The 207,753-nt window shown below is 38.9% G+C and overlaps 4 protein-coding genes and 1 long non-coding RNA gene across 20 annotated transcripts; 1 reads left to right on the top strand and 4 right to left on the bottom strand.

The window, feature by feature from the left end:
- Positions 1–4,614: 4,614 nt before the first annotated feature.
- Positions 4,615–25,514, top strand: CCDC66 (coiled-coil domain containing 66). 5 transcript variants are annotated; one of them, XM_085072711.1, is made up of 19 exons: positions 4,615–4,697; positions 5,647–5,711; positions 7,326–7,348; positions 8,186–8,603; positions 9,255–9,390; positions 9,603–9,706; positions 10,685–10,803; positions 11,570–11,746; positions 12,551–12,682; positions 13,674–13,918; positions 14,312–14,396; positions 15,099–15,260; positions 16,493–16,640; positions 17,094–17,216; positions 17,704–18,173; positions 19,603–19,640; positions 19,928–20,208; positions 20,670–20,797; positions 25,121–25,514. In XM_085072711.1, the coding sequence occupies exons 1-19, from the start codon at positions 4,687–4,689 to the stop codon at positions 25,199–25,201; spliced, it is 2,946 nt and encodes a 981-aa protein (XP_084928837.1). In that variant the 5' UTR covers positions 4,615–4,686; the 3' UTR covers positions 25,202–25,514. The 5 variants fall into 5 exon arrangements, with proteins under 5 accessions (XP_084928837.1, XP_084928840.1, XP_084928838.1 ...); XM_085072714.1 differs by lacking the exon at positions 11,570–11,746; XM_085072712.1 differs by lacking the exon at positions 4,615–4,697 and having other exon boundaries at positions 5,648–5,671.
- Positions 15,121–17,549, bottom strand: LOC146431731 (uncharacterized). Its single transcript, XR_014854745.1, has 2 exons — positions 17,410–17,549; positions 15,121–16,170 (listed from the first exon to the last, which is right to left on the bottom strand). It is a non-coding gene; the product is annotated as an uncharacterized LOC146431731 (long non-coding RNA).
- Positions 25,515–26,322: 808 nt separating the features above from the next.
- Positions 26,323–49,964, bottom strand: TASOR (transcription activation suppressor). Of its 6 annotated transcripts, none has more exons than XR_014854743.1 (24): positions 49,460–49,964; positions 43,130–43,275; positions 41,912–42,004; positions 41,033–41,105; positions 40,681–40,772; positions 40,174–40,332; positions 38,993–39,120; positions 38,300–38,331; positions 37,540–37,645; positions 36,995–37,098; positions 36,782–36,885; positions 36,485–36,557; positions 36,266–36,340; positions 35,164–35,880; positions 33,666–34,108; positions 32,641–32,779; positions 30,885–31,810; positions 30,077–30,199; positions 29,354–29,513; positions 28,664–28,772; positions 28,335–28,513; positions 28,090–28,248; positions 27,528–27,730; positions 27,159–27,279 (listed from the first exon to the last, which is right to left on the bottom strand). XR_014854743.1 is itself a non-coding variant. In XM_085072705.1 (23 exons), exons 1-23 carry the CDS (start codon positions 49,848–49,850, stop codon positions 26,894–26,896), a joined length of 5,091 nt encoding a protein of 1,696 aa, XP_084928831.1. In that variant the 5' UTR covers positions 49,851–49,963; the 3' UTR covers positions 26,323–26,893. The 6 variants fall into 6 exon arrangements, 4 of the variants coding, with proteins under 4 accessions (XP_084928831.1, XP_084928833.1, XP_084928832.1 ...); XR_014854744.1 differs by lacking the exon at positions 27,159–27,279 and adding an exon at positions 27,364–27,453; XM_085072705.1 differs by lacking the exon at positions 27,528–27,730 and having other exon boundaries at positions 26,323–27,453; positions 49,460–49,963.
- A 4,772-nt stretch (positions 49,965–54,736) lies between these two features.
- ARHGEF3 (Rho guanine nucleotide exchange factor 3) lies at positions 54,737–154,258 on the bottom strand. 6 transcript variants are annotated; one of them, XM_085072698.1, is made up of 13 exons: positions 154,060–154,258; positions 142,176–142,271; positions 119,573–119,639; positions 102,337–102,399; positions 67,433–67,540; positions 62,418–62,588; positions 60,615–60,677; positions 60,232–60,328; positions 60,054–60,130; positions 59,372–59,629; positions 59,036–59,206; positions 57,863–58,049; positions 54,737–56,950 (listed from the first exon to the last, which is right to left on the bottom strand). In XM_085072698.1, the coding sequence occupies exons 1-13, from the start codon at positions 154,092–154,094 to the stop codon at positions 56,610–56,612; spliced, it is 1,734 nt and encodes a 577-aa protein (XP_084928824.1). In that variant the 5' UTR covers positions 154,095–154,258; the 3' UTR covers positions 54,737–56,609. The 6 variants fall into 6 exon arrangements, with proteins under 6 accessions (XP_084928824.1, XP_084928825.1, XP_084928827.1 ...); XM_085072699.1 differs by lacking the exon at positions 154,060–154,258 and adding an exon at positions 153,210–153,350; XM_085072701.1 differs by lacking the exons at positions 119,573–119,639; positions 142,176–142,271; positions 154,060–154,258 and adding an exon at positions 111,248–111,401.
- Positions 154,259–159,013: 4,755 nt separating this feature from the next.
- Positions 159,014–204,392, bottom strand: IL17RD (interleukin 17 receptor D). Of its 2 annotated transcripts, none has more exons than XM_085072697.1 (13): positions 204,373–204,392; positions 179,017–179,074; positions 175,623–175,748; positions 173,617–173,735; positions 172,564–172,684; positions 171,756–171,800; positions 171,510–171,661; positions 171,067–171,132; positions 170,583–170,637; positions 169,562–169,672; positions 167,713–167,897; positions 164,593–165,529; positions 159,014–162,296 (listed from the first exon to the last, which is right to left on the bottom strand). In XM_085072697.1, the coding sequence occupies exons 3-13, from the start codon at positions 175,648–175,650 to the stop codon at positions 162,181–162,183; spliced, it is 1,935 nt and encodes a 644-aa protein (XP_084928823.1). In that variant the 5' UTR covers positions 175,651–175,748; positions 179,017–179,074; positions 204,373–204,392; the 3' UTR covers positions 159,014–162,180. The 2 variants fall into 2 exon arrangements, with proteins under 2 accessions (XP_084928823.1, XP_084928822.1); XM_085072696.1 differs by lacking the exon at positions 204,373–204,392 and adding an exon at positions 201,304–201,651.
- Between the last annotated feature and the right edge of the window lie 3,361 nt (positions 204,393–207,753).

The following is a 207,753-nucleotide window of genomic DNA, read 5'->3' as shown; positions in this document are numbered from 1 at the left end:
GTTTCAGAAACTGAACTCCTCTGCTACAAAGGAATATATTTTTGAAACATTCTGGTATTTAAAAACTTCTCAGTATGTAGTAATCTATGATATCAGATATAGAGTCCAATTTATGGACATCATGTAAGCCCCTGTTTGAAACTATCGTTTAGAATCAGAACATGCAGCCCTGTATCAAGTGGAGTATCAAAAAGCAAATTATTTTCTTTCGATTTCTTTTTTATTTTAACACGCAGTTTATTTGGCACACAGATCACACGTTCATTCCATTAATCATCAAGTGTGTGCTGGCTTAAGATTAACACCACCTCATGCTGGCATTTGATTGCATTCAGTTGATAGTTACTCTTCATCGTGTTGCCTTTGCAGGAAGCAATCAAGGAAACAAGTCTGAAAACTTCCATTTGCATCACCTAAAGTGTATTGGAAGCAATGCCAAAACTGTTTAGGTTTCCCATTTAACTCCAGAAGCCCTAAAAGCTACATATGAATTTGAAACCTTAAAGACATTTCTGATTTACTTTACTACAATGGCTGGGTGTGCCAGAGAAGCTACATCCAAGTACTGAGAGGAAGGATAATGAATTCTGCCCATCCCTGAAGGGTATAGGATACACTTTTTATGAAAGTCACATTATTCTGAAAAGGTTTGGTAATCCCTTCCTCCAAAAGCAAGTTAAAAACCAGAAAATAATGGACTCAAACAACACTAGCAGTATATTCAACTATTTAAAAAACACTACCCATGCAGCAAAAATACCAAATACTAACCTGGCTCCATTCCATGTGCAAGCCCCAAAGACATGTATTCTTGGGGGACCCTCTCAGCTGCATTTGTATTGTAAATACATTTGCAAACTGAATTCCAGCTCATTCCAAGCTTCCACAAGGCATCATTAACAGTGTTGAATTTAATCATTGTGCCAATCCATTTATCCACCTAGAAAATAAGTATAACAGTTCTGAGTGGGGTTCTCATGAGTGTGTAAATGATTGAAAAATCAATGTGACTTGTTCTCTTATGTCAATTAGGACTGGATAATAATGGTATTTATGTGTCTGGAGATCAAGACAGACACCTGATGGGACTTTCATAACACCTACCTCCCACTGAAATCTCATCTTCTTACCTTGCTTATATGGGCTATTAAAAAGTTTAATGAATGACTGATTGAAGTGCTTGGATGGTGTTTCATGATCCTTAGGAGAGATGCATGTAGCCTGAAAGCATTTTTATTCTGCCCTCTAGAATGACAAATCAAGGACCTAGGAATGCTGCTGATTATCAGGAAATGAAGTAGAGCTTTTCCTGCAAGCATTCCAACAGTCCTTGCATTACAGAAATAAGTATTATCTCCTCTATTCTCCTTTCCAAATGCATAAGCACTTTTAATTAATACTTTTGGACAAGCAGTAAAGGAAACATAATCTTTAGATGTTTTCAGATATTTCAACTCCTATACTGCCTGTTGTGTTGGATTCTAATAGCCACATGAAATTCTGCAAAGAATCAGTAAATAAAACTATGAAAGGTAATTATAACATGGAGCATGACAAGTTAGAATATAGTCCATGCAATCAGACTTACTGTCATGAGTAGATATATTATCCACAGAGTTTGGAATGCATGGTTAAAGCATCCAGCCCAAAATACCAAAATGCCTGATGATTAATATGTAGATTCTGGAGCCACATATTACAAAAATATATGTCAGTTGGAGGAAATTAATTTCATGTCTTGTGAAAAGACACAGGGACAATAAAACCACAGCTTAAAGCTAGAGTTTTACTACCTAGGCAACCTATGTTAAAACTCTTCAAATAAAATAGTTGTCTTAACGTTGAAAGGTTCCAATGATTTAAATTGTAACAAGTACTGAAGTGTGAAAAAAACCAGAAGTATTTTTTAAATGTGTATCAGAACAGAATTTATCTTCCTTTATTGATTTTCAAAAACTATATTAAATTACAGCATGTAGATAAAATTTCCATGCTCATTTAAGAAAACACGTCAATTCACAGAACAAATTTGAAGGCAGCCTATCTGCATTAGTGCACAATGTCTCCTCAGTGCAAAACAGGTAACTGACCTGCTGAGGGACAGAGTAATGCTCCTTTCCATCTCATATAAATAAATACTTTCAGACAGTCCTTCTCCAATATGTAAACATTCCATAGGGACTCCTTGGGGAACTCCAGCTCTGTTAAGGGACTTTGGATATTTTCAGACTTCTGCCTCTTAATGTGGGAATGACACATGGCATTTCCAAGAGAGTTTGAAAGCAAAAAAGAAGTTATCTGACCTTCATGGTAATACAAAGCCAAGTGTGCATTAGTGGAATCAATAATTTTTTACCATGTAAGAAGTCCTTTTACACAAGTTACAATCTGCTTATTTGCCCAAATAATTTTACTTTGTGTAGTGCTTTAGCAAAGCCTGAAAGCCTTGCCAGCTTTGAAAGATCCAGTTCCATATATGCAGGACAAGTTTGGTACATAGTCTTAACTTGTCTATAAATAACATAAAAATACTGGTTTTCCCCCATGTTCTGAAACCACCAATCAACTACTATCAGCTTTTTGAAAGAATCTATCACTTATCTAGTAAAACACTGATAATTTACAAAATAGTAAAATAAAAGAAATCTAAATGGACTGTGAAACTTGTTTTATAGGCCTTGTAAGATAATTTTCTCTATGACAAAGTTTTGAAGAGATGCTTGAAATTATATTGCCACCTGCTGTTTCTGACAAAAAGCAGGAGCCAGGTCTGGTTGACTGTATTATTTAAGATTCTGCAAGTAAAATGAAAATCTATTAATTTAGGTAATCTATTGTGAAGCAGGGGATGAAATCTCACTGCTCTGATCACCCATCTTATATGTTCTGTGCTTCACAGGACTTCATATGCAGTGCACTATTGAGAAAAACTCCAGGCTTTCTTTTCTTTTCTTCCCTTGTTCTAGTCCCTAAATGAAAGTTTCAAAGAATTCTTAGCTGATGCATAGATAAATACCAAACAATAAGCTTCAAAGCAATATTTGGGGGGAAAAAGTCATAATTTTGTCTGATGACTGGTAATTTTCTAGAAATACACAACAGTTCAGAGATTTTGTGCACACAGTAAACTCCACCTCACTGTCTATGTCTCTATTATTGCTTAGTTTCCTGTGCAACCTCACAAGGGCAGCACTTCTCTTACTGTGAGCTGGAGAGCACACTAGAAGATCTGCCCCTTTATCTGTGATGCCTTTGGCCAAAATTAACCACATCGAGAAACAACACTGTTCCAGACAGATCTTGAGGTCTTAACCTCCTTTGAAATAATGGACTTCACTAAGCATTTGGCCTTAAGCATAAGCCTAAATGCCATCTTGAATAGTGAAATAACTCAACGGGCTCTGAAGCATTTTATTGAATTTGACTATACTCTTTAACACAACCAAATCCTCCTTAAATAAATCCAAGATGTTTTTCCTGAAAATGATGCAAAATGTAGCCTCATTTAATTTGCAAGTTTCCGGGTCGCACTATTCCAGAAGCCATACCCACACAACAGCAGCGCTCAATCTTAGAGCTCCTTCTCGAGCATCACAAACGGCCCAGGAACAGGCACCAGAGCCTGGAGCAGGTGCCACCAAGCCGGTGGCGATGGCAAGGGCGGCTTGCCCAGCTCAGCAGCAGCGGGATGCAGAAACCACCCCGGCAGGGCAGCACGGTGGGTCCTGCACAGCCCGGGCCGGGACACGGCAGCCGGGAGGGACAGGACGGGACGGGCCGGCGCTGCAGGGACACGGCTCCCGCTGGCTCTCCGGGCACTCCCCGCCCGCCGCTCCCGCCCAGCCCCGGCAGCGTCCCGGCTTTGCCCTGCTCAGCCCATCGCAGCTCTCTCCGCACGGGACCCCGGACCGTCCCGTCCCCCACCTTCAGGCTCTCTCCCCTCTCCTACCTTGTCCGCTTTGCCCAAAGCACATCAGAAAACAAATACACAAATAGATAAATAGATCAGTGGAAACGCGAGCGAGCAGCCGCCGCTCTCCCGCACAGCGCGGCTGCTCCTGAGGCAGCGGCCGGCTCAGGCCCTCCCCACACCCATCTTCCCTCTCCCCCGTTCGCCCCTCGCTCCACTCCCTCCTCCGCAGCTGCTCGAGGCCGGGGATAATCGCCCGGCAATTGCATCGCACCCTCGGCGGGGCTGCGAAATGCCATTTCCCGGGACGAGGGCATGTGGGAGATCATCCCCCGGAGGGTCCGCGCAGCGGGCTGTGAGGGACTGCCCCGGGATGAAGGTGCGGGATTCCAACCCCAAAGCTCCCGGCCACGGGAGGTGTGCGGGACTCCCTTGGGACTCCATCCCCAGCGCTCCCGGCCATTGAGAATGTGTGGACTCCATCCCCCGGCGCTCCCGGCCAGCGGGGCCGTGAGGCACGCCATCGGGACCCCGGCGCTCCCGGCCAGCGGGGCCGTGAGGCACGCCATCAGGACCCCGGCGCTCCCGGCCATGGACAATGTGCGGACTCCATCCCCCGGCGCTCCCGGCCGCGCTGCCCCGCAGTGCTGCGGGCGCCCACTGGCTGACAGCCGCCCGCGGGCAGCCAATCGGCGCGCGGCTCCTTGAGCGGGGCTCGGGCTGAGGGCGGGCGGTGCGCGGGGCTCCTTGCGGCTCCGCGGCCGCCGGGCAGCGCCATGAACCTGGGGTAAGGAGCGAGCGGGGCCGGGCCGTGCCGCGCCGTGCCGTGCTGCGCCGCGCTGTGCCGGGCCTGGCGGGCGGCGGGACGCGGCTCTCCGGGGAGGCACAGCCCCGGCCCCGCGGCAGGGCGCGCAGTGCCGCGCGGTGGAGGCAGCGGGGCGATCAGCGGGCCAGAGGCGGGGCTGGCGAGCGTTGCTGTGGAAAGGGCTCGGCTCGGCTCGGCTCGGCTCGGGAGCGGTGCAGGGTGCGATGCTCGGACAGCGCGTTGCGGCGGACCGGGCCGGGCGGCTCCGCTCACTGCGGTGCTCCTCTCGAAGGAGCCCCTTGAAAAGTTGCGTGCGACATCGAGCTGCGCCGGCGTTTTTAATTTTTAACATTTTTTAAATGAAAGCTTGAAGAGAAAGTGTTCTCTTAAACACTTCTCTTAATACTGGAGTGTCCCAGCGCAGGGAGGAAAGAAAGGCGTTTGGGCACTTCACACAGCCACGTTTTTCTCTTCCCATAAGCACTGATCCCAGCTCTTGTTCCCCTTCCCAAGGTGGGCTGTTGTGCCGGGCAGCCCAGCTAAAGGCTGTTTCCAGAGCACAGCCCCTCTTTGTCAGCAGCGCTGGCCTTCCGGGAGACTTGCTGAGCCATTTTTGCAGCACAGAGTTTCTATTGTTGGGCTATTGAATTCCTGAGGCATATTGCTCTGGGTAGCGATAGTGAGTGGCACCTTTAGTGTCAGAGATCTAGTTTGCTACATACAAATCCAGTTTTTTTCAGTATCCTTCCAGACATGTTGATTTCTTTGTTTAAGTAACTTCTCAAAACATAGCGCGGGATGTGAAAGACCATCTGGAGCAACAGTAAATACTGGGTTACAATTAATAACAGTTGTTCTTGTTATTAATGTAAAAATCTTACCATTATCAGGTTACTTAGTATTTCAGATTCCTCTCTCTCTCATTTTGCAGCGATGGACTGAAGCTCGAAACTGAAGTACTGGATGGAAAGCCTAGGCTAATTTTAGCTGCTTCTGGTATTTTTTTTAAGTATTTATCTCAAGTAATCTCTAAAGCTTCTTGAAATTAAACCTAATATCCAAGTAACATGAAGTCCAGCTTTCCTGAAATATTTTCCAGATTAGGAAGAATGTTTCTGCATTGTTATTTACAACTCCTCTCTCTCACCAGCTCAATTCTGAACAGTAGGTTGATAATGAAGCTCTGAATAGTCTGTCCACGGGGAAACAGCTGGGAAATAGTCTCCACTCCTTAGTTTGTCATTAAAATAAAAGTTAAGTGCTATTGTGTATCAACTGGCATCATTTGATAATTTCTAATTGTCAGTAAGCAGTGTGTTTAGGCCAAATCTGACTAATACCATCTGAGATATACTAGGAAAATCTATGTTGGTAATTAAGTGTTAATAAATTCTGTTTCTGTGATTTATTAGACATATGTCTTACAATAAATTCCATTTTTGTGATTTGTCAGAGGTACATTTCTGTACAAGTCTACTTTTCCCAACTGTTCTACATAGAATACAGAAATTCACCATTAAATGTCCTTTAAATTGTATTTAATTTTCAGCACTTATCAGGCAGCTGCCTAATGAGGCATTATGTGGTGTTTTGAGCCAGGAAGGAATTCCAGTGTTCTTTACAAACACTGTTAGCATCTTTGGCTGGGTAGGGCCAGTCAGAGTGCTCCAAGATAAAGTATTGCCTTGACTGTGAACTAGCCTTGAACAAGCAGTTTTTTCCAGAATTAACTTGTTTATACACTGGTATGAACAGCACTCCCTTGAATTGAATGGTGTCAGAAATTGCAGCAAATTGTATTTTTTCTGAATTTTGATTTCTGCACTGAAAAACACTGCTTACATTCTTAGGGGCTAAAGTAGGATTATTCTGCAGTATCTTAAGCTGCTACTGGAGATGTTCTGTCTCACACAGAAAAAGAAATCAAAGAGAAAACCCATAAGCAGCACTGAATTCTACATTCTGCATCTCCCCACTGTTATGGAGAAGACCCTATTTATATTTATCCTTTCCACAGAGAAGTTGGGTTTTCACAGCCCAGAGAATTCCACTGTATTTAATGTCTGAACAGCCAGAAAAAAGTCAGAGTAACTTTTGCCTGTTTGGATAAGGGTTGAATGCTTGAGAATCCAGTGATGAACAACTGCCACAGAACACCTTTACTACTCAAACATTTCTGAGATGGTTCAGGATTTAATGCCTGGTTCTGCAAGAGAACAATTCATCATATTCCCAAATTTTAAAACCTTCATTTAGGATGGAAGCCATTAATAGTGTGGTTTTCCAGAACAGAACAGTTCTCCAGAGTTTTCTCTGAGAAATAATGAATAGCAGGGGAAGGTCAGACTGGCACAGTAACTTGATTAGATGGGTGTAAAACTGGAAATAGTTACTGAAATATATCTAAATTTTTTCCAACATCATACTTTTGAAGTGTGTATACTGAAACAAGTTAAAAAAGTAAAATAATCAGAGCAGATGGTATGGGGAAAGTACTTTCCCCTGACTTAAAATCAAATGAATGTAACAGTTTACTAATTTCTCGAGATTGTTTTTCAGGAGCAAGTTGTTAAGTACTTCTTTCATATGTTTGTGTTTGTTTCCCAAAAGATAAATCAAAGCCTGCCATGAAGGTAAGCAGAAAAATTTTTAGAACACACCAGTTTACTATTTGTTAACAGAAAATTTGAGAACTCGTTGAACTGTTTAAATACTTGTAATCAATTATAGTTATTAAAAAGAAGTATGTGCATATGGGTCCCTTCTACGTTGAAATAGTCTGTTATTTCTCAGGTTTGTAATAGCTGTTCAAAAGGATGAATTCAAAGTTCTCTGACTATTTTTAGCTTTTCAAAATGTTTTAGTTTCCTTGGTCAAGAAGCAGCAGAGGGAATCTTAAATCAGAACTTTCAGAGACCTTTAAGGAATTCTGGTAAAACAGAGATCTGAACTGTATTTAATTTCAAGTTTGGTCATATAGGTTGTCTCCAAGTAAACTGGGAGGCAGTAGGCTTGGGAAGGGGAAAAAGCAGAAAAAGGTTACAATACACGTCAAATAATTACAAGTGTACACCAAGGACCTTGGAAAGGATAAATCCTTAGTACAGAATGGAAAAGCCAAGATTGAAATACTGCTAGCTGCTTGGTGAAAACATGTATCTGTTTGAAGCCAAGCTTCAGAAACACCAAAGTAAAACAGAAGTAATGTTTATTAATTCTTTTAAATGCCATTCTACATGAAGTTATTATTCCTACTGTGATTTTGAAGTACTTAAATTTAGATGCCCTGTTCTCTTCCAGTGTATTCCTAGTACTCATTAAGATATTTCATAAGCTTATACAGAGTTAGTTTCTGCTGATTGAACAGAAGAATGACACTTTTCCCTGTTGCTTCAATCTTGTTTTCATTTCTTACAAATACAATTCTATTTCCCTATTTAATAGATGGTGAAATCTTTTTGCCTTAACAGATGGGTAATAAAGCCAGAGCTCCTAAACAGGCATTAAGGATAAAGCACACTGGGCTTGTCTTGAGGCCAACACAAAATGCTTGTATCAAGCTGGAAAATTTAACAAAACCAAGGAGTGAATCAAGCTTATCAATGACAAAAGGTGAAAAACTGCAAGTTAATAAACACTCCTCACATGAAGCCACAACTAAAGGTCATTCTTTGATTTTCCAAAGAGATAAGACAAACAGATATCCTGATTCAGAGGATCCTAATATTGTGAAAAAAACTAAACAGAAACCTCAAACCCCACATGTGTCAGCTGAAGATTTAAGAAGTTTGGTGTATTTAACACAAGAACAGCTTCAACAGATTTTGATGATTGTTAAAGAAGGAAGAAGCATCTCTGAGACTCATAATGAAAAGCAAGAGGAAACGGGTAAGATACCAGCCATTGGATACGTTTATTTAATGGAAACAGAGGAAAATGTGAAAGCTTAGCTTTGAGTCAATAATTCAAGTTTATTTGCACGTTGTAGAGATGTTAGTCTTATGTTGGATGGTCTCAGACAAAATACTGTTTGCCTTTATGGATATGAAATTGTCTGTTACTGTGAGGAACCAATCATTTTGTAATTATAACCGTAAAAAGGATTGTTTGATAGATTTCCAATATTTTGAAGCGCAAACCAGCAAGAAACTTGGTCACTGTTTCATGCAAAATAAGAACCATTTTACACTGGGGGAGAAAAGAGAACCGTTGCATATCTTCCTTCTTTGCATCCTTCCTCCCATCAGTGGATCTGTGGAAGGGGTCAGCTCTTTGCACCAAGAATAAGACATCCTGCAATTAAGTGGAGTCCCAAATTCTGAGCTCTTAGCCAAGAGTAGGTGATTATTAAGTCTAGTATTTTAAAAATACCCTGTGAAGGTCTAACTTATGTGCCTTAACTAGATAAGCAGGGCTGAAAACACTTTTCCTAAATTGTGGGGAATCCACAAGTTTCTGCTGCTCTGAAAGTATTTACTCAATGCTGAAGAAAGTTCAGTGGTTATATGTACATTTATATATATTTATGTTCCCCCACAGCAACTAATGAGGCATCAGAGGAAAATGTTATAGCATCACTCCAAAAAGATTGTGAAGTGTCCCCAGTTCCAGATGAAGTGAACTCTGATTCAAGCAGGAAACAAGAAGCACATCCACAACCAGGACAGAAAATTATGTATGTACATTTGTTTATTGTCTGCAAAAGTTGTGTCTCCAATAAAGGTTCATATCATATGTTCTTGATATATACGTTATAGAACATATATATAAACTTATATAAGTTTATATTATAAACTTACAATATAGTTTATAAATACTAATTTAAAATTTTTAATTAACAGATCAGCTTTCTAGATAAAAATCTTCCCCCTCCTTCCTTTTCTCTAGAAAGGATTCATGGAAGCCTGCTGACATGTTTAGTACCTTGGGTGAAAGAGAAGGGGAGAAAGCCTTATTGGAATTTAAAAAGACCCAGTGGAAGAAGGAATTAGGTATTTATGATATATAAAATATATATTTTGATCAATTTTTATTATACTCAGGATGCCAAGAAACTTGATATTCCTTATGCTCTTTTAAATTCACGTATATCAGTGCAGTTGCTACAAATTGGAAAGTAAATAATTTGATAAGTCTCCAAGACAGACTAAGATTTTTAATTTCAAAAGTTTATGCAAAGATTATAAATTCTTGCAAGAAACACTTCTTTGCCAATTAAATATCTCAAATAAATGTATTGTTATGCTTTGTATTTTAGGTACTATTTGCCAGCAATTTTGTCACATTCTGATAGTAGTTGACAGCCGTTATCACTTACACATTCACTTGGTTTTTAATGGGAACAGCATCACCCCAAACTATAACCATGACTGAGTGTATGAAATTGCAATTTGAACTTGAGAGAGTTTACAGTCCTGCCCCATCACCAGCCAAGGGGAATCTCTGGAGAAAACTATAACTGTTTAACTCAGTAGTAGATTCTCCCTGACAAATTAAGCTTTTTATGTTTGACATGGAGGAGTGTTGTGTTTTGCTTTGAACTTGGATTTAGACCATTTGGTTTCAATGGTTTCAATTTCATTCTACACTGTCAGTAGCTTCCATTATAGTTCCATTGGTTTTAATAATATTACAGTAGTTCACGACTGGTATAACAAAATGGAGAGAGTTTATATACTTGGTTATTTGTTAGTTTTCCCTCTTTGCCTGGGAAATTGTTACGCATTCAGTGGTTTTTAGTCTTCTCAGAGAGACTCCTCATTTACCTCTGCATCCCTGGGCAGACACTCAGCTGCCATCCTCTGAAGGGCAAAGTCATGACTGATACATCATCAGACAATGCTGTATTCCATTTTACAGTCCAAATGACAGGGGACACATGTATTGCTGTCTTTCTAAAATTTTTAAACTGCTAAATGTTTGTATTAGAAACTCTTACTAGAGTTTGGTTTTGTTTGTTTTTTTCTAAGATGAACAGATAGCACTGAAGAAGAAACTGAAAGAAACTTTGGAGGGAGAGGTAGATTATTTCTGGGCAAAACTTGGCAGTAATAAAACCCAGAAAGTGGAAACACCTGACCCAGACCAGGTAAGGCTGTCAAGAAATACAAGAGCACAGAGTTTCCGCAGCACTGCTGCAGAACAGTTTAACTTCTAATTCATAGATTTTCTTTTCTGAACAAACCCCTTAGAATCCAATATCAGTGGTACTTTCAGCTCTCTCAAGGCATGAATTGCTGCAGCTCCCTGGTCCACACGTACTTGTTGCTCCAGTTTGTTGCTTCTCAGCTTAAGATCTTTGTAGCAGGAGCAATCCATTCCTGTCCTTCCATTTTGATTCCTGACTAAAAAGTATAAATCTTTTCTCATTTTGTGTTGGGGAATAGTCTCAAACGTAATTCCTGGTTATATAATTATATTCATTGTTCATGAGCTCTCTCGCATGTATTTGATTGCTTACATAAAGAGCATAGCAATATGACTCCTAGCCTTCTAAAAAGTCAGCTGTCATTCTGAAAACACTGTGTTAAATAAATATATTATACTCACAAGAATCTTCTCCAGTGATATTTATTGCTGCTAAACAGAAGTTAGGGTTGTATTTGCTCTCAGCTCTTACAGCAAAAGCAAATTGCACTTTTTTTTTGTGGCATATTCAGCATTCCTAGCAAAGTTTTGACTCTGCCCCATGAGAATTTGTTTCAGTCAACATAATTGATAAATACTGGATAAAAGGTGTTTAATTACAAGTTCAGGCTGAAGTTTTAATGAATAGCAGCATCTAGAGGTATAATTTTGTTAACAAACAAAACAGGTGAACTAAATAAGTCTTAAAATGGTCACTTTATTTGTAGAGAGTGTTTCCAGCTGACTCAGTTAATGGCACTGAGGAAAGCTGTGCCTGTACAGCTGCTTTAGCCACAGAGGCTGATGGAGTTACACTGAATGTTCCAAGAGCTCCAGCTGGGCAGTCTTCTGATTTCAATGCTTCTGACTTTCCAGCTGGCAGTTGCACAGCATTGGTTTTCAGGGTAAGATATTGAATTGCATACAGGGTTTTTTTACTTATTTATTAACAACAAATGTTTGTCTCCACTAGTTGTTTTAAACCAGAAGAATTCATTAGACCTTTTTGCTCTGTCTAAATAATTGTGTCTCAATGAATGTTTACCAAAAATCCATGCTTTGAACACAGCACTTCCAAGGCTGATGTGAAGAACAGTACTAGAGGTGTGACATGCAATATTAATTAGTTTTTAAGTATGTGTTGAAGAAATAGAGAACTGGGAAGCCATATAAAATAAAAGATATTTATGGCAGAAGGTTCAAGAAGTAGGTTTTGAGTTATGGCTGGTAGGCAGTGATTGAAGAGAGCTTTTTGTCAGATGTTACTGAAGGTTCTCAGTGCCACTGGAGTTTGTTCAGTAATACAGACATCCACTGAGAAGCAGAAACAGAAGAACAAAGATGATAACTGCTTAACTTGAGACAGATTACTGCTAATTAGATTGTGGTGCTGAATCTACCTGGAACACAGACTGAGCAGTGAACCATAGGAAGAAAAAGGGATTTCTGTTCATGGTACATGTAAGTAAGGTTTTCTGGAGTTAGAGGCTGATGGTTCAAGTTAGAATAATACTCTAAGAATTCATCTTTCTGTCAGCAGTCAGGCACTTGGTACAGTTACAAATCTACTTTGTGTTTTGTGCTAGAGAAAGGCCCAATTATGCTCACCAGCTGAAGGCAGAGCTTTCTGCCAAGTCTTTATTATGTGGCTAGACAAGATACTTAATATTTTGTACAAGAACTTTAGACAAGAACTTGTCTGATTTCAGGAAGCTGTGCCACAGGAACGACCTTCCAGTGCATTGAAACATGAGCAACAGAAGAAGTGGCTTGAAGAGCTGGACAAGCAGAAGGAAGAAGCTAAACTACGAAAAATCGAAGAAAAACTTAATTTGTCAAAGGTATCTGTGGTTTAGAGGGACTTCTTGAAATAAGAGAAGTCTTCCTTTACAGTTTTGTTTTAAGAAATAAGAGCTGTAATTAATGAAGTGGCAACAAAGATGGAATTTCCTGCAGCATGTCCAGGTTTTCACCATAATGATGTACTTAATGAACATTCAGCCAGTGGCTGTTCAGCATTTCAGTGTCTGCTGTGATGTGTTAGAGGGTTTGCTGCAGGAATGGAGACAGTGGTAGTGCTATACTTACTTTCTCTTTTCCACCATGTGTAAAAACACTTGGGTTTGCAAGGTGGTGTAGAGACCATGGCTAGACACTTTGGAAAAAGAAAATTTGTGTAGACCGCAGGGGATAAGAAAAGAGAAGACAAGTACAATGTGTCACAGTGATGCTTAAATCCTGTTTCTGGAAATACTATTTTAATACACATACATGCTCATGAAACTTTTTTAAAGTTAAAAAGCAAGCACTTCTCCAGAAAGTATTGAAGAAAATAGCCTTACATTTTTTTTAACCCCCAAAGAAAGCCTTGCTGCAAGGAGTGGTTACAGATCTACACACAGCACAAGTCTTGTCTTTTCCTCAGTTGTTGGAGGGATCAGGCTTCCTTTGTAAACTGAGTTTTGTAACTGTGAAGGGAACACAGCTGGGAAAGGTTCCTTCATTAGGTGCCTTGTTAATTGGGTAGGTGTGCTGTGGGAGAAGGGCTGCAGGTACCAGGGAGTGACATTTAACTTTTTTCACTTGAAAATGTAGTAGCAGTATCTTTGTGCTGACCAAGTGTGGATCAGCATTATAATTTGTGATCTGACTTGCATTTTAAACAACAGAGCCACTTGTCTTCTCATTTAAGGAATTACCTGCTGTCTGTGTTGTAGCTTTTCAAATGTTCCTGTTGTACAAACTGTGCATTGTCTGTTTTGTTAACCACACTTTATAGAAACAGTGTAATTGAATGCTTTTCCTTTGTTTTTGTTGCTTGATACTGTTTAGGCAGAAGAGCATGACACATGGGCAATGCACTTTGATTCTTTTAAGAACCACCTTAATGCTAATGCACAACACCCCTTAAATGGAATGCACAGAAAGCAGCCTGAAAGTGTTTGCCTGTCACCTGACCCCAAGGACCTGACTACTTTCCCTCACCCTTTGTCACCTGCAACTTTAGGCAACCTCATGCCCTTAACTGCAGAAAAAGCTGCTAAAAATGGTGCTTTGGAACAGAGTCAGAGAGTCAGGTGAGTGAACTTTGTAAGGGTAGTTATTTTTCCAGCTAGTACATTTCAGATACCTCCTCAGAAACTAAAATTTAAAAAAAGAAATTTAATGAGTCTTTTAATCTGATCTTTGTATCTTATTCATTTGGTTTTTGCGTTTTTTTTCAAACACCTGTTGTTTGACTGCTGAAAGACACAAGTGGTTCTATTGTTCATTAATAAAATTTACTGCAAATAACCTTACTTTGTTCCTTAATAAAAGGAATTCCATAATTTATGGATCATGTATTGATTTATAATTAATACAATAAGATAACCTCAATATGAAAATGAAACCTAATTGATTCTAATTAAGAAAGGCTTTAGGATTATTGTCTAATGATCAAGAACATTTCCATGTCCCTTTGTTCACAGTTTCCTCCGTTCTATGACAGCTCTGCTGGACCCTGCACAGATTGAGGAGAGGGACAGGAGGCGGCAGAAGCAGTTGGAACATCAGGTAGACTTTGGTTTTAAAGCCTCACACTTTTTTAATAAGAAAGGATGAAAGGTAGTGTCTCATGAACAAAGCATGAGATTTAATATCAGAATCCAGGGAGGCACTTGACTTCTATGCTTTAGATGACATGACATTGTTTGGCAGTATTTCCTTGAGTCAGACTCTACAATTCTCTTTCAATATTTGCACAAGATTATTGCATTTCTGTAACTGAATTCCTGCCTCAGAAAATATACAGTTCAGTCTTTAGAGCTATAACAGGTTTGTGTGCAGTTTCCTTCAGTCTCCACTGTTATAAGGAGGACTGATATTTACAGATTGCCACTCCATGAATCTTTAGTTTTTTATCTACTTTACTGACATTTACATAACCTCTGTGGCACTCTAACAATGCATATCTGCATGCTGGTGTCTCTAGCATGTGTAAAGAAGGCTCAGTATAAATGTAAAGAGACTGTTCTAGTCAAACTGTTACTCTGCTGGATCAAACTCCAAGACTACAGTATGTGCATAAGGTGAAAATCAGACCTTCATCTCTTCACAAGAAAAAGAAAGCATTTTCTAAAACATAAAAAGCTCCTTTTTTTTAATCTGAATATTTCAGAGTGCTCGATTGGGATAGTGGTTTTCCAGAAAATAAAGCCCAGAAATGTTTGAAATAAATTACCTTGAATTATAAATAAATTTCCTGTACCCTGCCAGAAAGCAATAATGGCTCAGGTGGAAGAAAAACGGAAGAAGAAACAACTGGAGGAAGAGCAGAGAAAATGGGAAGAGCAACAGGAAGAACTGCGCCTGGCACGAGAAAAAGCACAACTGCAGAAACAGTTTGAAGAAGAAATGCTGAAACAAAAACAAAAGGAGGTGGGGTTTGCATTATCTTTAGTGCAGATGGTCAGTAATAATACTGAATTTTGAGACAAATGGGTCTTGTTCCTCACCTGCAACATTGTGTCATCTCATCACTTTGAAAATGAAAAATATCCAAAATACAGACATTGGAAATCAAAATCGGCTTTCTCCATTAATAAACTTATAACACCATACAAGTATAAGGCCAGGTGCTTTTTTTGAATAAGGGCCTTTTCAGGGAGAGAAACTATAAGAACTGGCAAAAGTAGAAATGTAGTTTTAAATAGTGTGGAAACATCCATTTTAAGATGCAAATTAAAAATTAAAAAATATCTAGAAGTACATGATCCAATTATTGTTATTGGTAACTTGATGCTTTTAAGGTGCTTCAGTACCATGAAGCTCATCTGAGTGAATGTGATTTCAGTCTGAATTAAAGACTTCTTATGATACAGTCTGGAAAAGTCATTTTAGAAGTCATTCAAGTTCTACAGCTTTCCCCTGTGGAGCCATTGCTGAGCTTTACATAGTGCTTTCTTATAAAAGTTAAACCAAAAGTACATTTTGACCTTTGGTAAGTACAGATTTTGCATTTCTATCTGTTCTCACCTGTGTGGAAGGTCAAACACTTGGTGTGATGTTTCATTCTGCCTTTTGGCACAGCAGCAGCTATTACTGTTTGCTTCCTCTTTGGAACAGTAGCAGATTCCATGGTGTCATAAGACAAGGTGATTGCAAAAACAGCTTTCTCCAAAACCTGCAGCAATGTGGATCCTGATTGCTCTGCATTTATTGGGTGGAAACGTGTAGCATCTGCCTGTAGATGCCTGAACAGACTGGTACAACAGACAGGGGGAAAGTCATCCTTCTCTAATTGCTCAGCTCTTTCAAAACATCTTACAGCACCAGTTGCTCTTTCCAACTGCAAATGGAAAAAGATTAATTTATTAGAAAGGAAATAAATATCCAGATAACTTGGAGGATCTAAATACTCACTTTTTAATGCTAGGATTGAAGATCTTTCATTAGTACCACAGGGGTTCTGAATTTATCTTTATAATCACAGAAATTATAGGTTATATATTGCACTTGCTCAACTAGTTTTAGTTTTGAAAAAAAAATTTTTTCCCTAAATAAGAATACATGTAAACCTTGAGGATTATATGGTGATTAAATAATCCAATTGATTTGATACTCAAAATAAATGAAATAAATGATCACATATTTACTTTTTTTTTTTAAAGGAACTTGCAGCTCTTAAAGCCAAAGAGCTTTATCAGACAATGGAGAAAGCTCAGGAATTAGCCCAGAGATCAAAACAAGAAGAGCACGTTCCAGACTTGGCTCAGAAGGCACATGACATTTCCAAAATTCAGAACAATCTTGGTGGTGGCAAGTACAAGTCTTCTCATACTCAGTTTGCCTGTTCCTTTGGTGTTTGAAAGCAAGTTATTTCTGGGATTGGGAGGTGGTGGTTTTTTTTGTTTCCCTATCTGCATTTGGGTGAGAAATTGCTCCTTGGCTTCACAAACCAAATTTCATTACAATTTTTTTACCTTTCAAACAAATCTAAGCATTAACTACCATGGAGAATATTGGGTTATAGTAAGTTTCAACTATTCTATTACATACAGGAAGAAATGCAAATATATTGGCAGGAATGCACAGGAATATTGAGACCTGTGTGCTGTCATTTAGATTTCCATTGGAAAAGGGTGGCTACTGGGATCTGAACCAGAGTTCTCAGTATTGCTTTGAGCTCTAAACCACAACGGTCTGATAACTCTGTAGCATGGTTGAAATTGAACGTAGGTTACTAAATGGAACAATTTTACCACTTTTCAGGTGATACACAATTTGAAAATTGTAATTTTGACGTTTCACCACAAAGTACCAATTTCCCTGCTGGTGCTAAGAGTCCCCCTGAGCAGCAGAGCTCCCCTCGGAAGGACACAGCAGTGCAGACAGGTACAGAGCCCTTGCCCTGAGTGACTGAGGGACCTTGTGATGCTGGGCTGTCACTGTGACTCACAGTGGAATAAAGCTTGAAAGAAATACTTGCACAGACACAGATGTGTTGGTATATTGCAATGTACCACTCTATTCCTGTATCTATAGCACTATTCTTCCAAATAAATGATATTTCTGTATAGTTACTTACCAGTAACAAATCCTACAGTCCAGCATATAGTGTTGACTTAGGTCCAAATTTATTAAATAACTTGATTTCATTCTCCAATCTTCTTTTATCCCTTCCTTACTGAGTTTGCTTCTACAGGTCCTATTTGTCTTCCACACAAAAAACAAACAAACAAAAAAAAAACCCCAAAAAATTATAAAACTGTAACAGCTATTTTTAAAATAAAATCGGTAATGGTAGATTGATACACATACAAAAGGCAGCTAAGTAATTTGAATAGCTCAGATTTGGAGTTAAAATATAATTTTTTTTTAGATTTCTTTGCGTACACCGAGTCAGTTGAGGAAAGAACTGTGTGTTGTGAATCGCCTGATATTTCTATAGAATATAAAGAAACCTCTAACAGCAGAAAATACCAGAAGGAAATGCAGCATATGGACAAAACTAAACTTTCAGGAAAAGAGACTGCTGCCATTTACACTGATCTATACGAACAATATGCAAGAAAAGAAAGACAAATTAAATCTTCAGAAAAATGCAGCAAAAGACCTGACTGGAACATAAACAAGCCTGGGAAGAGATACATTCCAGCCTCAGAAAGGTACCCTAAACCACTACAAAAGCAAAGGGAAGAGAACAAAGTGCGCCGACAAATGGAGCTGCTGCAGCTGGTGGAAAGGAACAGCCCTGGGCAGCTCAGTGCCAGAAGGGGAGGACACTCAGCCAGGTCTCTCTCACCACGTGAAGAAACAGCTGTGAAGAATAAAGGCCACAGAGGCAGAAAGGTGGGTCACTGGTCTTTGAGAACAATTCACTGTTTTTAAGACTCTTGTTCTTCACACTTTTACCTGGGTGGGAATTCAGTTGGTTAGCGTATAAACACATAAACACTGGATGATTATATGCAGGTGCTTTTACTTGAAGAGCTGTGGGAATCAGGGGTACAGACAAACCCAAATCTGACTCCAACATGGATTCAAAGTGGACACATTTTATACCCTTTCTTTACATAACTGTTGTATAACCATATGTTAATCATTAATGTGATATTGTTCTCTTGGATGTATATTGTTTTCACCCAAGCATGACTTTAAGCCCTCTCCTCCCACAGTATTTCCGATCTACTGTACAGGTGGATACACAGGTGTAAGCTCACGTGATTTAGCAAAGACAATGCCCAATATTTACTAAGCAATCATCACATTTAATTTCATCATCTACTGTACAGGTGGGTATGCAGGTGTAGGTTCACGTGATTTAGTAAAGACAATGCCCACTCCCGTTCCAAGGCCTACTTTAGCTACCACGATTTCAGAAACATTTTAACCCTATGCTGTCAAGTTCTGTAACTGAAGCACTGAAATTCTCCTATTGCTCATCCTTACTTCAGCACTGTTTTGTTCATCAGGAGCAGAAGAACACATCCAGATTTTGTAACTGAGTTTTTACTGTTATCCCAGTCTTCCAAAGCATTGATTCCTTTTCATTTCTTCACTACCATGGATTCATTATGTAAACAGGGAGCTTGATTGCAAGCAGTGTGCAGGACAAAGGCACAGCACTGACTTGGGTTTTTTTTTGCCCAGTCATTGTGTTGTGCTGACAGGTGAGGTACAGCAGTACCTGCTCAAAAAAATGATGTTTATTTCTGCAGAAAATACGGATTACTGAGGATGTACTTCCTTGTGACAGAAATGCATCCTTCTTAGTGGAGTCATTCTCCACTTGCAGTAAGCATGTATCAGTAGAGCTTGTGGCTGGGAAAAAATTGTTCAAAGTAAATACTATTAAATATATTCTTGTCTTCTCCCTCTCCCCTCCTCCCTCTCTATGCATAAACACCTGACTTCCTCACACCTTTAAATAGCAAAACTCTGGACCTTTCCTTTAATATCTTGGATTGAACTTTTCAAGTTTATAAATTCCTATGTTCCAAGGACATAGGAAAATATACATAGTATTTTTGATAGTGCTTAGAGCTGCCAAAGACAGAAAATTGGAGCAAATCCTGCTGTAATTTATGTAATTTACTTAATAGACAATATATATAAGTGTCTTAAATGCAAATCTTTGATAAATACGTATCTCCTGAACCCAGGTCAAACAGTCCTTTTGGAATTTCAGAACAAACTTGCTTTGACAAAATCAAAGCTTTTTATATAAAAAACATGAAGATTTTTGGGTTTACTTTTTACTTTCTTGGTTTTCTCCTAGGAAGAACAATTTCATAAGAATCACTTGGATGAAGAAAGGTACGTCAATACTCTGCATTAATGAAATGTAGAAATACATTATTAGTGAAATACATATGCTTTTCTTTCCTGATTTTTTAGAAGAATTTAGATGTATCTAATTGTCTACTATTTAAAATACGTAAGACCAGGCAGTTTGCAGGTATAAAAGCAGAATAAATGTACAAAAATTCTGTCCTCCAAGGATTCTTTGTCTCCGCTATTTGACAAAATTAATCACATTACTTAAGCATTGTTTGGGCTTTTTTATAACTGTTAATTTTATAATTGTAATTGTTCCATTACAGACCTGAATCACCACCTGTCCCAGCTGTTAGGAACAGATTACTCCAAATACAACAAAAACAGATCCAGGCTCCTAATTTCCTGGAGCATAACCAGCACAGTAGAAGAGAGAAAGCCAGCCAGGCGGAGCAGAGGAGCTCCCCTCCTCCCGGGGCAGAGGCTGTGCGACCTCCCTCGGCACAGTTCGTCCCCTACGTTCGAACCCACGAGGTTTATTACCTTGATCCAGAGGCACCCCTGAGCAGACCTTCAACACATGACCCCCAGCAGCGACACTTCAATGGTACTGAAATGTTTCATGTACAGAGGGAGAAATGTTACAGTTATTGACAGTGGAATGCTGCACTGTTAGCCAGTTTGGTATTTGCTTTTTACTAAATACTGCAGTAATCTCTGTGTGTCACAGCAGTGCACAGAAAGGCTGTGCAACCAAATTATACTCTGTATTTAAAAAAAAAAAACACAAAGAAAAAGCTTTAAAAAATCAGAAAAGCAACAAAAAAATTCTTTTATAATATTTTTGTCTAATTGTTTACCTTTCATGAAGTATGATTGCACTTCTTGCATTACTGTCTAGAGACTGGGGCTTAGGAATCTCAGTGTTGTTCGACTTTAAAATAGAGGTTATAATCTTGATAGCAATCAACCACTGATTTTCACAAGCTTTCAAAATCTACTGCTTCAAAATTAAAAGAAAATTAATAAATAGCATTATTAACTGATTTGACATACATTTACTTTTAGATTCTTACCAAATGCCACGACAGATTTTTAGCTCAGATCACATTAGAGATCCTCTTCTAAATCCTGATGTAGTTACAATCAGAGAGAGACAACAAGAAATTCTCAAAGGATTGTCAAAACTACGACAGGTAAGCAAAAATTTATTGGATAAATGTGTGTGTGTATATATATACTGAAGTAAAAATTACCATGATCTTTAATTTCCATCATATGATTTATGTTTTGGGCCCTGTCTTCTACTTCTGTCCCATTTTAAAAACTTTCCTGTGTTGCTACCACCTTTGGACAGTCCTTAGAGAGAGAATATGGACTCCTTAGTCTTTAAATTAGGCTTGGGCAAACTTGGAACCAAGAGCAATGGCTTTGTTTGGTGTCCACGTTCCATACTTAGGGTTGTTTGTAGAGAGTGTATCCATTTCAAAAGCACAGTTTTACCACAGCACTAGAACCTTGTTGATGAGGTTTCCCCTTTGCAGTTCCCAGGTCATGGCAGAGCAGTGAGGATGGTGAGGTGGTCTCGTATCAGGCCTGGAAAAATTCTGTAATTTTGCAAACTGGAAGTGGGAACACTTAAAAAATCCTCCCACGATAGCTGCTACTTCTTAGCATGTAAAAAGAAGATTCAGGATTTGTCTATCAGAAATGAAAATGAAAATCAGTTTAATGCCCTAGACACACGAGCTCCTGAGATAAAAGCCTGTGTGTGTTTGTGTACATTGTTCTCTTTGTAGTTACTGGTAATGGCATCTCGTTATTAAAGCCTGAGTGAATTTGATACTCCACCTGTTGGCAGCAAGGTGTGGCCCAGAGCAACTGAAGCCACAAGTCTGGACATGCACACCAGCTCTCTTTTATGCTTCTAAATAGCCTGACAGAACTGCAAGACAAAAACAAAAAAATTACTTTAGGCTTGCATTTTCTTTGTGAAGAACACTGAAAATAAGCCTGTATCAGTGTCTTCCATTGCTTTTGAATCAGTCCAATCTAAAACTACTTTATTGCTAGCAGCAGGGTTTTTCTCTGCCTTGAGAGAGGAAAATTTCATAAATAATCAAACTAAAGGGAAGAAAATCTGACAGACTGAAGTACAACAAAATTAACAATAGTTAATGCTACTGATTACCTGTTGTGCTTTAGAAAGACAGAAGCACTGCCATGTCCACACAGTGCTTCAGCAGTAGGTAAATTCCTTGTGCAAACAAAGGCTCATATGACTCTCCCCAGCTCAGTAAGAAAAGCTGTGACCCAAGAACACTTAAAGCGCCAGTTTCTAACAGCTTCCTCATGGGTTTAACTGGACCTGGTCTTCCCCCTGCTCATTAACATTTCTGTGAAATATCTACAGCTGTTAGGTATTTTGTATTCAGGTTTCTGATCCAAAGGAATCTCCTCCACAGCAAGAACTGTAAAGACACCTTTCCTGCTGCCAGGGGCAGGCAGGGGTCAGCACCCCCATCTGCATGTCCCACTGCTGTTCATTTCACATCAGCTTTTACACTTTGACAAATCTGACAGCCACCCCTGCCAGTTACTTATCTCGGAGTCCCAGATCTGGGGGTTGGGGTTTTACATAACTTGAGGTTTTCTTATCTTCAGCTTACAAACACCACACACCAATCTAACTAACACAAATAACTACATCTTCCTTTATGACACAGAGAAGTTCACGTGGCCCACCTACACCTGTTTCACTGATTACACTCTAGTTCCATATCTATTCTAGCAGAACCTCTGACTTTGCATCTTCCCTGTTTTCTGCTGGCACTTGAGTAGTTATCATTTTCAGCTGGGCAGGGTAGTTACAGTTATCACTCAGCCTCTGGCTAGCTCCCTGCTTGGGAAGCAGTTCCAGTTTGCAATAGCAGCTGGGTCCCTGTACTTTCACAACCTCCAATGGTTCACGTTGTTCACACAAATCCATGTTTTATACAAGTCCATGTTCTGCATTTCACTTCATTTGCCAGTGGCATTTTGGTCAAGAGTGAAGCCAGATTCAAAGTAGAGTTTGATCTTTGTGTTTGCTGAGGATACAAAAGCCATGGATATTTAAACAGGTTTAAAGCTGGCAAGCTTAGCAAAGGCAGGAAGCTATGGTCATTCTTTCAGTGGCTAAAAAGTAAGAACAGTAAGGTTAGTCTTTCAATGGATCTTGATTCTTGGAGAGAGTTAACTTAAAACATGGAGCTTTTTTAAATACCCTGCCAGCTGCAGAAGGCATTTAGGACATAAACTGTTCAACTTCAGTATATCTTGTATACCTAAATATTGTGTATTCCTCCTGATGTACAGATAACACCTGTTTTGCATCTGTCATTTCACCGAGAAAGTATGAATAGTGCAGTATTTTATCTGAAATATTGACAAAAAGCAGAATTTTCTGTTTCAGAAGATAATTTAGTCATGTTTTTTTACATTTAGATATACATATATATAGTGGGTTGATCATTTCAGATTACATACATAGCTGTATTTACAACATATTTAGCCATTTTGTTTTGTCAGGGGGAATTCACATAATGTTTGACCAGGCTTTAGCCTTTGAACTCCACACTCAGCCAGTGATAGATAAATACAGCTGGGCTGGTGCAGTAAGAGCCCAGTGGGACTGGCTGACCCAGGGAAAACAGAGGGCAAAGGGAGGGCAAGTCTGACATTGCATTTGCTACCAGGCAGCAAATCTTTTCCTATGTCTCAGGTCACAGCAGGAATAGAAACTAGCAACAGACTCACTTTCCTCACTGAAATCAAAAGTCAGTGGATAAGCGGAAGGGCCAAGTTCAGTAAGGAGGAGAACACTCCCCTGAGCCCAGGTCAGTAGCACCAGAGCACCCCATTGTTCCTGAGGCAGCAGCAGCACTGCCAGCAGGCTAGTGACAATGGCTGAGTGGGGACAAACCCTCAGGGGTCCCTGTGAAGCTATTCCACATTATCTTTCCATTATATTAGCAAACCAGGTGATAAACATTGAACTGCCAGGGTTACTTCTTTCTCTGCTCTTGTTTTATTTAGGGCAGTTTATTTTAAGAAGACTTGGGTTTGTAACATGCTCCTAAACGCAAGAAGTACTCTATAACAGAAGCAATTGACACAGGGGCTGAAAACTACACTGCCCTGTTAATAGAAATAAGCAGATACTGTTGATGAATTAGAAAGCAATTAATTCATCAAGTGACTGAAAGTAGGCAGCTGCTGCCTTTGAAATAGCCAAAGTGGAGTCTTACAGGCTGCTTTGCTAACTCTCCTTTGGTGCTACCACAAATCTGTGCCTAAATTCCAGCAGTAGGAGCTGCTGCCTTGCATTAGGTCTGCACTAAGCTGTGCCAGCAGCCTGTAACTCTTATCTTTGAGAAAGGCCTTGTAACTCCGAGAAAAATAATTTTCTTTAATAACAAACTTCCATGGTACCACATTATTTCTGACAAGTCTAAAATAGATGGAAACCAAGGGGCCAGATGTATCAATATAAATTATCATGGTAATTACAGTAAGAAGACTTTTAATTGATGCACGTACTTGACATAGTTCCATCATGTACTACTTGATAGACAACAATACACTCCCAGGAGGATTTTTTATGGCAGTTTTTCTGTATGATCAGAACTTACAAGAACCATTAACAAAGCAGGGACCTTGAACCTTTTGACAGTAAATTAGTGTACCCTGAAATGTCTGACACTGGTCTAGTTCAAATGGCACTGCTACCCTTGCTCTTAGAGCATCAGTTGTATTAAGACTGAAAGCCAGTGCCTGTGGAGATACAGCTAGAAAGCACAAGTGAGAGCACTGCTAAGCTCATGTCAGAAGTGGACACAGAACACTGCTAGGCAAACCATGGCAGGCAGTGTGGCCTACCACAGAATAGACAGCAGAAGAGAAAGGCATGTCTGGTATGTATCTCTGCTGGTCAGTGCTAGCTTTTAGTTTTGCAATATTATTGAGAAACATAGATATGGTTGTTACAGTGATTACTGCTTATATAAGGATCTGTTTTTAGTTGCTGCTGAAAAGGTGTAAATACTCAGCTTTGTATGAATAAAACTGGCTTATTGCAGTCAGGCAATCTGCCCTGTCTCTTCCATCGCTGACTGTCACTCGACAAATGCCCACCAAGGTTTTGGATTCAGCTTCATACAAGAATATCCTACAATACTGCAAATGCAGAGACAGGGCACAAAGGAATGAGAAAGTTCCATTTTGTACAGTGGAAAAGTCCTTTTTCACTCTGCATGGTCATCCCTGGAAACAGGCCTGGATTCCACTCCAGTCACACTTGAAGGCTTCTGCAGACATTCCCTCTGCACTGAGTGTATGAGGTTGTACTGTTTTTGCTGAAGTTGTGTACTCAAAAACCATTGAGGCTTAACAAGTAAATTGTTTTAAACTATGAAACAATGACACTTGATTAGTTTAGGCTGCACAAGACAGAACATTCACATTTGTATCTATTTCAGGGCCTCCTGCAGAAGCAGAAGGAGTTGGAGAACACTCTGATTCCCATTGTAGCTCAAGAGAGCTTCATTCTACCATTTTGAGAGGTACATAGGAATGTTCTGAATTCTTACAATGGAAATGCACAGCACTTTTACTGTAATTAATTATGAGCCTCTTGCTTTTTTATGAAAATTAAATTATGAGAATTTTGATAGACTACAGGGTCATGTTACTTTTTATATTGAAGATATATTAAACTAATGATGGTTTGTCTGTTTAGAATGGTTTTCATGCTACCTGAAGATACATGTCAATTAATCATATAAACCACCAAAAACATGGAACAAAACTGGTATATGGGTTTTTGTAGAACTCAGTGTGTAAATTTTGATAAATAAAAGGATGTATTCTGAATGGCTTGGTTTTAACTATAGAAAACTGCTTGTATTTCAATATTTAGCCCCCTTTTAGGCTTATACAGCAAAAATCTGTGGGTTTTGATTGAATGGTTTTTAAAAGCTACCCTTTTTAACCAGTAATTTTGTCCCAATTAATTTTGTGAATTTAGAGTTACATAGTTTCAAACACTCACCTGGCACCAAACAGCAGATCCCAGAGAAAAGCACTAAAATCAGATTGCAGACAGGAAAACCCCCAAACACAGGACTTTGGACACAACCTGAAGATGAGCAGTAAAAGTCAAGAGTCTCAGCAAAACCAGCAATGCAGGAACAAGGGTCATCTGGACACCCCACAGCTGCTCAGTGGCTGCTGCTTTCCAGAGGCCTGAGGCAGAGAATGGTGAACAAAATGAGCCAAGACAGAATCCTGAGGGGGAAAAGGTTGGTAACTCAGTAGATGTGAAATTAAAAAGACAAGATCAAGAAAAAGATTAAACTGTACTTACCCTAATGCTAGTTCACAAAACATAAAACCAAAAAAAGCCTGAAAGCCCCAGGAATCATTAAGCTGAAGTGGGAGAGGATTGAGATTTTTCTAATGCAAATTGAACTCCCACAGTCATTAAACCCAGGTTTGTCCTTCTCTCATTACAGTAATTACCATGGCCAGATAAAAGCTGTGAGGACACTGATAGAGTTCTTACACTGATGCCACAGCACAGAGCACCAAGTGAGACACACAGATAATTGCTGTGCATGAAACCAAGCTTGGGTGTTCCTCAAGTACTTGGCAAACGATATAAAAACCACAGACAAAGCAATGTGTTAGCAAGTCCCTTGTGCATTAAGAGTTTATTTGATTTATTGTAATGGAACTGCGCCATTGGTTACTCTAATTGAGGTATTTAGCCAAAATCCAGTATATAGTCATGAAAATAAGTACACTGCCTTAGAGCTATGTAAAAACATTGTACAAAATTTGTGTCAATGTCAAATAAATACATTAATATTTATGTAAAGAAACGTGACTTGGATACTCTTACAGTTAAAAAAAACAACTGTCTCTCACATATTTTAGGCAAACATTCAGCTTTACATTAAACAGACCTCAAACTGAAGCCTAGGTAACAGGTCAAATACAAATGTAGAAACTTAAAAGTGCCAACAAACAAGGTAATTCAAGTACAGTAAACGTTAAAAAATATATGTATTTATTTAAATTTTCAGATGGTTCCAACAGGGACAGGCATTTGGGAATTTAAATAGAACATGAAAACATCTGAGATAACAAGAACAAGAAACATTTTGTTCCAGAATAAAATAGAAATTGTTAATCCAACATTTTAGAAACTGAGAAGTCCACAGCAACTTAGAAAAAGAGCCTTAAAGAGTTCATTTCTGTTCTGAATATGGCCTGGAAGAATCACAGGTGCTATCCCAGCCACCAGGTGATGACTTTTCTGTATCCATGCTCTGACTGTAGGCAGATAGAAAATAATTGCTCCCTTCTTGGTTTTGATTTGCAGAAGAAATTGGGTATGTTGTTCCCAGGAAAGTCTGATGAGTGAGTACATTAAAATGGCTGAATTGATGGGACATGTTTAATTGTCTGCTATAAACCTGGAAGTTACTGAAAGGAGTCAGTTCAACTGAATTGTGTTTTTCTCCTTCAGCAGAGCATGCTGTAGAAACTGGAGTAATTGGCTGTTTCTCTTCCAAGTCAGTTTGATAAGTCTTTTCCACAAGGCCCGTTTGTGCTTCAGGAGATAACTCTGTAACTGATAAGCAGCTTTCTTTAGCATCTACTCCATGTGGGCCCTTGGCCTCTGTCTGCAAAGCTTCCACATGAGTATCATACTTAGAGGCATCATTGCAGATTTCTATTTCTGATAATTCATCCCCTGAATCCAGAGACATGTCCTCCTCATCCTTTTCATCCTTTTCTACAAGAACTACATTAAAAGAGAGAGAAAGTCCTATTCTATTGAAATACAAACTTTGGTTAAAAAGGCCATACACTACTCACAGTGTTACACTTCAGGTCTGCCAGTCCAATAGCATTTAAGTCTTGGTCTTCTGCCACTCGTGTTCACTTACTCAACACACACACTTAACCCTCTGTGGGAGTGTCCAGTTACTCGGTGCTAAAAGCTTCTGCACATTGTGTTCATATTTAGTGCTGGGAAATCCCAACTCCCAGCTCCAAAGGGGACAATGTCAAAGCAGCATCTAAAGTTACACAGCAGGTGAGTATTTGATCAGACAATTAAAGGAGTACAATTACTGACATCTCAGTACAGTCTGTCTACTCTAAGTACACAAAGCAGATAGATAGAAACAAGTTTATCCTGTTCCTAGTCTAGTGCCTCGAATACCATGTTAGCCTGTACTTCTGTATTTAAGATCTCCCCTAGTGCTCCAATCCCAGCTGCTTTTCCCCCATCATTTAAAATAGAAAAAGAATAGCTTGAGAGTTGGGTTTTCCTTGCCAGCTGCAGTGTTCCTTGACCAGAGTCAAGGCACGCTGTCCCAGGCCCTCCCCCCACACAGGCAGTTTGGAAAGGACAGTTAAGTGTGTTTGACCTTACCTGATTGTCTTTGGTCAGCACTGCAGGGAGGAAGGTGGTTCTGCTCAGTAACAGAGTCCTGATATCCAACGAGGCTTTCAAAGTTACGCATGAAGTCATCAACAGCAGCAACCACTATGCCATTATCAACGTAACTCGAGAGCGTTTTGAGATTCTTTTCTAAATACATAGAAGAAGGTTTTGTGTTAATATTTAGTACCTATTATTAAAAAAGGGAGAGAGGTATTCATGAATGTGGGGTTTACCTGTTAAGAAGACAACATGTCTCTGTTGTATGTTTTGAGCCTGAAGTCTGATAAGACAGTCTAGTTCTGGAGCATTTCGAGTTTGAGAATCACAGTTATGGTAAGACAGAATGTCAACCAAGTGCTTCTTTTGATAGGTGTTCAGAAGGGTGAGCAGGTTCAGGGCATTGGCATTCATCCTGCAGTGGGGGGAAAGCTCACTATTAGAAATGACTGATGTAAGGTCAGTCCAAATATCAAAAGACAAACGTAAGTTCTATTTAAGTGTGTTTTGGAGGGCACAAAGAAAGCTGAAGCATTTTAACAGCTGGTATTAGAACCTTACTTACCTCCCCAGCTCCTTCAGTTTTTTTTGTATTTTGCAGTGGACTTTCCACTGCCATTTCCTATCTGGGGTATTGAGATCCTCCAGAAACTTTAGGAACTGTTCTAGTTTATCTGTTACGGAGATACGGAATAAAAGTTACATTCTGTGGCATGCAGACTGAAAATACTGCTTCAGTATATACCAAAAGCTGGTTTCTGTTTCCATCACAGTACAGTCACACAAACAGCAGCCACTCACTTCAGGTTTTCTTCCAAGCAGACTGGCCAACAACAGTATCATAAAACTGGGCTGCTTTTCTACACATCAGGTGCCCAGCAGTAGTACTTAAAAGCTGACCTCAGTCATACATGCTCTGCCTTGCTCAAATATTTCAAAAAATTGTAACTTCATTAACTCTTCTATTTCAAATAAAGAAGTAGCATACATAGCATATTTGTGGATGGAGGAGTAAGGAATAAAAGGTTCCACAGACATAACTACACAATGTAATACAAAGGGAACACAAAATCTCCCTGTTCACATGTTCTTCAAGAAGGCCAGTGGGGTGAGAAATAAACTGAATTAGTTGAAATTCTCAAAGAACATCACAGAAACTGGAAGACCTGAGCTTTTACTGTGGTGAGTATGGGACCTCTCAGGAACTGAAATGTCAGGATTTTAGTTCTAAAGCTTCCAGAAGCATCACACCTACCTGTAGTGATAGACTCTGGATTAAGGACAGATTCATCTGACACAACAAAACCCCCAGATACAAACAGGTCATTGTAAGTGCGGTTTTTCACATCATCCAAACTATCGACCCCTGCAAAGCTGACACAGGAGAGCCTCTTCAGAGTCACCAGGCCAGGGATCTGTTTGAAACATTTGAAACCAGAGATGTAGCCAGAGGTCACACAGAAAAAGGAACTACGGAACTCTCCTACCTACTAATGCCAAGCACCAATCTTCAAAACACATTTTCAGAAAATTACTGTTTCTTCTCTTGCCTGGAGAGGTGCTCTCTCAGCAACCTTACAATAAGATAAATGGACATTGAGCACTTGGAATAATATTACTTTCTGTCCAGCACAGGGTCTCAAGCCCCAGGTGTTAGGAATAGCTCAGATAATGTGAGCACTGCCTTCCCTGCCTGTCAGAGCATCACAGAACCAGAAGGAGAACTACTCAGGCCTCTGAGCAGCTTTACAACTACTAAGAATAAATATGCATTAGCATGTGCATGGAGGTGGAAGAAGTTATGGGTAAATATCAGAACAAGACCATTTTTACCACAACCATTTTGTCTCTAAACAGCAGCTAAACACAGTACACACAGCACAGCCTGTGCTGCGAGGAAGCAGCCTTGCTCCAAGTAAGCTCATCTCACTATGGACAACAGCTCTCTGTAGCACACATTTACTTACATGGGACATACCTTATGGATGAGGCTGGCAATGTCTTCATTTTGGATAATGATCATCAGTTTATCTGAATCAGCTCTTATTTTAAGGAACTGCTCTGGATGGCACTCTGTATTACCTAACTTTATAAGGTATTCCTACCACCACAGAAAGAGGAGACAAGGAAAAAGTCAATAGGTACTTTGGTAAAAACAATCCCCAGATGACACCCACAGCAACAAGGTTTTCCATTGAAGTGAATCCCAGAGGCTTCCTTTTGTTTCCCATACATTAATCAGAAGGATGCAGCGACACAGAGATTAGCTATTTCAGCAAGTCAGTCACTGCTGTCGAATCACACACACATGGCCAACTGACAGTGTCTAACAGCCTGAGTTTTCAACAAAAGCCAGGAGTTTTCAACTTTCATCTTACACATTTAACTACAGCAGAACAGAGATTTCTCAAAGTTCCCTCTGCTATTAAAAGTGAAGGGAAAAAAACCCAAAGGCACACACAGTGACTTTTCATACATTCTTTCTAAAATGTTAAGCTATCACATTTCTTCGCTTCCCTTATCTTTTCTTCTGTAAGGCCACCCCCTGGCAGGATCTTCAGAAAGGACCAACCTACAGCCTGTTCTGTTTTCCAGCTCTAAGAAAAAGACTTACCTAAAAGCTAAATATAAGCAAGACTACCTCAAAAGCTCAAGGAAGAAATGGGACAGGACAGCCTACTTTCACAATTCACTTTCACAGTGAAAGTGAGTCCAGTTTCATACAAGTGGATTTAAAAGACATTCTGTTCTGACACTAGAAAGAGGTTGAACTGAAACAGATTTACCTTGATTTCTCTGCAGAGAACACTTTCTTCCTCTTCATGAATATAAAATTTGACAGTGTTTTTCCCTACATATTTAATAATTTCGAACAAATTGTTACAGACTTCAGGTTTTAAACGGCTTACAAAAGCAGAAAAAGCTGGGTGAGTTGAAATGTTCATATTCTCTGAGGATTTCTGAGTCTTTTCTGGTAATTCCATCAGATCACCAGCAGAAGTCTGATCCTCTGGTTTAGCACTCCCATGATCCATTTTCTCCTTCCCCAGGGGTAAGCTTGCTGAAGGCTGCTCATGAGAATGCAGCTCCTCCCCCAGGTGATTGCACAGTGGCGCTGGCAGCAGCGCTGTGTCACTGTCCCTGCACACGGCCAGCGTGTCAGGCACAGGCCTGGGGGCAGTGCTGCTCACCACCTCTGATGCTTCAGGACTGGAATAAACTGGGGGAGTCTGCTTCATGCATGAAGAAGCCAAAATAACACTATTCAACTTTTCACTCAGGGTCTCTATATATTCTTGGACAGACACTTCTGATGACTGCAAACAAATGTATTCAGAAAGTCTCATCATCCTCTCTCGGGCAGACAGGACTGGTGTGGATATGCCACTGACATAAGAAATGTTCTTTTGCTGCAAAATTTCTTGAATCTTTCTTGCAAAGAGCTTATATTCTTCTAATAGTGTTGTCTCTATTACTGCACTAATGGAATGCTTAGCTGTAAAAGGGTGATCTGTTAGCTCATACTGATCTTCAGGTTTCTCCACTTGAGCTGTATAATGTCCATCTTCTGCTGTCCCCTTTTGTGTGTCTGAAAATGGAGAGCATGGAAACTGATAATCAGAACTTCTCTGTCGATTTACTACCCGGGGGTCATTAGGAAGTGCATCCGTTGGTGGTAAGTACTCCAGTGGCTCTTCTGGTGATTTCAGACCTACAGAATTCATCATCATCATCTCATGTTTGAAAGTCACACACAACTGATAAACCAAAACCTCCAAACCACAGCCTGAAAACAGCATTACTGTTATGCCTCCCCCACCAACCAACTTCAATCCAAAGACTCGTACAGCCTGCTGAGGTACAGAAGCACAGTACATTTAACAGCTCCTAACACAGTAGAAGAACACAGTCCAAGTCTGCTGAAGAAGCAGAAAACAAGTAGCTTTCCCAGAGATAACATATGATTAAGCCTAACAGGGTAGGCCTCCATTACAAATTAAAATTTAAATTAAAAATTGAACAGGGCAACATATTATTCAAATATTTTCATTTGCTACTAGCTGAAAATCCACACTTTCAAAAAGTTTATTTTAGACACAAATGACCTTTTGGAGTTGGACTACAAAACAAGCTGCATCCAATCTTGCAATTGTGAACACAAGATTTTTTTGCTTAAAAGGGGAAGTTATCAGTCAGATTGATTACTGACAGAGCTTCAGTGGTGCTGCAAGGAGTGCTGAAAGTCTCTCATAACACCAATTCAGTTTCTTTCACCATCCAAATTCAAAACTATAGTTTTGTTTTTAAAGCATTCACATTTCTAATTTGTGTCAATAGGAAGCCAAACCAATAGTGTGCCCCAATATCTCTTTTCATCCAGTAGATTTCTGTATTAATCAAATACAAGAAACAACTGCATAGGCTATAGATGGGCTTTTGTACCAACACGTGATCCAAGAATGGATCGATGAAAGATACAAACTTTTAGAACATGTTTTCATTCACTATTTGCAGGAATAGAGGTGTTAAACCCCATCTTACCTGTAATTGGAATAAGTTTCCAGTCAATTCCAGCTTCTCCCACATTATTTGAGGAGGCATGTTGCCTGCGATAGCCATGTTCTATTGGTGCACTACAACAGGAACTGTAGTCTTCAAAAGCACCCCCAGTGCTTGCTTCCTAAACAACAAAATGCTCATCTCAAAACAACTTCTTTTGGTTTTGCTCATAAAGCTTTTACATTCCAAGAATTTGACAGAAAGAACACACCTGAGTTCACCAGCAGACTGACAATTCAACACATCAATCAAGTCCAGTTGAACTTGGAAATGTTTCCATGAGGTACTTGCCTGGTCTATCATGAAATAACTAAGGCAGTCCTGAGCACTTTCCTTACAGTATGGAAGCTGGGGGTGGCAAAGAAGAAAGGAGGGGAGAACTGGCTGCTCCCTTGCTCCTTTCAGGCTGTTGTCTTGGTACCTGACCGAAGACGTGAGATGTAGGCACTGCCTGCAACCAGTACTGGGCCCTTAAACAAGCCAATTTCATCTCACATTTCAGATGGTTGGAAGCAAAAGAGCACAGAGATTACAGGTAGGACAAACTCATTCCTGCTCTATGACTCAGAAACTGGGCTTTGTGTGTAAGTACCAGTAATAGAGATCATGGAACAATTACTCCTGTAGGGTAATGAGCTGGAGCAAGGAGCTGGGGCACTGTGACCCCTAAGCACAAGGGTGATCTGCCAGATGTGAGCTTTCAGAACTCGTGCACAACACTGCACCAAGAAGGCACACAGAGAGCTGGGCATGCAGTGAAGTGCTCAGAATTCTTCAACTCTCTGCTCCTGATTTATTACAGAAAAAATAGATATAAAGAACCAGGAGCACATGCTTAAGGGTGAAGAAAATTTCCATGTATGTTTCTACCAAACAGAAAAGCTTCTTCACCGAAAAGTTAATACTTGTCTGTGTTTACCTATGTAAAAAAATAGACTGGTTTTTTCCTTCAGTCTCATTTATAAAAATAGTACTTTCATTGCCAGCATCTTGGCAGTTTCACTTACTTGTAAATGCAGTGTGTGTTCAAGGCCTGCTTCATCAGGTGGGAGCTGCAGACTGACATCGACTCGATAGGGCAAGCATGGCACATCAGCTTCCAGCATGGCTGGGCTCTCTGGGTCCTTGAAGGTGACACTGTCTGCCTGAGCAGTGTTTGGAAGCTCATGATCATCGTTGTCCTGAACTGGAATGTATTCATATTCGTATTTTTGCCTCATATCTTCTTCAATTTCCTCAGTTCCTAATGCTAAGGCTTGGTTCACAGACTGTGCCAGCGAGGTGTCCCAGCGGCCTGCAGAGGCTAAGGCCTCCAGAAGAGCCTTGATGAGGCTGTGTTTGTCAGCAGCAGCAGCGTCTGACACATCCGCCTGCCTGAAGTCACTCTCGCGGCCACCGTGGTCAGAATTCATTGAGAACACAGAGTGGGGGGAATCCACAGCTCTGCCCCCTTGGAATAGGGTGAGGGGGGAAAAGGAATCCATTACTAAGTCTTAAAATAAAAACACAACCAGATCCCCCACAAACACCTGCCACTACCCACAGTATCAGCATCTGAGACTTTAGCATCACTTCATATGTACACATACACTTATTTTAACAAAAATGTAGAAGTGCATTCACCACATAGTCTACATTAATAATCAATGAAAGACCTTTGAAAGTTCACAAAATTCCAAGCAGGAATCCCAACTATAAAGCCTACCCTTTGTTTCCTCCATCCCTACATGCCAGTCAGTATCTTTTGTCCCCCTCAGAAGGACAACTAAGATCAGTCACTTCATCCTTCAGTGACTCACATACACGAGAGAGACTGGTACTTGATGTAAATCCCCTCTCCTTTGTGTCACCCTGCTCCCCAGTTTTCCCCCTTCTGCAGGAGGCCTCTATCATTGCCTTGAGAAAAGGGTCAGGGAAACATAAATCAGAGGTTTTTTTTCTGGCAGATCTTAAGTCGGAAGGCGTCTGTGATACTTCTCTGAGGGCTGGATGTAGATAAGTTCATGTATAGAATCATTTAATCTTATTGGATTGTTCCCTTTGTCCCACTACACACATTATTGGCTATTTCAAAACATAACTATGCTTCTTCCCCTCAATCTAAACTTCTTAGGAATTATATAGGGTATTGGAGCCATAAGGAATTACAGCAAAACCTAAAGCAAACTCTGCAAAAGACAGCATCAAGTCTGCCACAGTGTTCTGTAGTAGAGTCTTTGGACAGCTCCACAGCTAAGTGAGCTCTTTGAAAGTCTGCCTTCTTTCCAAAGAGGTACAACAAAAGCAACTTCCATGACAATTCCCATTAACTTGTCTCCTAGAAAATGGAAACCTGCAAAAAATAAACTTAATCTCTATTGATAGATCTCAGGCCAATGTTTAAATGAATCACCATGCATAAAATGTCCACAGCATGCAAAAAATACTTCATCTATAATGATTACATGTTAAATATGCTTTGAATAACAATGTTTAAAAATGAACTCTTACCAAATATTTTCTCACCTTCATAGTGACAAATATTCTCTGAGGGGTCACTCATTTTTAGATATTTCTGCAATTTTTCAGACTGTTTTTCCAGCTTTCTTTTCAGACCACTTCGAATTCTGGGGTCTTCAGAATCAGAATCTCCACCTACATTTTTCTTCCTACACTGGATCAAGTTAATAAGTTCTTTGAGTCTTTCAGTATCATAATCTCCAGAAGGAGGCAGTTTTTGTTTGGCAGCAGTGGCTTCATATTTGGAACGGTTTCTTTTCCCACATTTTGCCTTGGCAAAGTCAGAGTAGTCTTCTGTGGCTTCATAATCTGAGATGGGACTGAACCGCTGAGGCTTTCGATTCCTATCCAGCAGTTCCTTAGCTCTGGACACAGGGAGCTGATATGCCTCACAACCAAATACATAGTTCTGCAAGCAGCTGTCAAGGTGAGCTTTATATCTTGGGGCAGAGTACAGAAATGTTTTCTCATCCAGCCGTGATTCATACTCATGTATTATAAATTCTCTGCCTCTTCCAGTGCCACTGTAGAGTTTTTTAAAATACTCATATATGTACCTTTCCACAACAACATTGAAATCTGCACTATTGTCTTTACGAGACTGAATTACAGCATAATGTAGAGACTGAATCAACTTTGGGAGATCTGGAATGATTTCCTTTTTTTCATGCAAAACCGTGGTAGCTGAATTCTTCTGTGTTCCAAATGGAACATTTTTTTGTGCTGCCATAGGAGAAAAGGGAATCCACAATTAAAATCAAACCATGAAGCTATAAATAAATATTCTGTGTTAGCAATATTCTGTGTTAACATGTATTGGGTGAAACACAGTTTGGAATGACCAGGAACAAATAATTCAAAAGCCAGGGAAGCCATATGCAATTAAGAAATTTCAACTAAGTTTTATTTTCTCAAATATAAACAAATGAACCTACAATGTGTGATATTTGCTTTTGTGAAGAAACAAGTATTTCTAAATACCAAGAACATGACCACAACCAATGCAAACTCTTACTCTTAGTTCACACTGACTGCAAACACTACAAAGTCTTAAACAGGATATCATCTGTGTTCACATAAACCTGTACACAACAGTGAACAGACCTACCTGAGTTAATTACACCTCTAGGCTCTGGAAACAGAAACAATGCATGAAGCACACGGGACCGTCCAGTCTGGTGGTCTAAAACACAAAAAAATAAAAACAGTATAAAAGGAGAGGACCACTGTGCTCCAAAAGATAGTCTAGTACCCAAAAATCCACCCCCTAAAGAAAACCCGAAACAACAAAACCAACTCAAATCCAAAAAACCCAAAGTATGCTTACCATAAGGGGACATCATTTGCCAAGGAGAAAGAAGAAAAAGAAATCCTCTGTCCAGAAGTGGTTTCACAAGGACCTGTTTTCAAGCAAAAAGAGCCAACTGCTTCAAAGACATTTGCTCACTATGAATACTCTTCCTGACTGTAAGATAATTCTGTCTTGGGCAGAGAAGTGCCCTAATACTTAAGAATATGCCAGCTAACGAATTCCAGTGAGATCGTGTATCTTGAATTATGCCTCAAATTACTAACTAGTAAAATTATTTTCAAAAACAGGAATAGTCAAATCTGTTGCACTCACAAGTTTCTCTTTCTCTAGTTTTTGGAGTAAACCCTCTAAGTGACTCCCAGAACGGGACTTCTCCACAACTTCATACAGGCTACAGAACATGCCATTCTTCAACACTGATATGATACAAGGGGAGAAAGAGAAGGCAAGAAAAAAAGAAACAAAATTGTCATTCAGAAAATTTGAAAATTCTGAATTTAAAGAAATTAAGCAGTAACTATTTACCTTCTTTTCCTCCATGGTAAGTTTCCTTTAAGAACACTGCTGGTGAAATTTTTTTCTTCAGCTGATCAATGCTGATAACTTTTTCAACCTCAAGCTTCTCAGGACTGGAGAAGAGGGTGGGGGAGAGATTAAAAAAAAATAAAGACCTCTTTTTTTACTTTCTATATTCCCACCCTCATTAACAATATAAGTACTAGTAAATTCATGCTCTTAAGAAAAATTTCTCTGGACTATCATGTGAGCCAGTGGTGTTTTTCTCCTGCACAGGATTGTATGTCACTTCAATAGAAAAAAAAAAAATGAAAAACCAAAAAAACCACAAACCCCCAAGCAAGGAAACACCATAGAGCAGAGAGATGTTGACAGCTGTGTGCCTGAACTAAAGAAAGTTCTGGACATGCATGGCTCGAGTTTTGTTTGACCTATTTAAGGCACTTAGTCATTATTTTAGATTTTAATCTGAATATATCCAAAATTCACCTGTCTCTAGTCCAGAGAGTTTTAACAGCACAATACTTTAAACTTGTGTAAATGGCAATACTCACAGCTTGCATGGAAGGAAAAGTCGTGCTGCTGATTTTAGGGAAACGTGGCACACAAGTTTGCCTTTATTCCAAAGCTGTCCCCTCCACAGTGTTACGTTAGATTTCTCTACATTAAGATGCAGAAAGGAAGACTAAGTGAAACCACTTGCCAGGTGGGACTGAAAGAAGGGGATGCTGAATCTCCAAAACCACTTTAGGGAAAATTTCATACTAATACCAGACCAGACAATAATGTTAAAAGGTAACAGAAATGTTATGCTTTGACCTGCTCTGAGCAGAGTAAAGCAGGTTGGTGTGTTACCTACACCTGTCTGTAAAAGCACACCAGATATTGATGCCAATATCTGTGGAACAATCCTCTTTCCTCACCTTAACTGTCAACCACTTGCACACATATTAATTTGGTTTGAATGAGGTTCCAAAAAAAGCATGACAGAGGATCATATTATTTGAAGTGCCATTGAACAGGAGATTCAGGAACTGAGTATCAGTTCATACTACTCTGTAAGTAGGAAAGGAGGGAAAAAAGACTTTTGATTTAGTTCACTTCTGGTTCATTCTGATAAAAGAAGATACACATTAAGGTGTCTGTTTGATCATCCAGTATCAGGAAGAGATTCCTGCAACCAGCATGGCTCAGGATAAAATTGAGTTATATACTCAGCCAAACTACACTGGTCAAACATAAAACTACATAGGCAAAACCATCAAAACCTTCTCTGACTGTATCATAAAACCAAAAAATGGAAGTCATTCTTACCTGTACTTCTATCTGTGTTGAAGGTGTTTGATCTAAACAAAAGAAGACAGACAGAATGACTAGGCTGGAACAAAGAGTTTTGGCCACTGATTTTAACACCAAGGATACTTTATCAGTCTATCAAAACAGCAAGACTGGTAATTCCCTCTCTAACCTCAAGCTATGACTGCTGTACCATCTTGTACAATTTTAGATACCTCGATAACTGCTTTTAGCACCTCATAGTGCAGTCCCCACATCTGGACTCCTTCCTATCAGCACAGGTATCACACTGACCTGTGACCAACCAGCCATCTACATATTCTCTCCACAAGCAGTGACACCAATGAAGGGTTTAGAGACAAAATATACAGAATATTATTTTAGAATACCAAGCAAGATAATGCTGTGAATGTTTTTATGTCCATGAATTTCCTCAGTTAAGTAAAAGCCCTCACTATTTGTGGATTCCACCTAGGTAGAAGGCAAGTAGGTGGAGAGAGCAGCAGAACTGTTTCCCACAGGGGCCACCCTGCTGCATGAAACCAACTGTGCCACCTCTTGCTGTGCATTACAAGTATTTATTATGCTAAGTCCCTGTGACACATCCATTCATTTCAGCACTGCTCATTTAAATCAATTCTAAGCTACTGCCAAGAGCTATGAATTCTTCATGCTACATGCAGACTTCCCAAAACTCATCTCCTAGCTTACCTTGAGGGGGGCACAAATTTTGGTCCTTGTACCATGTCATCTTTGTAAGTAAATGAAACAACAGCATAAGGACAAACATGTCTTGGTCTTCGCCTGATCTCATCAAAGCCATATTCATAAAAATAGTACTGGGAAAAAGAAGTGACACAATGTTAAATCAGGAGTCTGGAGCAACAGTCAATTTCTTCAGAAGCTGGTATCAAAAATAATGCTCCTCTCATATCTACTATAGAATACAATCAATTAAGGTAGTTTTTTTACCTTTTCCCTCCTTTATCAACCACTTAGATATGGACACTACTCCAGGAGTGAATCAAGAATGAAAAAATAATTTTACAACATTTACTTGAAAGTATATTCTTGGTGAGAGAATGGAAAAGTAACAAAAGCAAAAAAAATTCATAGAAAAGTAAATATTGCAATGAGCTTTGGAGTCGATCCTTAGTTCAGTCACAAAATTCTTATGTAAAATGTTAATTAAGGCACATTTGTAATGAGAAATGAAAAAATACATTCATTTTTTAGCCATCTGATTCAGTGCCCAGCCCAGTGATTTACAGAAGACAAAAGAAGTTGTTAATATTGAAAAGAATGCTTTCAAGTAAGGATCCTGAAATCTACAGACTTGGTGGAATAATCTGACTGCAACAGATTACTGCAGTAACAGAGAGAGAACGCCTGGAGGAACATAAATGCTTGGAACTGAATTGATTCTCTGCTCACTCATCATGTCCAAACCTGAGAATCCGGAAAAGGAAATAAAAGAAAAAAAAGGGAAAAAAAAAAAGAAAGAAAAATACTGTTCTTTCCTAGCCTACAGCCACTTGTACTTTTACACTTCAAACTCCCCATATTATTTATCTCCTATCTTCCCCAGTCTCCATTCCAGCTCCCATGTACATTCCCTGGCTATTTCCTATTCCACCTGCACCCTAATCTGAAGGAGCTACTCGCCACAAGGCTCCAGGAAGGTACAATGGGAACAGGAGAGGCTGACATGCTGTTCTGTGATTTCTAATGCAGGCTGCTGTGGGCTACTAAACACCCAGCTGCAGCTTTCCAGGGAAGCTCAGGGTTTGCTGTATCTTCAGTGATTTTATCTCCATCGTTTCAGAAGTTGTGTTTCAGAAGTTGTGTTTCTGAAGTTTTTATGTAAGAAGGTAACACAGGCTCAGCCTTACCTGGGTCAGTTCGTAGGCTCGATAAGCCAACAAGGAGGTTACTTTATTTGCATTCTTTGAAACATGACACTCGTGCTTTGGGGTGGGATCTAACACACTCTTGGCTGTTGATTCCATTGCTTTCATACCAATGTGGTCATATATGCTTTTCATTTTTCCCTGTAATAAAGCAGAAGAATTGTAAGCATGAGCTTTTTCTTGAAAAGTGGCAAACTGCTTCAAGTACCAAAGAAAGTAAGAGCAAGGAAAATAAAACAGGCCATTAGGAAAGCCACTTATAAAAGTATATAATTTCCATACTTTTAAACAAAAAATTACATTTTTGCCTCTTATAGCAATTTATTATGCTTAATTTAAGCTTAATATCAACATTGGATTTTAAACCTAGTAGAGTTTTAGTTTCTATATAAGCAGATCATTGTACAAGTTAAATGTAAGTTAGGTTAAAACCACCTGTGTGTTACCAGTTAGCAATGTAATCCTTCAAGAACAGCAAGATAAAATTACCTTTATTATTTTAAAAACAATCACATCTCCAGTTGCTCCAGATTCTAGAGGATTAGGCTGCAATAAATCAGCATACTTGGATATATATACACCTGAGAAGAGTATAAAAACAAACCAAAATGCATTATGCTGAATGTTAAAACACTATTCTCTTGGGAAAGAGAATTTAACAGAACTAGTCAAAAACAGAGCTATGAAATAATGTCCTGTCTATTTCTTCTGCTAAAAACATCTTGCTGTGATATCGCTCTAGTAAGTGATAGAAAAAGGACTGGAAGTTTACACAACTGCATCACATTATCTGCCAACTAATAGTCAATAACACCAGCGTTTATATTCAAAAGATAATTACCCATGGAAGGGCTGCCGAGAATTGTGATTCTGGAGTGGCCAACCTGCAGCCCCTTTTCACATATGCTCTGGATCTAAAGAGAACAGACAGTTTTTTAAGCAAGTCTATTAGGAAAGCCAGGATATGAATAAAACAAATGGTGAGAAATGACAATTACAGACAAACAAACCCCCAACCCTACCCTTACAAACAGAGGCGAGACTACTCTGAATTCTCAATAAAACTGTTGAACTGTGCAAGTCAAATACTGATAGGGAGCAGCTCCACAAACTCACCTGTATCTTAGAAACTGTTTGTGAACATTATTTACTTTTACTACAGAAAAATTTAATATTTAAAACAGAAGTATACCTGCCAAATGATTCCATGCTTAAGAAATCCTGGCTCTGTAATAGCACAGAAATTCCCTACCACTTTAATTTAAAGAATTTGACCAAAGAAGAGACAGAGAAGACAATGTCCATTTCCTAATATTACAGGTTACCTTGTTGATGGGAAAAAAAAAAAAAAAACCCCACCAAAACCCAACTGCAATGAAAACACAAAATATTCCTTCTCAATTAAAAAAACTCAAACACAAACCCCATAAAAACTCACATGCCATCCAGAAACTCTATCCTTTTATTTATAAAACAGAGCCTAAACCAGAAAAGATACTCTACAGAGAGAGGTAAATGGAGTATCTTAAACAGCAGGGAATAGAGGACTTAAATGGTGACATATAAGATCCCTTTCCCATCCTTCTACACCTTCCAGGGCCGAATTTTGCAAAAGTAACTTTAAGATTGCATCAATAAAAAAAGTGTGAAAAAAACCAAAGGCCCAAAACCTCTGAAGTGATAAAGCAGGCACTTCTCCTGCAGTGGTGCATTTTCCCACCTGGCACCGATCCACCATGAGGAATGCGTAGCTTTCCGAAAGCTCCTTCTCCAGGCGCCCATCGAACCTCAGCTCTCTGCGTTTTTCTGTGAACTGTTCACACACAAAGCTCTTAGCACAGGGAGACAGAACACTGCTGGCACAGTCAAGTGGCAATGTTTTAAGGCCCCATCTATGTTAGATGCAAGTGTACAAAAGTAATCAGAAGATAATCCAAATGAAACTATTATATGCTATAATTCAATTTTAAAAACATTATACCTGTGGGAAATCTAATTGGGTTAATCTGCCCAAGTATTTGGTTTTCTAACAAAGTGACACTCTTCAAACAAACCTGTGCAGTAACACTTTATTTGATCTTTGTAGCAGAACTAGCTGGAACCATACAGCCTAATGCCTTCCATATCAATATCTTTGAAACCCCAGAAATAATATGCCTTTCTCTTTCTAAGAGACAGATCTCTCACACTGTGCATGTACTTTTGCACATGCACCTCACTGCTACTGAGATGGTTTTTACCAATATTTCTTAGCTGTAACCATGAATAATAATAATGTTGTAGAAACAGAAAAAGCTTCCGTTTACTTTATAACTTGAAGATAATAATCACACCAAACAAATTATGTATTCAATTACTTCATATGTGAAGCTTTTTGACACTGGGAATGAAAACTTCATTTCAGAGTGATGAGAGCAAGCCAAGATGGGATTTAAGAGACAGCACATAAGGCACAAGAGAAGGGCTTCAGCCAAGGTGCTCCACTTACTAGTTCAGTAATCAGCTTGTTCAAAGTACTTCTCGGAAAACAACAGAACTACAGACTATGAAAACTTAGTATCAGGCATATATTTTAATCTTAATTTTCACAGGAAACATCAGTCTTGCAAAGATGACACGAAAACACCATTCCAGGTTATTAAAGTACATAAAAACTTTAAAAATTTTTGAAAACTAAAACCACACAGAAATAAGTGGTGCCAAATACAATTTTTTCTCTTTTAGTCTCTTTGGAGTATCTGGCAGGTAAGAGTTTACAACTACACAGTAATAAACCTGCCTGAAAAATAGCTGCTTACATTTCTGGGGATGTGAGTTTGCAATTAAGTACCAGCCACATAACTGAAAATAATCCCCAGGTCTCTGCCTCTAGATAGAGAAGAAGTACTGTCATTTGACTGGTACTTTATTGAGAAGCAAAAGCCACAAATATACTCACTTCCTTTTCCAACAGTTCACTATGAACTAAGCTGGCTCTCTTGTATTTAAAATTGGACACTGAACTTGGATCCAAGTAGGAAGAATGCAGAATCTTCAAAATATCATCAAATTCTCGAGAACCTGGATGTACTGGCTGAAAGAGTGCTATAAAAGAGAAGAAATAAAATAATTAGCACCAATATACATGTGAAAACATCCAAAATTTCCCAGTTCACTGCCAGTCTATGCATGAAGACAAATGGTTTGTGATTCAATTCCAAATACAAAACACCTAAAATACCTGGAAAATATGGACTTTAGAAAGTTGATCTTAAAATTGCCTAGAACAATAGCATCTTTAAAAAATCACATTTATGTTTTTTTAATATTACTCTTAAGCAGCTACTAGTTCTGAGAAGTTTGTCAGGGAAGCACCTCAAGTCTGAATTTACCCCTTGAAAAACATCTAACATGTACTGCAAAACACTGTAATTAAACTTTCAGAACTGTAATTAACTAATTAACTCTTTTAATTACGAAGCAGGAACAAATTGCTCTAATAAAAACCTCAACAACAGTTTCATAGCTTGGCCTCACTTCAGAACTATTATGGGGTTTTGCATTTGCTTATGGCAATTAAGCTAAATCAGAAGAAATCCAATACTATTTATTATAAAAGCTCCTGTTATTAAAAACCCCACTGCCTGTGCTCATGCTTGATGATGTTATCCCTAACTATAACTGCTTTAAAAGGAAAGCCCTTCATCTTCTGTTGTACAAATTCCCTCCTGGGCAAAACTTTGCCTGAGTTCCCAGAGGGAAACATTCATGTCCCCAAGCTTCTTTATCTGTGTTTGGGTACCAAGGTGACAAACTGATTAGAGAAGCAACCCCAGAGTGAGCCAGCAGAGAATGGGAGGGCAGATACTGACAGCAGTGGCTAGAAAATTAACACCTCTGGGGAAACTGAACTAATACGACACAAAAAGTGGGTTTTCTCCTCAGGGTATCTTCCAAAACACACAAGAAAAGTGCAGGATGTCTACTGTAGTTACAACAGTTAAGAAGAACTACAACAGAACTAGTCTCACCAAAAAAAAAAAAAATCTACCATTACTCTAACAACAAATTAAATTTGTCTTCAGAGTTTATTCTCCAATTTCATTAAATAATATGGCAGTAGATTTAGACAGCAATCCTTCCCTCATTTGCAGAACAGATTTACTGCATAAGCCTAAATATAAAACAAATGTTCCTAATGAAAACCAAACTATTCTGGGTTATCTAGTGAAAGCTGCACACTTTAGAATGCAATACCACATCTGCAAACTCAACTCAATGATTCCAACACCAGCATCAATAAGCATGTGATTTTTCAAGAGCGGAAGTTATGAAAGTGACTTAGAAACCATACTTATGTAATGTCCTTTTTCGAAACCACGCCTTCATCCTTGAAAAGCTGACAGCAATATGAGAGGGAGAGAGAACTGAGAGTGAATGGCATTCTCAGCTTAGTATTACTGGGACTGAATGCTCTCGTACTGAAGAGAGAAATGCTTATTAATAGAATAGAAAACAAGCCCAGGAAAAACACCCTCTGTTCTATCCCAGCCCCAAACACCTCTTGGGCACTACAGCACTAAGGTTTAGTAACTCCCTGTCAGAAAGATCTGGGGTTCACATGCTGCCAGCTCCTCAAAAAGGGCCAGTGAAGGCAGAAGTTTATCTGTGCCAGCTGTTCGACCAAATTTCCTGTTTTCTAAACACTGTGTCCCGTGCCTTATCCCTTTTCCTCCCTTCCCCCAGGACAAATGCTCAGTAAAAATCAGCCTCTCACTTCCACCTGGAGCCCAAGTAAGTGGAAAGCACTGCAGGGTGAGCTAGAAAGAACCACCACAAACCATACACAATGTCTCACCTACTTTCCCAGATGCAAATCTAGGAAGAGGCATATTATTACATCAGTTAAGATCCTGTCACACATACAAATACTGTCAACTATGTTCCTATTTGTGTTTAAACATCTCCTGCTTTGTGGAAAGCCCTGAGGAGCAAGCTGAGACAGACTTGCCCAAAGCCACGTTCTCCTGCTAGGGAGAATCTACATGAACTACTGTACACTTAGTTCTCAGTACATGTATGGAAAAGCCCTACCTATTCCTTAAATTACATAATGCAAAAAATTATAAATTTATTTTAAGATTGTTGCAGTTTTTTCCTCTGGAAGTTGAGGCACTGCAGACTTCATGTTCTTAATCAAAACCTGGAACACTACCTCGTGAGGTGAGCAGCCAGGCCATGCTTTTCAGTTTGTCACTTAAGCTTTGATGTTCAAGGGCAGCAATGGTCCAAAATGTGAATGTCACCACAGCATGGCCTGAACCTCATTTTAAGGAAGGAGTTTAGAAACAAAACAAAAAACAAAACTAAAATATAACCAAAGAGAAGTACTAAACTAGACCTTGTACAGCAATTATCACAGCCTGTGCTCCCAGGCAAAACTTGACATTACTGAGCTCATTTCCAGTCCCACATCACTTCAAAGACCAGCAGTGTGCACATACTTATCTTCCAGGCTCACTGTACAAAGCTGATGGGGGTAAGCTGCACCTTTACTGACTTGTGTTAATTAAACAGTAATTAAAGCAAGGACTAACCTGCAGCATCCTTGTAACACAAACCAATTGTTGTGGGGTTTGCTGGCTTGCTCTGCATAGGTAAAATTAATGAAATAAAAAATGGGTTTGTTCATTCAGCTTCTACCCAGGGCATTGGAACATATGTAATTATTATTAGGTGGAAGCTGAGTTTAGCTAATGAGTACTAATCAAGGGACAGGGATGGACTGGACGTTTGGATGGATGTTATGCCTGAGAGGCTTTACTTTTCTTTCACAGCTGTCTGATGCTTCAACTTCAGAACACTGACAATGGAGTTAGTGGGTTTGGCTGCTTTCTTTTGAGTCAGAATGTGATGAAAGAGCCATCCTCCTTGTGAAATCCTGAACAAGCTTCCAAGTGAAGTAAATGACTGATTTTCTTATCAGCTAAATTGGCAGAACGTTAGCACTCTTCACACACGAGTGCTCCTGCTACAAAAACTCCACTGAGAAGCACCCTTTTAAGTCTTCATTTTTTCCAGTCTTCATTTTTTAATACTAAGACCAAAAATCTGTGTTGTTAATGAACTGTAACATTTTTACCTTTATGACTTTTTCACCTAAAAATGTCTTTTGCTCTCAAAAGGTCTGAACAGTTACCAAGTTCAAGGACTGACAGAGTTCCCCACCTGGAAATATCATATAGCAAACAGTAGATGCACATCTCTACCAAAGACAATTAGAAGACAAAAGACAAGGGAAAATGATGAAGCAGAAAAGGGACAACCTGGACCTTCATGCAAGTATTGCTGAGAGTTTCATGGGTAAAAGCAAGACCTTTTTGCCCCACTCAGCCTCAGAAGCAGCAGTTATTTGCTGCCTTGATAGGCTTTGGAAATAAACATCCAGCTTAGCTTTAATCAACAAGCAACCCCTTAAAGGCACTGCCTGCAATGTCAGCACCATTTGTGGAGTTATCGTTTGGTAAGGGGATCACTCATATAGTTCAGCAACTCGAGTGCTTTTATATAGTGCTTTATCCTTAAATTTGTCTTCCTAATCCTGTGCAGGATCTCTGAAGTTTCAAGCAAACTTGGAAACCTCTGAAGATCTGACAACTGAATTAGAAGAAGCCAGGACAAGCCTGAAGATAAACAACAGATAAACTGCTCAAGAGAGCCTAACACCATTGCTAAACTCTATGTACCTAGTAAACAAACCTTCAAGAGAGCTCTGAGGAAAGCAAATGCAGGCACACCTTAAAAAAGTGTCGCAGCCAAGCTTTCTTTCACTTGTTTCTTGAATTCCTATACTAGGTGAAAGAATGAGGAAATCAGAAGTATTCTCTGTGCCAACTGATCACAGTTGTTTCTAAGAGATATCTTTCTTTCAGATTCATTTCTCCAGATTGACCAAGATTTCCGTTGACTTTCAGTTCCTACTTAAGTCTCCAGAAGAGGAGATAAATTCCAAAGGAGTTAAACAAGCAGCTAAAGCCTAAATTTTCTAGGATATTTCTCTTACATTTTTGCACATAAAGCCTATATTTTCTTGGCTGTTTCTCTTGTATTTTTGCTTTCCAGATTCAATTTTTAATTGCTTCACTACCAAAAATTGTTCCTGAAACATATTTTGGTGTTTAAAAAAATTAAAAATCCGCCAAATAAACCCCACCTCCAAACAAACCCAAACACCTCTGACAAAGTCATTCTGTGCATACTTTGTACACAGCAGCTAAGCCTTCATGACCAAGGCAGAAGGTATCTCTCAGAATGGTATGTCCAGGAAAGAAAGGGTGGTTTAAAAAGCAAAACAAGGACAATTCCAAGGCAAGGAAGGATGGAGGAAGCTTCCATGTGTATTGCCTCATGCTAGGCTTCAGAATCGAGCCAAGAGAGCTCTTCTGACAAAGACTGGTGGTATACAGATTATTGTGCAATTTAACAAAATGTATTTGAGCACTGGCAGTAAGGATACTGTAAGCATGTGCCACTACAGCATCAGATGATCCATGCAGTGCTGATCTTCCCGTCCAGTTCCAGAACTGACTGAACTGCATCATTTTTCAAATGACAATAGAAATCCCAATAGAAATTTGGTTGTCCTCAAACTGCACGTTTTGCAGCCCATGGTGTGAGACCAACACTCATCAATTGTAAGCCCACAAGCCCTATGGGCTGGAAGGAGCAGGGTCTGCTTTGAAAGCTTTGGAAGCTCTATATCATCAGATTGATTAAAGTGCCCAACAACCTTTCTGCAGGCTGGAAGGGAAAAAAGGACAGCTGCACTAAAAGGTAAGAATGGGCCAAATGACCTTGACGTTAGCAAGTCATTTTTTGAAGTAAGATTAAGAATGGCTTCCTCTTCTAACCTAGCGGCCACAGAAGCCTGAGGTTTGAACTACACAGCCTAAAACTTTTTGCACACTGCAGATGGTTCTGTATAGACAAATGATGAATCTGATGACCTCGAAAGGTATTTTGCAGGTTTTCATTCACACTGGAACCAAACGCTAAAGAGGAACTTCAAATATCACTGGTTAAATACTGAACAATTCTGAAATACATTTTAAGGTATTCACATGTAACCACACGTGGGTGTGACACACAAGTCACTTCAGTTGTTCATGAGGCACCACGTTATATCCAGATATTTTTCTGTCAGATGGATTATAAGCCACTTTTTTTCCCTAATCAACCCAATTCTTTTTGCAATGAATCTCTGCCAGACTTGTATCACCCCAAGGCGGGGTGGCAATGGGAAAGAATGGGAAGAAAAAGGGGTCATTACTGCCAAAAGGACTTATTCCCTTACTGGAAGGAGAAAAAAGACTGGATAATGAAATAGACCTACCTTCATCTCTTCCTTACAGAAGAAAGCATTTCAAGAAGTTAAGATGTTACACTCTTCTCTGAAGAACAAGAAGCCTACTCAAACAAGTATTTTTGTGATATGGACTAAGTTACTGACTCCATATTGCAAAAGGACAAGAACTGAGTTAAGTTTCAGGGAAGCATCAGACGTGTCTTCAACTCCACTTAACAAAGTTAAGCAGAAACCAGTGGAGTCTTGTGAAAAGCAAGAAATACCACAGGCTTTTAGAAGAGATAGTCAGAACCATTAAAAAAAAAAAAAAACAAACCCTGGACACTTGGAAGCAGAACGCTTCCAATGCGAGGCACGAGAACGTGGGATGCTCCCTTCCTCCCTGCAAAGAACTTGCACCAGACAAGAACAGCCTTCTGCGTACCATCAATGAAGGACAACTCTGCTCAGTGTTTGCTCAGTCTATCCTAACCAGGATTACACCCCTCTCCTGCAGGGAGCAGGTCAGGGGGAAGAGAAAAGCGAAGCATCTTCTCTGATGTCGGCGTCAGAAGAATCACCTTCTCCACATGCGAATGCACCTCCAGAAGCAGAGCCAAGATCAACTCAAGCCCACCCTGATCGCATCCCGCTTCGCCTCCGTTTAAAGCAAAGGTCTGAAATCCAAGCCGAGGTTTTTTGTTGGGTTGTTTTTTGGGTTTTTTTTTATCCTTGTGACAAAATAAAGTGAGAAAGAAAAGAGGAGGGGTAGGGAAAGAATGTAAAAGGCTGACACTAAAATGGGCTCCCCAGCAGCCTCGCGAGTGCAAGCCAGCAGAGCCTCCTCCACACCCGCAGCGCCTGCATGCACCGTGTGAGGTGTCTGAGAGCTGCCTGATGAATCGATGGAGAGGGGAGAGAAGGGAGGGGAAGGGAAGGAACAACCTTTCTTTTCTCTGCTCTTCCTGGGGATCTGAAAGTTCCTCCTAACAGGCTGCTGGTCTTCTGGGGGCTTAGGGAGAGGGGGCGGCCCCCCGAGCACACCGCTGGGCGGCTGCTGCTGCCGCTGCTCATTTGCCGTCGAGATGCTGCTCCTGCGCTGGCTGCTGCTACTGATGCTGAGGTTTGTGGGGACCTTGTCCTCTGCAGCAGCAGCAGCCACCAGCAGCGCCTCCCCAGCGCTACCGCTCTCAGAGCGTCCGCCATTTTGTGTGCTGTCCTCAGCGGCTGCTGCTCTGTTACTCTCCGCTCCGAGGACGCCCGCGCTGGTCTTCTCCGTCCGCTGATGCTGCTCCGGCTCCATCTCGCCGCCCCTGGGGATCACGGCATCCGCCATTCCCTCCGGAGAAGCGAGTCCGACAGCCCGTGCCTTCCACTCTCCCCAGCACAGCGCCCCTGCCCAGCGCCAGCAGCGCCCGCGCCGCCCCGGCTCCCCCTCCGCCCGCCCGCCTCACGGCAGCCCCCGGGCCGCCCCCGCCCCGCCACACAACATGGCGGCGCCACGGGGGCGGGGCCGCGCCCGGCCCGGCCCGGCCAATCCGCTCGCGGCACACGTTACAAATAGGGGCGCGGCCGGGGAGCGGGCAGCGCCCACGCGGTGGGGCGGGACGAGTTCGATTCCCATCGCCGCTCCCGCCCACGGGCACCGCTCGGGACTAGCCGCTCCCGCCGCTCCCGCCCACGGGCACCGCTCGGGACTAGCCGCTCCCGCCGCTCCCGCCGCTCCCGCCCACGGGCACCGCTCGGGACTAGCCGCTCCCGCCGCTCCCGTCCACGGGCACCGCTCGGGACCAGCCGCTCCCGCCCACGGGCACCGCTGGGGACCAGCCGCTCCCGCCCACGGGCAGCGCTCGGGACCAGCCGCTCCCCACAGCCGGCCCCGCTCGGGACCCGTTGCCCTCCCGCCCGCGGCGGCACCTCCTCCGTGCCCGGAGCGGGGCAGCGCGGGGGCAGCGGGGCCGCAGCGCTGCCGGGAAGGGCGCAGGCGGCACTAGACTCCTGCCCGCAGCCGAGGCACGACTGAGGGAACGGGAAGGGGAAAGGGAAGGGGAAGCTGCCCTCGGCATTGCGGCTCCGGGGCGCTCGGGTGCCAGGGCTGCACAGCCTCTGTGCGCCACCTCCAACGCCAGCTACAGGCTCACTGCACTGAGTGACAGCTAGTACTTCTTACTCTCGGATTCAAGGGGTTTTTCCAAGACATTGGACAAAATGACAACATTTCACCTTTGAAGAATAAAAATACATTATTAACCATGAAGGGCAGGCAAAAAAAATACTCCAGCAGGATGCTTTCATGGTCTCATAACGAGTTGGAACAGCACTAAATAACTCCTGTGTTGGAGGCTAGTATCAGCTCAGAAGGTTAACATCTATTCCTCCGCAAGGCTCGCAGCTCCTGGTACTAGAGTGATGTGAAAACGTGAAAGCCAAAGCAAAGACCTTTGGCAGCTCCAAGGAATGCACTCAGTGAACCATGCCTGCTGAAAATGACCATTCTTGCAGTGCCCAGGAAATGCACATACCAGACAATTAGTTTTACAAGTAACAACAGGAGGTCTTTATGCTTGCAAGATATGCAAGGAACAGATATTTTAACCTGCTCCTTTTATTTTATTCATCTCTTTTTTTTATTAGCTGTAAATCAGAAAATACAAATAACCTCTCAGCTCAAAAATGACCTGATGCTAGTGTTAGCCTCCAGGGTGTTAAAAGAAGATAAGTCAACCATTATTAGTTCTTAGAAATGTTTGGGGACCCAGCAAGTTTAAACAGGGTAATTAATATATATAATTTACATAAAATACAGAAACATAACACCAAATATTCATCTAACTGCAGAAACATGGTGTTCCATTGTCCAGAAGCAATAAACCCCACAAATGCAGTGTTCATTCTATGGCTAAATTAAGGCAGGCTCCCTGAGAACATGATGTCCTGCCTCTATGAAGATTCAGTGCAGGTAAGGAGAATATTACAGAAGAGTTGATATATTATTGAAATAATTTTGCCATGCTTTACCTTGTCTAAATACAATTTCCATATACAAGAAAAAAAAATGGAAATACCAATCTGGATCTATTTAAGGCTGTGTTGATCTATTATACATTTCCAAACATGTCAAATTGCTTTACTAGTTTTGAACTGGCAAAGCTGCTCAAAACCACTTTCAGGCTGTGCATGTGTTCAGTACACAACCAGTTCAGTTGATTGGCATTTGGACCAAACAAAGTCTGAAGTCTTGCTTATTTACTAAGCAACACACAAAGAAGTTTTCCTCATTTACCACTTGCTTTAACAAGACATGCCTTTGCAGTTGTAGAGAATTATTCTTATGTATTAATTAACCTAAGTCTGGGAGACATCATCACAAAAATTACTAGGTCCTCATTGATAAATGCTCTAATAATTCCAGATCACTGCACCACACTGTGCATCTCAGATCCCAACAGACATCAAACAGGTACCAAGAATCCCAGTTCACAAAACAAAGGCTCAGCGAAAAACCACCATAGGAAGAGGTTATTTGAATACTCTGAAGTGAAATAGGTGATAAAAGTATGTCATCTTATTCTCTCTCTAGTTTCTGGTTTCTGTGGTTTTTGGTACTTGCCAAGCATTCGACCATGACTCCCAGGCTCCCACCAAGTGGTTTCCCACCCCACTACAATGCAGCTGCAGATCCCTTTGATTCTGAAATCAGATTATTTTAACATATTAGTAATACACATTTAGATCAGATTAACTGCCACAAAATGAGACACAAGGGAGGGTTGTATGCTCAAGGAGTAAACTTGGGTGCTTGCTCCAGACATCACTTTGGTATTCTTTTATGAAAGCAAATATAGAAATTTAAAAATTAAATTAGAAATTTAAAATTAATCAATCTGAGCATAAAGTTATGGTTTAATTTAAATAACTAGAAATTACTATTTTAGTTTCCATCGTTACTGTAATGATGCAAAACACATCTAATTTCTTCAAAAGTTTAGGAGTTAATTTTGTGCTGACTAAATTCAGGTTCCAGCAGATCAAAGATAGGAGAACTGCATAATTAATCTTTCTTCCTAGACCATGCAAAGAGAAGAAAAAACCTTTGGAAAACTCAGAAACAAAACCGAATTTACACACTTGGAAAGAGCTTTAGTATCATTTACCAGCCATGGAGAAAATACGCCTACGATACTAAAAGGTGAGACAAAATGGAGCAGTAGTCTTGGCCTAGCTCTGTAAAACCAGGAACTAGTAGCAGAAATACACCTAGTACTTTTCCCTAACAAATATATGATCCACAGGTAAAAGATTGAAAATATCTACTTGTATTTTTAAATGTTTTCATTTAATAATTATTAATACGTTTAATATCTTAGGCTATTTTAAATTTAATGCAATCAAATCAGCTATGAAACTACAGCATTATTTCCAACAGATGGCAGCATCAACTTGGAGACCATATTACAGTATTTTAAAACCAGTATTCCTGATTTAGCAGCATTAACTATGGAAGAGCTGCCCATTCTGGATCTGAAACCCCCTTTTAAAAGGAAATAAATCTTCTTCCATATATGTGGAGCTTGGTTTCAGACTGTGTTAGATCCTGGGAATCAAGATTTGGCTGTTAAGTGCCAGGCAGTGTCAACATAAAACATCAATTTTTTTTAAAAAGTGCAATCCATTAAACTGCTATCTACAAGTCCTAATGTAGCTTTCAAATTCTAGAAATTCTGTGAAATTTCAATAAACCTGGTTGCCACTTTCACAGAAGCATTCCTAAGGCAGAAGCCCGTGTTCAGGTGGGTCACGCTAAATAGGAAATACATTTTCTACCCTGCAGTTTGGGGCAGGGTATCCTTACCCAGATTCTGGCAACTGACTGACTGATACTGAACTTGATAGACCTCACACTTACTGTTCTGCTGCTCATAATAGACTTCATGTTCCAGGCTGTCATCCTGGCATTGTTCTTTTCAGGGCTGCAGAGTAGATCTAGGGAAACAAAGGCCACAGACAGTTCAATTTTGTGTTGTAGTCTCAGAGGACCCACACAGAGAGTTCAGAGAGTTCCAAGGCCATTCTCTTTGCTTACCTTTCATTCTCAGTCAAGACACTCTCTGCTTTTACCTTTGTTGCTTCTGGTCCATCAGGTCTTTTATAAGCTCAGCTACACAGGCTGACCTCATCAGGAGCAGAAGAGCAAACAGGTTGCTGAAATTTGTCATCAAGGGACGAATCTGCCACCTCAGACTACTGACATCCTGCTCTTGAGAGCAGGACACCTCATCACTCACCCTTCTGCCAGAGTGTGGCACCCAGAGAGCTCTTAGCTCAGATTTGGACAAGTGTCTGCATCCCTCTCTTCATTCTGCCACCCCCTCATGGTGATGATGGAAGCACCTCAGGCTTTTCACTGCCTCTTGCCTCTTCACTGCTGCAACATCTCAGACTCCCCTCTGCACACCAGGATTACTAACTGTGACACTCACTTGTACATATTTATGTATATTACTCTTCCTCTTTACTTCACACTCACAATTTTACATTTTACCCATTCTTTTTGGCACATTTTACTATCCAAGCCCACCCTGCCCCTCCACCACCACCACCCTCCTGCCACAATCAAAACTCATCCTTTCAAAAGCAGTGGAAATAAAACAAATTTACCCAATCCAGCATATAAATATTCTTAAACTGGAAAGCTTAATCCTTAGGATGATTTGAAGAGAAAAACCCAACATGATTAGGATTTATTAGATTGAGCAATAGCAAAGTGGATATCTACTACAAAGCAAAACCAAAACACTTGCACTCCAGAATGTTGAACAGTAAGTGGGTGGCTATATTATAGTAAACAAATGTAAATTAAATTAATCTTCTGAGACTTCCTGGCTGGTTGGTGGCTTCTGCATACCCCAGAATTAATCATCTCAATTGTCACCCACAAGGAATCATGAGAGAGAAACTGATGACAGGGTGTTAAATTTTTGTTCCACCTACTTACTAAATGAATTGTGTCATACAAAACTTCGGGCAATGTGGTGAATTGAGTGCAGTGACTTGTTTCTGTTACTCCTGTGCATTTAGCAAATTAGATCCAAATATGTACCACTTCTATGAGAAACAAAGAACAAGTTTTGGCCACTTAGGTTAAAACCTCACTTTATGCACCACTGAAATCTTTTTGTAGTCTTCTCACACAAGCAACCAAACTAAATAAAAAACAAAACAGTTTAATGTAATTTATTTGAAATGCTTCCAGAAAGGTTTAAGGCCATTATTTAAAAAAAAAAAAAAAAAAGGCAATACACATTCATTCTTTCTTCTCTGAACATTTTTACATGCTTTTTGCTCTTTTTCAACATTTTTGCTGAACAACTTCCCTATGCCTTTTTTTTTGCAGATTTTTCTTTTCTCTCATCTTCACTGGTATACTCATTCAGCTCTAAAAATGAAGCAGTTGAAATAAATTACAAAGCCTGAAACAGAAAAGAAAATTGATTTTTTTTGAAAAACTATAAATACAGAAATATGTTCTATAGGGTAAAAATGCAATTTTTTTAAAAAATAAAAATACCTTGTTTTATATTGTTTATCATCTTGTCACACTGATTTCTGTAATGCATATCAGCATATATATTTGTAAGATACTTAGTAAATTTTCTGTAAACTTGTAGAACACAAGAAAAATATTTTTGGCAATAACTTAGCAGTTTTTCTACTTCTGTTGTTATAAGTACTTTGCACACGTTATCTTGTGTAATACCAAGAATCATTTAAAATTTATAATATATCATTTTCATGGCTTGCCATACAGCACTGGCATTATTTCTTACAGTAAGAAATAACTTATCACCCAGGGATTCCTGAAAAATAACAGGATGTTCATCTAAGAGTTTTAGACTGCATTTAAGTGACTCATCTGCTTCTCATCATAATGAGTAAGGTAAATCAGCCACCAGAAAATACAGTAACATTTCCAATTACAGTATGAAATTAAATGTAAAAAACCGTTTAAAATAAAACTTGAGGAAAATAAAAAGGATGTAATACATCCTAAAGGAAAACAATTCCCTTTTTGTTTAAACTTGCTCTACATAATCCCATAGGGTATTTGTAGAGCACCATTTATATAAAATCGCTTCGTTTTAAAAACCAACTACATGTAATTGTAAACAGACATTTACAGAAAATTAAATGTTTTAACATTAGTGGTGCTTAAAACCAACAGTGGAGGTCAGTGGAGTGCAAAATGCTGAAGAGGGCCTATTCACAAGCTAAAGCTCCTTTCCATTCTTATTCTGTTTGGGATAATACATATATATGGCACTGAAAGCAAACTACCAGCTTATTTACAAACATCCAGTATTCTCAGCATTTTATTTAATTCAGTGCTGGCTGTAGAGTTTTGGTTGTGGTTTTTTCAGTTGATTATTTTTAGCATTACATGCTTTGACAAATAAATCATCTCTGACCACTTGAAATGTCCAGATTTCAGTAAGTTTGGTTGCTGGGTCTTAGGACAGTGCTTCATTTTGAAAAAAAAACCCTAAAGAGTCGCTGGTTCCATGGCCCGCTGTTTATAGTTCTTGTTGATTTAATACCACAGGGGTTTGGATAGGTTCTTGCAAGACAGTTTTCTTTTTTTTTTTTCCAAGAAATTACTTTTTCTTTCCATGCCTTTAAGAAAACTTATTATCTTGATACCCACCCTGAAATTTCATATTAAGCCCACATCTTCAGCTGACTCTTTAAAGGGCAAATAAAGTACTTAAAAATTAGGAAAAGGTTATTTATGTAATGCATATATAAACAGTAGTTTAGAGATTCTGTTTACAGCAGGACATTGAGAATAACTGGTCAAGTACCTCTTTCATCCACCTTAGGTGTTTATGGAACATAATCACAGGACATGAGTTGCAAGAGATTCCAGCTTATACAGATGGGCAGTTACAGTACAACACTCACAGGTACGAATACAAGAACTGCATTGACATTGTCACAAAAAATATTCTAAAAGTGCTTCTCCAAATGGTTCCATGTACGGAATGCAAATACTGTACAGGTAAGAGACCAATTTTCTTCCACGAACTGTAAGTTTTTGTCAAACATTGGTTTCTATTTGCTTTTCGCTCTCACAAGAGTTCGTCTGCTCCATGCGCTCGCAGTCAGCGCTGAGCTCGCTGGTGTCCATGCTACAGTCTGACTCACAGTCCGATTGCTCCATCTGCTCCAGGCTGGCCTCTCCCTGGGGCTCTCTGCGTCCATTTGGTGACAAAAGCAAATGTGTTTCCAGCCCACCTGCCTTGCCTGCACACGCTGCCTTCTCCTTGGCCTGGCGGATGCAGTTCAGCCACTGCTGCTTGTTGAAGGAGTCATTGGCTTGGAGAGAGTGGGTCTGGCTTTGCGATCCGTTTTTGTAGCTGACTCTAAAGAAGTTTTTGACTGAAAGAAACAATGCATATCAAAACCCTGAATGCTTTGGCTGAATGGATTTTATAATCAAAGAGTACATTTAAGTAACAGAATCTGCACGGTCTTTGCCTTAAGGTGAGACAAGACCATGTCAGACCAAAGAGAAAAGTCTGGGTATCTCCTTGTTTGTGGGACAAAACCAGAGAACACCACAAGCACTTCTAATAACTTCATATTGCTGGATTAAATTATTTTGGTTCTGACATGCTATCCATAAAGTTTTAAGTAAATCAACAGGATTAAGGCTTCTCCCACACTCTGATGCCTCTCCTCTTACTTCTCTGCAAAGCAGATTTCCAGAACCTTCACTGAATACAGTGTCCTTGTGCCAGCCAAGGACTTGCCTCATCTCTTCCACTCACTTCACTAATATAGTGGATACATACAAAAACCCCTTGAAGTTTTGACCAGAAGAGATTTAAAGGAGCCTTGTAATAGAAGAAGCATCTTCATAATATAGTTAATTGGAAGGACATTAACATGAATAGCTGCAGTCTTGACCCTGAGTACTACAATATCTGCCAGCCGAAAGAGTTATGAAATAGCAATCAATGTCTTCAGTTCAAGGAAAGGCAAACCAGCTAAAGCTTAAGATTTCAAAATACACTTGCTTAAAATTTTGCAGTTTTGCGACTATAGTCTGCATGTTCTCCCTTTCTCAATTCAGGAGCAGGTGTGTGGAGAAATCCTGTTATCAATATAGTGAGCTTTGAGAAAGGATCTAAAAGACACAACCTGAAACATAATAAACAACCAGTTTGAAACAAAAATCAAGATGTTGGATAATGTTAATTTTGGAGAAAACATTCTGATGTTGCACTGGCAGATAACTTAAGGTTATGATGACCGTACATGAGCAAATAGAAAAAGCTGTAGTCATACTTCTCTCATTGTTGCTGAATGCACCACGAAGGGATCCACCCAGGCGCACCTCTCCATCCTGCAGGTCCTCCAGCACCAGCTCCCTGACAGGGATGGGCTGTCGGTACAGCTGGTAGCAGAGCTGCTCATTGTGGGTGACAGCACGAGTGATCACCAACACTTCTTCAAAAAGGAAGACGTGCAGTTTCTGTAAAAAGATTAGGGAATAATACAGCATTATTCCTTTCTTGAAACATCATTAAACCAAATGGAACAACTGAAGTTCACCAGAAAGATGAAAATTGCTGGTTTCTTCCTGTTAATTTGGTATTGAACTGACTGCCTGATCTTCATCAGGTGAACCAGCAAACAGCATCTGTTTCATCCTTCCCTCTCAGCTGTGTGGTGAAACATGACCCTTTCACTGTGTGCATAAACATGCTACACAGAAGCAGTTCCAGAGCTGAAAAAATGCACTTGGAATCCTGTTTACTTTGTTGCTTTTTAAAAGAAATTTTCTCTAAGTTTTATTTACTTCCATAAGTGTCATAAGTATCATACTTCCAATAATGTCAGTAATGACAAAAAGATCTTTTTTCACTGTTTGTCCATTCGAAATTTCTATTTAACTTTGGGGGGCAGAGGGAATCTAGGAAAAGCCGTGTTCTCTTCTACTAATATATCTTTTCTTTCTTTCCTTTTTAACTGCAAGCTCAGAATGTGAAACTTATCAATAGTGCAGTGTCCTGGATATTGGAATTCAAAGTAAGAAATTTTGCTGGTTAATAAATTAACCTTGACCTCAACAAAGAATCAAGTAAATAATTTTTAAAAACCACAGCCTTTGACAAATTTAAAATTTGTTGGTACATTTTGTGTATTCTTTATAGACATTAATATCACATCTCTGAGACCAGAAATGTGGGGTTTTTTTCCCCTGCAAGGACTGAAACTGATCAGATTCACAATTTATCCAGGATATTGTTAGGCCCCCTAAGAGACAGAGATACATTACCTCCCTATACAGATATTTAACTAGTCACAAAAAAGATGGGTGTTACATATAAAAATTAATATTTATCAAGTTCCTATATATTACAGTGATGTTTCTCTATGTGTGCTCACAGCTTTTAGCTGTCATGCAAAATAAGGGTATCTGTAAAAGTTATTTATGACTAAGTATTTATTCCTTACCACTCCCCTGTTGTTCTTCAGTTCCCCATGACAACACACAGCACGTGAATTATCAATCAATGAATCCCTTTGGCCTTCTTCAAGATAAATAAGTCTCTCTTTGTAATACTGGCATTCAGATTCACCAGTCTTTATGTTGATTTCAGCCACAATGCCCTGAATTATATTTATCTGCAGAAACACCATGAAAACACATGAATTTTAATTAGACAGTCCAATATTTAGCTGTTCATGTAAGTATTTGCATTTTCGTATTTTATGTACTGTCACATATTTCACAAATAAGCTAAAACTGCTATAATCTCTTAAAAAACCCCAAACCCAACAGTAACTCACAGCTTCTTCCAGGTGCTGCTGATCTGGATGATCATTTGGTGTGTGTCTTAAAATTTCTCTGAGCAGTAGTGGGTATTTAACCAAGCGGCTTCTTGGGATGTCAAGGAAGTTCCAAAGGTCCAGTTTGCGGCTAAAAGGAGACTCTAAGCAGCGCTGCAGGAAATCTTGCACTCTGTGATCTTGTTTCTTGTGATCCAGTAAAGCTTTGGCTGCTACTTGATTGCTGCAGTAGCTGTCATAGGAGTTCAGGCATGGAAGCTGAGGAAAGAATAAATTGTTCTGCAGCTGAAGCAAAGCACAATTTCCTGCACTGAAAGGTTTGGGTGGTTCAGGATATCAGAACTCATGCTGAGATTCTTTTGACTGGACATTTACCCATGGTTTATTGATGTAATGTTCCCAACAAATATAACCTTTTTGTTCAAGGGTCCTCTGACCACCTTGCTCAACATTTAAGTAATTCAGAGGCTCTTGTTCATCACTCAGATCCTACAGATCTCCAATACTATTGCAAAGCCTTCAAAATATAAATTACTTAACACTGAGCACTACTTAGTGCAGACAAGAGTTGAACACAGAAACCTGACTTCAATTAGGAATGGAAATAAAAGCTCAGGAATGAGTACTCCCAAAGCTGGCCTTTTTCAGATCAGCAAATTTCTAAAATCAAACTCTGCCTTACCCAACCCACAAGGATGTGGCCAACATGTTCTGTTGATCCATCAGGTTTCCTGACTTCTTGAAGTCGCCTAAGAAGATCTGATCATGATTAGAAAAAAGAAGAGAAACATCACTTAATAAACTTGATGACTTTAAATCTATGTGGAATAATTATGCAGACAAGACTATTTGAGTTTTACCTTCATGTAGAGGAATTAGAGAGTCCAGTGTTCCAAAAATTTGGTTCAACTCTTGCTCTGTCATTATGGAAAGCTTAAGCATTGGGTCATGATAAGCCTGAAAAGAAGAACAAACGTAGTTTGTTGGCTGTAAAATTAGTGATAGAATTTAAAGCTTTCTGTAAGTAAGTTTCATAACCATATATTAAACTATGAATTTCATAATTAAAAAAACAGCACACATAAGTGTTGCAGAAAGAATGGGAAGATAGAAATATGCTTTGGATTTTTTTCTTTTTTACTGTCTTAGCAGTTATAAAAAACAAAGGTTGTTTTAAATGTGTTATGAACCAATTAGTACTGTTTGTTGTGGTTTGGGTTTTGGTTTTGTTTTTTAAACATACCTTTTTTGCCAACTTCAGATCTTCTATCAAGTCTTCTTCTCCCTGGGAAAGTTCAAAGATAGCCTGTAAAAACAGACACAAATATTATACAAAAATCTTTATTTAATCCATGCTTCACTTGCTGGGTTGATGTTACATTTTGAACAGCTCTCTTAGCACCATGTAACCGCATTTCTCTGCTATATCTACAGAAATAAGGTAAGGCTTTATTCCATAATTACAGAATCAAGTGCAGTGTGTTTTAAAACAGAGTTATTTTAGAATGTTATTAAATGCTTATCTCAAATAGCCAAAGAATTTTTTTTCCAAAGGGATGTATTCCCAGGTGGGGGAAGCTATCTTCAGTGTGGTGTTTTGACTTGACTGTATCTTAACCACTTATGACACCTGTCTGCATAGGAGCTTGTGGTGTTCCATTTTAACACATGCAGTGGCAAAAATTACAGGTGGTTCTACCATGCAGAAGACAGATTTGCTTACAGCATTTCTTTGGTACTGAGCACTTTTATTTTGGTACAAGCTCATTTTTTTGTTACAAAGGCTGAGCTCTAGTTAACTGTTGGCTGATGTTAGTTACTTCTCTTGAAGCACATTTGAGGCTTTAAAGCTGGCAGATTAAAAATAACACCGTGCTAATTCACTGGTTTATCAAAGCCCCATTGTTATTAGCTTATTGCATTATTTCCTCCTTAAACTGGGGTACAGTGAGAGTTAAGGACATTTTGGGCCAGAATTCCTAGCTTTGCAGTCAAGGCTTTCAAGCAGCATAAAGCACAGAAGCCCATTCCCAGGAGGAGCAGATTCCTGGGGCTCAGGAACACATTCCTGCCAGGTTTGCCATTGTGCAGCTCACCAGCAGAGCCACTGGAAGCAGGACAGCTGTCCCAGCAAAGCATCCAGGATGGGAACAAATACACAGCAAAACTTCCTGGGATATAGCTCACTTGTTTGGTTTGTACCAAGGATCCTGGCTTCTGCCCCAGACAGCAGTGACTGCTATACGCTGTGCAAACAGTTTCTACAGTTTATTTTTCAATAAGCTGCCTTTGAAGTTCTCAATTACAAATTTATTTCCTATGAATTCTTGTACAATGTTCAAATTTGCACAAGAAATGCTTGACACTCCTGTTGTTTGATTTATGACTCAGTCCCTGAAGAATTCTCAGGGAGATTGTTATAAACTTTGTTGATACTGCTAGAAATTTCTTTAGGAAATAAAAATATCTTGATTGTGAAGGAGCTCTGTGTTGACTGTAATATTAACTATTTAGACTTTGTCTAGTCTGACACATTAAAACCACTGGCATACTTCTTTTTTTGCTCAGGAAGACACATCTTTTGATCAGTGTGTCATCTTTATAGCACTGGAAACTTCCTCTTTTCCAACAAGGGAAATGATGGTGCATTTTTGTGTGTATGTATCACCTGATGAACACCTGCTCCTGACACACCGTCTTCATCTCACATTACGAGAACAAAATGAAACACCAAAAAATCAACCATGACTACACAAAGTGTCATACAGAACATGTAAACACATGCAGCCAAGCACAGGACAATATACCTCAGTAACTTCAGGTTTATTAAGGAAATACGATGAGCTTTTTACAAAGGATATATTCATCTAGTAAAGCTTGAGTCACAAAAACTAGGGATGGAATTCTGCTCCTAGTGGAAGTTGGGACATGCTTTAATTGCAGGACATCTTCAACTGCTATCCCAATGCCTACAAGCATTCCCAACTCCACGCTTTAGAGGTGACTTTTGAACGTGAAATTTATGGTTAAAAAAAGATATCTATACCTCTTGCCGCTTGATCTCCTTGGATGTAAGCATGTGATTGACACAGACATCAAAGGTCTCGCTCCAGAGTTTGCTGTCTCTCCTCTTTGTGTTAGCAGGAGGCACATTTCGAGACCACGGCCGTGGGCTGAACAGGTCGGGGCGACTCTCGCTGCGGAAACTGATGGAGCGCTGAAGGAGAGAATTGGGGTTATGGCACAACAGTTTCATGTTACACTCTCACTTTTCTCATTTTCTAAGGGATTAATATACACAGTTCAGTACAACAAACAAATGTTCTCTGATTAGCTTTTGTTTTGAACTTCAGAGCAACATTTAGTACCAGGAATGTAAGAGAAATTACTTCAATACATCTGCCTGGAAGGGCAGGAGCTTCATTCCTACAGAAACTCTGTCCCTGTCCTGTTCTCAACATGTACAAACCTTATACAGTGCATTCCCATACAGCAAGAGTGAGCTGCAGGGATAATTGCAGAATGGTGCAGCACACTGAACTAACAGAACTGACCAAATACAGAGTTTTAGTTCAGTAAACAGACAGGAGTTACTGATACATTCCACATCTGCCTCAGAAAAAATTTAGAATTAATGCAAATATTAGAAACTCCACCAATGTGTACCAGCATCCCTGTATTACGTGGTCTGGTCTTAAACTTCAATAAAACAAATTTCAATTTTAGGAGAGACTTGAGAGTTCTATTTGCCTGCAAACTCTTAGAAAGATTTCAGACTAAGAATGGATACTTTATGCTCTTACTATTCCACTTTGAAAATATTTCTTTTTTTCTTCATTAAAATTCTTTTCGAGGTCGTACCTCTGAAATGCTTTAACTATTTCACATAGTTGAAATACTCTACATTATTATTGTTATTTAAAACCTGCCTTACATAATGCAATCATGTTTCAATTGCCTTGGGTAAGAATATTTAAAACAAAATAAATTCTCTCAATTTCCAGGTTGAAAGCAGCATATACAAAGGACAATACTTGAAATTCTTCTCTGAACATAACAGCTCATGAAATGCCAACAGTGCCTGTAAATACTATGTTTTTACCCTATCAGAAGATATAATATAAGTAAAAACTTGTCTTTTACAGAAGCCATTCTGAGTCCTACTTGGAATTGACAAAGACCTTAACAATAAACACACACACCCCTTCCAAAACTTTGCAAGTCAGGAGCTCATCTTCCTTCAAGAGTTAAGAAAATATAGAAACACACATGAAATTACATGCTTAATTTACACTTGTTATAATGAGGAATCATGGAGCAAACTGAAATTACACCAAGTTTTGGGAAAAGCAACCTTTCACATGCACTGACAAAATGTTCCTCTCTGCTGCACAAGAACAATCCAGACAATTCTCTACAGCCTTGAACTGTCCTCATCAGGCAGAAGGGACACAAAAAGGCTAAAAGGGTCAAAATGAAACCAAACTCCCCAAAATCCTGCTTGCTTGTTTGCTTAGCATCTTTGCTACCTAGACACAATAAGTATGTATTTAATTGATTTCTGTCATACATCAGCCTTTTCATCAACCATGCAAAGAGTACCTTTCCTTATATGGGGAACTGAGGTTATTTATTACTGGAATAGAACCCTAAACAAAAAATTTTTAAATGAGTTTGAAGATACTCTGATGCAGGAATGTCAAAACAGCACTTCGGTATCTCCAATCTTTTAAAAGTATTTTCTCAGTTTCTGGCTTCCTTAAGAAACATGACCCACACACTAATTAAAAATGATGGCCATGAGGGATGACTCAACTTTTCATATGATTCCAACAACTAAAGGAGCTGGGGAAAAATCTATCCACAACCCCTCCTTTTGTTCACTATATTTCACTGATGACAACAGCTTTCCCGGGCTGTTAGAAGACTGTTATTTGAAGGACATATGTGTTACTCATGTTAATTAAGTCAATTAACAAACCTTAATTAGAGCTGCAGTAAAGCAAAACACCTTAATGTACTGGGAAAAGGGCACTACTGATCAAAGCCCTGGCATTCATAAATGATGTTAAAAGAAATTTTCTTCCTGAGGATTTTTAGAAATTTCTGGTGTCCTAAGACAGATAAAAGTAATTTGGACTCCCTACTTAAATTTAAGACATGCTGATGAAAACTGAAATTGCAGAAGAAGCCAGCCAGACTTCAATTTCTTTCTTCAGCATCAGCTGGAGTTCTTTTTCTGATCCTATTTTCTGCTTTTAAGCCAAACAGCACAGCTGTGAATAAGACCAGGCAGATCATCATAATCATTAGTCTAGCTTGATGGAGACTGAAAATACAGCTCTGAAATAAACTGGCTTCCCAGGTGGATTAACAAATAAAAATACCTGCTTAGCATTAGGAGTCCTGCAGCTACACAGACAGACTCTGACAAAAATGAAGCTAACAGCATTTTATTAGTCAGCTGGTCTACACTGCCCTGCGTGACAGAAACAGAATGACCACAAAAAGTCAAAAAAAAAAACCCCAAAAAACCCAGAAAGAAAACCAGGACGACTTTAAATTGTTTTACTTGGAATCCTTATGAAAAAAAAAGTATTGAAAAAAGTGGAAAATTGAAATAATGTTAAATATACATTAAAAAAAATAAAATACTTCTATGATAAATAAAATATGCAAAATACGAAAAGTTTCTAAGGATCTATCCTAAAAGACACTGTACAAATCCCAGACAGAAATGTTTCTCCTCATGCTGAATGTCCATTAATGTAAAGTGGAAGTTACATGAACAGAGGTAAGGAAAATTATACACAACAAGCTTTTTTTTTCCTCTTACATGTATCTTCCATTTAGAAGAATATCTAAGAAAGTTTGTTTGAAATGCCATAAAGGAATCTCAGAATTTTCTAATTCCTTTTACTGATGCTGGTGGAGTGGTCTTTTTAGATGGATGTTCTGGTGACTTTGTTTTGTTTTCTTCCAGGGGAAGAAGTTGTTTGTTCTGCATGTTGTGGTGATGACAGTAGTTCTCTTCATTTTACAGATACAGAACATCTAGCAGCAATGCAAGAAGAAACACGGGTTTTGACTGAAATAACAATGAAGATATATAAAAGTTCACCCAGTAAGAAAAACCAACATTTTTTTCTTTTTTACAGGAAATCACACGATGGAAAGAAATCTATACTATTCTCAAGCCACAGTGACAGCTATGTCAATACTTAATAAAGTGAAATAGCTACACATACTTCCCAGAATGCTTCTAAATAATTCCAAGTAGGACACCTAAGGTTAGTCTTTTTTGTCCCTGCTCTATAGCTATTGACAAAAATCAGATAAGAAGTCAATTTACAGCCAGATATGAAGGCAGTTTTGAGGAAAATCACCAGCATTTGTCACTTGGAAATGAATTCACACCTAAGATTTGGGGAACATAGCTGATTTCTCATCACAGCTCCTTCAAGCACGTAGTTAGAGGGGATGGCATAAGTAACATCACTGTTTAATCTGCTAATTGAAATATATTCTTATGGTCAGTATGAACAGAGCAAAACAGAAATGCCTGCAACAGTAGGACTTGCAACAAACCCATTATTTTCCCTCCTATTTTGGACAAAATTTACCCTGAAACACATTAATTCAGCTCTCATGTCAGGAAGCTGCCACTGCATACATGGAAGGATCGTTGTTTTGGTTAGTCTAAAACAACTTTATTAAATACAATATTGTACTGCACACTGCACTGTGCAGTCCCAGAGGCCTTCATGCAGAACAATAACACAGGTACCTAAATGAGGCCAGCAGCTGCCCAAGGCTGTGGAAAGGGAAGCACTGTGCTCAGCAGCAGTTTAGCCAAAAATTAAATCCCTTTCCACACTCCTCACAACTGGAATTAATGTGGTCCTTTCAGAGTTGGGCCAATTTCTCCTGGAGGCAGAGTCTGCAGGAGATTCCTGCACCCCAGAGAATACAGGGAACTCTGCTCACATCACACCTGCACCATGCCAGGCTGAGGGGATGCAGACATTTGGCTGATCCTCCAAGCCCATGCAGAAATCTCCACTTTCAACATCACAGAAACCAAAGACAGGAAAACCGATGCTAGAAAACACTGTAATATCCATTTTCTAGGTAATTACCACTACAGAAAAATGGGATTCTTTCCCATGACTTTTTATTTCTCATAAGACTCTTTTATTTCTTTCCTCCTTAAAAAGGCAACTTCAGAAAAGTTCTAATTTAGGTAATTTTGATTAAGGAAAATTTGTAACACATTCAAGTTACTTTTAGAGTGCCTCTCAAAGAAATTAAGCTTGTTAAATAATTTTCTTTAGATCTTTTACATGCCTTCTTACATAAACTGCTTTAAAGAGGAAACAGTGGCTTTCCAGGCCAGAGCCAGAGCAGTGCTGCAGCTCCCAGCTGTCACTGCACAGCCATTAGGAGTTGAGCACTACAATATCTTGCAATCTCTAGGCCTCAAGGCACAAATGCTTTATAAAGTGAAGTCCCATTAGTCTCTAAGTATATTAAGTATTACACACCTAATCTGTAATATAGAAACTGCATTTAAAATTTGTTTGCCTTTATTAAATCTCATCATCAGCTTTGGAAAATTACTTAGAAATTTCCAATTGTACACTAACTCTTTTGTTTAGGTAAGGCCAAAGTTCACTCTACGGGAGGAAATTTAACAGTCCTACCTGACCAACTATACCAAAAATAACATTTTCAAAGAAACCAACCAACCCTAACAGAAAGTATCACGGAACATTCTCTTCATCAAATTTTAAAAGCAACTGTAATCCTTTAGTAAACAATTCTTATATGCTGCAGGTGCAATAGTTTTCACACTGCTAAATGAAAAACATTAATTATCTGCACAGAGAAGTTTATTTCAAGGGGAGAGCTGTGAGTTTTAAGCTGCATGACCTTGTGGTGACAAGGTGCCCAAGTGTGTTTGGCACATCAGAGAGCAGGGGGTGTGTGACATCTCCTGCTCCCAGGAGCCTGGAAGGAGCTGCAGCTGCTGTGGCTGCAGCAGGACGTGGCTGCCATTACCTGCAGGGTCTGGCTGAAGCGCTTCAGCGGAGTGGCTCGCACAGGAGGAATGAGGCTGGCCAGGGATGTGACTCTGGAAAGAGGCTTGACCCGTTTGTTGCTGGGCTCCTGCAGCACAGGGAGGAGGAGGGAAAGGATAAAAAAAGGGAGTGTAATCAGATAAAGATTGCTAACAGTTCTGCTGATTTTCCTAAGAAAGCATTTGTAGCAAGCGTGTTTGCAAACCTGGTCTGTAATTAGGGCAGTAAATAAACAAAAGCAGTTTCAAATGCTGACAGGGACAGATTGCTCTTGGCTGGTACAGACAGGTCCTGGAAACGGCTGAAAAATGTCATGATGGAGAAGTTGGCATGGCCAGCAGTGCAGGGGAAGGGAGGTAAAGAAAGACTAAATCATTTGATTGTTTTAACTCATTCTTAGAAGAGAAATTTTCAGGAATGCTCTATAGCTAATGCATGTTATGGCAATCATCTCACTGAAAGGAATATCTTCAATTATACAAAATTCTGTTTGTGCCTTTGCATCTGGTACTGTCAGCATGTGACTCTATTCAATTAAACATATTTTCTTCCAGGAAATATAATTTAGACAGAATCTCTAACTCTCACTGTCTTTGAATGCATGTTCTTATGGAAATACTCACATAAACAGGCAAACACAATAATATGCTTACATATACTTATTTTTTGCATAGGAAAATTAAACAAAAATCTACCACAAAGCACTCAATTAAATGCTGTTCTTTTCACATATATTTTAACAGCATAACAGCACTCAAAGTAATACATAACCACTTCAAAAAAATACGCCAATTGTCCTGCAGATATATATATATATATATTTAAAATTAACAGAAATCATAACACAGAAAATAAGTGATTATAAATACATAAAAATAGAACAGTTACCCTTGGCTTCCTAACCTCCATCTGACATTTAATGGATCTTGAACAGCACATGCAAAAGGCAACAGAAAAAGAGCCAAACCTTCCAAGTGAAGTTAAAAACCCCATCCAACACCATATTTCAAGGACATCCTAAAGCAGTTCATCTTTCTTTTTCAGCCATGCTCATAAAGTTTGTGTAGGTTTGCTATGCCTCCAATTGTCCAGACATAGCTTTAAGAGAATAAAGCATGCCTATTACTGTTTTCTTCAGAAATAGAAATCCTTCTGGAAATAATGCAGATTTGTCATCCTTCTTGATAACAAAAAATAATAAACCTCAGCAGCGATGATCACCATCTGTATTACTGGCAAGAAAAATTCTCTTCCATTAGTGCAGCAACAGAGGAAAGGTGAGAAACAGCTACATATTTAATTTACTTCTCAGCAGGCAGACCTGGAAATCCATAAAAGCCAGCTGAGATGAGCAACAAAGTATTTAACCCTCTAGCAAAAATAATGTATTCCATCACACATGAAACCTGGCATTAAAGAACTGTAGCAGTCTAAAGCAAGTTAAATCCTTATCTTCATCATTGCACTGTTATTCATAACCCTTCCTTTTCAGCAATCATGTCTTGGAGGCAGGTTTCAGAAGGAGCATTTTTACGTCATTGCAGCACCACTCGCATACTTATCTCCAGCAGCAGCATCCTCACCCCCTCCCCCACTCCCCAAAAAGAGAGGAAAAATCTTTGAGATTGCAGTGCAATTCTTCTCTAACTGGTGGCACAGCCATGGGCTGTGTCTGGTTTCTGCTGATTGGGAGTGCTGGTGCACAGATGCCAGCCTGGGCAGCAATCTGCTGCACTGCAGTGCAAGGACATGGAGCCCAGCCGGGTGGCAGTGCCATGCCAGCATCTCTGTGCCAGCAGCTCTGCCCCAGCACCGTGGGTTACTGTGGCACCAACACCCCTGCCCAAAAGCAAAAACTGGGACTGAACATCGTAGGGACTTTGCAGGACACAGGGAAAGAAGGAGCAATGTTAATAGAAATTATTACTCCTTCTTTGTGCCATATCCTTTCTGGTTTCCATTGCCCCCATCCATTCCAAGGAGAAAAATGCTAAGGCAGTATAGTTTTTACCAATGTTCATGATGCAAAACCTCACTGAAAACAGAAACTGATTTTAAAAATAAACTCCCAGCAGAGTTTCAGCCACCCTCAAAAGCCATTAGGATCTTCTAGAACCTCTTGCTGTGAGCCACTAGAGGCCAGCTCTCCTCCCAGCAGGCAGAGGCAGGTCCGTTACCTGCAGTTCTGCTCTTCTGTGTCAGCACCCCACCTTGAATTCCTCAAGCAATGTCTCATGTTCTGATTTCACATGGAAAATTCTGATCAGAATTCAGAACAGTTAAATATGCAGTTCAAAATCAGAATTCAATTTTAATGAAAAAAAATCAGCATTATTACAGGATTCTCTCAAATAGCATTATTTAAGATTAACTTCGGAAGCTTGAGACTTTACACCTTTACCAATGAGTTCTGAAAGAAAATCTTGTTAATCGTAAGTTCTTAAGTATGGGAAAAGCTTTACTGAACACTCCTAACGTGATTTTCACCTTGCATTAGAAACTGTATGGTAGGTTAAGATACCAAGCTGGAAGTGAAAGCTCATCAAATCTTAGTGTTCCAGGTGTCATTTTATTCAGAGAAGTCTAACAAAAGCCATCAGCACAGTGTCACCCTTTCTACCTTAGATAAATGGAGTTTGTACAAATAAGGCTTTGACTGTGCAATGAAAATATAGCTCTGCCAGAGCAATTCTAAAACTGTCAGACAGTAATACTGAACCTGCTACACATTTGATCACAGCATTTGTGATGAACTGTCTACATCCATTCTGCCTCTACCTCCCCTTTCATCAACACCCTCACTCTCAAGCTGTGTCACCTCTCCAAACCAGCACTACAGAGAAGCTGAACAAATTTCCAAGACGATCTGAACAGGGAGAATTCCACAGTCAAGGGCAAGTTTTGAACAGGTGGTTGTTTTTCTCACCAAGGACTCTGCTCATCACAACCAATAAAACAAATGGAAAGAGGAGACTGTGAGCTGCTCTGCTTTACCCAGAGAGACTGACCAGAATCTGCACTTGCACATTAGTCCAATATGTTCACTATTTCACTAATTTGTCTCTGAAAGCTCTCCAGTTTTCCAGTTAACCAGAAGTTCCACAATCTTAATAAAATCCTTTGAGACATAAATCTGGAACTGTGTCTGCCCAGCATGAGGAGGCTCCAGTGAGGATATCTGCACTGGTAGAATGAACATCAGACTCCAGATCTGTGGCTCTGAATGTGCTCAAAAGACTCAGAGCTACCAAAGCCATCACTGCCACTCTCCTCCTGCCTTCCTCCTCCCAGTTCAGGGAACTTGGAAATAGAGGGGATTTAGAGATAGGATTTAGAGACTGCATCCACTTGCCATAACCATGACCTGTGCAGACTGGGAACCAGGCCAAGTTATGACACAAAAAAATTCAGGAGTTACAATGTTTTGCCTTTTAAAGTCATTATTATTGGTATTTTTTAAAACCCTTGTTTCAGAGTTTTGAAATTATTGCATGTTAGACTGTATTTTCAGAGTTATGAAGGCTTGCCAAACAAATACAGGAAGTAACTTTCAAAAAAAAAAAAAAAAGATCCAGACTACAGTTTGGCAGAGTTTCCAAAATGTGGAGCTGGTATATGTGAACAAGTAACATTAATCTGACAGGGCTTTAAATTTGATATAATGCTAAATAAAGCTGAGGGAAACATGAGTGGAGGAACTTCAAAGGCTGAACAGTCAAGTGAAGTCAAATTAATACCTGACTAGGCTAGAACAAAGAGCAGATGGCTTTTGGAGAGAGCTGTATATTTGAACTCAAGATGACTTTGGCAACATCTGAATTCAGAGAGAAAAAAATTTAAGCTGGAAATACCACGTACACATGCAACTTCAGAAAGAAATTGAAAATGTGAACAAACTGATACAAGGAAGCAAATCCCTGTCCAAAATACAGATGGTTCTGAAAACCAGACAGTGGTCATTTCAAACAGTACTATTAAGAAAAATTAGAGTAATCACAATGCCATAATCAGTGATTATCACCAATTTAAGATGGAAAGCTATCAGACAAGAAGTTTCAAAGATGCCATGTCTCTAATTAGGCACAAAGGACACAGTGCTTCAGATTGCTTCTTCATTCTAATTTACTCTTTACATATATATACAATTGTCATACATATATGATAAATTAGTGAACTAATGAACAATCTCTAGTATCTTCAATACATTGAACTCTAACCTAATGGTTTAGACTACTGAGTAAGCAAGGAAAGCTCTATCTTTTAATGTTTAACACTCAAAACATGACCCTTCTGCTATGGGACAGCAGCAAAATGCAGCAATCAGCTCCAACTACAGCATTACTGGGAAGCCACTTTCAGACGACTAACAGCTGCCAGCTCCCTTTTCAGTGACATTTAAGTCTTTTTGCCTTGCAAAACTGAGTGACATCTTGCTTTCTAAACTGTAACATGCTCATTTCAAAATGACAATATCTTGGCCAAAAGATAACTTTTGTAGCCATATTTTGGGTCTAATGCACACAGATTACCATTTAAAAGCCTAAATCTTAGCACACAATACCTGGTGCCAGAGCAAGCAGAGCATTCAAACAGCCATGCAAGCGTGATAAAGCAGAAGATCCTGTGAAGAATTGGACACTTACATTCGCTGCAATGCACTGACAGCTAAGCTCATGCTGGTTTTGCCTCTTCATTAGTGAAATTAGCACCTAATAATTAGTTATATTGTATCCAAGAACACACTATACAGATATGAACGCTTCTAGAAGACTATTTAGGGGAAGAAGGTAATACTTTGGTGCTCTTCATCAGCAAAACAAAAAAACCCTCTTTTACTACTATATGTAAAGAACGGAATTTTCCCAAAGTTCAAAGCAGAGTGAGTTAAACCCATTTAACTGTATCAATTAGGTTTTGGGACATTATCATTGAACACCACCCACAGCTTAATTATTACACTGTGATAGATAAATTTATCACTCTAGCAAAAGACTAATTTTCATGTCCTAACAAACAGAAAGAAAAGAAACAAAAAAAAATGAGGCCAGATTCCCTTCATATTGCCCTAAGAACATCAGAACCAATGACCTGGATAACACATGCTGAATAGTAGTCTAGGTGCCACATAAAAGGTCTTCATTTCCTCCAGTACCTCCCTTCAGAATTCTTCCACTCTATGCCCCTGAAGGGCTTAGCCACTGATTTCCTGCCAGTGAAGAGCAAATGTATGTTCACTGCTGCTATGATTGTTTTTCCACCTGACTCTCCCATCTCTTATCAGCAACTTCAACCACAGTCTCCATGTCAGAGAAGTGGTGCTGAATCCGACAAACAAGGGAAAATGTTTCCCTGAGGGGTCATTGTTCTTGTGTCTGCTGCACTACTGTGACCAGGATATTGTGTTGATTTTTCTGACTGTATTTAAAATTGAACTCAACAAAAGGAACTCACAGAGGTTTTTAAGGCAGCCCAGAAAATAAGCACTATGTGAAAACTGGTACAGAAACGTAGCATTTTAGAATATTAGAATTTATCCTCTTTACCTCTCACCTTGGAAGGCCAACTAACCTCCTCCCAACCCACATACAAAGTGGCTGAAATTGTCAATGCCTGTTAGAATCCCAACTTCCTGGAGTTTAGCAAGTTCTGAGACATTTACATCAGTACTGAATTTGGTGTTTCTAACTTGCATAACATTTTATAAAAAAAGTGTTGGTTACCTTTTTTCTTTTTTGATCTGAATCAAGACAAACAGATATCCAAAGCATTCATTCTGAGCTGTGGGAGCATTCATTAGGGAAAAATGTTTTAACTTAAATTAGTCTCCAGAGTGTTAACAGTGTAATAAATAGAAGACACTATAAATGGCAACAGTATAGTAACCTTTGTTTCAAACCTAATTCACAAGCAATGCCAGTAAGCTCAAACAGAACCACTCTGTTTCAGACTTCATGTAACTGGCTATATTTCCACATGCCTGTAAGATTTCCATACTTTGAAAGCTATTCGGTTTTAGTCATCTTTATAAGGGTAAGTCAACATTTGTCATGGCAGGAAGCCCAACAATATTATTTTTGTTAGTCTGCTACTAGTTAAATTGGCCTCAGATTAAACAGCTCTAATAAATGCCCCCAAAACTTGGAGTTTAATAAAAAAAAAAAAAAACATTCAAGCTCTGTTCCACAGGATGTTATCAGTATTTAACCTTCAGGGAAATAAAAAACCAAACAAAACAAAGAAGGTTAATAGAAAAAATAACCTATGTTACAACAGTCTTTAACACAGCAAACACTTAAACCTAAAAATAAATTAAGCCAGGTATCTCAAGCTTCTTGTACTTTCAGAGCAAAGCAAGTCTAAAACTAGAACATTCTCAATTGATTTTGGCACTAAAAATACTGGGGTTTTATATTGGAAACAGCAGAGAGTTTGCCTTTGCTCCATAGTATCTTGGTATTATTCTGATTGGAAAATTATGGAACATTGTCTCTTTTAGAACTGAGGCATGTGGTCAAGAAAAACAAAGAAGGTGACTCTAAAGCAGTTCTAAGTATAGTTCAGTGTTGTACAAAGGTAATTAAATTATCCATGACTCCACACTAAAACCTGGGAGAGGCATCCCAAGACTAAAACTGCCAGCACCTCAAGAATTTATTAAGCAATTTTAGTAAACTGACACAGAAATACAACTTGATCATCCAATGAATTGTGTGTATTGGTGATACAATTTTCCTTCAAATCCATAAGGCCCCATGCACCACCTGTACTCCCTGATGGTAGCAGGAGGAGGTTTGTTATTCCTACTTTCTCAGTCTCCTCAAAACCACCAAGCAAACCACGGAAAATCCAGAGACGTTTTCTTTTCATCACAGCATTACAAAGAAGAGAACCTGAAATACTAGTTGAGGTGCATTGAAGAGCCATTTAGAGAAGTGGTGAAATATTCCCGGTCAAAGACAACAGTGAAACAGTGAAGTTTGCATCGTGTTACCCCACTATGTGTATATCAAAGATTGGCTCCTGGCTGCACACAGGCTGCCCTTGTTGGTCACTACCCTTAGGACCTCGGATTTCACCTGCCATAGGCAAGACAAACCACAAGTGTCAGTAGCATAAGGACAAATTACATCCAGCAACCTTCACTAATCATTCATTTGTCTGCAATATCCAGAAATCAATATATCTACCAGGAGCTAGGAAATGAAGGCAAATTAACAGAAAAACCTCACACTGAGGTGAATTAACAGAAGCAACAGAAACCCTGAAAAACACAGACAACTAATGTAGAGTTTATTGAATTCTGCATTTCCTCTCATTAGAAGCTGCTTGTACAGGCAACCTAAGAAAGACTTTTTCCATTCTGGAACAAACTGGATATTAACCTGGACTGCCAATTAACCAGCAGACATCATACAGCGATTTACTGAATGGAAAAATAAAGACAAGCTGTTTGTTTCACACTGCCATTAAGCAGAACAGATCAGCAATTCCAAGTGTGGGGGTTTGACATGTTTCCAGCTACACTGCACATGAACTTACCTGAAATATGTCAAAACTGAAACTTGCTAATATTTCATTAAAATGAAATACATACATTTAGGAAGATCAAAGAAAATTCATGACTTGGAGTTTATCTCATCATCTTCTGGCCCCTGTCCCTCTGGCTCCACGCCTGGTTCTCCTGTTAATGATGTGCCATGGCCTAGATGCTGGTGGATTCCCCTTCACATTCCCCTTCCTGAGCTCCCCATGCCAAACAAACACCGTCCTGAGCACCAGGCAGCCCAGAGCTCCCACACACCAGTGCTGGGAGGAGACAACAAAAGGCTGGCTGCAAACAGCTCTGACTGAGGGCTAAGATTCTGGGCTGTAAGAGCTGTAAGCAGACATACAACATAATGGAGATGTAAAGGAATTCTATGCTCCCATCGTAGTTTTTGGAGCCTAAATCCAGGTACTGTGGTAGATCCTGTGCGGCAGAACAGGACATCCTTACTCTGAGGAATTCAGGAGCTCCTACCCATGACTTCACATTCACACCTTTAAACCTCAATCTGAATGCTCTTTCTCACCTGCTGCCCTTCCAGTCCGGGCGTTTGCTCTAGAAGGGGTAATAAGGGAGTTGCTTTAACCAGCGAAACACAGAAAATGGTTGAAAAGGCGTGGGGCTTTTTATAAATTTGGGTAAGCCAATTTCAAGTTTTACTAATTGTTTCTATTTTTGAAGTACGTAAAAGCTGGAAAGAGCCCAACACTTCGGTACTGTTCACTCCTAAAACTGTACTACAGGATTTTGTCAGGGGCATGTAACAATGCATGTAAAGACCTTAGAGTGCTTGCCATATTAGTACTGCAGTATTTTGTTGCCCTTAAACTACACTTAAAAAGAACTATGATAACTGTACTTGGACTAGGGCAATAGCTTTTTATCAGAATCCAGATTTTAATGTTTACCTATTTATTGCAAATTTCATTTGTCATTGTTTTGTGACTGTGCAACTTTCTAAAGAGTTTTTTCCAAGGAAGCTGGCATAGCTTAAAGAAAGAACTGAAAGTAGAAAACCTCAGTTCTCTTTTCTGCCTTGTTCCTCAAAACATCAGTATAGAAGAAAATCTGTTCTACTCCGAACATATCAGCATTAACACACAATTTGAGTTATTAAATAAAGCAACCAACTTCACATGCTTAGTAACTAGGATGAAACTCGCGTTTCCAAAGGCAGAAACGCCCAGCCCAGACCCAGGAATGCTCTGCTGCAGTAACAGGCAGCTGTGCTAGAAGGCGCCCAACAGCTTTAATTCGCTTCATAAATACTAAAAGCTGGAAGAACAGCTTGATGTTACAGCTTAAGGATTTTTCGCCCGTACATTGACAGACTTCAAAGAAGCGGGCTGCATACACCAGTCCTTATAATGCATTTCCCTAAGAGTAGCTTTTATTTCTGCTTTCTTAATCAAAATTTTGGAGTGGTGGGTGGTCTTACCCTCCCCTAAGACAAACATGATGTTTAAAAGTTTCTTTTTCAGAATGCTGGAATCCCATCCTACTCTCAGAAAACAGTTCGAAAGCATAAGGGTGCATTTTTTATTCCTATAAAACACAAGCTGTTTGCAAGTTGTAATTTTGATTGATCACATCTGCTACTCAATACTTCCTCGTGCTCTCAGATTTCATTGAGTCTTTTTCTTTGAAACTTGATTATAATCAAACTGCCCTTCCTAACTGTAGCAGAGCAACACTCCACCTCTTCAGATTTGACAACTTTATGGAATCACAAAAAATCCCTTCATAGAGTAAAGGCTAAAACCATGTTTCTTTAATATTATCATTAGTATAATGAGTACCCTTAAGGGAGACATTTAGTACCTAACAATATCTAGCCTCAATAATTAAATCTATGTAAAAGTACACTGAAAAACAAGAGTGCAGCATCATCTTAGTTCTTAGCTCAAGCATCATGATTAAATAAGGTCACTGGGCTTATGTTACTTTTACTTTAGTTCTATTCAAGTGGCGAGGTAATTAATCTTTGATGGAGATGTATTAAATGAACCCAACTTAAGTTCTCTTCAAGTTACTCAGCAAGCAAGACTAATAAAGAAACTAAATATTTAAGTAATAAAACCTTTCAGAGAGAAATGTTCATCTTTCCTCCAGAACAGTCAGAATCCTTAAGGTCGCCATTATTTTCCCCCAAACACAAACCGACATTAAATTAAAGAATCAAATATTTAAGCTTTTCATGAACATTGTTGAATTTGGGTTAATGAATAAGACTTTTAATGTCACTTGAAAGGCTTTCATGTTTTTTCAGAAACAGAGCAGTCAATCTGCTCATAGGGCAGGACTTTCAGTTAACCGTACATGGGATTATTTTTTTGTTTATTGTGATGAGGAAAAGACAGTTAATGCTTTAAGGCACCATTTTACTGATTCCCTTCCAATTCCTACGTAAGTGTAACAATTTGTAAGTAATGCTCAGTCCTGGAACAAAATAAAACTAAATCACTTTAAGCTACTTATCTAAAACAGGCACTTCTCAATTTGCTATGTGAGAGATTAATTTTCTTAAAGTAACAGATGACAAAAATCTAGACTGCTTCTTGCTTTGTTCCAAAAGCAAGGTGAATACCTAGAGAGGCAGTAAAGGATGCCTAAACAAAACGGGTATCGATACACTGCAGTCTGTTCTCACAGCACGTTACCTTTCCCCAAAGCAATACAGTTCACATCGTAAAGAAAAGCAAAGCTGCAACCGTGCCAGCCGTACCTCGGTCTCCTTAGCCGGGCTGCTCACCGTCTGCACCTCCAAGGCGAGATTTGCCCTCTTGGCGGACAGGTAGAAGGGATAATCCTTGGCCACCATGGTGGCTGCAGGCGCGGCGCTTTCGGGGCTCAGCGCTGGCTCCGTGCGAGCAGCGGGCGGGAGGCGCCGGCCGTGCCCGGGCCCCGGCAGCGCTGTGGCTGAGCTGTGCCCCGGCCCGCGGCACGGAGCGCATCACCCGCAGCCCCGAGCGAATGCGGCAGCGCAGCTCCAGCGCCGGGCGGGACGGGCCGGGGCGGGGGACGGGCCGGGGCGGGGGACGGGCCGGGGCGGGGGACGGGCCGGGGCGGGGGACGGGCCGGGGCGGGGGACGGGCCGGGGGCGGGCCGGGGCGGGGTCCGAGCGCCTCACACCGCGGGTCCTCAGCGCCGGTCCGGCCCGTGCCGCTGCCTCTGCCCTCGCTGTGCGCTGCCCTTCCCGCTGCTCGGGCACGCACGGACCGTGTGCTTCCCGCAGGGTGACCGGCAGCGCCCGGCCTTTGGGACAGCCAGTGTCCGACAGGAGGGCGAGCTCACAGCGGTCCCAAGGGCACAGTCCCAAAGCCAGCCTGGGTTCCAGCCCTGCACACGGCAGTGGCACCTCCATTCAGTGCGCTGTGCTCCCGCTGAGCAGAGCGGCAATCTGCACCCTGTCGTGGTGCCACAACATAGAGCATCACTATTACTCCCTTCCCACGCTTTTTTTCCTTTTCTTTTTCCTACTCATATTGCTGCTTTTTCCTGTCTGGCAAGCTGGAGTTTGTTCCTTGTGTTTTTAAAGTTCCACTTTTGTTGCTATTGTTCAGCCAAATTGCTCCCCTGCCTGCACCTCTCATTGTAATGAGCTGTGAAAGTGGAAAAACACCTCTGCTTAAGGCGCCTCATAGGGCATTTCAGTGTCTGTGCAGCCAGGCAAATTCTGTTTGATGGCTACCTTAGAACAAAGGTAGTGAAAATTTCCTGAAAAGAGAGAGGAAGCGTTAGGGGCCCTGTCTGCAACACAGGATCAGTCTGACAGAGACTATAACACAGGAGACAAGGAAAAGGAAATTGGGTAGGAAGCTGGATGGGGGAGGAGGGAAGAATATTTTCAGCCACAGGGAAGCAGCCCAACCAAGAATAACTTCACAGACCTTGAAAAAATTAACTGATTTTAAAGGCAGATCATGTGATGGATGTCGCTTTACAAGCATCTATTTTTCTAAAGCCTGTTAATCAAATAATGATGAGTTTAGAATAAGACTAGTCAAATGACAAAGCTAGTCCTCATCTGGACACTTTCCTTTGACTTCACCAATATCCCAAACCTGTAATAGCTCTCATCCTTCTAGGCCTTTTCAGAAGCAGCTGCAGTACAACCAGAGATACTATTCTGTGCCTGTTATGCTCACCTCTCTATTTTATGGTATTCTGCCCATAAAACAAAACCCCACTAGTTCCCAACCCTGAAATTCCTGCAAAATCACTAGAACAAAGTTATCAATACTTGAAGATATGCAATGACTCTAGAATAACATGTGACATTTGAACATTTGGGTGTTCTGTGCCTCCTCATCTGCATCACAGTAGGGCAGGACAAGGTTCACTCAAAGCGAAAGTGTTGACAAGAGGCACAGAACAGCCTTCATGCAGATAATGGTTAAGCAGAGAGGACATACAGAAAAGAGAGAGATTAGAGCAGGTGTGATAGACCTACAAACTACAATTGGCAGAGGAAGCAAATAGGAAATTTTTTCACTGTATTCAACTACAAGGAAAAACTGGTGCCTCAGATTAAACCAGATGGTGGCAGATTCAGAGCAAAGAAAAAGGAACTTCATACGATATACAAGTTTTGTATTATGTACAGTGGAAGCATCTGTCATAAGATGCTGCTCCTAAGAAACACTCTCAGACACAAGTTCCTGGGGCAGTATTTTGGGAAACACCATGACGGGCTATTTCTGTTTTGGACTCTACTCTAAGCATCTACTGCTAACCACCACTGGAGATTAGGTGTTAGGTTAGATCAATTCTTGCAGCCACCTCCTTTCTTTCCATATTAAAAAAAAAAAAAAGAAAGAAAAAAAAGAAAAAGAAAATAAAAAGAAAAAATGTAGCATTTTATTTGAAGACCAAATAGGAGTCTTAGCTCAGAATTTCTGAAGCTATGAAGAGTTACTTCAGGTACATGAACATACACTCACTTCTGCAAGTCTTCTTCCACACAAGGTTCAGAGGACTCAGCTCTGAGCACAACCTGACAATGTTGGGCAGTTTCTCCTCACATTTCAAGCACGTTGTAACACCACTACACACAGACTGTAAAAAAATGGTCAAGAACCTCCATGAGAACACTGCAGCTGCTGTGTAACCATTTAAACCCAAGAAGCCTTGATTTCAGATACCATCTGTGTATGTTTGTTTATGAAGGTGTATGCTAACACCATTTCAAAAATCACCTTCACTTAAATCATTTAGACAAAATACCTTCAAGGCATGTTCTCAAAGCAATCTAATCCTGTAACATGCTTCGCAGCATGAGCAGCGCTTCACAAAGGACAAGAGTGTACTGGTTTGGAGATTGAAATAATGAACTTAGGTTTATACACATAAAAAATATGCCAAGAAAGGGATTCTGTCATTTCTCCATTAGTCAGGCCAGTGCACTTCAGCTTGACTAAGCATTCTTGAGAAACACCAAAAAAATTAGTTCTAAGAGGAATATAATTCTTGATAGGCAGGACTTTCATGTCACTAGGTTACAGAGTATCTTGCACCTACAAGATAGACTTCAATGACATCAACACTAGGATTCATTAGACTCCATGGATGTTTGTTTACTCCACCAGAAGAGCATAAATACACTTTTAGAATTGAAATTTGGACCCAAAGATGAGTGGCAATGACCTTTACAAGTATATTATCTGATGGAATAACAAATGGTACAATTGCAAACAATTCTCTCTTTCAGAGAGCTGAATGTCTGTAGAATCCTATGTGCATTTATAAACAATAATTATTATTACAGTTTAGTTATGGTATTGAATCCCTTCTGAACTGTGTATCAAACACTTGGAGTCCCTTCTGAAAGATCTTACAAACTTAGTGTGATTTACATTTCATTTCTCCATGAATTTAGATTGCACAGTGAGTGCCCGTCAATAGTCACTGCATTGTGCATGTGCACACAGGCCCAGGCAGAGCCAAACATCACTTCATAAACTTGTGGCTGAAAGACTCCCTAGAGAACTCCAGTTAGACAGCTGGAGAAACAAAGGTTTCAGTGATTCCACTAAGCAATTTTGTAAGTGTGGAGTCAGTGAGTCCACTCTGTCCAAAAATCACACTTAGACTACAAGTCTACACTAACACTATAAAATCTCTAAATCTGAGTTGTAAAGTACTTTCAGAAAATAAACTAGTATTTCAGATACAATGATGGTAGTGACTAGATTGCAGAGCAGGCCAGTGTATCAGTTTTGCCATTTCTAGAACAGGTTTTTTGTGGGTTTAGTTTGGTGGGGGCATGTAGGAGGGTTTTTAAAATTTCTTTATGCCAAGACAGAATTTCATCAGGCAGTTACTTAACTGTCAGGGAGAAGTGAGGAAGGTATTTGGTAACTCTGGAAAGCCCAGCTCAAAGGTGCCTACCACTGCTGACCTGGTTCAGGACTGAAGTTCACTGTCAGAGCTGTTCTGTGGTCATGGTGTTCACACCAACGCCTTTAGTTTGTTTCCTCCCAGATTCAAAACCTAACCCTGAAATAACTCTTGCAAAAGCATCTATCAGCACGGCAAAACCATATCAGATGTTCAGGTTCAAACCTTACAAAAACCTTAAATTAAGTAGAAATATTGCATACACATTTCAAGGAAAAAAATCTCAGCAGTTTGTACTTTATGGAATACCTCTCATATAATCTATGTACCTTTCCTTTCATTTAAACTGAAAGAAGGTAGATTTAGACTGGAAATTGGGGGGAAAAAAATTTCCCTGTGAGGGTGGTGAGGCCCTGGCACAGACTGCCCAGAGAAGCTGCGGATGCTCCATCCCTAGAATTGTCCAAGGCCAGGCTGGATGAGGCTCTCACCAACTTGGTCTGGTAGAAGGTGTCCCTGCCATGGCAGGGGCTGGGACAAGATGAGCTTTAAGATCCCTTCCAAATCAAACCATGCTGTGATTCCAGGTCTGTGGTTTCACAGACAACAAACAAAAAACCAATAAACCAGAAGTCGCTGCTTAGGAGAGGTACAATTTTGCTAAGAATACTCAAAGCAAAGATATTATTCCTGCTATTCTGAAATGACCAGTGAAAGTCAGCCAGGCTAATGCTGCACATACCCACACAATTCTGCACCTGTTGAGGATCTCTGAAGCCTCTCTCCAACATGCTCCAATATCTCCTCAGGATAATCATTAGGACGCTTTCCTTTCAGAAAAACAAAGACAAACTAACAACCACCAACACCAAAACCACTTTTAAATGACAAAAAGAGAACTTTTGAAGCAGTTTTTTCAATCAAACATTAAGAATTTGAATCTGCCCAGAAACTGGAATGCAGAACCACTGACAGTGTCAAGTACACTCATGTTGAAGTGATGGAGAGCCATGATTCTCATACCAACTGTCATGAATGTTTTATTGTACACATCCAGTGGTAAGGCAGGCTACAGGCTTTCCAAGTCAGACATGCTCTCAGTGTTTCTTCATACAAATCTAGCCTGTGAAACAATTCTGCACTGGGAAAGAAACAGATCAAACAACCTGCCAAGTTGCTTTCATCTGTTTTTACTTTGCTAAATTCATGTAACTTTTGATTACCACACGAAGCACTGCGCAGGTAAAGGATGCCCTGTAACAATCACATTCACACTGAGGCAGAAGGACTCCTTTCACAAGCTTCCCTGGGGATGACAATAATAACAGCCCATTTTTAATGCTGCCTCAGATTCATATACAGAAATTGTTATGGTGGCTGGTCTGCAGCTCAGGCCTAAGGATGGCTGGCCTAGAGACACTGGGAAGGGTTCACACTTCTCCACCCCACTGCCACACCCAGTAGTGCACACCACCCGGTGGTCCCTGGTGAGGGAATCGCAGGGTGTGGGGAGGTTGGCTAGAATGACCCTCCCCAGTCACACTTATAAACAAAGAAGTTGGTAGAGTTTGTCTGAGTACACTTCCCTGGGGAGAGCAGAAAGGAGGAGGTGGGGAGAATTGTATTGATTTATCCATGTGGATTTTAAACAGCTGCTCAAATTCTGCAGAGGGTGGAAAGATCACCCAAAGTGGAGCGTCCTTTCCTGAGTTTTTCACTGAAAGGCATTCTAGAGAGAGGAAATTACTGGAAACTCTTGTATGATGTTTAAATGAGATTAAATGTAATTAAAATACTTTTGTTTAAGTTACAAGCAGTGGGGGAGCAGGAATTTCTCTCCAGAGCACTTGTGCTGACTGGAAAATTAAGTAACAAATTTCTTTATGAGAAATCATTATCCCTAATACAAAATGTTTAGCAAGACATCACAGTAGTGGTCTATTTTTTGTTTTGATTAAATTGTATTACAATAACATCTATTATACGTAACTCTATAATATTTGTCCTCACAGTAGATGGTAATTCGTAATTTTTCACTGTATATTATGTTTTGCTAATCTGTATATGTATGCTCAGATCTCTCATCTGCTGTTTTTGTGAGCTGAACAAGTTACTGTGGCATGAGAAAAGCAGCAGAACTCACTGAAGATAAATGGTGAAAAAGCTTTCAGGTACAAAAAAGGACAGGACAGAGAAAAGGCTGGTTTTTCTCCTCCTAGTAGCTCTGAACTATTAGCTCAGCTTTTTTCATGAAGTCATACCCAAAGACTGTCATCATTTCATTTCTTGGATGAGGGATTTGGATCAGAAGCTTTATTTATTTATTTTTAAAAACAAACCCACCTATTAATTTCCATAACAACTGTGCACTGTTACTCATCTAGTCAGTGACTTTTGCCAATTTGAGTATCTTGAAATTAGGAGAACCTTTGTGCGTCTTGAATAAAAGTTTAGAACACAAATATTGAGGCTAATTTCATGTTCTCCTGAGCAACAGAATTAAGGTTGGAAAAGACCTTTAAGTTCATCACATCCAACTGTTAACCCAGCACTGCCCACCACAATACATTAACTGCAAAAGGTATTAAAAAACCCCTAAAATTTGCAAATTAAGATAACTGTGCAACACTAGTACTTTAGAAATAACATAACTTATGAAAGTCTAACAATTCTAGGACATTAAATCAGAAGCATGAAAAGTAGAATTCACATACCCTTTCTAGACTGTAGCCAAGGCTGTGCCAGCAGTGTTTCTAAACCCAAAGTTAAGCAAAAAAAAATTGTTTGACACAGATTACAAGACATCCATGGGACAGGGTGATGAAAGTCAAGCAAAACTGTGAGACTAAGCGCTTTACAAACAGAAACAAGAGTCTGATATCTCCACTACAGTAAAGCAATCTTGAACCTGAGAGGCCTTTTGTCACCCTGCAATACTGACTGACAACCCAGAGCAAAAACCTCCACATTTGGTCCAAACAGAGTTCCTTGCATCACGAAATGCCTTACAACCCAGATTGTTACAGGGATTATGTAAATTACAATATTCCACTTTAATGGTCCATTAATATCTTTAGAAATGTTCCTCAATCCTTGTATGCTATGACCTACTGTGTAAAAACATCGGACAGAAATGAACACAAGAAACTAAATCATCTTACTGTTACCCACATCCTCCCCCTAAGAGCAGGGAGGAAAACCATGGTATAACTTCAAAAAGAAGTGTCCTTGCAAAAACTGGTAATGCATCAACAACTGATAGAATTAATCTACTCCCAGTACAACTGCACTGCACACATATGTCCTTAAAGAAGATGTGGCAGTAAGCAACAACGTGACTAATCTTTAAAAGACAGCTGAAATGGGACATAACAGCTTCAAACAGACAACAACTTATACTAGGACAGGACTCCTTTGTTCATATCCCTTTATCAAGGATTAGGGAATCGAGAAAGCATTGCAGGGAATAAAAAAAGTTTCATTTAAAGTTACAAAGTAACTGTCTTCCCAAGTGTAAATACAATGATGTAATCCCATCTCATGGTACAGAAATTACTATAACAAGCTTTAATTGACACAGAAATATAAATGAGAAACAGTTTTGCAAAATACTTTCCTGATTTAGGAAAGCCAGTTGTAATTTCTGAAGGCTATCTCCTCTCAGGTCAAGTTGTTAACCACAAACCGCTATCTGGCACTGATCAAGTTCATCCTGCTTTTATGTGATCTTCATTATCAAATCTGCAACCACAACCCAACCCAAGTGTTCCATTGCCATTCAATGTTCAACTATGAATTTTGGACAGGTGACTAATGATCACAGTTAATTTAGTTCCCAAGACAGCAGAGAGAGTCACAAGTTGGAAAACAATTTCTCTGAAAGTAATTCCAACCATCACAGCAAAAATATTGTTTACCACTTTAAAAGCTAAGAAACAACTCAAAATTGCATCAGAACATACTTGTTGTATCTAATAATCTTGAAAACATAGCAATTGGCTGAACAGAAAAGCAATGTTTGTTTCAGCAAACATTCTGATTTTATTATATAACTGGGGTTGGTGTTAAATTACACGGATATCAAATATTGTATCTTCAAAACCCTGCAAAAACACTAACTCTTATTAAAACTCTTACCCTAGTAAACAGTGAAGTGTTAATATAAGTGACTGTAGAACAACATGAGGAGACTTAAATATCAACCCACAGGAATATAATCATTTTGTTCCAAGGATGCATGTTAAACAGAAAGTATATTGGGGGAAAAGAGAAGCCATTACACTTTCAATGTGAGGCACTGCTTTTAGAGCTCAAGAACACTAACAGCTGACAAAAGTTTGTTCTGACCAACATGAAATTTTTGAGAAGGGTTCTTCTGAAAACATGGGGATGTAAAGCAGGAGAAAACCACACAGACTAAAAAAAAAAAAATTTTAAAAATCAAGTTGAGAATGAAGGCTGTTATTCTAGACCAGTCAGAAACAGGAGTGAACAACCTGAATGGAAGAATGATTGGGATTGGGGGATTGGGATAAATAATTTATCTATCCTTTCAAAAGCCTTTGTAGTTTCTGTTTGATGCATGTTATAAGTCATTGGAGCAATGCAAAGAGGAGCACAGAAGTGATTACTTAGGAAAATGGCAAATAATGTACAAAATTAGACACAGGGTACATAAAAGGCCCTACTTCTCGAGTGAGTTTGCTGCAAGAACACAGCAAAAGAATTTTAGAAGAAAAGGCATTGTCAAAATAAATGAAGTCTTGTACATTAATTTTATGTGTGGCAATATGTGTTCCATAACTGATTGGTAGAACAATCAGTGTTGAAGGCTCTGTACCATGAATACCCCATTGGCAACCTGCACACAACTCTGCCCACCACGAAATTCTCAGACACAGTCCTTTTACTTAGCATGACCCTCAGTCTTGCACACAAGCAGGAGTTTAAGTAGATATGCAAGTGATCTTGAACTTTTTTTTAAAAAATCCTCCCAAAGAACCTTATTTCACTCATCAATTCTCAAACCCTAAGTTTGTGTACAAGTTCTAGGCTACTACAGAAGAGAACAAGGTTACATAACACTTCTTGGTAACTAAATTAGCTGTAGGAAATGGGCTTGCAGGCATTTTAACAATCGATCATTTTCTGAAATTAAAAAAAAATACAGAAAACAAATTTGCAACCCTCCATAACTGCTAACTTTGGTTGAAGCAAAAATATTTGGTCACCTATAAAAGTTGAAAGAGGAAAAGGAAAGTAAAATGTGCAACAGGAATAAGAACCATGTTTTTCCAGGCTGCAGGATACAAGGTCTTGATTTTGATTTCCAGTAATAATTATTCATTAGAAACATGGTAACATTTCACTGCCTGTATACTTACCTTATTCTGGATATAATAGTTGAGTAATGAATATAAAAGTATAAACCAAATATCAAACAAGTGGGACAAAGAAGTGAGCAGAGCACTGGCATATGAACATGTTGCAGGGAAGCAGAAGGAAAAACGTTAATCTTTGTGTTGTACTTCAAGCACATTGTCTGATACAGGTGTTCCCAGTGTGCTCTGCCAGCTCCCCTTGAACTCACTACTCCATTCCTCCCTAAAACAAAACAGGACGCGGGAAGAGAGCACAGACTGGCTATTCAAGACTACCTGAGGGAGTTACAATGATAATCCACAAGGAAAAATGATAAGTCCTATGAAATGTCCAGCCATTGCACTGATGAATCAAAATTGAAAGGCTGAAAGGACGGCTTCATAAAAGCATAGCTCTACAATAAAGATTGGAATGCACCTCATATCTGCAATAGACACACAGGTATGTTATTACATACTGTTCTCTGGAATTTGGTGGGTTTGTTTTTGTACAAACATTTAGAGACTACCTGCTCCTGTTCCTAATTGCTTCCTCTTGATCTGGTATTTTTATTAAAATGAAGGATATTTATCCAAATGATTGCAGTTTTGCCACAATAAGAATCCATCTATTTTGTTAGTTCAGGAAGTGCCATTTGTTTTAGTACGTGCTATGTAACAGCAGATGTGCATTAAACGTGTCGTTGCAGGATATATTAACCACATCACATGAATAAGCCAAACAGCTGAAATAAGAAGCTACAAAGACCTTTTTGAACATGAGCAGCCTCCCTGATCTCTATGAAACTAAATCACCCGCCTGATATTACTTGCACATATGGGAAAGATACAATAACCAGGCAACAGATCTTATGTAAGGCACAATCTAATGCCTTGCACTTGTTTCACTATTGCTACCTACCCGACCACCACCTTTTCTTTTTCTTCTGAGTTATACATTTACATATCTACAGTAGAGTTGTGATTCAGATATTATTTCCCCAATCAATATACAACACCTCAAGGAGGGAAGGTTGCTTTGTTTGTGGTGTACACGTTTGGATTGCCTGCCCTCACATTCTTTCCCAGTATCTGCAGCATTTGAGCAGCAAAAATCTCTAAATCAGTCAGCTTCTGACCCAACATTTCTGTTGGAATTGTAATATCCCCCCATCCTCTCCAAGGTGCAATGCAATAAAAAAATTGCATTAGCCAATTTTAACATTTGTATCCAGATTATAAGCAGTTTTGAGCGAGATACTGTTATTTTGGGAAATTGGCAGTAACAGAGATAAACTCATTTAACAAATTACTACAAAGAGGCATATTCCTTTCAAAAGGAGAAAATTGAAAAAGAGAAACCTTTAACCCCAATTCCATCTCTGGTGTTAGGAGATGAGCAGCTTTCACTATAACTTCCTATCCAACTCAGTAGGAAAATGTCACCAAACACCACGCAGAAAAATGACATCAGAAACAATGTGCAGTGTTCCTCATCCTCTCTCTAACCTTACAGAAGCATATAGCACAAATCCTCTGTGCCTCTGACCACAAAATACCCATATACAGTTATCTCTGTAAGCACATTTTGCAGGTAAGTGGGCTCAGGAGTTGGATATTCTTTGCAAAGAAAAGCTGCGCAGATTTTACTCTGGTAATCCCCAAACTTCAGGGATCATGGACAACAATATGAAGCAAGTGGTGTGCTTACCAACAACTTCAAGCTAGTATTTAGGAATTTTTTCTAACTTTTTCTTTCATGTGGCCACAAGAATCATTAAGGTGATCTCTGGGACAGTGTTGTCTACCATCCATAATCTCAGGACCAGTGTTTCAGACCTTTTTACTAACTAGTAACAGCTGGATTTGTGAGGGAAGCAATGCTTACAAAGTGTCTGAACAGTTCACATAACAGTAAATAAAAAGAACACAATAAAATAACGAAATTGAATGACAATCAATATCCCCCCTAGTATTCACCAGTGAAAAAAAGGGCAAGAATAGTAGAGACACTTCAAATAAATAACACTTTGATCATTGTTTTCAAGATTCTTACACAATCATTTTGTTAAATATTTTTCCTTATGCTAATCAACTTCAATACCTAAAAGACCACAGTTTCTTTCCTACTGTATTCAGTTTTTACAGGGTGAGGATTTGTCTTGTTTGTGAAACTGGGTGGAAGTTTCTAATGGTTCTTTTCAGGAAGCATGCATCTGTTTTTCAAACCTGTTCCTTCCTAAACTTGCTAAAGCTGGCCCCAAAAATGTATCAGGAAATAACTGGAGGATGAGGGGGATGGGGAAGAAACTTTAAAGACACCTTGTTTTAATTAAATCTCAAAGTGTTACTCCTTCCTGTTGAACTGAGTCACGCAGGGCTTTAGCTGTCGCACCTGACAGGGGGAGGGGAGGTGTCAGCACAGAGAAAAGGTTTGTATTTGAGCTGCCTCCTGTAATTGGCAGCCTGGAATTAATTAATGAAGTGCAACCAGCACACACTTGAATGCAGCACACAATTATGCGCGGCAAGCAGTATCAAAAAACACTGCTGCTTGCTTTAATACTCTTTTATTGCTACAAAACATGGAGAGGTAAAACAGTAAAGGCAAATAGCAATTAACAAAGACACGAGGGTGCCTCTGGCAGTCACTGGTACCATCTGGGTCTCAGTCTGCTGCTAAGCTGTTACCTGAACAAACAGGTACAGTGAGAAGTTATCCTACCTAATAAACAAAGGCTATTGCCTTTGTCATTTTTAGGGTTTTTTTTGTCTTAGAATTATTTTAAATACTCTGTCTAAAGCCATATGATTCATGTGGCTGTTACAAGCAGTCTCAGCTGGAACCTCTCAGTACACTGTATCAGCATTTCAACTACTAATTCAGCTGGAAAGCCAGGGTCAGGAATGTGTCAACTCCATGGATTCATTGACTCATGACAGGAATGTCATTTCTGTAACCTTTCTTCTTGATCACCTCTTAGTGCTCAGCACAAGCCACCTTCCCATAGATGAGGCCAGATATTTAACTTCCTTATTTTAAAGAACAATCTTTGGAGGGGTATAGACTAAAAAAAAATCCCCAGTTATTTCTGGGGCATTTCCTTCCATTTATTTTTGCTGTTAAGTAACAGCAGATCTTACATGAATATTTTTAGTACTGGGTTCTGCTTTGACTGGCCTGACAGAGTATTTGCAGAGCAGCAGCTGATTCCTTCACAAATGATGTATGTAAACAAATCAGCACAAATTACTTCTGTAAATTTACAGCTACATGACATAAATACCTTCCAGAACCTAAGAGTGCCAGTGACTGCTGCCCACAGGGGAACTTGCACCCATTTGCAGCTTCACAGAGTTCATGTTGATTCAGTTTTGCTATACATAAGCATCAAGTAGTTATTAATAATAGTTCTATAAAGGATAAAGAAGCCATTGAAGCAGTATTCAGGTGATGCCATTCCAAACTCACAAGTGCAAGCTTGGCTGGCTCAAACTGTTTCCATATCAGGAAATGACAGTAATCTGAGAACAATAAAGGGTTCCTTCATTAGCTGTTGTAATCCCCAAGGATAAGACCTACTTTTTCCATATAGAATCTTCCACATGGAAGAGATACAACATTTTTGCTTTTCTGATGATCCTTTAACAGACGAAAGATGTTAATGTTGCCACTAACAATTTGTTCCTTCTTCCATTTCCTTTTTCTTTACCCAATGGGAAATTTTAGCTTATTATTGCAGAGTTACTTCTGAGAAGTGGAAAATGATGCAAGGCAAAATTAAATCTGTCATAGCTTCATTACCAGTGTAGCTATACCTACATATACTACAGCAACTGTTTTATAAAGTCTTTATCAACTCTCCCTTTCCCACTTGCATATAGGTTTACCTCCTGCAATTACCTCACACACCAGGATACAAGAAAAAAACCTGAATGCTGCTGAGTGCACCAATTCTTTGCTTCTTAAACTAAGGTCACTAGAAGATGAGAGCTTTACCGGTAAATCCATCCAGTACTTGTATATTTACAACTCTGTGGTCTGTTTAATGTTAAGAATTACTTTATAAGATATCCTAATCCATATCTCTCATTTTAGAGGGTTTTTTAGCCTACTTAAATGAACACCACAAAGAGGAAGTTATTTTTAAAGAGCACTAAGAACTGACAAATGTGAGAAAATATATCCAGCAAGAGATAAATCATTGCTTAACTTATGTATGAAAAATTATTAGTATGTTGACATTATTTACGTTTTCTGCTAATGTAAACAATGGATACTAAAAGGTGAATCAGAGAATAGCTATACTATTGCTGCTAAAGAAATTACTTTGGAAACAAGGCATCTCATTTAATGGAAGGGAACATTCATTCATATCATATCATGTCATATCCCCAGACACAGGAATGAAAAAGTCTCCCTGCCAGGATGCCACAGGGAAAATTATTTTTCCTGAGGCAAACTATCTTAACTTCCTTAGGAGTTAGGGAAAAGCTTCCAGCAGTTAGGCATCTAATCCTACCCATGACTCAAGATTCCATTCAGAAAAATCACTGAATTTAAAAAAACAAGGTAGAGGAATGATCAATGAGAATGGGAACAAATATTAGCTGTCTCTTTGACCAGGCAGTGTAGTTTGGAACTTCTGTAAATGACATTTTAAAACCTTGTGTGCAGAATAGTCAAGTGAGAATTTGATGCAGGTGCTGGCTAGAAAGTATTCTGGCAGAGAGAAATCAGATCAATCGTAGAGAAATTTAGCTATGCTCTAAGGGCTCTAATCATTTTGGGGTTTGGGTTTTTTTTCTCTTCTTACTATATGGCAAAACACCATTGCATTGACTTCATGCAGTAAACTGATTTTAACAAATTTGTACTGAAGTACTTCCTGACACTGCTTTTACTTTGGTTATTCTACAGCTATGCATTCTGCATCAAAAGACTTCAGCCACAGCAGGTCATGAAATTCTATGACCAGACTAAGCTCAATTTCAGTTACATCATAAATGAATACAAGAATAGTAGTTTCCATTTCAATAACATTTCCGTATTCCTTTAGATTTGATGAATACATTTTCTTAGTACCACTAAGGAAAAATAAGCTCATCAGCATCTTATAATCAACAAAATCAAACCAGAGAATGGGTAAGTGATACATGAAGTTCATGAGAAATATGTTCTGTAACCACAAACAGACTTTCAACTTCAGGCAGTGTCAAACCCAGCCTCCACATCACTTCCTCAGCCAATTCCACATAGATATGGGCATCAAGTTTATTATCATTATCATAATTGTTAAAAACTTCATGTAAGCAAAAAAAGGACATAAAAAGCTGCTAATTCAGGTCAGAGGTTCTAGTCTAAAACCGAAAGTGTCTTCAAACATCAAACTGCTTGAATTCAGAGCACATTTCACACAGTGTGCAGGAAGTCATTGTGCAGGAAGTCTGAGAAGTGATGGTACAAAAGAAAAAAGCCACAAAGAAGCACAGCTAACATTCTGTAAGCAAGAAACACCAGAATATGAAACAAGAAACCTCCCAGAAATAACACAATCCATACAATAAATAACAGTGTAAACAACATATTCCAGTACAACAATGCTCTCACAACTCTGTAACAGTAAATATCTCAGACAGACATTAGAGGTGTTCTGTCCTCATCTAGGTGGGATGACTTTACAAAACCTTTTTGGTTCTGACTCCTGTATGTTAGTGGGTGTAGCTTAACCCCCAGGAGTATTACTCTGCGAGTTTTAATTCTCTTTTTTCTGCAGTTTTGTTCATCAGAAGTAGAGCTGACACTAATATTCTATTGACAAACACATTCATACACTTGTGAAAAACAACATATTATGGTTTTCTGTAAAATACTCTAAGAGCATTTAGAAACATTTGTTGAGCTTCTATTTGCTGGGGGCTTTCCCCTGCTGGCTGCTTTGCACACCATGGAAAGGGACCAGGCTGCAGGTGCTTAACAGAGCCAGCAGCTGTAAGCAGATACCCTTCAGCTGTCCCCATTACAGATTTACAGTGATAGCAGAATGCTAGAAACAGTAATAAAAATATTTCCCTAAGAGATAAGAGGACCTAAAGGCTACCAAATGAATTGAGAAATCACTGCCATGCCGAGATGATTTTCTAGGATTATCATAGCATTACCACAGCATTCTAAGATTATCCCAGAGAAAAGTTCTGAAACTTGTAACATGACACACCATGTTACACTTGTCTAAGATTCACCTGCTTATGTCTCCCTACACTGTTCTGCACTGGAGTGGCCTTGGCTGACAGCTTGCATTGGGATGTACCTGCCAACTGCAGCCACAGCAATGGCAGCACAGAACACCACTCCAGGAATTTCTGCATTTTGGTCCCAAAGCAGGTTAGGAAAACAAACATACATAATTAGTTACATTTTTCAGATAAGGATCTGATCAAGAGAAAAGTTCAATGATTCAGTGAACCATACACAGAAAACTTAAGGCTCATGATGGAATACATACAAGCCAAATAGACCATGTAACCACAAACATCTGAGTGAAACTTCTTATCACTTTTTTTTAAAACTACTTTCCCCTGCTAAAATTAGAAAGTACCTATTAGAAAATTTTCAGCAGTAAACTTGTCTTTGTTCTTCTTGTTGCTAAGCTCTTGTTTAAGAACTTACTGAATAATGATTTTCCTGCTAAGAAGCAGCTCGTTTTAAAAAATACAAAGCCTAGTATAAGAGGTTTCTTCAAAAGATAGGGGCAGATATTATCCATTATTTAATGAAAATCAGGTCAATATATTGAAAAAAATTACTTCAACTTAACTTTTGGTGAAACAAAAATACCTCCTCTGACCTGCCTAAGGAAAAGGCATCATCTGATAGAGCTGGTTATCTATAGGTCACGGCTACAATAAAAAGTATAGTATAGGATCCCCTGCCCATACCTGCACAGGGGAATTTTATAGTTTTACACTGATCTGAATGCTCACATGTGGTATCAGACAATGCCATAAACTGGTTTGTGGCTAGGAAACCTTGTTAACAATAGAGAAGCTCGAGACTGGATTGCCTGCAAAAGTAGTATATGCTTCTAAAAAAACTATGCAAAACTATCTGTAATTCATAATTTTATTATCATTTAATTCAACCACCAAGAGATGGATGGGACAATGCCCTCATAAGGCCTGTCCTAATGCTATGATATACAGAGGCATCCTGCTGTATTTATGTACAAACTTAATTTCCTCTTATGGTTGGTCACTTCTAGAGGCATAGCCAAAGTGTAGCTGGCATTGCAAAAATTTATGGACTTTAAATACACAGCCATACTAATTCAATCAAATCCTGACTTGGCTTCTACTCGAGACTTCAGTAAGCACTGGACTGTGTCAAACACTCCCAGTGGATATTATTTGAGGATGAATGGGCCATCCCTTCCTCCTGCAATAGAATAAATATAGGTAGACTGCTTCAATCAAAAATTGAACATACCTTGAAAAACCTCAACTCTGTGGCTACAGGCCACGCACAGCACATTGTTTACATGGTGCCTTCATTTTTCTTCCAAATTAAATCTGCAAAGTCCATATTATAAATTCAATATAAAATACAGTTACCAATAATGATGTATAAAACTTAATTTTAGAGAATTAATTGTATTATACAAAATTTATCACTATAGAACTAATATTGGGTTTTATTTTGACCTCTAAATAAACGAAATTAGAATAACTCATTACTTAATTCAATTTCATTATGAAAACCTCCTCTGTAAATCTTCATCAAACCAACCACCACATGCATTGCTTAATGGACATGCAACTTCATAGCTGCCAATAACATCTGGCTAATTTCAGTTCACAAATGCTCCCAATTTTACATGTGGAAAATAAGCAAATGTCAAGGCTGTTTCTGTAACCCAAAAGTAATTTAAACTGCATCCAAACTTCAATTGCCATTTTTTGTTATGGTAGAATATCATCTATTACACTGCTATTACTATCCAAACCAATTCTTTGAAACAGAACACAGACTTATGTACACTACTTTTGACTGAGAGAGACAAACAATGTTATGTGCAAATATCATGAGAATAACTAAATCTTCATATTTCTGAAGATAAAAGTCTCTTTTGCCTCATATATTTCTCACTGAAGTAATTTGCAACTGTTGGGAGCAAAGTACACAGACTGAGTGGATATTTTCAGTGAAACATTTCTGACTTGGAGTCAAAATCTTAGCTCATTTTCTTCCCTTTTGTCAGTACAGCCATGGGAAAAAAATTGGCATCTCACCAAAACCCACCTAGTCTAAGAACTGGTATAATCTGTTTCCAGATTTGTATTAGAAGCCTTCCACAGTTCCCAAGACTATCACAATCTAAGACTTCATCAACAAATAAACCCCATGGTGAAAGTATAAGGGATAGCTTTGCAGCATCTGAAAATCATCAGATTTGGGGTTTATCACATCTTTCTTGCTCCACAGTTATGCGTATTTCAGTTTCAGAACAGTAATACTGAGCATGCTTCATCAGGAAAAAGAAATTAGAAGAAAAACCATTTTCTAGGAACCAACAAGTTCCCCAACAAAAGTTCCCCAACAAGTCCCCCAACAAAACCATGCTTTGCTTCCCCCTCAAAGACGGCAGAATGCCAAGAATTGTATAAATAAAGAATCTCAAAGCAGAGGAAAAGGCATATTCGACAAATTGATGATGCTGTATCAAATTATGCCTTGCACATGAACTTAAATATGAGCAGACATATAGATGCCAGCAAGTCAGATACAGTTATAGTTGGAGCTAAACCATAAAAAAGATCGTTTTAACAATCATACTTCATTTATGGTATATACAGACCACCTTCCATTTCTAGAAACTGGGTGAATATGTACAAGAGAACATTTTCTTAGTCAGTTCCCATTTGCACAAGTACATTTTAAGACAATTTGGTCTGTGTTTCCAAAGGTTTGGCATATTTGTACAGGCAGATTTCCACTGAAGATGTCGAAGTTCGTCACACATTTGCTGTCTTCACCAAAATAATCCATGAGATTTACTGGAACAATTAGCCAAATTCTGAGAAGTTGTTCACGTAAATAAAGAGTAATTGTATTGTAAAACTGCACAGGAACTCTGAGATCATACTAGAATGCAGGGGGGAAAAAATGGAGCCTGACCAGCAATTTACACATATTTCCAACAGAGCATTTATAGGCCTTGTGTAATGAGAAATAGCAAGAGAAAAACCAAACAGAGCCTTAAGACACAGGACTTTACTCCAAATAATGCAGACAGTGTGTAGTCTATGACAATCATATGAGGGATTAATAATGGATTAAGAACAGTCACTGTATAATGAAGTCTGAATCCAGATGAGCACTGACCACCCTACTACACAGCAATATTCAAAGGTCATGAATAATTCAAACATATTGTATACACCTTACTGGGCAAGCTGAAGACCTTTTATACTGTGAACATGCAACAGACCACAGTTTATAGAAATAAAAAGACCCAGACACAATATATATTTTAATTATCTTGGCTCTGATAAGCTGATGTAGAAGTAATCCTCTGTAAGCTTAAAAAGCTAGCTCACCATACCTTTGCAATCAAATATAATTGAGTTTATAATTAAGTTTAATTAGGTCAAATAATGTTTCAGCTATATTGACTATTAAATACATAATAAATGATCACTTTGCACTAAAAGCAATCAAAATTAATGAACCCTGATGTAGTGTATGTAAATGTAGCTTAAGTCTGGCTACCTTTTTGTGTGTATTTTATACTGGGACATATTTTATTCACTTGCAAGTAGACAGATAAGCAGTAAGACATTTCCAGTTCACTCAGTGGTAAGTGACTATTTGGAAGAGTTTAATTTTCAGTAATAACTGTTCTATATAGCAAAAAATCTGAAATTTTCCCTTCTTTATGAAACTGCTTTACATCACATATTTGTTATATGTTCCTTCTCCTCAACATAACAATAACAGCAACTTCTGCATGCAACAAATCTGCACACAACCAATTGCAGAGAAGAACTGCAGCCATTGCCCTGATTCTTTTTCTGGATGGAACTTTGCTCAAGTATAACTTCATTCTGAAAAGTCCAAGTTTTGTATTAGGTTTTACCAGCTTTTTTTTCTGGATACCTCCTGAGTTACGTATGGTTTTACAGAGTTCAGACATTTGAGGCACACGGTATCATCACCATTACAAGATTTCAACTACTTTGCAGTTATCCCTTTTATGATAGCCATTAAAAATTTATTGCTTTGAAGTACCTTGCTGAGTGCTCTGTGCAATAATCTCCAGATAGCAGTGTTTACCACCACTTTGCTCAGTGTGATGTGTTAACTATATTTAATAGTTATGGAATACAGCTAAAGAACCAGCTGCCTGTCCCCGAGTAAGGAGCACACCCTCCACTGCATCAGACTCATGAGAAGATTGCACTGAATGAAGAACCAGTTTCAAAGCCAGGGTATGAGGAAAGAACAAAAGTCACAGCAGCAGTTAGGAGCAAAAGCACAGACAGAAATAATCCAGAAGCCGCTCAGAATTTAACAAAGGAGAGACTGTCTGCAACAGGGGGAATACAGAGCAGAGCTCATGGAGGTGTTTTAAACACAAAAAAAAGTACTTTGCCCTCTATGATCTTTCAAACTGTCTCAGTTTCTCTGTCCCAGTTCCCCAGCCTTTAAAGGGACACCAATAAAAGATGAAGTTTATGTAAACCATGTTAATTACATAACGTCTGTGAATCAATATGAGTACGCAAATTGAGAAGCTATCACCATTTTAAGAGTACAAGCATAAAACACCACTGGCTGAGTTAACTGGATAGACTGAAGTCCATTGACTGAGTTCAGCCTTCCAGTGGAGGCCAACATGAACAAAACCATGTCAGATAATTTGCACATTTCCCTTTAAATACAAACTTCCGACTGCAGTGGCCTCATACATTCATGCACTCAGCCCTCACAGTCTGCTGGCCACATCTGTCACAAGTTATCACAAACTATTTGACATTGAGGGGATTTGCAAATCCACTTCTTTAAGCTGGCAGTAAAATGAGCCAAGTCCAACCAGTCAGTTTAATAAGCCAGTTTATCAACTCCTGAAGCATCAACACCAGTCCAGATCACTAAACAAATACAAAGATCATATAACGTGCTTAGGTTACCAGTCCTTGCCCTGAGTCAGCAAAGCCCCAAGCAGTGTTTCCTGTGAAAGGAAATTTTGTCAATATGACTGATTCCCTTGGAAAAGAGAGGTGTGTCTGGTAATGGTCAGTCATAGAAAAAAATCTTAAATCTATTTTTGTAAAAGAATTGTAGACACATGATGATGCAATTGGCATGAAATCCACATGGATGTTGCTATCCAAGGTGCATGAAGCAATCCAATCACTAAACAGTTAATACCCTCTTTCTTTGCCATCCCCCATCCTTTCCTGGACAAAGGTGGCCAACAGAGACATTTGCACAAATTGGAAACGTTGGACAGTAAAGATGGCCAGATCTTCCATTGCCAAGTACAAAAAGAGGTACATCCCCGAGGTGATGCCTGCAAAGTCAGCACAGAGTGAATGCACCATGTGCTTTTTCCATCAGCAGCTAAGGGAGCTGGGGAACCAATCAGACCAGGAGTCATTCACCTAATCATGCAAACCAGACAGGGTGCTGCACAGGAGAGCCTAGTATGTTTATTTTTTAAATATACACAATATTTATTGAAAAATAACCAATATTATTATATTATATACAGTCTGAGAGATTTATTATCTGCAAAAATGTAATGATTTATCATTATCCCAGTTAAAATCTAAATTCCTAATAGGGAACACATGCATTCAAATTTTTATATTCTTAGCCTTGGAAAATAAATTAATTCATTGAAGATATACATATAAGCAATCTGGCACATCTTTTCAAGGGCGTAAGAGGGTTGCTAGACAAAGGAACCTGAACATTTAATTATTTACATTGTGCTATAATCCAAATACTCCAATTAAGCGTAGAGCCCTTATTAAGTAATTTCAAACCTGTCATTGTTTGGAGGAAAAGAAGGTATTGCATTGGGCTAATCAAAATCTCCTCAGAATGGCCAAGACAGGCCAAGGATGGATCTCAGGCCAGCATCATTTTCCTAGCAATGGTAAAAAAAAGCTGACCATGGAAGTGTGTGAAAGCAGAGTAAACACTTAGTGACAGACACGTAGTTTGCTCTCTCAGACTTAGAAATATGCAAGTTCAAGGGCTTCCTCAGACAGATGGCTTCACTCTGTCTAATAGCTCTTGAAGGATTCTTGTTCCATGAATTTACTTAATTTGTTTTTTGAACTCCTGCAAAACTTCTGGTATCCACAAGACCCTGTGCCAGAATTGTGCCACTGTGTGGTAGGTGAAATGGCATCCCTTTTGTTTTGGTGGGAAGCTACAAACAGCTGTATTTTGTGCCCTTAATCACATGAGAAGGAATAACCTTACATGGACCATTTCTCATAGAACTAATTACACACCATTTTGTTCACAGTATATTTGATGTCAGTTTATCTAAGTTACAGTATATTTGACTGTTTCTTAAACAGAAACTGTTCCAAACTTCTGACTGCTCTACATACTTCTCCTCACCCCTCTCTTCAGCCCACTCTCCATTTTTGGGAATAAGTTACTTTGTACGTAAAGAGTGGAGAACAGCACAGAAAGGTAAAGTGACCTTGCATAACATCACCACAGCTGGTTTCTGTGAGGTATGTACTATTATTTTTGACATTTTCCTTCTTTTTGAAATTTGCCGTCACAAAAATGAGAACAAAAGGCAGCCAACTCTCTGGTTTGTAACAAAAATCTTGTATTACCTATAATGTCAGCTTTGGCTCTCTAAAATCAAAACCCAAGACACAAAAAGACACATCTCTCCTCAATATAAATAGCATTTAAGCACACACGGGGAACAAAATGCCTCTAGAGATAAGTATTTAGCCATGGACTCCTGGATTCCAACCATCCCTTTTGTGCTACAACATTCCACAGTGCAACTAGAAGACGCTCCAATATTTTCTAATGACATGAGACACTTGGTATTCAGTCTAGATGCATACTCAGCACTGTCTCTATCATTATCCATCAGCAACATATGTTGTGAAAGGAAAAAACAAAAATTTATTTGCCATGTCCAGGAGGCTCACAAAGGTGATAATTCTCCTTTACCAGGGAGATGATAATCTAATTGGCAGGAACACAAGTCATGAGAAAGTCTGAACTCTTCCTGCCCAACTTGTTTTAATGTCAACAGCACCAGTTTTGATGGGCACACTTGAACCATCACCTGAAGCTAAAAAACCTGAGGGTGTTGCTCTGAAGTCACATACCAGGCTCATTTTCTTAACCAAAGGCACCTTCCCTCCCCAAGTCAGTCAGCAGGACAGTTTAAGTCTCCTGTCACAGCCAGATATAAAATGGCCTTAACAGCACCTCCTGCCAGTGGTGAGGGCACAGAATGTATCACCTGGTGAACAAGAACCTGTAGTATTGGCATGTATAAGAGTTCAGGGCAAAGTAACTTTCAAAGACACAAGAGACAATATAGTCCGTACAGCACAAATTAATCAGCACTTCCTGGTAATAGGAAAAAAAAAGGAGTGACAGGCTTGAAGTTACCCCAAGCAAAAAAAGATAAATCAACTGGTATTTATATCAATTGTACATTTAAATAAACTGATCCTTCTTCAAGATACAATGCATACCTTTTATATCCTCATGGGATATTCCCCACCCTGTTGACCTGAGTGATTCTGAAGCACTGTAAGGAAAGGTTCAAACTTCTTCACCCATTTATTTCTCACCCCTATTTTCTAATACAGACTCCAGCACGAATTTAAATTTAAACAGTAAAGTTCTGCATTGATGACAGTGGGAACAGTTTTATTAACAGTTCTTCACACATTTTATTGACAAGATCCCTGTAAAGTAGGGATTTACAAGTCTTTTAATGAAAATCCAAATTCAATAGTTTTATTAGTCATTGTCTTATAGATCAGCTCAGAAATATTTAGTTAATTGCTTTATTGTCTCTCCAATTCATTTTTGTCTTGCCAATAATAATGGTTACACAGAAAAGGAGTATCAAGGAAATAACATTGTATAAACTTGAAGTAGTATTTAATAACTGCAAATTAAGGACATTGCTGTTTTTATTGCTGTATCTATTGCTCATCAGTAAACCACAAACCTCACTTTGCTCAGTGCTCTGTCTGTATTTCCATGGGGCAAATTCAGAGGTAAGATCACATTAGATCACCCTCCTCCAGGAGTTCTTCTGTTAGCAGAAACTGTCCCTTTCAAGCAGTATTTAAATCTTTAGTTATTAGCCAATACAGAAGTTACATTCATCCAAGTATTTCTACAGCAGTATAACAGATTCTGCACAAGAGAATTTTACCTAATTGTCTTAATGATAGAAGAATAATACATACTCTTTGCAGAAAGATAAAAATAGTTAAACCCAGCATTTTCCATCCCAGATCAGAATTAAGCATCTAAAAATCTATCAATTTGTCCAAAATAATAATAAATAGTCAACAATTTTCAAATTTCCCTGAAGAACAACAACTCCTTTCAAACTCCTTTAAAGGAAAAACAATTCCTTTGAAGTTGGGCCCAATGTAAGGTCTGATGGGATTAACTAACTGAAGTATTACCTCACAGACAAGGTCAGGCTACTGTGGGTTTATGATTTCCAGAATAGTGCTGGATTCTACCCAGCTTGAAGAGCCCACAAGAGCTTGCATTTTTCTGCAGCCATCCAGGCAGGTAAGCCCTTAAATGTAATTAATTCTTCAAAGAACAGGTATACTTCAAACCCAAATTAACATCTGATTATTAAAGAAACCACAGCACTAGGTTTGACACCCATTAATAAATAAAATGGTTAAAACAAGCAGTGCTTATTCTCTATTTTTTCCATTACTTGTTCTCTCTGTAGTACATGAGAGGTCTACAGAAAAGGAAAACTGTCTCAACAACTGACTGTAAATAAAACACTGCAAATATTGACAAAAACACTGAACAGAAGGAATGATAAATTTTCCTACATCTATTTTAGTTCCACGGATTTGAAATAATAACTGCAAGTGTACCTTTATGTCACAAGTGTACTGGAAAAACAACACACATTGCTGTTTACTGCATAATTACCCTTGTTAATACTTCAATTCAACATCCACTATAATCAACAGAAAGAGTTTGGTTCTTATATATCTAATGGTAGGTTACATTAACTACCACTGACAACTGAAATGGAATTTCTCATACACCCATGCAACAGTACAAAAGGTCTGCATTTAAATCCTGCATTCACAAAGCCCTTTTATCACAATAATTATTTACTAATAAGAGATTCACTGCTTTACAATAAACTACTATTATGACTTCATTTTTCTTTTAAAAGTTTCATTACATAAAATGAGAGCAGTAATATAACAAACTTATTTTTTCATAATGAGCTATTCATGTTATGTATGAAAACAATACAGCTGAGAAGATGGAACAGGTTTATTTCAGAATGCCATTAACAGCCAAATTTTAGTTTAAGTGGATGGGATGGCCAAAAAAAAAGAGAAATTACTCACACTTGAGTCCAGGCTGCAGATACTGATTGTATCTTCATCTTGAGTACTCTGTTTCCGTTTTTTCTATAAAGCAAAATGAAAAGAAAAGCTCAGTTTTGATCAACAGTACCAAATAACATTAGCTTGATCCTGAAACAAGTATACATAATGATGTCATACATAAATATGTGTGCATACATGGTTTTCTCTCACCATCATTATAATCACCAAGTGTGTGAATATAAACTCTCTTTTCACAAGTTGAAAAGCTAACAATTAGCACATTAGTGAATTAAACGCTGTTCTTTTTTCTGCTCAGATAGGTTCACTTCAATTAAGAAACTTAGCTCTAACTAAAAGCATAACTAATTAGTCCATGTTGGAAATTGTACTTTGGCACTTGATATGAACTTTTGTAATTAATGAGACTGTCAGGAAGAGAAACTTGTATTTTGTGTTGAAAGCCTATACTTCAGATTTTTCAAAGCCCATCTTCAGCAAGCAAGTACTATCCCCAGACAGTCGATACGGTGAGGATAAAAGGTGAAATGTTGTGCAGGAATTACATTTATGTATATTAGGGTTTCACTCTCCATGTCAGTGATTGCATTCTGCTCTATATTCAGGTTTTGGGTTTGCAAATGGCAAGCCCTCCCTCGTGTCATTTCACAGGTTCACCACAAGATTAATCTTCATGCACTTCAAATAAGTATGAAATGTCATTTAACGGAGCTCTGCATTTTCTACCAGGCCAGGAAGATTCAGGAAACAAGAGAAGTCAGAGAATACATGATTCTTATTTATCCAGCTGTGTTGTCTTCCACTGCCAACCAAAGATAAGAAGTCACACATAATTATAGCTGGGATTTAGTTTCCAGTCTGCAGAAGTCAAAGATGAGCAATTTAGAGAGCAAAAAACCCAGACAGATGCCATACAGAGTTGATAGCTTATGAGATGCCCAAAGCTCAGCTAAAAGGCAGAAGCTGGATGCAATGCAGATATTTATTAAGTATTAAAACAAAACACAGAAAAACTGTATCCCCCGCTCCCCAGTACCCATACTCCCAGCTCTAGTGAAGCCTGGAAGTTTTGTTTCATCAAGCTAGTGAAACACCTTTGAATCTACTAGGTCAAGCATATGGTTTCTGAGAACTGTTTCTTTGATGAAAAAGGATAAGGAATATTTATCACAATATCCAGATGTTTTGATTTCATACTGTTTTAAAACTAAACTCTAGGTGCTGAAACCTTTTATATTTACTCACTAGTTTTCAGCAGACCTTTGACTCATTTAATTACAATTTTGCTTTTTTCAAAAAATAACTTCCGATATTTTAACAATAATTTCAAAGTCAGCAACAGCTGTGTTTTATCATTATTATCCAGAAACTAGACCATGAGTTCTGTCACATTACATAGTGAGAAGTGTTTTATGAAAAGGAATTTTTTACCCGCAGACTAAGCACAATCAAATTCCCTTTACTGTTACAGTAGGGATTGTTAGCAACTGGTTGAAGGACTGACTGGAACACAGAAATTTCTGGACCAGACCACACTGAGCAATGAACAGAAATACCTGAAATAATACTGACTATGTTTGCTTATCCTGTATCAGTCTTTTTTAAGGTTGGGATTTTTTTCCCACAAGACAAACTAATCTGAATTACTGTTCTAAGGTTAGCCAATGTGAATTCATTGTGAAAAACACAAAACAGGAATGTGATCTGTCAGGTCAGTACTTTGCCCAGATGGTAATATCTCCTACGATTCTAGTGAATGTGTTGCAGACTATTCTTCAAACCTAATTAGACTTCTGCAGACACAAATGCATGCATCCTTTAGTTGTACTCAAAACCTCAAGAATTTATTCTACTTAAGCCTACACAGAGTCATTACTTCACAAAAAGAAATTATAAAGCTGAAAAGTACCAGTTCTCATATGCAGTTAAATAAAATTGGAAGGTGTTTAGATTTGGAATACAGCTTTCTACAAGAGAAGGATAAATTGAAATTGTGCATGGATCTGGTGTACCTGAGCCTATACTAGGTGATGTTTCTAGTGCATGGATGGACAGGATGCAACTGCATCCACAGCTTGGGTTGGTGTTGTTTTAAGTCTGACATCTTAGACTCGATTTCACTGCTAATGGAGTGTGACAAATGACCACACACAACAAATAAGTAGCTCCTTTGTTAAACAATCAATTAAAAGGTTCTTACTGCAGTCACACGGCAACAGATTAACACAGGAGGTGGCATTTCCAACACGGGCCAACTCCAGTGAAAGTGGATTGAGGCTATAAATTACATAATATGAAGTACCAGTGTACTAGGCAAGGCTACAGGATTTAAGTGAATTTGAATGAGGCAGGACATTATTTTACATCAGAGGGAAAGTTACACAATGACGATGTGTGGGTTTCTAACTGCTACATTCAAAGCAGCTAGCTGGGTCCAAAACACAGAGGTATTGTGGCCAAAGCAGTGGCCATGAGGACAAGCATTCACAGCAAGGCTATCCAGGTAAAGAACAGCACAAGAGGGAGTTAGTAGGAATTAAAATGCTCATATCTTATTTAGAGGCAACCGCTTTGGTTATATAAACACCAGTACATTCCTGAGCAACAAATCAGTATCAACTGTGATGTACAGACCAAAAGCAATGAAAAGACAGGTAAAGTGTAGGAAAAGCAATTATATATTGAGTAAGTCTGGGACAGCTTCCTCAAATAGATCTCTTGCTCTACCTCATACTTCATTGCACTAATCAAAGGCTAATTCCTCACTTTATTTTAGATCTTCTATTTACTGAAAAGTAAGACACTCAAAAAAAAAATTAATGAATAACATGTTATCTAGAAGCTTGCAAATATTATACTCCTTATGTTCTCTGTTAGTATCCAGAGTCATTTCATATAGAAATTGTTAAATATTAACCACTGCAGGCAAGATTAATGTTTTAATTTTTCTGAGAGTTTCAAGGGTTATTATCATTACATAAAGCAGAGGAAGAATTCCATGGCAAAAAAAAAATCCAATAATTGAGCTACTAGATCACAGATATATTTCTTTGCCCAGAATAAGTGGATTAGAAGTAAAGATTGCAGTGGATATTGTGCAGGGAGCATAAGGTGCTCATTAAATTAATCTCTGCTCTTTGTGAAGATCTTTTCCCCAAAGGAGTTACAACTTCTGTCTCAGCTGCCATAGCACAACACAGCTGACCCCTGAATCCGCCTTATCCCAGAAAATCACTCCTTAATTGTCGCTCTCCATTTTATGTTTTAAAGCACATGGCGCAAGAAGCAATATAAACCTCTCAACAAAGGAGCCCAGAAGCTCAGTCTGGTGCAGCAGCCTCAACACTGCAGTGTCCCACACCAGGGCAGGCTCTGTCCTCCCTCACCATCCCCAGCACACAGTGACATGAGTGTCCCACTGCAGCACTGTGTGACACACTGAACACACAACACTGTGCTAACTCCACACTGGGCTAAGAGCAATGGGCAGATGCCACCTCACCACTGAGTATCTTTTTATTAGAATTTGTATGTACATGAATCGAAGTAAATTGAAAAATGTTATGATGCTGTTTGCCTTTCTGGTAAAACAGGAAAGCTTGGAACACTTCTATAACTTCTCTCTTTTTCGCACAGTATTTGGAGACCTTAAAAATGGGTACAAACCTGCATGAAAATAAGTAGCAAGTACATGTTCTGAGCAGAAATGTATCCGTGTTTTCTGACTGACCACACAGGTGCATTACATGCATCTGAACATGTACCTCTAGCCTGAAAGAACTTCTTTTATCACAGGTTTGAATCCTAATGTTTGTGATACTGTTGCCTTAAAGGCTGTGGCTACATCCATAGTGACAGAGACAGGACACTTCCTGACCTTAACATAGCAGGAAAGAGTTGCTTTCCATAATTATCTCACAGGAGATGAGAAGGTAAGATATCCAATTATATATTAAAGTAATGATTTAATTAAAGGATTAGAGCAATAAGACATTGTTATAAGGAAGGCTGGTTTAACATAGTCTTCATCACAGGGTTTTAATTATCAATACCACAGATTTATACTTTACCACCTGGGAGATGAAATGCAAAGATACGCAAAAATAGCTTGACAAAACCCATCCTGTGATGGGGAAGGAAAAGCTTCTCAGAAGGATTGCTGACTTTTGGTAAATCATCTGTCCATTCAAAATGCTTAGAAATGTGTCTGACAGACTGGTATCAAAATAACAGTTCAAGACAATGTATTTGCATAGACACATCATACCCTTAGACCTTCTTAGTCACAGACAGGCTCATTTAAAATCGAACACAAACTAACTTACTTTTTAACCCTCTTTTTCAGGAAGAGATCCATTTAACAAATGAGGATCTATTCATTCTAATGAAATAGACTTTTCCCATGCCCCCAAAACAAAAAGTCCAAAACAAGGAAAATTTAGAAACCATTTAGTCTGTATTTCAGATTGTTTTCATATGAAAATATTTTTTAAAACAGTCTTTACAGAACATACAGCTGAACACATTTCAACGCTGCTAATTAAAAGAAAATAACTCTGTAAATAATGGATTTATATGATTTAAATAAATGTGAGTAGGTAGAAGTGCATATATACACACATACACACATATATAAAAATAGATACATATGCATATGACAAGGGTATATATATATATATATACACACACACACACACATTTGTAATATGCAATAATACAGAAAAGGGAAACCATTTAGCTAACAAAAAAAATTATTTGTATCATTTTTGCTGTTGAGAAAAAGGCAGGAAGGGATTCACTGTTCTGGGCTTCATACTCCTGTCCAGTTTATGGTATACTTTTATCAGGTACAGTATCTGTATCAGACTGAGCTAAAAAACAAAACTAACCAAAGAAAAACAATTTGAAGAGATCAAGTAGAGCAAAAATAAAATCAAAAGCGAATAATGTGGAAGGAGGAGAGAAAACGGATCAAATATTTAATAAAAAGTCAAACATCACAGGCCAGGTTTAAGCCACACTCCAAAGGGTGGATTATGTCTGCATGAAAAGCAGCATTATTACCTTTTTTTTTTTTTAAAGCAATCAGTACCTCCTGAGCCAGTTGACAACACCTCTACATCTACAAGGAACCTTCCCACCAAAAGTCTGAGGATGGCCTTATGCCTTAGGAATCACAGCTGCTGTTGATGCAGCTCAGAATAAGGCAGGAACATAACATCATTTTTTTATAGACAGACATCAAATCACAACAATAATCCAGATTTCCTCATGAATTTCTAGTCATGCTGTTTCTATACAACTTTTTTTTAAAAAATCCAATTAGCTTATAAATTCTCCTGATGTGTAAATACTTTTTATCAGCAACATCCACACATATATATTCAAATGTAGATATTCACTTCTAAGCACCCTCCTAATTCTTAAATCCCTAAAATGCACAGAAGCTGGTAAATTCAAAAGAATATTCAGACACTACAATTCTCATTCTTTTTTCTTTGTAGTTTGTCAGTGCATCCACACCCACCCAACCAATGTACTGGCATTCAAGTGTCTAAAATGAAATAAATGCAGAGATGACCAAAAAAAAATAGCCAAACAAAATCACAGAACTCAAGCCTGGCTGATACAATGCATAGGTCTAGAAAGTATGTATAACAGGAGAACGTCATATTAATCACACCAACAGGTCTGTCTGCAATCCCCAGCAAAAAAATATCTGCATTTCCTGTAGAATATGGGGATTGGTTCTGAGATAACCAATTACAATTTCACCAAAAAGTGACAATTCATTCCCTAGAGTTTAACCCCTTTCAGAAAGCAATGGATCTTTCAGCACCTTTAAAGGTCAGCCCTCTCTTCACTTCACCCCAGCCTGTCACTCACCTTCATGCCAATACCAGTGAGTCTCCCTGTTCATCTCCCACTTGTGTGGCTGTGACTTGTCAGTCTCCCACTGACAAGAGTTTGAAGGATGGGGAGAGATAAACATCTTAAAGCAAGTTTCCCCAGAGCACAAGGCTTTTTTTAGCTGAATGATGCATCATATATGCTTTTGGAGACCATAATCTCAGAATAGAGAATTCTAACACAAAATTTTTTTGAAAGAACAGAACCTGCTACCCTGCATTTCAGTATCACAGTTCTTTATGTTATATTGGCAAAAAGAACTTGCATCAAAAATTCTTTGGTGTTATAATAAAGCTGACTTCCGTGTACATTTCCACTGCCCTCTACTGTTTGGAATACCAGAGATATTCCAGATTTCATTTTCTCAAGAGTGACACAAAACCCTAAACATGGCTTTTCAGGGAGAAATGGCCAGAGATGACCCCACTGCACATTGTGCACTGAGCCTGGGACAGTCCAGCTTCCCACCCTGCCCACGTTCAGGAGCCCTGGATACTGGAGTTAGGACCAGAACTTGCTTGTTCCTGATATTCCAAAGAAAACAAATATATGAAAAAACAGACTCTGCTCTGTAACAGCACCGCAAAAACCGCAACTGAGGTGAGGTCATCTCTGCCACTGAAGACTTTCACATTGAAACTTTTTAAGCACTTCCAGGAGGCATCACATCTCTGCTGGCCAAGATGGCAGCTCCTTGCCAGCCTCCCCTCACCACAGCCAGCAGGCTCTGCTTCTGCACTGCTGCTGGTGATGAATTGGAGATTTTCCGGCCAATGTACTGTAAAAGGAACACTGAAGTGAACAATGAAATGAAAGTTATACTCAATGTGTTTAACATTAACAACAGGAAATGGGTGTGCATGTACGGGATGCTGTAAGGACAAGGATTAGCACAGCTTTGTTTGAGGACTGGTATTTACTCTGTCTTTATTTAACCTTCTTCCTTCCCCTTTTTGGAAGACAGAGGAGAGGACCAGTAACTGGAATCTAGAAGAGTTAAATATACGGAAACTTTTTCAAACTTTATAGTAAAGTCCAAACCAAATTCAGCTAAATAAGTTACTTATTTCTTTTCCATAGGAGTTTTTTGTTGCATGAGAATCTTTTTTCAGCCAGAATTTCAACCATCCTACATAAATTATGCTTTTAATTAATACAGTCAATATCTAACAGTTCTAAATTCATCTAGTATATAAATAAAAAATAAGATGCAATTTAAAAGAGTCCATACACTATTTAGATTCACCTTCTGTTTTTCTCTCAAACACTTTTCAGGTGGGATCTGTCCCCAAGTAATATAATAATTCAGCATGCAAACAATGCCTGGATTCCTTAGTCTTTGGCAAGCTGAGGTGATGAAGTTGCAGCTCCTGGCCTTGTATATTTGTGCAGAGGGAGTTTAGCATAGGTCTAGTTGTAAAAGCAAGAAGAACCAAACTTGGGGTGTTTTAATGCTCTATCCTTAAAGGTTTTGTACACTTGCAGGACACACAGGCCCTTGAACAGAGTCACAGAATCACTCAGGCTGGAAAGTCCCTCCAAGTCCAGCCATTAACCCAGCACTGCTAAGCCACCACTAACCCATATCCCTCTGTGCCACAACTACACAGCTTTTACATACCTACAGGGATGGTGATTCCACCACTGACCTGGGCAGCCCGTTCCAGTGCTTGATAGTGATTTTAGTGAAGAAATTTCCTTAATATCCAGTCTAAATCTTCCTAGGTGCAACTGGAGGCTGTTTCCTCTTGTCCTGTTATTCGTTACCTGAGAGAAGAGACTGAACCCCACCTGGCTACACCCTCCTGTCAGGTGTTGTAGAGCCATAAGGTTTCCATATCCCTGATTTGGAAACTACAGGCCCCTATCTTGATCACATATTTCTAAGAACTTTAAAGTACAGTTTTAGCCAGCATATACACAAATATTTTGAAATAACTTGGCTTCCTAAATGAGAGGATGCTCTCTAGTTTTCCAGGAAAGGATAATGTAAATTGGGGCTAGAGCTGCAAAATTTGAGATCACATCTGTTCACTGGTGTCCCTGATGTGCTACTCTTATTCACATATTAACAGCCTGAAATCAAACCTCAACACAAATCATTAAGAAAAACCAAGTACTAAATACTACCCACTGCAACACGTAAGACAGGTTGGAAAGTTTTTATGCTGCAAAGTTGGAAGTGACAGATTTTAATTCTATACTTTGTTCTACTCTTAATGAAACATGACAATCAGGAAGCACTTTATCCCCAAAATATCTAACCTGAATCTCCCTTGCTATTCCTGTGCTGCACTTGGCAAATACAGAGAGCAAGTGCCCACTTTGCAATTGTTCACACACTCAGAGACAAACCTATATTCACATTTTATATCGTCTTGTTTTTCTATAGACAAGATGCACTAAATCTTTAAAACTTCCCTCAAGTGCTGTATTTTCGACAGTTATAATCAATCTTGCTACTTTTCTGTCCACATCATTCCAAAAAGCTGCGTCCATAACAGCACCTGGTTTTCCAGGTGATACCAAATCCACATGCTGCAGAGCAGAATCATTCTTCAGTGTAAATACACTGTAAGTAGCATGTGTTACAACTTTCACTTTGACGATGGAGAGACTAATGCATACTGCTACAAGTATTCCTCTTTAAACCCTAGCATCAGCCAAAATTCACATTTTCATGCTAGGAGACAGAGGCAGAGATGTTTCCATGGGTATGATAAAAAAGCAAAAGCAAAGATCTAAACACATAATTATGCAGCAACAAATGACCAATACAGAGAGAAAAATAAACCATCCTCCATCCCATTGGGAATAGCAGAGTATATTACCTTAACCTTTAGCACATTTCTTTCCTTACAGTAGAAAACATTCCTGCCAAGCAACATTTTGGTTTAATCAATACCCAATCTTAAGCCCTGACACACTGGGAAGGAGTATCTGTGCAATTCCAACTTACACACAAATGATAAAAAGTTACACAATCCCAATTCACGCTTACCTGATGATGCACAAACAAGCAGCACCACACCATGAGTTTTGTATTGTACTCAGATTTTAGGAGGTTTCTTAATTTTCAGCGTGACAGTGAAAAATCTTTGCTACAAAAGAGTCCCTAAGTCTGTCCTCCAGTTTTCGGCAGGAACTCCTCCCCATGCAGCCACAGTTTGCTCTCGCTTCCTGTCATGCAGTGCACTTCAAGTGTCAGAAGCTGAGGGATCTGTATTGTCGTGTCTGTCTCTATTATGGTTTTTCTCTGACACACTGCTTCAAATAATATTTTAAGCAGACAAAATGTTTTACAAAGAGCCAATAAGTGAACAGCACCAGTATGGTGAAGGTAAAGATATCATTAACAGGTTTCTGAAATAACAGGTAGGTGTTTGGGAATGTTGAGCCTCAGTAACTGAAACACAGTCCATCTCCCACCTGCACAATTCTTAAACAGCAGCAATAGGCTTTAAACTCAAGGGTAGACAACTATCTCCAAATGTAGATGTCTCAGCAAACAAAACAGCTGGTAGATACTGAGCAGAACCTTTAAATATTTATTTTACTGATTTTTTTTTTTTTTTTTTTATTTGAAAAGTAAGGGGATGTGCTTAGGAAGAGTTCTTACATTAACAGTGGCATAATGGCAAAAACAAAGTCCAGTGTGTTTTAGAAACAGCCCAGAATAAAGGAACAAAGATGAGCATGGCAGAGCACCTCAGTTTTGGATGTAAGGACAAGTGCAGACTTTCATTTTATCCCTACTAGTTTGGTATAACTGAAGAAAGAATTCCACCTCACTCTTGATCTGTCCCTATCCCGGTCAATCTCTTGTGACTTGCTCAGATCTACAAACACAGAGCTGTTTTTGCCAGCTGCAGAATTCTGCATTCTTTCAGTGGGCAGGAATGTTAAGATAAATTTAAATTTGGGTAGCAAGGTAACAGCAATTCAAATTTCATCTTTAAAGAAAACAAGTCCTCAGTAAGCTAGCACAATTTTCTTCAGACTAAAAAGTTTCTGCTGAGCTTGGAGGAAAGAAGATAAAAGGTGAAACTGATACCAGTGAGCAACCAGTTCGTTTGAGAAGAGGAGCTGTGACATCTCTGCAGACAGAAAATACTGACTGAAAGACCTTTCAGAAAGCAGACATTTTAGGCCAAGACTTTAAAAAAAAAATCACTCAAGTACATCCCTCTTGGTGAATGCTGACTTCCCTGCCCAAAGGTGAGCTAAAACCCAACCTAGCCACTTTCTTTTCAGACCCTTCCAGCAGAACCTTAGTTTATGTCCTGCTGGAAGGGTCTGAAAAGCTATTTATATGTATTTCCAAGGAAATACATATAAATGCTATATACAAGCCTGCAATATTTTTCAATATGCTTTACTCTTCCTTTATTAACTTAGATCTAAGTTATTTCTTAAAGAATCCTATCTAAGGGAGATATTAGAATAAAACCTCCAGTACGGAGGATTTCCCAACTGTCTTTGGAAATGCTTTTGAAACCTTTTTCAAATGAGTAGTCCATCTATTTACTTTTTATTTCAAATTTATTCCACAGTTTTAAATAATAGTACCTAAGCACTGCCAAATTAGAAACTTTTACCATCAACTTAGAATGATCAGTGAGGTTTTACAGTATCAGTGCTAGGAAATTAGACAACAGACCATCACAATTTGGTAAAAGTGGAAAGAGTCACATTAATAATGTATCTTTGTAACAGGTTGTGATAACAGCAGGTTCTCCTGCAAGCACCTCAACTTGCAGGTTGATGATCTCCTGCAATTAAAACCAAACACAACACCACTTCAAGTCCATGTGTGCAGCCATTCATGTTTACTAGACATTTGAAAATAAAATTGCTAATATGAAACAGTGTAACATCAATAAAATACCAAAGTACAGTTCAAAGTTCCTTCTAAAATGTTGGTTTCTCAGACTGAGTGGAGTCAAATTCAGCTAGAGAACAGCATCACCCTGTTAACCATTACAGGTTTCTGAACAAAGTCATAGGAAATAGTAATTTCACATCATGTGTTCTCAAAGAGCAGGCACTGGTGGAGAGGGGGGAAACAAAGACAAAGAAATGGGCAGAGTTGGGTTTGAGTTAAATTGAACAGGGGTCAAGTTCATCTGCTGCTGAACAAAGAAAAGAACAGTAAATGACAGCAGGAGTACAAGGTAACACCCAGTCTATGATTAAAGACAGGAAATCTGCTCTATAACAGAACATCCAACCTAGCCTAGGAGAATCACAGTTAGACCTATCTGCTTTATCACACGCTGCTTCTAGCTCAGTATTGTTTGAATGTGCAAAATAGCTGGCATTGAGGGTTTATAGCATGTACAGAATACTTCTACTATAAATAACAAACCACACCCGGAACAAAAATAAACTTTTTACAAAGCACTTTACAAAGATCCATAAAGTAAAGCTCCACAATACTAAGGGGATGACCATATGAATTATTAAAAAAAAAAAAAAATCCATCCTGTGAAAAGGCAACATTAAATTATACAAAACTTTCCTAATGGGAGATATCACACTGCTTTCATTATCAGGAAAATTCAAAGCATTAATTGAATAACTGAGCTTTAGTAAGAAGAATTCCTACCCTTTACAGTGAAAGGTAAAGGTTTCCCCTTTTTCATGAGGAAACTATCTTGCAGATGTGAAAGTCTATGAAGGTCTTTTCAAGAACGTCTCAGCCAAGTGCTCTATAAGGCTCTAAAAGGGCTTCAGTGTTCTTGCCCCAAGAAACCTAGAATCTAAATTTTCTATAATTACCATGTAATTAACTTGAAAGCACCTCTGTAAACTAGGTGGACAGGCTTAATGGCTATGTACTTAATTCATAGATAACTTCAGATGTAAAAGTTTGAAAGTTTAATAAAACAGCTACTGAATTGAGTTAATGAAGTCAATGCAAACTCTTAAGCAGTACAGCACTCTCCAGGTAGCATGAGCAGTAACAGCTCATAAAACATTCACATGTTTGTCAACCTGAGTCCCAAACTATTGGAATCTTGGAATGTTGAAGACTAAAAGCCAGCCAGGATCATTCTCCTTTCTAACTAATTTACAAATAGCTTACAGATGTCTCTCCAGCACATTCACGATTTTTGCCACACTCTTGTATGCAAAGGACCTTGTAATTTACAGTGCCCATTGATCCTAAAAAGGGATATGGCCATGTATCACAGGCCTAAGAACCAATGTATCAGCAAACCATGTTTTGCCATGTTGCAAATAAAACATTTTAGTGTGACATGACTAACCTCACATCATACACTGTGGGGTAGAAGTTATGGTAATTAAGCCATGCTGACTCAGCACACGACTGTGGAATAATGCATTTTTTAATTCTTTAAAATTGTCCAACTGGTTTCCCTGCATTGGTTTTTGAATTCAGTGTATACATTAAGAATATAACAATTCTGATGTGTTTTGGAACTGCAGATGGAATTGACTACTATCCAGTTACGCAAATGCCACACAATGAATTTCTGATAACATCTCTATTTGTTTGCCAATATAAACCTTTCTGTTCCAAGAGAAATTAGTCTTGTGACTAATCAACAACAGTTCCAATGGTTTGTTCAAAAACAAAACCAATAACAAGCTAAACCATTTAAAACTCCGCCCATGGATTAAGCAGGGAGATATCCAACCCAACTCTTTTACAAGCAAAAATCAGTGTCCAGGCTTTTTGCTACTGTTTATAAGTTCCTGTCTTCTGAACTGGAAATTGTGTATCGTGGAAGGATATTTGTAATGCTCCTTACATTGCTGCTATCAATGGTGTGAAGTAAAGTTTCCCTGCTGCTGCAGTGATCCCAAGAAAGAACTGCAAGAACAGACTTACAGAGTTTGCAATGTCAGGGGCATTGTGGCCCAAGAAAGGTCAGTGCTGGACAGCAACACAAACAGCTCCTCCACAGAGACAGACTACAAGCAAGTCTGAGCAGAGCCAGGCAGTCAAAGAGAAGGGCTGAGACAACTGAACTCTGAAACGGAAGAGCTTGAACCCACTGTAAGAAGACAGAGGAAGAGATCTAAAGGAGTGAGCGGCACACAGGAGTTCATCACCTGCTGGAAAGTAGAAAAGAAATATGGAATTCTGTTCAAAGAGATAGGGCAATGAGACAGGTCAGGGATCAAGCATCCACCTGGCATCTCTTTAACCTGCTGCAGCTTAGAAGACACAGGACTCTGCAGAGGCAAGGGGAGGAGCAGCAGCACCAGAACAGCCATGGGGAGCAGGGATCCCAGCTGGACTCTCCTGCTCATGGAGCCTGTCTGTGGCACAGGAAGCAACTCACTCCTGACTACTAAGTCTCAACAGGTACAATTACTCCACTCCCAGCTACGCTGTGACTACACGAAGTAATCACTTACAAAAAGTCTGTCAGTGACACAAAGTAATCATGCTCCTCTGAGGAAACTGCTTAAATTGTCCATATGAGTACATTGAAATAACAGAAAACCACGTGTGTTCTTTAATGCATATGATAATTGTGTTTTAAAATCACACTGGTCATATTAAGATATAATGGTATTTAAGCACATTTGATCCAATAGTGAATAATTTTGTTTCAACAAGTATGAAAAAAGGCCTGTGTGACACCATTTCTAACCAGTTTCTGTTACAGGTAACATCACAGCTTAGGCAGACAATATCAGTGGATACAGAAATTAAGTAAAACCAGGCAGAATCCAGGAGAGGTACAGAGGTGCTTTCCATGGTAATAGACAATTATACAATTTCTGCAAGTAATCATTAAGTTAAAGCCAGGAAATCATTTCTTTTCTCTCTTAGCAGTTTTTATCTTTTTGAGATTTGTGCACCCTGAAAGGAATAACTGAAGTGTGCTAGTCTGCAAAAAAATATATTGTTTTCCAAATACTGTCTGAACAGTGTGGAATTCTTCCTATTTGGCATGAAAGACACCTTTTCTCCAAAAACATGTGAAGTAAAACTAGCAAAGAAACCACTTACACATCTATAATTGACTTTCAGCATATTTAATTTTTTTTTATGTCAAGTTTCTCATAAATTAGATCAGCTTTCCTCCCAGGTGATCACATCTGCAGCTCAGTTAGATAGATGCTTTTGCAAAACTAGAAAAAAACAAGAAAGGAGGAAACAGGAAGAAGCCTCATTGCAATAAATTATCTTCAATCTTCAGGCAACTGCACACTAAACACACGCCTCAAATTATTTGAAGTACAAAATGCTGGTTTAGATTTCACTATTTATTTTTAGCACTTAAGTTCTTCAGCCAAATTTGTTGTGTGTGGTGGAGGGAAATAAAGACACCATCATAATGGTTCGGATGTTTGCTTAAAGCATGCAGGAAATTATGTTCTCTCGGTGGAACAGCAGAGAGATATCAGAGACAAGTGCAGACAAAACCAGCATCTCTTCAGTTCTGCCTACAGCCCAATATCCTTCACTATTCAGGTAACTGCTTTTCTTTTGATTGTCTGGCAGTTTCTTCATAGTCACCTCAAATGTCGTCATAGCAACACTGGGACCACTGTGTAACACTATTTCTGCAAATGTACCTTTTTTTTTTTTTAAGAAAAACAATAATTTCAAGACTTCCATTCGCATATCTAAGTCTAGAAGTTATCCTGCTGGCAAAAACCAGGCGGGTGCTTTTAAGGGAGAAGGGAGGCAGACAGATAAAGCAGCTGAAATCTCAAACTCTCAAGAGAGATTCTTATTCTTCTTCAATGCAGAACTTCCTTATTTATAAAACTGACTACTCTTAGTAGGGAAAAAAATAACATACAAGCATATAACTCAAGACTGTATCATAACTAGGAAAAAAACACAGAAGCTTTAATCCCAACATCTAATTGTGTGTGGATGACTGTGCAAATGTAATCCTCATTTGATGAAATGCTTTATGAAATGAAGCTGTTTCCCACCCTACATGGCAACATAACACGTTATTTCCATAGACACCCAGAGCAGCATATTGACCTGCTCTCTCTTACTTATAAGCACCAAACAAAGATTTATGCAGTGTTTTCTTTATATTCATTATTGACCTGCCTCTGAATAGCCCCAATCCATTAGATATTTATGTTTTTTCTCCTTAAAAAGTCCCAGCCACAAATTGCTCCCCACCCACATCATCTTATCATCTCAGGGTCAGCACTTGCAAAGGCTGAATTGATAAACTTGCAGTGTTCTCTAGATTTCTGCCTCAACTTTGTACTTCCCTTTCTCTTCTTTCACACTCACTATCTTTCCTCCATGCGTATATTTTATGCATTTCCACTCTCTTTCTCTCACAATTCTTTCACACCTCTTTGCTTTCCCCACCCTGCCTATCCCTCTTTCCAAGTTGCTGGTTTCTCCACTTTCCTTCTCTAGTCCTATACCCTGGATCCTTCTTTTCTTTATTACTTTCCTTTTTTAAGTCCCACACCTAATACCTAATCTCCCTTGTCCTGGTCTTCTCTCCAGTGTGGGATATTCTTATCTCTGCAGGTTCTGTGTTTCTTCCTCTGAAATTACAGTTCTCACTATAAATACTGTCCCTCTATAATAGTCTATTTGCTGGACACCCGACTATAAAAATCTCTTCAAACCAAATTAACCTGATACCTCCTCTATATGCAGGAAGAGCTTATAGCAAAAAGATTTCACTGTTCAGTAACTTTATGTCTACATTTTATCCCAACTAGGTTTGATTAATTCAGTTAAAATAAAAAAATTAATTAATAAACTCCTTTCTCCCCACTGATACATAAACACTGCCCAAACTTCTGGAAGTCACTGCTATCACTATCTAAAAATGAGAGAAACATGATACCATCTTGACATGAAAATCCCCATTGAAAGAGCTAAATGTGATCTCTAACCATGGGGCTCAAAAGAGCTGCTCAAGATGGAAAACAGCCTCTTCTGATAAGTTTAAGTAAGGAAAAGAGAAATGCAGAGGAGTTTCTTTGGTAAATGTGTAGCATCCGGGCCTTCCTTATCTCACTCTGAGGTTTACGCTGGTGTATGTTCAAGGCTGCTTTAACATGTCCCTTTATCAGCATGATACAGAGAATTTAAACTGAGTGAACTCACTGCAAAGTGAGGATAGGGAGATGAACACAGTGTTGTAATTCTGTGCTTAATCACTTTATTCTTTATTATTTTTTATGACTGTTGAAATGATCCTGTATTGTAGTCTGTAATAATAGAAAAACAATTAAAAAAAAAAAAACATAGCCATGAATAAGTCAGCTCCAGAGCTGTGTTTGTTACACTCAAGTGTGGCTCAGCTCCACTGTCAACATTAACCTAGTTCTTATAGCCAGTAAGGTTTTAGTCCTGTTTGAGAAAATACATCAAAGCCAACCCATTATCTTTCACCATCTCTATGAAAACCTGTGTGACTTCAAGTCTGTTCATTGGGCTTTTCATAACAGTTTTTCCATCCATCAAAATAAAGTTAATGTTCATACAATGCAAACATCAACAGAGAGTGCTCACTTTCACACATCAAGTGAACAGCTTGCACAGTTTCTTCCCTTGATGCAGCCATTTATTTCAAACAATTAACTGCAACTGCCTACTATGAACTGTATGAAATTTTACAGCTGTAGAACTTGACATCTGTGTTAGTATCTCATAAGTTTTGTTAAAAATAAGGTGGCAGCCACCTGCCACAGATCTTCATTTCTACACATGAAGGAAGCAGTTTGAAGATCCATTAACTTGCTGCCTGTTTTCTCTAATGTTACTATTCCTATCTCCTTTCAGGTTCTTGATTCTGAAGTATTTTACTCCCCAGTTTTCTGTTCTTTGTGTACAGTTCACTCCACCTGCACCATGCAAGATCACAGACCTCATGCTGCCACTGTTACCAGCCCTAAGCCTTTACTTCAGTGAGCTGCTGCTCTGAACTTGGGTTCATTGCTTGTTTTTTCAGCTATAGCTCATACCTAAAATACTCTTCCAATTGTTTTCATACCCACCTTCTTCCTCCATTACTGTACTTCTGCAAAACTTTCAATAACTCTACAAGTATCTATATTAAAGAGTACCAGCTCAGCTTTCACTATTTATTTTCAAAATAGGTTAATGCACAGTGTGATTATGTCCTGCATTCCTCATTATAATACAGCCAATCACATTTAAAAAAAAAAAAAAAAAAGGCATTTTTAGAAAGCCTTCTAGGAGGGTACAAAACTAAAAGGTCCAGTTTAACTATTTTGCATTGATTTTAGCCCTCACAGATCATGGTTTAACTACAGCGTTACACTGCAACAGAATGAAGCAGGAGGCAATGTTATAGTGTGAACAAAACAATACAAAACTTACCCCTCTGAAATTCCATCCTTTGGTGGAAGGAAACAAGGAAAAATTATTCTGTTGCTGCTGTTTCGGCCTGCAAGATGAGACAAAGAAGTGTTTACATTTTTCGCTAACATATATTCTATCTCAATAACAGAATGACAATAGAGGGAGAAAAGAAAACCACATGTTTCAAGTACTAAGACACCTTAGACTTCCTTGGCTGTACCTCTGACAGGTTTCTGTCTTCAGTGTAGTTACATGTTTTAATTCAGACCGAGCATGAAGAGACATGGCAGCCTTTCAAGACTTCAGAGATGCTCTGACTTTATGTCTGACTGCAACTTATCCCTTCCACTGATTTTTGGCAGAGACAACCCTGACCCAAACAGTCTGTGAAGCTGCAATTACGCCACGTGATGCAAAGATGGTGCAGCTGGACTGGAGGGGGACACTTCAGAGCCTTTAATCCTGACAGTGAAGCTACAGAAAGCTTTAGAAAGCAAGTTAGCCAGCCTCTTGTGTGACGCTAAAAACTAGAAGCTGAGTTCTGTTTTTAGAAGTCCTTCCAAAAAACTTTAGAACTCCTTCCAAAAAATCTCTCTCCTACCCTATAATTAACACTACACAATTATTTCTGAAAAGTAACCATAACATGGGCCACTTCATTCCTAATGAGTGCTTTTCACCAGTAAGATCTTCAATTAGTTCACCAAGGTAGGCAAACATTGCTGAGATTTTACACATGAAGTCACATCAAAGCTCGAGTGACCTGCTGAAGCTGACCAGACCAACACACGGTTTGGCAGCAGCACCCAAGTGCTGAGCACACTGCCGCTCCAACCATGCAATTAGAGACATTACAGGAGTGACCACGAATAATAACAGGAACACAAAAACCTGGTTAAAAAACAGCAACTTAAATGGCTGCCTGTCAAACCTCACCATCCAACAACATGACAGATATTGAAGTTAAAGCACTGAATTAACACACAAGTTCTTCCTGCTGCTCATAATCCCTGAAGGACTCCAGCACATTGTACCCCAATTTCTTTTCTTAGACTGAGGATAGCAACAGTTTCCACTGTCTTTTTTTTCTGTCTTCTCTTTTTTGGTGTAAAATATTTGGTGTACAGACGTTTTCATTTTCATATTCATTACAACAGATCATAGAGCTGTGATCACAGTAAACATTTTTAGATGCCAGCATAATGCAAAAAATTATAATCATTACAATTAAGTTATTTTTGTAACATTGTTACATGTTGAGATGTAAATCTTCTTAGTTTTTCACTGTACCAGCCTGCCAACCAGAAAGAATATTAATATTGAAGTGCACTTTAAAGTCATTAAAGAGCACAAGGCAGCACACATGACACACTTTGGTGTTAAAGACTGTACCACTAATAAATCCTCCTACTATAGATTTCCAAGTTAAAATATTATTAAACTGAATTTCTAACCTAAAAGCCTCACTGGAATGGTAAGTGCATTATAAAAAGAGAAAAATGTGATTAACAAGAGCAAAGTACACAGAGTATCAATTGTCCTAAATGGTGTTTTGCACTTTTTTATTCACAGATGATCTCACAGAACCAGTCAGATTTTTGAAAAATTACTGTGAGCTTTCTATTACATTGTGCTCCTCAGTCATTTTTCAAAAAATATATGTTTGAACTTACATTTCATCATTTTTATCCTATATTTTAATGCTGTTCATGCATTTATTTTCCCATTTTGTTAAGAATTGCACCAGGTCTATACTAATTAAAATGAAGATATGGGTCACAAAAGACATTTCAACTTCAATAAAGCAAGTTTTATGACAATTTAGACAATATTTCAAGGGAAATGAAGACCTAATTAAAAATTCTCTCCCCACAATCATTCTGTAGTGAGAACTGAGAACTCTGAGCAATAAATTTGTCATATCATCCATCTGAACTCAAGTCCTTCCAGCAGAAGAATGACTAAGCAGTTGTTACCATCTATCTGTAACTTTCCCATTCACTGACAGCAACACAGATTACACAAAACCAGCCAGTCTTTATAAAGAGCAAACATATCAAATCTACATTTTGCCAATTTTCACAATAGGTATCCTCTTCCCTATTATCAGTCAAGACCCTTACTTCATTTTGGTGAGATTGAATCTCCCCATCATTCACAGTGGTCTGCTAACTCTTTAATACTACTGTGGTGTTATTAAAGGGCCTTAAATGCAGCAGCCTAATGGCACAACACAGTTTTACCAAAAGGAGCTAATCAAAAGGAAGGGAAACATATGGAAGTCACTGTATATTTCTCCATAACTTGCTGACCTGATTTGATACAGTCAGGGTACAACAAAATTCTTCACAATTTTTTTTTCCACACAATGTTTGCAGCACTCTTTTAAAACCAGACTGAAGCATTAGACTCATTTAGCACCCTATGTGCTACCTTAAATAATTTCTTCAAAAGCTGCCACTTTCATACATCAGGCCTGATTATTACTTCCCTATTTTCTACTCTGTCAGGGTTATTTGAAGTCTGGAACACAGTGAATGTGTCAAGCCTACTTTACCAACAGATATTACACTTTGGTAGAAGGGATCCTGGTCCAATAGCATATTAGATGCACTTGGTTTTGAAAGAAAATTATTTACAAGACCAACAATAAAAGTTGTCACTGACATAAGTAGGTAGCAGATAGAACAAAATAAAACATTAGCTTGAAGAAAAAAAGAGGGGCTATTAATAAGTATTAAAAGTGATGAGCAGGCCTGACTTTTGGAGGCACATAAATCTAAAATAAATTACTCAGGTACTACAGTAAGGCTCTTTCAAATGTCAAGGATGAGGCAGGGATGGTTCCCATAACTGAATGCACTGTGATGAACACTCTTGAAATGCACCAGATAGGTTATCACAGACTGTGTCACAGCGAGAGAAGGAAGCACAGGAGTAAAGAGAGGAGGAGTTCCTCCCTTAAATTACTTGCAGCAGGAGTCTCAAAGCTGTAATTTATAGCACTTGACCTTTCTTACACTTGACCTTTCTTACACATTGATCTCTTTTCATTTAGCTAAAAGGCACCAAAGCATTTTCTCCTCAGCACAGCAGTGTTAAGGAAAGACTAAAGGGTAATGAGAAAGGAGGGGTCAAATAGAAAACCCAAATCTATTTGAGCTTTTGCCTCCTTCCACCAGCACGACGGCTGTTCAGGGCTGAAGGCTGAACTCTTAATTCAAATTCAAATTGTAGGTAACAGCTCTGGCCTGATGGCTTAAGATGTACAAGCATGCATTTGAAACCAGCACAGAAACCGCTGAATCATCCCATGAAGGACCTTCACCTTGGAGGGGTCTTTGGGGGTCTCCAAAGACCACCAGGACATACAGAGAATGCGTGGTGCACATGCTAATGATATTAATGAGTTCCAAGAAATGATTTGTGTAACCACTCCTATCCCGGGGAATGTAATTAATATTCATGATTTTACCTATAACACTGTGTCTTTGCAGGTACTGAGGTGTGTGTGTTTGGTGGAAACAATTCCCACACACCCGGTGCATCGAATAAAGCAAATACCCACTTCTCTGACTTGGTCTCTGAAGTGTCTCTGGGCTCGATTGGGGCGTATCAGTAAGGATTTAATGGAACTCTTCAGTCTGTGGGAGGGAGACGTCACCGAACCCTCCATCTGAGCTTGGCTTGAGGATCACTATGGAAAGTTTATCTTGGGAATAAAAGCCTGAAACCAAGTCCCTCCACTGTGAGAAAAGTGCCGTGGAGAGGCAGCCCCGGAGAAACTCAGCGTTGAGCCCCATCCCTCTGAGTGTCAAACTCCTCCTTCTCAGTAGCAGAAGTTTTAACTGTGTATCCTCCGTATCATCTTTGAGCGCCAGCCCTGGCAACATAAGGCAGGAAATGGCATCTTCATGTCTTAGTAACTCAAATATATCTTAGATCCTTCTAAACATTTACCAGGAAATGACTGACTTGCTTACCTGCTAGTTCCTAGTGATCCTGTGGCTCAATAAGACTAAATCAGAATTTTTACTGAATAAAACTTTTAGTACTGCAGGAGCTTCTGACACTGGCAATACCTACCGTCCATGCTCTGGCACTTTCTTTGATCAAGGTGCTTCCACCACTATTTTGTAGCCTAAGGAATAAAATGCTTTTGTTTTAAGACGTGCAGGGTTTTCTGTTTAGGTTCCTTCACACACATACTATGGATGTATTATAAAAATATTTTTACACACCAAATTAACATGCCTCCCAGAACAAATCAGTGGAGCTTTTTTGTGCAACATTTACTGTGCTGTAGGTTAGTTATATAACGACAATTAGTAGGTAAAACTGTATAAAGGAATCTAAAAACTAAGACACAGACTGAATGTTTCAAAGTTTCTTTACACTTACTAACGAAAGAGTGTTATCTGCCTTGAAGCATGATGATGGGTTAAGTGAACAATTTATGGCAGTTTATATTAAGCTCACGCAACTTTTACATCTTCATCTGATCCTCCAGTCTATCTGCATACAGAATCACTGACTACAAGGGTATTTTTTAGATATGAATATCCAAACTGTGCATGTTTTGTTTAAAATATTCAACTGCTACATCCGTTCAAAGATAAAAGCTCATTTTGCAAATCTACATGAATACTCAGATAATAAAAGGAAAGCTTAAACCACTGGGAGACAAACTGTGCTAAGTAAAAATTCTTTCAATCTGCAAAAATAAAGGTTGTTACTGCAGCTGTGAATATTTTACAAAGATACTGTTAAATAATAAATAGTACTTACTGCTCAGATCTGTTCTTTGTGATGTCATCTACGAAACCTATCAAAAATGTACACTAAGATACAGGCCACAAAAGCACATTTATTTTAACACAATGGAATAGTTGTGATACTAATTTCCACACACAAAAAAATCTCAAAGTGGTTTACCTGGCGAAGCCTGAGATGTGCAGGAGCATTTTAGCTTGGAACAACAGTTTTGAATACTGATTTTCTTAGATATTTTAGCAAAATATTAATAATAGTAATAATAATAATAATGTACCTTTGGTACTGATTTTAAAAGCAGGACAAAAGCTCATGCTTTGACCTGCTTGATAAAAAAGCATTGACTCATCCACTTGTAATCTCAAGCACCATTTCTCTTTTACAGTAGGCCTGTGCATTTTGGTACTAAAGAGAGATTGTGGAAAATTCCATCTAGTTTCCTGAAGTGTAAAGTAAATCTAACACAACAGAATTTGGCTCAGAAAATAATTAAGTTCATACGGAGAGTTTACTTGACGGCTTTTGCTTGCTAAAGGCAAAGTAACTCAAAGACTGGGTGCACGTTTGATTTGCCAGAGCCTCATCCTGCAGACAGGAGCTCATCACAAATGGGTAGCTGGGGGTGGGGAGGCCACTAGCTGAGCAAGACTGAACACTTCGTATCTTGAGAGAAACAAAAATACCAAGAAAAAAACAGACGACTGACTTTCAGCTGCTGTGCTGACTTCCTGAATGTGAACATGATCTTTCATTGTCCTACTGTCATGAACTGGCATAAATACATCAAGAAAGAAAAACAGCCCCTGTGAATGTGGCTGTAGAGAGGCAAAGCAGGTACATGTAGCACTGAGCTGTCACACACCTACTCTTTTCCCATGCTTTCTTCAGATCATGTTTGTTTATACTATGAATCGTTGCACCCTACCATAAAATATCCCATCACTAACAAAGCCCAAAGAAGGTACAAAATGCATTTTTTTCATTTCTGTATTTGATTACTTTCCTGCAAAGATTAAAAACATCTTTATGAAAGATGAAAAAAAAAATCTGGACAACTTCAACTTGACATTTCAATCTAAAAATCAGATACTCCAAATGATGTAACATTTCACCTTCTGAAGAATAACAATCTTGATTTAAAGCTTTAATCATAAATTATTTCTTCATTTCTAAATATTGCAAGTTAATGCAATAAATGCCATCAATATACATCGCTATAAAAGCATCCCCCTTGACACACATGAACTCTGATCACATCTGAAAGAGAAATCCCTGACTGCTGGCCAACAGGAGGACCCAGACTTGTCTGCTGTTTGACAAAGACACAGCTGCATTAATGCTGGGGAGGATGTGAACAGAGTCCTGTATTATGTTTCTATAACAAAATATCACCGTTGCATGAATATTGTAAAAGGCTGAGACAAGAGAGATAATTCACAGCCTTACTTTAACTATGCAGCCAAAAATATTTCTGTAGAATTTCAATTCTATTCAGAAGAAAAAACTGCAATAACACTTGTTAATTCTTAGTCATTACCTCACCCCACTTGCGTATCTCAGAGACACTCAGGGAGAACAACTGCTCATTCAAAAGAAATGATTGCTCATTTTCACCCAATAGCCAAAGAGAAGTCTCTGGTCCATGGGAAAAATAAGATGTGATGGTAAGGCTTAAATGCCCTCATCATCACAGAGTCAGAAAAAGCCAAGCCTCGGGGCAAAAGCATCACTACACTCATGCTCAAGGAAAGACAAGTCTATTTTAATTTTGTTTTCAAACTAGAACCTAAGGCTGGAAAATCCACTTAGTTTAGCAAGACAGGATAATTGCTGGTTAGACAGGGGGGGAAAAAGGTGTTCACACGGAGAAATCAAACAAGGGATTTCTTAGCTGTTCAAAATCCACCCGAAGAGCATTTTCAGCTTGACCATAGAGAACCTACTAACACCCTCGAAATCTATTCAAGTGCCATCACATCATGTTCTTGATAAAGGAAATGGGTGTGTTCTGAAAGCCCTTTTTGTTTGGATTTATCTCATCTGGCTCTTTCTGAAGGTAAACTTGAGATCCTGTGGAGCTGTGATTCACTAACAGGCATTCGGAGAGATAAGAAGGACTGAATAAGAAAGGCAACAGTATTCAAAACAAGTAACATCTGGAGGCAAGTCAATCCTATACACGATTTTAAAGCTTTTATACTGCTGGTTCCTTATCCTTCATTTGCAACTTAATATTTTTCTGCATTACAGCTTGTATTTCAACTGAAAAGGAAAAAAAGTAGGTTTGTAACTAAAATGTCGTATAGGATCATTATGGTCAATTTAGAGACTTCCCTGTGTTGAAAAGTAAGCCACTCCTGTATACCTTTACAAGAGAGTTGTGTGATACTTTCACACCTTGATCTCAAGTATTTGGCACTAAGCCAGTCAGTCCAGGGAAGAAATCTGCTTTTATTAAATGTGATCAGTTATAGAGGACTAACTTTCAGCATAATGTTTCACTGAGCAAGACTGTTCTTGCTTGAAGGGTTTTACACTGAGTGACAAGAACCACTCCTGCGATCCCTATGCAGCCAGACCAGAACGTTTTATCTCGAGATTGTAACAGGCCTGTCACCACCACAGCTAATAAACTAAACTTTTCCAAGTGGATACAGTCATGCCCATGACTTGTCTTCAGCATGCAGTAACTACCTCTAGAGAAAGTCAAATTACACCACAATTTTCTGTCTCCACTAGTTCTACCCCCCACAATGCCGAACGGATTGGAGGCTGTCATGGCAAATTCCATTTAGCTACATTGTCACATACATTTCAACAATTTGGACATTAAAATCTTACCAAATGTTAAATCCTGCAGCATCTTGGGGCCCTGCTCAGAACACAAACAAGTATTTTATGATGGCATAACTACAACATGGGCAACAGAAATTCTCCCACACTTGGAGCACTGTCAGTTAAATAAAGAACAGAGTATTAAGAAGTGGGGGAAAGTCAGAAATTCGTAGAATAATGAATCATTAAGGCTGCAAAATACCTCCAGGATCATCAAGTCCAACCTTTGACTGATCACCACCATGTCAACTAAACCACAAGACTCAGTGCCACCCTTTCAGTGAATTCTTCCTGATGTCTAATCTGAACCTCCCTTGTTGCAGCTTGAGGCCATTTCCTCTTGTCCTGTCATTTTCTCTTGTCCTCGTCACTTTATCAATAACAAAACCTTTCATGCGAATGAGTTGCAATATTTTATCAAGCCTGAGGGATAAAGCTTCAACTTTTTCAATCTTTCACTATTTCTAGAGATATTACTTTTATATATATTTTTTTTTTTAAATTTTTTTTTTTAATCCCAAGTCGTGATACTTTATCTTTTTCCTTTGGGTGCTGTTTAAAACACAAGAACGCAATGAAACCTGGGAGAACACTTCCAAGCTACTGCATTACTAAGACTAATAAGTACAATAAACGTGACTATACTCACTGAAATATTTAAGATACTCACAGCTGAAGCATCTGCAGTGTATGTGATACCAGTATGTAATATGCAGATACAAGTCATCAAGATCAAACTACGTAGCTTTTAGATTTACAAAGACAATTTTGCTTGTAAGATTTTCACCTGCATTACTAGAAGATTGTACACCACAGGGACCCAAATAAAACAAATAGTGATTTCACCTCCATTTCATCTCATTTCCATCTGCACAGTAATTCTGTTAAGTTGCATAAATAACTCTAAGAGCAACTATCAGCCCCCGGGGCTTAGAAAACTATTTTCTCCTCATATTAAATGAAGTGCCCTTCATGATTTTCTTATTCAGCTTTAACATATTTTTTAGATCTCAAAAAAACAATTACCAGAGCCTTTTAAATATTTATTAGTTTAGTTTCTCTTTTTTTTAATAGAACTCATTAGAACTTTTCCTTGTGGCCACAAATCCCCAGAGCAACACAAGCATTTTATGTTACTCCATGACAGTGAAGCTACCAAATCAAGCCCTGAAATGCTTTCAAGTTTAGAAGTTTATTCATATCATAAACACCAGACTGGTTTCCCCTTTGTTCTGAACGAAAGTGAAATAAATATGAACAAGGCAACTGTATGCACAAAGGCCAGTTTATAAGTACAAGGAGAGTTAGATATAACAACAAACAGTTTCAGGATATTTCATTTAACACTGACAAATTCATTTCTGAAAAAAACCAAGAGTTTTTGAAGGCAATTTATAAATAGACACTGAAATCAACAAATACTGACCTCCACCATGTGACTTGTGTGATCCTGACCTTCGTTACATAGTGAGGTCAGAAGGCTACCAAGACAGTTTTTATTAACAGTATTGGTCATTATATAAATTATTTACGTAATTCTTGAAGATAAAACTAGCTTATAGTTCCTGAGCAGAAGATTTTGTACTACAAATTTGGCTTAGGAAGTTTCTTTACAACATATAGCATTTGAAGCTGGTGCCAAATTTTACACCTAATGTTTCTAACACTTTTCATGGGTCTTTGGGATGATACTGTTGGTACTTCAGCAATACATTGAAAAGGTGTTTCTGCTCTGAAACCAGACACCCCTGTCAACATATGTGGATTTTTATGCAAGAGAATGACTTCCTATTAAGTAAGCAAACCCCCAGTACTCTCACTGAAGGCACATTTAACCTGAGATGCAAAAGCAAAATGTTTTCAGTTAGTTATTATTCACAGCTGGGTTCCCGTGGGAACATTTTCTGCATCACTGTTGCCATAGTAATTACTATAGAAACCCTGAATGCAATGGAGTCAAACCTGTTGAAACTGTGGTGCTATTACAGCTCCATTCAAAATACCCACTCAAGACAGAAAATGTTCACTTATCTGTCCTTTTGCCAGCAACCAGTTAGGTTTTCTAGTCTCTTCAATATAAATACACTAGCTACATTAATTTCAGCCCAAGACCATTTTACAAGAGCATACATGAAACTTCATAAAAATAATTTTTGACAAGTACAGAATCCTATGATTAAAAATAACATTATACCAGTGATGGCTCTAAAAGTTTTTTTGACAAAAGTGTTTTGTCCCAGGTCAAAGAACATTCCTTAAAAGGTGCATTTATCAGTAGGAGATACCTGGAGGTATTTTTTTCCAAAATGCATATATATGTATACATAAAAAATAAAATTTATTTCTATGGATACATACACTCCAATGCTTTTTCTTTCCTTCTTGATTACAATCCCTGCAAAACCAGGCACTAACGCATGAAGTGAGGCAGGAAATGGGATTTTGCTGTAAAGTAGACCAGTGATGAGCCACCAATGCAGGAAATTAGCACTTGCATATCTGCACGCAGTTTTGTTCTTTATTTTCATCAGGTTGTTTTTATTCTAGACACTCTCCACTATTATGTTTTCTCTGAAACTTTTTTTAATGCCATGCCTTTAAATAAGAGCACGTTTATCTTTGTTCTTACTCTTACTGTTAGCTAATATATTTGGGTTTCAAAGTGGTACATTAGAGACACACACTGCAATATTTCATTATGAAATCTGAAAAGCTCCCTAATCACAAAGACAAGAAAACAGGCTTTTTCAGTCTCTATACAGAAAGCACCGGAACACAAGGACAATATTCCCAGTCACTACAGCAGCTGAAGTAAGAGAGTCAAACCGCAAGGGAAGAAATCAAAGAGAGGTTGATTTGATCAATGATGATGCAAAAGTATTTACCATTTCCTTTATGGTCATGGATACAAGAACTACTGTTCTACTGTTCAACTTCTGTTGGCAGCCATCACTGTGTGATCCTACTCCTTTTAAATATGTAAAGTATGTTTCTGGAGCCAAGCTGTTGGATTTTTTCCAATCACTTATACTATATCCCTTGATTAATAAAACACTATCTGTGCTTTCAGGAAAGCATTTTTTATTTCCAAATGTATCAAAACCACTGTTCTATGTTTCTATGAACTGATGTGAAAAGAGTTGACTTCATCTGATAGTCTCCCCACCCCCAGCTGAAGTGGGGTCACACATCAAGGATTCCAGGCTGCTGCGAGATTCACTGACAATGTTATCTAAGAGCCCTACAGGCACATCTCCCAGCCCTGACAACTTCAAACCGAGAAAGAATAGATACGGAGCCATTTGATGAGTCAATCACTTGGGAGAGGCGGTACAGTAATGAAGAACAAGTTTACAAGTCTGAGGTTCCAGTATAGGCTCTTTGTTCAGGGTAAAGATTAAAGATAAAAGCTCCTTTCGCACTTCCGAGAGACCAAGGTGGCACCAGAATGAGGTGAAGCAGCACTCCCATCCATGGCAGGGGGTGAGGTGTGACCTCATGGTCTGAACCAGAGCTAAAGGTCAGAGGTTTAGCACTGAGCACACACGGTGACAGCACAACATCCCCTCGCTGCTGCACACACCACCCAAACAGACTCTGCTGGGGCAGCTGAGCAAGGTCCTTGCAGTGCCTGCAGCCCCCATCTGTGTCCCACACTGGCCAGCTCCGTGTCCCCTGCCATGCCAGGGCTGTGGCAGCTCAGGGCAGCGCTTGTGCTGCTGCTCTTTACAAAGGATGTCAACGGGAACGCTCTTTGAAAGCCTCCCTCCCCATGCTGGTACTAACCAGGATATCTCACCTCACCCCACACACAACTATGTTAAAAACAGAGTTTGTTTGCTCCGATATTTTATCTTCTAAAAAACGAAACTGTGCAATGAGTTCAAAAGTTGCTGGCAAGATCAACAGCACAGTCATATGTCATTTCCTGAGGAAACCAGGAAATTCAAACCACACACATGCACCTTTCTGCAAGTCTGACTTGTTTAGGTACCTTGAAAAGAAAGAAAATAGTTTCAGAACTCTGAGCTGCCATGCTCCCTTGATGTCCTACTGAGAAATATAAAAGTTGAGGGCGTTATTTGGCTGGACCTTTAAACTCAAAATGCCTCACAACTTTTTTTCTTCAAGTAAATCTATGGAATGGGAGAAAAAAGCCTGTTCTTGAAATTGTCATAAGGAATCAACTACCCTACTTGGGGAAAAATGAAATTATTTTTTCTCTTAGCTCATAGAATCAGGGGGCTCTTCTCAAGAGAGAAATATTTAAAATTACTAGCAAGTAAGAAATATTAAATGTTCAACCTTATCTACAAACATTAACACGTGTCTGATATTGTCAACGAAACCGTGTAAACAAAGAGCTTTAAGATGATCACTAAACTCAATTGCACTGTGAAAAAATGCATGAGGCATCACAGTGTTTTTTAATTCACTTTAAATGGAAACCTGATCAAAATGGTTACATCTGCTTTAGTGTAACATAAACAGAGTTGCAGTGCAATTGGAATGGAGTTCTACTGTAAGCAAAAGCCTCAGCTAACAAAAAAAATTGCCCTATAGTGCATTTGAGATGTAACTGATAGCTAAAAGGCTATTAAGGCATTAAATTACCACAGCAGACATTTATTGTAAGCATGCTCTGATATCAGGAGTGTCAATCTTTGCACACCAATTACAACGCCTAATAGGCATTAACACATAATAAAAAGTGGGTGTTACTACATTTTCACAACAGCCTCACACAAAAAACTCTTTCTGTTCTTCATAGAAATCTCAAGCCATGTACGAAGTACTGTGTAAAGAACCTGTAATCTTAGATATTTCAAATAAATAAAGGTACTTGAATAAATAAGCTTGTTTTCCTACACAATTTAGCACTGTAAACAAAAGAAATTCATGGGCTTTGTTCAAATTTCCGCTTGATTAAGCTTGTAACAAGGCAAGACAATGGGCACCCATACTGATCCCAAATCTTGCTCTGCAGCACCTCAGTGTTGTTTACCTGAGCGATTTCTAAACTGCTGGGTTAGGCTGAGAAAACAGGTTAGCATTTCCTCAGGGGAAATACGGCTCGTTGCTTCACCAGACTACAAATTATCCTCATCTGTTCACCCAGCAGATGCAAAATCCTAAATCAACTGTGATCTGATGATGGATTAGACAGTTTTGGGGACTACCAAATATTATTCTGATCACCAATTGAAACAGTTTGATTTGAAATGGGCAAGGAAATAATACTCAGGAACTTTGATGGAGTTTAACACAAGACCATTTCCTTTAAATTTGGACACCAGAGATTCAGAATCCAAATCAAGTTTTGCCAGTTCTGGAGTCTTTGGCCAATTTTCATACCTGCTCTTTGTGACAATCATGTGTTTCTGTAGGTAGAAGTAAGTTGGTGAAAGGCCTGAGGCAGGAGCATGGTAAGAGAAAAACATAATCACATCCTACCTGTACTGTTAATGAGAAAAACAAAGAGCTGAACATTCATGGCCTGTGTTCCTCAAGGAGGAAGGGACAACTGCTTCAGTTACATCAAGTTGCACATTAGCAGAGGAATGTAAGTAATCACTACTCTGTTTTTGACTACAAAGTTACCATATGCAGTTTTTCCAAATTAAGTGTACAGTCAGGGGACAGTCCACAGTGGTCTTCCAAACAGGCTATTTAGGAGCTGCAAAAGAAACCTGCTGAAGCTGACAAGAGAAAGCTCTGTAAAGCACACCTACAGACCTGAAGGACTGCTGGTCAAAGTCCAGCCTTACTGCTATAGCACACACACACACACTGTGAGTAAAACCAGACACATATAACCCTCAGAGAGGAAATGAAGAAATGGTTTGGGTGCTGAAAAATTTACCTTTTCAATACCTCGATACAGACACTAAAAAACTACCATGAAACCAAGTATTGTAATATTAAGTCCTTCAAAACAAAATACAATCACCACTAGTGGGAGAAGTTTGGCTACAACTTAAGGGCATTTAAACCACGACATTCTTAATAGGGAAATACCCCCAAGGGTGGCAGGTCCCGGCGGCGAAGAGCGCCCTCTGCGGGCAAAGCTCGGATCTGCACCGCAAGTTATTCCCAAAGCTCGACTGCCTCACTGCTTTCCTATTCCAGCAGAATGAAAAGATCATATTCTAGCAGAGTGGAAGGCAAGCGTTGGAGGGATTTATTACCATTTTGTTATTCTAGGAATATTAAATGAGCAGATTATCAAATAAATTTCAGCGTTTGATGGTAAACTAATTTAATACTGCTTTCTTCGTTATTTGTATGGAGATTGGTGGATATTTTCCCACACTTTTCTGGTTTGTTAAGGAGTGACCCCAGGACAACATAGCACAGGGGAGAAAAATAAAAGACTTCCTTGGATCAATGGCCAGCTCAGATAAAGGAAGCTATTTGGGGGAAGAAAAAAACCTCCTGATTTATGAAATCTGATGGATGGGACAGAAAAGGTGTTATATACCAGGATACATACAAGAAAAGCATATCATGGTTTTCCCTGTCTGCACTTTGATACAAATCCCTTACTGATTTGTAGCTGACTTAGCGTGACTCACTCCCTGCACTGAGTTACAGAAACAGCAGATCTGAGAGGGAGGGAAATGTGCCTAAGCATGCCCAGGTACAACCTGCCAGATCTAGTTCTGTTGTAGTAATTAATAATGTATTGTAAAGTTTCAGATGTGAATGTACCTAATGAAAGCGCAAAGAGACCTCAGTTTTTAAAAACTGGAGTGCAACTTATTTCTTTTTTTGTCTATTTAGTCACATACCACTCGCATATAAATCCGTGGAATAGAAACACATTATATATTTTATATATTATATATTCAAAAGAGAGTCACATTTACCTCACTTTTCTCTACACTGTGGGGCTGGGGAGACCCTGAGAGAGAAAAACTCGGAGCTCCTCCTTTTTTGTGCAATTTGCAACGATAAATGAGTCTTTGAAACAAAATCTTCTCCATACTCAGAAGCATAGTACTAATTAATTCACTTTTAAAAAAACAACATTAGAATCCATTTTTTAAATGAAGACATAACTAACTGGACAGCTCAGAAAATACAGTCAGCTCCTGGCCTTCACCACTGAGTACGAAGCCCGACAGAGCAGGTGACAACAGAGCACCTCTATTCCTGCCAATACCTTAGGTAATTTTTTATTTATGCTTCTTACAACAATAAGTTCTAAGTCAGGGAAGAAAAACACGAGTTCTTCATACTATCTAATATAAGAAGATATTCTGAAATATTTGCAGGTATTTTTTAGTCACATATTTATAGTGAGTTTCTGTTCATAACAACCTTAGGTATGAGTTATTCCTATTAAGACACATTTTCTTTTTCCACAGCAAAAGAAACAAATCTGCAGCTTTAGCTGAGGCATTTCCTTATGTAGTTTTAAGGCAATGGAATGACAACCTAATGTAGAAAAGCTGTCCTTTGTGTCCCAGAGATTTACAGGTGACCAAATGTATTCAGCTTGAAAGATACACATTCAAATTGTCTCTTACAACACTTACCTATAGAAATTTTCAGGGCCCACAGGAAAATGCAGTTAATTTAACCAGTTCACACGCCTTCCCTCCCCCACAAAGGAAAGAGCAAATTACAAAACAGCCTTCTGTTTATGATCTTCTGTTTCCAAATACTACAACGTATAAATATTCCCAAAGAAATACCGTTTGTTTTCTTTAAAACTTTATCACCAGCTCCCTCTAGAGTCAGAGAATTAACTAAGCATATCTAAGAACTCTTTCTTTGGGCGGGAAGGAGGGGAAGTGTCTTCCTTCTAGTATTGGAGTATTAACCAGAAACTCAACTGTAATACAGGCTGATCAAGTGTTTATACTAGTAACAGACTGTTTATAAGAACAGATTCTGGAGTCTTAGTGAAAAGGAATCATGGCCGAGGACAAGAATCCCTAAAAGAGATGCAGGGAAAGCGTACAGGAAATCGATGGTTATCAGTGGTAGATCACTGGGATTTTTTTTTTTTTTTTACATTAAAAAAGTCACAGTTCATATAGACCCACACAGAGAATCAAGATGTTGTAAAGCAATTAGCAGAAATTCACACTCCCTGTCCCCTGCTCTGCTGGGAGGAGCTGCGTAAGAAACTGGCATGGAAACAGCCAGGGCAGCTGAACCGAGCTGGCCACAGGGATATTCCAGAAGCCAGGAGGTCATGCCCAGTATAAAAGGGAGCCAGAGGGGATTGATCACTGCACGGGGATGGGCAGCAGTCCATGGCTGGTGAGCAACCACACTGTGCATCGCTTGTTTCTCTGTCCCTTTCATTGTAAATACTACTATTGCTGGGAACATCTTTAATTGTAACAAATAGTGTTTAAGTCTTATGAATTCCTTCAAGCTTTAACTAAAGCAGGACAGTGCTTAGTCCTGTATCGATGTATGCAAGTGGTTATTGCAGCCTTAAAGACCCTGGGCCTGAGCAACGTTGATAAGAAGCTGTATTTTGGCCAGACCACATCACTGGGATGCATTCAAAGAGAAGAAACTTTTTTTTGGAGGCCTGTGACCAAAAAATGATGATTTGAGAAATGGAATGTTTCCCAAATGACCACCAGAGACCCTCAAAAGACCCCTACTCTAATGCAAATAAGCTCCAAGAAGTGATTTGAATATGTAAAAGAATTTGTGTGCATCTTTAACATTTATGTATGAGTTTGGGGAAATGTAATGAATATGCATAAGCTACATAGCTTTGAACTGATCTGTTAGCTAGTGGGCTAGGCAGAAACATCCCCCTCACACCTGGCACCTAAAATAAAAGTGATGCCTCCTACTAATACTGAAATTATGGTGGCTAGAGAGTTTCATTCCCAGCTTTTGCTGACACTATCATTGTCATTAGTTAGGAGTTAAGCCACAACAACTATGAAGGAGGGCAGTGTTTTCCTTTACTCGGTTTGTTAATGTTTCATATTTTTCAGTTAGAAATTTTTAGTGTTTCTGCAACTTGTGTGTTTTTTTCATAAGGACATAGAGAACAAAAAGAAAATACAGCAAGATGCTGCATATCTCAATGAGAAAATGAGATGAATGAATAAAACATAAGACAGATGATGAATATCATCCTTGTTCTAAACTTTGCGAACTTATTTACTTGATGTTTGCAAGACAGCACTGAAGGAGACATTTTCATCCCTATAATCGTAATTTCAACTTACAAATGACCAAAACCTGAGTTAGGGATCCTGAGGCCTCCTTCCATAGTGTATTAGTTATTAACATTGGTGATCCAAGCTTAATCACCTGTGCTATTTATTACCCTGACAGTATGCACTTCTCTAATTCACAGAAGAGGAAAATGAAAGTAAGTTTAAAAAAAATTAACGTACCAAAATATGAAAGCCTCGTTCCTCATGTAAAGCTATACAGATTCAGCTTCTCCCTTCCAGTGATTTCTGTTCCAGCCAAGAGTGTTACTCACACAGTCCAAAGTAACATTTTTACTACATTTATTTTCTAGATTTCACCAGGATAGCCCATATGGAAGAATACAAGAAGATACTTTTAAAAAACAGGTGGAGTGACAGATTTTTATGCTCTTTTCCTACAGCAAAGTAACAAAGTTATAGTTTTAAAACACCCTTCAGCTCTTCAATAAATAAATAAATGTACTTCTCTGCCTCTATACACTCCCTGTGAATGCTCAACTTATTTGTCAGAGTACAAAAGCCATGTTACCAGCCTGTGCACTAACAACACGTTCATAAACAAAACACCATTAAGGGCAGCCTAAAGATGGCATTACCTTTTACTTGGAAAAAAATTTCTCGACATTCACCTGGAATCAATCAGGTATTTCAGAAATGTTTGTTGTACCTCCCTCCCTCAGCTATAATAAAGAGACATGTAACACTGAAAAAGCAGGTAGAGTCCAATAGAGTCATAACCAAGTATGCAGCAAATGTTTTTAGAGACACACTATCAATAAAAATTATTTGCAGTATAACCTAGAGACAACATAATCATGTACAAGACGCAGATTACAGCTTTATCCAGAAATCTAGAGAATGATGATCTACAGAAAAAAAAAATAATCCCCTGCAAAAACCCCACCAAATATTACCTACTAGCAGCAGCCGTAGCGTAGTAAGGTGCTTTTTAAACAAGCAATCAGTAGCTCACCTCTGCTGCTATTTCTTTATGAGACCCATAAAAAAGGCAAGGGTGGGGTGGGAAGGGGAAGGAGAACAAGCAGACACCGGAAAGGGAACGGGCAGAGCTGCTCCCCCGAACCAAGGCTGCCACCTCGTGGGCTCAGGCCAGGGGCAGCCCCAGAGCTTTTCTTTCTCAAGGCAGCAATCAAGAGGGTTTTGATCCCATCCAGGATGAGGAAATGCAAGCCATACTTAGTTTTGTAAGACATGATGATTGAACATATGTTTAAACTTGTACTTGCCTCTGGGGCATATTTTCTTCAGCTGCGGAGCCCATTTCATGTGTGCATGAGGCACAGTCAGCAGTTGGTGAGTGCACTTACTTTAACCATTTCAGCACATTGTCATCTCTCACTGTTTGGGGGTGTGCTACAGAGCCTCGTGAGTCACCCTCTCCATGTCCTACGTCACTCTCCTGGATCTCCATCCACTTCCTTTAAGGGACTGGTCTCAGGCTGCAAGTACCAATGCAAGTGATTCCCTTGTAAAAATTTTCAATTCTACTACTCCTTTTATGGGCAGAGAAGTACTTTAAATAAACAAGGAAAGTTAGGTAAGACGTAAGTGATTTCATATATATAGTAAATATTTACCTGCTTTATTAAAAGTAGTTGGTCATAACTGTTATGTTACGTAAACTACCCTGAATATTTTTCAGCTTTCCAAGAAAAGCATTTTCTCTCTTTGAATGTAATAAAACATTACTAGAAAGCAACAAAATCAAGGCCTCTTACAGATAAGATTAATTTTATCCCGCTATCTAAAGTGTTAATCTGTAATTTATGTAGCTTCCTTTTTGCACACACTGTAACCTTATACTCCCCAAACATCCATGTGCCTTTTGTAATCAAACATCTGCAGTTAAACTGCACTTAACTAGAGCCAGTTTAATTCAGTTCTTCAGGATGACTCATTTCTACTGATTAAACAAGGATATAGGAGAAACAGAAAGTTGTGAAACTTGTTTCTCTTCTTACTGTAATTCCAGACACATAATTCTTCCTTCATCAACTAGCAGCTGGCAAAAGCTGCAACAGAGTCATGATGATTTATTGTCACGAAACCTTACTTCCCACACAAGCTAAGAGTCAGCTTGTGCACTTGTCTGTCTCTGAGCTGCAGTATGCAGCAATTTAGCTACTCTATTCTGATCCTCACTGAGGAAGGGCTGTGTGATTAAAACCACAGACTGCAAGGTAAGATCTATGTGGTATCTACTACTTCCTCATGAAGTGAAGATGCAGATTTTCAGCTGCTCAACATTGCTTGCCTATCTTGCTTTTATTCAGTCATGGGGATGTCAGTTCAAGTATAGTTTTAATCTCAGTTGACCCTGTTATTTCTATTTCTTTCCTAAATAGATTAATTTATTTTAAAAAAAAGCTTCAAATATAAGTTGCACAATACTCCAGAATGTTACTTTTTCTATACCAAAGAGTTTCCAGACATGTGCACATTAAGATATGACTGTAAGCTGTTCTCTTTCAATGGATGCAATAATGGAGCTGGGTTTACAATTAGTTTTTGCAGTATCTAAATTCAGTGTGTAAGCATCTCTTCCTTCTCACTATACACACTGGAGTTTCAATAGCTTCCCTTTCCCAGAAAATCACCAGTCTCAGATTAGAAAGCAAAGCTGGAACAAAAACCATTTGTTGCAGCATAAGACAAAAACAAAGAAGAAAATATTCAAAGAGGTTTCTGTCCTCAAACTCAGTTTAAGCCAAGTCATAAGTACAGAGTCAGAATGCACTGGAGTCCACATATAACACTGCTTGTTTGGTTAGTTTTAAGATGTATAGATTTATTTATTCATAACATGGACCATTTTCAGAGAAATTTGGTCTAAAAGTGATGAAAACTTTGTCATAGAACACTGCATACCTGGTAAGTAACATGGCAGAGTATTTGCAGACAGAAATGGAAAGTCAAGGCACCACAAACTCTGTCATGAGACATACAGAACCCCAAATTTCAATTATGAGTTTTAAAAGGATTAAATACTTACTGACTTAATCCTCAGTACCATGTCGAAGGAGTGACTAGTAAGATTTGATCCAGCCTAGAGGAAGCATGTTAAAATCCACACACAGTAACAAAACCTGGAAAATTTCCAATTCTTCTGCACATTTGTTTTGAAAAACAATGTGCCAGCCACCTACTTTCACAGAAAGTGTGGATGAATTGACACAGTTCCCACTTGCTCCCTTATCTTTAGTTCCTTTCTTGCAATTTTCAACATTAAGAAAGTGAGAATCTGCCAAATCAGGAGCTTCTACAATTTCAAGGCTCTCAAGCCTTGATTTGTTCAACACAATTCCACACCAGCTCAGACAGCTGATACTGTTGATGTTATGACCATCCACCAAGTTCCTCAGCATTCCTGCTTATCAAGAGCAGCTTAATTTGGTTCCCATACAAACTCTGCCATGACACCCTGCAGTTACCAGACATTCACAGCAGTCACACTTCTGCTACTACCACCATTCTTTTGCTGCTGTCATTTTGATTATGTATGTTGTGAAGGGGAAAAAGCAACAGAAGCAAGCGAAGCATTGCAATTTTGAGAATTCAATTGTTTTTTCATCTGGTAGAGGCACCAAACTATGCAGATATGAAACACTGATGAACCAGAATGGCAGACTTGGTAAATGGCTGTACAAGGTAACTGGGAATCAGTCAATTATTTACTCTGCCCTCTGTTTTTAGGGGGCTTTATGCAACATCAAAGCCTTTTACATGCATCATAAGTGATGTTTAAATGCTAGATAAGGTCTTGCTCAGGGCTTTTCTCTGTGGAGGCTTTTGACTTCTTTGAATATTTTACACTGTCACTGTATACTTTTAACAGTAGATATTTCTGATCTTGCTATGACTAACACCAGTCCTTACCAATACTCACATTTTCATGAAAATAAACCCAGAACCATCACAACATAAATAAGTTCCAAGAATCAGGCAATGAATAAACAGCAATAAATAAACAATGCAGTAAGGCAGTGCACCATTGCACTCTATTAGGCTGAGAAAAATATAATGTCCATTCAGCTCTAGTATTCACAGAATCCCAGAATAAAAAACAGTAGTTTAGAAAGCTAAGCAGACATGCATTACACTGCTTTTGAAAAGGTCCTTCCTGGACCTCCTTTTCTCCAGGCTAAACACCCCCAGCTCCCTCAGCTGCTCCTCACCAGACCTGTGCTCCAGCCCCTTCCCCAGCTCCATTGCCCTTCTCTGGACACACTCCAGCCCCTCAATGTGTGTCTTGTCATGAGGGGCCCAAAACTGAACCCAGGATTTGAGCTGTGGCCTCACCAGTGCCCAGTACAGGGGGACAATCACTGCCCTGGTCCCACTGGCCACACTATTGCTGACACAGCCAGGATGCCACTGGCCTTCTTGGCCACCTGGGCACACCCTGGCTCATGTTCAGCTGCTGTCAACCAGCACCCACAGATCTTTCCCTGCCAGGCAGCTTTCCAGTCACTCTGCCCCCAGTGTGGAAAACTGAAAGGGTTTGTTGTGATCCAAAGGCAGGACCCATCACTTTACCTTGTTGAACCTCATGCCATGGCCTTGGCCCATTGATCCAGCCTGCTCAGATCCCTCTGCAGAGCCCTTCTGCCCTCCAGCAGATCAAATACTGCCATGGAGTTATCTACAAATTTACCTAGGGTGCCCCTGATCCCCTCTTGCAGATGATTGATAAAGATATTAAACAGAAGTGTCATCAGATCAATACCACAAGCAGGATATAAAACCCAGCAAAAGATACAAGAAAAAAAGTGTTTGTGTCAATTTCCCACCCCTTGGTAGATCTGTGAGTCAGGAGGGAAGTCACAGGTCTTCCTCATCCTGCCCTTTCATCCAAAGATTTTGTTGAGAATGTTACAGAGAACTACTTCTAGGTACTATAATTGAATATTACGTAAAAACCAAAGCAAAAGATTTTATTTGATTTCCTGACAAGCATGCAACAGGAAACAGAACATTGACTTGGTAATATTTCTTTAATTCTTCAGCTTTTCAAGAGTATTTCTCCAGCTACAAAAACAATGTAAGGTAGCTTTTTGTCCACATGGGTGTCATGCTTCCTGTCATGAATTTATTGGTTGTTTTCCATATGGTAAATAAATAATGTAAAAAACCCCTAGCAAACAACAGCAAGTAAAAACCAGCAGGCTCTCAATAAAAGGCTCTCATTAGCCCAGCTGGAATAGTCTCAAAACCTTTTCAACACCCTCTTCCCTTCAGGAAAACACCAAACCAGGTTCTAAAAATTGCATGGTCTGCAGCAATTTTCAAATTTTCAAAAATTTGTTATCAAGTGTAAGCATTTGTCCACATCTACCATTTAACGTTGCAATTGCTTTTTTCCTCCAGTACAGAGTAACATTTTTTATATACACAAAGTAGAAACTGTTGACTTTTTAGTGCCTCCCAGGGCAGGAATCTCTGGAGTCTCACAGCACTGAAGGTATTGGTACTAGCACAGCCCAGCATAACAGCAGCATTGGGAGATTAAAACATTTGCCATATGTGAAAGATTCCCTGAGCACAACTGGTGCACTGCTGAAGGGAACAGGAGTTTTTCCACTGCCCATCCCCCATGACACCCTGTACCATGTCATCTGCTAAAAATTCAAAACCAAAATAAAAAATTATTTCTGCTTTTTCTTCCCTGTTATTAAATAATGCAGACTTAATGTACCAGTTACAACAAACAATTCTTTTACTTAATTTTTATACTACATCTCCTATATTGCTGTCTACTAACCTCTTAGAAAATTAGAAGTAAAGCTTACCAAATTTTTTCTTGTTCCATTCCTCCTCTGGCACACTGGTTTATTACAGCAGGGCTACTCATAGTAAGGGCTGAGCTTTCAGAATTCATTTTTTTTCTACAAGAGAATAACATCAAAAAACAAGAAAAATGCTATTTAAGTAAAGATTTTGGTTACTAATTATGTAGAAAACCGAAACTTTAAGACAAGAACTTTTAAAGACCAAATACAGTATGTTTTACTCATTTAAGTAAATGTCCTACATCAATGGGATTAATTGGATGAATACACTGAGAAGGATTTGGCAGTTTTATGGACTTGCTAGTTATGCCAAACCCAACACTGATTGTCTTCTGTTTACTTTTCTGAACACATGCCAAGAGAGTTGATGTCAGCAAGCCTGGATCCAGGGCTGTGCATCATGGCAGTTGTGTTAATTCAGAGCAGCAGCCACAGCCAGCACTGCTGTGGAACGATCCACACACACAGCATGGGGAAGAAAACTTCATTTTCTGACATGTAAAGATTTACAGAAGCTTTTTAGCATATTTTAATAACTTAAGATCATACTTTGCTGATTTGCAGAAAATAATTCATTCATGGTTGAAGTCCCTCTCTAAAACAGCACAGATATATTCCAGTGCTGGCAATAGCAATTCCCAAGTTACATCACTTCCAGAAGGTCTATATGGTCAAATAAGTTTCCAGTAAATGACTTGTAGGGCAAGAACAAATGAAGACTCTACAAAGAGCAAGTTAATTTCACCATGAAACAGTAATTATTTTTTGGTAACAGGATCCACAGTGTTAACCTGAAACTTTTGAGCCTTACAGCTTTCCCTCCCACCACCACTGCTTTCTTTTAAAAGGGGGCAGGTTATTTCTAGCCATCAAAGTCATCTTAGTCAACTTAATTTGACACCTGGTTTCTATTAGGATCAGCACAAGACATAATTGATTAACAGAAATCAGGCTCAGCTGTACATTAATTAACAGCGCTAGAAAATAACTAGAAAATAGGCTGTGCTTGTCAAGATAATAATCCCTTACTTTTTTCAAGAAGGTACAGAGAACCATTAAAAAGCTGGTTCAACCTGTGTGAAAACTGGAACAAAAGGTGACTTGACAGATTTCAGGGACAGCATGAAAAGCTGAGTACAGGGCACGTGTCCATCACTGGCAGGTAGATATGGCCAACCTGCACACAATAAATGCTCTGAAGAGAATGCCCATCTTCGTTTCAAAATTCTGCCCAGGCAAGAGTAGATAAACAGCCCTGGCAAGCATGTTTATCAGACACAAGTCCCACGACCAGCAACCAAACTCTGGTTCTCACTGACATTAATGTCTTGTTTTTGGTGGCCCCTTGCTGTGAACAGAGCCTGTGGAACTGACCTGTCAGAGCAACCAGAATGGATTTGCAAGAACAGGTCCTTAATCTTGCATTTTTTTAAACATCACTCATAATAAAGAGGGATAAAAGTCTATTTCTGGGCAAATTTGTTCATTGAAATCTTGTTTTAAAGATCTAAAAAACTATTTGGAATTGGAAAATAACAGAAGCCTCACCTCTCTGAGAGCAGGAACAGAGACTCAGTCATCTGACCTCTTTTTGGATCAGTGCCTGACCTCAAATTTACTTTTGATTCTGAAGTGCATCATTTTGGAAGAAACAAAAAGTAACAAAAAACAAACAAAAACAGCACAGAGAAAAAAGCAAAAGAAAAAAAAGAAAAAGAAAAAACCCAGCAAAACCAAACAAACACAAAACAAAAACTCAAACCAAATCAAATCAACAACAAAAAAAGCCCACCAAACAAATCCACACAAAAAAATCTAGTAATTCTAAAACTGGCTCAGCAGCAACATGTATTGAAAACTATATTATTACTTGCTTCTCTATAGTAGCACAGGAAGAGGAGAGTTGTTCTTAAATACATTTTAAAGCAACATTGCAGGAGTCCATACTTAACATCTGCAAAGTTTCCCGTTTTGAGGAAGCAATTTCCTAACGTGGGGAAAGCCCAGATGCTTCAATGATCACACAAGTTATGGCAACAAGAGTTTGACCTCGTCTTACAGTCACCCATACAGTCAGATCAAAGGCTCGGGGCAAGGTTAGAAGCAGTCCATTAACTCTCAGAGTCGGAAGGTGAAAGATTCAGATTACAAAACCACAAGGTTGCCATTACAGAAAAAAAAGTACAACTTCCACTGTTCACTTGTGAGTTGGCACTACAGCAGTACAACTGTTCAATGTATGATTTAAAAAAAACAAACAACAAAGCTGTTTTCAGCACTCTCCTCCCCACCCTTGGAAATCTCCAAGCCAACACTCTATGCATATCTCTGCACTGAGACTTCCACACTCAAACTAGAGCAAAAGCAGAGCACAGAAGTGATAAAAGTTACTGTGTTATTCTTTTCTATGAACAATTGATGACAAAGGTTATTGATATTGATCTAACAGAAAATAAATGAAATATGCCATTAGCCCAATTTATGTTCTCAGATGGTCTGCAAAAGAAAACCACAAAGTAATACAGAGAGGAATACATCTTGTCATACTTCTCAACTCCTTCACCTTCCCAGCCTAATATCTGAGAACAGCAGCACACTGTGCACCTCGAGTGATTGTTGTCTGTATGAGCCTGTATTGGTCATCTGCATCAGCTCCTTTCAACTCATCCTCCTTGGCTCCTGCCTGGAGGGATGGAGGCACTGTCAGGGTTTGGAGGCCAAGCCAGGCTTGCCATCCAGCAGCTCTCCCCAGCCACCCTTCAGAGGTGGGACAGCAGTGACTCTGACAAGCTTCAGCGATACTCTTGTCACACTATTCCTGTCAACAGGTCCACACAGGTCCTTGTTCACTCTCTACCAAGAGCAACAGGTAATTAAACAGCTGATCCCCACAACACTGACAAGTTTTATGACCTTGTCAAAATACCACAGGCTTTTAGTTTCTAAATGGCAAACAGAAAATTGGTATCTGTCAACACTTTACAAAGCCATGGATACCAAATATTACCACTACTTCTCTTACTTGAAAGTAATTTCAATTAAAAGTTTTCAGACTGTAGATTCTCTCCTTACTCATGTGCCACAGACTTCCCTTAGGACCCTTTCTTGAGAATAAATAATTTTTTTTAAACAAAAAAATATTATTTAAATATGTAAAACGGGGATATATTTTTTCAAGCATTAAGAATATTTTGTAGACATATTTCTAGTGAATACAAACTGCTTCATGAAGTAGGTCTAAAATAAAATTGAATTTTCTTTTGTGGAAAGAAAATTGTAAGGCTTATGATCTCCAAAAAATATTGTTTATATTCAAAGTGAGCCACACAAAATGAAAGCTAAAACTAGCAAATGAAAATTCTGTATGTGTTTTTAAAAAATACATGCACACAGTCAGAATACTACCACTGTCCTCAGAAATCAGCCTCTAGTAACAACAACATCTTAGAAAATGAAATGCAATTCAAGAAGCAAAAGAACAACATTCAGAAAAAGATATGCTGTTCACAGGTGCCTCTTTCTATATCACCCTCCAGCTCTTGTTTGGACTTGAACTTTATGGCATAGGCAAGGTTCATGATGAAACCTGAAGGAGGAAAATAAATCTATCATCTTCCCTCCTAATAACTTGGAGCCAGATGCCAAGACAAGTCAATGAATATTAATTTATGAGAGTGCTCAGATGCATTCTGTTCCTCAGCCTCTGCACACTGAACCTTGCCTGTTCCAGATGAGGGACACGCACTTGAATTAGGTGTTGTCCTAGAGATCGTGCTGTGCTCTAACAGCAGGAAGTGGGCAAAAAGCAATTGCAGAACAAAAACATAGGAAAACAATGCCGAAGAGTTTATTTATAGCAACTATATTTAACACTACTGTCTCTATCTTACTGAGCAAACAGCTTTGAAGAAAAATCTTTGCTGGTTTTGAGGAGACACCTGAAATTCAGAATACTTAGTCTTCTATGCCCAAGTATAGGTTGCTTAACACTGGAGTCCCCAGAATGAAACACGCACCCCAAAATTCTCCTATGTTATCTCTTCTATGCTTCCATTAAAAACATGAACTCTGTTTACCTGAAGCCTTATCAGTCCATCTGCCTTACAGTAGATTCTTACACCACATAATGGTAGAGAAAAGCTTAGCAGTGGTAAGCCACTAGCTCAAATACTGACAAGTGGGTTACATTTAAGGATATTTTATTAATTTGTATTTAATTTTGTGAGTTCTACAATTGCCCTTACGTGGACAAAAACAAAGCAGGGGGAAAGGCTGTAGTACAGCACAGCAAGCCCCTGAACACCTGCACAGAGCAGCACTGCAGGATCGTTTGAACAGAAAAACAAGAGAAGGCTCAAGAAAAGTAAAGTATTGAAGTCACAACACCCCACAGGCTCAAACCTGTGACTTTTATCTAGAAGAATGGGGTAAGAATTAGCCAATCTTGTAAAAATTGGTTTCCTACAAGAAGCCCATTTTCTCCTCCTCCTTCCCCCCCGCCCCACCTTGTGTTACAAAGTATAGATACACTTTGAACCTCAGGCTAAAAATACTTTTTGCTTTTCCCTCCACTCCCTGTTTGTATCTCCAGACAAGATATTCACAGTAGCAGTAGTTAAAAAATAACATATCATTCAACAGCTGTTCACAACAGTTAAAGTAAAAATAATTAATATCTTCTGAGGCAACATGTTCCCACAGTTCCTCACCCTCACTAAAATTCTTTGCATTGTTGAAATAGTATCTTCTTGTACTTATTTAAGAGAACTGTGAGGGGAAAAAAATCTTTTCTGAACTCTGAGATACCTCAATGCAGAAACTGTTATTCTTTTTGATGAAAAAGAAGGCAATAGCATCACCATGTAACGTGCAGTAATGTGCATCTACTACAACGAAAAAAATGTGTTTTTCTTTCACCAAAAGGTGTTTTTCTCCACCATCATTCTCTGAAGCAAATGTCTTCATGCTCACAAAACCTGTGAGCTGATTACCAGTTAGCAGATGTAGTGCAATATCTCTAAAGAGGCCACTTCTCATTTCCTTGCCAACTGCCTGAAATCTGCCATTTCTAGTGAATGAACATATTTACCCTTGCATTGCTTTCTGAAAAAGTTTCCACACCCAAAGTCAGCAAACACAAGTATCTCCCATTTGAAGTGCACTCAGCTCCCAGCCAGCTGCCGCCTTCGGCAAACAATGTGTTCAAGGGCACGTTTAAAACAAACTTCACTGTTTAACTGCATAACAACAAATTCTAAAAACAATCTTTTCTTCAAATTGTTTTTCTGAGGTTTTCAGATAGGGCAGTTGCAAAACATCTTTATGCCACTACAGCATACTTCAGTGACACCAGAGTGAAAACTCAAGAAGCTCTTGATGAATATTTCAAAGTAGCAGCCAGTGCTGAGAATTCCACTTTGTATGACCACTTCAGCCCAAGCCCAGCATACCATAAACTTGGTTTTACACACACCATGGTTATTTCAAGTTTTGACCTCAATGAACACATGTTGCATATCATTGCTTACCCCCCTGGAGTCTTTAAAATTGCACCTGATGCACTAAAGAATGAGGTTTTGGAGGACCTCTTCAAACACCTATTTTTGAGAGTTTTTATTCCTGTTCTGAAGGCATCTCATTAAAAGAATTCGCCTTCTGTCCTCTTCAGAAGTGCAGTTAAATTTTATATAGGTACTTAACACAAGCATATATACAAAGATATTTGCAGGCAGCAGTTCGGAGAACCACAGATGCTGCACATTTTGTTGAGTCTGTCAGAACTCTTCAAGATGACAGAGCAGAAGCTTTGAAGTAATGGAATGATCCTGCCTCAGCAAGTACTGAGTCCTGCTCCCTCTCCCATACACACACATACATAGACAGTGGGACAGTCTATCCAGCATATATAAAAGACAATACTTAGTTCTGAAATAGCGTCAATGTTGTACTTATTCTCAGCACAACATATGTTAAAAGCTAAAAGACAACTATTAAATAAATAAATAAAAGTTCATTACAGGCTGAAACCAGAGCATTGACATGAAAGAGTGCTCCACACTGAAGAAATACAGCCCATATGAGACAACACTGTAAACAGAGCCAGTCCTTTACTTAACTGAGCCTTAGCTCTTTTCCCTAAAAAATACCAAAAGAAATGGAAAGCAACCAATTGCATTACAACCCATCTAACAATACATTCAATGAAAGCCCCTGGAGAAGTCTCCCAGCATCAAAGAGAGGACATGGTTACATCTCAGACAGCTTTCAGAACCACTTAAATACATTTATATGGAAGACAGCAACAGCAGGGTCACCACAGACAAGTACATGCAGATGTTCTACTCCCACAATACAAACACAGACTTTTCTAAGCAGGTTATTGTTCAGGAAAGAACAAGAATTGAGACTGCTGGTTTAGTCTGTCCTGCACATCAGCATATTGTATAATACTGTCTCCATCACTGATAAATTGAAGAGCAAGGACTCATCCACGCTGTCCAATCTGCAAAGTTATCAGGAGCTGTCAGTGGTTTCAAGACAAACTTGAGCAGTCCAGGGCACAATAGTGAATGTTTGTGAGCTTTGTCATCACTTTTAGGGATTGCCATATCAATTAAAAAAAATTAATGATTCAATACTCTTTTATCTTAAAACATGCAACCAAACCTCTCATCTGATTAGGACAAAATCTAACATTATGAAACACTTGCAAAGACTTCAACAAAACATTTTAAAGAGAAGGTTTAAGATGCAGAAGATAGACACATAAAATTAAATACACTGTTCAAGCAGAATACAGAGAACACTAAGTACTATATTCTACTCAATACACACAGATACCATGATTTTTTTTTTTTTTTTTTTGTCACTGATGTCGAAATTACATATGTCATCCTGAGACAAATCTCTCTCTGGACTAAAAGATCGAGATGTTCCCATTTCAAGTCTCTGGCTTCAGCATCAGAGAGCAAACAAAACAACCTATCCCTTCTGTGAGCGTGCAGGGCTAGTTCTCCAGCACTGCCCATTTACCCCTCTCCAAGTTTTTATTTATTTTCAACAAAGCAAGCAAACAAAACACAACAGTATAATAACGCAGCTTCCACTGCAGACTTTAGTCAGTGTGACAAGCAAAAAGTTATCTGACTTTTATCGTAAACTATTATTTCAAATGCAAATACAACTACTTTCAGCTAAACATACTGCATTGTGTTTTGCAGTTGACACTATGCAGGAAAACAATGTTGAGAGGTTCTTTCCAAAGAATATGAGTATTTATGTTCCCAATTTAGTGACTCATACAACCAGCAATTTAAGATCCATTTAACTCTATCCTCCTCAAACTTCTGTATTTGAAAGCAAGCGCTAAGTTGCTATTCAAAATAGTAACAATGAAACACAAAGATCTTTTTCTATGATTTTTTAAATCTAGATTTTATCTAGAGGAAAACTATTTCCAGAAATATATTTTTGTTGTTTCTGCAAAGAATATTAAAAGGGCTATGCAAAGCTAAGTCAATTTAAGGAACAATTTACTAAACAAAAAAGACGCGTGTTTTGAAACTAGCAGCTAAATTCAATCTTTTTCATGGTAAAGGCAGACTCAGAAAAAAAAAGAAAAATGAGATATAGGGTGCATGCCCAGTGTAAAATTAATGCAACCACTGTCTCTTTTTTCATATTCTTCTCATCCTTTCAGCATATTCCTGCTTCCCTCATAATAAAGAGGTTTATCCTCAACAAAAACACATTAAGTACAAATGAAAACCAAAAGAAATACCACCACAGTTGAGACAAACCCTACTCATTTTTCCTTTATCAGAATCATCACTGCCAGGAAATGGCAGCAGGTTCAACATTTTATCTGCCTGGAAGGGTGTCATATTTTCTGCCTAAAATTAAAATTATGATCCTTTCAGCCTACTGTCTTAATAATGATGATTATTTCATTCAGGATTACTGCACAGTTTAATACACTTAATTGAAGTCGGTCAAGCTGGCCTTGCATTTATTTTCTTGGTTATTTAATACACTGAATGGCAGACAAAGAGTTGTATTGTCCTAAAATTCAATCTTTACAGCTTTTCACCTGCAATTGCTAAGCCCAGTCAGAATCCAAACCTACATGGGAAAGTTGGCAAGATGAACACAGCAATCAACTCACTTGAGTGAGTTTTTTATCTAGGATATTAATTACTTATCTATGGAGCATCAACAGATGCTAATTTTGACAGCACCTTCTTCTGTAGGCAAAGAATTTTAGGGCTCCTACTCACAAAAGAACCTCCACAGGGGGATACCAGGTTTGAGATACCCTCATCACTGCTCGTGTCCATACAAACGTGCTGGTGCTGCAATTCCTATGTGCTTTTAACCTGTCCCAAGTGAAGGGCATACACAAGCAGAAGGAGACAGTCACCCCCAAAATACATCCTGTCCAAAGAGCTGGTTGTTGTCTGTGGGAATAGGGGATAGTCCAGACAAAGCCTTCTGAGGGAATACTACACCCAGACACAGGGTTACATTTAAAATAAAACCAGTAGGATTCCTGATACCGTACACACAGTGTCACGGACATTCTCTTCTCCCAGTTATAATCCTGAAAAATTATTTAGAAGAAATTATGAAGTATTTAAAATAAACTAACAAAAGCTCCACTTCTATTTAACAACTGAAATGTCTGAGAGATTATACCAGCAGAGCAGCTGTTCTTGTTCTACAGAAACCACACAAGTCCAGATAATTCTTGCCAACTTTCCAAGTTTATGCAAGCTTCAGTGGTGTGAAAGCCAGAAAACTTTTCTGAATGCAAGTTGTACCACACATTGATTACACCTGCAGAGCTATGAGGGCAACTAGAGGTCTGTGAAGGTAATTAACTCTATACAGAAAGGAGAAAAAAATGGTATAGGGCACCCTTATAGTTAGATTTCCGATTGCATATATAATGATATAACACAAAAAGCAAAACCCCCTCTTCTATTGCCAAGAACATAAAGGCTTCTTCTTCTTGACCAGTTTAAACAATTATTTCTGAAGGAATTGCTGGATTTTACTCGTGGCCATACTTTCAAGTACTGCCCTCAGCAGTGGTCTGGGTAAGACATGTTGGTGCAAACGACCTCCTCCAGCCAGGGCAGCAGCCTCCCCTCGGCTACTCATCAGCACCTGATCAGGAGGTGAATGAATGTGCACATGCCCTGGTGTTTAGGTATTAACAGCCTGATCCTTTCGCCAGGAACCCTTCAGCTGATCCTGGGCTGTGCTGAGCACCTGCTGGTTAATCATTGCCCACATTTCGGTACTTGACAGCACATCCCTGCACGTTCTACTCTGGCTGGCACCGCAGAGGAGAACAGCCTGTGTTTGTTTGCACATCCTTTATAGTACATTTGGGGTTGCACACCACCACAGCCATGTGCTAATAACCATTTATTTCAGAACAGTTACTCTGTAGCTGTTATAGTCAAACACAAAGCAGGGTGTGTGTTAATCCCACATTACTGGAGCATATTTACCGAGTCCTTTATTTTCCAATATCTTTAGCTACTACACTACAAAGACTTGTGTAAGACCTGAGCCACTTGTTAATTCCAGATTTCATGTGACCCGAACAACTAGAATCCACAACATCCCCCCACAAGTTGAGAGGCACAATTTGGTAAAAAAACAAAGAAACTTACATAGAGGCTACTTAAGTTAAACAACAGAGTCTTCCACAAACATCATTTGCCAGTTTTCCGCCATATTACAGAGGAAGAAAATGGCAACATATTACTTCTCCAAATGCACTTCTCAAACACTTAATATAAGGTGTCTGCAATATAACACAATACACACACAAAGCACTCCAAAAGGATTCTAAATGCATTCATTACAGAATTTGTAGCAGCAGGCAGATACTTCCACAAAAAATACTCAGAAAAACCCTTTCATCAAAAGAGATTGTTCAAAAACCTAAACCACTGAAAACATACAAATAAAACTCCAGCATAAACAAAATGTAAGAGGTCACGTTAATTTTTTTTAACACCGAAAGCAAAAGATTTGAGATAGGAAAAAAGAAACACTCAGGAGCTTTTTAACACAGGAAAAAGCTCTTAAGTCAATATGAAGGTATTACACATAAACTCCCAAGCAGAAGCAGGTATCACCTACTTCAATTAATGAGCAGCAAAACGAAACAGTTTTGTTTAAGGCCATGTGGTCTCACTGGCCACTTGCTGGAAGCAACTCCACATAATACACCTCCAAATCATGTGCACATACAACTCCCAAAACTTGGAATCACGCCAGAGCAACTGTCTACTCAAAAGCAGTCCTGAGAAGAAGTGAGCTATTCAAAACAGAGCGGAGGTCTGAGAGAATGCACAGGGAATGATACTGAATGTTGCAGTGTCTTCACGGGTCACAAGGCCTTGTCACACTGCTCACCCATACACACCACTCCAACGGGAAAGTGAATGGGATCTCTGTTCAAAACAATATGTTATTTTGTTTACTGAAACTGGCTAGCAAACATTTACCAAGAACAGGTATCATGTCATACACATGAAAAATTTAAATAGAAAGACTAAATCACTAAACAACAAGCCAGAGACATCCCTGTGCATTCCCTTACTTCATCTGCACCTGGGCAATTCTGTTTCTCATACTCTACTAAATACATTCTGCAAGCATTATTATTCTGCAATAAATACCTAGCTCCATTTGTTTCCAAATCCCATGGCTTCTCCCATTCTGAACCCAAATCCTGTACAGATACAACATCCATCTCATAACTTGTTGGACTTGGCAGACCTCTGTACATGCTATGGAAATAAGTATGCAACCATATTAATTCTATAGCAAGTGTTTGAGGATGAGGGAATTTCCTCTGCCTTTTCACTGGGAAAATATACTGAATGATAATATTTAACTTTAAATTGCATTAATGAATGTAGGTATACATGAAAAAGGTATACAAGAACGTTTATATACTCATAAAATTTAAGAACCATATAAAAATAAATTTTAAAAAATAATTTAAATTACCAAAGTTGAATTTCTTGCATGAACGCAAATGGTTCGGCAGTAAATCACAGGTCCTGGCCGCTCCCGAGCACAGCAGAGATGAGCAGCAGCGCACCAACTGCACTGCACTCACCTGCGGAGCAGAGCCCGGGCTGCAGCCCCGCTCAGCAGCGCTGCCTCCCAGCACAGCCCGCAGGGCTGCCGAGCCTCGCTCCACAAGTGTAACTCGTTACGCTCTCTGTTTGTTTTTTTCCGCTTTCCCTTCGGCCCGAGCCTCTTCCACCTCCTCCCCAGAGGCGGGGGCCGTGCGGGCGGAGGGCAGGGCCGAGGGTGGGCTGCGGGCAAACCCCGCCGAGGCACACAGCAGCGGGGCACAGCCGCTCCTCGATACCCATTGCGGGGCCCAGAGGAGGCGGCCGGCTCCGGGCAGGGCGGCCCTTCGCTGGAAACCGACACTCGTGTGAGGTTTGCCACTAAACAAACGCTGAAAGTTTTTCAAAAGCACAAACGAATGAAGGCAGCCGTGAGGGAGCGGGTCGAGCGCCGCCGGCCCGGTGCCGCCCCCTCAGGGCCCCTCACCGCCCTGGGCAGCGGGCTGCGGCCTCCCTGCGCGGGGCACCGCCGGAGCGGGGACAGCAGCGGGACGAGGACGAGCCCCGTTTTCCCCAGCAGGAGCTGGCGGGAGTCCCTTCCCGACCCGCCGTGGCACCGCCGCCAGCGCTCCGCGCCGAGTCCCGTCAGGCGCGGCGGGTCCCCGCGGAGCGACCCCAGGGCAGCTCCGCCACTGCCGCCTCCCGCTGCCCCAGAGCAGCCGAGCCCGTCCAGCAGCGCCCGCCCAGCCCGCCAGAGCCCTCACAGGGACAGCACTCACCTGGTGCCGTCCTGCTCCTGCTCCGCTCCGGGCATGAGGCTGGCGGAGCTGCCGCCCCGGCCCGGCGGCAGAGGGAGGGCGGCAGAGGGAGCCGGCGGCGGCGGAGGGACGCGGTGGTCCCGGGGCTCGGGGCGGCTGTCAGGGCAGGCGGAGGGAAGCGATGTGTCTCGGTGTGTGTGTTCGCCTGGCCCCGCCGCCCGCCTCTCTCCGCCGGCCCCGCCCGGCTCCCCGCCCTTCCCGCTCCGGCTCCCCTTTCGCGGCTCCCATCTGCTCCTCGGTTGTGTCCTGTCCTTCCCTTCCGCTGCATGTCCCTTCTGCGCTGCTCATCCACAGCAGCTGCCTCGGCACCCCGACCTGTCTCTCTCCCTGCCGGGGCTCCGGGCTGAGCGCCCCAGCCTCGCCGCGCCTCGCCGCCCGCCCGGGGCAGGGAAAGGGAGCCGAGCCGGGGCTGGGAACAGCTAGGGAGGCACACCGACCAAAGGAAGGCAAGGGGTACCGCACCACGCTAAGTATCTCCAGCGAGATTAACAGCAAGGAGTAAATCCCATTAGGTTAAAAATTTGGAGAAAATAGTGACAAATAATGTATAGGTGGTAAGTTGGACAAAAGTAGTAGTATGGAAATACACTCAAAAATCCTATTGACCAGGAAAAATACAGGGATGTGAAGATAGCAGCATGTAGATGATGAGCACTTTAGATGAGGGACTCTTTCTGGTATCTGTTTGTACCGTGCCTGGTAAAGAAAATCTTGTTTTCTGTAATTGAAATCAGTATAATAATAATAAAAACTAACATTTACATCACTTAAATTCAAATGAAATGTAGGTGGTAGGTCTCTTGCAGTAGTAGCATTGCCAACATAAAACAGCCAATGGAAAAACAATAATAAAGCTCACCATATTGTGTAACCCATACACTAGAAACACTTCAGAGTAGAATAACTAATAATTAACTATGGCTTGGCCTTTCTAAACCAACATCTTGTAATGAGATTTCATCTCTCAGTTGTTTCTAACTGCTGAGATTAGGAATGTGGTAGTGACAGTGACATATGGACATCAGACCTTGCTTTAGGTAAAGGTCTCTAATTCCATGTCATTTCTTCACTTTGGAATACTACAGTAACCTCTAAACTCCATACTGTAAGAAAACATTCTGGAACTAAAATCAGATTTAAAGAAACTGGTTCTTAAGGTGAATTATTTTCAAACTAGGGATAATTCAACTGGATAATAGCCATCAGGATGCCATAGTAGTTTTACATAGTAGTTTACAGCTGGGGGGGGTGGTTCTGCTCTTAAAGTGACAATTCACATAAATTACACAGGTGAGTGGAGACCTGGTACATCTCTTGCCCTATAGCAAAGTCAGGGATTTGTTTTAATCAACACCAGGTTATGGACAAAACCAGGGCTTCCAGCAGCATTGACACAAGCAGAATGGAGAAATCTATGAGGTTGCTCAGGTCTGATAATTTCTGATGGATTCCTGAAACACTGAGCCTTTGTCATAGCTGCAGCCAAGAAACGTGGAAAACAGACATCCCACCCCCTGCTTTGGCAGTGCCTGTTACAAAAGCAGAGTCCTGCATGTCCATTTGTTATCCAAAAGTGCATGTCCATTTTTTATCGAGGACCTACCATGTCCGTCACAGAAAGTGACAGCGCCAGACCCCCGTTTTAAAGCTTATTTGGTATTCATTACCAGGAAATGAGAAGAGATGGTCTGTTTAGAGACCTTTAACTTTTAGAGTATTTCATGTGTCCACAAAATTTCCACTTACTAATGCACATAGGGAATGAACAATTAGTTGACGTAACATTTATAATTATATGACAAAGTGGAAGCTGCTCAACCACATCAACTAAAAGCTTTGTCCGGGGAGACAGAACACTTTTTAGTAATTACTAATTTGTATTTCCTGGGTTTAAAGATGATAAATTATATAATGCAATTTGTAGTTGTTTGTTCAGCATTTTAAAATTGTAGCAAGCATGGAATCTTCTTTAGTATGCAAAATATAAAATTAAACTGTTAAATGCACTATTACTTCAGTCCAAAACATTATCTTAAAAACACAATGATATCTGACTGTTAAACTTTGAAAAAAAATGTTTAGGAAGCCAATTCAAGGGTAAAAACAGGAAAATTCAAATAAATGTCCTAGTATTTCTCAGGTTTGAAGGCAGTCTAAGCAAAGAGGGTGAAGTTCAGCAACGCAAATCCTGCCCTGCTTTCCTGATTCACTGTCACTATTACTCCCACTCCACCCTCAGTAGCTGAGCATTGTCCAAATGTTCAACAAAGAGATGGTGACTTCCTTCCTAACACCTAAACACACCTTGGCATGTTTGCAAAAGCTACAACAGAGAGCAGTTGGTTTCCTTTCTGCTGATGACTCATGGCTTTTACAGGTACATCCCCTCTATTAGACATTGCTAAAGACAAGTCTGTCTAATTCTCACTTTTAATTATTTTGAAATAAGTATGATGTAACTGACAGCAATGAAATCACTGCAGATTTTCATCAAAATTATAAAGGAGTCATTCTTGCAACCCAAGTTCTCATCAAGCAATGCACTTCCACAGGAGTACCAAGGAGTGCTACGGGGCTGAAACAGGTTCCTGCAGAGTCTGCCCTGAGGTACCTCACACTTCAGAGGTCTCTGCAGGGTGTTGTGAAGGAAATAAAACATTGCTTAACATCTGCCCCAAATCTACCTCTTCCTCCTTCTGCTGTTCTTGCTGTCCCACTGTTTCCCACCGTGCTCCATCAGTAGATGATTGCTGCAGTGGTACCACAGAATGCCAGGACATGAACCAGTGCCCTGTGGTTCCATCACACAAGTTACTGCAAAACACCAAAGCTGCAGCAATAATCTCTAACCAAATACAAACCACAGACTGCTGAAAGAATCGCCATTATGGCTCAAGACCAAGCCATGACACCCTGCATTCTGCCTTCAGCTGACACCAGCCCACCCCTGTTCCCAAGTGGATCTACTTCCTATATTTTATCTAATTCCTACCCAGTTCTCATGCAACATGAGGAGAAGAACACTTGTTTTATATGACCAGCTGTGCACTTGTGATGAAAAAAATTCTGCCTTGTGACACACCAAACAAGTGTCCTGATCTATGTCCCACTCCCATCATTAGTGTCTGATTTCATAACCAGACCCATTGAGATTGGTTGAATCACCTGAGAAATAAAGCATTACTAAAAAGGGTGTGGCCACTGCCTTCTGGAACATTAAAAGATGTTGCCAAAAAAGACTTTTATATCGCGATTATAGTTCTACAACTTGCACTGTAAATTATTTTCAGCAGACAGGAGCTGGCTGCCCTGAAAATACTCCTGGTAATGGTTTCTTCAATGCAAGATCCTTCTGGCTTTTTTTTTTTTTCTTTAAAACACTTTAGTTTGGTAATTGTGGAAAAAATAAATGAACAAGCCCATTCTCCAAGTGTTTGTCTTCTGTTATGCAAGGTATCCAATTTGACAAGTTTAATCCTCTGTAATTGGGTTAGAAATAAATTTTAACCATGAAAAAGGCAACTTCTTTTTTTAGGGTTTTTACTGTACTGTCAAAGGTAATGAAGAATTCTTGGTTTGCATTTATTGGAAATAGTCAATTTTCCAATAAAGGACAGAGTGTAGCCTCTAAAGGTTAATTTAGTTTAAAATGGAAAAAACATGGTATCAGTTTCCCAAGCCCTTGGTATAATCTAGGGTTCTATGGCTATTAAGAAATGTAATATTAAAGAAATATTGTAAGAAATGCTGTGTTCCTAGGAAAATGTATTCAGATTATCAATAGCGAAGTATTTTAGGTTGAGTAAAACCTTACCATAAACCTGGATGGCTACTACAAAAATTCAGAGCAAGTTTTCTGAACAATTTGATGTTGATTTACAGTTAAAGGGATAATACAAAATTTGCATAGCGAGCAGATGTGTTAGAATTACATGAAACCACAGATACATACTTACCTCGTGGAGAAAAAATGCCAAATTGATGGACGACCATGAAATAAACTCACCTGCCTCATAATCAACAAGACTGCCTCTCTTCAAACAGATCCTTTTGCACACCAGTAGCAACTACATAGTTAGAATTCCAACTAAATCAGCAGCCCAACAGGACAGCATTCCACACAGGCACTCATGCTAGTTCAATCTTTCATCTATTGTCAAGGCCTGTGATCCTACCAGGAGAGTCTGGAAAAAAATTTGATTTTTGTAAATCAGCCTTGGCTGTTACAGCCTTAAATCTTTTTATTACCTGGTGAAGAAAATTCTGCAGATGTTGATTTCTTCTTGCATGGATTTTTACCATTATAACTATTAAGTCTATTATATTATATATTATTGTATCTAACATTACATAACTAGATTCCCTTCATTTACCTGAGCAACATAAGGAATCACAGTGGTTTCAAGGCTCACCCCTAAAATTACAGTTTGGAACATTCACTGACTGGAACAGTGCTTTGAAATCTACTTGGATGAAAAAACCCACATTCAAATCTTAAGTATTTTTCATGTCCTCTTTGACAGAATTAATCCAGTCCGGATTATTACAGTTTTGTGCCTGTGGATAGGTTTCACTTGGCATACAGAACAACCATGTACTGGTAGACCTTCAGGGGGGATATAAGAAAAATAATTACATAAAATCACAATAACACAATTTTATTAAAAAATGAAATAAAATCAGACCCAGTCTGTTCAATACAGAAGTTTTAGAAATTAAAGTTTCTTAGAGTTGCTTGGCCATAATAAACACCCATCAAAACAGCTGTTTCCCTCCCAGCTGTAGGGGATGAAGAGCAGTTAGCAGGTTTGGCTGCTTGTGTGCTGTGTGGAACTGCACTCAAAGTGTGAGGGATAAAACCACTGATTGCACTTTTAAGCCATTTCTTTTAATAGCATAAGAAAAGCCCAATGAATGAAATGGAACAAAAATATTTTATTTTGATATTTCACTTCTAAATTATAGTATGATAAAAAATTATTTCCACAAATGTCAGCTGCATTCTATTTTCAACAGTTGATGTGTCCATGGACAGGTACAAATTATGGCAACAACTATACTCATCATTCAAAATCCTGAACATGCTGTCACATCTTGAGCCTTCAGCTTTCCAACGTTTTCTTCCACCCTCCCAGAAAATATACTATAAAACATCCAATGTCCACACACTTGAGTGTAGCAGAAATTAAAGGGATCCTTTCACCATTAACATGATGTTTAGAATTTACTAATTTGCTTGAAAGCAGTAGTAAGCTAACCTCTAATATGTATGTTAACATACCTTTAAAAAAATAATTTTACAAGGATTTTTGCTGCTATTCTTATTAGAGAAAAAATAAAGAATTCTTACCAATTCAGTACTATGTCCTTCCAGCATCTCAATATACGCAGTATCTTTCTAATTGTTTTAAGAACTGTAGCTTTGTAAGAAACTATACTAAGTTAGATTAAGTATTACTTCTCTTACTTTTGTATATTTTAAGAGTGGGCTGTCCTAATCTATATTTTCATTTAATTACATTGTCTTTCTTCTGAGTACATACAATATGTTGTTTCCACCTTAAGCTAAGACGGAATAAAGGACTTTTTCCTCCCTCCCACCCCCAGATTTGACTGTCATCTGCATAGACTCTTCATAATTAACAAGTAGGTTTTGCAAGATTGTACAGCAAGTTTTGAACAAATAAAAACATTAATGACAAGTGGTTCTTTGTGCAACTGCCTTCATCCCTCTTCAAAACTCAGCTTTCTTAGAGCTCAAAATGAAAACTTGATTTCATTTCATAATACCAATTCTGCCACTGAATTTAACGGAATGAGGAAATCTACCCAATCTTTAGCCCAGCATTAAATAAAAATAAGTGAGCTGGGACTTCCCATGGATGAAAGCAGCATTACCTTCACCAGCTCACTGCTAAAAACTGCCTCCTCCTCCTCATGTTGTGCAGCTTTGGCATTTCTATGAACAGCAGATCAACACACAAATTATGTCACCTTTCTGCCTTGTCTTATTTAATCCAAACTCTTTCTCCAGTAAAATAACAAGAACTGCACCAAATCAAGATCCTCCATAGCTGGATTTAGTGGAGGAGCATTTACCTCTATATGATTCTGCCTAGTTTGACACCTTCAAGTAATGGGAAAACATGGAGAATTTTGTCTTCAATACAGCCCAAGGCACAGCCTTAAAAAAATTATCAAAGGTGCAGATGATTCACTCAGTGTGTAAAATTACCTAAACTTATTTAGATACTGCAAAATTTGAAGTTTTCCAGGTAGTGTTCTTTGAAATACAGAAAGCAGGGAGAATAAGGAACATCACATTAATGGACAAGGCTCCCCAGATCCAACACATGCACCCAAATGATCACAGAATTCCATATTACAATTGCAAAGCATTTCAGAGTTCTGCCATCAGCAGCCATACACAAGTAACTGTCCCAGCACTTTCTTAGTCCATCTGTGATAACAATCTCTAGAGTCTTCTGTTTGGAAATTCATGTGATTAAATATAAACTGATGCAAAGAAACACAAACCAAAACAAATACAACCCAAGAAAACAACCCATGACTTTTAAAGCTACTCAGTTGGCCCAAATCATCACTTGTTTTAATAGTTCTATCTCATGCTATTAAAATGGATAATAAAATGTAACAGTTAGCAATGTCTAATTCTCATCTATCAAAACTGAGAGAATACTTGAGGTATTTGAGTTCTCCCTTAATTCCCCCTAAAGTAACCTCCTGCTAGTGAAATGTGAATACAGGTTAAATGAGACAGAATTTGACTCCATGAGCAGAATGAGCAAAGGCACATTGGTAAGGTGTCCTTTAGTATTTGCTGTTCCCATGATTTTTGTAATAGTGCCTGGAACTGCAGTTACATAGATGTGTTTAACTGAGGAAAAGTTGCTCTTTGGAAACAGGAGGGACATTCTGGATGATGATATACCCACCTGGTCACTGCAGAAAACAGGACATGCATGCTCTGTGTCAGTAGATAAACATGGCCACTTGTAGTTTTTGCATTTTTCCTTAACATAACACTAGTGACAGTACACAATCCTAATCACTAAGTGATGGTAAGTAGTGTAAACTGCAAAATAAGTCATAGGCTTCTGTTCAGTCGTTCTGTTCAAAGTATTCCTGCCTGTTAACTGCTTGTGTCGGTTTGTTTGACCCCAGGTGGTTTTGCAGCACCAAGTCCTTGAAGGACAGTAAGAACCCCCATAAGGCATACTCATCTCATGGCTGAACAAACCCAGAATATCTTCCATATAAAATGTGACCTTCCTTCCCCCATCCCTGTATTCTTTATATTAGCCCTTCAAGAAGAAAGTAGGAAACTTTGTTTCCATGGTATCACTCAGCATATGGAGGACCTGTATTTTTGTCTACTATAAAAATGATCCTTCAGTCTCACTATGGTGCTGTTTGTGAGTCACCACAGCCAGACTGCGGAGGAGAGATGGGAGACTAATGCAGAAGAGGGAGACATGCACTGAAATTAAATACTGAGACACAGTAGCATCTGGGAAAAAGAGACTGAGGAAAAGGGCTCCAACATTTCTAAAAGGAAATTATTTCTTCGGATGGAGAATTTCTTGATCTCACCTTTGGCATTTTATCTTGCTTCTGAAAAAAATCCTGTTCTTATTCACTACAACACTCCTGCCATCAAGTACATCAGCACTTAAAACTAGAGGCTGGACTACAAAATTTGCTAAGGCTTAATGTTCCAAGCTATTTTATGTCCAGTTGCAAAATTATTCCTAGCAAAAAATAGTAGATTTTGATTATGGCATCTGTAAACAGTGCAATATCATGACATTTAAATTATAACAGGAATAATTTTGAAATATATCCTCTTCCATTTTTCCATGCTGTATTTTTCAAATCATAAAAGATTTTGTACAAAAAGACCAACAGATTCAAGTTTTCTGGCCACAAAACATGAAGTAACAGATCTTCTTCAGGGACTGTTTGTTCCTTCAAGTAGATTTAGTGCTGAGACAGTGTGGTAGTTAAAGCACAAACAGAGGCTGTTGATAAAGTGGCAATGCGTAACAACGTTGTCATGTATTATAAAGGAGCAATTGCCTGCAGTTCATCAGTGTGGATATGGCAATGAAGTTCTGCTTTACATATTCCAGGCACTAAGAACTTTGTAGCAGTCATTACAGGAGGTTCTTCTTCTCCTATAAAAGGGAAAAAAAAAAGAAAAAAAAAAGAAAAAAAAAAAGGGAAGTTCATTAATTGAAACACTGATTTTGTACTTGGTCAACATTTCAGAAATAATGCAAAAAAAAACTTATGAAAACCCTCGGCACCATCTTGTCATATACTCCTGAGGCTGAACTACGATGCTCAGTAAAACCTTTCTAAAGAAACAACACTATTTTTCTCCCCAGACAGCACTTCTTAGGGAAGACCTTATAAGTGAATGGACCTTGTAAAGATTTGCTTGTTGGTACTTCTTTAAAACTAAACTGGTTTGAACTTCAATTGAGGATGTCAAATATGATCATCTCTTTGGGAATTTTTTCTTTGCAGATCAATAGTCTGCACAGGAACTGCACTGAAAAATAGAAAGGATTATAAATTCTTTATTGATTTATGGTTTTTATTCAAAAGATTATATCAAACTGTCCTTTTAGGAAGAAAGGACAGATCTACTTTGAGATGCTAAATGACAGAGCTATTCATATCTGTTCTGACCAAGTAATGGGTAAAAAAATAAGTGAAAACCAGAGATGTAGTGTAAATTCAGAGTAATTATTTGGACATGCCCATTGTCCAATAATTTGGACAACTAGACAGGTCCATTCTCATAACGAGAGTAAAAAAAAATTCTATTTACTCCTCTCCTTATCATATAAATATCAGGGCTACAAATGTTTTGTATGTATGGGACAGCAAAGAACTGTTAATGGGGTGCACTCTAAAAGGCAGTTCTAGATACTGCTTTGTACCCTGTACCTCATTAGGGCTGTGGTTTGAGTGAGGGAGGTTTGGGGCAGAGTCACTCAGGATGGTGCTTTTGGATGAGGACAATAAATGGGAAAATGGCAGAAATTATTGTGGTTTCTTAAGGCATTGGAACATCAGCATAAAGATCCAACCCTACCAGTCAGAGCTCTAACGTTTAACCTCTACAGCTGAAGCATGTTACCAAGGAGGTATGTGACTGGAGAATTAATTACTGGAAAGACTGCCTCTTTCTTCCAGTGCCTCCTTGCAGCTGGGATACCCAGCTGACAGCTCCGTAATTGAATCAGGAGGGGAACACTGGGAAAGCATTCTTACAGGGAGGCCATACATTTTAAACTAGCATCCTACTGTCACTAGAACCTTTACAGAGATCATCTGTAATTTTTCCCACAAATGAGAGAAAAGGCTAAGTTAGAAGATGCTAGAAAATTTAAAAAAATATAGTTTTAATTTTAAATCAGAGTAATTGTGGCTTAAGTAATTAAATCAGTAAATCTGTATTTTTTTCCACCTGAAGTTTTTCTCAGGTTTTAACTATTTAGTCCTATAGCCTATCTAGCTGACAAATTTGATGCTGAATCTGTAAATCAACATTTGTATTCTCTTCCTCCAAGATAATTCTGGCATCAAACATTAGTTATTAGTTATGAATTATGGTAATAACAATAAAAAATTCATTTAGCCAAGAGAAAAGTCTCGTTAACTCACTGCCAACACTCATTCCAGAAAGCAGAATAGTATACTACCCCTCAAAATGCAATATTCACCTGTTGTAGCTGCTTAATGAAAAATCTCAGCAAAGAGCAGTACAATTGCTGGAACATTCCACACTGAGGTAGTTGTGATGCCAGTTCAATATCCTGTAACTAGATCAGATCAGCTTTTTTATGTAGCCTGAGGCAAAATTTACACCTTCTAACTGGAGGCATTTAAGCTGAGTATCTATTCTGGAGAGTGTCTTCAAAGCATTTAAATTCCTCCACCGAAACCCATTTGTTCATTCCCCAGCCCCGTATCTGGTGAAAAGCCTGATGTCATCCTGAAACTTGAGTTAACCACAGGACAGACAATATCTCTAAAGGATCCAGTATATGCTGGAGCAAAAAAAGATGTCAGGTTTAGATTTATGGTGTCTGTGAGAATGCTCCACCATATCACCCTCTTGATTACACCACACAGCTGTCAGCTGAAATTCCAGCTGCCAAGGAGTCCCTGGAAGAAAGAAGCTAACTCTCCAAGAATAGGTCAATTAATGAGCAGTGACTTATTAATAGAATTGTAGTGAAATCCTACCTAGCTAAGATTTCCTCCATACACTGTAAGTTAAGAAAAAGATTCATTTTCCCAAAGCTACTGTGCCTGTTTAACCATCTTTATCCAATGCTTACCTTTCTCTGCAGCTTTCTATATGGCTCCTCACATATTATCTTACCTATTTGGAGATGGCAGAAATGTGATCACACAGCAACTGAATATAAGTTTTGAAACACTGCTGGATCTTACCTAAACCTGATGATGAAGAAACACTTCCTGTAATGGAAGATGTTTCCATTTGGTCTGTCAATAGTCCTTCTATTAAAGGCAAAGATAATTCAGATGAAGGAACAGATGAATCATAGATTCCAGAATCTCGAGGCATGTCTTTCAGATTTGAAGCTTTAACAACATGTAACAATGGCTGAAGGACAGAGTTGCCACCACCTTGAATGTCCTGAGTTTCTATATCTTCTCCAAGATTTAAGTGCTGAATTACACAGTGAGAGTCTGAATTCCCCACTGAAATATTTACATCTGTTTTCAGGTAAAACTCACCATCCATCACCTGTTTGTTCACTAAGTCATTTAAAACCAGGCCTGAATCAAATTTTTCCATGACAGGCTCCGAGTAATGAAAAGAAGGTGGAGGGAAGGGAATAAACTGTTTCTCAAACCAATCCGGTTCCTGATCAATGAACTGGTGCATATTGCAAATAGCAACATAAAGGGACCTCCCAGATTTGCTCCTGAAATAATTCCTTTTACTAATGTTAACAGGAAACACCTCTGAATCCTGTACACTAAGATCTCTGGAGTGTAAGTGTGAATAGAGCTGGGGGAGGTTGTCCATGAGTTTGTATTTTGTGCTTAGATCCAGAATAGCAGGGATGTCTCCCTCACAGGAGTAATCAAAGTAGACTGCAATGAACTTGCAGAGCTCAGCTGAATTCTGCTTTGCCTGACGAAGCTTCTCTGCAACAGTCAACACTGCAAAGAGAAAGAGTTCTCCTTTTCCTGCATCTTTGGTTACTCCTCTGTGCTTCCAGTTCTTTTTTTCAACAAAGTACTTCATTCCTTTGGAACATACAATGATGATAAACTGGGACTCATTTATTTTTTTAATAAGCCACTCCTTCTGATCTTCTTTACAGTTTTTTAGATCTTCCCACAAATCTAAAGCCACCTGGAAAAGAAAAAAAAATTCTGGTTGGTATTAACTCTTATGAATGCAAACCCAAGTAGTTCCTCAAAAACCAAAAGCACTATGGATTAGTGCAATATTTATTGGGAAATAAAAAGAACATAGAAAATGTGGATGGATCAAGTAAATTACAATTTACTTATGTAATCAAATTTGATATAATCAATCCACAATAAACAATTGTGCCTGCCTCAAACTATTTACCATTGTATGTCTGGGTCCATAATGTGCTGAATATAATGCAAACAACAGAATCACAGAATTGTTTAGATTAAGAAAGACATTTAAGATCAAGTCCAACCATTCACCCAGCACTGCCAAGTCTACCACTAAACCATGCCCCTAAGTGCCATATTCACTTATCATCTTTTGCATGATATAAAATATGCATAAAATACTAATGAAGTGTGATGCCAAGAATTTTCATATCTAGATAGAAACCTAATTAGTACCTATAATATCAAGTCCTTCCAGTTAGAATGCAAAACAGCAGTAACTTTATCTGATAAGAAAGCTCTGAAAATTTTATCCTAAAAGTTATTTTATTTTGTACTTTGTCAAGCTTTCTGGCCATTTTACATTATCTGAAATGCTTGTGTACACCAAGATGAGGGACACAATGGTTTGTCTCACAGGAGGAATGAGCAGCAGGATAAGAGAAAAAAATAAATGCTAAAAAATTGCATAACAGACACACATCAAAACCACTTATAAAATCTTCTTTGAACCATTTTTCCACAGAACAAAGGTTTTTGCACTGCTGTATCACCCATAGCAGAGGGGGAAATTTTGCCCTGTCAGAAGAGAGAGTGGGTGGATGACCAGAACACAAAGACTCCTGAAAACTTCTACCACACAGCTGGCATCAGGGAGAAAGTTATCCTGCCTGAAGTGCTCAGTCACTTGGACTGGATAGTCATTGTCAGTTCCTCCCAAACAGACAACTCTAGTCTGTGCATGGAGAAGTCATTTTAATGCTGCTTGGGAGATACTCTGGGAAAGGTAAAATGCAGGTAGTTTTGTGTCTGGTTTTGTTTCAAAATCCTGTATGACCTGCTATCTGTGAGAAAGGATTTTTGTTATGGACAAGTTATTATTTTAAACGGCTATTAAATGCCACTGGTTTTATCCTTATGAGAAAACATTCCAATCCCATACAAAAAGCACTTGGGCAGCTCTGTTATGCATTGAGCATCCATTTTTATATTAAACACCACAGCTTTAATAACGATGCATATTATTTCTGTACATAGATGCTATGAATATTTTGTTATATTAATTTTACATGATGCCTGAGGCCATTTATTCCATGGTAAGTAGCTGGAGCAATAAGAGCTCACCTCACCATTATTCCCAAGAGGAACAGTGTAGCAGGGCTAAATACATCTCTAACAGGGGTTTCACGTAAGTTACTATAAAACACTTTATCCTGAACTGTTTTAAACAGATGAAAAGGCTGTAACCATCCCCAGCAAACACGGGAGGCCTGCGTTGCGTTTCTGTGTTTGGTCACCAGAGAGCAGAGCTGCTGCAATGAACTGCAGCTCCAGCTCATCCCACTCACATCCCGGCAGTGGGAGGGAAAATTCAGCACAAAGAGACCAACGATTGTCCTGCCTTTTTCCAGCTGAACAGTGGAACACATATTGACTCTATTTTAGAAAGCACTATGAGATTCCAAGGCTACTCATTCAAAGCAGCAATTTCAATGTCTCTCTCAGAACTTTGAAATAAAAACAACAAAAAAAGACTTGCTGATTTTACAGTATTAATGGAGCAGAAGGGAAGTCAAAAAATAAAAATCAATTAGTAATACATACTGTCAACAGGTAATCCTAATAATGCAGTTTTTGCTCTATGAGTAGAAGTCTTGATAGATTCAACTTCTTTTAAATTACAATACAAAGTACATTTTAGGAATACCAAAGTATATCAGGTAGACAACAAAGTATATCAGGTAGACATCTGCTGTCTAAAGAGATGCAAGACCTACTGAATAGAAAAAGCACTTAGTAAAGAAAATTTATACAGCCAATATTTAGAAAAATAACAAAAGTGATGTCTGTGGAAAGGAGAGACTGAAATACCTAATTTTCACGCACAGAGTTTTGGGAGTGCTGTTTCAATTAAGGAAAAGTTGTTTACATATGAAATGTTGGGTTTACCTCACAGCCACAGAAATCCTGAAGAAAATAAGCAAAGCATTGGATGACATTGATGTGTTTCTGGCAATCTTTATTGGAATAGCAGATGAACACTTTTGGCCGGGGTCGGAGTCTTTCCACATGGAGACCTGCAGCATATGCTGAAGATTCTGAGCTCTCCTCATCTAGATGGGAGTATATATTCTCTAAATTGGAAGAGAAAAGAGAGTTCACACTATAAAGCCTGGTTTTGTTTTGGCTTTTTAGAACTTTTTTAGGGTCTTTACTAATGCATACAGCAATGATTTTTTTTCCTGAAGACTCTCCTCTCCATTCCATCCTGAAAAAGAAAAGTTGTACACACACTCTTATTTATCCAGCCTACGAGCTGCTGCATGTGGAACACACTTTCCAAATGAAATGTGCAGTCATTTCTGTCCAACTCAGAAAACACAAGGAAGGTTTATTTTATAAATAGAATGAGGTTGTTTCACCTTTATCCAGCTCCAACAATCTTCAAATCTCTGTCCAAATACTATAAGCCTAAAAGATGCATCATCTTCAAGAGTTTCCTGTCTAACAAAGTCTCTTGCTTAAAAAACCCCAAACCACAACCTAAGCCAGGTAAGAATATTAAAATCCAGGTCCACAGACCCCTTCAGGATATCATACAGGATCCCTCCAGTGTATATACACACACCCATGTTTGGACATTAATTTGACATTAATTTGAATTAAGATATGATTAATTTAAATCAAAATAGCTATTAGTGTTCTTTTCCTTGCATAGATGCTTTTATGCTGGAATATAAAAGGCTGGCTTTATGCCAGACTAATTCAATCTAGTTCTACAGCTGATTAAGCTAATTTGGAATAAAGCATTAGTATTTCAAAATACAAATATCCATCTAGGGATTTAATTCAGCACAATTCATCAGGAATAACTATTCTGGAACAACTCTCTCAGTAGACAAATCCTCAGTGATTTGTCTGGGTTTTTTTTCTTGGAACTGTGCTAGCTGTGAGCAAAGGGATAACTACAGAAGACCAGAAGGTAAAAGGATTTAACTCAGCTGGCATACAGCACTTGCAGTATATCTCAGTGCCAAAATTCAGGTGGATAACACAGATATGTGAGGTTTGGAGAAGTAATCTCTTTTTCCATTATTCATGAAACCACATGATTCTCTAAATTGTATATTAAAAGCCAATGGATTTTTAACATCTCAATGTATCAAGTGCTGCTTGCCAGCTCCTGGATACAGAGGAGAAGTCAGCAAGGAGGGATAGAATCTAAGTTAGAAAAACATCTGCAAGCAGGTCTTAGAAAGAATAAATTTAGAAAGATGGCTCAGAATGAAAGGTAAAGGCAACTTCCAAGAAAGTGAGCAAATCTGGAATAGTAGCTGTAGATAGGATTCCAGACAGCACTGTGAATAGTATTGGCATCACATGGCTTTACCTTCCTTCTGATTTAAAATAAATATGAATTAGATATTTCTGAGTGAAATAAAGGAATGTTTAAAACATATCCATTTACAAATCTGTTTATAATCTACATGGTCACGTAGTAGTTTCTCAAATAAAAAGAAACATGAAATAAAAAAATACTTTCCAATATTGGTTTTGCTCTCTCCTTTCTACAGTGAAGTCTTGATCTGTGACACAATACTGTCAAGGCAACAAATTACCATCAAGCACTGATTAAGAATTTGCTACAAGTTTCAACACAAAAAAAGCTGAGGGGAGGAAGGAGAAATAGAAAAGAAAGCTGTTCAGATAAAGGTATTTCTGGAATTAACCTACCAAATAAGACAGTTTTGGTTGCAAAAGCATGTCTTTAAATGCAACTTCAAATGAAGCCCCTTACCTTGCTGTTTCTTGCGGCACATCACAGTGAAAAGTGTGGCAAAAGCAGAGATGACAACCAAGGGAACTGTAATGGCAATGGCTCTGATCGGGCCAGCCCAGGGAGAGTGCACTTGGCAAAGGAAAGCAGAATTAGCCACATGCAAATAAGCTGTATTACCATTATCTAAACAAATTTTTACACTGGGAATGCAGTACACTGTTATTGGGTAATTCTCAAAGATACAATAGGCTCAAGTATCATGTTCTGCTCCATTTTATACAGGTTTCATGGGGGTTGCCCCAAAGCCACAGCATCAGTGACTTGCACAAGTAACAAGAGCTGCAACTCACAGCACCCCCAGGAGAACACCCCTGTGTCAAGTGTAGTTTTGATGAGATATGCAAAGGTCATTTGGACCTGACATGTTTTTGTTCCAGGGTGCTGAAGTTGCCACTTAGAAAGAACTGTCCTCCTGCAGAGACTACCCTTAGCAATGTGCATTAGGATTCAGTGCATTTTGCCCATTGCCTCCATCTGTGGCTGTTTTGAGTCTGCAGTCACTCTGAAATCCCTGTTTAGCTTCTCAAAATTGGGTTTGGTACGTGGAGCAGTCACCTGACAGGTTCTCCAGACTGCCTGGCTTGGCACCAGGGCTGAAGGACACAGGTGATGTCCTCAGGCTGCTCCCACAGGTTCATTACACTATTTCCACACTATTGCACTGTCAGTTGTGTGCAATTAAAGTTATGATTCCTCATATCCACATATACAACAAAAACCACTTTCCCACAAAGATTTCCAATGGCGCATTGATCTAAACTCCACTAGATACAAATGTTCAGAGATGCACATGTCTAAGAGTGTACATTGACTCTATTTTCATTTGGTAAAAAAAAAAAAAAAATCACAGCACAATTATCTCAATAGTCTAGATAATGGCAAACAAAGGTCAAATAGAGACTTATTTCCAACATCATAAAGACTGGATCTAAATTAATAAGGCAAATATAGTATATTGTTTTAAAAACAGAACTCATACCTGGTTTTAGTGCATAGTGCATTGTTTTCCTTGTTGTATTAGTGTCATCAACCAGCTTGAAAAAGTAAAAGATTAATTTTACTTCCTGCAATATGTAAATAACTATAGCAGCTTTTATGAACAAATGTAGAGAAACTTACTGTTCAAAAAGGTACAACTAAAGAGCAGCACAAACTAGTACAATAAAAATTGACCAAGCAACAGAATTCCAATTAAAAGGAAAAAAAAAAAAAATCAAAGTCCAGGAATTATGCAGGCCCACTACTTTAATTTAAGGCACAGATGAAAGTGCTGTGCACTCAGGGAAGCAAAGCTATGGAAAGGTCAAGAACATTCTAAAAAAGTTGCTTGCCCAAGTTACTTCAGTAGGGCTGCCTGAAGTTCAAATCTACCAGAGTGTGATTTGAAGTATTTTAATTTTACTCCATTTTCCCATTAATGTACCCACTCAGGTGTTGTACAAAAGACTATTTAGAAATATTACCTCAATTATATAATCCCCAGGAGATACGTTCTGAAGAACACAACTTGTAGTCTCTGTGTTCTGCTCCTACAACAAAGAAAGAATACTTTGCAAGCTATTCACATACTTTTAAAACCTGATAAAGAATTCAGGATTTAGAAATATGCACTCTTGTATTAACACACCTTAAACCAGCAAAACTAAGTTTCCCCATTCAATTACACAATAATCCTCTGCCTGCAGAACTAACTTGTATTATCCAGTCCAGTGGAGCCCTCAAGCCTGGTTTTGACTGATGAGTGGTTCACAATACAGCTGTTATTTACATAAACAGTTTCAAACAGTTTTACCATTTTCAAACTGATACTATCTTATATTAAGTGTTTTAAGTATCTATAAGACCTTAGAATACTTCATGTTAATAGGTTTTGTGCTTTTAAGAGCTGCAAAACTCAGCCACGTACCTGTTTGCAAGTCTTTTGCTTAAACAGCCCTTCATGCTTAAGTTTGTAGTGAAGAAAGTAGTACCTAAACCCAAAGTTGTGAGGTGCATGATCAAAGGACACTTGCATGTTAAAACCTTGCTGGGTAACATTCACATTCCTTGGCTTCCAGTCTGTCAGAGGAGATATTCATGAATCACAAAATGACTCTTCAAGGGCAGTAACCTTTTGTAAGATTCATATACAGAAATATTACATTTTACTTACAAGGTTTGCAGACCAGGTTTTCTGGCTGTAGCAACAATTCACATGCTACAAATATAGAGAAAAATTATTAATTAAACAGTATCAAAGTGCTATGCTATTTAAACAGAAAAAGAACAAGGACAAAAATAGGGAGTTCGTTATTTTGATTACCACCACTTCCTTCCCAGACTCTAATATGCCTGGACTAAATACATTTTGCAAACCTAATTTCTTTGTTACAACCTCAAGTCCCTTCTCATCTTTATATGAGAAACAGAGATACAGTAATTTGAAAATCACATTTCTGAGTGAGATAAAAGGATAACACCAGGCATAGCACATCAGGAGAGGAAGTCAAAACTAGCCTTAAATGCATTTACTCAGAGTAAGAAAGTATGCTGAGCACTACTACAAATATTACTGCAGTCTGCATTAACAGACAGACTTGAAAATACTTCTACTTGAAAAACAACCTGCCCTTCTTCACAACATCCAGAGAGGAGCAAACCATCTTCATGAGTTAAATGATCCTGAGAACCACAGGAACAATCCTGCTGTGGGCAAGCCTGAGGTAATCCCAGGCCTACTTTTCTTCTGGTGGCTGCCAAACACATATGATCACACACCACAGATTGATCTATGGCATGCAAATTCTTTTTGCTTAACACCCAGATCTTCCTTCAAAGACAATGTCAGCAACTACTTAAGTCAGACTCATCTAACATCATCATCCACTATACATTTCTTTGTTGGGAAAACAAATAAATCAGGGGGATGGGAGGCCACCAGAAGAGATGATTTGCAATACTACATTACATGCAATACTTACATCTAGTTCGGAAGAAAAATGGGTGATAATTACTTTCATTTTTAATGGAAGGAAAAGGAACAATCTTTACAAAGTAATCTGTTTCAAACTTCAAATTTACAAAGGGCTGGGACTCCATTCCCTACAAAAAAGACAATATTTTAAAATCATATTTTAAAATCAACCATTATAGCTGAAAGTATTTTTCAAAACAAGCCCATAATTTTGCAATCAAGGGCTAAAACCCATGCATTAGGAATCCTTTATCTACCCCTCTATTCCAAATTGGCATGAGGAATGTCAATACACAGCTGGATATAGACTATTACAGATGTGCATCTGTACTCCAGAGTCACCAAAATGATAGTTCCCAACTTCGGGAAAACTTGTATCAAAAGGGACAAGATCTGTCTCTAAAGCAACAACTATCATTAATTTCAACAACCATACTTTTTGGAACCAACCTTTTGACAAGGGTATGGAGTGACAGGACAAGGGGAAATCAAAGTGAAAGAGGATAGGGTTAGATTAGATACTGGGAAGAAATTCTTCAGTGTGAAAGAAGTGAAGCCCTGACTCAGATTACCCAGAGAAGCTGAGGATGCCCCATCCCTCCAAGTGTTCAAGGCCAGGTTGGACAGGGCTTGGAGCAGCCTGGGATAGTGGGAGGTGTCCCTACCTGTGGCTAGCACAGGTCTTTCCCATGAGAAATCCTTTTGTGTTTTATAAATAAAGATAAGGTTTGGATGTTATTAAAAACAGTGTGCCAAGATCTGGACGGTGCAGGCCTGGCCAATCAGGCCTAGGGGGAGGTTTTTGACTGACCAATCTGGGTGACTTTTGAAAACTCTATATATATGATGAAATCAAAACAATAAAGGCCTTTTCCTTCTTGCCACTGAGAACTGACTTCCTTACTCTGCTAGCTGCTCAACAGCGACATCTGCCCATGGCAGAGGGATTGGAACTGGATGATCTTCAGTGTCCCTTCCAATCCAACCATTCTGTGATGATAAACACCTTCAAGACTACAGTCAAACAACATTGAAGCTTTTCTTGAAACAAAGAACTTACTGTTCGTTTGAAACTGGGGCTGAGCTGCTTGGGATCTTTTAAAACCATCTGCTGGCATTGTCTTCCCTCTGATTTTAACTCCTCAAGTATTACTCGAAATCCCTTCAGGTATTCAATCCCTACACACACCAGGGCATTTAAACAAAAGATTAGTATTTCAAAATGCATAATGTGGTATTTTATGTAATTTGAATATATTTCATTTGTCCTTAAAAACAAAACTTACCAGTCATACAAAATATGTATTTAATACCTGTTGTGGTATGTCAGTTCTTCCTGCATATTCTATCTTGCCTATCTAGAATTCAGTCTTTGGCAAAGGCTATAATTACTACATACTTGTGTAAGGGTTAGAACAGAGGGGCCCACATTTCATCTGGGGCTTCCAAATTATCACTGCAAAATAAGTTATCAGTACCTTCTTCAACCTCAGAAATATTTTATAGTAACTTCACATTTCCATTATTAGCAATCAAATATAGTATTTTGCTGGCACATTACAGAAATATTCCTTTGTAAGATTTTACTATCATCCCTGAGACAACAAGATTAAAGTGATAACAATTGTTACAGCTTCTTTAGTTCTAGTATAGTAAGGGATAACAGAAAACTTGACTTAAATGGAATGGAATTTATTCCAGTGCATGTACACTTCCAGTTATTCACAACTGCTGCCAGAACGACACCCATTTTGTTCAAGTTCCTCTAACACAACTTCTCTCAGCACAGTGTCTTTGCAATGTCCTCATCACAGAATTACTTCATGACATGACTAAACTGAGTCACAGTGATGTGAATATCCCAGGAAAATGCCAATGTTACCCTGTGACAGTTTTGTGGCTCAGGTATCAAAGGCACTGCACAGCTCTTCAAGACTAATTCTCACTCTTCTTTGAGATACTAAGACTAAATATCACTCCATCTCATTACATCTCTTCAACAGCATTACACATATTTATCAAAGACACAGACACAACTTTTGTAAGCTAAATGATACATAAATAAAAAAAGGACTAGTTCCAGTTTATGCTATGCTTGTCAAACCGAAAAATAAAACCCCAAATATATCATTTCCACATTTTCCACCACCTCCTCTGGTTCACTAGTTTGCATGGGTTTCTGTGTTTTGATTAATGTTTTATAATTTTGTAGATGACAAAGTGTTGCCAAATGTGTTCTTAGTATTCTATGGAACAAAAGCACTATTTGTCCTTGCACCAAGACCCTGAAGGAGAAAGTGTCCAATTCCCATGTTACCCAAGATGTCTGAATAGCAGTTCTGTCCTCACACTTTCCAAGGGATTAACCTCTGATGATTACAAGGAAGAACACCAGGCTTTGTTTCCCATGGATGTTTGATTAAGCCAGTCTGCAGCTGGAGATTACCAAATGCTTTCAACTGCACAGTTCTGCAGAATTCAGTGGAATTTTCATATATTCTTTTAAAGCCCAGAAATAAGTTTCTCAGTGGAAATGGATTTCAGCACATCCTCAATTTTAGACACTACTGCCCTAGTGGGCAACAAGGTACTTCCAGTGACATTGAAGTAATTGAGGAATACTCTTAATGACCAGACCTGGCAAGGAAACCTTTTAAAGTTTGCATAGCTGTGCTTAGATAATGTTTTCCACCTGTAAGACAATCTACCTCCTCAAGAACCCTTAAGTGTATCTGGAATTAAGTCAATCAGTGCCACTGAAATGCACCAAAGCCTTAGGGCAGAAAATGAAACCAGGGACAGTTGTACAATTCTGAAGAGTAGGAATTCAATCAAGTGGGATAGTAAAAGGCAGTGTTTGGCTGCAGAAAGCATCCTAGTTTTAAGGGTGTTTTTGAAGCAAGCCAGTAAAAATAGGAGTTTTGCAAAGATGTTAAGAATTCCTTTCTTCTCAGGCAGTTTGCATCAATGATTCCAAGCATAATTTAATTATTTGTCTTAATACCGATGAGCAGGAAGTTATTACCAAACCCATGATCAATGAGTCCATTTCCCTCTGGAACTTACCAATGGCATTTGCTGTCCAAAGGATCATCACAGCCACCTGTTCCTGGCATGCAAATTGACTGATAGTGATGTTCTGCACATCTCCAATCACATGTCTTCCCACTGAATTCAGGTAAGGGGTGCAGTCTAAAAGTATGGACAAATAAACACTTTAAGAAAAACATTCCAGCTGACATAAATTCCCTGTAATTTCTTCAACACTGAGCAAAGTAAAAGTACAAGTGCACTATTTTCTGTAAGTACTGTATAGTAAATATAGATTAAGTTTTTGTCTCGAGACACCAAAGCCCACAAAACTTTACAAATCATTGAGCACAACCACTTTCACTGGTTGCCAATCTCTAGTTCACAGGACTCCCAAGGAAATTACCAGTTTATACCACCAATGTAACCTGTGCCACAGGACACGTGCTGGGACTCCCAAAAGAGAGCAACTTTTCCTTGTAATTGTTCAAAAGAATATGAACACTGACATTAATTTTCTTCATGTACAGTGCTCAAAGCAAGAGAATGCTGGTCAATGATCAGGCACATATGAGAACAATAAACCATGTGAAGCTTGAGAACTGGTGCTCAGAAGTGCTTTTTACCCACAATACTGCTTGATCCTGACCACAAAGAACCAACTGCCTAAATCCATCTCCTCTCTGCCATCCATGCTGCAGCCACATCCCTGCAGACCATTTCAGCGCCACTGGATTCACCCAGGACTGGTTTTGTCTTGTTATCCTCAAAAAACACAGTGTATTGCCTAAAGTTACAGCTCTGCAGACATGATTATAAAAATCATTAGCTTTAATTAAGAAAACAAAATATAAGCAAAAGACTCCTGACTTTGTTGTTTGCTGTTGAACTTTACCATGTCTTTTTGCTTTTAAAACAAGAAAACAAATAATCCCAAATTTTATTACTTTTAAGGCTTTACAATATTTAGGCTCATATTTTGTGGCAGGAGGAGTAGTAGCAGGCAGGGAATTCACTAGTTCTGGAGCACAGTACACATGAAGATGGGTGCGCAAAAACATTCTATTTCCGAAGTAGTGAAACCAGCAAAATCCAGAAGAAATCAAAGAGTAGATTGTACATTACTGCCTGATGATTAATTAAAAAAACCCAAAACCAAACCTGAGATCATTTAAATGCTGTATATTCATCTATACAGAGCTTGTAGAAAAGAAACATGAAAAATCAAGTGCTACAATATACCAGTACAGGAAATTTGAATTTAATTCAGAGGTGTGATCTTAAAAGCAAGGAAAGAAAAATTATTAACTGTAAAGGAGATTTAGAAAATGGCTTTTTACTATGAATAACCATGGTAAGGGGTCTTTTATAAGAACTGTCACAGACACAAGAATAGAACAGTCTGCACAACACCTCCTTTCACAAAAGCTGGGCAGTTGGTATTGACACTGCTGTTTGTAGAATTTGGTTGCTATGAGTGAACTCAGTGACAGCATGAACTTCCTCTTAGGAGGATAGAGAATCTCCTTCAATGGAAAGTTTGAAGTAACTGGCTTTTGCTAGGTCTGGATCTAATTAATAGCAAGCCCAAGATTTTGGATCCTGGATACTAGAATTTTATGGTCAAATGACAATTTGCCAAAATGGAATAAAGCACAAACGCCTGAAGTTTGACTGCAAGTCACTGATTCACAGTTTTAAAGAACAACAGTTTTAGGAAGAAAACAGCATGGAAAAATCACACGTTTTAGGAAACCACTTCTTTTACTTGAATACAAGCGACATACTATAAAACACAAATACTTCTTTTTCACCTGAATAAATAATCTAACCAACTAATTTAGCAACATAAAATAAGAGTTTTCTAGAGTTGCTGTGTGGCAAAATAAAAGCCTTTAAATCACTGCCAGCAAGCCAAATTCTCTTTTGTGCTGGCTTATTAAAGGTAAATATGTATTTCCATACCATGTAAGCTCTTTAGTCTTCATATCAGCAAACTCTTTTCCTAGCCCTGCAGAACTCAAATAAGTCCTTTGTCCAGGAAGCACACAGTGCCAGCAGAATTGTGAATTAATACTTCTCATTAGTTAAACACAATTTCTGGTGCCAGAATTAATGGAAAAAACATGACACATACTGGGATTTAAACAGACTCGTTGTGTTAACTAAATGTGGGGATCTCTGTTCTGACTGGTATTACTTCCTGGTTTTCTTTATATAGATTAAAATAAAAAAACATACCTCTTTTGTAGTGACCACCTACATTTTGTGCAATCTGACATACTTAAACTTTGCTCATTTTAAGCATTAAGATCAAAATAGATTACAAAAAATTCTCAGTGAAGGGTAGAAAATTCAGAAATTAACATTAAACCACAGGAAGAAAAGGGTTATCAGAATGAAACAAATCATTATTGTTAGGTTTACTGATGCATGCTCTCAATGATGAAATTTTACCTACATTCAGCATCAGAGGTAATTTCATTGGGTAGGCAGAAAAAACCACCTATGACTTGCACTGGCATTGAAACAAACATTACTGCTGTACATCAGGACCTTGTCTTGACTCTGCAATGAGTTTATATCAATGATGGCCACTAACTGCCCAAACAAGGATAAATTCCTAATGCAGTCAACCATCCTACTTGGAAAACCAGACAAGAAAGATGACAAAACATCTAAAATAACCCCCAACAGTAAGATACAGCCATTTAGCAGATGTTTGAAGAGATCTGAAGTATTACCGCTGCAACCTGTTTATCACTGTTATTATGCCAGAGAGTACTTTGTTCTCAGTTTAGCTGCAAAACACACCACATCTGCTACAGCTCTAAAACCATCTGTCTGCACTGCAAATGCAGAAGCAGTTTTCCACTGGCCTGGGCCTTTAAGACTGTAGCTAATGAAAAGTTCCCACTGATTCAACTAAATGAAGAGGTGCTATTCAATATTCTTCAGTATTCCTATTCAAAATTAATCCTTGCAAAGACACATTTTTAATATATAACCTCCACATTTTCTACCTCAAGACACACTTCATGCTGTTTTCACCCAAAATTACACATCAGAGAAAAGCTGTATAAAGCTCAAAATAATCCTTTCCTATGACTTCATGTGAACGGAACCTTTCAGTGACTGCATTTTTTCACAGAATAAAATAATTCTCTGTAATGTTCCAGTCAAACACTGGGCAAATGATATAGGCCAGTCTGAAAGAGAAACTACTACAACTTGTTAGTTTTATTATCAGTGAAGCACAGAAGGAGATCATCTACCAGACTCAGCAGACACAAATCCATATTTTAAAATTATGTCAATATTGAAGAGCTTATGCCATTCTTAGAACCATTTTAAGAGACGTGTTGCTATATACTGACAACTGTGATGGAGTCCTTGATTTCTGTGAATATAGTGCAGATTTTCAACTTACTGTCATATTTAAAGGTGATGTTGAGTAGTCCATTGTTCTTTGTGACTAATGACAGCCCCTGCAGAGAAAAAACAAAGAGAAAAGAAAGTCTGAATATAGTATTTGCATGCAGACATGAAATTGTGATTGAAGTAATATCACCTGCCCCGTAGATGGGAATAATGGAAGCTTATTTTTGGAAGAAAATGATGTGATATTCTCAACTTCCACCATCAGGTTAATTGTGCCTGTACAAACCCCACACCTTTAATCAAGGTTTAATGACAAACCGGACTGGGTTCTCCAGGGGAAACAGGGTGGAAGAGAAGAGAAGAGAAGAGAAGAGAAGAGAAGAGAAGAGAAGAGAAGAGAAGAGAAGAGAAGAGAAGAGAAGAGAAGAGAAGAGAAGAGAAAGTCAGCCAAAAAGCTGTTCTCCATTCCTCAGCCATGAAAAAGAGTATCAAGTTCCAAGAGAGTGACAGTGCAGAAAGCCATTGCACTACCTCAGACACCCTTTTCTATTAGCAAATACTATTAAAGCAGATACTGCAAACTGAGGACCAACCAGAGAGCTGCTCTACCAGGGAGCAATCCAGGCTGATTCCCTTCTAAACTTATAGAAAAGAACTTTGGACCCCAGAGATGCAATACCTTACCCTGTAGAAAGCACTGAAATTGTTTTGAAACAGAAAATGTAGCATCCTCCCCCTCACAACACACAAACACTGATTCTTATGATACAATATCATTCCCTGAAAGGCAAATAATGTCATATTTACACAGAATAGTATCTGGGTTCACTGCTACAAGGCAAACAGCAAAACTCTATAGTATAAGAGGCCTGCAGCGGTAATTAGATGTTGTCAGCATCCTGCCTGAGCACTCACTGTGTCCCTCCACAGTCACACACAGACAGGTATGCACAAAGAAAAACAAGGTAGCAGCTGTTAATTAAAAAAAAAAAAGTAAAACACTACCTAAAGGTTGAAAGCAACTCAAACCTTGATAGTATTGTTACCAGTTAAATGTGTAATCTCACTTTCTTCTTAGGTGGCTTTTCATTTGTTTAAGTTTGATTTAGTTTGGCACTGAACCAGCTGTTATACAAAAAAGCTTCCTGAAACAGGAAGGAGTCTTTCTTTTTCAGTTGTAACCTTTCTATTAATACCTGTTATATTCTGACTCACTTTCTGGTTCTCTAAACTTTATTAAATGTCATTTAATTTACAGCAAAAGAAATAGATTATTTATTTGATTTTAAAAAATCACCAAAAAGTAACTACTGACTTTTCATATTTATAGAGGGAGATTAACCATCAAATTAATTGATACTTGTCTTCCTTTTGTCCTAGAGCTCAAGTTTGAGAGACATAAATTTTACCAAACTCCACAGAAAAATAAAAAAAAGGCAACATTTTTCACCACGCTTTTAATTGAATTTCTACTGGGATTATGGTGACATAACAAAATATGTAACAATAGAAGAATAAATCAATAAGCCACAATCATTGATAATTTAGACGCAAAAAGTAGATAAAACATAAGCCAAACTCTGCTGAACTTATGCAGCACATAAGACTTACTGGTTGCAAAAATTTTCTCCCAAGTGTAGGAAAGGTGCAAAAAGGCTGCAGTAATTAGTGAGAGAATTAGGGTCACCTAAAACTGTTGAACTAGATAATTGTTGTATTATTTGTAAGTTACAACATGTAAGCTACTCAGATAATTTCATCGTGTATTAATTTAGTATTAATCCTTCAAGTACTTAATGCTGTGAGTTTAAAAATATATTCTTCCAGGAAGCATTCCCTTGGTTTTGAATTAAAGTAATTGTGCTATTTAGATGGCTTAGAGCTTGGAGAACTTGTTTAGAGCATCTTACTTTAAAATTATAAATACTAATGTTCTGGCCTCAGGGCTCTACATTCTTGGCTAATTGTCCCTGCCCATGGCAGGGGGGTTGGGATTAGGTGATTTTGAAGGTTCCTTCCAACCCAAACCATTCTGTGATTCTATCATTAATTAACCACGAACATTTGTTGAATTTACATTTGTTTAATTTAATTTATTCTGAACTTTACTAGAAAGCAAGTCTCTGTGTCCTGGAGCTTTGACTACAAAATCCCTGTGGTCTATGTACTTTTATACACATGGACTGAGAAGAAACACATAGGAAAGAAAACAGCCAAAACATCTTTTCTGAAGAATTCTAGACCACTGATCTTCAAACAGATAATCAAAGTTGAAATGCACACATATTAAATTACAAATAACCTTATTTGTCAAAAAGCCAGGGAAGCAGAGGAGGCATTATCCACATTAAACCTCACATTATGTGAGCTCAAAGCACGGAACTCCACAGAAAACTTGATAAGCTAAAATCCAAATCCTGTATCTATATTGGGAAGGAAGCCAGGAAGAATTTCCATCACACATCACATACATCAAATCACACAGATCAAGGCTGGATCTGTTCCTCAGTCCATAACAACAGCCTGAGTAATGAAGGTCTAATAATTAAGATCTAAATAAGACCAATACACATAATCTCCTGAAGAATGAATAGCTCATTTGGATGTTCAAGGCATGTACAGGCATTTCGTTTTATTTGAACATCCATCTTTCAACATGAAAGAGCCCAAGTATTAATAAAAGACAGACTATTACAGGAAGTTAACCTCTAATTTTGTTAGGTTTTATTTTTCTAATATCCAACCCTCATTTATAGTAACAGCTCAGAAATGAAATGCACTTATGACAACTCTTTCACACATTACTAGGCCAGAGAGGAACAAAGTTAGGATTACATATCCAGAAATAAAGCTTAAATGAAATTTGTAACCACAGGAACTAACTGTGCCTCCAAGAAAAGTTAAATTTAACTAATGTCTGCCCTCAGAGGCATAAATTAAAGACAATGAAATTAATGGAATGACTTAAAAAATCTGCTTGATTTTTATTGAATATTTCTCTCTTCTTTTTAAACATAGAACATGTAATGCTTCATATTTGAAAGTGCAATACAAAAAATTTGCTATTTTTTATATCTGGCAATTCCTGCCAGAGATAGCACTGGTGATAGAAATGGATGGGTGATTTCAGAATGGTTCTATGACTAATCTTTATTACAAATAATATTGAAGTATACTCCAACATTTTTCTGTTGAGCAAATACTCTTTCATTCAAGAAAGCCAATTTATGTGTGTGAATAGGTACTGTCAGGCAGCCACTTGAACATCAATACTAGGAAACAGAGAGAGATGCTAGCACTAATTACAGAGATCTGGTGAAGGAGGTAGGAAATCACTACCCCTCAAGCACAGCCTTGTGCAGCAGACCAAAACAGTAATCAGGATTCATCTTTCATATGTTGTTAATCAATGCACACATGGTCCTAATTTCACACTCCCATGAGGCAAACTGAAGGGACAATTGTTTTTGAACTCTAACATCAAGATGAATAATCAATGTTTATCATACTCATTGCTCAGTAAACCAAGTGCTTTATATTTGACATCTGCTCTTTTTGTTTGAAAGCTTCATTGATGTTTTCAACAAAGTAGAAATATTTTCTATTTCTAGAGTCATCAGTAGAAGAATGAATTATCTGTATTATTTATATGCCTGCATTTTGAACTGCTTTCAAGAGAATATAACAAAATATATAATCCATGTTGATGTTTGCTATATAACTTGTGTGTACTCCATTGACTGCAAAATGAATTCTAAACCCTGGGTGGATGGGTTTGTACTGTTATTACTTATAAACTTGGTGTAACTGACAGCTGCAACCATGAATTTTGTTCAGATTTGCCTTTTTTTATATATGTATTCCTGCACTGCATGCACAAATTACAGGAATGGCATTTTAAAAAAATGTCTCAGTGACACTGAAGAAGTAAGTTTTAACACAACTGCATTAAAGGAGCAACAGACTTGTTGGCACCTATTTGATATTTGAAAGAAGAACCAAGACTCTTCTAAACAGGTTGGTTTTAACTTCTTTTACCCTCATTTCACGTGAACATTCTTAATGCTTTGACTTGCTCAGCCTTCCAGGGAGTAGCTGCCTGGTGACTGGAGGCTGGCACAACACACATCCCTTTGGTTTAAAACTGTCAGGCATGTTCACATGCAGCATATTCCTTCTCCATCTCCCAGAATACAGCTTTTTATCCCAATTTGAGCCCTATGACTTGGAAACACATTATGAAGTACCCATACTAGCCTTTTTTAGAAAATGTGCTAACTGACTTAACCAACAGTCAATACCTTCTAGGAAGTAAGAAATTCAAAACCAGGGCTGTATAGATGCTCCAGAGTGAGATATTAAATTATATAATATCACATTGCAAAGTGAGTTATAATCCAGGTATAACAAAAAAAGCTATTTTAAGTAAGAACCTGTGAGACAAAACTTTCTTTGAAGAGTAACATGTAATACCTATTTTCTAAACCAAACACAAGGAACTCATACTCCCCTTGAGTTGTCATGACCTTTTGTGATCATTAAATATCTCAATGACATTATTCATGGTTTTATGGTTGACTTCCCACATTTTGTAACTACACTTTGTTGGAACAATCCTCCTGCCATTTCAACTAGATATGGTTTTCTCAAAGTCCTCCTATCAAGAAAGGATATTGAACTGAACAGCTGCTGGCTTAAATCCTGCCAGAGAAGGAGGTGGTCCTGAAAGGTATGCCTGGGTACTCATTTCATGGGGTCTTTGGGAGTTTTTGAGGTGAAACACGCTGGCTGAAGAGCCACAGTGTATCCTATATGAACAAAAGAAAACAGAAAACCAACCAAACCAAACCAGTAAAAATGCCTTTTCATTATGCCCTGTTCTTGCCTGGTTTAGTTCCTGTTTAAAAAAGGCAGCGTGGAAGGTTATCTTACACAGGAGTCTGTCTGACAGAGAACTGAGAAACCACTGTAAGCAGAAACACCACAAGAAGTATTTACAGCACAACTCTTCAGATACAACATAACTCCACGCAGCTGTTCACTGAAATGACATGAACTGGTTACTTTAAGGAACAGGCAGTTCTTAGGGGCACAACTTAACAACAAAGGAAGCAAGTATAATCCATACTGTTCACCACCTACCGTGAAAATCTTAAATCTCTGAGTTAAACTTGGGAATTCAGTGCAGCAAAGCATGGCACAGAATGGGCAGTACCAGCTCTGATTTCTCTCATGCAATTTAAAACTTTGCCTAAGAAGTTTTCTATTGTTTGCACGGACAGTTTATTTTTCCCAACATTCTTGTGCAACTAATGTTTGGTAAATTAAAAGCCTTCTGAAAACAAACAAAAAGCCCCCAGAAATTAACAGAATAAATATTTTCAAACAAAGCCCATTTCCCACAAACAATACCGAAATGTGCTCGTCTAAGGATATTTGGACAAAAGCCAAAAGTCTGCAGTTAAAGCAGTGTTCTCTTAACTGTGGGACATGACCCCTGGCAGGAGAATTCCGAGAAAAGACGAGGTGTTTGGGAAGGGGAGGGGGAGAAAAAGCATTGCCAAGACAGGTGCAGGAGCAGTGATTATGACTGGGAAGGAAGGGGGCTACAAATGGTAAAGTTGCTTTTAGAGAGACCCAAGACAAATTAGCTTGAGAAACACTGACTTATGCTGTAAACAAATAGAATAACACATATCTGAAATAATGGAGAAGAAATTAATGAAACCTGTAATGGACATTTACTGCCTAACATACTGCACAGCATACTGCAAAACCAACAAGCTGACTATTTCACTTAAAGAATATCTTTCTTCTGGTAGGAAGTTATCCACACCCTCAGTAAGCCCCGAGGGTTCCTCACACTTAGAGGAATGACTGCATGAGCACTGAATTTTAGCTTATGCCCAAGCAGTTCTAAATCAACCCGTCCATCAAACAATTAAACAATCTATTTTCATTCATTTTACTGACTGTGCACTTACTGTCAGTAAGCCATAAGCTAAGAGGCAGTCACTGTCTCACAAAGATGTTCAAACACAGAAGACAAACAAGAAAATATTTCAAGAAGTAATTGAGGCATGACAGAGCAATGGATATATATTATTTATAGTAATATGTATATAATATGTAAGGATATGTTCATTCATTTTGCTTACCACATTAAGAAATTATGTAGCTTTCAGAGGACAGAACATCAGGGGAAAAGGACAGCAAAGAAAAATACTTCAGAGTTACAAATCGTATCTTTCAGGATTTTAGGCACATGAATGTTTGCTGCTCCTCCTAAACGAATAAGTAATTCCAAGCAAGACAGAACCAAGAGTCTTTGCCTTTAAAGCTGAGCAAATGCAATGGCACCTGGAAAACAACTAAAAGAGCTTATTTCCAAAATCATAAATGATTCCCTAATAATGTTCTGCTGCCAGATTCCTGCCTTTCAATCTGGAAACTCCTAGCACGAGCTCTTTGTTTGATTTCAGTTTTCATCCAGAAGAACAGAGAATCTGTAAAAGTAACTAGCACTGACTTCATAGGTTCAGTTTTAAGCTTCAGACAGAACACAATTCACAATTATGACTAATACAGGGTGGGTTTTTTACTCTTTGTTTCTCAATATAATGCCAAAGTGCACACACACCAAAAAAAATCCTCTAACAATTCTGAGGGAAACTGTCATCAAATGTGGATTAACTGTTTCATTCATAACTGCCTGACTTGAAGTTCTAATCTGAAATTTACTGCAATGTTGGACATTTTCATTTCAAACAACCTCAGAGCAAACAGACTACAAATATTCTGTTTGCAGTACAGCATGAGTTTACCTAATTTATAACTTCTGAAAATGATAAGAACAGCTGCTTGCAAGGAAATCTTTGAAGCAGAACATCACATAAAGACTGGAATGTGAAAAATTTGACATAGCGTATCTATTTTGTTTTGGTGTATTTAGACAATGTTTCCCCACAGACCTGATCCTTCTCCTGTATTATTTGAAGTCACTAAAATTCTGTAAGAGCTTGCCATCAGAAAAAATGAAATGCACATTCTTAGAAAGTTCACTTTAATTCTTACTTACATGAATGAAACCTACAGGAACAACTACAGAAAGTATTACATATTCACAAGAGATCATGACTGTAAAGAATATTAATGTACATTGGTTTTGTAGGACCAACATATAAATAGACCAAAGCCTTGGCTCATGAGGATATGGTGGCAAGGTAATTTAGCAATAACTGCACTGATTAAAGTGCCACAGAACTCATAAAACTTTTCAAGTAGACAGGATTTGGGACTCTTCCATCTTAATCCCTCCCTTTGAAATACCACAATTATTTTGGACATAAAAACCTATTCTTAGGGATTTAGAAACACACAATTGTTTAGAAACACATCCATGAGATTTTAAAACTGACTTGGTAAGCAGTATGGTTCTAGTCCAGGAACAACCAATGACTGACTTGCCAAAATGCCACGTTCTAGCTTTAAAGAATTATTTGTCATTCCCCCAACAGTGTTTTTAATACCTCACACAAAACTTGTTTTTACAGGAGATGAAGCAAAAAACCAACTTCCTTTAAAATAACACAAGCATCTCCTCCCAAAGTTCCCATCCTTGTGAGTACAGAACTTAAAAAGCCTTGGGCAATGAGAAGCCAGGACTTGAAATGTGATAGGCATCTACTGAGCAGCAATGAAAAGGTGCCTTTGGCACTAAGCTCGCTATCAGGAGGGCACAAGAAGAATAACATACCAAGAAGTGCCACACTTACTCCATACACAGCCATGTTACACAATCTGCTCATCAGAAGTGAGGGGCAGATTGCTGCAGCTTCAGAACACAACAGCATGATGACTGTTCCAGACTTTTTTACCATGGATGGGGAGAAAAAAAAACAAGCCAGAAAAATGGAGGGGCCATTATGTCAAACACAGTGACTAAAAATATTTTGTTAGAAGTGAATGTTCTTATGCATCAACTGTGCTAATAAAATCAATTACCTTGCCCTACAAATCTGCTCCTAGGAAGAAATCAAGCACTCCTCCCTTTCTTCCTTTCCCTCAGTTAATGGACAAGCTGCACGAGCTGCTCCCTGCAGGCAGACACAAGCCTCAGTTGTGCTGCCCTTCCTTCAGCTGTGGTATAGGGACAGGCTTTGGTTCCTTTGCTGCTACACATCATTCCTCCCACCTCCCCAAAATCTCTGCCAAGAGAGATTCTTACTGCTGAACTACGCACTTTTAGGAAATAATTCCTTCTCAGAGCCTCTGTCTAGTCCAGGTCCACAGAGAAGATGAAAATTACTCCACAGCTTAAGCAGTAATACATTCAACAGAGAGGATTTGAAGGTCCAGTGCTCGCTGTGTACTGATGATCCACATGGCTGAACTTCAGAGACACAGGGAGATACATTTGGTGGCTGCAGATTTAAAGCTTTGGCTGCCAGGGAATTTATACACTCCTGGTTACCCTCTATGGAGTACAGCCATCATGCTTGCAGCCAAAAAAACTCCATTTGCAAGTGTTAGAAACATACACAAAGCTGCACAAACACTTCTTGCTCACCTGAAGGATACTTGGAAGAAATAGTAGTAAAATATTCCAACTGTACCAGCCCATCTCTGCAGGCAAACTGGAGCTTCCCCACTCTGGTTTTCCTACCAGACAAGCAGGAAAAGCTCCATCCAATAATCAACACCAGGAATTCAAACACAACAAAATAAAACCATCCAAAACAGAGTTTTCTGAGGAAACATTTGTGAGAACGCTTCTGAGAACTGCCAACCTTGAATAAAGTTCACACTGTGATTCAACAACTTCTTTACATAGAATAGTTTCTGCCATCAGGGTTGTTGAGGTTTTTCACAATGAAAAAACGATGAAGAGAACACAGAATACATTCCAATTTTCCTGGGTGCTCATCTGTCTTCAGTACTTGGATTCAAAAAGCATTAAGTATTGCTATATTTTACAGTTGGAAAAAACATCAGGGAAATAAATACATGTGTTTTAAGTATATGTGTACTGGCAAATCCTTTAGGCATTCTGCTCTATGAAGTCCTATGTGGTGTTTAACCACTAAAAAGGGAACACAGATACAATATTTAAAAGAGAGTTTTAAGGTTTGAAATGGTACTGAAACTCCAGCCTGACTGCATTCAGTTTCCACTAATGAAAATCACACCCTATGGATATCACACTTTATACTACCCTTGATCAAGTTAAACACTGTAAGAGACGCATTTTTCCCAAGTATTTCATGTTAAGTGCTTTTGAAAGTTGGCCAAAACAAAGGTCACACATCCTATCTGTATGGGACATGGCCAGTTCATAATTGACTTTTTCATACTAATTAATACAGCACTTGACATGAAATGTGATAGCTGCTAAAACACTGACACAACCTGTACCACAACCTGCTTGGGCTTTAAATTACTTCATTTGCTTAACTACTATTTAAACTGTTGCAAGATTTTAATTCTAAATCTTTTTCTAGAACCTTGGAACACATTTTGTTCTTGTATTATTGGTTAAAATTGAATTATCAAACTAAAAAAACAAAACAAAACAAAGACCACAAAGCCATGGTAAAGAATATCTATATCTTGAGAACATTTACTTTTTCAGTCAAATCAGATTTTTTTAAGTTATAAATTTCAATACTCATTAATAAATAATAATAGGAAATCATACTGTGGGAAAAATTACAGGAACCCTAACATCAAATGCCTGAGGTACAAATGCAGGCTTGGCATATGGATCTGTTCTGTCATGGCCTAGTCTGACAAGATGCAGGAATGGTACGAAGTCCATTTAGCCTCAGGAGAAATACCACTGCTGTGCTGCACTACAGAAATACCTCTGGTTTCCACACAAGCAGCACCAGTAAGATCCAAACTCATTCCACACTGTCCTTACAAGTCAGAGGAACCTCAAAGGAGGATATCCTAAACTGCAATTTCCCTTGCCTCACTAAAATTCTAAGAAATATGGAAATTAAAATTAAAATTTAATTCTAATTAAAAATTTAGAATCCTGCATCAAACACATGAGCTGCTCAAGTGAACACACTACACAGCATAATGAGATGCAGCTTTCAGTTCATGCCCTTCAATGATACTAATAGCAAATAGTAAGTTTCACAATGAATCCTTAGTTTAAACTTTTCTTGTCTTTAAAAGACAAAACATTGTTTTTACATACAGATTTAATTATTTATTTTTTCACCCACACCACAGATGATAAAACTTTTCCAAACTGACCAAATTAAGTAATAAATCTTGATATTGTTAAGACTTGTTTTTTATTTTGTGTTCCTGCAAAGCAAAACAAATCCCACACACCTAAATGACTTATTTGATGTAGAGTTGAGTATTTCAGGATGTTAATACACGATAAAGGTAAAAATTTAAAACCTTTTTCTGCTGGTTTTCATGTTCTGTGGACAAACATGTCCATTTACAATGTACAGTTATTTGAAGTCCTTTAAATACTTTAAAATGTAGAGCTGTTTAAGTACTACTTAACACATGAAAAACATACCAAAATTTCAACCTGACTGCTTGAAGTTTCCATTAATAAAGTTACAATCCATGGATCTCACACCTTATAATACACTTGAAGAGGAGACAACTTGAAGAAATGCATTAAGCTGGAAGAATCCAACCAACACATAGGAATTCAAACTCTGAAAAACCCAACCCACTACAAACACAAAGCTCTGAGACTTTGAAGCAGTTTGGCCACTGCACAGCAACTCATGAAATTGCTGCTTACTTGGCACATAAAGCTACCTGAATGTACCTGAAAATACATTTTTACTATTTCTTCTGCCTTGAAAAGGTAAAGGGATCAAGACTGAAACAAAGAAAATATGTGACATTAATAAGCAGTATCTTCACATAAAATACTATAAAGTAAAAAAACATATTTGAAAAAGCTTATACTCTTCTGAAATACTTCTATTACATGGATATTCAGTGATTTTTCTGAAACCAGACACTTGCACCCTAGACCATAGACTGAAGTGATTTGAAATGGAAATATTTCCTGTCCACTCACTGCCAGTTTCTGTTCCCAGAGTGATATAACAGATGACATCCAGTACAATAAATTCTTTTATTAACCATAAATTTGAGCCTGCTTTAGGGATTTGAAGTGTTCAGTTTCATGCTGAAAAAATGTAATGTTATCCACAGACCATCAGCATGTGTAACAAAAACAGAGCCACAGGTTATGTGACTTTGATCAAATTATGACAAAATTTAATCTGAATTTAAAAATACTTGAAAAAGCATTTACACTAATTTTTAACCTCTTATTTTTAAAGATCCAGGCACACTAACTAATCTTTTTCTGCAGGAAGGAATCACTTCTAAGAAATAAAGTCTCTTTACAGAGTGACAATGAACAAGTTGCCTTCCAGCATTCATCTTATTTAAGAAGCCAGAGTGCAATGTAAGTTTTAAGAAGCTGTTAAATACACAGATTAAAAAAATTAAATTGAACCTGTATTTCTCTCAAACTTTCACTCGAATTCCTTCTATCAACATTAAACTTAACATACATAAAGTTAATCCTAAAATGCTGAACAGGAAGATATAAAATACAATCACATTATTGTGGTAAATTGAGAAGTGAATCCAAAGATCATCAAGTTTCACTTCCAGCAGAAATGAGAGCTTATAACAGGAATACTACTTGGATATAATTGTCAAATATAGACATGGGAACAAATCTTTTTTTTGTTGCAGTAAAACCTAACCGCAGTGGGAGGAGAGGGAGGAACCACACCTATAACTCCAAGTCAGCTTGCCACATACAAGCCTGTAGATAAACTACTGGAGTTTGCATACTGGAACTTCAGTGGCTGAATGGAATATAATAAACAATAACCAAAACATGTAAACCAAATGCAATGTGGTTACACTGAGTAATCATCATCCACATCTATCAGCACTGTTAGATGATATTGGGTGTTATTCTATCACTTATTGGGGCTTTGATTCCTACATTTACTGCCACAAGGTAATAAAAAGAAACTTCTGTCGTTGCAGCTCATTCTTTAGTGAGCTGAATGTCCCATTTTCAAACCTCTGCATGACATTTCACGGCCAGTGGTCCTTAATGAAAACGAACCCCAAAAGTGAATGGCATGATTAGTGAATTACTCTTACAAATGCAACTATATGGAGAAACCTAAGCTATCCCAACTTGCTTTATTCCTAACTAATGAATAAAAGATAAAGGTTTTGTTTCCTTTGATGTTCCGAAGCGTGGAAAAATAACTTTTCACCTGTTAAGGGTCTGGCTGAGTTAGGTGTTTTTTCTTTTTGTTTCTTATTTTAACTCTTTTTGTAGTTAACCTATTACTCCTGTCAGAAGGTAAACTAAGCTAATTATTAAACACCACCAACATAATTTGTGCAAAAAAGAGAATTAAACAATAAAGCAAAGTTGTAACTAGGCAAGAGAATTTTACTGGTTCTTTGAAAAATGTCTTAGCTAAACTTCCTGTAGTAAACAACAGAAAAAGGAACACCCTAGATATTCTTTCATAACTAAAGCATTGGGCCATGCATCTGGCCCTTTCTCCTTTGGGGACTGTTAACACTTGCTATGTGATGCACTACCAGGAGCCCTCAGATAAAGTTTTGACAGAGTAAACAAAATGAAAGCTCCTCATAATGGGGAATAATCCTTAACCGTATTCCCTAACTACACAAATTTGCTCATAGACACTGTATTATTAATAAGAGATACTGTCTTCAGAGCAAGATAAGAAACAGAGAGAGTTAATAAGACCCACTGGGTTATTCTGTAATTTTAGTGGTAATCTGACCAAATTCCACTCACAAACTATAGGCTGGATGGTGAAGTGCCCCCCTTGGGTTACAAATGAATACACTACTCTTCATTTCCTGGCAGGAAGGGTTGTATAGCGTTACCATGAGCTCTGTATTCCACCCCGGAGTTGGCTGCATTTCAACAGATGCTGAAGTGATTTCTGAAACATTATCATCTTCTTGCTTGTGAAAAACTCACTGTTCAAAAACGTTCATATGAAAAATCTTGAAAAATTTATTTGCTCAGTATGCTAACCTCAAACTCTTTTGATGAGATACCTTTAAAAAAGTATCTAAGTTAACACAGCCTAAGGGTGGGAATTTTAAAAGCATCTGAATAGTTACATGGAACACTGGGCCTAATCACAAAATTAGCTCCGGGATTTCCTGACTCCCCTGTCCAGTTCCTCCACCTCCATGCTGCAGTTCACCAATTCTCAACATATATTTAACATAACTGCATGGGGACCTCATTTTTTCCATGTCATTGAAATTACTCCAGTTGTGAAAAGGGGAAAAAACAAACAAAACAAAAAGTAGAGATACTTTCAATTCAAAGTGCTTTAATAATGTGATTTACATTGCAGCTCACGAATAGGTGCATTCAAGCAGGTGAGGAGGGAAGGGCAAACAGCAATACCAAAGTGGGAGGAAACAGATGGGAGTGAGAATTTCACTAACCAGCTTCATTGCTGAGTCAATATAAAACGTAACTACACCCCTGAGCCACAAAAGAGAACAAATCCCATTGAAAGTTAATAGCAGTTAGGGCACTCCATTCTTTTTCAGAATTCCACTCCAAGCTTCTAAGGACCTGCTCACACCTACAGGGTGAAGCTTAAATTACCCCTTTATACCCTGTATCTCTCAGACTTCAAGGGCAAGCCCAGCACAAACTTGAAAACCCTGCTAAAAAGTTTTGTGATTCAGCAATATCCCCTTCCCACACGGTATTTAAAGTTCATCCAGACAGAGCACTCTTTATGCTCAGTGTAAATTGCACAATTTGCCAGTTTCAACTTCCATCCTCGTTTTGTTCCTAGTGCCTACACTTGGGGGCAAGCCTGGACAGGAAGGTAACACTGATGCCCAGAGAAACTGGAGGAATAGAAAGCAATGCAGGCAGGCTTTCCAAGGGCTGACAGACAAGATGCAGACTGGCACCTTGATAGCTCAGACAGGGGAAGAGAATGGAACTCTTCACTGGCTGGGCAGCTGTACCCAAAGTTACTCTGGTACATCCGAGGGGGGAGACAAAGAAATCCCAGAATCATTAAGGTTGGAATCTATCCCTGACAGGCTGTTAGTAAAGGAAGTAGTAACATCCCCATAGACACCAAGAAGCAGGCTGATGAAGCTTGTATCACCCAGCTCTTGCCTGAAGTCAGAGCCAGCAGTTCAGTGCTGGGCAAACACAGAGCATCGAACCACTTGAAATATGAAAGAAAACCTCATCAAAACGGAGGACAGAGTGTTGCCACTGATTTTAACAGGTAGGGGTTTAGCTCTTTAAACAAAACAGCCCAATAAAACCAGAAACAAATCCCTTAATTTTCCATGTTTAAATGGAAAACAGATTGGGGTGTTGTTTCTACAAGCAGATGACAAAGGCCTGCTTAGAGTTTGCTTAAACCACTGTATAATATAAAAAGATAATGTGACTGTTTTAAGTTTCTCAGGTTGTATTTTTTAATGCTTTCTGATTCCCAGCTAGTCACACCTGGAATTACATGTTTAAGTGAGAAGCTGATAACTTGTAATTTTAACAATTTAGAAAAATAACTATTTGGACCTAAACATTCTCATATTATGCCTTTTTATGAGCTAAACTAACTTCACAGATCATTTTATTTGGAAAAATATTTATTTGGAAAAAAAACCCCATTCTTTTTTAGCCTGTAAAATTCAGAGTTTTAAAGGGATACTTTCATGAATCAGGTTACTCCTCAGTATTTTATATACAAATAGGTAAAACTAAACTTCCACATAGATAAGCAAGCACAAAAAAATTTCCTTTCATGAATACCAGAATCCAACCCAGTAGCTTGCTTCCTCTTGGAGCTCCATAACTTCTAAAGGAAAATACTAGAAAACACATGGAGTTATTTTTATGCTATAATTACAAAACTCAAGAAAATAAGTTTATTTTATAAAGGTAGGGTGAACTTTAAGCAACAATATGAGTTTGGGATTCCCATGGAGAACTAAAATCCTCCATTTGAAAATACAAAGCACAGTTAATTAGAAAACACAGTTTGAGCAAGGAGGGCTCTTGCAAAGAGCTCTTAGAAAGGATCACCTTGAATGTGTTTGATGCTGAGGCGACACCATAACTTTTCTTCACACAAAAGCAGTCATCTACAGAGCACAACCAGATGTTAAGTTTTCTTTTCTTAGTTTCTGTAAACCTCTGTGACCTCCCTCAAATTAAAGAAGGGAATAGCATTTTTAAAGCCACAGGAGCTATCATTAGTGAAGCATTCTAAGGATTTTCATTAATTCATAGCCAGCCAACCAGGAATTTTCCCACAGCCGTATACAAAAAAAGTCAGGGAAGTCATTGATTGCTTGGTTGGATTTGAATGTAGTCAGAAGTAAGATCAGAAATACCTAGTCCCTCCCACTGATATAAGAGTGAAGAACATAGCCAAGGTCAGAAATTAAAATCCAAGTCTGCCCACCAACCATGAAGAAAATCCAGCAGGGCCATATAACAGGGGGTATAGAAATGGTTATTACACACAATTTTGTTGAGATAAAGGATCATATGGATAGATCATTACAAATCAATCATTTGGAAACCTTAAAGCCCAGAATGTGCAGCTCCAAGCAGATCTGCAGACCCATCATCCCTTTCAGACAGCAGCCTCAAGATCTGATTGATGTTGTCCAGTTGTTGGTGAAATACCCACCTGTTCAGAGCAGCTCATGTCCCCATACACACATTTAGCTCCCCTTTGAACTCCACATGCTCCTCAACAGTCCCTTATTGTTTCTGTGAACCCAGGGCTCAGCACAGAAGGAGCTCTACTTTCAGTGTGAGATCATCTGAATCCAAAGGCTGGAGAAAACAGCAGAACATCTTTCCCCAGCAGTGCCCTCCAAGGCTCTGCACTGCCTTGGCATTCCTGCAGCAGGCTCTGTGATGTGCAGGGAAAGGACAAAGACTGCTGGCTTGCTCACTCCATGCTGCCAACAAGAGGCGCATCAGTCAACACAGAGGTCAGCACTTCACAGACACCTCTGTGTGCTGACAGGTCACCAAGAGATACGAATTGGATTCAGATTAGTCGTTCTGGTTCTCCTGAATCAACCAGAACACACATCTCAGAGTTTATGCTTTCAGGCCTGCAGGAAGAGGTGTGATACCTGATGTAGCATGGAATCTCCTAGGATAAAGCTACCTCTCATATTCATTTGGGCACATTAGAGTACAAGTGATGCGCCCAAAAGCAGATTTACTGTCTGGCTGAGTAATAAAAAAAGGGTGTCTGGAACAATTCTTCAAAACCAATAGTGATATAACATTATAACAGCCTTCAACTGAGAGAAATTCAGAGAATACATATCTCCCGGAATATGTGTTGATGCCTGATAAAACTCTAATCCAGCCTTTCATTATTTTGGGAGAACAAATCCCTACCTGCATACTTGATTTTTCACCATACAGAGGTGACAGGAGAAGAACAATAACAATGATACCACTTGTACGTTTAAAATCCAGAAATTATGTCTTAGCCATGATGCTGAAAATACAATTTACTAAGTCGAATAGGTTGAAGCATGCTAAAATACAGATTTATACCCTGGTTTGGCTGGTAGAATTTTGGCTAACCAGAGTGATCATATCTGCTGTATGAATACTGCAATGAGTCTATCTGGTACTGGCATAAGCCTGTATTCACTACTTTACTAAGTATATATCTGGTCAAAGTCTTTATGATAAAACCACACAGAAATATTGGCTGTCCAGATGTGCCACTTCTGTTGAGGAGAGCTGAGGAGGACAAATCACTGGACAGTGAAATAATTATAAAATACTATATGCATGGAAGGATAAAATACTTTTTCAAGTTTGCACTTAAATTTTGACCCTTAAATAAAGTCTCACATTACCATAACATAAAAATAAGTACTTCAGATGTACTGATCTAACATTATTTTAACTTACTGTAACTTACACTTTCATACAATCCTTTTTTATAACTAATACAGATATAAAGATATAAAAAATAAGAATTCATGTATCTCATACTACTTTTATGTGGTTTTTCCTACGTGTGACGTATTAATGCATGAAATTTATTTTTAAATGTAAAAACTGCTATGGGAACATCAGCATTAACCTAAACTTAGAAAAAATGTATTTCAAATACAACTCATTGTACTGGTAGCAGTTCATATAAAACCAAAGCTATATACTTGAAAAAATGTTTACTTTTAAAAACTAAAAATGGCATTCAAACTTAACAGTTCTGCAGTAATACTTCACACTCCTCTTGTTTGCTTCTAAAAACACATGCTAAATTTATGGGTAAAATTCAGCCTTTGAGCATAATTAAGCAGGCAAGTTCACATCAAAGCTTTGTTTCATCATCTTTAGACTGATCAGTTGGAAAAGACAGCTGGTCCTTATTAAACACCCTTTAAATGTTGCAGTTTTAATTAAGCAACGTCCATGTTATATTAACATTACCAAATAATTAACTAAAGAAAAGCTAGTATCATCTAATCATGACAGCTTAACATCCTTTCACCAGTGGACTATAAAGTATTAATCTATTAAAGCAGAACTTGTTCTTAAATAAATGTCTCAAGATTTTAAATTAACAAGTGTGATACAGCAGTTTCTACACTTGTACTCACTCAAAAGCAAATTTTGAGGGGAAGTGAGGCAGGGAGTGGAGTTCAACATCTAAACTAAGGGACCCATTCTAGAGAGGAAACCAATCAAATGTGCAACAGTCCCAAGTGACTTCAACTGCAGAAACCCTGTTAAGTCAACAGCTGATGAATTACCATCATATTCAAATTTCCCAGCTTCATACAAACACATAACGGAATACACAATTTTGCTAATTTATTTTGCTAATACTGAGAGTTAGTTTCAATTACATAAACATATGTTTCCATATTTTTTGTCACTAGGTCATGTATTTGAAAGCTCATCCTGAAAACACAACATTAAACTGTACAGCCTCACAGTTCCCGAGGAAACAGTCATCTGCTAATTTAAACACTAATATATTCAGGCTACTTTGTGCATTTTTTAATTCACTTTATTAGGCAGATTGTCATCAACACTTCCTGACACTAGAGTAGAAATGGGGTCTCATTCTCTGATACATTACTCGATAAATGAAATTCCAAAAAAGCCCAAAACAAACCCTGGAGGGATCTGAAGCCAAATTCTAAGCTAAACAAAAGTGATACAGATGCCTACCTGCATGACTGACCATGCTTGCAAAGCCCTGCACTCAACATGTTGCATTGTATTTAATCACAGAACACACTAAGCTTTAAGTGACACATCTCATCAACTCTGAAACGCTATCACATTGTTCTGTGCCAGGGAGAGAAATCTATTGATTCTTTAAATTTAAAAAAAAAAAAAAAAAAAAAAAAAGGCAGATAGGGAACTGCTGGCATCTGGTCTGCAGAGCTTGAAAGCAGCTCTGGAACTGTCTATACATTAAAGAACTCCCTGATGGCAAACATTAACACCTTCCACCATGCTCCATCTGAGGTCTGTCTTCTGCTTAATACCTTTTAAAATTTTTAAATACTCTGCAAGAGAAAATCTGGGGAGTTTTAACTGTTGGAAAGTAACATGAAATAGAAGGGAGAAATTCAAACTTTGAGGTAATTTCTTACCATTTTACAGGGTGTTTTTCCTCCAAAATGAAGTTCCCAAAACATGTACTTAGCTGGAAAAAGTATTTCAGTATGACCTAGCTCTGTGCTTAGGAGATTCCTAACCGTAGAGAAGCATGTGTCTGCTTTGGGATGCTTGAGGAGATAAATGTAGGGACATAGCAGCATGAGCCTAAAGAATAATGAGACAGGCAGAGCTCCCAATAGTAGAACAGTAGGAAATCTTCAGTCTCTGCTCTGAACTGCAAAGGAAATAAAAAGTTCCTTACATAAAGAGCATAGAAGGGGATGCAGGGAGTTTCAGGGAGAATGCACGGGAACAGAGCCCCCAGTCTGTTAGAGCAGCTTTGCTTAGTAGAGCAAGGGAAGGTACAACTCTCTGCTAACAAGGAGGGGAGGTTTGGTAAAATGCTGCATTTTTTATTCTTCCTCATCATAGACTCTCATTAAATTTAAGCTTTATACTGAACGTACACAATTCAGTGCCAGGAACTTCAGAGGAATTAAACATATGAAAAAAATTACTCATGTGTGTAGTCCCATTAGCATGTACAAAACAACTTGAGAGTAAAGTTGCTCATGTGTTTAGCACCGAATAAATTAATCTGAAATATATTCAAATCATTCTCAGATTGCAAGCCTGTCTTCTCTGTGCACCTCATGGCTTGTTCATAGCATGAGAAAAATCCAGAGACCACTTTTCCAGAACAGCTCCCCATGTGGACATACTCTAGATAAGAAGAGGCCCTTCTCTGAACTATTTTTTTCTGAATAAAGGTATTCATATGAGGTACTAAGATCACCCATATGGAAAACTACTTTGCAATACTATTCTACTTTAAGCAAAAGTCTACCCTAATCTGAAATATTATTAAGTCTTGAAATACATCAAAATTTCTATTAAACATCAATGAAAGAAATCCTACACTTAGCAAAGTCAATCCAAATTCTACAATCCTGAACTCACTGAAACCTGATAATTCTTAGCCACAGTAATGTTCTGTTACTCGCCCTGGTATTAAATGCTTTCCTGCTACAGACACATGTTGAGTTTGCAAGACAAATGCCAGTGCTTTACCAGAGAAGATGAATAATACAGGTATGTATTTTGTGATGGAAGCTGTAAAAACAAACAAAAAAAATCACATCTAGAATGTGATTTAGTTTTTAGTTTCGAAAACATTAGGTATTAATAATTGCAGGAGCTATGAATAAAGCCAACCAATACCTCCTCATCACATTCTTTTAACCCCAGTCCAGTAATATACTCTCCTTAAATCAGTTTTTTACTGCTACAAAATATTGAGGATACTTAAAAATGTATTTTGTACTATGAAAGAAACTTATGCATTACTTGTGTATGTATGTATATTACTTGTGTGTGTATATAGAGAGAAATGGAACACAGATTCTCAAAAACAACACTCAAATGATAAAAAAATACTAATCGCAGGGAAATGTACCACACATTTACAGTTTTAGCAGAGGAAAATTCCCAGTGTGCATGTATCTAAATGCATATACAAACACCCAGCTAGACACATTTTATTTCTCCTTGAACAACCATTAAAGTTAAATGATATATTTTCAGATTATTTATGCCCTTCAAAATTACCTCTATTCAACCACTTCATTTAATGCAAACTAGACATTTTTACTTTCTCTATATAAAATGTTAAGATTTATTCGTGCCCTTAACATACATTAATTAGACACTCCTTATAAATAACCTGCAATAAGAATAACTATTTGAATAGCATACAATTACTTAGGCCTTGTGTCTTTTCAATCAGTCAGTGTCCCTGCAGTGTTTAGAGTGGCAGAGGGGAAGTGGCCTGTGGTTAAACAGAGGAAATACCAAGGAATTTTAATAGAGCAAATAGTCTCTTTACTTCCTACAGGGTACTACTTCAAAGGCAGCCCTGCTCCAGAGCAGACAATGTGTTAGAGGGGCCATCAGTCATTTAATAGTATGTCAAGTCTACTCAAAACTTACATGCAGCCCAAGATAAATACCACATAACTGAGACAATGGGGACCATCCTGCAGTCATTACTCTAATAAACGCTGCCCTGCCTGCATTACAGAGGCAATCATGCACAAGGGTGGCATTACAAAATCAGGCTACAAAATTGTAACTACACAGACAAGGTATCCAATAAATTGTCTAGGGAAGTCTGAACTTGAAGCTGAAAGTACAATAAAACCAGAAACTATTACAAATTTTTTATAAGCTAAAAAGGTACGTAAGTTGTAAGCAATAAAGACAAAGGGCGGGGGGGTTACACTAATTACAAAAAGGTCAAGTTTTGCTGATCTAAAAGCCAGTCAAAATCATTAGATTAAAAGAATTATATTGTGCTACATTCTTGTTTAACACACAAAATAACATTAATTATGTGAGCAAAAAAATAAATCGAGAACAAACTGCATCTGCATATTTCTATAAACGTCAATATACGCTAATTCAAGTGTATTACAAGTCAGGTACTATGACTTGTAATAGTGATAAGTTACTTAATAGAAGATGTAAAACTTTACACAAATATACACAGTGGTGTTATGAGCCTGTGGAGCATCCTGCCCACGTCTGGTGAAGCACACAATAGCCATACTGAGCCAAAAGACTTTATTGCTAATTCTGTTAAAAAAAACTAATAGGGAAGTCTAAACCTAAGTTCCATCCAACACAAAGATTTAGGACTTAAAGCTTTATCAGGGTTTGAAGTTCGTTTTTCCACACTCTTCTTTTACACATTTCCCGATGCTTTCGCCTTTCTAAACTATGCCCTACAAACTTCTGAACTGTGTGTTGCAGCAACGCTCTCAAAGGATCTGATCTGAAACCACGAAAATCCTTAGTGACAGTCTAACAAAAAGGAAAAGCAATGAAAGTCAGTTGTGTTCCCTCCAGCGTTCCCGGATCACCACGCCTCAACTAAACCTGTAACTAGACATCAGGAGAAAGGAAAGGAACAAACCAAAACACGTAACTCAAAAGTTATTAAACATATAAAAAAATATAAAAAGGAAAAGGAAAAACAATCGAGAAAAGTCTGACAGCAAAACGCACCAGAGACTGGAACAAAAGGCACAGACCAGTAACAAAACGTTTATCACCTTCCTCCCCCCGTCCCCCTCCCGTAAATTTCCTACATCCTCTGTATAATGATCAGGCCCGGAGCTAAGACCCCAAGCCGGCCTCGAATCATTAAAATAACAAAGCCCCAGCGATCGCTTTTATCCAGGTCGGCTCGGGGAAGTGGAGAGCGATGGTGGTAAAGGACCTGTTGAGTGACTTCTTCACACTCGCCGGCTCCGAGCTGCCTCCCCCCTTCGGCGAGAAACCAATAAATATCCCTGCCCGGGAAATGCCACCCTCTCTCCCGGCCGCAATTAACTTCCAGATGCAGAGCCCCGGGGCAGCGTTATTTGCTGCAGAAGTGTCCCCGGGGCAGCCGCTCCCTCCCTCCCTCCCTCCCGGAGCAGCGCCCGAGCCCCGTGCGGCTCTCCCGGTCGCGGAACAGCGCCCGCGGCTGCGGAACTCCGCGCAACTCCGCGCAACTCCCTCGCCTTGCGAGAGCCCCTTCCCGCAGCGCTCCGCTCTACTCACCCTCCCTGCGCACGCCTCGGCCGCCGGGCCCCTCCTGCCGCCGGCTGCTCCGGCGGCCGCAGCGAGCCGCGGGCCGCCGAGACACGCGGCGAGGGCGAGGAGGAAGGAGCCGAGCTGCAGCCCCGGTGCCATGGTCCGCAGCGAGCCCGGCGCGGGCGGCGGGGCGGGGGCGGCAGCGCTACCGCCGGGTGCGTGTCGGTGTGTCGATGTGTCTGTCTGTCCGGCTGTCTGACTGTGTGGCTGTGTGCATGCGCGCCCGGCCCGGGGGCGGGGGGTTCGCCCGAGCCCCGGCCCAGCCGCCCCCGCCCCGCTCCCGTCCTGCCAAACGGCAACAATGGGAGGGAGCAGGACCCCCTCCGGCTGCTCTGCCCGCCTTTGCACTCTTCCCTGCCCTTCCCTTCCCGGGGAGCCCTCGGTACGCGGGGCCTCCCCCCTTCCCGGGACAGTGGGGGGCTGCTGCTGCCTTCCTGCAAATAAGGGGGTCCATCCAGTACCTGGCCGAATTGCCATCTGCGTTCTGTGGTGCGGTGCCACATTCCTGATGCACTCACTACATTACAAGGAAGAGAGGCATCACTTAGTGACACAAACCCACCGGGGTACAGTCCAGGTACTTCACAAGATCAGGGCCACGAGCCAAAGATCAGTCATAGATCTTTGACATGATTTTATGCATTACAGAATCACTGGGTCGATTAGGTTGGAAAACACCTCTGAGATCATCAAGTCTAACCTTAAGTGCCATGTCCAGTCTTTCCTTAAACACTTTCAAAGGAAAGTGACTCCACCAGCTCCCTGGGCAGTCCATTCCAATGTCTAATCAGCCTTATTGTGAAGAAATTCCTCACTACCTCCAACCTCAACCTCCCCTGGCACAGTTGAAGACAGTCTTCTTGTTCTGTTACTGCCTGGGAGAAGAGACCTCACTGGCTACAGCCTCCTTTCAGGTAATTGTAGAGGGTGATAAGGTCACCTCTAGGCCTCCTCCAGACTAAACACACCAGCTCCCCCAGCAACTCTTTAATTACTCTAATTAAGGAAGACAGGCTGGAGGAATATACTATCATAAAATTTCAATTGCAGAAAATGCAAAGGAAGCTGTACGTGGCAATAAATATTTCAGCTTTTTCAAATGGAATTAGGTCTGATATTGCCTGAAATTCTCAAAGTCGTGTAAGAGACAGAGCAGCCCGAGGCTCCTCCAAAGCACAGAACCACAGGATGATTTAGATTGGAAGAGACCTCAGGATCCCTCTGCTCAAGGTAGCCCTAACTTCAGTTTTAGATGAGGTAGCCCAGGGCCTTGTCATACATCACTTGTACATATCACTTAACTCCAATTATTTTTTGAAAACCTTGATTTTAGTACATTCTGTTTGCTGTGATTGATCTTGGACAAAAACAAAATTGTAATGGAACAGACAAACCCATCAGTATTTTATAACAGACATTACAGTTTGGATTAAAGTAGTATGTAAAACCACCACTACGGCAATCAGGAAAAAGAAACATGACCAGCTCATTTTTAACCACTACTGGTTTTACACCTATCATAGGGTTTTCCATCCTTTGTGACTAGTGGTGAAAATAATACAATAAAACCTTCTCAAACTGCTTATTTAAGTTGATGGATCACAGCCCTGGCACTCACAGTTACCTTTGAGAACAGGTTTGTGACTTCAGGACGGCTATAACCCTTCATTGTGACGAACAGAACTTACATTTTTGCAAATAAACTTTTTTTTTTCTGGTAAGCAAAAATTGGAGATTAGGGCATAGTTCTTTATGACTCTGGGAGCAAAAGGTTCTTACTTTTGATCTCCATTGCCCCTGCTGGCTGGAATTCTGAAAAAGGTAATTTTAAGTATCTAGGTGGAATTTCTCTGATTTTTTGATGAGATGTTTTTGATGGTCAAGTACACCAGGCCAGAATGAGAGTTTAGCATGTTTTCTCACTGTACACCACACATTTCTGTCTGGGTATTCTTGCTTTAATTTCTCCTTGAATTACTCAGAAGTGATCCAATAGGCTTGAAAACTACATGCCCATTTTTATTTTTAATCAAGTCAGACTGCATAAAACCTGTAAATAGCTGGTCCTTTTATGATTGATTGAATTACAAAGGACATAAAATAACACAGTCTCATGGGTAAAGAAAGGAAGACACATGTACAGTTCATTTACAGGTCAGTAATACCTCTGCTGCTCATAACCACCTATGACATACAAGGATTCCCTGTTGAACATAACACCATTGATATGCAATTAAATCTTCTAAACCATGGGGAAAACTGTTTGGCTTTTTATGGTAACTGAGATCTAGACTGCTGTAGAGGCTGTAGTTTTTAAGTGAGGACAAAGATAGCATTATCTGTGCTGTTGATGCATAAGCATATGATGATTTTAACAAAAACAGACGCATAACAAATAGTGACAATGCCTCAGTTGCAGAATAACCTAGGCATTAATAACTGAAGAACTTCATAACTGAAGAACTCACAGCTGCCACTGGTTACACTGGCAGTAGCCAGAAAGCAGCAAAATGATTAGTCAGATTTACTGATTTACCTCAAACTTAGCAGCACAAAGCAAAGATGTCATCTGACAAAACCAGCACTGATGCCTCTTTCCCACTAGTTCAGTTTAAGCTAATAACAAAATGACACATCTGAAAAACAATTCCCCATACTGCCACCATGTCCAGCTTATCCTGTGTATGAACTGGCTGAATACAGAAGTATTGCATTGCTTCGTATCCATTTAGAATAATTTCCACTGAAATCTTTTGTGGAAAACAGTAGTGGAGAGGCAGGAATCAAATGACTACAGTTAATGTTTTTAACTAGAGCCTCCAAACTGCTGTGAGCTCATGGAAGGGCAAAATTGGCTGTGGGGACTCTGCTTGTCTGTAGGTTCTTTTGTCCTTTTTACAACAGTCTCTTGTTTCTGAGTAGTATAGAATGCATACTATCCAAAAGTTATGGGTATCAATATCCTGCATTCTACAGCTGGTTTTGGTTGCCACTCTCCCTTCTTGCTTAAAGCTAAAAATCTTTTTTTTTCCTTACCCTTTCTGAGCAGCTGTTCCCAGATGGAGGAGACAGTGAGAACTCAGCAATTCTTATAAAAACATGAAAACTCATGTAACAAAAGTTTCTGATAATGTGGTTAAAAAATCCCCACCAAATCTTTCTATTGCTCAGCACAAATTCATTCTTGGACTAGGAAATTGTATTAATTTTATGAATCCATAGTTCATATTTCTAGCATTGAATTCTCTCCCAAGAGAGACTGACCTTGACTGCAAAAGAAATCATGCAAACAGCTCACTTTGGGGCAGAATGCATGCAATCAGGCTGGTAGAGTATTCAGCTAAGTCAGACAATCATTACTATAGCAGTATCACAATATTGCAATAACTCAGTAACTCCTGTTACAGACAGACATTGCCTACTGTTAGGAAATGAGGGTGAGATGCAGTGAACCAAGCAGACAATGTGCTAAAAGAGATCCCAGAACAGAAACCCCTCAATGTGAGGGTCTTCTGGAACTTCATCTGGCAGATACCTGAAGACAGAAAACCAGATCTTTTCAAAGTACCTCCTTATGTGAAATTGTCCTACTTCCATGGGGATGGTTTATCTATGGGATCAGCACCAAGCATAAAATAGAGGAAGAACAATTTTCCAGTATCAAACCTTAAGAACAAAACTAACAAGTATGAAATGGATGTGGATGCTCCCAGCAAGGGCACGAAAATTCCCACCTGTGTCAGGGGTCACAAAAATTCTGTTTTCATGGAATCTTCTGTATTATTATTCTGTATTATTCTGTATTATTGCCATACTTTCCAATTATACAGCCAGGCTCAAGTGAAAGATTATCAACTGATAAGAAAGTAACTTCAAGCCATAGAATTTAATTGATATTTCAGTCAAATCTATCAGTTGTTATGAATACTCATCTTGTTCAAGGCAACTGTTAAATCATTAGGCCTTGAGAAATGTGACAAAAATTCATGAAACACAGAGTTATCAAAGCAAAATCTGTTTTACCAGTCCCATTTTATAGGTGGGGAACTTAAGCACAGAGTCATAAAGATGTCTGCTTTTATGTCTTGCACACATGCTCAGGGCTAAACAAATAATTAGATTTGGAGTCAGGAAAGACTCTGCCCCTTAGAAAGACCAGAAAAGACCCTTGTATGTAGCACTCTTTGGTTTTAATTTGCTGCTTTCTGTAGAGACACACTCTACTTCCTAAGGTCATCCAAACAGTACCAGTGGGTGCAAGGCTCCAGAACAATTCCACCCAACTGGTTGCTTCTCTCTCAGGAGTGGCAAAGAGCATACAGCAGGCTGTCCTGGCAGCCAGCTGCCTCCTGCTGTGGCCACACATTTACTGGCACCTCTGGAGTAGCTGCTGCTGTGTCCAGATGGGAAACTGGAATTAGATGCATGAATTCTACTTTGACGCTGGCAGCCACCATTTCTATATTCAGATGCTTTGCAACAAGTCCTGAAACTGAGCATCCAGTCCTTACTGCTGCCTAAGCCAGACCTTCCAGAATCCCATGGAGTGTACTGGCAGGAATGTTTCTCTCCTGCTCAGTTTTTTTGTCACAGTGTCATGTTTAAGATTTTTCTCAAAATTCTTAAGTCTGTCTCCAGATACTTGGGGACGTTTTGAGGCTTGTAGAGTTCAGAGAGAAGGGAGTGAATGGTCTTGTGACCTTTCTGGATGACTTAATCTCTTCTACAGGAAATTGCATTTAATGACCAAAGAAGTTTAAGTCCTATATTCCTAGAGGCTCAAGTCAGCATCAGATGTAGGGGTATGTTACAGTGAAAAGGAAATGACTGAACTAAACCAAACAGCTATTATATGAAAATTACTTCTGATCACCATCAAATTAACAATTTGTCAGTGATCCACGAATGCAAATCTTCATATAATATTACCACTTCCCAGACTTCACAATTCCCTATATTGTAGAGAGGCCTCCTTCTACTGGCAGAAAATGTTTGCAGCCAAGTGTCAACTCTCTGTATTTTTGTTTAGCTTTGTGTCTGTTTATTCATATGAATATAATAAAGGAAGTTCTCTAAGATTATTCAACTTAGTGATGTGCCACCAAGCACACTCCTCGCTGCTCCAAAAGCACACTGGAGTGACTCAGCCTGTGGCCACATGTTCTTTCTGAGGGAGCAGGGCAGGACTGCATCTTTCAGCAGCAGTCTTCGTTACACTGGATTTGGTGTAATATGAAACTGCACTTTTAGGGAAAAGCAAATTTATGATGCAAAGAAAACTAAAAATTGCATGGATGAGTCATTTTTCAATGAAAATTCTGTTGAACTAAAAATATTCCGAACCAACAGCTGCATCCCCAAAGTTATCTATCTTTTATTCTTTAATAACAAGTGAATAACTTGTAATGTTAAATTTTAAAATAATGTATTTCTGCAATATAGAAATTTTATCTCAAACAGCTATTAAAAATGCAAACCAAGATCCTCACAATGCAGTTTGAATAAATGCCAGAAATGTTAATGAAGTAACATCTTTACAAAAGTTTCCTGGTTTAGTTCTACTCTCAACCCTTTCTTATGGCAGCACAATACTTTCCATGCAGACAGCCTGTCATTTTCCTTCTGCAGGGAAATACGGGGGAGGGAGGTGGGGTGGGAGAACAACCCTAACCTGATTTAACAGTCTATTGTGCAATTCAACAGCATCCTGTGGCAATGTCTGCAAAATTAATCCTAGCAAACTAAGGGACCCCTCACTGAGCACAACCTGCCTTAAACCCTTTCCCATTTAACTGAGGGAGAGCTATTTGCTCAAGCACTTTGGGATGACATCATTTGTTATTTGAGGCCAAAAGCTAAGGGTAATTAAAGCTAAAGAAAACCTTCTGAATTTTTTTGCAATTAAAATGCATAGAGACACTTGTAACAGATACTGTTGCAGAACAATAGAAAGATGACTGAGAGAATTTTAAAAAGTCTGACTATTGTGCAACTGTTGTGGAGGAAGATTGGAAAGCCCTTTGTCAATAGCACTTCATTCTACTCCCACAAAGGGAAATACATAAACAAAAGAAAATACAAGGGCTGGAGACATATGGAAATTGCATTTTTTGTTTATATGATAGATATTCCCCAAAATATTCTAGTTTAATTTTAAAACATTTTATAACAGATTTACAAAAGAATGTACAGCCATTCTGCATTACTGGGCTAAAAAATCCAGAGGAAGGGCCCTGTTAGGAATGACAATTGTTGCTGGCAGCTCTACGCCTCAAACAAACAAACTCTGGGTTCTTTATATACAGTCTGGCATATTATTTTAAAACACAAATTTGAAGCAGTTGGAGATCAGGATCGAGTTAGCTGCTTATTTTTGGAAAGAGTAAGATAAATGTGCAGATAATAGACTGATCAAAA

The sequence above is a fragment of the Lichenostomus cassidix genome, chromosome 12 (assembly GCF_008360975.1).
Source record: "Lichenostomus cassidix isolate B80296 chromosome 12, HeHo_3.0, whole genome shotgun sequence".
Classification (NCBI taxonomy): Eukaryota; Metazoa; Chordata; class Aves; order Passeriformes; family Meliphagidae; genus Lichenostomus; species Lichenostomus cassidix.
This window is presented reverse-complemented; position numbering and strand designations above follow the sequence as displayed.

Coding starts and splice junctions, on each gene's coding strand:
- IL17RD (XM_085072696.1), bottom strand. CDS start 201,435: ATGGCACCGGGGCTGCAGCTCGGCTCCTTCCTCCTCGCCCTCGCCGCG. Junction 179,075..201,303: donor CCGAGGCGTGCGCAGGGAGG/GTGAGTAGAGCG, acceptor TTTTCTCTGCAG/GGGCTGTCATTAGTCACAAA. Junction 169,673..170,582: donor GCACTATGCACTAAAACCAG/GTATGAGTTCTG, acceptor TCCTTTGCCAAG/TGCACTCTCCCTGGGCTGGC.
- ARHGEF3 (XM_085072698.1), bottom strand. CDS start 154,094: ATGCCCGGAGCGGAGCAGGAGCAGGACGGCACCAG. Junction 119,640..142,175: donor ATGGAACAAGAAAAAATTTG/GTAAGCTTTACT, acceptor CTCATCTTGCAG/GCCGAAACAGCAGCAACAGA. Junction 59,630..60,053: donor GCCACATCCTTGTGGGTTGG/GTAAGGCAGAGT, acceptor TTCTTTCCTCAG/CTTCCATGCCTGAACTCCTA.
- TASOR (XM_085072705.1), bottom strand. CDS start 49,850: ATGGCGGATGCCGTGATCCCCAGGGGCGGCGAGATGGAGCCGGAGCAG. Junction 37,646..38,299: donor CAACACAGATAGAAGTACAG/GTAAGAATGACT, acceptor ATCTTAATGTAG/AGAAATCTAACGTAACACTG. Junction 37,099..37,539: donor CTTTTCCTTCCATGCAAGCT/GTGAGTATTGCC, acceptor CCTCTTCTCCAG/TCCTGAGAAGCTTGAGGTTG.
- CCDC66 (XM_085072710.1), top strand. CDS start 5,783: ATGAAGTCCAGCTTTCCTGAAATATTTTCCAGATTAGGAAGAATGTTT. Junction 14,397..15,098: donor AGAAGCAGTTGGAACATCAG/GTAGACTTTGGT, acceptor GTACCCTGCCAG/AAAGCAATAATGGCTCAGGT. Junction 20,209..20,669: donor CCAGCAGCGACACTTCAATG/GTACTGAAATGT, acceptor ATTTACTTTTAG/ATTCTTACCAAATGCCACGA.